Below are 243,571 nucleotides of genomic sequence, written 5' to 3'. Positions count from 1 at the left end.
TGGTTCAGGACCCGACTAGAGGGACAGGCCATACTGGACTTAGTATTAACCGATAGACCTGACAGAACAGATGTACAGGTTGGGGGGGACACCTGGGAAATAGTGACCATAAAGTAATAACCTTCCAATTAACATTCAAAAGAGTGTTTCTTCAGGGAGGAACAAAAATACCAAACTTCAAAAAAGCTAAATTCCTGCAGGACTTTTGTCTCCGCTCCAAAATCATTTTCTGAGCGTAAACCTAACGGACCCCATTATAGTCTATGGGGTCCGTAGGCTCCGCTCGCCTCAGTTATGTGCCCAATCCGTCCTTTCCGTTCTCCTGCTCCTATAACGGAGCAGGAGAACGGAAAGGCTGAACGCTGATGTGAACGAGGCCTAAGAGAGGCCCTAGGCCTAACTAACTGGGACAAAGTCCTCAAAAATAAAAATACAGCCACAACATGGGATATTTTAAAAAGCATACTAAAATCTAATTGTGAGAGGTGCATACCTTATGGGAATAAGAGGTTAAGGAACAAGAAAAAAAACAATGTGGATAAATAGAAATGTAAAGAAAGCAATAAATGACAAAAAGAAAGCATTCAAATCACTAAAACAGGAGGGTAGCGAGGAAGCACTGAAAAACTATAAGGAAAAAATTGAATATGTAAAAAACAAATAAAAGCAGCCAAACTAGAGACCGAGAGATTAATTGTCAAAGAGAGCAAAACGAACTCTAAAATGTTACCCAATTATATAAATGGTAAAAAGTATAAATCTGAAGGTGTTGGCCCTCTACAGAGCGATGAGGGGGGAGTTGCAGAGAGCGACGAGGAGAAAGCAAAGCTGTTAAATAATTTTGTTCTCCACTGTATTCACTGAGGAAAATAAACTGTCAGATGACATGCAGAATGTAAAAGTAAATTCCCCATTAAAAGTGTCCTGTCTGACCCAGGAAGAAGTACAACAGCGTCTTAACTAATGTCATAGCCAGACCCTTTTTTTCTGATATTTGCAGACTCTATACTGACAGGGAATGTCGCACAGGATTGGTGCAAAGCAAATGTGGTGCCAATATTCAAAAAGGGTCCAAAAACAGAGCCTGGAAACTATAGGCCGGTAACCTTAACATCTGTTGTGGGTAAACTGTTTGAAAGTTGTCTAAGAGATGCTATCTTGTAGTACCTCAATGAAAATAAGAAAATAACATCATATCAGCATGACTTCATGAGGGATCGGTCATGTCAAACTAATCCGCTTCTATGAGGAGGTAAGTTCTAGACTTGACAGCGGCAAATCAATGGATGTCGTATATCTGGACTTCTCCAAAGCATTTGACACTGTACCACATAAAAGGTTAGTATATAAAATGAGAATGCTCGGACTGGGAGAAAATGTCTGTATGTGGGTAAGTAACTGGCTCAATGACAGAAAACAGAGGGTGGTTATTAGTGGTACACACTCAGATTGGGTCACTGTCACTAGTGGAGTACCTCAGGGTCAGTATTGGGCCCTATTCTCTTCAATATATTTATAAATGATCTTGTAGAAGGCTTGCACAGTAAAATAATTTTTTTTGCAGATGACACTAAACTGTGTAAAGTAATTAACACGGAAGAGGACAGTATACTGCTACAGAAGGATCTGGATAGATTGGAGGCTTGGGCAGATAAGTGGCAGATGAGGTTTAACACCGACAAATGTAAAGCTATGCACATGGGAAGGAATAATGCAAGTCACCCGTACATACTAAATGGTAAAACACTGGGTAACACTGACATGGAAAAGGACCTAGGAATTTTAGTGAACAGCAAACTAAGCTGCAAAAACCAGTGTCAGGTAGCTGCTGCCAAGGCCAATAAGATAATGGGTTGCATCAGAAGGGGCATAGATGCCTGTGATAAGAACATAGTCTTACCACTTTACAAATCACTAGTCAGACCACACATGGAGTACTGTGTACAGTTCTGGGCTCCTGTGAACAAGGCAGACATAGCAGAGCTGGAGAGGGTCCAGAGGAGGGCAACTAAAGTAATAACTGGAATGGTGGGGGGGACTACAGTACCCTGAAATATTATAAACATTAGGGTTATTCACTTTAGAAAAAGACGACTGAGGGGAGATCTAATTACTATGTATAAATATATCAGGGGTCAGTACAGAGATCTATCCCATCATCTATTTATCCCCAGGACTGTGACTGTGACGAGGGGACATCCTCTGCGTCTGGAGGAAAGAAGGTTTATACACAAACATAGAAGAGGATTCTTTACGGTAAGAGCAGTGAGACTATGGAACTCTCTGCCTGAGGAGGTGGTGATGGTGAGTACAATAAAGGAATTCAAGAGGGGCCTGGATGTATTTCTGAAGTGTAATAATATTACAGGTTATAGTTACTAGAGAGGGGTCGTTGATCCAGGGACTTATTCTGATTGCCTGATTGGAGTCGGAAAAAAAATTCCTTCTCCCTTAAGTGGGGAAAATTGGCTTCTACCTCACAGGTTTTTTTTGTTCTTTTTTGCCTTCCTCTGGATCAACTTGCAGGATAACAGGCTGAACTGGATGGACAAATGTATTTTTTTCGGCCTTATAAACTATGTTACTAAATCAGCCTAGAAAAGATTTCCCAGAATTAGGACTCATGCACTCACCCGTAGCTGTTTTTGCGGTCCATAAATTGTGGATTCACAAAGAACAGCCTTCCCCTAATAGAACAGTCCTATGCTTGTCCGTTATGCGGAAAATAATAGGACATGTTCTATATTTATTTATTTTGCGGTAAGGACACAGAATGCACACAGTCATTTTTTTTTTTTTTTTTGTTTTGTTGTGGCCCTATTAAGGTGAATGGTTCTGCATATGGACCGCAAAAAAAAAAAAAAACGGAACGGACACAGACAAAAAATGTTTGTGTACATGAGCCCTTATTGTTTCATGGAGGATGCAAGTATCTGCTGAAAGGAGAGCTGATGGGTTCTTTTTTTCCTGGCGACTCCCCAATGGCACTGACAGGAGGGTGTCCCCGCCCCTGGACAGGAAACGGCACGGGAGTTAAAGCTTTAAAAGGGCCTCCTCCCCTTACCTAAATCAGTGTTGTTTCCTGTCCCGGGTAGCATGGAAGCTCTTCCTGTGTCTTCAAGAAGCACACGCCTTTGTCTCTGCCCCTCTAGTTGGGAAGGCCGCTGCAGGGAACGGGCTCCGGGGACCCGCAGCCTCCCTTCCCTGTACCTTGGCATAAGTCCTTTGGTAGAAAGCAGCCCCAGGCTTCCGTCTGTATATTCTGTTAGGAAGAGTATTACTTGTGGCACTCCAGCAGGCGGAGACTCCCCTTAGGACATTGGGGAGTCTCGTTCCGATTGCGGGCGTTGCGTGCATCATGACGTCAGGGTCTAGGCGAAAGGAAAATACATGTTTTTCCAATCCAGAATAATTTTAAAGATTTGATATCTAAGGAATGGAAAGACCCTGAAAGAAGAGCCCCTATAACAAGCACTTTCAAGAGAGGTATCCGTTTTCAGAATCTGACTCAAATCTTTGGGATAAGACTCCAAAAATTTATGCACCAGTGGCAAGGATTTCCAAGAAATCCTCCCTCTAGTTTGAGGACATGGGGTTAGTTTGTGACCCGATGCATAAAAAATTTGAAAACTTGCTCAAGAAGGCCTGGAAGACAAATACTTCAGACCGAGTATTTCATCTACCTGCACTGTTAGATCTCTATCAGTATGGTTTAGCCAGTAAGAGGACCATCTGGCAGCAGGAACCCCTAAAGAAGAGATTCTAGCTCCATTACCAATGCTCAAACAAGCCTCATATGTTCTTGCGGACGCCTTAGCAGATCTAGTGAGGTTATCAGCAAGATCAGCCGCTATTTCTAATGCCACCCGCAGAGCCATATGGCTCCGTTCTTGGTCAGGGGATGCAGGTTCTAAAAACCGTCTATGTTCCAAGTGAAGGCGATAGGCTGTTTGGGTCTGTATTGGATGACATTTTGGAGCAAGCATCTGATAAGAAGAACGGTTTTCCAACTGATTCCATATACTTCTATCAGAGACGCTCCTTTCGCAGTCCAAAAAAAAGCCCAAAGCAGATCAAAAGAAGAGGGAATACTCAGGAAGATGGCAGTCTTCAAGAGGAATGAATAAGGGTTTCCTCTTCAATCCTGACAGTTCTTCAAAATCCACCCAATGATGCCAAAGGTCGGGTTGGAGCAAGATTAAGAAATTTTGTTCCAGAATGGGAAGAGATTGGAATCTCCCCTTGTATACTATCTGTCATCCAAGAGGGTTTCAAACTAGAGTTTTATGCCTACCCACCAGATCACTATTTAATCAACAAAAGAGAGTAACAGTTATCTCTAGAAACAGAACTAAACAGTTTGATTCAAAAAGGGGTCCTGCTCCAAGTTCCAGAAAGCCAGCAACAGCGGGGGTTTTATTCTCCTGTGTTTTTTATGAAAAAACAGGGAGGTCTTTCAGACTTATCATAAATCTGAAGAATCTGAACAAATGCCTATCTTACAAAATATTCAAGATGGAAACCATCAAATCAACAATAAATCTGCTCCCTCAACATTGTTACATGGAGACAATAGATTTGCAGGACGCATACTATCACGTACCCATATTCAGAGACCACCAAACATTTCTCAGAATAGCAGTTTTTATGGAAGGCCATCTCTGTCACTTTCAATTTCAAGTGCTCCCCTTTGGACTATCATTGGCTCCCAGAATTTTTACAATATTAATAGCGGAAATAACGAGTCATCTTCATCTGCAGGGCATTCTTATTATTCCATACTTGGACGATTTTCTGATTGCTGCTGTACAATCTTTTAGTACATCTAAGCCTTGTTCAAAGAACCTTCTCAAACCTTGGGTGGATAATAAATCTCAAAAAATCCAATCTCATTCCAGCACAGCAAAAAGTCTTTTTAGGAATTCTTCTTGACTCTCGTTTGCTAATGTCCTTCCTCCCAGAAGACAAACAGTTAACCCTTCAACAGACAGTAAATCTATTATCTATTATCTACTATCAAAAATGTCATGACAGTCTTGGGGATTCTGGCACCTTCAATACCTGCGGTCAGGTGGGCACAGAGTCACACCAGAATTCTGCAGGCCTTTCTGCTAACATCTTGGGATGGCAACAGTAGTTCTCTGGACAAGAAGGTTGCGATTCCAATGTATGTTAAACACTCCCTGGCTTGGTGGAAGATAAGGAGAAATCTTCAGACAGGGGTCTTCTGGTGTCAAGAGAATCAACTAGTGGTGACTACAGATGCCAGCAGTCGAGGTTGGGGGAAGTCATGCGGGAGACCTAATTGTTCAGGGAATCTGGGACGATTCCATGTCAAATCTAAGAGAACTCGGCGGTTCACAAAGTTCTTTTAGCCTTACACTCAAAAACCTCTCTCGGTCATATAAAAATCCTTTTGGACAATACAACGTCGCCTTTTTAAACAGGCAAGAAGGTACCTGAAGCAAATCTCTGGCAGATGCATTAAGAGAAATTTTTCTTTGGTCAAAAAAAGACCTATCCTCCTTAATGGCAGTGCATGTAAAAGTAAGCAGCAATGTGGTGGCCGATTTTCTCTGCCGTCAGACCTTTAAAGAAGGAGAGTGGACTCTTCATGCCAGTGTCTTTCATCAGATTACGGAAAATGGGGAGTTCCAATCCTGGATTTATTCGCAAATCGGATGAACAGGAGGGTAGAAAGGTTTTGTTCCTTGTCTCCCCTGAATGGTCCAGAAATATTAGATGCCCTATCCCGCTCTTGGCCATGGGGTATGTTGTATGCATTCCCTCCATTCAGCCTGAAGTAGCAGAAGAAAACGCACAAGTCATCATGATCGCTCCCTTTTGGCCCAAAAGGGCCTGGTTTCCCTTCTTGCTCAACCTGTCAGGGGGATTATCCTGGACTCTTCTGGTGTTTCCAGGCCTCCTTCAGCAGGGGCCAGTATTCCATCCAGGGGTCTCTCAACTAAAGTTGACGGCCTGAAAATTGAACGCCAAAATCTGAGGAAGAAGGGTCTCTCTGACCCTGTAATCTCCACCTTATTGAAAAGCATGAAAATGATAACTTCTAAAATTTATCTAAGAGCATGGAAAGCTTTCCTCTTGTTCTCCAGTGACAAGATCCAGCAAAATTCCTTGGATAATATCCCTGTCATGCTGGATTTCCAGCAAGCAGGTTTGGATAAGGGTCTTAAAACCTCCACACTTAAGGTACAGGTCTCCGACTTAGCGGTCTTTCTTGACACTAAATTATGAGACCATCCTCTGATCAGAAGGTTCATCAAGGGAGCAATCAGAGACTCCCCCAGTTTCAGCTCTATCATCCCACCCTGGGACTTGAACCTAGTCCTTTAAGTGCTGATGGAGGCCCCGTTTAAGCCCATTGAAGATATCTCCCTCAAGCTCCTGACTTTCAAAACCGCTTTCCTTCTAGCCATAACATCTGCGAGAATGGTGGGGGAAATTCAGGCTTTCTCTTGCTATCCTCCGTATCTAAGGATCCTGGGCGACAGGATAATCTTAAAACATTATCCATCCTTTCTCCTGAAGGTTGTAGACAGATTTCACTGTAAGGCTACATTCACACGACCGTATGTGTTTTGCGGTCCGCAAATTCTATTGTAACAATGCCTATCCTTGTCCACAAAACAGACTAGAATAGGACATGTTCTATTTTTTTCTTGGGTTACGGAATGGGCATACAGATGCGGATAGCACACGTGTGCTGTCCGTATTTTTTGTGGACCCATCGAAATGAAAAAAAACGGAATGGATATGGAAACAAAATAAGTTCGTGTGAATGTAGCCTAATGAAGAGATTATTTTACCATCCTGCCTGTCGCCTTCAACGGACTTAGAGAGAAAATTCCATGACCTGGATGTGAGGCGCTGTGTGCTGCTTACCTAAAGATCTGGGGGGAAATTTGGAAATCGGACTATCTAGGGCCCAATAAAGGTCAGTCAGCCGGCAAGGCCACTATTGCAAGATGTTTAAAGCAGACAATTGTTTTTTGTTATGCTCAAAAGAATCTAAATCCACCAAAGGGTCTCAAGGCCCACTCGACATGGACTATGTCGACCTCTTGGGCAGAAAATGCTGCTATCTGGATTGAACAGATCTGTAGAGAAGCTGCTTGGGCAAACCCAATGACTTTTTTCAACCACTATAAGTTAAATGTCATCGAGTAACCAGGATTTGTCATTGGGGCGCAGAATTCTTTCTGCAGTAGTCCCAACCTCATTGATTTCTCTGTCAGCGCCATTGGGGAGGCGCCGGGGAAAAGAGTTTATTACACTTACTGGTAATTGGTTTTTCCAATAGCCTCCCAAACAGCACTGGGGGTTATCCCACCCTTTAAAGGAGTTGTCCGGGTTCAGAGCTGAACCCGGACATACCCTTATTTTCACCCAGGCAGCCCTCCTGAGCCTGGCATCAGAGCATCTCATGCTCCGATGCGCTCCCTTGCTCTGTGCTAGATCGAGCAGGGCAAGGGCTCTTTTGTTTATCATAACTCACTGCAGTGTGTTCTGTGACATCACCAGCTCTGATGGCCGAGCTTTAGCGCTGCCCTGGCCGTTTTACTGGCTAGAGCAGCGCTAAGTCCCACTCATCATTGCCGATGATGTCACCGGGCTTCCTGGCAGCCCCATGGAGAGCCCAGTTCTTCACCTGAACTCCTAAAAATGCCTTCGCCCTGCGCGATTTAGCGCAGTGCAAAGGAGAGCATCGGAGCATGAACTGCTCCGATGCTCTTGTCAGGGGGGCTGCCTGGGTGAAAATGGAGGTATGTCCGAGTTCAGCTCTGAATCGGGACAAACACTTTAATTATTGGTTTCCTTGGTAATTCCTGTATTTTGGTTAAATTTAATATACATTTTTTGTTGCATCACTAGCGTGTACTCTGTTATTTACCGATTAGGTAAGGGAAGGAGGCCCTTTTAAAGCTAGAGCTTCCGTGTTGTTTCCTGTCCAGGGGCGGGGACACCCTCCTGTCATTGCCGTCGGGGAAGCTATTCAGAAAAACATTTACCGGTAAAAGTAATTAACTCCTTTTTTTTTTTTTTTTTAGTTTTGTAGAATCTTTCCACTATTATTGGTGTAATTTTTTTACTTTTTATAATATGGTTAAGGCTACTTTCCCATCTGCGATTTTGCTGTCTGTTTGGAAATCCGGCATGGGATATTGAAAATTAATAAACCAAATCCGGCACTAAAACCATTGTGAGTCAATGTGCGCGTCAAATAAAACTGATCCGGCACCATTGACTTACATGTTCAGTTTCTCATATCGCACACAAAAATGCTGCTTGCTGCGGTTTTGTGTCTAGGATGGGAACGCAAGAAGCCAGAACGGATTGCATTCTGGTGCACTCCTTTCCGGGTTGTTCAGTTTTGTCCTCGTAGACAATGAATGGGGACAAAACTGAAGCATTTTCCTCCGTTATTGAGATCCTATGACGGATCTCAATAGTGGAAAGGAAAAGCGCAGATGTAAAAGTAGCCTAAAGGGTTATCCCACCAAAAATATTCATCATCTACCCATAGAACAGGTGATAAATATCAGATCGCTGGGAGTCCAAACACTGGAAGAAAGCAGCCCTTCATGGGCAGTGCAGAAGATTTGCCGACTCTTCCCCTATTCCTGGAAAAGTCTATTTTTTGGGGTGGGATTTGCTTTCAAACCTGTATTACTACACAATGCAGTACTAAGACTGCTCACCAGCATAGGGCAGTCTACTGTTAAAAAAAAAAAAAAATGCTACATAAAAAAGTTCACAGGTATTATGTCCACAGGTATTAGTCTAGGATGTTCCAGGAGAGCTGTCAGGTATGCTGTGCATCATGGATGACATCCTGCTTTAACAGCCGGGATTGGATAGATCTTTGATCCAGGCCTTTTAGTCCCTTAGATACTATGGTCAATAGTTACTGAGGCATCTGAACAGTTGGGTGCCCCCAAAATATCACTCTGATGGATTATACCTCGAGCTGAAAGTTCTAACTTCGTGTATCAATTTTATGGAAAATACATGAATGAAGGAGTTTCCTCTTTGGACTATTTAAAGGGAATCGGTCTACCGATTTCAGACCATTATCTACAGTAGGGATCCACAACCTTCAGCACTCCAGCTGTGGTGAAACTACGACTTCCAGCATGCACACTTGCTTAGCTGTTTTCAGAACTACTATAGAAGGGAATGGAGTATGCTGGGAGTTGTAGTTTTACCACAGCTGGAGTGCCGGAGGTTGCTGACCCCTGATCTAGAGTGATACATGCGTATTACTGCAGCTATGAAGTCCAGATCACTATTTCTTTATTTTCCTACTGTCCCCTGTTAGCATTCAGAGATGCATTACAATGCATTATCAGGACTGCTGCGCATGCGCACGGGATTCCTCTCCATTATGTTAGTGTGGCAGAGCAGTCAGCCTTTGTCTCAGACTGTAAGAACATACAACAACCTCATACTTCTCCAAATAATGCCCCCAGATCAAAAATCTCACACCCTAAACCAAAAAAAGAAAGATCATGGGACTATACCTCTAAAATATATAATAATCTTTATTTAATCAAAATATATGACTCTATTACTAAATGATTGTAAGAGAAATCACGAGACACACCATAAGTAGCGCGGCTCCGTCATGATGGCTGATCCACATCTTCTCAGCGCTTCCCCAGGTAACCATTGCGCATGCGCGGCGCATAAAGTCATGTGTGTCGGAGCGCATCTCGATCATACAGCTCATGCACCAGGCCGTGTCTTGATGTGATCATGTGAATGTTAAGTCATGTGATCAGAAACGGAGCATATAGCCATTAATAAGGCGGCGGGATATAACTCTTCCACATATGTAGACACAGTGGGTGACATCTCAATTAGATAAACTACATGGTCATAGTATAAATACAAGCACCACTGAGAGACCACATTCATGATAATTCAATATAAATTTACCCACATGATTATAATAAAGAAAAGGAACATATGTATGTGTGACAATATAATCATGACCAGTCACTAATCAATAAAAAAGTAATGAATTAAACATGATATATACTTAAAAAATACATTTAAAGGATAACTGTCACACTTAGACCCTAATTTCAATTTTCATATATGTAGTTACTAATAACATAATATTCCGGAATCAGTTACTATTAGACTGACTTACCCCATATTTAATAAGATTCAGCCCTTAGCAACCAGTCTGCATAAAACTGCAATTTTACTATTCAGTTAAGATGGCCGCCACTGCCCTCCCCCTGAGGCTAATCCCGCCTGCCCTCACTAGCCAGTAACAATAGCCCCCCAAAAGTGTCAGTAACCAGAGCCCTCCCCCTAAAGGGTTAATCTCCTGCAGCACAAAGGGGTCCTCTTACCACATGTTGCTTTCATTCATACACTGAGCAGATGGCAGATCTCCCTTCCCTGCTCTGCGCTGCTCCAACTCTGCATTGGCCAGCTCTGCTGAGTGAGGGAGCGTCTGCCAAGCGCAGGGACAGGGAGAAGTGCACACAGCCCAGGCACTGTTATCAGCTGCTGGGGAGGACCTGGCTTTAATCATTTACTTACAGTCCCTGGCTGTCAGTAATCTGACCTTGCAGGCTGCGTGCTTCTGCGTCCTCCGTTCTTCAACACAGGGGACGGACCTGCCTAGCAACACAGAGGACGGACCTGCATAGCAACTCTATTTTAAGCACAGGTAAAAGTAGGCAGTAGAGGGAACAAAACTGTGGAATTAAGGGGTAATTGAATACACAGTGAAAAGTTGAAATAGGGCCACCAAGGAGATATTAATCACCACAATCCAATACTCCAAAAAAAATAAAAAATATGACAGTTATACTTTAAATCAAATTTGCAGCATTATTATACGAGCGCCATGATTAAATATAACATGATTAAGGTGTATAGTGTAAATATTTTAAGGCTCCAAAAACAAGAGCAACATTCCCCCATAAAATACATATATAATATATAGTGCCTACTAATATTTGAAAATATTAATTCCTATAATGTATGCATTTGCACTAGACACCCGCAAACCCACAACCATATGGGCAAGCGTGTCTCAGGCAATCCACACAATAAAGTGCAAAAGTACGTACCAAAAAATGTGATTATAAGAAATGAGATTTTTTTTTTATTATATATTATGTTTTATTTCTCTTTTCTTTTCCCTCGCATCTCTAAGTGTTAATATGTGGTATCAACATCAAAAAAATAAAAAATAAATAAAACATTAAAACACTGATATGTGGAAGTGAGGTCCACCCAGCAAAAAGACAAATGAAGCGCAGTCCCACATACCAATGAAAGTGCACCCCCATGGAGATCATACAATTAATAAATCAAAACTAATGGATCCCATGTCAATCCATAAATGTCACAAACACATGCTTCATCTCTTTTCTTATTCTTCCTTTTTTCGTTCTCCTTTTACTTTAAATACTTGTATAACTTCATCCATAAAGTCCACATGACTCAGCCGCCATAGATATGCAAAGAACACAGGAAAATCTTTAAAAAAAATAATAAAAAAAATAAATCAATACCAAAAATTACACATTAAATAAAAACAAAATATATACCCCATTATTAAAATTCACGCTTTTACAAAAAGGATTTGAAGCTATTACATTGTCAAGCCCCTTGGAATTATTGTATCTAACAATACCATCAATTTCGTTTCTTTCCACAACAATGCTCGCTTAATGTCACCACCCCTGGATCCCAATCTTATCCTATCTATATCCCTCACCTTTAAACCTTTTGGGTTACAGGCATGGTACTTACGAAAGTGACAGGGAATAGATTGTAGACCATCAACATCCTTTTCAAGGACCTCAGATGCAGCTTGAATTCTGTTAACGTGTTCTAAGACACGTACCTTAAGCGGTCTTTTGGTCATCCCAATATATATTAGGTGACAGGGGCAGGTGATCAGGTATATCACGGCTTCCGTATTACAGGTGATATTGTGTACAATTTTATATTATTTTTCTCTGGGGGAGTCCCAAAAAGTGGAGGAACAAATCATATATTTACAGGCCGCACATGATCCACATGAGAAGGATCCCCATTTAGGACCTATACTACCGAATATCCCTCTCGATGTATCCACTGTATAGTGACTGTTTGTCAATAAATCACGTAAATTTAGTGATTTCTTCCATGTGGTTTGTGGATAAGATGACAAGGTCATAGAAAGGTCTCTATCCGTTTGAAGCACTGCCCAGTGTTTTCTGAGGGTATTTTGGATAGTACACCATTCACTATTAAAAAGGGTAATGAATCGTACCGTAGAGTCATCAGTCTTTGTTAGGGAAATATCCCTTCACCTATAATTGTTGGAATCCAAATTAAAAGGGATTCGAGCGCTCGGGGAAACTGACACAAACATTGGATGTAGTTGTATCAGTATTCTCTTTATTTCAAAGACAAGCTCCCAATAATATAGGCTTGAAACAGAAAAAAAAAAACACATCACATAACAAACATGACATTTGCAGTTATAAGATATAGATCATAAGACCATACATAGGTTTCCATTCCTCTCTCCTCTCCCCCCCCCCCCTCCCCCAGCCTCACACTTCCTGAGGCTCAGACTATAGAGGAAACTGTGGGGAGGGGTGTGTGGGTGCGATCAACACACAAAAACTGACTTTTTTACCTTGTTTTTAGCTTTATTATTATCTGTCTATTTAACCCTGTAAGCTCCATTTAGAACCTGACCTAAATCTCCCATATACACAAGATGGAGGACATGTTTATACAAAATGGATTCTCATCCCTCACAGTCTTTTTATTTTATTGACCAAAAGTGTATGCTATCTCTTATCCTTCTTTTATAGTTTTCCAATGATAGCCTTGTTCTAGAAAGCGTTTAGTCAAATGAGAAGATTGTTGTTCAAAATTTTCTTCCTCAGAGCAAATGCGTCTCATTCTTAGAAAATTGACCCACAGGAATCGCTTGAATCACCTTTGGATAATGAAATGATGTAGCATGTAAGAGAGTTTACTGCGGTAGTCTTTCTGTAGACATCTGTTAGTATAGCCCCATTAGGTCTCTTCTTAATCAAGATATCTAAAAACTCTACCTCCACCAAACTAAATTTCCAAGTTAATTTGATGTTCAACTCATTATCATTGAGATGCCTAAGAAAGTCTTCCAAAATTGATGCTAAACTTTGCCATCTATATACCTCGACCAGAGGAGAACAGCATCATATCCAGGGGTACCTTGGACTACTTCCTCTCTCCCACAACCCCAAGAACAAGTTTGCATATGAGGGCGCACAAGACACCCCCATTGCAGTTCCCTGGAACTGTAGGAAAAAGCGACCTTTGAACAAAAGCCTGAAATTACTCACCGGTAATTCTGTTTCCTCATAGTCATGACAGCACCACCAGAGAGATGGACTCCTCCCCCAGTGACAGGAAACCTAGAGTATAAAAAGGAAGTACTTCCCTCCCAACATCAGTGGATTACAGAGATCTAGGAAGCCATCCAGTTAAGTAACATCTGAAACAATACAACTTAAGCAAGACAAACATAATAATAACTTTTTTTTGCAACACCCCGTGAACACCAATTGTTACAATCAAGATCGAAGGGTGGGAAGCCGTGGTGCTGTCGTGACTATGAGGAAACAGAATTACCAGTGAGTAATTACCGGCTTTTCCCCGTGTAACGACAGCACCACCAGAGAGAATACCAGAGAAGAAAATTAGGGTCGGACCACGGCCTGAAGTACCTTACGCCCAAAAGTTAAGGAAGAAAAAGAGCCCAAATCAAGTCTATAGTGACGAAAAAAAAGTGTTTGGAGACGACCAAGTAGCTGCCTTACAAATCTGATCAATGGAGGCACCTCTCCTTTCTGCCCAGGAAGATGCCACCGCCCGAGTTGAGTGGGCTTTAAGATTATCCGGACGAGATAAAACTGCAGAAACATAAGCAGCAGAAATACCCTGCCTAATCCATCTAGCTATGGTATCTCCTCTCACTTTATCTACTTTATTCGGTCCCAACACCTAAATAATGAGTCTATCAGATTTCCTAAAGTCTTTAGTCCTGGCTATATACTCCAGAACACATCTATGTACATCCAACATATGAAATTTCTTTTCTCCCTCAGAAGAAGGATTAGTACAGAAAGAGGGTAGCACCACCTCTTGGGACATATGGAAGGTGTCGACCACTTTGGGTAGAAATTCTGGGTTTGACTTAAAGAGGACCTTTCATCAGAAAAAAGTATGTAAACTGACTATACCGACGTGTAGAGCGGTGCCCAGGGATCCCCCTGCACTTACTGTTATCCCCGGGCGCCGCTCCGTTCTCCGGTTATAGCCTCCGGTATGTTCCTACTTAGGCTCCACCCGGGGGAACTTAGGCTCCACCCAGGGGAACCTGCCGGCGTCTCTTTCTCCTATGCTGTAGCGCTGGCCAATCGCAGCGCTCAGCTCATAGCCTGGCCTGGCATTTTCCTGGTGAAAGGTCCTCTTTAAGGATAATTGTGTCCTCTAAAAATTTGGTATAGGGCTCCCTAACGGATAATGCTGCTAACTCCCCTACCCTATGTGCTGATGTTATTGCAACTAACAGGGCAGTTTTCTCAGCCAGCACTTTGAGGGGTATATCACATAAGGGCTTTCAGGGAACTATACACAAGGACTGGAAAACAACTGATAAGTCCCAAGATGGAGCACGCATTGGTACGGATAATTGCAGTCTCTTGACGGACTTAGGAAATCTGATAATCCAGGGATGATCTGCAATCTTCTGGCCAAAAAATGCCACTAAAGCTGATACATGAACTTTGAGAGTGGCCCCTTTTAATCCCTTCTCCAGACCTTTCTGCTCAAAGTACAGGATGTCCGCCACGTTAAGTCTGTCTAGGTCAAGGGAATCAAGATTTATCCTAGAAAATAAATTTTCCCAGTTTCTTAAATAGATTTTAGATGTCACATCTTTTCTACTGGCTTGTAAGGTGGAGATAACCGCATCAGACAACCCTTTAGCCCTTAAGGTCTGCCTCTCAAAGGCCAAGAAGTTAAATGGAGATTCCGTACCTCTGGATGACATATTGGCCCCTGCATTAGTAGATTTGGAAGCTCCGGAAGGACCCAGGGATCACCCGGAGACATGACCCTCAGACAGAAGAACAAGGCTCTCCGCGGCCAGAAGGGAGCCACCAGGATGACTCTTGCTCTCTCTTCCTTTATTTTCTTGATTACCCTGGGAATAAGTGTCAGCGGGGGGAAGGCATACGCTAGATCCCAATCCCATCTCTGAGATAGAGCGTCCCCTGCTAGAGGCCTGTCTGCTGGCGATAGGGAGTAGAAATTGCTGAACTGTCTGTTTAACCTTGTTGCGAAAAGATCTACCTGAGGCTTGCCCCCTAAGTCAGAGATCTTCCGAAACACTTCTGGATTTAACTGCCACTCTCCTTGATGAATCAGATGTATGCTGAGATAGTCAGCCCTAAAGGTCTCCCTTTAAGTGGGTCACTGATATTGAATTTAGCTGGGATTCTGCCAGGGAAATAAAACTGGAAAGACAACGACATTAGAACTGGACATCTGGTAGTTCCTTGTCTGTTGATCAGGGATACTGTAGTAGTATTATCGGACACAATTCTTACATCTTTACCCTGGATAGAAGGGGCTAAGGACTGAAGGGCCCTAAAAACCGCCAGGGTTTCTTTGTAATTTGAGGATCTAACTCGAACAACCCCAGGCAATCTAAACTGCCCATGTGCGCCCCCCAACCATAAGGGCTAGCATCTGTGGTTATTACTACTGAACACTGGGGGCTCCAATCTAAATCTCTGGACACATTATCTTCCTGTAACCTCCAATCTAAGGACGAGATTACATCATTAGACAATCTAATTTTCCTATCCAGGTCTAACGGACTACCAACTCAGGAATTTAACAATTCTAACTGCAACTTCCTGGAATGCAGCTGACCTCATGGCACCGCAGGAAAAGCGGCGGTAAAAAGGCCCAACAAAGACATCCCTTTCCTAATAGTAATAAGGGAAACAGAGGAAACTTCCTGAATAAAAGAAAAAATCTTTTCAACTTTCTGCCTGGGAAGGAAGGATTTCTAAGCCGCAGAATCTAAGATTCACAGAAAAACTTTGTTTTGTAGAGAGAGGAGAAGATTTTTCCCAGTTGATTACCCAACCAAGCTGTTCTATAATTCCCTGGGCATGAACTAGGAATTTTTGTACCTTTTCTTTGGATTCTGCCACCAGCAAAAAATCATCTAAATACAGGATAAAGATGCCGTCTCCTTCTCTGATGTGAGCCGCCATCTCAGCTATGATTTCGGCTATGATTTTTGTGAAGATTCTCGGAGCGACAGCAATCCCAAATGGCAGGGCATAAAATTTATTTGAACTGCTAACCTCAGGAACTTCTGGAAGTATTTGTGAATGGGTAGATGGAAATAAGCGTCTTTTAAATCTAGAGATGCCATATAACAGTCCTTCGTCAAAAGGTTTATTGCTGACCTTAGGGACCCCATTTTGAACCGATGGTAAACAAGAAATTCAGGGGCTTCAGGTTTATTATGACCCTGAACGTTCCATTTGTCTTTTTTACAAGGAACAGAGTGGAATAAAACCCCTGACCTATTTCCTCTACCGGAACCAGAACCCCCTTTTCTACCAGGGACAAAACCTCTGACTCCAGAAGAGACTGACCCGAGGGCCCAGAAGAGCACTTTGTGACTATGTAACGGGTAGGTGGCAGACTGATTATCTCGAGATGGAGACCCTCTTTTATGGTCTCTAGAACCCACCAACTTCCTGCTATCAACTGCAACTCTGCCAAGAAGTTTTTCAGTCTGCCACCCACCCGCAAGACCCCGTCATTGTGGACTGGGTTTCTTGAAGGTGAAAGAGGGTTGGTTGAACATAAGGCCACTACCTTTCTGGGGCCCCCCCCATCTGTTGCCTACTTGGCCTCTGTCTCTAACCTGACTCCCTCCCCTTCCCTTAGCACGTAAGGGCCGATACTATCTAGAGGACTGTGTAACAGGGAATCCCTTCTTTCTATCCCCTGCTTTCTCCAATAAATCAGTGAGAACGGATCCAAAAAGGAACTCGCCCTCACATGGGATAGAGCACAATTTATTCTTGGAGCTGAGATCCCCTGACCAGCTTTTCACTCAGAGTGCTCGTCTAGCAGAGTTCTCAAGGTATCAGATGAGGAGGCTGCCTTCTTAATTGCAGGGAGGGAGGCCAGCAGCTGATCCCCAGGCACATTATTTTGGATATCTGTTGAAAGCTGATCAATCCACAACATCATGGACCTTGCCACTGAGGTACCTGCTATTCTTGGTTTAAGCTCTGCCCCAGCGGTCTCCCAAGTACTCTTAAGGAACCCTTATCCATGGGCTCCTTAAGAGTCCCCAAGTCTTCAAAAGGCAAGGAACCTTTTCTAGAAATTTAGGCTATAGCCACATCAATTTTAGGCGGATAATCCCAAGTTTTGGTCTCTGTCTCATCAAAGGGATACTTCCTTTTGATGGCCCTAGGGATAAACAACTTCCTGTCTGGGTTGTCCCATTCTGATTTAATAAGTTGGGACACAGTCCGGTGAATAGGAAAAACTTTCCTTTTCTCTATCTCAAATCCTTCAAACATGATGTCTTGAATAGTCTTCTGTCCCCTTGCCTCTTTTAGCCCCATGGCTGATCTTACTGCCTTGACCAACTGATCCGTATCTTCACACTGAAATAACAGTCTTCCTGATAAATCATCCTCAGACCCGTCAGACCCCTCTTCTGAGTCAGACTAAACCATAATTAAACCGTCTTCAACGTCAGATGGTACTGCGACAGCGGGAGCAACCACCAGCTGAGGTATAGATGTTACAGGCGCTGACTGAAAACCTCTTAACCCCTTAAGGACACATGACGTACCGGTACGGCATGTTTCCCGAGTCCTTAAGGACACATGACGTACCGGTACGTCATGGCTTTAAATAGCGATGCCGGCGCCGCGGGGGTTAATCGGAACGGGATGCCGGCTGAAATCATTCAGCCGGCATCCTGTAACAATGCAGGGGGGGGTCATTTGACCCCCCCGCATCGACGATCGCAGAAAACCGCAGGTCAATTCAGACCTGCGGTTTTCTGCGTTTCCGGTCCATTCGGGTGTCCTGTGACCCGATGAACCGGAAAAAGACTGCGATCGGTGGCGTAATTATACACCACCTATCGCAGTCCGAGGATTTGGAGAGGCGGAGCTGGCCCTGGTGCTGAATGCCGCTGTCCAGGGTGCTGATTGGTGCAGGGGAGAGAGGCGCGAGATTCAAACTTCCTGCGCTTCTCTCTCCCCTCCTCTTCCTGTCCAGCACCCTGACCGTGCAGCATCGTCCAGCACCAGCTCCTGTGTCCCCCTAATCGGCATCCATCACCCTCCTGCACCCATCGCCACCCAGGTAGGTTAGGGTCAGTGAGGGAGAGGCACCTTTAGGCAGGGATAGAAGGGAAAAGTTAGAAAAAAAAAAAATGCACATTTATTCTAAACTTTTTTGTTTCAGCTTTCAGACCCCAGACCCCCCCCTGCCACTTGCGCCCCCCCCCCCCCCCCCCCCGCATCCCTTTTTTTTTTCCTAACACTTGCCCATTTTTTTTGCCTGGACTTTTTAGTACGTGAACACCCGTGCCCCCACACACACGCACATAGAATAAAGGTTTACACGCACGCACATACACACGCACACACACACACCCATGGCCCGCCGGGTGTTCTCGGCCGAGGAGGCATATGCCCAGATTGCCTCCGACTCTGAGAGCCCCAGTGAGGATGAGGATGAGGATGACCCCACGTTCCTTTTGTCATCCGCATCCTCCTCATCATCATCGGATGACGATGAGCCACCAAGGCAGCGGAGACGCCGCCAGGCGGAGCCAGGGGCCCCACATGCTAGGGATCCTGTGGCCCACCCTAGTACGAGCCGCCCTGGGGTTCGTACTGGTTTCCCGGCCCACCAAATAAGTTCACCGGAGCCCCCTGCCGATGAACTTAGCTGGTGTCCCCCAGTGGACTTTGAGCCTGAGATTCCGGATTTCGCTGGCAATCCTGGAATCCAGATTCCCACAGTGGGGTTTACTGAAATTGACTTTTTTAGTTTTTTTTTCAGTAACCCACTGGTGAATCTGATGGTGGAGCAGACGAATCTGTACGCCCAACAGTTCGTCGCTCAAAACCCGGGCTCATTTTTGGCTAGACCCGGTGGCTGGACGCCGGTCAGTGCAGCCGAGATGAGGACATTTTGGGGCCTCGTGCTGCATATGGGTCTAGTGCAAAAAACCCAGTGTCAGGCATTACTGGAGTGGGGACATACTCTACCAGACCCCACTGTACAGTACGGCCATGACACGCTCCCGGTTTGAGGCCATCCGGAAATGTCTGCATTATTCCGATAATGCAGCATGTCCCCCCCGAAGTGATCCTGCCTATGACCGGCTGTACAAGATACGGCCGGTCATCGATCACTTTGGGGCCACATTTCAGCAGGCCTACGTACCTGGAAGGGAGGTCGCGGTTGATGAGTCTCTCGTTGCGTTCAAGGGGAGACTCAGTTTCCGCCAATACATTCCCACAAAGCGGGCGAGGTATGGCGTGAAGCTATACAAAATTTGTGAGAGTACCTCAGGGTACACTTACAAATTTCGTGTGTACGAGGGGCGAGATTCCCGGATTCAACCACCAGAATGTCCCCCCACTCTGGGTGTTACCGGGAAACTCGTGTGGGACCTTATGTACCCACTGCTGGATAAGGGTTACCACTTGTACGTGGACAACTTTTATACCAGCATTCCCTTGTTCAGGTCCCTTGCCGCCAGATCCACGTTCGCTTGTGGGACCGTGCGGAAAAATCAACGCGGCCTCCCTGCCCACCCCCTCCAGGTACCTATCCCCAGGGGTGAGACCCGTGCCCTTACCAGTGGAAGCCTGTTGCTGGTCAGGTATAAGGACAAGAGGGATGTCCTTATGCTGTCCACAATCCACGGTAACAGCACCACCCCCGTCTCTGTGCGAGGTACCGCGGCAACGGTCCTCAAGCCCGATTGTATCGTCGCCTACAATCGGTATATGGGAGGAGTTGATCTCTCTGATCAAGTCCTCAAGCCATATAATGCCATGCGCAAAACCCGGGCATGGTACAAAAAAGTTGCGGTCTACTTGGTACAGGTTGCCATGTACAACTCTTTTGTACTATCCCGAAGCGCTGGCAGCACAGGGACATTCCTCCAGTTCTATGAGGCAGTCCTCAAAGACCTGATCTTTTCGGACCGGGAAAGAGCAGGCCGGAGTACCTCGGGAACTGGAGGCGCCCGGATCGTCCCTGGCCAACACTTTCCAGGTGTGGTCCCCCATACTGGAAAGAAGGGACGAACCCAAAAAAGATGCAGAGTGTGTCACAAGAGGGGGATACGGAAGGACACCACTACTCAGTGTGACACTTGCCCCGATCATCCGGGCCTCTGCATTATCGATTGCTTCAGGGAGTATCACACTTCCATGGAGTACTAAATTTTTATAATCTCCAACAGTCCCCTAGAGAACATAAAACACTATGTCTCTCAGACTTTGGAGACACAGAAACAATTTTTTTTCCCCAAAAAAATATTAGTTTTAGTGCAGGCATCCTCAAACTGCGGCCCTCCAGATGTTGTAAAACTATAACTCCCAGCATGCCCAGACAACCTACAGCCATCAGCAGGGCATGGTGGGAATTGTAGTTTTACAACATCTGGAGGGCCGCAGTTTTAGGATGCCTGCTTAGTGTCTCCAAAGTCTGAGAGCCATACATATAGGGCATCGTCGCGTGCGTAAAAGTCGTCGCTATAAAAATAAAATTTGACCAAACCCCTCGGATGAACAGCGTTAAAAATATAAAATAAAAACGGTGCCAAAACACCCATTTTTGGGCAAAATTTCCATTTGAATCCTTTTTTTCCAGTAATAAAGCAAGGGTTAACAGCCAAAAAAAACTCAATATTTATGGCCCTGATTCTGTAGTTTGCAGAAACACCCCATATGTGGTCGTAAATGGCTATATAGCCGCACGGCAGGGCATAGAACGAAGGGAACTCCATACGGTTTCTGGAAGGCAGATTTTGATGGACAGTTTTTTTTTTTACACCATGTCCCATTAGAAGCCCCCCCTGATGTAGCCTAGACTAGAAACTCCAAAAAAGTTACCCCATCTAAGAAACTACACCCCTCAAGGTATTCAAAAGTTACTTTATAAACTTTGTTAACCCTTTAGGTGTTCCACAAAACTAAATAGCAAATGTAGAAAAATTTTAGAATTTTATTTTTTTGTTACCTTGCCTCAAAAAAGTGTAATATAGAGCAACCAAAAATCATATTTACCCCTAAAATAGTCCCAAAACAACAACCACCTTATCCCATAGTTTCCTAGATGGGGTCACTTTTATGGAGTTTCTACTCTAGGGGTGCATCAGGGGGCTTGAAAGGGTACATGGTGTAAATAAACCAGTCCAGCAAAATCTGCCTTCCAAAAACCGTATGGCGTTCCCCTTCTTCTATGTCCTGCCGTTTAGCCAAATAGTAGTTTACCACCACATATGGGGTGTTTCTGCAAACGACAGAATCAGGGCAACCCATTTTGAGTTTTGTTTGGCTGTTAACCCATTTTTTTCAGTAATAAAGTAAGGGTTAAAATGGAAAATTTTCCAAAAAATAGAAATTTCTAAATTGTTTCTCCATCTGCCATTAACTCTTGTGGAACACCTAAAGGGTTAACAAAGTTTGTAAACCCAGTTTTGAATACCTTGAGGGGTGTACTTTCTTAGATGGAGTCACTTTTTTGAAATTTCTATTCTAGGGGTACAACAGGGGGCTTCAAATGGGACATGGTATAAACAAAACCAGTCCTGCAAAATCTGCCTTCCAAAACCCATATGGTGTTCCCCTCCTTCTATGTCCTCCCGTTCGGCCAAACAGTAGTTTACGACCACATATGGGGTGTTTTTGCAAACTACAGAATCAGGGCAACCCATTTTGAGTTTTGTTTGGCAGTTAACCCTTGTTTTACTCCTGGAAAAAATTGATTATATTGGAAAATTTTCCAAAAAATAGAAATTTCTAAATTGTTTCTCCATCTGCCAATAACTCTTGTGGAACACCTAAAGGGTTAACAAAGTTTGTAAACCCAGTTTTGAATACCTTGAGGGGTGTACTTTCTTAGATGGAGTCACTTTTTTGAAATTTCTATTCTAGGGGTGCAAGGGGGGGCTTGAAATGGGACATGGTATAAACAAAACCAGTCCTGCAAAATCTGCCTTCCAAAACCTATATGGCGTTCCCCTCCTTCTATGTCCTCCCGTTTGGCCAAACAGTAGTTTACGACCACATATGGGGTGTTTCTGCAAACTACAGAATCAGGGCAACCCATTTTGAGTTTTGTTTGGCAGTTAACCCTTGTTTTTTTCCTGGAAAAAAATTATTATATTGGAAAATTTTCCAAAAAATCTAAATTCTAAAAATGTATGTCCATTTGCCATGAAGTGTTGTGGAAGACCTAAAGGGTTAACAAAGTTTGTAAAAACAGTTTTGAATACCTTGAGGGGTGTCGTTTCTAGAATGGGGTCATTTTTGGGTGGTTTCTATTATGTAAGCCTCACAAAGTGACTTCAAACCTGAACTGGTCCATAAAAAGTGGGATTTTGAAGATTTCTGAAAATTTCTAAATTTGCTTCTAAACTTCTAAGCCTTGTAACATCCCCAAAAAATAAAATATCATTCCCAAAATGCTACAAACATGAAGTAGACATATGGGGAATGTAAAGTCATCACAATTTTTGGGGGTATTACTATGTATTACAGAAGTAGAGAAACCGAAACTTTGAAATTTGCTAATTTTTCAAAATTTTGGGTAAATATGGTATTTTTTTATGCAAAATAGTCCCAAAACAACAACCACCTTATCCCATAGTTTCCTAGATGGGGTCACTTTTATGGAGTTTCTACTCTAGGGGTGCATCAGGGGGCTTGAAAGGGTACATGGTGTAAATAAACCAGTCCAGCAAAATCTGCCTTCCAAAAACCGTATGGCGTTCCCCTTCTTCTATGTCCTGCCGTTTAGCCAAATAGTAGTTTACCACCACATATGGGGTGTTTCTGCAAACGACAGAATCAGGGCAACCCATTTTGAGTTTTGTTTGGCTGTTAACCCATTTTTTTCAGTAATAAAGTAAGGGTTAAAATGGAAAATTTTCCAAAAAATAGAAATTTCTAAATTGTTTCTCCATCTGCCATTAACTCTTGTGGAACACCTAAAGGGTTAACAAAGTTTGTAAACCCAGTTTTGAATACCTTGAGGGGTGTACTTTCTTAGATGGAGTCACTTTTTTGAAATTTCTATTCTAGGGGTACAACAGGGGGCTTCAAATGGGACATGGTATAAACAAAACCAGTCCTGCAAAATCTGCCTTCCAAAACCCATATGGTGTTCCCCTCCTTCTATGTCCTCCCGTTCGGCCAAACAGTAGTTTACGACCACATATGGGGTGTTTTTGCAAACTACAGAATCAGGGCAACCCATTTTGAGTTTTGTTTGGCAGTTAACCCTTGTTTTACTCCTGGAAAAAATTGATTATATTGGAAAATTTTCCAAAAAATAGAAATTTCTAAATTGTTTCTCCATCTGCCAATAACTCTTGTGGAACACCTAAAGGGTTAACAAAGTTTGTAAACCCAGTTTTGAATACCTTGAGGGGTGTACTTTCTTAGATGGAGTCACTTTTTTGAAATTTCTATTCTAGGGGTGCAAGGGGGGGCTTGAAATGGGACATGGTATAAACAAAACCAGTCCTGCAAAATCTGCCTTCCAAAACCTATATGGCGTTCCCCTCCTTCTATGTCCTCCCGTTTGGCCAAACAGTAGTTTACGACCACATATGGGGTGTTTCTGCAAACTACAGAATCAGGGAAACCCATTTTGAGTTTTGTTTGGCAGTTAACCCTTGTTTTTTTCCTGGAAAAAAATTATTATATTGGAAAATTTTCCAAAAAATCTAAATTCTAAAAATGTATGTCCATTTGCCATGAAGTGTTGTGGAAGACCTAAAGGGTTAACAAAGTTTGTAAAAACAGTTTTGAATACCTTGAGGGGTGTAGTTTCTAGAATGGGGTCATTTTTGGGTGGTTTCTATTATGTAAGCCTCACAAAGTGACTTCAAACCTGAACTGGTCCATAAAAAGTGGGATTTTGAAGATTTCTGAAAATTTCTAAATTTGCTTCTAAACTTCTAAGCCTTGTAACATCCCCAAAAAATAAAATATCATTCCCAAAATGCTACAAACATGAAGTAGACATATGGGGAATGTAAAGTCATCACAATTTTTGGGGGTATTACTATGTATTACAGAAGTAGAGAAACTGAAACTTTGAAATTTGCTAATTTTTCAAAATTTTGGGTAAATATGGTATTTTTTTATGCAAAAAAATTAACTTTTTTGACCCAATTTTAGCAGTGTCATGAAGTACAATATGTGACGAAAAAACAATCTCAGAACGGCCTGGGTAAGTCAAAGCGTTTTAAAGTTATCAGCACTTAAAGTGACAGTGGTCAGATTTGCAAAAAATGGCCTGGTCCTTAAGGTGAAATAGGGCTGTGTCCTTAAGGGGTTAAGGAGGCCTCGACCTGATTTTTGACCATTTCCTGCAACTGCAGCAGCAGTGATGGAGCTTCTTGTGCCATAACCTTATTAGTACAACTGATACAATTGGGTTTGCTATAGTCAGCAGAAAGACTTTTTAGATCTTCTGGAACCCTCATCAGTAGATGGGACCTTGGAGGAAGATTCCGAGCAAGCCTCCTTAGAGGTCGTATCCTCGCTGGAAACACTCATGTTAGACACAGCACCCCACTCCTGGAAGCAGATAGCACCTAATGGCTGATCCTTCAAACACGGAGGCCAACTGCAGAAAAAAGCACTTATTTTTATATCTGGCGCCGAAAGCTTCAGGAAACCCGGCGTCTACGTCATAATTCTGCGCCGGCAACCTCCTGCTCCTCCCAGCTATCACATGAGAATCAGACCCCGCCTCCATGTAGCCACGCTCACCAGAGCTCCATGCTCGATCACGCCGTTACTCCGGACCTTCTCCTGATTTCACCAAACTCCAGCTTCTCACCGGAGACCAACAGGTAACTTACCCTAACTGCTGCGGTCTCTCTCGAAACCACGAGCGGGCCGCGGAGGTAGAAAGGAGCAGCGGAGGGGGCGGGAGGCGGGGTGGCAAGTACACGGACCTGCTGCTTGGTGTGAAGGAAGTAACTCCACACCGGGAGCCATACAGGGGACCCAACCACCCTGAACCACAGGGATTTTACTGTCCCCCACCATATGCATAACACAGCCACCTGGCTATGGAATACTCCAGGCTTTCTAGGGACAGGAAACCACTGATGTTGGGAGGGAAGTACTTCCTTTTTATACTCTAGGTTTCCTGTCCCTGGTGGAGGAGTCCATCTCCCCGGTAGGGACAGGAAACAAACTCCAACAGTACCAAAATCCACTCAATCAATTCACTGTCAAGATCTATCATTGATAGAAAAAATCTTGACGCCGGCACTCCCTGGTTGGGGCATATAGACGTATATAATGATTTGACATCACATGTAACTAGATATGTCCCTTCTTCCAATAGATGTCATTCAAGCGCCTCAACATATCTGTGGTGTCCTGTACAAATGAAGGGAGAGTTTCGACACACTTCTGTAAATAAATCTCCCAATATTAGTACACATTCCACCAATCCCCGAGACATAATATTTAGTGTTTAGCGTAAATATTCGAAAAACTATTTTGTTTGTTCCTGGGGTCCTTGGGCAGCACGCCCCACTGTCCTTACTACAGCTTTGCTGTAAGGAGCTTTGTTATTGGTTATTTCAGGTACAGGCAGCATCGCTGCGCTGCCTATGCCGTTCACAGCGCTCAGTGCGCTGATGAATGTGGTGGAAAAGTCTAAGCTTTAGACTTTTTTCCAGGGAGTCGCACGGGCCGCATGACACAGCCTCACGGGCCGGATTTGGTTGGGCATCACTGATCTACAGTGTATCTGATATTGCCTAAAATTTGCAAGCTCAAACATATTAAAGCACTATCTGCATATAAAGCTATTCTAATGTTCTGCCGTGCCAACCATTTTCTCCAGTCTCAGGAAAGTTATACCAGCTTGAAAAATGTAGCATGAGTGCCCCACGCCGGTATTTCGCGCGCATTATGCGAATATTACATTGCCGATTTTCGCAATCAAGAATATAATCTCGAATTCTCGAATATGTGACGAATATTCCACAAAATATTCGCGAAATATTGCTAATTCGAATATTGCCGCTGGCGCTCATCACTAATATTATGACATGGAGTGCTTTATCTGATTAATGTGCCTCATGTAATTTTTTCAGTATTAATTTCCACCGTGCCTTTCTTTCCTATTTATTGTAATAGAGTTATATATTATTATTATTATTATTATTATTAATTATTAATAATTATTAAAGCGCCATTCATTCCATAGCGCTGTACATATGAAAAGGAGTATACATACATAATACAGACAATTGCACTAATCATAAACAAGACGAGTTACAAACTGGTACAGAAGGAGAGAGGGCCCTGCCCGTGAGGGCCTACAATCTACATGGTATGGGAGAAGGACACAGTAGGTGAAGGTGAAGCTGGTCATAGCGGTATAGAGGCAGCAGGGTCACTGGGTGTAGGCTTGTCTGAAGAGGTGGGTTTTTAGGTTTCTTTTGAAGGATTCCACTGTCGGTGAGAGTCTGATCTGTTGGGGTAGCGAGTTCCAGAGAATGGGGGATGCACGGGAGAAATCTAGGAGGCGATTGTGGGAAGAGGTGATAAGAGGATAGGAGAGAAGGAGGTCCTGTGAGGATCAGAGATTGCGTGTGGGGATGTATCTGGAAAGTAGCTGAGATGTAGGTAGGGGGCAGGTTGTGGACGGCCTTGTATGTATTTGTTAGTATTTTAAACTGAATTTGCTGGGCAATGGGGAGCCAGTGAAAGGATTGGCAGAGGGGAGAGGCAGAGGAGTAACAGGGTGAGAGGTGTAATAGTCGGGCAGCAGAGTTGAGGATAGATTGGAGGGGTGCGAGAGTGCTAGATGGAAGACCACAGAGGAGAATGTTGCAGTAGTCTAGGCGGGAGATGATGAGAGCATGTACAAGCATTTTCGCAGATTCAAAGTTGAGGAAAGCGCAGATGCGAGAGATCTTTTTGAGTTGGAGGTGGCAAGTGCTGGAAAAGGCTTGGATGTGTGGTCGGAAGGAGAGGGCAGAATCCAAGGTCACTCCAAGGCAGCGGACTTGGTTGACCGGGGAGAGTGTGCAGCCTTTGATCGTGATAGATAGGTCTGTTGGGGGGGTTGAGCAAGATGTGGGAAAGATGATGAATTCTGTTTTATCCATGTTAAGTTTTAGAAAGTACGAAGAGAAGAAGGATAATATAGCAGATAGACATTTGGGGATTCTGGTTAATAAGGTGGTGATGTCTGGACCAGAGAGGTAGATTTATGTGTCCTCAGCATAAGAGTGATACTGAAAGCCATGGGACTCTGAGATATCCCAGGCCAAAGGTGTAAATATAGAAGAGTAGGGGTCCTAGGACAGAGCCTTGAGGGACACCAACAGAGAGGGAATGCGACGAGGAGGTGATGTGACAGTGGGAGACGCTAAACGTCCGGTCTGCGAGGTATGATGTGATCCAGGAGAGGGCCAGGTCAGTGATGCCAAGAGATGAGAGAGTTTGCAACAGAAGGGAGTGGTCGACAGTGTCAAAGGCAGAGGACAGGTCAAGGAGAAGGAGGACAGAGTAATGTTTTTTTTGTTTTGGCTGTTAGTAGGTCATTGGTGACTTTGGTAAGGGCAGTCTCAGTTGAGTGGTGGGCTCAGAAGCCAGATTGTAGTCGGTCAAAGAGGGAGCAGGAGGAGAGGTGAGAGGACAGTTCCGAATGGAAATGTTGTTCAAGTAGCTTTGAGACATACAGAAGAAGTGATATGGGGCGATAACTGGACAAAGAAGATGGGTCAAGTGAAGGATGGGTGTAATGGTAGCATGTTTAAAAGCAGAGGGGAAGACACCAGAGGTTAGTGATAGGTTGAAGAGATGAGTTAGGGCTGGGACAAACACTGTGGTGAGGTTAGGCATGAGGTGGGATGGGATTGGGTCAAGTGCACAGGTGGTGAGATATGATATGGAGAGTAGAGTGGAGAATTTTCCTTGTGTAATGGTGGAGAAGCAAAGTTTTGGGAGAAGAGGACCGAGCAGTTGTGTAGAGGGTCTGTAGGGACTGTGCACTGAAGCTTTCTCTGATGTTGACTAACTTTTGTTTGAAGTATGCGGCAAAGTCCTTGGCTGAGATGAGAGGAGAGGGTGGGGGCGCTGGGGGACGGACAAGGGAGTTAAGTGTTAAAATGTTGTTTAAGGTTGTGGGCCAGGGAAGATATAAGAGATGAGAAGTAGGCCTGTTTTGCATCAGCGAGTGAGGATTTGAATATGAGGAGGGATTGCTTGTATGCGGTAAAGTGATCTTTAGAATGGGATTTCTTCCATCGCCGCTCAGCAGCCCTGAAAGCTTGTCTGAGTTTTTTGGTCAGGTTGGTGTGCCAGGGTTGTCTGTTGATTTTTGGGGTTTTGTTGTGTGTGAGAGGGACAACAGTGTCCAGAGCTGTATGTATTGTGGTGTTATATAGGGTGGTGGCAGCATCTGGGTCTTCGAGAGAACAAATAGTAGAGAGTGGTAGAAGAGAGTCAGAAAGCAAGCAAAAGTTTAGATTTTTAAGGTTCCTGCGGGGGTGTGCTAGTGTGTGGACCGGGGGAGCAGCAGAAGAAACCAATGAAGAGAAGGTGAGTAGGTAGAGTAGGGAGCAGAGGCGGGTAAAGATAAGATCCAGAGTGTGACCATCTCTGTGAGTGGGAGCGGAAGACCACTGTGAGAGGCCGAAGGAAAAAGAGAGTGATAGGAGTTTAGAGGCGGCTGAGTGGGAGGTGTCCATAGGGATGTTGAAGTCACCCATGATGATAGTTGGGATGTCGGCAGAAAGAAAGTGTAGGAGCCAGGTGTTAAAGTGGTCAAGAAAGATGGTGGCTGAACCTGTGGGGCGGTAAATGACAGCTACTTGAAGGTTGGAGGGAGAGTAGATGCGAACAGAATGTACTTCAAATGAGGCGAGCGCAATGGAGGGTGGCAGTGGAGTTGGGCTGTAGGAGCAGGTGTCTGATAGGAGAAGACCCACTCCTCCACCATGTTTGCTACTGGGGCGGGGTGTGTGAGTGAAATGAAAACCGCTATGAGAGTGCAGCAGGGGAGGAGATGTCAGAGGGTGTCAGCCATGTTTCTGTGAGACCCATAAAGGAACGTTTGAGAGATGAAGAAGTCATGAGTGTAGGACAGTTTGTTACAGACAGAGCGTGCATTCCATAATGTTCCTGCAAGAGGAACCAAAGGAGCAGGGGTCAGAGGAATGGTTACTAGGTTTAAGGGGTTGCAGAAATTTGTAGAAGGAGATTTGTAGTAGGAGGTAGAGGTGACAGTGGGGATTTGCTGAGGGGGGCCTGGATTTGGAGAGATATCACCAGCAATAAGGAGAAGCAGAGAAAGTGTTAGTAGGTGAGAATAAGAGAGGGCAGGAGGTGTCTGTGTGTGTTGGGAAGGAAGTGTTTTATGTTGCCAAACTGGTTTGTGCAAACGGTCTGGTGAGAAGGTAAGATGGAGAGAGAGATGCATAGTTTCTTGCTTGGTGAATGGATGTGCGGGTATTTCAGGAGGTTTTGGAAAAGTGGGAAGAGTAAGATGAAAGATAGAAACATTGTTTGCATTAACTATTTCTGTAATTACCTGTGGTCCCCTTCTGGTTCAATTCTGGTATAATTCAATATGTGCACTTGAAATATGTTGCATTTGGGAAGACCTAGGAGCTTAGATTTATACCAACTCAGTTCTGACCAAGAGGGGAGGGCTACATACGGCCTAATCAAGGGAGGACCAAATACAGGGGTGAAATATTCAGTGTAAGCAAATACTCAATAAATCCAGCAGGGAAAGAGACATTAAAGTTCAATGTAGACATACCGGGGATGAGAAGGAAAGATGAGGGTGTGGACAATATCAGACTATGGAAAAGCTGGCAGTTCGCTTCAATGTATTTTATTTATATATTTTGATTAAATAAAGATTATTATATATTTTAGAGGTATAGTCCCATGATCTTTCTTTTTTGGTTTTGTCTCAGACTGATCTGCTCCTGCTCAGTGACTTCACAATGATTACTGGGAAAATTCCATTTTTTGCTGGGATTTCCCTTTAAACCTGTATTACCACACAGTGCAGTAGTAAGGCTGCTCACCAGCAGAGGGCAGTCTACTGCAAATTTAAAAAAAAAGTGCAGAAAAGATGCATGTGACACATGTAAACTAGTGTAGTCTGCTAATGCTATTCTGGTACTACAACTCCCAGCATGTGCTGATAACCACACACAAGTTGTATCTGAGTTACAAGGGTCCAGTGTACCCAGTCGTCCTCTCGAGCATGTCCACTCCATACAAGCTCCTGCTTACTGAGGCCAGAAAAGACCAAGTAACCCCCATACTAGTACTAGATCCCAGCTGTGGGGCCCCTAGCAGTATGGTTTATGAGAACACCCCCAAATACCTGTCTGCCTCCTGACTTGTCCATAAATAATTGAAATTCCCATTAAATGACAATTCTGAATAGTCTTAGGCCTCTTTCACATGGGCGAGTTTTCCGTGCGGGTGCAATGCGTGAATTGAACGCATTGCACCCGCACTGAATCCGGACCCATGCATTTCAATGGGGGTGTGCACACGAGTGGTGATTTTCACACATAACTTGTGCGTTGCGTGAAAATCGCAGCATGCTCTATTTTGTGCGTTTTTCACGCAACGCAGGCCCCATAGAAGTGAATAGGGCTGCGTGAAAATCGCAAGTATCCGCAAGCAAGTGCAGATGCGGTGCGATTTTCACGCACTGTTGCTATGAGACGATCGGGATGGAGACCCGATCATTATTATTTTCCCTTATAACATGGTTATAAGGGAAAATATTAGCATTCTTAATACAGAATGAATAGTACAATAGCTCTGGAGGGGTTAAAAAAAAATTTAAATTTTTTTTTACTCACCTTAATACACTTGTTCGCGCAGTCGGCATCTCTTCTGTCTTTATCTTTGCTGTGTGCAGGAAAAGGACCTGTGGTGACGTCACTGCACTCATCACATGGTCCGTCACATGATCCATCGCCATGGTAAAAGATCATGTGATGGACCATGTGATGAGCACAGTGATGTCATCAAAGGTCCTATTCCTCACAGATGAAGACAGAAGAGATGCCGGCTGCGCGAACAAGTGGATTAAGGTGAGTTAAATTATTTATTATTTTTTTTAACCCCTCCAGCGCTATTGTACTATGCATTCTGTATTCAGAATGCTATTATTTTCCCTTATAGCCATGTTATAAGGGAAAATAATACAATCTACACAACCTTGAACCCAAACCTGAACTTCTGTGAAGAAGTTCGGGTCTGGGTACCACATTCAGTTTTTTATCACGCGCGTGCAAAACGCATTGCACCCGTGCAATAAAAACTGAACAACGGAACGCAATCGCAGTCAAAACTGACTGCAATTGGGTACCTACTCGCGCGGGTTTGCTGCAACGCATCCGGACCTTATCCGGACACGCTCGTGTGAAACAGGCCTTAGAAAGCTACATTGTGTCGTTCCTCTGTTATTCCTCTTGGAAATGTATGAGTTAATTGACAAGGGGACGTCACCTTTCCCCTTGTCACCAGGGCTTGTCCTAGACAATGCCAGTAGTAATGCCTGGTTGTCAGTTTACGGATTTTTGAGGAGGAATAACAGAATAACAACACTAACCAGAGGATACTTTAAAGAATGTTTCTATCTTTCAATGGAGAATAAAAGTATTTTGTAAAACAGTTGTGCCCTGAGTAATTCCCATCTTACGCTACGATTACATCCAGGTCACAGATTCGCAGCCACCCTCCATTCATTTTCTATGGGGCGGCCACAATTTCCATCAGATCCATAGAAGTGAATGGGAACAGTGGCCGGTCATGCGCGGTGCGCTCCCATTCACTTCTATGGGTAGAGTGATTGGTGGTGGTCGAACCGGGGTCCTCCAGCCACCACTTTGCGGGGCTCCTTTTAGGAGATAGGTGCAGATCCTAGCGGTGGAACCCGCACCTATAAGACAATGGGGGCATAGCCGAACAATATCCCTGTCTCGCATCCAGGCAGAGAGTGGATGGAGTGGCGGCCATCTCTCTCCATTCACTTCTATAGAATTCACAGAAACAGCGGACATGACTCCCATGGAAGCGAATAGACAGAGCTGCGCATGCGCTACCACCTCTCCATTCCCTGCGGCATGAGAGATAGAAGCTGATACTACCCCTGGGACCCGCTCCTATCAGACATTTATGTCTAAGGCCTCATGCACACTTGCCCGGCCGTGGCCGTATTGAGGCCCGCAATATGCGGGCACCAGCAGTGTGCTCCCCGCATCACGGATGCGGACCCATTCAAATTGAATGGGTCTCGATCCGTCCCGCCCGCTGCACGGACATTGACCGTGCATTAATGCACGGAACGGACGCACAACGGCCGTGTGCATGAGGCCTTATTCTGTGGGTATGCTATAAATATCCATATGGGAATATCCCTTTGATATCTAAGGACCCTTTTTACACGCTGATGATCAGGATCACGACACTGATCATCTTTTCTGCGGTGCTAAAGATCCTCCTGCGCCCCCTGTACATAGGGAATGTGCTGGTGGCAAATAGAGACAGTATGGAGGCGAACGGTGGCCGCGCAAGCGCTGTGCAGTCCCATTCACTACTATGGGGAGAGCGCTTGGTGGTGGCCGGGGTCCCCCTTCCCTATTCTGTTCTTGGTGTAGGTGCGGGTAGGGCTACTTTCACACTCGCGTTTTGTGCGGATCCGTTTAGATCGTACAACCGTCTGCATCTATTCAGAACGGATCAGTTTGTATTATCTGTAACATAGCCAAGACGGATCCGTCTTGAACACCATTGAAAGTCAACGGAGGACGGAATCCGTTTTCTATTGTGTCATAGAAAACGGTTCCGTCCCCATTGACTTACATTGTGTGCCAGGACGGATCCGTTTGGCTCAGTTTCGTCAGACGAACACCAAACCGCTGCAAGCAGCGTTTTGGTGTCCGTCTCCAAAGCGGAATGGAGGCGGAACGGAGGCAAACTGATGCATTCTGAGCGGATCCTTTTCCATTCAGAATGCATTGGGACCAAACTGATCCGTTTTGGACCGCTTGTGAGAGCCCTGAATGAATCTCACAAACGGAAAGCCGAAACGCCAGTGTTAAAGTAGACTATGGCTGGGTTCAGACCTGAGCGTTCTGAAACGAGCGCTCTGTATGCGCGATTGTACGGGCGTTTACAATCGCGCATACAGAGACAGGCGTGCACACATTGTCGCGCGTTCCCGAATATCTATGTGCGGGAACGCGCGACAAACGCCCAAAAAAAAGCTCAAGCACTTGTTTGAGCGTCGGGCTTTTTACAGCGCGATCGTACGCGCTGTAAAACGCCAAGGTGAGAACCATTCCCATAGGGAATCATTGGTTCTTGCCTGTTGTGCGTTTTACAGCGCGTAGGAACGCGCTGTAAAACGCTCAGGTCTGAACCCAGGGTAAGAGGGAACCATCCTAGCGGTATGCCCCTACTGTCTCAGATGGGAATATCCCTTTAACAAGCATCGATCAACATGATGGTAAAATCTATTGGTATTTTGTACCAGATGCAATTGCAGCAAACCCTCAGTTGTGAGACGCAACTGATGTAAAGGAAAACTGTCTTAGCAACCAATCAGATCCCACCTTTTATTTTTCAGAGCTCCTTATGAAAATGAAAGAAGGAATCTGATTGGTTACTAGCGACAGCTAAACTCGTGACATGCTGCAAGCTTCACAGACAGCTGTGCTGGAGAACTACAAGTCCCAGCAGGCGGCACATGCAGGGTGAGGAGGACATGGACGGGACAACCCTGAGAGTTTCCTATTCGCTCATGGCCGCCTCCAGCAGTGACGTGCTCACACTCTGCCCTCCCTGCACCGGATGAAAGCGAAAATAAGGAGAATGTCGCAGATTCTCCGTTCAGTCCACTGAGCACCGGAGCGGTCAGGTGACCCTGCGGTAGAACAGCGCCGCACAGCGCCGGCCCCGGGAACTGCACTGAGACAGCGGCCGCTAGGGACTAGGGAGGAGAGCCTCACACCTCCGGGGTAAGACGGCTCTGCTTAAAGCGTATGGTGGACGTATGGATGGGGCGTTACAGGCTTAGGTGGTGTGCTGCGACTTGTAGTCCCTCAGCTATAGCACAGACGGTATGCTGTGACTTGTAGTCCTTGATGTATGTCTTAGAATATGCTGTGACTTGTAGTCCCTCGGCTATAACTCTGAGGGCATGCTGTGACTTGTAGTCCCTCGGCTATAGCTCAGATGGTATGCTGTGACTTGTAGTCCCTCATTTATATCTCAGGGTATGCTGTGACTTGTAGTCACTCATGTATATCTCAGGGTATGCTGTGACTTGTAGTCCCTCATGTATATCTCAGGGTATGCTGTGACTTGTAGTCCCTCATGTATATCTCAGGGTATGCTGTGACTTGTCGTTCCTCGGCTATAACTCTGAGGGTATACTGTGACTTGTAGTCCCTCAGGTATATCTCAGAATATGCTGTGACTTTTGTAGTCCCTTGGTTATATCTCAGGGTATGCTGTGACTTGTAGTCCCTCGGCTATAGCTCAGATGGTATGCTGTGACTTGTAGTCCCTCATTTATATCTCAGGGTATGCTGTGACTTGTAGTCCCTCATTTATACCTCAGGGTATGCTGTGACTTGTAGTCCCTCGGGGCGCACACGTTCGCAGGCAGGAGGCCTAAAAAATACATCATTTGCGGATTCGTATATTGCAGGCCTAAATACGGACAAGGCCACATGCATGAGGCCTAACTGCGCTGTGTGGACCTGTCCTTAAGGTGATTGTTTACTGACCGTCAAGTATGATAGACATGAATTAAGATTTTTCAATTGATGGTGAATACAGTATATTTGTCGTTTCCACTTAAAGGGGTCTTCTAACAGTTGCTGAGATCCCCAACGATCAGCAGTAATCTATAGGGGAATCCAACAGTAAGGGTTCAGTTCCCTGCAGCGCCTCCACGGGAGAAATGAAGCATTACACAGTGCCTATTGAAATGAATTGGCTGTCTGTAGAATGCATGCCGGTGCCAGGTCCTCCAGGGCGAGGGGCGCACTGTGTGGTCACTCTGGATAATAGAGGAGGATTCAGAATGGGGGGGGGGCCCTATAATTCTACTTGTTTAGTCCACATTACATCTTCTCTGGAGGCCATATTTCTGTAGCGTCACGTCATTCATCCTCTTCAGATAGTGCCGCCATACACTAAGACTGCTCAGGAGGAATGAGGAGAGTCTGGACTGAGTCCTTGAGTGATGCCCACAACGGATTTTACAGCAGAATTTTGGACATGGACAGGCGCCACAAAATTTCATTGGGCGTGTCCTTTCTGCCTCCACTTTAATTTCAATGGGAGGTAGCGCTGAGGATGGCAAAGCGACGGCTTAGAAATTCCGCTGTAAAATCCGTTGAGTGAACGTCCCCTAAGCGTATGTGGTGGGTCCGCAGCAGAAAATCCACGACTGATCTGCACATGCTCAACCTGCTGTTCCATTCACTGCCGCAGGGACAAGGTGACCAAAAAATGGCAAATCGCTTGTTTTTGTTTTTTCTGTTCTAGTGTTCCCCACACAGGATTTTTTTTTTTTAAATATCTTATGTAATAGTTCAGAGACATATTCAGACGCAGCAGTACCTTATATCAGGCATGCTCAACCTGCGGCCCTCCAGCTGTTGCAAAACTACAACTCCCATCATGTCCAAACAGCCTACAGCAGGGCATTGTGGGAGTTGTAGTTTTACAACAGCTGGAGGGCCGCAGGTTGAGCATTTACTTTTATTGTTTTATATATTTGTATATGTAAAATTGGGAATGGGGGGTGATTGGAATTTTAGATATTTTTATGATTTTTAAAATTTCTTTTTACTATTTACACAATAACTTTTAGACCCCTTAGGGCTCTTTCACACTTGCGTTCTTGTCTTCCGGCATAGAGTTCCGTCGTCGGGGCTCTATGCCAGAAGAATCCTGATCAGGATTATCCTAATGCATTCTGAATGGCGAGAAACCCGTTCAGGATGCATCAGGATGTCTTCAGTTCAGGACCGGAACGTTTTTTGGCCGGAGAAAATACCGCAGCATGCTGCGCTTTTTGCTCCGGCCAAAAATCCTGAAGACTTGCCGCAAGGCCGGATCCGGAATTAATGCCCATTGAAAGGCATTGATCCGGATCCGGCCTTAAGCTAAACGTCGTTTCGGCGCATTGCCGGATCCGACGTTTAGCTTTTTCTGAATGGTTACCATGGCTGCCAGGACGCTAAAGTCCTGGCAGCCATGGTAAAGTGTAGTGGGGAGCGGGGGAGCAGCATACTTACCGTCTGTGCGGCTCCCAGGGCGCTCCAGAGTGACGTCAGGGCGCCCCACGCGCATGGATGACGTGATCACATGGCACGTCATCCATGCGCATGGGGCGCTCTGACGTCACTGTGGAGCGCCCCGGGAGCCGCACGGACGGTAAGTATACTGCTCCCCCGCTCCCCACTACTACTATGGCAACCAGGACTTTAATAGCGTCCTGGGTGCCATAGTAACACTGAACGCATTTTGAAGATGGATCCGTCATCAAATGCTTTCAGTACACTTGCGTTTTTCCGGATCCGGCGTGTAATTCCGGCAAGTGGAGTACACGCCGGATCCGGACAACGCAAGTGTGAAAGAGGCCTAAGATGAAGACAGAAGGAGATGCCGGCTTTGCGATCAAGTGGACTAAGGTGAGTTAATTTTTTAAATATTTTTATTTAACCCATCCAGTCCTATTGTACTATGCATTCTGTATTCAGAATGCTAATATTTTCCCTTATAACCATGTTATAAGGGAAAATAATAATGATCTGGTCTCCATCCCGATCGTCTCCTAGCAACCGTGCGTGAAAATCGCACCTCATCTGCACTTGCTTGTGGATGCTTGCGATTTTCACGCAACCCCATTCATTTCTATGGGGCCTGCGTTACGTGAAAAACGCACAAAATAGAGCATGCTGCGATTTTCACGCAACGCATAAGTGATGCGTGAAAATCACCGCTCATGTGAACAGCCCCATAGAAATGAATGGGTCGGGATTAAGTGCGGGTGCAATGCGATTAACTCACGCATCGCATCCGCGCGGAATACTCGCCCGTGTGAAAGGGGCCTTAGAATAACAGTAGCAGGGGGCCAAAGGGAGGAAAAACTAGTCAGTGCAAGGAATAAGTGGCTGAATGTGTAGATAAAACTACCACATAGATAGGTGCAGGAAAAGAGAAAAGAACACAGCCACCGAGAAGGCGCCAGATTCCAGAATGTCGCTATCGGATTTAGGGCTCTTTCACACCTGCGTTCTTTTCTTCCGGCATAGAGTTCCGTCGTCGGGGCTCTATGCCGGAAGAATCCTGATCAGTTTTATCCTAATGCATTCTGAATGGAGAGAAATCCGTTCAGGATGCATCAGGATGTCTTCAGTTCCGGAACGGAACGTTTTTTGGCCGGAGAAAATACCGCAGCATGCTGCGCTTTTTGCTCCGGCCAAAAATCCTGAAGACTTGCCGCAAGGCCGGATCCGGAATTAATGCCCATTGAAAGGCATTGATCCGGATCCGGCCTTAAGCTAAACGTTGTTTCGGCGCATTGCCGGATCCGACGTTTAGCTTTTTCTGAATGGTTACCATGGCTGCCGGGACGCTAAAGTCCTGGCAGCCATGTTAAAGTGTAGTGGGGAGCGGGGGAGCAGCCTACTTACCGTCCGTGCGGCTCCCGGGGCGGCTCCCGGGGCGCTCCAGAGTGACGTCAGGGCGCCCCACGCACATGGATGACGTGATCAAATGGCACGTCATACATGCGCATGGGGCGCTCTGACGTCACTCTGGAGCGCCCCGGGAGCCGCGCGGACTGTAAGTATACCGCTCCCCGCTCCTACTATGGCAACCAGGACTTTAATAGCGTCCTGGGTGCCATAGTAACACTGAAAGCATTTTGAAGACGGATCCGTCTTCAAATGCTTTCAGTACACTTGCGTTTCCGGATCTGGCGTGTAATTCCGGCAAGTGGAGTACACGCCGGATCCGGACAACGCAAGTGTGAAAGAGGCCTTAAACAGGAAAGAGATGGATATTTTGAAGTCGTGGGACAATGAATTAGTGGACACAATAAGGTTATGACCTGAATGAAAACTGATCAACAAATAGATGCAAATAAAAAGCTTGTTATAAACAAAAGGTAAAAGGCTGAGGAGGAGGTCAATGGGATAAAGCTCAGGACACCCATAGACTCCGCCTCCACCAGGAAAGACACGGCAGTACCAAAGGGGTTACTTCTGGTGGTTTCCTTTTATCTATATCACAGGTGGGCTCAACCGTTTCGGGGGTTCTCCTATCCCCCCTTTTTCAGGAGCAGTCAAGATAAGTACATAGACAGCAACAGCATCATAAAGATATATACCTTGTCAAAAGGCTTTATATATATACACACACAGGTGAAACTCGAAAAATTCAAATTTTGTGCAAATGTCCAATTATTTCAGTAATGCAAATTAAAAGGAACTGAATTAATGCAGCTTAAAATTTGAATTTTGTGAAAAGGTTCAATATTCTAGGCTCAAAGTGTCACACTCTAGTCAGCTCATTAATCCATACCCCCTGAGCAAAGGGGACCTCAAAATTGTGACTTTGGGGTTTCATAAGCTGTAAGCCATAATCATCCAAATTATAACAAAAAAAGGCTTGAAATATCTCGCTTTGCAGGTAATGAGTCTCATATGTTAGTTTTACCTTTTAAGTTGCATTACTGAAATAAATGAACTTTGCACAATATTCTAATTTTTAGAGTTTCACCTGTGTATACACTTAGGCCTCTTTCACACGGGCGTCAGTTTTTTTGCCCGGATAAGAGCCGGGTGCGTTGCGGGAAAATGCGCGATTTTTTTCTGCGCGAGTACAAAACATTGTCATGCGTTGCACTCGCGTGAGAAAAATCGCGCATGTTTGGTACCCAAACCCGAACTTCTTCATAGAAGTTCGGGCTTGGGATTGATGTTCTGAAGATTGTATTATTTTCCCTTATAACATGGTTATAAGGGAAAATAATAGCATTCTGAATACAGAATGCATAGTAAACCAGCGCTAGAGAGGTTAAAAAAAATAAAAAATAATTTAACTCACCTTAGTCCACTTGATCGCGAAGCCGGCATCTCCTTGTGTCTCCTCTGCGCTGAACAGGACCTGGGGTGAGCTGCTCCATTAAATATCGGTTAAGGACCTTCGATGACGTCACTCCGGTCATCACATGGTCTTTTACCATGGTAAATCACCATGGTAAAAGATCATGTGACGTACCATGTGATGACCGGAGTGACGTCATCGAAGGTCCTTAACCGATATTTAATGGAGCAGCTCACCCCAGGTCCTGTTCAACTTCAGCGCAGAGGAGACACAAGGAGATGCCGGGCTTCGTGATCAAGTGGACTAAGGTGAGTTAAATTATTTTTTATTTTTTTAACCCCTCTAGCGCTGGTTTACTATGCACTCTGTATTCAGAATGCTATTATTTTCCCTTATAACCATGTTATAAGGGAAAATAATAATGATCGGGTCTCCATCCCGATCGTCTCCTAGCAACCGTGCGTGCAAATCGCACGGCATCCGTACTTGCTTGCGGATGCCATCCGATTTTCACACACCCCATTCACTTCTATGGGGCCTGCGTCACGTCAAAAATCGGACAATATAGAGCATGCTGCGATTTCAACTGAACGCACAAGTGATGCGTTAAAAACATCGCTCATGTGCACAGCCCCATAGAAATGAATGGGTCAGGATTTAGTGCGGGTGCCATACGTTCGCCGCACGGAAAACTCGCCCGTGTGAAAGGGGCCTTAATGTTTAAAATCCACGAGGTGGAGGAAGTGTGCGCTCCAAGGTCTCTGTGTATTGTGATAATAATAGCTGGTATGATCATATCCTATTAATATCCTAATCCAGGGAGTAAATCTATTTGCCTAAAATGATAGTAAGGGGTCCTGTCAGAATATTTATACTGCATACCATTAGTTCCAAACCCACCAAAAGCACACCTTTTGGTTAAAAATATTTTTTTTCTTATTTTCCTCCCCAAAAACCTAGGTGCGTCTTATAGGGCGAAAAATACAGTATTTATTGGGAATGGAAAAAAAAACCCTTAGCACATTCAGTCCATTGTTTGCAAAGCCTGGCCTGCATGTTTTATGGCACGTCTCTATCTCCCCTATTCAATTTGCTCCCTGGGAATTGTTTATGCAAGAATTCCTAACTTTTTAGTTAGAGATTCTCTGTCTTGAGAAAGCTTAAACTCACACTGCCCTTTCAGAAAACCGACAAGATGGCTACCAGAATGTCCATATACCCATCTTTAAATGTAATCTGTATAAAGGCTTTTATAATAGGGATTCCTTTTCATCCAGTAGTTCTGACAGTCCCCAGGCTGAGGGAAAAGAATATTGCCTCTGGAGGAATCGAGCGAGAAGTACTTCCGCTCTCGCTCTCAGTGGAACGCAAAAGATCGTCAACTTCCGCAATCAAAGCCGCTCACATGATCGACACCTGGGCTACTTATCGATATAAATATTGTAGGGGGCTAGAGAAAGAAAGACGCCCCTAATACACATATATAGTGTGCATAGTACTATATATATCGAGGTCCTATGGTATATTGATATATTGCACATGGTTACATATTTAGGTATTTATGTATCCATTTTTATTGTCATCTTTCATTGGACGTGTATTTTATTTATTCACCAATGTGCAAAATATCAATGTACCATAGGACCTTGAGATGTGTGTGTGTGTATATATATATACAGTACAGACCAAAAGTTTGGACACACCTTCTCATTCAAAGAGTTTTCTTTATTTTCATGACTATGAAAATTGTAGATTCACACTGAAGGCATCAAAACTATGAATTAACACATGTGGAATTATATACATAACAAAAAAGTGTGAAACAACTGAAAATATGTCATATTCTAGGTCCTTCAAAGTAGCCACCTTTTGCTTTGATTACTGCTTTGCACACTCTTGGCATTCTCTTGATGAGCTTCAAGAGGCAGTCACCTGAAATGGTCTTGAAGGAGTTCCCAGAGATGCTTAGCACTTGTTGGCCCTTTTGCCTTCACTCTGTGGTCCAGCTCACCCCAAACCATCTCGATTGGGTTCAGGTCCGGTGACTGTGGAGGCTAGGTCATCTGGCGCAGCACCCCATCACTCTCCTTCATGGTCAAATAGCCCTTACACAGCCTGGAGGTGGGATATTAATAGGATATGATCATACCAGCTATTATTATCACAATACACAGAGACCTTGGAGCGCACACTTCCTCCACCTCGTGGATTTTCAACATTAAGTGTGTATAAAGCCTTTTGGCAAGGTATATATGTTTATGATGCTATTGCTGTCTATGCACTTATCTTGACTGCTCCTGAAAAAGGGGGGATAGGAGAACCCCCGAAACGGTTGTGCCCACCTGTGATATCGATAAAAGGAAACCACCAGAAGTAACCCCTTTGGTACTGCCGTGTCTTTCCTGACGGCGGCGGAGGCCGAGTCTATGGGTGTCCTGAGCTTTATCCCATTGACCTCCTCCTCAGCCTTTTACCTTTTGTTTATAACAAGCTTTTTATTTGCATCTATTTGTCAGTTTTCATTCAGGTCATAACCTTATTGTGTCCACTAATTCATTGTCCCACGACTTCAAAATATCCATCTCTTTCCTGTTTAAATCCGATAGCGACAATTTGGAGTCTGGTTTCCATACATTAGTCACCGTGCAGACTAATCACTGACCTGCTTTCTGTAAGTGCCCAGCGCAGCGTCCGGACTGCTATTTCCATCTATTCCTGTTTATCCCTCTCAGGAGAAGACTCCAAGATCATTTCTTAGAAGCTGTAATTAGCGGATTGTAATTAAGGTTCTTCTATCAGTTTCATCTATGCACAGCAGTAAAGTGGGGATCAGAGAAAAAGGCAGGAGAGAGCGCCCCCATATACAGTATCATGTACAGAGTGCCCCCATATACAGTATCATGTACAGAGCGCCCCCATATACAGTATCATGTACAGAGCGCCCCCATATACAGTATCATGTACAGAGCGCCCCCATATACAGTATCATGTACAGAGCGCCCCCATATACAGTATCATGTACAGAGCGCCCCCATATACAGTATCATGTACAGAGCGCCCCCATATACAGTATCATGTACAGAGCGCCCCCATATACAGTATCATGTACAGAGCGCCCCCATAAACAGTGTCATATAGAGAGCGCCCCCATATACAGTATCATGTACAGAGCGCCCCCATATACAGTATCATGTACAGAGCGCCCCCATATACAGTATCATGTACAGAGCGCCCCCATATACAGAATCATGTACAGAGCGCCCCCATATACAGTATCATGTACAGAGCGCCCCCATATACAGTATCATGTACAGAGCGCCCCCATATACAGTATCATGTACAGAGCGCCCCCATATACAGTATCATGTACAGAGCGCCCCCATATACAGTATCATGTACAGAGCGCCCCCATATACAGTATCATGTACAGAGCGCCCCCATATACAGTATCATGTACAGAGCGCCCCCATATACAGTATCATGTACAGAGCGCCCCCATAAACAGTGTCATATAGAGAGCGCCCCTATAAACAGCATCATATAGAGCAGGGATGGCCAACCTGCGGCTCTCCAGCTGTTGCAAAACTACAACTCCCAGCATGCCCAGACTGCCTACAGCTAGCAGCCTACAGCAGGGCAATATGTTGGGAGTGGTAGTTTTACAACAGCTGGAGAGCCGCAGGTTGGCCATGCCTGATACAGAGAGTGCCCCTATAAACAGCATCATACAGAGAGTGCCCCCATAAACCGTGTCTGACAGAGAGTGTTCCTTTAAGAAATGTCCAGTAGGGAATGCCCCTTTAAAACGCAACCACCCTAAAATGTCCCCGAACCAGAGAGTGCCTCGATAAATGTACAGAAAGAAGGCTGCTGCAGCAACATTAAAGCGACCCTCTAGACCAGGGTTTCTCAACTCCGGTCCTCGGGACCCATCTACCGGTCATATTTTCAGGATTTCCTTAGTATTGAGCAGGTGATATAATTAGTGTCCGTGCATCAGGACTTACCACAGGTATTCATTCTGTGGGATATTCTAAAATCCTGACTGGTAGGTGGGTCCCGAGGGTCGGAGTTGAGAAACCCTGCTCTAGTCCAAACCTAAAATTTGACTATCGTCCACATCCCTGGTGCTCTCTGTTCCTCCTGTGCGGCCTCTGCTCTGGTCTCCCATTGGATTCTTTTCAGGATGGCTGCTGTGATCTCAGACTTCCCTACGCAGCACTATAGAACAGTCTAAGGCTACTTTCACACTAGCGTTCGGGTTTCCGTTCGTGAGCTCCGTTTGAAGGAGCTCACGAGCGGACCCGAACGCAGCCGTCCAGCCCTGATGCAGTCTGAATGGAGCGGATCCGCTCAGACTGCATCAGTCTGGCGGCGTTCAGCCTCCGCTCCGCTCGCCTCCGCACGGACAGGCGGACAGCTGAACGCTGCTTGCAGCGTTCGGGTGTCCGCCTGGCCGTGCGGAGGCGTGCGGATCCGTCCAGACTTTCAATGTAAGTCAATGGGGACGGATCCGTTTGAAGATGCCACAATGTGGCTCAATCTTCAAGCGGATCCGTCCCCCATTGACTTTACATTGAAAGTCTGGACGGATCCGTACTAGGCTATTTTCACACTTAGCTGTTCTATGCTAAAAATAATGCAGACGGATCCGTACTGAACGGAGCCTCCGTCTGCATTATTATGGGCGGATCCGTTCAGAACGGATCCGCCCGAACGCTAGTGTGAAAGTAGCCTAAGGCATGCCCCCCCAGTCAGCTGCACACATATGTACCAGGGCTGATGAAGTAGGTGCTGTGTCCTTATGAGGGCAGCAGAGGAACGGAGGGCACCAGGTATGTTGACTGTTGTCAGATTTAATGTTTGGACTGGGGCAGTCGCTTTAAATGCCAGCCATTCTAATGATCGTCCCTATAAAACACAACTACCTGAAGGTGCCGCATAAAATATTGCACTGTACTATCCAGATATTGCCCCATAAAACACTGTAGGAAGACTGTGTCCCTGTTTCAGCAGTAGGTGTGGAACCAGTGTCAACCAACAGATCTACTTAAGGCTACTCCTAATGGTGTTCCCTGGTTTTCACCCTTTAACCCCCGAACATGGATCTGAACTTCGCTGCAGGGGAGTCACCAGGCCGCTACCTCTTGAAGTAATCTCTATGTGGTTGACAGCTGATCCACGGGGATCAGAGACACCAGTGCAGAGCACCAAGGAATCAGGCAAAACCATAGTCAGGGACAGGCAGAGGTCAGGGCAGGCTTAGTACGAGCAATCTGAAAAATAGTACAAGGTCAGGGCAGGCAGCAAAGGGTCTATATGGAGGTCAAGGAACAGGTCAGGCAGCAGAGGGTCTGAATCCAGGAAACAGACAGAAGTCAGTACACTGGAAGACAAACTAATACAGCACATCTTTGCTGGAACTAGCAAGCTAGGAACCTATTGACCAGGCACCTTCCCTCAGGGTAGGTGCTTTAATTAAGCCAGGGTCGCCTGCCATTGGCCAGTGAAGATTAGGGTGCATGCACTGGCAGAGGAGGTGGCCTTTTCTGGCAAACAGGCTGCAGCCTGCGCGGAGGAACAGAGCAAGCTCGAAGGCCGGGCCTGCCACTATACCAGTCCCTGCTGCCAGCCAGAGAGCTCCCCCTATTCACAGTAAATACAGCCATTTATGTTCAGAAAACGAGGTATGACAAGCAGCCGCTCCCAGGTCATTTCCTCTCCTGGCGCTCTCCATTTTAGAGATCAGCAGCAGTGACATGTTTAGATTTCAGCTTCTATACCTGAAATCAATGGCGTACCTTCAATGGAAATAGAACCTGGTGCTGAACTCACTTTTTCCGCAGCCACCACTAGGGGGAGCGCAGTGCAAAGAGATGATTACAGCTTCCATTTCAGTCCTAGGCATTGAGCTCCCCCTAGTGGTGTCTGCAGGCAGCCAGCTTTTTAATAGAAGGGAAGCAGGAGATTTATTGAGAAATTTGATTTTCCGACTGAGCGCCATATTTATGAAGCACCTGTTCCTGTCACGACCCCTGGTCATGGTCGTGACTCCTTGGGAGCCGCATGCAGTTATCCGCGGTCTGGTGTTGTTGCAACCGCAGCTGGGGGCACTTAGTGGTTTGCCTCAGGTGCGGTTGCCGCGAATAACAGGCATGCGTGCGGTTGCCCTTGGCAACGTGTTTTGGTGTGCACGTCCTTCGTCTGTGTTTGTGTGCACTTCCTGGTCTGTTTGTTGTGCACGAGGTTGTATGCACTTGGACACCTCCCTTCACCTGCGGTTGTCCGCGGCAACGTCTGGTGTTGTGCATGTGGTGGCAGGGTCTCGGCCTGCTGGTTGTTCTGCAGGACACGGTGGCCACGCATGCCGTTGCCAGCGGTGACAGGTGAGTGAGTGTGTGTGCTATTCCCCTTTAAGTTGGTGTTTTCCCTTCTGTGGTGTAGGAAGGGTTAACTCCCTTCCCAGTGTGTGTGTTGTCACTGGGTGTGGTTGACTGGTGGGTGTGGCCTTTTGGCCTATATAGCCTGAGTCTCTTGCAGGCTTCAGTAGGTTGCTCTCAGCCATGCTGGCTGGAGCAGCCGCCTGTCTCCTCCATCTGCCTGGTGAGGACCATCCTTCTGGTCATAAAACCTTGTTAGTAATACCTTTGTTACCTTGTCTGATGTTATGTTTATGTGGTTGCTGGCTTGTTGCACCTTATGGTTCCCTGGTTCCCTGTGTGATGTATGGTGTGCGCTGTTGTCTTCTCTGTTGTTGTAGACAGACAGCACTTTTGCATGGGTTCCGGGCAGTGTGTTTGTGGCAGGTAGGTGAGGTTGAAGTTCCACATACCTGCCACTGCCATAAGTTCTGTTATTGTATTCCCCTGTGTTGCTTGGCCGTTGAGACTCCTGCTCCCCCGTGCCTAGGAGGAGCAGGTCGTCTCAGGCTACTTTCACACTAGCGTTCGGTATTCCGTTCGTGAGCTCCGTTTGAAGGAGCTCACGAGCGGACCCGAACGCAGCCGTCCAGCCCTGATGCAGTCTGAATGGAGGCGGATCCGCTCAGACTGCATCAGTCTGGCGGCGTTCAGCCTCCGCTCCGCTCGCCTCCGCACGGACAGGCGGACAGCTGAACGCTGCTTGCAGCGTTCGGGTGTCCGCCTGGCCGTGCGGAGGCGTGCGGATCCGTACGGATCCGTCCAGACTTTCAATGTAAGTCAATGGGGACGGATCCGTTTGAAGATGCCACAATGTGGCTCAATCTTCAAGCGGATCCGTCCCCCATTGACTTTACATTGAAAGTCTGGACGGATCCGTACTAGGCTATTTTCACACTTAGCTTTTTTTTGCTAAAATAATGCAGACGGATCCGTACTGAACGGAGCCTCCGTCTGCATTATTATGGGCGGATCCGTTCTGAACGGATCCGCCCGAACGCTAGTGTGAAAGTAGCCTTACTCTGTCCCCTAGTACAGGGCCGACTTGAGGGCTCGTAGGGACTTTTAGGTTCCGGCGTATGAGTCCTCCTACCACCAAGGTCGGCTCATACAGATAGGAGACAGGGTCAGCGTTAGGGACGCAATAGGAGGTGACCTGTTCCCTAACTCTGTGGTCCCGGCCAAGGGGTAACCCTACCATCTCCTGGCACCGCACGGCTGGGGGTTTCCCCCACCGCCAGCCGTGACAGTTCCACTTTACTGACATACAAGGTAGATAAAGTGGGTGAGGCTGAGGTTGACTTTTTTTATACAATTTTGTTCATTCCACGTAATAAATAAAAAAAAGTATATTTATCAATTTGTGGCGCTGCGCTTTTCATTCTGCATTTTCTGGGAGTGATTGGTGCATGCTCACTGGGAAACTGGGTGTGGCGGGCGCCCATAATAAGCTTTGCTGTGGGGCCCTATGAGATTTGGGTACTCCCCTGTCTGCAGTGCGGTTTTAATGCAGCTTGTTGAAAGTGATTTTTGGATATTCCTTTTTGATACCATTAGGTTATGGTGGTCACTGGGGACAAGACAATGACTAATGGCGACATCTAAAAAAAAAAATTCCCTTTTGACAGGGAAAGTCCCTCGTCAGGACACTTACTCCGAAAACCTGTGTTTTGTGCAGTCTCATTTTTGTAAGTAAGTATAGGGGTGGCCCTTTCTCTCCAGTTTCCTTCTTACACCAGGAGACCCTCATGAGACTTGTATGCCTTACTAGTGTCAATAGAGAACATTAAAATGGCGCCCCCTTCTGGTGGAGATTCATGCTACCACATATCTCTGTAGCCCAGCTCCATTCACTTTAGTGGGGCTGAGCTGCAGTACCAGACACTGCCCACAGGCAGGGGTGGTGCTGTTTCTGGCTCCTAGAAGGATGTGATGAGCAGTGGGCTGTCCTCTATGACATCCATATGCCATGTACCCAGAGGGAATTGAAATGTGTACAAGATATTGCAACTTGCCAATGCGACACAAAAAAAAAGCGCCTATGGCTGCTATATGTACTGCAACTCCCATCATCTGCTCTGTAAATTGAGACTTTATTTACTGTAACCAAATAGGCCTGGTCACTTCACCATCATCCGCTGGCCCTCCATATACATCTTGCTCTCCTCCCTCGCACCCTGCCAATCATCCACCATCAAAGGCACCCCAGCCACCACCAGGCAGTAGACCCCAAGCGGAACGAAACTATGGATGCGGACAGCACGCGGCCCCCATTGCAATGAATGGGTCCGCACCCGTTCCACAGAATTGCAGAACAGATGCGGACCTGTACATACGGGCTACTGAACGAGCCCTAACAGTGAGTGACGCATAACAACACGTCAGGTCAGGTACACTCACGTGTGAGAGTTGGCATTTTTGTAATTACATTTGCAACACTTAATGGGGTTGTCCTGTAATAAAATATTCTACAGTTTTCAAATCAGCCCCTGGATCTGAAAACTTTTGTAATTAACATTTTTGTACAGCCACTGAGTTATCCAATAAAATGTATCTGTATAGTGCCACCTGCTGTTTGTTCTTTTGCTTATTTCTTTGTCCGGCACACTCAGATGGCCGCACATGCTCAGTTCCATCTTCCACTGCCTCCTGAGCTGTGATAGGAAGAGAGCTCCAAGGAAAAAAGACACGCCCCCTGAGCTGTGATAGGGAGAGAATGGACACGCCCCCTGAGCTGTCAGCTTGATATAAATCTAGCAGAGCAATGAATGGGGAGATCCAGGCTTGGACTGGCCCACAGGGGTACAGGGGAATCCCCCGGTGGGCCCCTGACCAAGGTGGGCCCCTAGTCTCTCACGCCCTGCACAAGTGGCACATAACACAGTAGACTTACTGCACTACATACATATATTTAATGTACAGCACCTCATCCAGCCTATTTTCATATAAAAAAGTTGTTAGATTATTTATTATATTTGAATGTATCCATACGGTGGGCCCCCAAAATAAGTTTTACTTGTGAGCCCTAGGCACCCCAGTCCGACACTGGGGAGATTTCTGGATCCATGTGAGGTACAGGGCAGGTTCTAGCTTTGTTAAAAAGAGATTGTCGTGTGCTATATGATGTCTGATTTTCATTTTTCACATTATTTATGGGATAACCCCTTTAAATCAGCATCTATCAGCTTGATCAACCCTATTAAACCAGGCATTTTACCTAGTAGGGTTTATAGCGCTGAATAAAACAATACATTTTTTTTCTCTATAGGGTTAATAAGTGTAGAGATATAGCAGTATTTATATTTATTTAAATTAGCTATTTTGAGCACTAGGGGGCTGGCCATAGTGCTAGGAGCACTGCTAACGCAGTGCCCCCATGCTGTCTGTGCTCCTCCCTCCCCTCAGTGACTCTGCACATGTGCAGTGGATCTGATGAGGTCACTGAGCTTTAGCGCTGCGGTGAGAGTACAGGGCTAGACAAGGTATCTGCCCCGTCACTCACAGGGGAGAGGGGAATACAGAGGGGACGGGGGAGATGCACTAGCGGTGCTCCTAGCACTTTGGCTTGCCCATTGACGTAGTCGAAGGCCCTTTGGCAGTGATTACAGCCTCCAGTCTTGGGGATGATGAAGGTTTGCACACCTGGATTGGGGGATTTTTTGCCATTCTTCTCTGCAGATCCCCTGTCAGGTTGGATGGGGACCATCGATGGACAGCCATTTCCAAGTCTCCCCACAGATGTTGGATTGGGTTCATGTCAGGGCTCTGTCTGGGCCACTGAAGGACATTCACAGAGTTGTCCCTAAGCCCTTCCTGTATTATCTTGGCTGTGTGCTCAGGGTCATTGTCTTGTTGGAAGGTGAACCTTCAGCCCAGTGTGAGGTCCAGAGCCCTCTGGATCAGGTTGCCCTGAACCCTGACAAGGCTCTTTGTCCCAGCCGCTGACAAACGCCCCCACAGCAGGATGAAGCAGTGGTTATGGTTGCACAGTATAGAAAAAAAAAATCACAGGCCTCTCTGGTGATCAGGGCCGCACATGGGCTAGATCTTTTTTCTATAGTGTGCAAGCACGACCACCGCTGCTGGATTGCAGGGCGGTCGTAACCATGGATTCAAGCAGTGTATAATGTGATGGAAAAATGAACGAAGCCAGCAAAGGAGGCAATATGGACAATCACAATACATTAGTAAGTGCCTTGTGTTCACTTTCTCTACCTGATAAATGCTATTTGCTGAAGTGAGAGGACCCCTTTATGCCATCTGATTGGGATACCAGGGTCAGACCTCACCGATCTGATATTGTTGATCTTTAATGCCAGGGTCAGACCCCAGCGATCTGATGACCTTTCCAGGGCATTACAGTATGAAGGTTCTGGGAAAACCCCTTTAAATCTACATGTTTTCACATTGGGTCTGGACAAAGGTCATGTCATACTCTATGCTCCATATGAGAATGACTTTGTATGAGTAGTGCTATGAGGTCAAGAGAGACCAGGATGACCATGTGATGGTGGTCAAGTCTGCAAAATAACTTCGCCCCAGCCCAGTGACTAAGCACGGAAAGCAGCCAGATATTTCTTCTGAAGGTCAATAATTCATCCTCTCATGCTGCTCAAAGGCGCTGTCAGGACTGGAAAAACAGTGCCTCCCCTGTCATCAGGTTGTACGTGTTACTACAGCTCAGCCCCTTTATGTCAATAGAGCTGTAATACCAGACATAACCCGTGGTTCTGGTTTTAGGGGAAGCCATGTTTTTCTAGTCCTGACAACCCCTTTAAAGTTATCAAGTCTAATTGCAGAGGAGGAAATTCAGATTTCGGCTGAGTAGTCGTATCTGCTTATCCTCTATAAGTGATGTTTGGTTCCTGACCCCGAGTCTGTAGATCAGATTTTGCGTCCTCTGCTGCCTCCACTATGCCGTCCACGCCGTCCTCCATACTGATGACATCATCTGGCCACAGTTGACCAATCACAGCAATTACAGATAGTCTTAGGGTCCATTCACACGTCTGCAATTTCGTTCCGCAAAATAAATTGCGGACCCACTAATTTCTGTGGGGCAGCGAGATGTGTTGCCCGGATCTGGAATTGCAGAGCCGCACTTCCGGGTCCGCAATTCCATTCCCGAAAAAAATAGAACATGTCCTATTCTTGTCCGCAATAGGCATTTTCTATTAAGTGCCGGCCATGTGCGATCCGCAAAATTTGGAATGCACATGGCCGGTGTCAGTGTTTTGCGGATCCGCAATTTGCGGACCGCAAAACACTTGTGGACGTGTGAATGGACTCTTAGGGTTCCAAAAAGGGGGCAGAGGCGTAACTTGAAGCTAATGGGTCACAATGCAAAATCTGTAACTGTTCACCCTCCACCTACCATGTGCCATATAAAATACATCAGCACCATCATCATGGTCTACCCATCTCACAGTTATTACATGCTGCTGACTGATATGTTTTTTGTATGAGGTGAGTCATGAACGCGGGTCACTTACTGTACACAACAGAGAAAACAAAGCAGTAACTTCAAAACCGAGAGATCGCATCGATAACCAGAAGAAAGAAACATAAAAAACACCTGCAACTTCCTGATCTTGAAACCTCTTTAACCCCTTCAGGACCAGACCATTTTCCATTTTTTTTTTTTTTCCATCATTTTTTACTCCAAGCCTTCCCAGAGCCATAACTTTTTTTTTATTTTTCCATCCACATAGCTTGTTTTTTTTGCAAGACAAGTTGTACTTTCTAATGCCACCATTTTATATTGCATACAATGTAAAATGGGGTGGAATTATAAAAAAAAAAAAAACAAAAAAAAAAAAAAACAAAAAACAAAAAAACAAAAAAAAACTGACCTGTTACCTTCATCCTCAGGGTCACTACGATTACAGCGATACCACATTTACACCGTTTTTCTTGCATTTTAATACTGAAGAAAAAATGAAAAACTTTGGAAAAAACTAATTTTTTTCTTTGCATCACCAGATTAACACCCCCTTAACTTTTTTATTATTGTGTGCAGACGTGTGGGGCAATCTGTCGTTTTTTTTTGATACCATGGAGTGCGTATGACTTTTTCATCACTTTTTATTCAATTGAAGTGTCGATTTTTTTCTTCCATTACGTCTTTTGCTGTATGGGATAAATAGTTTTATATTTTAATAGTTTTCGCGTTTTCGCACACAGCGATGATGTCTATGATGTCTACATTTTTTAATTGTTTTAATTTTGTGAAATTATTAATGGATTTTTATATATATATATATATATATATATATATATATATATATATATATATATATGTGTATATATATATGTGTATATATATATATATGTATATATATATATATATATATATTTATTTTTTATTCTTCTAAACTTTTTTGTTTGTTTATTTTACACTTTTTAATAGTTCCTATAGAGAGCTTAAACAAGATTTCTTCTCTCATAGACTCTAATGCTCGCTTCCAGTTTTTGAGCTGAGGGGTTGCACGCGTGCGACCGACATTATTGTTGATCACATACATTAGCCCCCCAGGTGTCTGATGTTTAAGGCTACATGCACACGACCTTATGTGTTTTGCGGTCCGCAAATTGCGGATCCACAAAAAAAAAGGATGATGTTCCGTATGGAATCCGTTTTTTTTTGCGGATCCATTGTAATAATGCCTATCCTTGTCCACAAACTAGAAAAAAATAGGACATGCACTATTTTTTTTACGGAGCAACTGACCGGACATTGAAATCCGCAAAAAAAAAACGAATCGGACACGGAAACAAAATACGGTCGTGTGCATGAGGCCTAATAGGACGGCATCCAGCGGCTATGGCGCCTGCTGTGCTCGCGAGCGGGTGCCAGATTTAAATAGCTGACTCCCGGCGTAAATTTACACCAGGCAGTCGGGAAGGGGTTAAAGGGAGCCTGTCCTGATGGCGTCTGCTCTGCAGGCAGCGGGTTACAGAGCAGGAGGAGCTGAGCAGATTGAGGTATAGTTCATCGGATTCGGTATACCTTGTATGTTATTCGTTAGCGCTTTTCTCTTTCTGCATCTTCTTTTTACACTTTTCTTATTTTCGGCCACAGAGCCCATCAGTAAGGCAGCCTAATATGTCAACAGGAAGCTGATTCAGTGCCTTATAATAGTCATTTTAAAATAGTTTACTCTCCATGGGCTGTAGGTGCTGATGTGGAGGAGGCCGCATTCGGTTTCATAGGTTACATTGGCATTTAGCTTGGTACGTTGTGGGTGTGATCTACTAAGAGCCTGGATCCTACGTCACAGGGGTTAACAGGGGTGACCTTTAAGTATGTTCAGTTCACATCCTTTTTGACAGCTTTCTCGTGACCTTACCAGACTCTGCAGGGCTGAGGGTTAAAAAAGAAAATCGGACATCATACAGTACAAGACGATCTCCTTCTAACAAAGCTAGAACCAGCCCTAGACCTCACATGGATCCAGAGATCTCCCCATTCATTGCTCTGCTAGATTTAGATCAAGCTGACAGCTCAGAGGGCGTGCACTTTCTCAGGGGGCGTATCCTTTCTGCTGCAGTTGTAGAAATTTTAATTACGAAATTGTTATAAAAAAAAAACATCGCCCTCCACCTCACCCACTTAGGTCCCTTTCACACAATCGAGTTTTCCGCGCGGGTGCAATGTGTGACGTGAACGCATAGCACCCGCACTGAATCCTGACCCATTCATTTCAATGGGTCTGTCTACATGAGAGTTTTTTTCATGCATCAGTTCTGCGTTGCGTGAAAAACGCAGCATGTTCTATATTCTGCGTTTTTCACGCAGCCCTGGCCCCATAGAGGGGAATGGGGCTTCAGTGAAAAACGCATTGCATCTGCTAATGGGTTCGGATGCGATGCGTTTTTCACTGATAGTTGCTAAGAGATGTTTGTAAACCTTCAGTATTTTATCACTCGTGAAAAACTCATCAAAACGCATTGTACTCGCGCGGAGAAAATTGAACTGAGCGCAATCACAGACAAAACTGATTGAACTTGCTTGCAAAATGGTGCAAGTTTCACTAAATGCACCCTGAATGCATCCGGACCTAATCTGTATCATTCGTGTGAAAGGGGCCTAATCCAACTTCTGTGATGGAAAAAAGTGGAACAGGTGATTCACAACTGAGCACCATATTTCTCAGTATACACATTGTATAAATCTGCTTCTCCTCTATTATAAAGCTGTTCGTGTTCGCCTATAGCCACCACTAGGGGGAGCTCAGTGCATTGGAATTTATATACTTACCATTGATCTCTTTGCACTGAGCTCTACCTAGTGGCCACTCCATGAAAAAAAGCATAGTTTTCTTGCCTGGAGAAGAGAAAGGAGTTCAATGTTGGACCTCCCTCCCCTGGGTCCCTTAGCAGTTGCGTGGTCTTCCTACATTAAAGTTACACCACTGCCTGTAAGGCCTCATGCACACGACAGTATTTTTTCACAGTCCGCAAAACGTTGTTCCGTGATCCGTGTCCGTTTTTGTTTCCGTGCATCTTCCTTGATTTTTGGAAGATCACCAGACATGAAGGAAATAGAAAAGAAATCTAAGTCAAGTTTGCCTTGCAAATGATAGGGGAAAAAAACGGATCACGGCCGCGGATGACAATCTTGTGTGCCTCCGTGTTTTTTCACTGACCCATTGACTTGAATGGGTCCGCAAACCCTTGTCCGTGAAAAAAAATATTTTTTTCACGGACTGGAAACACGGATCACGGACGCGGATGACAAACGGTGCATTTTCCGAATTTTCCACGGACCCATTGAAAGTCAATGGGTCCATAGAAAGTCATGGAAAACGGAACAACGGACACGGGACACAACAACGGTCGTGTGCATGAGGCCTAACTCACATGGATCCAGAGCTCTCCTGAATCCTTGCTGCAATTGATCTGCTCGATTTATTTTAGGCTGACAGTTTATAGGGTGTGTCCTTTAAGCTGCAGCTATCTCTCTATCACAGCTCAGGGGTGCATCCTTTCTGCTGCAGCTTTTTCCCCATCACAACTCAGGAGATGTACCCTTTATCAGTGGGCATGTCCTTTCTGCTGCAGCTCTCTCCTTGTAAGGGCTCATGCACACAAACTTTTTAATTTATTTTTTTCTGTGTCCGTTCAGTTTTTTTCTGGCCCAAACCAATCACTTCAATGGGGGTGCAAAAACACGGAAATGTGCATTCCGTGTCCGCATAGCTGTTCCGCAAAAAAATTGAATAGAAAATTACAGACAAAAATAGGACTGTTCTATCATGGTCCGGCCTTACCATTCCATTCCGCAAAGTGAGGAATGCACATGGCCGGTATTCGTGTTTTGCGGATCCTCAATTTACAAACTGCAAACCATCCAACGGTCGTGTGCATGAGCCCTAACTTTAAAGCTTCTAACAGCAGATATGGCTGGTGGCAGTTAAAGGATGGTTCTGAGCATGTGCGACCACCTCACTGAGGTGGACAGAGAAATAAGGAAAAGAACAAACAGCAGATGGTGCTATACATATAGATTTGATTGAATAACTCAGTGGCTCTATTCCATTTTTTATTATATGCAATTACAAACGTATTCAGATACAGATGCTGGTTTGAAAATTGTAGAATATTTTTTTTGTGTAAAAATCCCTTTTAATTAGGTTCTCCTGTTTAGATAATCCCTACTTGTTAGAAGGTTCATTAGACATTAACGGGATTTCCAGATTTTTTTTATATTGATGGCATATCCTCAGTGTAGGCCATCACTATCTGATCAGCAGGTGTCCGACAATTTAAACCCCCGGCAATCCGCTATTTCAGAGTCTCATCAGCTCCATAGATCCATAGATTAGTATGGAGTGGCAGTGCACATGCTACGGTCTTGCAGGTATTGAAGGGGATAGAGTGTCCCCTAGGTGAGCGATTGGTGGGGGACAGTGCCACTTTTAAACTCGTCTTGCACCTCCACCTCATGAACCACAGCTGACATATAGTTAGCATTTGATCCTCCTAAACTTGAGGAGATAAGAAGATAAACCACAGATCTTATCGAACCTTCATAACACTTTACACTCTGTATACAAAGACAGCTGAGGTGTGCGTTGTGAGCTGATATAGATTAAACTAAATAAAGATTATCAAGAACAAAAAGCAAAGGGAATGTGGTATCAGACTACACACAGGGTTTGTTTGTAGTCTGTTACCATGGAGACACACACAATTGTATACACAACCCTACTGAACAATGACATTAGCTGCAGAACTGCACAAAGCCTTTACGTAATCACACTGGGGACATCTGCTTTAAAGGGGTATTCCCATGACAAACATCTACAGCATATTCTCAGTCCCCTTGGATAAGGGGGCATCCCACCCCTGGGACCCGCATCTATGTCGTGAGTGGGGTTTCCTGATCCCCCTCCCTCATAAAGAGGTATTTTGCTACAAAAACCCTACCAAATGTAAAATAAGTGTATTTCTATGCAAACTCCCACCCACAGGTTGGATCATGCCAATTTCCAGCATCGTAGGTCCTAAGGAATGGGATGCTTATTTATAGTTCAGTTGAACTGAATCCTGCACTTTTTACACCAGCCTAGTAGGCTGACACGTTCTGTTCTGTAGACATCACTTTTCAGCATTCATCTCATTATCATCACAAGCAGGATTACACTGACAGGTAACGCTTATATGGAGCGATAACACATCATGGCTCCTAGTTATGTCTCATTCCGTAATGTCTTTCTTCCAGCTCCACCATGGACTGTCCTGACAACAATCTGCATCCGGACAAATTCTGCAGACAGAACTCCAGCACTGGACTGTCCCTTGACTTTGAGCCGAAGCAGGAGTACGTGTTTGTGGAAACATTGCAGGAGCGTTACAAGTGTGCAAGCTGCCATCTGGTTCTTCACAACCCTCATCAGACAGGATGTGGTCACCGGTTCTGTGAGAAATGCATTCTGCGCCTGAAGTGAGTGTCTGACACTGACATGTGTGAGTACAGTATGCAGCATAGTCACAGCTCTCTGGAGACCCAGGCACTGACCTGACAGGTAGTTTGGGTTGCAAACCCTGAGTGACGACCAGCTTTCCCCAGAGGGACTAGTATATAGCTTTATACTGTTATTCTTAGGTACACTATCACCCCCATCCTCCCAATGATAATTCTGTCTTACGGCTCTGCTGTGTTACAATACTTCAGAAAAAGATCCAGGAAGCTCAAGATGAAGAGGGTTATCATCGAGTGGGTCTTATAGATTAGATTCTTTTAGGCCCACTCATGATCACTGCACCCTGTAGTTCAGGCCCACTTATGATCACTGCACCTTATGGTTCAGGACCACTCCTGATCTATGCATCCCATGACTTAGGCCCACTCATGATCACTGCACCCTGTAGTTCAGGCCCACCCATGAGCCCTGCAAGGCCCACCCATGAGCCCTGCACCCTATGGTTCAGTCTGACTTATGATCACTTCACACTATGGTTCAATCCCACTCCTCATTACTGTACCCTATGATTCAGACCGACCCATGACCACTGCACCCAATGGTTCAGGGCCACTAATGATAACTACACCCTAAAGTCCTGCCTGCTTCATACTCACTTTCCCCTGTAGTTTCAGCCCTCTTGGCACTATGGTTGTAGCCACGTGTCGCCGTACCCTTAGTATATACTAAATAGCTGCTCCTGTTTATTGGGCTCGATTACTCTAAAGTCTACACAAAATGCAAATAATTCTAACATGGAAGTATAAAATACAAACATTTCAAAGTTGTAATCCTCTTCATAATGACAAACATGTACATTATTAGTATATTACCAGTAGTGTATATACTGTAGGTTGCATTGACCTAAGTAAACTTTTGAAAAATCTGATCGTCCCAGATCTGACCGGTGCCTGATCGTCCCTGATCTGACCGGTGCCTGATCGTCCCTGATCTGACCGGTGCCTGATCGTCCCAGATCTGACCGGTGCCTGATCGTCCCAGATCTGACCGGTGCCTGATCGTCCCAGATCTGACCGGTGCCTGATCGTCCCAGATCTGACCGGTGCCTGATCGTCCCAGATCTGACCGGTGCCTGATCGTCCCAGATCTGACCGGTGCCTGATCGTCCCAGATCTGACCGGTGCCTGATCGTCCCAGATCTGACCGGTGCCTGATCGTCCCAGATCTGACCGGTGCCTGATCGTCCCAGATCTGACCGGTGCCTGATCGTCCCTGATCTGACCGGTGCCTGATCGTCCCTGATCTGACCGGTGCCTGATCGTCCCAGATCTGACCGGTGCCTGATCGTCCCAGATCTGACCGGTGCCTGATCGTCCCAGATCTGACCGGTGCCTGATCGTCCCAGATCTGACCGGTGCCTGATCGTCCCAGATCTGACCGGTGCCTGATCGTCCCAGATCTGACCGGTGCCTGATCGTCCCAGATCTGAATGGTTGGGATAGGTTTTAGCTTGAGGTCTGTTGTCTTATATCTCTCAATATAATCAAATTCAATACAAATGTGACTTATATATATATTTTCTTTGATTTCTCTTTGCAGAGAATTGTATGAAATCCCTCAATGTCCAATAGACAAAGAAAATATTAAACAACAAGAGGTAAGAAATCTCTCTATAGTGCGCCGAACACCAGGATATTGCTGCCATGACTGTCCACTAATCCGCCACCCAACTGTCCAGAATTCAGTTTAATCTGGATTCCAACAATGGCAATGCCATTGAAAGTTATCGCACTTAGGCATGCTTTTCTCCCCCGTCACTGGCACTAAGGGCACATTCATACAGTGCTGGCACACCAAGGTGGCACTATTACACTGTGTGGGGCCACCAAGGGGGTTAAGCGGGATTGGACGTGTATAGAAAGGCATTGGGTGGGGTGAGAGGTGTGGCTTACAGTAAAATCTTACCGCTGATATTGTCATTCCTTGGACTTCTTACAAGTTGGGACGTATATTATCGTACTTACTATAAAAAAAAAAGTGTGAGAGTCGTCGCATTTCTCAGCAGTGAGCGTCAATTTCCTGGATGTAGGCCGATACTTTGGCCTGTGGTTTTTGCCTTTCAGAGTAATCTGTGTACGTGGGTTTACTAAGGTATATCTAGAAATCTAAAGTGGTTGATTTAAAGTACTTTCAAAAATTTTTGTTTTATGATAAATGTATACTAGATATAACACGTGTGTATCATACAGTAAAGGGCGGGGGAAGAAAGGAGGAGTCCAGCTAGAAAAATGGGAAATTTTTAACACAATGGACAGGCTTTGATGTAACCGATATTTCCTCTTTTTCTATTGACATACAGACCATGGTAAATATAGTTATCAGAGCATGGCTTCACCTTTGAACATGTTGCATTATAAGGCTACAGTCTAATAACCTTGTAACTACATCACATTATGTATCCTGTATTGATTCCAAGTTGCATCCTGTATCATACTCCAGAGCTGCACTCACTATTCTGCTGGTGCAGTCACTGTGTACATACATTACTGATCCTGAGTTACATCCTGCATTATGCTCCAGAGCTGCACTCACTATTCTGCTGGTGGAGGCATTATGTACATACATTACATTACTTATCCTGTACTGATCCTGAGTTACATCCTGTATTATACTCCAGAGCTGCACTCACTAGTCTGCTGGTGGAGTCATTGTGGACATACATTACATTACTTATCCTCTACTGATCCTGAGTTACATCCTGTATTATACTCCAGAGCTGCACTCACTATTCTGATGGTGGAGTCACTGTGGACATACATTACATTACTTATCCTGCACTGATCCTGAGTTATATCCTGTATTATACTCCAGAGCTGCACTCACTATTCTGCTGGTGGAGTCACTGTGGACATACATTACATTTCTTATCCTGCACTGATCCTGAGTTATATCCTGTATTATACTCCACAGCTGCACTCACTATTCTGCTGGTGCAGTCACTGTGTACATACATTACTTATCCTGTACTGCTCCTGAGTTACATCCTGTATTATACTCCAGAGCTGCACTCACTATTCTGCTGGTGCAGTCACTGTGGACATACATTACTTATCCTGTACTGATCCTGAGTTAAATGTTGGCTGGTGTGTCTGTCAACAATTTTGTTGACTGTTTCCAATGAGTTGCAGAATTGGGAATGCTACTCTGGAGTATCATATAGGCTCTAACAGTTGGTAAGGCAAGAAGTTGGTATTTTCAAAATTGCCTAAAGGAGTTATCCCATGATTGATCTTAAAAATGAAAATCAGTCATCATATAGTACATGATAATCTCTTTCTAACAAGGCTAGAACCAGCCCTGTACCTCACATGGTCCAGAGATCTCCCTGTTCATTCCTTCTACTAGATTTAAGTCAAGATGGCAGCTCAGGGGCGTGTCCTTTCTACTGCAGCTCTCTCTCTCCCTATCACAGCTCAGGGGCGTGTCCTTTCTACTGCAGCTCTCTCTCTCCCTATCACAGCTCAGGGGCGTGTCCTTTCTACTGCAGCTCTCTCTCTCCCTATCACAGCTCAGGAAGCAGTTGAAGGATGGAAATGAGAGTGTGTGTCCACCTCAGTGAATATTGTTCATGGGACAACCCCTTTATTTTCCTATATAGATTAATTGTCTATGTTAATTATAAAATGGTGACAGATCGTCCTGTCTGATTAATTACAATTCTTACACTTTGTCACCAAACTCTTAGTAGAACACTGAGCCCATTAATAAGATACAGTTGTGTTCAAAATTATTCAACCCCCAATGCTGTAAAGGGTTTTAGGGAATTTAGTGTACATTTGTAATTGTGTTCAGAATGAAATCTTACAAGGACTTTTTAAAGAACCAAATGCAACTAAAATGACATCAATTGTTTTTGTAATACAGTATTAAATGTTTTTTTTTGTGATTTCTTCATTGACACAATTATTCAACCCCTTAAAGACTACCACTCTTAAGAACAGAGGTTCATTCAAGTGTTTTCGATCAGGTATTGAAAACACCTATGGATGTCAAGGAGCAGCAATCAAGCATAATAAGCACCAATTAGGCAGATTTAAAAGGACTGTGATACTCAGCTCCTTCTAGACATTTACTGGTGTGTTTACAAACATGGTGAAGTCAAGAGAATGGTCCAGGAAGACAAGAGAAGAGGTGATTTCTCTTCACAGGAAGGGAAATGGCTATAAGAAGATTGCAAAGATGTTAAACATACCAACAGACACCATAGGAAGCATCATTCGCAAATTCAAGGCAAAGGGCACTGTTGAAACGCTACCTGGTCGTGGCAGAAAGAAGATGCTGACTTCGACTGCTGTGCGCTACCTGAAGCGCAAAGTGGAGAAAAGTCCCCGTGTGACTGCTGAGGAACTGAAAAAAGATTTCTCAGATGTGGGTCCTGAGGTTTCAGCTCAGACAATAAGGCGCACACTGCGTAATGAAGGCCTCCATGCCAGAACTCCCAGGAGCACCCCCTTGCTGTCTCCAAAGAATAAGAAGAGTCGACTGCAGTATGCCAAAAGTCATGTGGACAAACCACAAAAGTTTTGGGATAGTGTTCTGTGGACTGATGAAACCAAATTAGAACTGTTTGGGCCCATGGATCAACGCTATGTTTGGAGGAGGAAGAACAAGGCCTATGAAGAAAAGAACTACTGTGAAGCATGGCGGGGGGTCAATCATGCTTTGGGGCTGTTTTGCTTCTACAGGTACAGGGAAGCTTCAGCGTGTGCAAGGTACCATGAATTCTCTTCAGTACCAGGGGATATTGGATGAAAATGTGATGCAGTCCGTCACAAACCTGAGGCTTGGGAGACGTTGGACCTTTCAACAGGACAATGATCCCAAGCATACCTCCAAGTCCACTAGAGCATGGCTGCAGATTAAAGGCTGGAACATTTTGAAGTGGCCATCGCAGTCACCAGACCTAAATCCGATTGAGAACCTCTGGTGGGACTTAAAGAAAGCAGTTGCAGCGCGCAAGCCTAAGAATGTGACTGAACTGGAGGCTTTTGCCCATGAAGAATGGGCGAAGATACCCGTAGATCACTGCAAGACACTTGTGTCAAGCTATGCTTCACGTTTAAAAGCTGTTATAACTGGAAAAGGATGTTGTACTAAGTACTAAGATTGAATGTCACTTGGGGGTTGAATAAAACTGATAATGATGTGAGCACAGAAAAGACATTTGTGGTTATTTCATTATAAATATTATGTTATATTTGTCTGACTTACAAGGGCCTCTTTGATTTAATTGTAAACAAGATGACTGAAATGATCAAAATCAATGTCAAACTGGCCAAAACATTCAATTTCAGTGGGGGTTGAATAATTTTGAACACAACTGTATACCATATTTTTCGCCCTATAAGACACATCGGCCCATAAGACACACCTAGGTTTTAGAGGAGGACAATAACAAAATTTTTTTAATTAGACCTCTGCTCACAGCCGCAATGAGACCCCCAATGTTAATAAGACCCTTAAAGGGGTTGTCCGAGTTAGGAAAAAAAAAATATAGCACTGTAAATCTGATGGGCAGCAATATATAACTAAGCTAAGCAAGTTTTAGGCAAAAAACTATATATTTTGTCATTTCCCTGGTTCTCTTCTGTCCCTTTGTTTACCTGCAATAACAACAATCTCTGCCCCTCCCCCTGCTCTGCTAAGGGAGTAAATAAGTCTGCCCTGAGTGACATGTCTGCCTGCTGGGATACTCAGCAGCATGTTGTATGTGTAGGCCTACAAGTCCCAGCTGTACAATGACACTGCTGATACACACATGATCTTCCCCCTACCTGCAATGCTCTGCAGAACTTCTCTGTCAGCTCCTGTGCCCAGCATTTGTCTCCTCACTGCCTGCAGCTACTCATTAAAGCCTTCAGCCCTGAATCTGTGCACCTGAAGGGGTTAATGTTTTTCCTCAAGAATCCAGGGAGAGAGCAGACAGCAGCAGCAGCGGCAGTGCAGGGGGGCATTGCCAGCACAGTAACACAGTACATAAGGCCGAAAAAATACATTTGTCCATCCAGTTTGGCCTGTTATCCTGCAAGTTGATCCAGAGGAAGGCAAGATCCAGAGGAAGAGGATATGTGTACAGACACGTATCTGCTCTCTCAGGCTTGTGCACAAAACTTCATCAGAGCAGGGAGAGAAGCTGACATCACAGGTCATGTGACCCTCAGTGAAATCTGAGAAAACAGCAACTGGAGACAAAGTAAGTGAATTGTAAAGTCCTTACATTTTCCTAGTTAGAAACATACAAAGAACAAAAAATAAGGACAACCGCTTTAATCAGACCCCAATGTGAATGACCCCCAATCAGACCTCAGATAAGAGCCCCAATGTAAAAAAAGACCCCACATTCAGACCTCATATCATTTCATCAGCCCCCAGCCCCAGATCACATAAAACTCACATAAAAAAAAATCCACTTACGTCTCTTGCTCTGGACACCGCCGCTCCTCACCTCCAGCGCTCTCTCGTCTTTCGGCTGTGCTGTGACCCAACGCGCACAGCATGAGGTCACAGAGCCAGCACAGCCGACGGCAGAGGACCAGAAAGCGGTGAGTACAGAGCCCAGGGGAGCACTGCATTGACCACTTCCCGGTTATCCTGTACTAATGAGCGCTTCCACAATGGAAGCGCTTATTAGTATTCACCCCATAAGACGCAGGGGAAAGTGTGTCTTATGAGTTGCAAAAAATACGGTACATATCATTGACGGAGGGGGGGTTGATATACTTTTAAGGAGCCTTTTAAGTCTTCATCCACATTTTTTTTCACTGTGGATAATGAGCATTTGAAAGTCTGAAGCATGCCCATTTTCTGCTACATTTCCATGCTGCGTTCTCGTGTATTGTATTGTAGTTTAATGCAGACAGCAATGATACAATCTCTATGGCTGAGATAATAATCTGTGTGCATTCTACCATTTTCCTTACTTCCATTGCCCATTACGCTGTTGAGTGATTTTTCTCTGTGTCTAGTCCTCAACGTCACTGTAGATTGTGTATCTTCTTTTCTAGATCTTTAAAGACAATTGCTGTAAAAGGGAAGTCCTGAATCTACTAGTATATTGCCGAAATGCCCCCGACTGTGACGTGAAGGTAGCCCTGGGGAGGTTCCAGGTACATGGTTACATAAAGGGTATTTCCAGGACTGTAATATCCAGGCCTACTCAACGATCCGCTGTTTGGATGGGGTGCTACGCACTGGCTAGTGGCTGAGAATGCCCATTTAAAGGGGTTTTGTCATCTCGAGCACTGGGGGCATATCGCTAGGACATGCCACCAATGTCTCATAGGTGCAGCTCCCACCTCTGGAAATGAATGGAGGGCAGCCGCGCATGCGTAGTCCACTCTCCTTCACTTTGCCAGACCACATTTTAGAGGTAGCTGCAGGTGCCACCTCTCAGACATTTGTGGCGTATCCTAGAGATATGCCACCAATACTTGAGATGATACAACTCCTTTAAGTGAATGGATGTACCGTGTACTGAGCTTTGCCTGTTCTGGAGCACTTACCAATGTTACCAGTTGGGGGGTGTCCCTGCACAGTCTGACACTGCCAGCACTGATTAGATAGTGTCAGAATGTGCAGGGACATATCCCCAACTGGTAACACCCAGTTGGACCATTATTGCAGACTGCTGGAGGGTTGGCACAACATAGAGTTATAATAATAGATTCTTATGACACAGGGGGATACCAGTAATTACTAAAACAGACACATCCGCAGAGGTGAAGGGTCTTCTTTAAATGCGCCACCACTAGGGGTATTGGGCACACAAATCCTATCTGATTGGGCGCTGCTCTCTTTGCCTCTCAGGGTTATATGAAAGTTCAGGTCATCTGTCCACATAAGAGTTATAAATGAATGCTCCTTCCCTGACAGGATCATCTCGGGCAGTGTCTGTATGAAGAGATCATGTGCAGCAACCCCGGCTGCCACGACAAGGTGATCCGCAAAGACTTGGAGAGTCACCTGACGACACAGTGTGAGCTGAGAGACGAGACCTGCACCTACTGCAAGAAAAGCATGACCTCCATCGATCTGCAGGTACGATGACACCGGACACAGTCCCGTACAGGTTCCACCTCACTCCACTGCTTTTTGGCTGCTGTGATATCGTAAAAATTGGGATGTATAAATTCGATCTAGAACTTCTCCTTTTAAAGGGGGTGTGTCATCTGGCACCAGTGTCAGATAGGTGCTGGTTTTAGGGGTGGGACCCACATCTATCTCCAGAATGGGGCCCCCGAAGCGAAGGAGACCACACCGAAACAACATGCTCTCCGCTCACTTCTATGGTAGTTCTGAATATAGCCGTTCTATTTTCGGAAGGCCCATAGAAGTGAATGGAGAGTGCACTGCACATGCACGACCACCTCTTCATTCACTTTTATTGGACTGCCGGAAATAGCTGAGCCAGTGCTTGTCTACTTTTGGAACTCCCATAGAAGTAAATGGAGGGTGACCACGCTTGAGCGGGAGGTAACTCCTTCATTTTCAGGCTCGTTATATCTAACATTGGTGGCATATCTTAGCAAGACAACCCCTTTATATATATATATATATATGCAGTTTCACAGTGGCTTTTCCTTAAAGTGTTGTTACTGTATCTCTGTAGGATATAAACCATCGTCCCAGTTTACACTGATTATAATACATTATATTGTACTAGGGTTGTCAGCTCTGAGATGCGCATTTGATGAATTTCTGCAGAACAAGGCCGCCACTAGGGGGAGCAAACTGTAGACAGATCTCTGCATGCTTATTATAGAGAAGCTCCAGTGAAAAGCATAGATTATGGGTTTGCATCCACATGGCACTCATGATGATTGATGCCACTGCACATTTCTTGTATTGTTCTGAGCTATAAAATACCAGGCTGAATTAGGGGTGGGCGATATAAACAATATACGATATGAACGTTATAAATTCGGGCAACGATATAGATTTTGTCTATTTCACCATATCGCGATAGATGACCACGGAGCGGTAGTGAATTGAAGAAACTTCTCACTCACCGTTGTGTGGCCTCCCGACTGCACCGCGCTGCACTGGCCTGGGCATTGCGTGCACACATCGTCAGTGCGCTGACTGACGCTGTGTGTGACGTCAGGTCCCTCCCAGTGCATGCTGGGATGAAGACGCGGTCCGTCTCCTGCGGACTCCATCAGCCAGCCGCTCACCCTGCAGGAAAGGTAAGTATATTAGCAGGGGCTCGAATCTACCGGGGGGCGGGGGTGGTGGATGGCTATGGCATGGGGCTGATGGCGCTGGCTGGGGGACATGATGATGGTGGCAATGGCATGGTGCTGATGGCGCTGGCTGGGGGACATGGATGATTGCAAATCGCAATGGCTTGGGGCTGATGGCGCTGGCTGGGGGACATGGATGATAACAATGGCATGGGGCTGATAGCGCTGGCTGGGGGACATGGATGATGATGGCCATGTAATTTGTATACATACAGAAGAAAATAGTATATTGAAATATATTGTTATATTGCACATGCTTCAAATTATATCGCGATATAGATTTTAGGCCCTATCGCCCAGCCCTAGACTGAATTTGCCGAGACCGATGCATAGAACCAGTCCAAGAATACATTGGGTGACGACCACAAATCTGTTATTTTAGGGATCAACAACCTCCGGGACACTCCTGCTGCTCTGAGACTACAACTCCCACAATCCTCCTTTCACTTCTCTGGGAGTTACAAAAAACTGTGTGCATGCTGGGAGCTGTTGTTTTGCAGCAGCTGCAATGCTGAAGGTTGCTGATCCCTGTGTGTCACGGCCTCGGTGTTGTGCGCCGTGACACATTAGCCGTGTATGTTGGTTGCCATGGGCAACGCGTTATCTCAGCATGTATGTGCTTTGCTCCCCTTCTCCTGGTTCCTCCCCTGTCTGGTGCTGGAGGGGTTAACTTCCTGGCTGTGTGCGGCCACTTGGTTTTATTCACCTGTGGCTTCCAGGCTGGAGTCTGTTGTACTCCAGCCTTTGTTGGTGCTGGAGCTTTCTCCTGTCGTGGGTGTTTTATCTGCCCAGTCCTTGAGGGCCACCTAGTGGGACATACTGTCATGATGGGGAGTGGGGGAAACTCTGCACCGTACGATAGGGTGGGTATACAAGAATACAACTAGGCCTGCTCCCTTATCCCGGCCTCAGGCCTAGTTGTAACCAAGTGGCCACACCCAGCCAGGAAGTTACAGCACATACATGCTGAGACAACAATGCATTGCCCATGGCAACCAAGGCCATGACACTGATATTCTATATGCAGTGGGCTAGGGGCCCCCATAGTTTCTGGACACCATAGCAGATGCTCCACCTGCTAGTCTGATAGTTATAGTAAGGCTGGGTTCACACCTGAGCGTTTTACAGCGCGTTCCTACGCGCGCTGTAAAAGGCTCAACAAGGAGAAACCAATGATTCCCTATGGGAATGGTTCTCACCTGGGCGTTTTACAGCGCGTACGAACGCGCTGTAAAACGCCCGACGCCCCAAGAAGTACATGAGCTTCTTTGGGGCGTCTTGTCGCGCGTTCCCGTACATAGACTTTCGGGAACGCGTGACAATGGGCGTTCGCTTGTCTCTGTATGCGCGATTGCAAACACCGGTACAATCGCGCATACAGAGCGCTCCATCGCGAATGCTCAGGTGTGAACCCAGGGTAAGAGGAGTGAAGTTTGCTGCTTTTCCAAGACTGCTTTACCAAGAGCTGATCTACAAGAGCATTGGAGATATTCAGGAGGTAATCTGGAGGTGGATACAATCTAAACAAGTAAGATTTGTTTGTTTAAAATCGTTCCCCTCTTTACAATGGCAGACCTGGTTCTGTGCAGGAATTGTTGTGCTTTTATTTCAGGGTCCACTCTTCAGAGATTTGGATACTGTCTGATCTGTAGACAGCTCTCCATAATGCAGCAGGAAATTGCCTTTTTGAAATATGAGATTTTTAAATTAACCACTAAACAAACTCAGGCTGAGAACATTGCAATGCCACTGCCACAGAGGCCCCCTAGAAATAGAAGATGGGTTACTGTAGGTTCTGGTAGACTGAGAGTTGTGGATAGAAGGCATGTCCCACAGTCTGTGGCTCTCCATAATTCATTTGCAGCACTTTCAGAGTGCAAGAGCAACATGGAGGATGGCTCAAGCACAGTGGGTGAGAAACAATCATCTCCCATGCCTAAAGTATGTAAGACTGCAGCCAAAGACAAAAAAGAGAAGGTGAGGATTGATAGTAAGCAGCTGTTGGTGGGCGATTCCATCATAAGAGGTGTGAAGTTTGAGGAGAATGGTGTTGTGAGATGTCTCCCTGGTGCTACCGCTAGCAGGGATAGACAACGGATCCTTAATATTGTTAGGCAAGCAAAGCAGGAAAGGGAAGTGGATGTTATTCTCCATCTTGGGACAAACGATCTGGCTTGCAATGAGGTTTCAAAGGTGAAAGAAGCTTTTCACACACTTGGAAAGGATATACGGGAGGTTGCATCAACTGTTTCATTCTCTGCAGTTTTGCCTGTGCATAACCTTCAGCATGACAGGAAGATGCGCATTAAGGAATTCAATGTATGGCTTGGTGAATGGTGTTTGAACCAAGGGTTTGGCTTTGTGTCTCATGTTAGCTCTTGTTGGAATGGAAAAGAACTGTACAAGAAAGATGGTTTGCATCTTTCTCTCAAGGGAACGAATGTCCTCGGTGAACAGTTCCAAGTATTTGCTAAGGAGCATTTAAACTAGGAAAGGGGGGCAAAAGAGTGATAATCCAGCAGTCCGACTGCCCCCCGGAACAATGCCAGAAGAGGCCAGTAGCATAAAGGTTAAGAAATGACAAGCTCAGAGTCTTGTCTACAAATGCTCGGAGTCTAGGGAATATGATCAATGAACTTGAGGCTATAATGGCATCTGAGAATATAGATGTAGTGGCTGTTACTGAGACATGGTTCAAGGGGAGTAATGACTGGGATATATCAATACCAGGGTTCTCTCTATACAGGAAAGACAGAGAAGGCAAGAAGGGGGAGGGGTGGCCCTGTATGTGAAAGATAGCATAAAATATAATTTGATACAATTTAGAGTCAGTTTGGGTTACCTTGCAGCTTGATAATCATAAGGTAACTCGTGTAGGTGTGATATATAGACCACCTAGCCAAGTCAAAGAATTAGATGATCTACTAGTTGAGGAAATAGCTAAAATGACATTGAAGGGGGAAGTTATCATTATGGGAGACTTCAATCTTCCAGATGTAAACTGGAAAACCAAAATAGCTAGTTCCGCCAGGAGTACAGATATTCTAAATTTCCTACTGGGATTATTTCTACAGCAAGTAGTGGAGGAGCCAACCCAGAAGGAGGCCATTTTAGATTTAGTATTCACAAATGGGAATTTGGTATCTGATATTATGGTAGGGGAAAGCTTGGGATCTAGTGATCACCAGTCAGTGACTGAGTCACACCACACAAAAACAAAAGTTTTAGATTTTAGAAAAACTGACTTTTCTAAAATTAGATTAGTGGTATACGAGTCCCTATCAGATTGGAACAGTTTCATTGGAGTCCAGGAGAAATAGGACTACTTAAAAATGGCACTATTGAAGGCAACAGAAAATTGCATTAGGCTTGTCAGTAAAAGCAAAAAAAAGGAAGAGACCACTGTGGTACTCAGCAGAAGTGGCCAAAATTATTAAAAACAAAAAGATAGCATTTAGGAATTATAAAAAAAAGGCAGAAGAGAAATTAGCTCAGTCAGGGAAAAAAGGCGATAAGGCATTCTTCAGATGCATAAATGAAACAAGGAAACACCAAATTAAAAACAAAAGAAGGAAGGTATATGGAAGAAGAGAAAGAACTAGCTGACTGCCTCAATGAATACTTCTGTTCAGTTTTTACAAAGGAAAATGAAGGAGAAGGACCTCAGTTAGGAAAGAAGACTAATGAATCTTTTGATGCATGTGTCTTTACAGAGGAAGAGGTTCTAAGTCAACTGTCTAAAATTAATACAAATAAGTCACAGGGGCCTCAGCGGTGAACTAGCAAAACTATTAACAGATTTATTTAACCAATCACTGGCAACAGGAGTCGTCCCAGAAGATTGGAAATTCGCAGATGTTGTGCCAATTCACAAGAAAGGTAGTAGGGAGGAATCGGGCAACTATAGGCCAGTAAGCCTGACATCAATAGTGGTGAAATTAATGGAAACCATACTTAAGGAGAGGATTGTGGAACATCTAAAATCCCATGGATTGAAAGATGAAAAACAGCATGGGTTTACTTCAGGGAGATCATGTCAAACTAATCTTATTGATTTTTTTGATTGGGTGACTAAAATAATAGATGAAGGAGGTGCAGTAGCCATCGCTTATCTAGACTTTAGTAAGGCTTTTGATACTGTCCCACATAGAAGGCTTATCAATAAAGTGCAGTCTTTGGGCTTGGACTCCCATATTGTTGAATGGATTAGGCAGTGGCTGAGGGACAGGCAACAGAGGGTTTTAGTCAATGGAGTATATTCAGACCAAGGTCTTGTTACCAGTGGGGTACCTCAGGGATCTGTTCTGGGACCCATATTGTTTAATATCTTTATCAGCGAAATTGCAGAAGGCCTCAATGGTAAGGTGTGTCTTTTTGCTGATGACCAGGGCCGTCTTTACCAAGGGGCAAAAGGGGCAGCTGCCCCGGGCCCAGTTGCTCCTGGGGGGCCCAAGGCAGCTGCCTCTTGAGCCCTGCTAGCCACTGCCCCGGGTGTCAGGCTGTCAGCTACACAGGGGGTGCTGCCATGCCATGCCTGCCGGCACTGAGTCCAGGCATCGTACTGTGTTAGGCCTCTTTCACACTACAGTTTTTTGCGTTCCGTATACGGTCCGTTTTTTGCGTTCCGTATACGGTCCGTATACGGAACCATTCATTTCAATGGTTCCGCAAAAAAACGGAATGTGTTCCGTATGCATTCCGTTTCCGTATTTCCGTTTTTCCGTTCCGTTGAAAAGATAGAACATGTCCTATATTTGGCCGAGAATCACAGTCCGTGGCTCCATTCAAGTCAATGGGGCCGCAAAAAAAAACGGAACACATACGGAAATGCATCCGTATGTCTTCCGTATCCGTTCCGTTTTTTGCGGAACCATCAATTGAAAATGTTATGCCCAGCCCAATTTTTAATATGAAATTACTGTATACTGTATTTGCCATACGGAAAAACGGAACGGAACAACGGAACGGAAACGGAACCACAACGGAAGCAAAAAACGGAACAACGGATCCGTGAAAAACGGAACGCAAAACACTGAATGCAACATACTGTAGTGTGAAAGAGGCCTTAGAGCTGTGAATGTGATCTAGGACCTTAGATGACATCATCACCATGTGACCAGTAACCTAGCAATATTACTGGTCACATGGCTATGAGGTCATCACAGGTCCTACCAGGAGTGTTGCAGAAGTTAACTGTGGAGCTTTTTTGTGTGAAGATTACATCAGAAAAAGGTGACAGGGGCTGTTATGTTAATATACTGTAAACTACTGTATAGTGGGGGGCTGTATACTGTGGGGGACTGTATACTGTGGGGGGCCTGTATACTGTGTGGGGGCCTGTATACTGTGTGGGGGCCTGTATACTGTGGGGGCCTGTATACTGTGGGGGCCTGTATACTGTGGGGGCCTGTATACTGTGGGGGCCTGTATACTGTGGGGGGCTGTATATTGTGGAGTGCTATACTGCTGTACTGTATACTGTGGGGGTCTGTATACTGTGGGTGCTGTATAGTGTGAGGTGCTATACTGCTGTACTGTATAGTGTGGGGGGCTGTATCGTGTATAGTTTGGGGTGCTGTATACGGTGAGGTGTATACTGTGGGCTGCTATACTGCTCTACAATATACTGTGGGGTACTGTATAGTGTGGGGTGCTATACTGCATACTGTGTGGTGCTGTATACTATAGGGTGCTATACTGCATACTGTGGGGTGCTGGGGTGCACTGTAACACTAGGGTGAGCCGAGCCCTGGTCTCCTTCCTGCAGAGCGGTGCCCACTTCCAGCCTGAGCCCAGAGCACTGATCCTGAGCCGCTGGAGTCTTCAGAACTGGAAGTATTTACAGTCATTCACTGGACTCTACCAGGTGTGTGGATTTTTTTTTTGTGTGTGTTGTGGTGGAGGACGTGATTGCATGCTAAGGTGTGGGAAGGCGGGATCCAGGGGGCCCAAGTAAATGGAATGGAAAAGGACTTAGGAAAACTAGAGGAATGGTCAAAAATCTGGCAACTAAAATTTAATGTTGATAAGTGCAAGATAATGCACCTGGGACGTAAAAACCCAAGAGCAGAATATAATAAAATCTGTGATACAGTCCTAACCTCAGTATCTGAGGAAAGGGATTTAGGGGTCATTATTTCAGAAGACTTAAAGGTAGGCAGACAATGTCATAGAGCAGCAGGAAATGCTAGCAGAATGCTTGGGTGTATAGGGAGAGGCATTACCAGTAGAAGGAGGGAGGTGCTCATGCCGCTCTACAGAGCACTAGTGAGACCTCATTGGGAGTATTGTGCTCAGTACTGGAGACCATATCTCCAGAAGGATATTGATACTTTGGAGAGAGTTCAGAGAAGAGCTACTAAACTGGTACATGGATTGCAGGATAAAACTTACCAGCAAAGATTAAAGGACCTTAACATGTATAGCTTGGAAGAAAGACGAGACAGAGGGGATATGATGGAAACTTTTAAATACATAAAGGGAATCAACAAGGTAAAAGAGGAGAGAATATTTAAAAGAAGAAAAACTGCTACATGAGGACATAGTTTTAAATTAGAGGGGCAAAGGTTTAAAAGTAATATCAGGAAGTATTACTTTACTGAGAGAGTAGTGGATGCATGGAATAGCCTTCCTGCAGAAGTGGTAGCTGCAAATACAGTGAAGGAGTTTAAGCATGCATGGGATAGGCATAAGGCCATCCTTCATATAAGATAGGGCCAGGGACTATCCATAGTACTTAGTATATTGGGCAGACTAGATGGGCCAAATGGTTCATATCTGCCGACACATTCTATGTTTCTATATCTAAATATAGCAAAGCTTATTGGGTTAAAAAAAAAAAAATAGCCACTGAGATTATCTGTATAGCGCCACCTGCTGTTTACTCTTTTCTTTTTTATTTCTCTGTCCGCCTCACTGAGGTGGACGCACACGCTCAGTTGTATCCTTCAACTGCTGCCATTTGCAGTGGAAACAATAAATGTGGAGATCTCTGGATCCATGTGAGGTACAGGGCTGGTTCTAGCTTTGTTAGAAAGAGATTGTCCTGTACTATATGATTTTAATTTTTTACATTAATCATAACATAACCTCCTTAAAAATCCTTGCTGCACGAAACGACTGTGACAAGCCTTCCCGCTGCATTATCGCGTCCATTATATTACAGCGCCCAGGAGCCTTTGTAAGCCTATTGCTGCCCTGCATTATTTATCAGTGTGGCTGATGCAACGCATTCATTTTTTATTGGCATGATTTTATAGCATAGGTTTTGCTGATATTGAAATAGCATTCCCATCGGTTTGGGGCAGAGATTAAAGGGGTCCAACACCCCGCTCCCCTGCCGATTAGCTGGTTAACTTGTAGCTCCGGCACCAAAAGTCAGTGCTGCAACTACACAGCGCCATCCATTGTATAGTGGATGGAACTGGTTACTGCAGTGTTCACTTCAATGGGCAGCAGTAACCAGCTCCTACAAGGTAACAGCTAATTTGCATTCTGTTTCCCATTTCCTGCGAGACTCCATACATCAGCTGGCTCTCCTCAATGGGAACCAGTAAACCTCATAACAGTATATGGAGTATTGTGATATTGCGCATCGCATGCTGACCATATGGAAGATTAGCACATTATATGTATGCACCGATGTAGAAAGCATGAAAGCACCTTAAGCTTTCATTAAAATAAAAATAAAATTGTGCATTATACGTCAGTATTAAAGGGGTTGTCCCACGTAAAAAAGTCTACATTTTTCAAGCTAGCACCTGGCTCATGCACACGACCGTATGTATTTTGCAGTCCGCAAAAAATACGGATGACGTCCGTGTGCGTTCTGTATTTTGTGGAACAGAACAGCTGACCCCTAATAGAACAGCTCTATCCTTGTCCGTAATGAGGACAATAATAGGACATGCTCTATTTTTTTGCAGAAGGGACATACGGAAACGGGATGCACACGGGGTAACTTCAGTTTTTTTTGCGGACCCATTGAAGTGAATGGTTCTGTAAAAAAAACAGGAATGGACACAGCAAGAAAATACATTTGTGTGACTGAGCCCTAATTGGAGCAATGATTGGGGAGATCTCTGGAGCCATGTGAGGTACAGGGCTGGTTATAGCTTTGTTACAAAGGGATTGTCATGTACTATATGATGTCTGATCATGGGATAACCCCTTTAATCTCTTTCAGATTCACACACTGAAGTATTGTCCATTATATCCAGTCTCATGTCTCAACAACTGCGGCAATACCTGTCCAAGGGAGGAGGTAAGCACTGGCCATACTGTCCACAGGGACATCATGGCGAGGCCTCCAGTGACCTCATGTGTACATAGGCCTCCATAAAATGATGTGTAAGAGGTATTAGGGTCCATTCACACGTCCGTTGTTTCTTTCCTGATCTGTTCCGTTTTTTGCGGAACAGATCTGGAACAGATCTGGACCCATTCATTTTCAATGGGTCCTGGAAAAAATCGGACAGCACAATGTGTGCTGTCCGTTTCCGTTGTTCCGTTCCGCATGTCCGTTTAAATATAAAACATGTCCTATTCTTGTCCTGAAAAATCGGATCCTGGTACAATACAAAGTCAATGAATCCGCAAAAAACGGATGACATTCGGATGTCATTCCGTATGTCATCCGTTTTTTGCGGATTCCGTTCCTGGAAACACATAACAAATTTTTTTTTTTTTTTTTTTTCAATTTTTTTTCAAAGAAATCCAAACAACTTTATTTGATTATTGAAATGTATACATGCTCCCGTTTTTTGCGGATCCGCAAAAAACGGATGACATACGGAAACATTTTCAGGAACAACGGATCCGCAAAAAACGGACCGTTTTTCAGGATGAAAAAAAACAGGACGTGTGAATGGACCCTAAGTATGGTGCTTTGGGACTCGCCATTTATGCTTTTAGCTACAAAGGAAAATAATGTATAAATAATAATAATATAATGATACGTATATAATTTTCCAGGCAGATGACCACCTAGCTGTATGTCCAGAAGCTGAAGTGGAATGTCCGTATACAAGTTATGGCTGCTACGTGAAGGTAATCCTACCAGTCAGTCATCCACTACATCCCTTGAGGCCTCCTGCACACGGACGTCCGCATTTGCGGATCCACAATACACGGGTGCCGTTCCGTGGGTCAGCAAATCCGGAGATGCGGAATGGTGCGGGACGGAAGCATGGAACGGAACCCTACGGGAGCACTACGGAGTGCTTTCGTGGGGTTTTGTCCCGTACTTCCGTTCCGCAAAAACGGAATGGCCAGATCGCGAACCCATTAAAGTGAATGGGTCCTCGATCTGCTGCGGCTGCCCCACGATCGCTGTTCGTGCATTGCGGACCGCAATTTGCGGGCCACAGCATGACCACGGTGCGCACACGTTCGTGTGCAGGAGACCTGACAGTTGTAGAAAATCGGTTGTCCCTTTAGGGCCACTGGTTTGTATGTCCTGAGGGCCCTGGAATCGGGCTGTTGCAAAAAGTGACTCCTGCTCAGAAGTGACCATCTATTACGTGATTACCCATGAATTTGGATGAGCGTCATGTAATTCAAAATTTCTCCAGTAATTCTGGGTTTTTGTGCGGACAATCCACACTGAAATCCGCAGGTCAATCCGCATAAATTGGTGTGGATTTGCATGTGGATCTGATGCAGATTTTCCGCATGTGTTTCCCCCATCCCCCCCCCCCTTGAAGAGAATGGAGAAAATCCAGTCAGGAAAAATAAAATAAATTTACATGCTGCGGATTTTAAAATGCACCACGTAGGTCCAAATCAGAGTGGAAAAAATCCACATCGTGTGCATGAGAATTTCAAATTTTCATAGAATACAATATACCTGACCTACGGTGCGGATTTTTGCGCAGATAATCCACACGCATTCCTGATCGTGTGCATTTATCCCAGGGGTTTAAGCTGCTGAAGTTACGGTTAGACGGAGCGGTGGGACCACTGGTGGGGATTTTTAGTCTACCAAGAATGTCAGAAAATCTACAGACCTCATAATGAGGGCATTCTACACCTCCAGAACCCTTAGTATGTAGCACAGATACCTACCTGTTGTCGGTGTCAGACCGCCACCGCTCTGATATAGTTGACCTATCCTGAGGACAGGTCATCAATATCTGTAGCCCAGAGAACCCCTTTAAAAGTGTTGTACCAAATTATTTTCTGCCACAAAATCTGCCAAAATCTGCCTAAAGAGCCCATAAAGATGGGGTCGTCGACCAATGCAGAGATCAGCTGACTTTTTCTCCATCCCTGCCCTGCCAGGATTTATAGTTTTCCCCTATGTCCTCCATGGTGCGTCCACCTCACCAGTCTCATCCTGGTCTTATTGTTTTAAGGTGAAAAGAGGGAAACTCAAAGTGCATGAAGAGACCTTTCTGAGAGACCATATGCTTTATGTACTGAACCGGAATACAAAGCTCGAGAAACAGGTAAAGGTCATATGTTTCTGCACCCCACCCAGAGAAATTATTCTCACCTCACCCCCATGAAACATCCTAAGGCTACTTTCACACTTGCGTTTTGTGCGGATCCGTCATGGACGGATCCGTTCAGATAATACAACCATCTGCATCCGTTCAGAACGGATCCATTTGTATTATCTTTACCATAGCCAAAACAGATCCGTCTTGAACACCATTGAAAGTCAATGGAGGACGGATCCGTTTTATATTGTGTCAGTGAAAACTGATCCGTCCCCATTGACTTACATTATGTGGCAGAACGGATCCGTTTGGCTCAGTTTCATCAGACAGACACTAAAACGCTGCAGGCAGAATTTTGGTGTCCGTCTCCAAATCGGAATGGAGACTGAACTGATGTATTCTGAGCGGATCCTTTTCCATTTAGAATGCAAACTGATCAGTTTTGGACCGCTTGAAAGAGCCCATGGCGGATCTCAGAAAGCCAAAATGTGACTGTGAAAGAGCCCTAAGCTGGCCATACGCCTTCAGCCAAATGTTCATTTGTCCAATATCTGTTCTTCCCCACCTCCCATACACACGCACACTCAACTCAGCCGAGTGTGTATATGTTTTCAGTACAGAGTGGGTGGTCAGCTACTGCTAGACTCCTCTGGCCGTGGCTTATCTTCCCTGAGAACAAAAGGATACGGACAAGAATAGGATATGTTCTATATTTTTGTGGGTTCCACAGAACCACGAATGTTGCCCGATGTGCCGTCCACATAATTTGCGCCCCATTGAAGGGTTCGCATCTGACCCGCCAAAAAATGCAGATCGGATGTGGACAAAAAATACGTTTAAGTGCATGAGCCCTAACTGTTCCGTATTTTTTAGATGTTAGATTTAAAGCAAAATTTGGAACAAAAAGAAAACAAAATTCAGCAACTGACAAACACAGTGAAATGGTGTGAAAAGGAATGTCGCCAGTTTGTGCATCTTGGTGGCAATGGGAGTCCTCTTACCAGTGCCCAGGTGAGAGACTGAGATTAGCATTTGCCCTAGTATCTATCTTATCTATCTATCTTTCTATTACCTACCTATCTCAGTCTATCTATCTAATCTGTCATTTCTCGCTCATATCATTGGGGGACACGAGACCATGGGTATAGCTGCTGCCACTAGGAGGCGACACTAAGCAAAAAAGTGTTAGCTCCTCCTCTCAGCTATACCCCTCCTGCAGACACTGAGCTGATCAGTTTTAGCTTAGTGTCCATAGGAGGCAGACATTTTTTTCTGCAGGTCTGCCAAAGATCTTGTTATTTTTTAGGTTTGGGCTACAGGTGGGCTCTAACCACCTGTTTTCCCCACTTGAGGGGGGAGACCAGCGGGTCCTCAAGCCGGCTGCTCGTTCCCCACATCTGGAAGACAAGGAGGAACAGCGGATCTCAAATCCACTGTTACCTGCCAGCTACAGTGTCGCCTTATTTACTTCTTCTGGAAGTCCCCCCTGTTACCGGTGTAGCCGCCCTCCCCAAGGAGCAGCAGCACACTGAGGAAGGTGACACTGCTGGAATCGGGGTGGGCAGAAACCGTCTAGGTAAGTATATTACCTACCTCCCCCTGCTGGCTCCCCTTCTCCTGCGTGAACACAGAAATATCAGTTTCTTCTCCCAGACCTTGGCCTTTTCCCTGTCCCTGGTGACTCTCCGGCCCTCGGTCCCACCTCCGGTCCCCAGCCCCGTCACCTTCCTCCAGGCCCTACAAGCATTCCCAGCGGTCGCATGTCTCCTTGGGCTGCCGCTGCTGTTTTCCTTTGTTCCCGGCCTCCTTTATTTCCCAATGGCACTCTCGCTCCCTCCCTGCATTGCCGTCCCAACCGGAAGTCCTTCCGGTCGGCCCTGCCTGTACTCAATGCACTGGCTCTGCGGCCTACTGGGCCACATCTTCCAGAGGATTGGGGGGCAGGAACTGTTCTTTCAGAGCGTGAAAAATCCGCGCCCATGTCTCTACCCTGCCAGCTGCCCAATAGCTCCGCCCCTACCTACCACTTAACCCTTTCCTAGCCTTCAGAACTACTGTTGCTGGGGTCAAAGAATTACTGGGCTCTCTGATGAGGGGTTAGGGTACTGGACATTAGGGCAGACGGCTGTGGGTTCAGATTCCCTGGTTCTGTTTTGATAGGTTCCCTTTAAATGACATACAGCCCTAATCCTGTCACCAGGATTTTGTGTACAGAGCTGAGGACATGGGTTGCTAGATGGACGCTAGCACATCCGCGATACCCAGTCCCCATAGCTCTGTGTGCTTTTATTGTGGGACAGGACTCGTCTCGGGTTAATTTGCATATGTATCAAATAGGTTTTTTTACACAATAAAAGCACACAGAGCTATGGGGACTGGGTATCGCGGATGTGCTAGCGTCCATCTAGCAACCCATGCCCTCAGCTCTATACACAAAATCCCGGTGACAGGTTCTCTTTAAAAAAATATAATATATATACACTGAGCAAAAATATAAACGCAACACTTTTTTGATTTTGCTCCAATTTTGCATGAGCTGAACTCAAAGATCTGAAACATTTTCTACATACACAAGACCCATTACTCTCAAATATTGTTCACAAATCTGTCTAAATCTGTGTTAGTGAGCACTTCTCCTTTGCCGAGATAATCCATCCCACCTCACAGGTGTGGCATATCAAGGTGCTGATTAGACAGCATGAATATTGCACTGGTGTGCCTTAGACTGCCCACAATTAAAGGACACTCTGAAATGTGCAGCTTGATCACACAGCACAATGCCACAGATGTAGCAACGTTTGAGGGAGTGTGCAGTTGGCATGCTGACTGCAGGAATGTCTACCATAGCTGTTGCCCGTGCAATGAATGTTCATTTCTCTACCATAAGCCGTCTCCAAAGGCATTTCAGAGAATTTGGCAGTACATCCAACCGGCCTCACAACCGCAGACCACGTGTAACCACACCAGCCCAGGACCTCCACATCCAGCATGTTCACCTCCATGATCGTCTGAGACCAGCCACTCGGACAGCTGCAGCAACAATCGGTTTGCATAACCAAAGAATTTCTGCACAAACTGTCAGAAGCCGTCTTAGGGAAGCTCATCTGCATGCTCGTCGTCCTCATCGGGGTCTGTACCTGACTGCAGTTCGTCGTCGTAACCAACTTGAGTGGGCAAATGCTCACATTCGATGGCGTCTGGCACGTTGGGAAGGCGTTCTGTTCCCAGATGAGTCCCGGTTTTCACTGTTCAGGGCAGATGGCAGACAGCGTGTGTGGAGTCGTGTGGGTGAGCGGTTTGCTGATGTCTACGTTGTGGTCCATGGTGGCGGTGGGGTTATGGTATGGGCAGGCTTATGTTATGGACAACAAACACAGGTGCATTTTATAGATGGCATTTTGAATGCACCGAGATACCGTGACAAGATCCTGAGGCCCAGCCCAGCTCCGCCCCACTAAGGCAAAACTGTGCACATGTCAGAGTGGTCTTTTATTGTGGGCAGTCTAAGGCACACCTGTGCAATATTCATGCTGTCTAATCAGCACATTGATATGCCACACCTGTGAGGTGGGATGGATTATCTCAGCAAAGGAGAAGTGCTCACTAACACAGATTTAGACAGATTTGTGAACAATATTTGAGAGTAATGGGTCATTTGTGTATATAAAAAAAAATTCTGATCTTTGAGTTCAGCCTATACAAAATGGGAGCAAAACCAAAAGTGTTGCGTTTATATTTTTGCTCAGTGTGTGTATATATATATATATATTATCCTTCGGACCTATCTAGTCCTATTTTGGGCCTAGTTCCCACCGCCATTCTGTAGGCAGAGTTTCTTTGCCATTACAGCTGGATGCATACGTCCTGTAGCATTACCCTCCTTCCATAGGCGGAGTAGTTACTATTGGATTCCGTAAGTCCTGTCACATTTCTTTTATTTTTATTTATTTTTGGGGGGTTTTGGGCTGGTTCCGCTGCCTTGTTCCCATTGCGTTTCTTCATTCCCTCAAGAATTTTTTTCTTGTGGGCCATTGTCATGCCTGACATCCAGGTTCTCTAGCCTTCTGGCACCCCTACTTCTTCCCCCCTTTGTCACATCTGCAGTTCTCTGGCCCTTGATATCCAGACGTCATTTTCAGTTTGTCTTCTTCCAATCAGTATTCCTCTGAGTGGGTTCCTTTTTTACACTGCTCCTTCGTACGCTATTACCAGCTTTCATAGAATTTCCCCCTTTTTTTCTTCTCAGGCCATGTTGTGACTGTTGATGACTGCTGTTTTTTTTCCTGGGGTTCTGATCCTTGGGTATCACCTCCTCAGAAGTCTTCTGGATCCGGGCTATGTTTCTCTCTCCTGTACCTTCCGCAGTCATTCAGTTTGTTCTGGTGACTAATTGTTTTCATTCTTGTCCATCTTGTGGATATGCTGTGTCCTCTCCACTTCTTCCGAAGCCTCCTAAGCCGTGACTTATCTTCCCTGGGCTGTTCCTTCTTCTGCCCAGCCGGAGCTTCTGCGTATTCAGCCGCTCTCTGGTTGGCCTTCCTGGGCATGGTAGTTCCTGTCCCTTTTTTAGGGTTCTTGTGGTGTCCTTCCCCCGCATTTCTGTGTGGGGCCTTATGTCCGGCCTTGGAGTCGTTCTGGTCTTGTTCCCTCCCCATGGTACTGCTCTTTATTGTCCCATGGTCTTCTGCTTCCCCCAATGATACGAGTGACAAAATAGGATTTTTTGTGCTTACCTGTAAAATCCTTTTCTCGCTGAGTTCATTGTGGGACACAGCTCCCACCCCGTAAGTACATTGCTGGCGCTCCTTGATGGGTCCCTTCGGTTCTTGGTTCGGACCCATCTCCGTATTTCTTTCTTTTTATTGTTTTCTGTTGGCTTCTCCTGGCTGCTCCTACTGCTTTCGTACAAACTGATCAGCTCAGTGTCTGCAGGAGGGGTATAGCTGAGAGGAGGAGCTGACACTTTTTTGCTTAGTGTCGCCTCCTAGTGGCAGCAGCTATATTCATGGTCTTCTGTGTCCCCCCAACGAACTCAGCGAGAAAAGGATTTTACGGGTAAGCACAAAAAAATCCTATATTTTTTTTTCTATTGTGCATGACTAATCATATCCTTTCTTAGTCTTTGGCCAGCTATATGGAGAAGGCGTCCTGGCTGGAGGAGCAGGTTATGCAGCTGGTGCAATTGATCAGTGAAGAACATAGCCGACAGGACCTCAGGCCACTTATGGAGGTTATTGAGGGCATCAAGCAAAAGGTGTCCTCTATGGAATGCTATAAAGACCGATTAGGTATGTTCCAGGTGGTATCTACACTGTAAGGGCCCGTTCACACAACATTTTTTAGAGCTGCTTTTCACGCTTTTCCACACCAAAAAATGCCTCTAAAAAGCCTCCCATTCATTTCAATGGGAGACAGAAACTTGCTTCTTTTTTTCCCCACTGAAAAAAACTGCGTGGAAAAAAGAAGCAGCGTGGTCCATCTTGGGCTCAGATTCTCCCATTGAAATGAATGGTAAACTGAAAAAAAACACACCAAAAACTGTACAGATTCTGCACTGATTATTTTCAGCGTGGTTTCTAAATCCATTGTGTGAATATACTCTAAGGGCTGTTTCACACGAGGGAGTCCATGGCGGGAATTACGCTCCATGTGTGAGCGTGATCTTCTGGTCTGGACTTGCAGGAGCGCAGGGCATTATCATGATTCATAATGCTGTGCGTCTCTGCTTGACCTTACTGCTACAGAATCATAGTGACATAAAGTGCTGTCCGCTTCTTTTACGGCCCCGTTGAAGTGAATGGGTCCGCATCCGAGCTGCCAAAACTGCGGCTCGGATGCGGACCAAAACAACAGCCGTGTGCATGAGGCCTAAGGTAAAGCAGAGGCACACAACATTATAAATCATGATAATGCCCTGCGCTCCTGTAAGTCTAGAACGGAGGATAATTCTCACACACGGAGCACGATTCCCACAATGGACTCCCTTGTGTGAAACAGCCCTAAGGCTACCTGCACCTGTTGCGCATTACACATGTTTTTTCTGAGCGTAATAAAGTATCAGCAAAGTGAATGAGATCAGACATAGCTCATGTACACTTAGCTTTTTTCTTCTGTGCAGGTTTTGAAATCCACAGAATGTCAACTGTTTATGTGATTTGTGGTGATTTCACCTTTTTCAATGCAAGGGTGAGATCTGCAGCAAACCGCATCAAATCCGCAGTAACACATGTGGAATTTCTGCACGTCTACCCTGGCCTTCGGGTGCCTGCTGCACACAGAGCAGATTTGTGTGCAGAAAATCTGCACGAAATCCACACTATTTATCAGCGGTTTTGCCGCAGATCTCAGCCTTCCATTGAAAAAGGTAAAATCCACACCTAAATAAAAAAAATAAGGGGGGCATTTATTATGACTGGTGTTTTAGATGCCGTCCTTAATACCCCTTTAGCTGGCGGTGGATGCGCCAAATCTATATAGAAGGCACCTGCCTCTACATGACTTCAGCGTATCCACCGCCCGCCTAAATCTAGGGCAGCTCCAGTGCCTGGCGTAGATTTAGACCATTTTCTATGTCTAAAACAGGCATAGAAAATGATAAATGACTCAGGGAAAAAGTCTGGACACTCCCTTTAATCTGGTGTAATTTGCTTTACATGACGCGTTCAATGTGTCCACCAGCGTATGGCTCACCTGAAATGGCGAATCCTAGACTGGAGTAATTGTTTAACCATGTCCATCCGGCAGAATGGTGCACACCTCAAACACGTCATGTAAAGCACTTTAGGAAACTTTAACCTCGCGTCAAAAACGGACACCTCCGCTGTGTTTCCGGGTAAATTATAGCCAAGACTGATGTTTACATCACATGTCCCCTTTCCCATTAGAAAAATCTGAGCTGAATTAATTGGATTTCAAAATGGCAGCCAAAAACGTTTCGCAAGCATGGCCACTGCTCCATTCACTTCTATAGGGCTGCCGGACATAGCCAAGCCACACTGGCAGTAGGACCCCCACCCATTAAATAGTTGTCCTCTATTCTGTGGATAGGGGACAACTTTCTCTAACCGGAATGCCACTTTAATTAAACTTTGACTTCTGCCCTAACTTCAGGGAATTATTCAGATGGCTAATTTTAGCATCCAAATTACAGCCACAAGCCCCGGACCACCTGTGGTTCCACTAAACGGACTATAGATCACTGCAGGGTTCTATAGTGATCTAATAAATGGGGGGGGGGTCTGGGTCTTCTATGATATTCTAAGTTCAGTTCACTTGGACCATGGGGCTCTGTTCTTCTATGATATTCTAAGTTTGATTCACTTGAACCATCGAGGTCTGGGACTTCTATGATATTCAGTTGACTTGAACCACCGGGGTTTCGGTACAAAGTCCAGCTCTTATATCTGCAGCACAGATGCTAAAAGGCAGCTGCATTACAGCCGTCACAATGAGGCCTAATGTTCGTTCTAGGGCTCATGCACACAAGTGTGTGCCCCATGCCTGCAAATAGTGGTCTGCAATGCGCGGGCACAGTCTGTGTGCATGCTGTTTGCAGGTGGGCCAAAAAAAAAAGGGATGTTTTATTTTTTTGCAGTGCGGAGGCATGATCTGAAATCCCACAGAACACTTCGTAGTCCTTCCGTGGGCTTCAGATCCGAGCCACCTGCTCCGTATCTTGAGTATTGTGGACCCATTCAAGTCAGTGGGTCCACATCCATGATATGAAGTGCACGCGGCCGGAGCCCATATATTGCGGACCCATGTGTGCAGTCTGCAATACGGCATGGGGCACACACGCTCGTGTGCATGAGCCCTTACACAGCTGTAATGTGGCCGAATTTAATTTTGCATCTGCATTATGCCCACTACACCCTGTGCGAATCCACGTTTGATCCCATATAACCACAAGAGGTCCAGGTGTTGAGACCATAATACGTAGAGTATATATTGGTTTGGTTGGAAAGCTTTTCTATTGGGTATTTTGAAGTCAATTTTCTACTTACAGAAGGTCCTCACAATCCTCTGCCTCTTACATCCTTACCTTTTCTTCAGATATCCTTGAAGGACAATCCAGCAAACATGACGTCCAGATAAATATCCACAAGGCACAGCTGATCAGCAATGAGGAACGCTTCAGGCTCCTGGAAGGTACCTGTTACAATGGAAAACTCATCTGGAAAGTCACAGACTATGAACGAAAGAAGAAGGAGGCAGTGGAAGGTCGTGTGGTCTCCATCTACAGTCAACACTTCTACACCAGCCGCTGTGGTTACCGCATCTGCGCTCGGGCCTACCTGAACTGGTGACGGCTCGGGGAAGGGGTCCTTTTTATCCTTGTATTTCGTGGTCATGAGAGGAGAGTTTGACTCGCTACTGTCTTGGCCGTTCAAGCAAAAGGTCACCTTAATGTTGATTGACCAAAGCGGAAAAAAGAACCATATCATAGACGTCTTCAAGGCCGACCCTCACAGTAGCAGCTTTAAGAGACCCGAAGGGGAGATGAACATCGCCTCCGGGTGTCCACGCTTTGTCTCGCACACACAGCTGGAGAACCCAAGGAATGCCTGCTACATTAAAGACGACACAATATTTATTAAAGTAGCAGTCGACCTTACAGACCTTGAGGAGCTTTGAAGAATGCTGAACTTTTTTTTCTTTTTTATTCTAGGTAATTTATAGTTTTTTCCCCCTTTTTTGTGATGTAAATTATCTCAGAGAAGAGCTTGTAAATGTCTTATATGGAGCAAGTGTAATAGTTTTTTTTTTTTTTTTTTAAATAAATTATTTTACTAAGCTTCTGGATATACTTGTCTCAAAAGCAGTGCCCTGCTGGGGGTCCATAGAACCTGGTCGGGGGTTCCTTACGGACATTTGTTTAACCTTTTCATCTAAGCTTGGATTCTGGTATCGTTTTGAGGCCCAGAATAGAGAATATTAGCTGTCAAACGATGCCAGAATAAGGCTAGGTTCCCACCTGCTGAGCAGAAAGAAAGATGAAAAGTGCCAGATCCAGCATATGACAAACACCAATGGCGCTCAGTGGACCTTATTCGCTATATAGGCATGCTATCTCAAGTTGGATTTCAAAAGCGAAACCCACTGTCAACAGAAACAGTGACCTGTGCCTATATACGCCAGAATAACCCGACCTACTGTGTCCTTCACCACCGATGAGCCACCGGGCCCTCGCATCGACCAGTGTAAGATGTTATGTAGTGCAATGTCGTATATGTATGTGACCTATAATGTACGCCTGGAGATGGCGCTAAAATAATAGATAATTGCCAGAATCTGTAACTAAAGCTCCTAATGGAACCTCCGCCGCAGGTAAAAAGCTAGACTTAAAGGGGATCTCCAGAATTTAACAACTGATTACCTATCCTCAGGATCGGCACAAGTCCAACACTGGAACTAAACAGCTCCATCCATTGTGTGGTGGACGGATCTGGTTACTGCAGCATTCACTTCAATGAGAAGTAACCAGCTCTGTCCACTACACAATGGACGGAGTGATGTAGTTCCAGCACCAGAGCCTCTTCCCAACAGCTGATTAGCGAAATGTTGGACCAACACCAATTCGTAGGGATAGGTCATCAATTGTAAAATCCTTAAAGGGACACTGACAGGCCCAATAACCATAATTAGCTGTACATATCCATGCACAGGTCTTCTAATGTGCATTAAAAACATATAAGTATCCCCCCTGTCCACATTATGAATACAGTTAACTCACGTTTTATAACCTGAACTAATCGCTGTTCTTTCTGCCCAAGGGGCGGGGTTTCAGCTTCTCGCGCCCAGCCAGCATCAGTTGAAGCGCCGCCCAGCTCATCAATATTCACTTCGCTGAGCGGCTTCTGCAGTCCCCGACCTTCCGAGATCCGGCGCATGCCCAATAGAAAGCTATGGGTGCCGGGCGCATGCGCAGAAGCTGAAAACGAGTCCGATGATGCCCTTCGTACGGCTGCAGTTTTTTTCAGAACCTCATGTACTGTGGACATTATGAAAGCTGTAGATCCACAGCAGAAATAAAAGGGTCACACTCAGATCTCGTGGAATCTTGGGTAAATGCATGGCAAATTTTTCAGACGTGTATTTTCGTTCATGTGAATATATTGGGGGGTCATGTATCTGTCTTTGCTACCCACCGCGGTCCTGCAGAAAGTGCTTGAGAATTTGCCTGGGCTAATGGGTACACCTCCACCACTCCCCAACGGCTAGGGCGGCGTACAGACGCTGAGTGCACCTAAATTTACGCACATGGGCTTTTGAAAAGTCAAACTGGCTGTGCAAAGTTTTAGGCATAGAAAGATTATGCCCCACTCTGTCACCACTGTACAAACTTCCAAGGAGGGGTGGGAGAAACTTATCTTCATGTTATCACCTCCTTTATCAATCAGAAATTATATGTGCGCTCTGACTGTCGCATTTAGGGCTCAATGTGTTCCGTCCATGCTGTACGGTCCGTGTGGCCGGTGCTGACTGATACAGACCCATTCACCTTAAATGGGTCCGCGATCCGTCCGCACCGCAAATAAATACAGCATGTTCTATTTTTTTGCAGTGCGGAGGCACGGACCAAATTGCCACACTCCGTATTGCTTCTGTGACCTCCGCACCGTACCTTCCGGATTGCAGACCCATTCAAGTGCAGACATGGCCGGTGCCCTTATAGTGTGGGCCACAATACGGGCATGGCCGGCACATGTTTGTGTGTATTAGCCCGTCCTACTCAAGGAGTGAGAAGATCACAGAGCAGTTTGTCGCCTTTTAGCAATTATTTCTCGCCTTATCCCCCAAAATGAAGTTTCATGTCCTTTTTTTTTTTTTTTTTTTTTACATTTTGAAGTAAAATTGCATGAAGGTGCACATAAAGTGCTTGGAGGCATTTTCACCAGGTGTGTACCTTTCTACAATATATGGTATGGAAGTGTCGTTTTTATGGGGTTTTTTTTTCAGGGTTTGTGTGCGTGTCAAAAATGTGAATATTGTTCAACATTTACAAAGACCCCCTGCGCCAGAATTCTGGAATAAAAGTTGCACCTTGTTTTTTGGACACAATACCTATCAAAAGTGGGCACAAAGTCAAACAATTAAACAACAGGTGCTAGGAGAATGAATAACGCCTATAGAAGAGAACTAAAGCACACTGTGAACGCAATATCAAACTGTATCGAAAAAATATAGAATATTTATTAAGAATTAAAATAGACATGATAAAACACATCACACACCATGTCATCTAGGGGTCAGATGTAGCAAATAAATAGGGGGAATGGCAAAGATAAGACCGTATGCCAATTGGCCCCGCCACACTAAATACAAATATGAACCCTGCGATCAGTAAAATACAGACCCAAAATGGCACCTCCAAAGACAACCCGACACGTGTTTCGGATCAGCTTCCTTCTGAGGAAACGCGTGTCTTTGGAGGTGACATTTTGGGTCTGTCTTTTAGTGATCGCAGGGTTCATATTTGTATTTGGTGTGTGTGTGTCAATTAGCATACGGTCTTATCTTTGTCATTCCCCCTATTTATTCTATTCCTTATTTTTTTGCTACATCTGACCCCAATAGGAGATACCCCTGTGGTGTGTGCTTGTCAATGACAATTTGTGTGTGTGTTTTATCATGTCTATTTTAATTTTTAATAAAAATGTATACCTTCTTTTTTGGCCCAAATAGGTGCCATTGTCCCAAACCCGCAGGTAGTAAAGGCATTAAAGGGGTTATACGGTAATTTGATGTGGATGACCTATCCTCAGGGTAGGTAATCAATATCAGATCGACGGGGGGTCCGGCTCCCAGGACATTCACCAATCTGCTACTGAAAGAGGTCGTAGCTCTCCGTGAGCACTTAGGCCTCTTCCTAGTACGTGGCTTAGGCCAGTGATGGGTAAACTGCGGCTCTCCAGCTGTTGCAGAACTACAACTCCCAGCATGCAAAGACTGCCTACAGCAGGGCATGGTGGGAGTTGTAGTTTTGCAACAGCTGGAGAGCCACAGTTTGCCTATCACTGGCCTAGGCGCATCTCCGTCCCATTTAAGTGAAGTGCAGCCGCTATCCAATGTACGACACTGTGCTCGGTGAGCTGTGAGGAGGCTGCGGCACACCAGATGGATGTTGGTTAATACAGCTGTGTGGCTGATAATTTTATGGGGGCTCTGTGGGCAGAAATAGTACAGTGAAAGTATATCAGCAATCCTGCACCATCATAACGAGTAATTTCCCAGCAGCTACTGATCACAAACAGTTGGAAACCTTATCGTGTATAATGAAAATATCTGTGCTGAAACACTCTGTGCTGCCACCAAGCTTCTTAAACTGCTATTACCTATTAGCGACAGAATAATCGCTCATCATTAGGAAATACATTTAATAGGTTTCGGCAAGACGTCACATCACAGAGATCAAGACACAGTCCATTTCTTGGTGACGTTCAAGTGGTTTAGGTGATCTTGCAGGTACTTGTGTTCGGGGAAGTGCGCCAGCGTCATGGCCCTCTTCTCCTCGAGGTGTCTGCGTTTCCGTTCTGCGGCATGACGGAATTCCTGTTGCTTGGTCATGTAGGGCTGGCTTATCCAGTACTCGGTCTCAGCCTCTGTCTCCAGTCTCTTAATCATAGACTGTTTCATGGTCCAAGTGACCTCCCGGGGTCTCCTGTATTTCCCTATCCACTGGCGGCCGGGAATGCCCTTTCTCAGGAGGATATTGGTCAGGAACATTTTTGCTCGGGGTCTGAAAATGAAAAAGAATAAAAACTGAAGCGCGAAATACAAGAGCAAAGAGAACCAAGGGCCTTTACGGATAGGAGGCAGCCAATCCACGCTGTAACCCCTGCCCAAACACGAGATAAACAGCCAAATTTGGTTGGCCCGGTCGCAAAATTTTGCCCATGGTCTCTCGAAGCCACCTGTGTATGGCATGATCATTTGCCTTTTTTTTTTTTTCAAGGACCAGGGTGTAAGTTTAAAAAAAAAAAAATAGCAGTCTGGCATGTTGCTGATGGGACTGTTCATACCCATACTTTAGAGTATACGGACATCATAGAGAACCCCCCGACTACTAGGCGGAGCAGCTCAAACACTGGGGGGCCTTAGCAGAGCATGGTCATTGCATAATGTGTGCCTTGTAATGCAAATGGTATGTGCCACCGATGAGTGGGACCACGTGTATGGGAATACTTCTGTGGTAGCAGAAACAAAGAGAGGACTTACTAGAAAGCCATGATCCTTCCATACTGCTGATCGATGGCTGGCCTTACCACCTATTAAGCATGGATGGCCGACCTTAAAGGCAACCTGTCACCGGGATTTGGGGTATAGAACTGAGGTCATGGGTTTCTAGATGGCCGCTAGCATATCCGCAATAACCAGTCCCTATAGCTCTGTGTGCTTTTATTGTGTAAAAAAAAAACCGATTTGATACATATGCAAATTAACCTGTCCCTGACTCATCTCATGTACAGGACTCATCTCAGGTTAATTTGCATATTGTCACGGCCACGGTTATGGCCGTGACTCCTTGGGAGCCGCATACAGTTGCCCGCGGTTTGGGTAGTTGTTCAACCGCAGCTTGAGGCATGATGTTGTTTGCCTCAAGTGCGGTTGCCGCGGACAACAGCTATGTGTGCGGTTCCCTTGGAGTTGTGTGCGTGTGTGTAGGCACTTTTGTATGTCTGGTGTGCACTGTGTTTTATGTTTGGGTGCGCACGGACATCTTCCTTTCTCTGTGGCTGCCCGTGGCAACGTTTGGTATGTTGTACATGTGGTGGCAGTGTCCCGGCCTTCGGGCTGTCTCCCAGGACGGCTGCCACCCATGTCGTTGCCTGCGGTAACAGCCACAGTGTGATCTTAGTTTGGTCACTTCCCCTTTATGTGTGTTTCCCTTCTGTGGTGCTGGAAGGGTTAACTCCCTTCCCAGTGTGTGTGTGATGTCCATGTGATGTACTGTTGGGACCTTTGTTCGTTTGGTTTGTGCAGCTAATGGTTCTGGATTCTGTGTGTGCTCTGGGATCCAGTCAGCAAGGCTGTGGCAGGTTGGTGGAACACCTTAGTTCACCTGCCATTTCCATTAGTCTGTTTCGGTTCCCCTTTTTCCCAACAGCTTGGCCATTGAGACTCCTGCTCCTCTGTGCCTTGGAGGAGTAGGTCGTCTTATCCAGCTCCTAGCTCAGGGATCTGGGAGGGTAAGTCAGGGCTCCGAGGTTCCTGCGCATGGGTCCTCCTACCATCAAGGTCGGCCCATGCAGGTAGGAGTTAGGGTCAGGTTAGGGACGCTGTAGGAGGTGACCTGCTCCCTAATCCTGTTGTCCTGGCCGAGCAGCCCTACACCATCTGGCATCGCACGGCTGAGGATTTTCCCCATCCTCAGCCGTGACACATATGTATCAAATCGTTTTTTTTTTACACAATAAAAGCACACAGAGCTATGGGGACTGGGTATTGCGGATGTGCTAGCGGCCAGCTAGCAACCCATGAGCTCTATACACAAAATCCCGGTGACAGGTTCCCTTTAAGTGGCAATCAAGGCATATTACCGGAAACCCTTCTAGTAACCTGCGAGCAACCAAAGGCCCCTTTACGCTGCGCAATGTTCGGGTTCATGCATGAAGATCTGCAGGTGTAAAGGTGCTGCAGGTTATCTGATGAACAAGCGAAGCGCTCGTTCATCGGGTGATAGCGATTTAGGTGGCCACACCAACGATCCTGTTTGCAGGCGAAGGAGTATCTATGGGGAAGAGTGATGGTAATTAGGGATCACTGCTCCCCATACTGTGGAGGAGATCGCTGTATGTAAATGTGTCTCCTCCACTGACGATCAGGCAATTACCAGCAAGGAACGCTTCCTTCCTGACAATCGTCGGCCTCAACTGTCAGTGTAAAAGGGCCTTCAGAAAATCAGATCAGGTCATCAGAAAGTGACCTATTGTTTAAATCATGTTTTTACGTTAACCCAAATTTTTCATTTTCCATGTCAATATCTATATTTAAACTGAAACCAAAAATCCTGCGGTTTTTACAATGGACACTAAGCCTAATAATAGGCACCACTTCTTGGTCCTTACAGATCACTTCACTGCAGTTATCTGCCATTCTAATCCTGCCTGTAATGATATCACCTCTGTGTATAGATAAGACAGGATCCTCCTTCACAAGAGGCGATTGTCAGAGCTTATCTATTCTTTCCTTGTACAATGACCTCTGCACAGGCCACACAGCATGTCTAGAAAACAGTCCCATAGAAATCAATGAGGTCCCCTCCTGACCATTGTGTCTATGGACCATGGGGGTGCCGTAAAGCAGGGCCCACGGGCCACATAAGGCCCCTAAAGCAAGAGTTTACGTCCTGCTGGGCAGAAACGCTATGTTTCTGCCCAAAGCACCGCACAGCGCTGGTTAACGCTGGGTTCACACCTGAGCGTTCACGATGAATCGCTCTGTATGCGCGATTGTACCGGCATTTGCAATCGCGCATACAGAGACAAGCGAATGCCCATTGTCGCGCGTTCCCGAAAGTCTATGTACGGGAACGCGCGACAAGACGCCCCAAAGAAGCTCATGTACTTCTTGGGGTGTCGGGCGTTTTACAGCGCGATCGTACGCGCTGTAAAACACCCAGGTGAGAACCATGCCGATAGGGAAGCATTGGTTTCTCCTTGTTGAGCGTTTTACAGCGCGTAGGAACGCGCTGTAAAACGCTCAGGTGTGAACCCAGCCTTACAGAGCCTGCTCCTCCGCTCTAGCCTCAAGGAGCACTGTGCAGGGTGGACCCCAGACCCAATACGGTCTGCATCTTTTGTGGCTTCATTGAAGTGAATGGGTTTGCATCCAATCCACAAAAATGCAGTTCCGATGCGGACTAAAACAATGGCCGCCTTCGTGAGCCTTCAGGGAAAGTGCTTACTGGTTATTGCAGGGCATATACAGTATATCTGGGGGTGCAGGAGGCGGTAAGAACCAGTGAGCGCCGTCCTCTGCAGTGAAGGAAAGCGCACATTTGTGAATAGGAGGCAGGAAGGAAATGTCGCCACTTAAAGGGGTTTCCCAGTAAAAATTATTTTTAACCAGTTCCTGCAGCATGTCCCCTGACACAGAAGATTCCAACTTCCCTGCTCCGTGCTGCTCTCGCTGTCTCCATCTTCCGGTCCCGGAGCACCTCTCCAGCAAATGACCGACTTGTGTGGAGAAACGCTGCTTGTGGCCACATCACCACTGAGGCCAGTCATTGGCTGGAGCAGTGCAAGTGACTATGCCCATAGCCAGCCGGATGTAAACAGGGCCGGTACCGGAAGATGGAGGCAGCGGGAGCAGGAAAGTGTGAATCTTCTGTGTCAGGGCCATGCAGCAGGAACGTGTTAAAAATATATATTTTTTTACCGGGAAATTTGTAAGTTCCTAATACACTGCGCGATATTCGTTCAATTACTGGGAACAAGTGTTCATAGGAGCGCTCATTCCTGATATCTGGCGGTATAATCGTACTGCCGATCAGCTGATAAACAAGAAATCACTCGTTTGTCGGCTGATTTGCATATTTTATCAGGATGAAAGAGGTACGATAACAGTCAGCACATCTCACCGTGTAATCGCAGTAGATTATCGCTATTCCCCATTCACTTTGCATTGGCTTGTGTAATAGGCTGATGCAAACAAGCGCTGATTAACTTTATTTTTGCGGCCCCATGAAATAGTGAAATGTGTCAATGTGGCCTCCAGACCAAAAAAGGTTGTGCACCCCTGCCATAAAGCAATTATCTAAAGGTTGTTGAGAACAGCTCAGGCAAGATGTCCGCCCCCATAATCATGTTCAGAAAAAAAAACGTAATTAGACTTACCGGTAATTCTGTTTCCTTGAGTCCACCATGACAGCTACATATGAGATTGTCCCCTTGACCTCTGTAAGGGCAGGAACACAGTTTAAAAGGCCACCACCCACTCTCACCCTCAGTGTTTAGAAATTACCAAAGTGGGTGCAGCCCTATATTTTATTTTAAAAAAATGTTTATATATATATATTTTTTTTTCTTCTTCATACTTGAACCTATTTATTATTTTAGGAGGGGGGGGGGGGGGTGATACGAGCAGTCATGGTGGACTCAAGGAATCAGAATTACCGCTAAGTCTAATTACAGTTTTCCATTTCGTCCACCATGACGGCTACACATGAGAACATCAGATTACTTGGTAGGGAGGGAAACTGCTTCCAGTACCTTCTGGCCAAAGGTCATATCAGCAGAAGCAGAGACTTCCATACGATAATGTTTTATAAACGCATTTATACTCGACCAGGTGGCGGCTCTACAGATTCTGTCAAGTGAAACGCCAGCTCTTTCCGTCCATGAAGATGCCACTGCCCTCGTGGCATGGGCTCTAACATTTGTGGGGCTAGTAAGGCCTGACATTTGGTAGCAGCAGGATATTGTGGACCTATAGAGGCCTTGGAAGCTTTTTTCCCTTTGGTTTGACCTGCGAATTGAATAAGGAGGTTGTCATCCTTCCTAAAATCTTTTGTCGCTGCAAGGTACTGAATAATTATCTCCCTTACATCCAGGAGCTGGATTTGTTCTTCAGATGAACTCCTTGTGTCTGTAGAAAAGGAAGGTAGGATGATTTCCTGATCTCTATGAAAGTCTGAGACGACTTTTGGAGGGAACCCGGATCTAGCTTCAAAACAATTCTGTCCGGAAAGATAGAGAGATATGGTTCTCGGCAGGACAGAGCCTGAATCTCTCCCAGGCGTCTAGCTGAGGTTATGGCTATGAGAAATTGGGGGTTTCACTAGCCCTTTCAAGACCAGGTTTAAATCCCACTGGGGAACCCTTGGGGTTATAGAGGGTCTTAGTCTAGAAGCGGCCCTTATAAATCATCTTCTTCTTAGGATGGAACGGAAACTTTAGACCTTTTGGCCGGAGGTGTAGGAGGAATGGACCCGAGGGAGGCCAAGGAGGATTTTATCTCATTCTGGATCATAGATTTAACCTCCATAAGGATAGACGGTTGCTCTTCTTTTACAAGGTCATTATTACAAGCCTGACAGAGCTTCTTTTTGTGACTTTCAGGGAGTCTTTTGGCACAAGTTGCACATCTAGCGACCCTGGATTTAACTCTGGGCTCTATAAAGAGAGGAGCAGCCCAGTATCAGAAATACATAAACATTAAAAATGTCAGGGTAACAGATATTCTCCCCCTAGGGCAGTGGTGGCAAAACCTATGGCATGGGTGCCAGAGGCGGCACTCAGAGCCCTCTTTGTGGGCACCTGCACCCTGGAAAAAGTCTCTAAGGTGTACCAATATGCCTTAGACCTTTCCTGCCATTCATCAGCGCAGGGCGCACTATGAACAGCACAGGCAGCACATTAAATGCAGGCAGGCTATTATAGCTACTACATATTAAAGTACATGGAAGATATACTATAATGGACTGTAGTATTCAGATTAAAGGGGTTATCCCCATTTTCACTAAGGCAGCCCCCCTGACTTGAGCATCGGAGTAGTTCATGCCCCGATGCTCTCCTTTGCCCTGCGCTCAATCGCGCAGGGAAAAGGCATTTTGTGGAGTTCCAGTGATGAACCGGGCTCTCCATAGGGCTACCAGGTGGAGGCTTCCGCCCAGCGCTAAAGCCCGCCCATCAGAGCCTGTGACGTCACCGAACACACTGCTGGGCGGAAGCCTCCGCCCGGCAGTGTGTTATTGCAAATAAAACAGCCCTTACTCTGCGCAGGGCAAGGGAGAGCATCGGAGCATGAACTGCTCCAATGCTCAAGTCAGGGGGGCTGCCTTGGTGAAATTATGGGTATGTCCAGGTTCAGCTCTGAACCCGGACAACCCCTTTAAATTGCCGTGTTGGCACTTTACGATAAACAGGGGGTTTTTGGGTTGCGGTTTGGGCACTCAGTCTCTAAAAGGTTCGCCACCACTGCCCTAGGGGAACTCAAGGTTGGAGTAGCCGAGGGTGGGTCTGTAGAATCCATCTGGCTTGCAGTGGCATCAAGAGCTGACATCCTAACTCTGGAGCCGGGAACAACCACAGTGGAGCAGCGGTAGGTAGTTGAAAACACAGCTCTTTTTCATCCAGGCGCAGCGTCTGACGTCAGAGGCGCGCACGTACTCCCCACGTGATTCCCAGGCTCCACCCCCAGCAAAGCTGGGAATAGAGCGCAGTGCTGCGGCGCGTACTACAAGGACGGCGTGCAGCATGCTCTGTAGTTCGCTGTCAGCTTCCTCACAGAAGGGAAGGAAGACATTGTGAAAATAGAGAGAAACAGGCCCCCCGTTAATCAGGGACGAGATCTGCTCCTGTTTTAGTCCTCTGCCCAGCTTTAGTAAAGACCGCAAGAGGGCAGAGGTGAAGGAGAAACCGCAGGAATCCCCTCCTGAAAGGTACCATAAAAATAAAAAAGCTGTATAAATCTTCACCTCCTACAGGAGGTCTCTCTGTGAGATGCCCTCTTAGTGCAGCGTCCCACTCAGGACACGTGGGAACTGCAAAATCACTGTAAAACTGCATTATTGCATTGCATGTTATTTGCATTATATCACCTGTTGTATCCCTGTTCATAGGCTGGTTAGGTGCAGTTTATACATCCCACCACTAGATGGGGATAGCACTACTCTGGGATATCTAGCCCAGCTCAGGCCTAACCTGTTGTTCAGTCTGTTACTAGTTTTGAGAGAGTGCAGATCAAGCACCAAACTGCTCAGGCAAAAGTTTAGTCCAGGAAGGGACAAAGAAAGAAAAGATTAAAAAACCAAAGGATAAAAGCCATTAACCAGGCGTCAAAGACCTTTGGGAACCCAGGTGAAGGACACGTTAGCCACAGGCAACCTCACCAAATTACACTGGTTTAAAAGGCACCTGGAAGCTAAGTTGAAACCCAGCCAAACCTATTAACAGTGGATCAACAGAATTCCTCTAAATCACAAAAGACTGTATTCTGTCCGGATGTATATGCCGCAACTGGAGTTGTACCCTACCACTGTCTACGTCATTCTTCAATTTAATTACAACTGGTTGTACCACCATAAACGGTACTGGCGTCACGACAAATACCACCAAGTGACCCAGCTGCAACAAGCACCCTAAACACCACTGCCATCAAGGGCACCTCAACCTCCATCTAGGCTGGTGCTTCCCTACCACAGAGCGTGCCCCGGAGGATTTCGTGCTGTCCACCTCAACACTGTGCTGCCGGCCCAGGGAGGCTTTCTGCTAACCGTGAGTAAATCGATGAACTGTATTGTTATTGGCCCCTCACGTGTCGCCCCTGCGGTTCTGGCGTGCCAGATTAGGGACAGGAAACACTGAGGGTGAGAGTGGGTGGTGGCCTTTTAAACTCTCTGTGTTCCTGCCCCTACAGAGGTCAATCTCGCGTGTAGCCGTCATGGTGGACGAAATGGAAAAATCAATTAGAAAAGGTGTCACTATTTGCTTTTAACTGACAGAATAAAAAATTCCTTTATAAGTGTATGTTCACACAGAGTGGATATGCTGCAGATTTCTAGGCGACAAATCTGCAGCATTTTACAGTAGCGGCTGGTCTTGAGCGAATCAAGCTTCGGATCATAGATCCGAAGTCGATTCGTTCAAAAACGTTGGGTTTTAATGCCGTTTCCGTACAGCATTCAAATGTATTGGCTCCGTGGTGCGAGACTTCCTATGTGAGTATTAAAAAAACATTTTTAAAATAGAAATCTGAAGTGGGCTTTGGTTCTGGCTGGTACCAAAGCCCACTTTGGATTCCTATTTTAAAATACGCAGACAGGAATACCGAATTCATTCACCAAGGTCTCGCGCCATTTTGCCTGAGGTGAAGTTTGGCTCCACGGAGCCAATACATTTTACTGCTGAACAAATCGACTTGGGATCTATGATTTGGTTGCATCTTAGAATTCAGAAAGTGTGCACTACAGGCAGTCTAAAGAGGTGTCCGATTGATGATACATCTGCCGTACAGTTAGGACTTTACACCGTCTACTGGTGGGCTTGGTTTGCTACAGCAAAATGGTGCATCTTACGCCAGACAACCTTTCCCGGGGAGTCACATCCCCTCAGCCTGCGAGGAACAGTGAATTATTCTTTGGGGGCTGCGTAAATATCAACTTTTGTGCACCTTACGCCACCATTCAATAACATCCACAAGGGCCAAATGTATTAGAAACCTGCAAACGTTTTTTAATGTCTATAGCGGCGACATCCAACTTGTGACACTACAACTCCCAAACTTCGTCTTGCAAAAAAAAATAAAAAAATACAGCTGATGCCACTGGGGTCCCCTATTAATGATGGGAGTAGTGATGTGGATAAGGCCTCATGCACATGACCGTAGTTTGGGTATGCATCCGATTCGCGTTTTTTGCCCCCTTCATTTCAATGGGGCAGCAAAAGATGCGGACAGCACGCCATGTGTATGTCCTATTATTATCCGTTTTGCAGACAAGAATAGACATTTGAAACATTTTGCAGGACCTGAGGAAGGGGAAATGCTGGATGTACACAGCCTGTATCCGTGTTTTGCGGATACGGCCGCGTGCATGAGGCCTTAGGGCTTGTTCACACGACAGTGGCTGTATGGCGGCCGCATACAGCAGGTCCGCAATACACGGGCACCTGCCCGTGTGCACTCCATCACGGATGCGGACCCATTCACTTGAATGGGTCCGCAATCATGGAGGTGCGGAACGGAAGCACTAAGGAGTGCTTCCGTGGTGTTTCTGTCCGTGCCTCCGCACCGCAAAAAAATAGTACTTGTTGGGGTTCGGACAGATCACAGACCCATTAAAGCTGAATGGGTCTCGATCCTTCCCAGGTGCAGAACGGACGCTGCTCGTGCATTGGAGACCGCAAATTACGGTCCCCAATGCACTGAACGGCCACACAAAGGCTGTGTGAATAAGCCCTTATATATAGCTTTTACTAGCATCTGATCAGGTACGGGAAGGGGAAGCAAATCAGGAAATCAGACAGGTGGAGTCTTTAATCAGTCAGGAAATGTAGGCAAATACACGACGACTTGTGGTTTAGATAAGATAGATAGATTTCTGCTTTAACAATCGAGGGGTTTATGTTTTATTTTTTGGGGCCCTAAGCTTTGAACACAGCACCCCAGACCAGACGGAAAGCCGATCCAGTCCTGGACTCCAGGATCCCCTCTCCATACTGGTGGCCTGTATATTATATATTCTACAATTTGCTCTTTTCTCTGCAATTCAGACCAAAAGTTTGGACACACCTTCTCATTCAAAGAGTTTTCTTTATTTTCATGACTATAAAAATTGTAGATTCACACTGAAGGCATCAAAACTATGAATTAACACATGTGGAATTATATACATAACAAAAAAGTGTGAAACAACTGAAAATATGTCATATTCTAGGTTCTTCAAAGTAGCCACCTTTTGCTTTGATTACTGCTTTGCACACTCTTGGCATTCTCTTGATGAGCTTCAAGAGGTAGTCACCTGAAATGGTCTTCCAACAGTCTTGAAGGAGCTCCCAGAGATGCTTAGCACTTGTTGGCCCTTTTGCCTTCACTCTGCGGTCCAGCTCACCCCAAACCATCTCGATTGGGTTCAGGTCCGGTGACTGTGGAGGCCAGGTCATCTGGCGCAGCACCCCATCACTCTCCTTCATGGTCAAATAGCCCTTACACAGCCTGGAGGTGTGTTTGGGGTCATTGTCCAGTTGAAAAATAAATGATGGTCCAACTAAACGCAAACCGGATGGAATAGCATGCAGCTGCAAGATGCTGTGGTAGCCATGCTGGTTCAGTATGCCTTCAATTTTGAATAAATCCCCAACAGTGTCACCAGCAAAGCACCCCCACACCATCATCACACCTCCTCCTCCATGCTTCACGGTGGGAACCAGGCATGTAGAGTCCATCCGTTGAGTCCAAAGACACGGTGGTTGGAACCAAAAATCTCAAATTTGGACTCATCAGACCAAAGCACAGATTTCCACTGGTCTAATGTCCATTCCTTGTGTTCTTTAGCCCAAACAAGTCTCTTCTGCTTGTTGCCTGTCCTTAGCAGTGGTTTCCTAGCAGATATTCTACCATGAAGGCCTGATTCACACGGTCTCCTCTTAACAGTTGTTCTAGAGATGTGTCTGCTGCTAGAACTCTGTGTGGCATTGACCTGGTCTCTAATCTGAGCTGCTGTTAACCTGCGATTTCTGAGGCTGGTGACTCGGATGAACTTATCCTCCGCAGCAGAGGTGACTCTTGGTCTTCCTTTCCTGGGGCGGTCCGCATGTGAGCCAGTTTCTTTGTAGCGCTTGATGGTTTTTGTGACTGGACTTGGGGACACTTTCAAAGTTTTCCCAATTTTTCAGACTGACTGACCTTCATTTCTTAAAGTAATGATGGCCACTCGTTTTTCTTTACTTAGCTGCTTTTTTCTTGCCATAATACAAATTCTAACAGTCTATTCAATGGGACTATCAGCTGTGTATCCACCTGACTTCTCCACAACACAACTGATGGTCCCAACCCCATTTATAAGGCAAGAAATCCCACTTATTACACCTGACAGGGCACACCTGTGAAGTGGAAACCATTTCAGGTGACTACCTCTTGAAGCTCATCAAGAGAATGCCAAGAGTGTGCAAAGCAGTAATCAAAGCAAAAGGTGGCTACTTTGAAGAACCTAGAATATGACATATTTTCTGTTGTTTCACACTTTTTTGTTATGTATATAATTCCACATGTGTTAATTCATAGTTTTGATGCCTTTAGTGTGAATCTACAATTTTCATAGTCATGAAAATAAAGAAAACTCTTTGAATGAGAAGGTGTGTCCAAACTTTTGGTCTGTACTATATATCTATATATATATATATATATATATATATATATATATATATATATATATACACACACACACACACACACACACACACACACACACACACACGAATCGTACAGGCAATGTATAAAATCAGGCAATGTATACAATGCCTAGGCAATCTACAGAATACCTAAAGTATTCAGGCAAAGAATGATACCCTTAAAGGGGTTATCCAACTTCTCAAACAGCCCCCCCATAGGTGATACCTGGTCCCCGCACCGCCGCCTCTCCCTGTACACGGATGAAAACATCCAGTGTCAGGGGGGAGCAGCCACTGGCAGGCGGGGACGAGCCTCCCTAGCGTCACCCACAGGGACCAGAAGCGATGCGGGGTAAGTATATTACCTTTGAGGGGCCCGGCACATGGGGGGTGGGAGGCAGTTTGAAAAGTTGGATAACCCCTTTAATAATTCACACATGCAAAGTATAAAAGCGCCATAACACAAGTGAGGACAATGCTGGTCTTTTTCTCTCATTTTTTCAGTAAGAAAGTTCTGTTCTACACGTGTTATAAAATAGCAGTTTATTTTGCATTTCGTTTATTGCAATTCAAAATGCCATTCGCTGCAAGAAGCGAGGACATTGGAATTTCTTCTGTGCAGGAACAAATGCCAAACTATGAAGCTCTCTAGTGAGAGAAAGACAAAGGAGTCCTCTCACTTCAGCAATAGACATTTATTATGTAGAGAAAGTTACTACAAGCCACTTACTAATGTATTGTGATTGTCCATATTGCCTCCTTTGCTGGCTGGATTCATTTCTCCATTACATTATACACGGCTCATATCCAGGGATTAAGACCACCCTGCAGTCCAGCAGCGGCGGTCGTGTTTGCACACTACAGGAAAAAGCGCCGGCCTCTCTAGTGGCAGGAGCCGTCGGAGCGCACATAGGCACGCACATTTTCTATAGTGTGCAAGCACGACCACCACTGCTGCACTGCAGGGTGGTCTTAATCCCTGGATATGAGCAGTGTATAATGTAATGGAGACATGAATCCAGCCAGCAAAGGAGGCAATATGGAGAATCACAATACATGAGTAAGTGCCTTGTATTAACTTTCTCTACATGATAAATGCCAATTACTGAAGTGAGAGGACCCTATTGAAAGTGATGATGAATATTTTTGCAATATACTTTATTTATTGATTTTGCACTTTATTATGAAAAAAAATTAACCCTCGGCTTCAGCACAGTACTGCATGGTGAAGACGTTGCTCACTCACTGCGCTGCCCTCACTGCCTCCTTCAAATATGACTAAAGCTGGCCATAAATACAGTATTTTCTGCTTTATAAAAGATGCACTTTCCCCCCCCAAAAGTGTGTGTGTGTGTGTGTGTGGGGATGGCAGTGCGTCTTATAAAGCAAATACTAGTGAGAGCTTCCATTATAGAAGCGCTCACTAATATGCAGGAGTCGCAGAGAGTGAGTGGCCCAGAGAAGATCAGGCGAGACCACCAGACCTGGAGAGGAGTGGCGGAGCAAGAGAGGTAAGTGAATGTATTTATTTTAGGGTCTGATGCGAGGTCCTGATATGGGGGTCCCTCAGGTGACTGATGTCAGGAAATCAAGGAGATTGGCTTAGCGTGGAGGAATCTAAGGCCCCTTTCACACGAGCGAGTATTCCGCGCGGGTGCGATGCGTGAGTTGAACGCATTGCACCCACACTGAATCCAGACCCATTCATTTCTATGGGGCTGTTCACATGAGCGGTGATTTTCACGCATCACTTATGCGTTGCGTGAAAATCGCAGCATGCTCCTCTTTGTGCGTTGTGGTGCGACAATCCACGCAACGCAGGCCCCATAGAAGTGAATGGGGTTGCGTGAAAACCGCAAGCATCCGCAAGCATTTTCACGCATGGGTTCTAGGTGACAGTCTATTCACTGTATTATTTTCCCTTATAACATGGTTATAAGGGAAAATAATAGCATTCTGAATACAGAATGCATAGCAAAATAGTGCTGGAAGGGTTAAAAAAATAAAAAAGTTAACTCACCTTCTCCTCTTGTTCGCGTAGTTCCCGGTCTGTTCTTTGCTAGCTGTGGGCTTGGGCTAAAGGACCTGTGGTGATGTCAGATCACATGCTCCATCACCATGGTGATGGACCATGTGATTGGAGCATGTGATCTGACGTCACCACAGGTCATTCAGCCCACAGCTAGCAAAGAACAGACCGGGAACTTCACGAACAAGAGGATGAGGTGAGTTAACTTTTTTATTTTTTTAACCCTTCCAGCACTATTATACTATGCATTCTGTAGTCAGAATGCTATTATTTTCCCTTATAACCATGTTATAAGGGAAAATAATACAATCTTCAGAACATCAATCCCAAGCCCGAACTTCTGTGAAGAAGTTCGGGTTTGGGTACCAAACATGCGCGATTTTTCTCACGCGAGTGCAAAACGCATTACAATGTTTTGCACTCGCGCGGAAAAATCGTGCATTTTCCCGCAACGCACCCGCCTCTTATCCGGGTAAAAAACATGACGCCCGTGTGAAAGAGGCCTAACAGCCTCCTTGATTTCTCTTGATCCAGTGTTGATAGAGTTAATGACCACGTCCCTTTTCTCAGCTGTTGCTCAGTGGTCATCACTTCTACCCTTTATAGTCTGACCCCACCCTTCTGACTATGCGGTAGATAGCTTTGGCTGAGATGGTGTGAGTTTGTCTGTCTCTACAGAAGTGAAGTGTCGTGTTTGTTATATTCCCTGTTGTTGTATCTGGGCCTGAGACAGAGACTTCCATTTGCCCATCTGCGGACCGCCCCAGGAAAGGAAGACCAAGAGTCAGCTCTGCTGCGGAGGATAAGTTCATCCGAGTCACCAGCCTCAGAAATGGTTGTCTCTGGTCCTAACCTTTTCCAGGGCCTTATAGGGATATAAAAGGCCTAGGTATCCTGCATATAAATATTCTAACCTTCAGGGTCTATTCATATTTATAGATAGTTAGGGCCCGGATTAGGGTTGTTTAGGAGGTGACCTGTTCCTTCCCTAGTTTCCAGGCCCAGTTACTGTTCCCCTTCCCTCCTGTGTTCAGTGTGGAGCCCCCCCCCACTCATCGTGACAGACAGTGGCGGATTACAATAGGGACGTTCGGGTCGGCAGCCCCGGGCCCAGCACCGCTGGGGGGCCCAACGCTGACCCGAACGCACACATACTGCGGCGGGGCACAGGAGCGCATAGCTCCCTGTCCCGTCGCCGATCACCGGCATTCACCGCATAGGCCTCAGGCCTTGTAGGCCTGAGGCCTATGCGGTAGTGAAATCCCGGCGCAGGCGTGCGTGATTACGTCATCGCGCGCCTGTGCCGGGACGCAGCACTGTGACGCGCCTTCCTCTGCGAGCAAGTGCCTGGCCCTGGACATAGGTGAGTATTTATTTTTTCATTTTTTGTTCATTTTTTATTTTTTTATTTCATTTGCCTACTTGGGGGGGGACACAGGAGGACCTATTAGGGAAGATAAATCGATTACATGGGGGGGAATGTGGGGGCTGTATGGGGCCAAATTATTATGGGAGGGAATACTATGTGGGGGCAAATTACTAGATGGGGCAGTGTGGGGGCAAATTATTATGAGGGAATACTATGTGGGGGCAAATTACTATGTGGGGGCAAATTATTATGAGAGGGACTACTATGTGGGGGCAAATTACTAGATGGGGCAGTGTGGGGGAAACTATTGTGTGGGGGCAAATTATTATGAGAGGGAATACTATGTGGGGACAAATTACTAGATGGGGCAGTGTGGGGGCAAATTATTATGAGTGAATACTATGTGGGGGCAAATTACTATGTGGGGGCAAATTATTATGGGAGGGACTACTATGTGGGGGCAAATTACTAGATGGGGCAGTGTGGGGGAAACTATTGTGTGGGGGCAAATTGCTGTGTGGGGGCAAATTATTATGGGAGGGACTACTATGTGGGGGCAAATTTCTATCTGGGGGTAGTGTGGGGGAAACTATTGTGTGGGGGTAATTGCTATGTGGGGACTATGTGGGGGAAACTATTGTGTGAGGGCAGTGTGGGGGAAATTGCCATGTGGGGACAGTGTGGGGTAATTACTATGTGGGGACAGTGTGGGGTAATTTCTATGTGGGGACAGTGTGGGGTAATTTCTATGTGGGGACAGTGTGGGGTAATTTCTATGTGGGGACAGTGTGGGGTATTTGCTATGTGGGGGCAATTTACTATGTAGGGGCAAATTACTATGTGGGGGCAGTGTGGGGAAAACTATTGTGTGGGGGCAAATTATTATGAGAGGGAATACTATGTGGGGACAAATTACTATGTGGGGGAAAATTATTATGAGAGGACTACTATGTGGGGGCAAATTACTAGATGGGGCTGTGTGGGGGCAAATTACTAGATGGGGCAGTGTGGGGGCAAATTGCTGTGTGGGGAAATTGCTATCTGGGGACAAATTACTATATGGGGCAGTGTGGGGGCAAATTACTATGTGGGGGAAACTATTGTGTGGGGGAAATTGCAATGTGGGGGACAGTGTGGGGTAATTTCTGTGTGGGGTAATTTCTATGTGGGGACAGTGTGGGGTAATTGCTATGTGGGACAGTGTGGGCAGGGAAATTACTATGTGGGGGCAGTGTGGTGGAAATTACTATGTGGGGGCAGTGTGTGGAAATTACTATTGTGGGGGCAGTGTGGTGGAAATTACTATGTGGGGGCAGTGTGGTGGAAATTACTATGTGGGGGCAGTGGGAATTACTATGTGGGCAGTGTGGTGAAATTACCTATGTGGTGGGCAAGTGTGGTGGACAATTACTATGTGGGGCCAGTGTGGTGGAAATTACTATGGTGGGGGCAGTGTGGTGGAAATTACTATGTGGGGGCAGTGTGGTGGAATTACTAGGTGGGGGGCCAAGTGTGGTTGAAATTACTATGTGGGTGGCAGTGTGGTGAACACTTACTATTTGGGGGCAGTGTGGTGGAAATTACTATGTGGGCGGCAGTGTGTGAAATTACTATGTGGGGCAGTAGTGTGGTGGAAATTTACTATGTGGGGGCAGCAGTGTGTGGAAATTACTATGTGGGGGCAGCTGTGGTGGACATTACTATGTGGGGGCAGTGTGTGGAAATTACTATGTGGGGGCCAGATGTGGTGGAAATTACTACTGTGGGGGCCTCGTGTGGATGGAATACTATGTGGGGGCAGTTGTGGAGGAAGGAAATTACTATGTGTGGTGGAAATTACTATGTGGGGGCAGTGTGGAGGAAATTACTATGTGGGTGCAGTGGTGGGGCAAATTACTATGTGGGGGCAGTGTGGGGCAAATTACTATGTGGGGGCAGTGTGGGGCAAATTACTGTGTGGGGGCAAACTACTATATGGGGACAGTTTGGGGGGAATTACTGTGTGGGGGGGAAATTACTAATGGGGGGATTACTATGTGGGGGCAGTGTGGTGGAATTACTATGTGGGGGCAGTGTGGTGGAAATTACTATGTGGGGGCAGTGTGGTGGAAATTACTATGTGGGGCAGTGTGGTGGAAATTACTATGTGGGGGCAGTGTGGTGGAAATTACTATGTGGGGGCAGTGTGGTGGAAATTACTATGTGGGGGCAGTGTGGTGGAAAATTACTATGTGGGGGCAGTGTGGTGGAAATTACTATGTGGGGCAGTGTGGTGGAAATTACTATGTGGGGGCAGTGTGGTGGAAATTACTATGTGGGGGCAGTGTGGTGGAAATTACTATGTGGGGGCAGTGTGGTGGAAATTACTATGTGGGGGCAGTGTGGTGGAAATTACTATGTGGGGGCAGTGTGGTGGAAATTACTATGTGGGGGCAGTGTGGTGGAAATTACTATGTGGGGGCAGTGTGGTGGAAATTACTATGTGGGGGCAGTGTGGTGGAAATTACTATGTGGGGGCAGTGTGGTGGAAATTACTATGTGGGGGCAGTGTGGAGGAAATTACTATGTGGGGGCAGTGTGGAGGAAATTACTATGTGGGGGCAGTGTGGGGCAAATTACTATGTGGGGGCAGTGTGGGGCAAATTACTATGTGGGGGCAGTGTGGGGCAAATTACTATGTGGGGGCAGTGTGGGGCAAATTACTGTGTGGGGGCAAACTACTATATGGGGACAGTTTGGGGGAAATTACTGTGTGGGGGGAAATTACTATGGGGGGATTACTATGTGGGGCAGTGTGGTGGAAATTACTATATGGGGGTGTTGCTATTGGGGAGGCACTATAGGGGCAATTCTATTATTTCTGGGGACACTATACAGGGATTATTGCCTGGAGCACAATAGAGGGTGGTATTATTACTGGGGGTCTCTAGGGGACATTATAGCTGCTGTGGACACTATAGGGACATTTGGGGTAATTTATCAAACTGGTGTAATGCAGAACTGGCTTAGTTGCCCACAGCAGCCAATCAGATTCCACCTTTCATATTTCACAGCTCTTTTGGAAATCCAGTTCTACTTTACACCAGTTTGATAAATTACCCCAATTATATCTTTCAGGGTCACTATTTTTTCAGCAGTATAGTTCCTGGGGCATTGGGGAGCACAGAGGGCACAGTTTTGGGGCTGGCAGCAGGATGACACTGTGGGGACACCAGGATGAGGAGGTTGATGGAAAAATAGAGAAATCTAACGTGTCTGTGTTACAAACTGTAGAGACGAGATGCGGCTAAAAGAATTTGCCATGGTGGTCTGGGTCAAATGGAGGAGAAGAGGAAATAGAAGGTCTACATGACAGGAGATGTCACTGGATGTAAGAGGTATGTGGTGCTGTATTCTCCTCCATGTCTTTTTTATTACAATTATATGTATTTTAAATTTGACGACCAAATCTTTCAGTTTAGGACCCAATTTGGGGTATTTTTTTTTTGCCTGAAGATGTCATATGGCCTAAGAAGAGACTGTGGCGCTCATAAGGCACCGCAGCCTCTTCATACAAAAAAAAAAAAACAACTAAACTAAAATGGAGGGGGGGGGGGGGGGGGGGCCCAAGTTGGGTAGACAGCCCCGGGCCTATCATGCACTTAATCCGCCCCTGGTGACAGAATCTGAAATAGGGGGTCTAATCTGAGCATCTGATATGGGGGTCTGATGTGAGGTCCTGATAAAAAAAATAATTTCTTATTTTCCTCCTCTAAAACCTGAAGTGCATCTTATAAAGCGAAAAATCTGGTACTTTGTCTCTCTGTTTATCTATCTTGCCCTGTCTGACATCAGTGAGTGCGAACTGTATGCGGGGTGCACTGACTAACGAGCCGCCGATAGATGTAGGAGAGGCGGCAGCGATCTCTTGCATCTCCTAGCGGCGCTGAGCATGCAGATCACACGGACACTGTCAGCGCTCACTCCCTGCCAGACAGGGCAGTATGTATGTGTATATGTATTTATGGCCAGCTTTAGGGATTATATGAGGGAGTCGGTCAGGGCAGCGCAGGAACATCTTCACTATACAGTACTGCGCTGAATGGTGAAGACGGGCAGCTCTCTGCCAAAAGTCAAATTTAGTAAATAAGAATGCAAAAATCAGTAAATAAAGTATATTGAAAACATGTTCATTATCGCTTTCCCTACACAATTAACAAAAAAAATTGCACTTTTAAAGGGGTTGTGTCACTTCAGCAAATGACATTTATCATGTAGAGAAAGTTAATACAAGGCACTTACTAATGTATTGTGATTGTCCATATTGTCTCCTTTGCTGGTTGGATTCATTTTTCCATCATATTATACCCTGCTTGTTTCCATGGTTACGACCACCCTGCAATCCAGCAGCAGTGGCTGTGCTTGCTACAGGAAAAAGCACCACGGCCCCGGACACCAATGAGGCTGGTGTCTTTTCCTATAGTGTACAAGCACGACCACCACTGATGGATTTGCAGGGTGGTCATAACCATAGAAACTAACAGTGTATAATGTGATGGAAAAATTAATCGAGCCAGCAAAGGAGGCAATATGGACAATCACAATACACTAGTAAGTGCCTGGTATTAATTTTCTCTACATGATAGATGTCACTTGCTGAAGTGAGAGGACCCCTTTAAGTGCAATTCAATATGCCATTCTTGCCTTATTTGTTGCAACAAGTGAGGACAATACTGGTCTCTTTCTCTTGTTTTCAGTCAGAAAGTTCTGTTCTTCTGCTATTTTATAACACGTGTAGTTTATTTAGCATTTTTTTCTTTCATGTTTTCACATTAATAAAGGCTTCCTATCATTTAACACTTGTTAACATTTCCTACTTTGCCTAAAGAGAACTCTGCATTCTATACCTTACCTGTTCTTGGCCTAAATATTTTAGGTATTTTCTAGAATTCCAGCATTTCATACATTATATGTAACATATACAATGTATGTTCTGCTCTCCCCCCCCAGCCTCTGATCTGCCCCCCCCCCAGCCTCTGATCTGCCCCCCCCCAGCCTCTGATCTGCCCCCCTTCCCTAGCCTCGGATCTGCCCCCCTTCCCCAGCCTCTGATCTTCTCCCCAGCCTCTGATCTGCCCCCCTTCCCCAGCCTCTGATCTGCCCCCCTTCCCCAGCCTCTGATCTTCTCCCCAGCCTCTGATCTGCCCCCCTTCCCCAGCCTCTGATCTGCCCCCCTTCCCCAGCCTCTGATCTGCCCTTCCCCAGCCTCTGATCTGCCCCCCTTCCCCAGCCTCTGATCTGCCCCCTCTGGTAACGCAAACCCCCCCTCCCTCCCTCGCCAGTATTAATCATTGGTGGCAGTGGCCACAGGGTCGGGTCCCCCCCCCCCCCATCATTGGTGGCAGTTTGCAGTTTCGATCGGAGCCCCAGCAGTGTAATGCTGGGGCTCCGATCGGTTACCATGGCAGCCAGGAGTCACGCTGCTGAAGTCCTGGCTGCCATGGTATGTTAGTGAGCAGAGAGCAGCGCATTATACTCACGTGCGCTGTGGCCGCCGGTCGCTCCTTCTCATAGGTCTGTGCGGTGCATTGCTAATGCTGTAAGCATTAGCTATCCGCCGCACAGACAGAAGAAGGAGCGACCGCCGGCCACAGCGCACGTGAGTATAATGCGCTGCTCTCTGCTCACTAACATACCATGGCAGCCAGGACTTCAGCAGCGTGACTCCTGGCTGCCATGGTAACCGATCGGAGCCCCAGCATTACACTGCTGGGGCTCCGATCGGAACTGCAAACTGCCACCAATGATGGGGGGGGGGGGGGGACCCTGTGGGATATGGCCGGCACATTCATTGGTAGCGCAGTGGCCACAGTCCCTCCCCTCCTCCTCCTACTCTGTCCTCATTGGTGTTCAGCGGCAGCCGCGCACAGTGGGGAGGGAGGGACTCCCTCCTTCTCCCTCCACTGTGCCGGCCGACTCAGGAGAACATGGTGCGCGCGATCATATCGCGGTCCGGCGATATAGGCGATATGGCGAAAATCCATATCGTGCCCCAAATTCATATCGCATATCGCCTATACCGCCCACCCCTAATGTAAATTACCTCTCTACTAGCAAGTAGGGCGGTTACTTGCTGGTAGCAGTCGCATCCTCCTTTCAAAAAAAACACCCCCTCCTCCTGTTGATTGACAGGGCCAGCGAGCGCTCTCGTCCCCTGGCTGGCCCTGTCTGCGTTCTAAATCTCGAGCCTGCGCCGTACCGGTCTTCAGTCGGCGCAGGCGCACTGAGAGGATGACGCTTGCTCGGCCGCTCCTTCCTCAGTGCGCCTGCGCCGGGTGTAGATGTGACGTCATCGGCGCAGGCGCACTGAGGAAGGAGCGCCGAGCGAGGTCCTCCTCTCAGTGCGCCTGCGCCGACTGAAGACCGGTACGGCGCAGGCGCGAGATTTAGAACGCAGACAGGGCCAGCCAGGGGGGGAGAGCGCTCGCTGGCCCTGTCAATCAACAGGAGGAGGGGCGTTTATTTGAAAGCAGGATGCGGCGGCTACCAGCAAGTAACCGCCCTACTCGCTAGTAGAGAGGTAATTTACATATTATAAAAGTGCCGTTTTTAAAGAAACTAGAGAACGAAAAAGGGTAAGAGCACTATATAGTGAAAAATCGCTGTATAAGGATTTTAAGTAGCCCAAAAACGAAAAATGACTTTAGGGGGGTGACAGAAGCCCTTTAAAAAGAATAAACCGACCAGTGTAAAATGTGTCAAACTGATCAAGAAGAGCACGCCTCTTAATAAATTGGTGCCCCAGAACCTGAAATGTACACTAGGTGGCAGCTGGCATACATTTTTGGTGTATTTAAAAGGGTTATCCTTCATATAAGATAGGGCCAGGGGCTATTCATAGTATTCAGTATATTGGGCAGACTAGATGGGCCAAATGGTTCTTATCTGCCGACACATTCTGTTTCTATCCAGTGATAGGTCAACATTATCAGATCGGTGGGGGTCCGAGTCCCAGCACCCCAGCCAATCAGCTCTGGGGTGCACAGCACCATACATAGTACAGTGGTTGTGCTTGGTATTGCAGCTCAATCCCTTTCACTTCAATAGGGATGTGCGGCAACTAGGCCATGTGACCGATGTACGGTGACGTCACAGGAAGAGGCCAGAAGCCTCTTCTCACAGCTGGGACCCTCGCCGATCTGATATTGATGACCTATCCAGGCTGCTGTGTAATACTACATTTGCCCTGCAAAACATTTGACCTGAGTCGCCATCATCTCGGAAGCCAAACACCTTACAGCACCGACCCTTAAAAAGAGGTTCTTCAGCAGCTCTGCGTATGATAAAGTGCAGCTGCTGCAGAACATCACACAAGCAGCCCTACGGTACCAATACCCTATGATGTCATTACCACAGCCTCTCCCAGGTGGAGCTCCCCTTTAAGCCAGTCATGTGACACATTAGTTCTCCCCCATACACAGTATGGGAGACAGGCTACACGTGACTACAGCCGTAAAGCAACAGGATCTACTTACCAGCCTAGGACGCCTATGTCATATACTGAATATGTCGCATTTAGCCTCCACGACCAGTAGAGCACACATGCATGTCTATTGCCCTTCACAAACCGGAAGTCAGAGGCAAACCGGAAATGCATAGCGCGCCATATTTAATACGGGCACTTCGGCGTAACACAGCGACATAACAGTAATGCCCGTCTCCTAAAATCTTTGACGGTACTAATAACACTTCGCATAGAGAGGTAATAAATATTCCCATCCAGTGAAAGAAGAAGCTTAAACTACTGCCCAAACTAAACATGGCGGCCGGGTGCTTCCGTCTGTTGTGCTCAACCGGAAGTGACGCGGGTAAAACAAAACCCATATCATGGTGGTGAAGGAGAGCGGGATTGAGCTGTGATGTTTGGCGGTTTCTCTTGGTTTTGATAGACAGGTGAGGCGGTGGTCAGTGTGAGAACGATAGGGCATGCGTATACAAAAGGGGATGAGTGAACTACAAGTCCCAGCAATCCTTCCTGGCTACAGATTAACGTTATTTTTGCTAAACTTTATTTATAATATGCCCATAATAACACTGTAGGTAACAAAGTGGAGCATGTGGGTAATTACCAGTGAGCGCCCCCTATTGGAGTCGTAACGGCTGCCGTTTGATTCTGCCTTACGTTTATTTAACGTACGCGCCCGTATGTCTGTATTTGTGATGGATTCAGTGCCAAATGTCTTCTGCCATGTTGCTGAGGATGGGTTTGCGTCACGTTTTCGCCTTACGTTTACCCTGTACAAAAACGTACACGTTAAACCAGGGATACTCAGCCAGCGACCCTCCAGCTGGTGCAAAACTACAACTCCCAGCATGCCGGAATAGCTGTGTGCTATCCGCACATGCAGGGAGTTGTAGTTTTGCAACAGCTGGAGGGCTGCAGGTTGGGCATGCGTGCGTTAAACAGATACCGTTTTGTGCTTTCCATCACCATAGACTTCCATTGTAAAAAGAAGAAACCTATACGTCAAAGGTAGGGTTGAGCGATTAGGGTTCGGATTGCTGTAGCCTAACCCGATTATTTAAAAAAAACGATGTTAAGAATATGGGCTCTGTCCTCCTATAAAATGTATGGCCTCCGCGGAGGTCTTTCCAAAGTTTCAGCAAATATCGCGAGACTTACTTTGTCTCCCCTCGTTTATTCAAATAAATTACTGTATTAAAATACGAAGTCGAACTTGGTTTCCTGCCTCATTAATGAAGTGGAGTTCGGCTTCGTATTTTGATACAGTAACTTATGCGAATAAACAAAGTGACACGTGATAAAGGCGAGACAAAGTATGTCTCGCGATATTTGGTGAAACTTCAGAAAGACCTCAGCGGAGGCCATACATTTCAAAGCAGGACAGAGCCCATATTCTTAACGTCGTTTTTAAAAGAGTTGGGTTCGGATACAGCAATCCGAAATCGATTCGCTGAACCCTAGTTAAAGGGGTTGTGTCACTTCAGCAAATGGCATTTATCATGTAGACAAAGTTAATACAAGGCACTTACTAATTTATTGTGATTGTCCATATTGCCTCCTTTGCTGGCTGGATTCATTTTTCCATCACATTATACACTGCTCGTTTCCATGGTTACGACCACCCTACAATCCATCAGCCGTGGTCGTGCTTGCACACTACAGGAAAAAGTGCTAGCCTCTCTGGTGGGAGCGCACATAGGCTGGTGCTTTTTCCTATAGTGTGCAAGCATGACCACAGCTGATGGATTGTAGGGTGGTCGTAACCACGGAAACGAGCAGTGTATAACGTGATGTAAAAATGAATCCAGCCAGCAAAGGAAGCAATATGGACAATCACAATACATTAGTAAGTGCCTTGTATTAAAGTGGTATCAAATTCTAAATATGCCCCCCACAAATGCCCGGGCCCCTCCTATAGATCATACTTACCCCGGCACCCTTGTCACTCTGGATCCCTGCACGGCCACCGCTGCCTCTCCGCGTCGCGCGGATCACAACATCCAGTGACAGGGGTGCAGCCAATGGCAGGCTGCGATGGTCCCCCCCCCCCCCCCCCCTTTGCATCACCACGTGCATAACAGTTTGACCCAGTTTTTAGGAACGGACTTTGTCGACCCAGAGACGCCCAACCTGGAGCGTCCTAACGGGCCTGGGGTGCGAAGTAAAGTCTGCGGACAAAGACCAGATAAAGGTCTCCTGAAAAACCTAAAAAATGTTAAAGGGGTTCTGCATTTATTTTTTTTTTTAACTCTGGATAGATCGTCAGCATCTGATCGGTGGGGGTCTGACACCTGGACCCCTGCCGATCAGCTGTTTGAGAAGACAGCGGTGCTGGCAGTAGCGTTATACCGCTGTTATACCGCAGGCCCAGTGACGTCACGACTAGTATCACTGGCCTGGCCGCGGCTAAGCTCCGTTCACTTCTAAAAAACTGCAGAAAGTTTTTAAAAAAGTATTAAAACATAGAATATTAAATACATTTCATTTAACAGGTTTTTTTGTTTGTTTTTTTTAGATATTTTTTATTCGGAAACTTGTATGACACCTGGGACCCCCGCCGATCAGCTGTTTGAGAAGGCATCGGTGCTCACAGCTATTCCTAGGTCAGTGACATCATGGACATCGGTCACGTGGCCTAGGTGCAGCTCCGCCCCATAGAAGTGAATGGGTCTGACCGCGATACCAAGCACAGCCGCTATACAGTGTACGGTGACCAAAGTGAAGACCGCGGCGCTCACAGGAACACCAATGCCTTCTCAAACAGCTGATCGTCAGTGGTCCCGGTGGTCTGAACCTCACCGATCAGATACCAATGACCTATCCTGAGGAAACACGTTAAAATCAATGGCTATTTGTGCTGTCCGTGAAGAACACTGACAGGATATGTTCGCTATTCACTAACATTGAAAATGGCCTTTTTGTAGGTCAGCTACGACCAACGTAATGAATGGTCAGGGGGTGGAATGTGGCGCAGTATTTAATTTAGTTTTTCTTGCCCCACCAAAATTAAAGAGGATGGCCCACAAATTTCATGTATGACTTTTCTGACCACAGAGACCACAGATATTTTTTATTATATCTCTATCTCAATATGAATGACGTATGTGTGTATGTTTCGTGATCACTCAAACTCAACCATCAATTTAAACAAAACTTGGTATACACATCCCTTGCTACCTGGAAATAAATCTTGTAGGGGTCACAGCTCTCTAGGACGTACCGTTCCTGAGAGAGTCCCCAAAAATGACCTGCATTAGCCAATACAAGCCTGCAAGTCTCTCTCTTCATATCCCAACTGCCATACACACGGTCACATGACCCTTATCAGCCAATAGAAGCTCGCAGGCCCTTAGTCTCCACATACACACAGTTTTACTCCAGGTTTCCATAACAACCCAGCCATTTTTCTTCACTGCTGTAGCTCAGATTTAGGCTAGGGCTACACGACGACAATAAGTCGCACGACACATAGGGCACAACTACACTGCTACATGTGTCGCGTGACAATTTTTATAATAGTCTGTGGTGTTGCACTGCGCAAATGTGACATGCTGCGACACGACAGTCGCAGAAAAATCCATCTTGGATGGATTTTTTGCAACTGTCGTGTCGCAGCGTGTCACATGTCACAGTGCGACACCATAGCCTATTATAAAAATTGTTGCAACAAAATGTTGCACGACACATGTCATCATGTAGCCCTAGCATTAAAGGGGCGGGCACTGTGGAGGTTACTGTTAAGGGGGCAGTGGCCACTATTAAAGGGGCAACTGCTGTGGAGGTCACTGTTAAGGCAGCGGGGTACTGTGGAGGTCACTGTAAAAGGGGCAGACCCCTGAGGAGGTCGCTGTCAAGGTAGTGGGGTGCTGTGAAACTCACCGTTAAAGGGGCGGGCTGCTGTGAAGGCTAAAGTTAAGGGGATGGGCTGCTGTGGAGGTCCCATTTTAAAGTGGCGGGGCACTGTGGGAGGGCAGTGTTAACTGGGCGGGGGACTGTGGAGTTCACTGTTAAAGGGGCGGGGTGCTGTAGAGGTCACTGTTATGGGGGATAGGGTTGATATCTTTTAACGACACACACAAACATTAGATGAAATATACCCGTATATTGCTGAAAAAAGGAGTTGTTCAATCCAAGTCAGCTAGATGAAGGCCAAAAAGCAGTCTGGCCTTTTAGGGTTTGTTTGAAATCTGCTAGTTTTTCTACAGCTCCTGTGCGGATTTATGTGTTTCTATGGTAACAGACTACTAACAGACCCTGGGTGGTCAGATCCTGCAGTCATGCTTCCTGCTGAATGACAGACTGTATGTTAGGAAGAAGGCGGTAGATAGGACAAGCGTGGACCTGGCCTGACACCCGGGCGGCAGCTCATGGTGCAGTTTTGCAATGCGCTAATCATACTGTCTCTATATGTGATGTGACCAATATGTAAAATCTGCAGTGATATTGGCGTCAGTCCGTTTTCCTTTGTATTGTAGGCATGTCAAACACACGCGACAAGTCAAGGATTCGGTCTTCGTCGTCCTGTGAGGATAGAGGTAATCCGTAGGTTAATGTTACAGCATCTGAACTCTGCTTTTAAAGGAGCCTATTACAAAGCCTGAGGGGATGGAGCATGACATATGGCCTACGGAGAGGGTCTCTGTGTCATGCTGCAACGCTCAGGCCCTGCAGTTGGAATAACGTATTCATCAGTTTTGTTCAAAATGTTCTTTTTAAAGGGGTTGTCCCATGAAGGCAACTTATTCCTTGTCCACAGGCTAAGGTATAGGTATCTGAGCGGTGGAGGTTTGACCTCTGTGGCCACCACCGATCACGAGAACTGGAACCTTTGCTCCCCCTTATAAATGGAGTGGTGGTAAGTTCAAGACGCGGAATCAATCAATCCATGTCTTGGACTTACCTGGTCGCTCCGCCTCCAATCCCTGATCTTCTTCTCTTCAGTCTCGTAGAGTTGAATGAAGCGGCATCCTGCATGCTTGACCACCGCTCCATGCAGACAGGGGAGAAGAAGCCCCCATTCTCGTGATCGGTAGAGGTTCCAGCAGTTGGACTTCTGCAGATACTTATCCCCTGTTTATGGATAGGGGATAAGTGGTGTTCATGGAATAACCCCTTTAAGGGATTTTGTGATGGTCACATGCCATAAAACGCCTGCGCTTGGTACCGTCACCAATAACTGACTTTTAGGAGCCCCAATAATGGAAGCATAGAAGTGTGCACCCCGACTTTAGTATTATAGATGTTAGCCCACACCCCTTACAGCACTGCCCACGCTTCCATATTAAAATGGTGAACCCACAAAAATTATTTATCCCCTGCCTACAGGATAGGGGATAAATATCGGATAACGCGGAGGTCCAACTGCCGGCACTACCCATCTTCTCAAGAACAAGGGGTCCCCTGTCTGAATGATGCAGTGGTGCTTGTTGGTCAACCCCTCCATTCACTTCTATGGGACTTGCAGAGCGCAGTATACGGAAGCCCCCATTGATGCTTTCATTTGAGTACAGTATACAGCTCTTTGCACATATACACTCGGCTCTGTTACATGCTGCGCTGTGTGACAGGGGCTTCTAGGTTTTTTCCACTCTATAGCAAAAAAAGCCCGTGGAGATAATATATCCAAAATAGTATCAATTTTATTATATATTAAAATATGTAGAAAAAGGATACAGAGAAGCGAAGGGCAAAATATACTACTGGACTGTCATGTATCACTACAAGGCTGATAAGCACTTACTGGGTACCAGGTCAGACACTGTGACTCAGACACCCAATGTGTGTACCACTGATGGATATAACATAAACACCCCAATGGGGGACTATACAACGTGATACAACAGTGTATGGGAAATCCCCAGGTGTCAGTGAGATCCACAGTCTGCGTCCTAGGTGGCCATAGACAACATGTATATGACAGGCTTAATAAAGTCTATAGCACAGCACAATGATAACATATATACGGCCTGAACGATAACATAGGCCGAATATGGATGTGATATATAGCAGAGTGTATAATGGTGTCTAACTACACCTAACACAGGACGTACCTGAAGACATGACAAAAACCCAAGGAGATATAGTGACCCTAAGCGCAGGACCTCGACTGCTTCGGCATTCTATATACAGGTCCTTCTAAAAAAATTAGCATATTGTGATAAAGTTCATTATTTTCTGTAATGTACTGATAAACATTAGACTTTCATATATTTTAGATTCATTACACACAACTGAAGTAGTTCAAGCCTTTTATTGTTTTAATATTGATGATTTTGGCATACAGCTCATGAAAACCCAAATTTCCTATCTAAAAAAATTAGCATATCATGAAAAGGTTCTCTAAACGAGCTATTAACCTAATCATCTGAATCAACTAATTAACTCTAAACACCTGCAAAAGATTCCTGAGGCTTTTAAAAACTCCCAGCCTGGTTCATTACTCAAAACCGCAATCATGGGTAAGACTGCCGACCTGACTGCTGTCCAGAAGGCCATCATTGACACCCTCAAGCAAGAGGGTAAGACACAGAAAGAAATGTCTGAACGATTAGGCTGTTCCCAGAGTGCTGTATCAAGGCACCTCAGTGGGAAGTCTGTGGGATGGAAAAAGTGTGGCAGAAAACGCTGCACAACGAGAAGAGGTGACCGGACCCTGAGGAAGATTGTGGAGAAGGACCGATTCCAGACCTTGGGGGACCTGCGGAAGCAGTGGACTGAGTCTGGAGTAGAAACATCCAGAGCCCCCGTGTACAGGCGTGTGCAGGAAATGGGCTACAGGTGCCGCATTCCCCAGGTCAAGCCACTTTTGAACCAGAAACAGCGGCAGAAGCGCCTGACCTGGGCTACAGAGAAGCAGCACTGGACTGTTGCATGTCATTTGGAAATCAAGGTGCCAGAGTCTGGAGGAAGACTGGGGAGAGGGAAATGCCAAAATGCCTGAAGTCCAGTGTCAAGTACCCACAGTCAGTGATGGTCTGGGGTGCCATGTCAGCTGCTGGTGTTGGTCCACTGTGTTTTATCAAGGGCAGGGTCAATGCAGCTAGCTATCAGGAGATTTTGGAGCACTTCATGCTTCCATCTGCTGAAAAGCTTTATGGAGATGAAGATGTCATTTTTCAGCACGACCTGGCACCTGCTCACAGTGCCAAAACCACTGGTAAATGGTTTACTGACCATGGTATTACTGTGCTCAATTGGCCTGCCAACTCTCCTGACCTGAACCCCATAGAGAATCTGTGGGATATTGGGAAGAGAAAGTTGAGAGACGCAAGACCCAACACTCTGGATGAGCTTAAGGCCGCTATGGAAGCATCCTGGGCCTCCATAACACCTCAGCAGTGCCACAGGCTGATTGCCTCCATGCCACGCCGCATTGAAGCAGTCATTTCTGCAAAAGGATTCCCGACCAAGTATTGAGTGCAGAACTGAACATAATTATTTGAAGGTTGACTTTTTTGTATTAAAAACACTTTTCTTTTACTGGTCGGATGAAATATGCTAATTTTTTTATATAGGAAATTTGGGTTTTCATGAGCTGTATACCAAAATCATCAATATTAAAACAATAAAAGGCTTGAACTACTTCAGTTGTGTGTAATGAATCTAAAATATATGAAAGTCTAATGTTTATCAGTACATTACAGAAAATAATGAACTTTATCACAATATGCTAATTTTTTTAGAAGGACCTGTACAGGTGAAACTCGAAAAATTTGAATATGTGCAAAAGTTAATTTATTTCCGTAATGCAACCTAAAAGGTGAAACTAATGAGATACTCATTACATGCAAAGTGAGATATTTCAAGCCTTTATTTGGTATAATTTGGATGATTATGCCTTACAGCTTATGAAAACCCTAAATTCACAATCAGAAAATTAGAATATTACATGAAATCAATAAAAAAAGGATGTTAGATAGAAAAATGTAGGACCTCTGAAAAGTATAATCATGCATGTGTACTTGGTTTGGGCCCCTCAATGCGGCGTGGCATGGATGCTATCAGCCTATGGCACTGCTGAGGTCTTATGGAAGACCAGGACGCTTCAATAGTGGCCTTCAGATCTTTTGCATTGTTCGGTCTCATGTCTCTCATCTTTCTCTTGGCAATGCCCTATAGATTCTCTTAGGGGTTCAGGTCAGGCGAGTTTGCTGGCCAATCGAGCACAGTAATCCCATGGTCACTGAACCAGGTTTTGGTACTTATGGCAGTGTGGGCAGGTGCCAAGTCCTGCTGGAAATGAAGTCACCATCTCCATAAAGCTAGTCTGTGGAAGGAAGCATGAAGTGCTCCAAAATCTCCTGGTAAGACGGCTGCTTTGACTCTGGACTTAATGAAGCACAGTGGACCAACACCAGCAGATGACATGGCTCCTCAAATCAACACAGACTGTGGAAACTTCACACTGGACTTCAAGCACCTTGCATTGTGTGCCTCTCCATTCTTATTAAATAAAGTCCCTTTTAGGAACCCTCGGGATATTATTAGTAATAACGCATCTATGGTCTATTCAGACCCTAAATTCCCTGTAGGGGTCCCTAACTGAAAATAAAAATATTTCTTTATTGATTATTATTTTAAAATAGATGAACCAAACAACTATAGAAAACTATTAAAATTATCAGTGTCTGATGGAGGGTACAATTGGAGTGTGTAAATGTATTTGCCTTTGTCACATGTAGCCACTATGGAGTGCAGTGCCTCCCATTCATTTATATGGGGTATAGCTGCACTTACAAGCCTCTGCTGTTACTTTGTTTGTGCATTCATACAATGTGATGGCAGATTGGGCGCTCCTATTAAGATCCTTTTATCGTTCGGCCTTTATATTCAGGCTGGATAACAGTAAACAATGTTGCTAGGTTTGTGTGTACTTTTGAAGCTGCCACTAGTCTGCTCAATTCACTTGTCTCTAGGCTACACTCTACACTTTTGTGCTACTGACTGCTCTATTTCATCCATAGAAGTCACTGTTCGCGCTAAACCGCTCATGTGGCATGCTCAATTCCACTCCTCAATGTCTGGTGCTGTCTCTGCAGCGTACTCTTTTATTGCTAGTCCCTAACATTTCAGGCACTGTTTAAAATACAGGACGTCATACCACCCCTCCCGACATGTTTCGCCACGCTCAGTGGCTTCGTCAGGGGATGTGGGGTATGTGGACTCCATTCTTCCTCCAGACTCTGGGTCCTTGGTTTCCAAATGAGATGCAAAAGTTGCTCTCATCAGAAAAGAGGACTTTGGACCACTGAGCAACAGACCATTTTTTTTTTTCTTTAGCCCAGGTAAGACGCTTCTGACGTTGTTTGTTGTTCAGGAGAGGCTTGACAAGAGGAATGCGACATTTGAAGTCCATGTCCAGGATCCGTCTGTGTGTGGTGGGTCTTGATGCACTAACTCCAGCCTCAGTCCACTTCTTGTGAAAGTCCCAACACTTTTGAATGGCCTTTTCCTGACCATCCTCTCCAGGCCGCGGTCATCCCTGCTGCTTGTGCACCTTTGTCTTCCACACTTGTCCCTTCCATTAATGTGCTTTGATGCAGCACTTTGGGAACATCCAACTTCTTTTGCAATTACCTTTTGAGGCTTTTTCTCCTTATGGACGGTGTCAATGATGGTTTTCTGCACAACTGTCAGGTCAGCAGTCTTTCGCATGATCGTGATTCCTACTGAACCCGACTGAGAGACAATGTAAAGGCTCAGGAACCCTTTGCTCAGGGGGTATGGATTAATTGGCTGACTAGAGTGTGACACTTTGAGCCTAGAATATTGAACCTTTTCACAATATTCTAATTTTCTGAGATTGTGACTTTGGGGTTTCATAAGCTATAAGCCATAATCAACCAAATTACTGAAATATCTCGCTTTGCTTGTAATGAGTCTCATTATATTAGTTTCACCTTTTAAGTTGCATTACTGAAATAAATGAACTTTTGCACAATATTACAATTTTTCGAGTTTCACCTGTATTTATAGCCTGTGACCACACACATGCAGTTGATTATAGTGAACAGGAGATACCAGACAAGGTGATTCCCTCTCCCATGTGCAGAGTGACCGTCTGGCCATCAGTTGGCAGCTCCACATTCAGACAAGTATCCATTAGAAACGTGCTTGGAATAGAGTTCACCAAAAAAGCCGTATGGAGCCTAAGGACCCTCTTACATGGGCAAATTATCAGGCCAGTTTTTGGGAAAAAAATGTTTTGATAATTTGCCACTATAATTGTACCCCCGATTACTGGGCAGCAGACTGTTCTGTGTGAACAGGGAAGTACTGCCAAAAAACAATGAGTCTTTATGGGCATGAACAATCGCAGTAGTGATCATTCATTCCCATACAGAGATGATGTAAATACAAACGAGTGGGCAATTATCGGGAACAAATGTTTCACTCCCAATCATTGTTCCAGCACAATTACAGCTATCCAAGACACTTGGATATGGCTAGCTGTGGCTCCCAATCCAGCCAATGGGATTGGCGACTTTAAAGACTACAGTGGATATAAAAAGTCTACACACCCCTGTTAAAATGTCAGGTTTCTGTGATGTAAAAAAAATGAGACCAAGATAAATCATTTCAGAGCTTTTTCCACCTTTTAATGTGACCTATAAACTGTACCACTCAATTGAAAAACAAACTGAAATCTTTTAGGTGGAGGGAAGAAAACAATAATAATGTGGTTGCATAAGTGTGCACACCCTCTTATAACTGGGGATGTAGCGGTGTTCAGAATTAAGCAATCACATTCAAAATCCTGTTAAATAGGAGTCAGCATACACCTGCCATCATTTAAAGTGCCTGTGATTAACCCCAAATAAAGTTCAGCTGCTCTAGTTGGACTTTCCTGAAATTTTCTTAGTCGCATCTCACAGCAAAAGCCACGGTCCACAGAGAGCTTCCAAAGCATCAGAGGGATCTCATTGCTAAAAGGTATCAGTCAGGAGAAGGGTACAAAAGAATTTCCAAGGTATTAGATATACCATGGAACACAGTGGAGACCGTCATCATCAAGTGGAGGAAATACGGCACAACAGTGACATTACCAAGAACTGGACGTCCCTCCAATATTGATGAAAAGACTAGAGGAAAACTGGTCTGGGAGGCGACCAAGAGGCCTACAGCAACATTAAAGGAGCTGCAGGAATATCTGGCAAGTACTGGCCGTGTGGTACATGTGACAACAATCTCCTGTATTCTTCATATGTCTGGGCTATGGGGTAGAGTGGAAGGACGAAAGCTTTTCTTACGAAGAAAAACATTCATCTGAAGTCTCCCAAAAGCATGCAGGAAAAGGTGTTATGGTCTGATGAAACCAAGGTTGAACTTTTTGGCCATAATTCCAAAAGATATGTTTGGTGCAAAAACAACACTGCACATCACCAAAACAACACCATCCCCACAGTGAAGCATGGTGGTGGCAGCATCATGCCAAGGGGCTGTTTTTCTTCAGCTGGAACTGGGGCCTTAGTTAAAGGGGTTATCCCACCTTCTAATTTTATTGCAGCGTCTCCTGTTCGCTCTGTACTAATGCCTATTTCCTGGGCGTTGTCCTTTATATTGATGGGCAGCTCGTCGGCGCTCTGCTGATCAGTTGACTCCGCCTCCCTTACTAGAGTGCACGCTCCCGTTCTAGCCGAACTTCATTCTGGGAGACGCTGCAGCGCTTTCTCTACCCTCTGACGTCCTGCATTCCACGGCTCTGTTTCAGAAGCAGCACAAGAGAACAAAGAACCGCGCATGGGCGGCCGGCGGCGTGCGCGTTCATGGAAGAAATGCAGCCACACACTGGAAGGTGGTTTCGCTCGCTGCGCATGCGCGCCCATTGCATTCGGCTGGCGAAATATGGCCGTAACTAAGGGAGGACACAGTACAACAATGAGGTAAAAGGGGGAGGTTTTTAGCGAGAATAGTAGGAATTGGCTTAAACATTATATTTAGGAAAATTATCATTGTTGCAGCATGGACAAATTAAACTATGATCCTTTTGATGGGATAACTCTTTTAAGCTAGAGGGAATTATGAACAGTTCCAAATACCAGTCAATATTGGCACAAAACCTTCAGGCTTCTGCTAGAAAGCTGAACATGAAGAGGAACGTCATCTTTCAGCATGACAATGACCCAAAGCATACATCCAAATCAACAAAGGAATGGCTTCACCAGAAGAAGATTAAAGTTTTGGAATGGCCCAGCCAGAGCCCAGACCTGAATCCGATTGAAAATCTGTGGGGTGATCTGAAGAGGGCTGTGCCCAGGAGATGCCCTCGACAGATTTGGAGTGTTTTTGCAAAGAAGAGCGGGCAAATCTTGCCAAGTCAAAATGTGCCATGCTGATAGACTCCTACCCAAAAGACTGAGTGCTGTAATAAAATTCCCTCAACCTAAAATATTTTAGTTTGTTTTTCAATTGAGTTGTACAGTTTATAGGTAACATTAAAGGGAACCTGTCACCAGGATTTTGGGTATAGAGCTGAGGACATGGCTTGCTAGATGGCCGCTAGCACATCCGCAATACCCAGTCCCCATAGCTCTGTGTGCTTTTATTATGTAAAAAAAACGATGTTATACATATGCAAATTAACCTGAGATGAGTCCTGTCCCTGACTCATCTCACATACAGGACTCATCTCAGGTTAATTTGCATATGTATAAAAGTTTTTTTTTACACAATAAAAACACACAGAGCTATGGGGACTGGGTATTGCGGATGTGCTAGCAGCCCATGTCCTCAGCTCTATACCCAAAATCCAGGTGACAGGTTCCCTTTTAAAGGTGGAAAAAAGTTCTGAAATGATTTATCTTTGTCATTTTTTTTCATCACAGAAACCTGACATTTTAACAGGGGTGTGTAGACTTTTTAGCCACTGTATACCCAAAAATGGGCATATATCATGTAGATTGTAAGCCCTCACGGGCAGGGCCCTCTCTCCTTCTGTACCAGTTTGTAACTCGTCTTGTTTATTCTTAGTGTCTGTATTATGTATGTATGTATACCTCTTATCATATGTACAGCGCTATGGAATGAATGGCGCTTTAATAATAATATACTGTGCCACTATAAACTCATAGGGTCCTTGTAATCTGCCTGAATTGCTTGCTAGAAAGCCCATTGCTGCCCGTCCATGGACAATGTAAGGCTTCATTTCAGTCCGCATCCTTTCTACATTTTTATTTTAAATTTTATTTTTATTTTTGCGGATTACACGCGGACCCGTTCATTTATATAGGGCTGCAAAAATGCGGACAGCACACTGATGTCATCCATATACTATCCTCATCCATGCGACTGTGCCACAGATTTTAGAACATGTCCTGTTGGTCGTTTTGATTATGCCTGCTCGTGACATGGTGTGGACGTTATGATGAAATACTGAAATAAAATAGCAACTCTGCCGGGTGAAATCAAAATCAAGAACTGGTCTTTGACTGTGCAGAGCCGTGCGCTTGTTGGACAGGAAAGAAAATGGGATAGATCATCTCTACAGGATGTCACCATACAGCTCCTCATATACCGGGCCACTGTGAGTGTTACATTGCTCTTAAAGGGGATTCCTCACAGTGGATTTTTATCAACCATCCATAGGATAGCTGAGAAGAAAGGGATGCAAGTGAGCTCTTAACAAGCTCTGCCCCTGATGCCACCAGATATAATGCAACTATCCTATACAGTTGCAAGAAAAAGTATGTGAACCCTTTGGAATGATATGGATTTCTGCACAAATTGGTCATAAAATGTGATCTGATCTTCATCTAAGTCACAACAATAGACAATCACAGTCTGCTTATACTAATAACACACAAAGAATTAAATGTTACCATGTTTTTATTAAATACCATGTAAACATTCACAGTCCAGGTGGAAAAAGTATGTGAACCCCTAGACTAATGACATCTCCAAGAGATAATTGGAGTGAGGTGTCAGCCAACTGGAGTCCAATCAATGAGATGAGATTGGAGGTGTTGGTTACAGCTGCCGTGCCCTATAAAAAACACGCACCAGTTCTGGGTTTGCTTTTCACAAGAAGCATTGCCTGATGTGAATGACGCCTCACACAAAAGAGCTCTCAGAAGACCTACGATTAAGAATTGTTGACTTGCATAAAACTGGAAAAGGGTTATAAAAGTATCTCCAAAAGCCTTGCTGTTCATCAGTCCACGGTAAGACAAATTGTCTATAAATGGAGAAAGTTCAGCACTGCTGCTACTCTCCCTAGGAGTGGCCGTCCTGTAAAGATGACTGCAAGAGCACAGCGCGGACTGCTCAATGAGGTGAAGAAGAATCCAGCTAAAGACTTACAAAAGTCACTGGCATATGCTAACATCCCGGTTAGTAAATCTACTATACGGAAAACACTAAACAAGAATGGATTTCATGGGAGGATACCACAGAGGAAGCCACTGCTGCACGTTTACAGTTTGCACAAGAGAACCTGGATGTTCCACAGCAGTACTGGCAAAATATTCTGTGGACAGATGAAACCAAAGTTGAGTTGTTTGGAAGAAACGCACAACACTATGTGTGGAGAAAAAGAGGCACAGCACACCAACATCAAAACCTCATCCCAACTGTGAAGTATGGTGGGGGCATCATGGTTTGGGGCTGCTTTGCTGCGTCAGGGCCTGGACGGATTGCTATCATCGAAGGAAAAATGAATTCCCAAGTTTATCAAGACATTTTGCAGGAGAACCTAAGGTCATCTGTCCACCAGCTGAAGCTCGACAGAAGATGGGTGTTGCAACAGGACAATGACCCAAAGCATAGAAGTAAATCAACAACAGTGGCTTAAACAGAAGAAAATACACCTTCTGGAGTGGCTCAGTCAGAGTCCTGACCTCAACCCAATTGAGATGCTGTGGCATGACCTCAAGAAAGCGATTCACACCAGACATCCCAAGAATATTGCTGAACTGAAACAGTTCTGTAAAGAGGAATGGTCAAGAATTACTCCTGACCATTGTGCACGTCTGATCTGCAACTACTGGAAACGTTTGGTTGAAGTTATTGCTGCCAAAGGAGGTTCAACCAGTTATTAAATCCAAGGGTTCACATACTTTTTCCACCTGCACTGTGAATGTTTACATGGTGTGTTCAATAAAAACATGGTAACATTTAATTCTTTGTGTGTTATTAGTTTAAGCAGACTGCGATTGTCTATTGTTGTGACTTAGATGGAGATCAGATCACATTTTATGACCAATTTGTGCAGAAATCCATATAATTCAAAAGGGTTCACATACTTTTTCTTGCAACTGTAAGTCAGTGTTCAACCCTTTAAACAGACCTTGAGACATGACTCGAATATTAAGTAAGCCAGCATCTCATCTGCAGACAGAAGTTTCAGGGTGATTGCCCCTCATCAGTGCAGAGCAGAGAGAACTTGCTCAATTGGGTGAGGGGCCTAAGTAATGATATCTATCCTTGGGGGAGAGCACCTTTTAAGAGCTCATTTGCTGGCTTGTTTAATATCTAAAGTCATGTCTAAAGGCCTATTTAAAGGGTCGAACATTGACTTCTAGGATAGTTGCCTTACATCTGGTGGCTTTAGAGGCTGAGGTTAAGAGCTCATTTGCATCCCTTTCCTCCCAGAATTCCAGAGGAGCATGTATGGCCTATAAGACTCCCCACACCTACTAAGGTGCTCTCTCTCCTTAAGGAGAGATGGTACCCCCCAAAATGAGGGTAGCTGATGATTGCTGGCACTCCCATGAGCACAAGAACTGGGGGTTGACCTAAACAGCTGACTACATCACTTGGCTGACTCCGTCACTCCTGTGGACACTGGACCGGCAGGCTGCGTTTGTCACCAGCGCTGTATTCCAACTGCAGGCAGGATAGGTGATCACTGTCTGATCAGTGGGGACAGTCACTTCCTTTAAATTTGAAGTAAGGGCGCGTCCACACAGGGCATGTACTCTGCCAATTGTAGGCAGGAAATGTGCAGATTATAAATCTCATCCACAATCTGCACATAAATCCCACGCTGGAATTGTCATGCGTTGCTGGTTTTTAATTTATGCTGCGGATTTCTGCCTTCACAATGCATAGGGTGAAATCTGTTGCAAAATCCACCAAGCGGATTTTGATGCAGATTTATCAATTTCGATAGAGATCCACAGTGAATATTCAGCAGCTAAATACATGCCATGTTCTATAACCGTAGTGTATGTCCACATCGGACTTATCCGCTGCAGATTTTCCTACGTGGGAATTGTAGGCGGAAAATCTGCAGTTTTTATTACAGTTGCAGCAAAGTGGATGAGATGTAACGCAATCCATAAATCCAGGGATGCTCAACCTGCAGCCCTCTGGCTGTTGTCAAACTATAACTGCCACCATGCCCTCCTGTAGGCTGATGGCTGTAGACTGTCTTGGCATGCTGGGAGTTGTAGTTTTGAAACAGCTGGAGGGCCGTTGGTTGGGCATCCCTGCATAAGGCTAGGTTCACACCTGAGCGTTTTACAGCGCGTTCCTACGCGCTGTAATACGCTCAACAGGCAAAAAACTATGTTTCCCTATGCGCATGGTTCTCACCTGAGCGTTTTACACGCTGTAAAACGCCCTACGCCCCAAGAAGTACAGGAGCTTCTTTGGGGGCGTATTGTCGCGCGTAACACCTCTGTTTTTCATTGTACACCTCTGTGGTCAATAGCAAGAACGTGCGTACGCCACGCGTTTCCAAAATACTGTAAACAGCGCTTATCGAATACGCTCAGGTGTGAACCCAGCCTAAATCTAATCCACATGGAAACAGACATGCAGAGCCTTGCAATGCATGTGGGGTAATCTGCAGCAGAATTCACATGTAACTCATGCAGGTTTTGATGATGTTTGGCAGCTAAGTACATTCCAAATGGATGCTCCCTAAAGGGGGCTTATCATGTTTGGGAGAGGGGTACAAGTGATATTCTTTATAGTTACAAAGTTGCGATAATGTTGGCTAAAGCTTTCATTTTTATTTCTCAGGGACAGAAAAGAACAAAAGGAAACGCAGCCGCAGTAGATCTTCTTCTGTGTCTTCATCCTCCTCATCTTCATCATCATCACATTCGTCTTCCTCAGGCTCGTCATCAGCTTCCAGGAGCAGAAGCAGCTCCAGCAGTCAGGGTAAGGGCTATTTCAATATTGTGAATACGGTCTTACCCTAACATTCAACAGAAACAACCCGTCTGCCTTCCCTAATTTCTTGTGATATGGTGCACTCTACTCTTCTAAAGGCCTGCTATGAATCTTCTTTGGAATGCTCCTCTTCTTTGAAATGCTTTCCCCATTCCTGTTGCCCGGCATATAGACCTTAAAGGGGGGGGGGGGGTCATAAACGCACCTCATCAGTGAGGCCTAGCTAATAAACTACGCCACTTATTCTCCTTCTGTTTACACTTTAATACCTTACAGTGTCTCCACCCTTAACCTACCTGGGTGACTGGTCCACTAAATTAAAGGTGCCCATACAACTTTAATAGCCTAGGGCCAACTGCTCATTTGACCATCAGCTGTCGTCGTCCCCCCCGTCCCCCCCCATACACATACATGTTCGGTTCAGCCAAGTGTGTGTCTTTTTAATGGCCAAAGAGGGACAATCTGCTGCCCGATACCTCTGGTGGTGGCTTTTGGCTTATCTCTTGGCTCTGGTGTTATAATTCAGTTCGCCTTTTGTCAGGGAACAGTTAGGAGACCCCCATACACATAAGACTGTTGGCTGGGCCCAACGGAAAAGCAGGTTCAGCTTGAACCTCTATAGTTTTGCCACCGGGGGGCAGACTACTGTCATTTATTTTAATCCAGTAAATTAACGTGTACCTCAGTGCAGTGTATGAGCTTTGTGCTGCAAATTTCTGGTGTATAGGAGTGGCAATTTGTGGTGCCAAAAATTTTAAAATTTTTCGTTTACCATTTTTAAACCTCCCCTGCCACTTGCACAAAAAGTGGGCAGAACCTCCGCCACCCAGTGAACCGACACACATTAGACCAAAAATCTACACCATGCTGCATGGAACTCCTGGCAATGTGCCAGAATTGTTACCGCTTAATAATTCTGGCACATTGAACCCCAGCGGGGTGTGTACGAAACATCAGTCTTAATACATTTTACCCCCTTAGTTTTGCTCTCTCCACAATTCTTTATTATTTTAAATGTTTTCTATGTTTTTTACTTTTCTATTAGATTCACGGAAACATAAGTCAAAGAAGGCATTCAAGGAAAAACACAACAAAAAGGTAAAGTCTGTCGCCTTTATTCTGCATGAAGTGTCCGTTCTTGTACACGCTGTATTGTTTCTATGTCCAGTGTCCTTCTCTGATAAGGTTTTTTGTGATCTTTTAATTAATCTTAGCCCCTGTATACTGAGATAAATGGTAGAATTCTGGTAGCCACCACTAAGGGTAGCTTAGAAGTTTATTTCTAGTGATGAGCAATTTGTCTCATTGACCAAAGATGTCCAGCCGTGTCAGTCAAGCTGCAGGGGGCGCATCTTCAGATCTAAATCTCCGGTGGCTAAGATAAAACGATTGGTACGTGTCGATTTGCTCATCTCTTCTTATTTCCATTGAACTAATAGTCAAACAGTGTGTGGTAAGCTCTGGTGGTGGCAGATTTTCTAAACTGGACTACCCCTATAAGGAGTTAAAGGGGTTTTCTCATCTTAGTCAATAGGGGCATATCGCTAGGACCCGCACCTTTATCGAGAACGGATCCCCGAAAATGAAGGAGAGCGCACTGCGCATGCGCAGCTACCCTCCATTCATTTCTGTGGGGCCACAGCTATTGCTGTCTGCCCCATAGAAATTAATGGGAGCGTGGGCCGCGCATGCACGGTACGCTCCCATTCACTTCTATGGGAGAGGCTGGAATTAGCCCTTGGTGGTGGACAGACCCTGGGAAATCTGGGGTCCTCCAGCCACAGCGCTTCCCGCTCCGTTCTCGATATAGGTGCGGGTCCCAGTGATGGGACCCACACCTATCAGACAATGGGGCATATCCTAGCGATATACCCCTTTTAAAGGGCTACAAAACCTATGCCCTGTTTACAAGATAGAGGTCAAGTGTGTGACCCCCACCAGTCACAGGAAGAGTGGTCTTGTGTCATAAGAATGGATTTCGGGTCAAGATGCTCCATTCATCTCAATGAGACTGCCAGAGATCGGCTATCTCTGTTGGCCCCGTGAAGAATGAATGCATGCTTGACCCCTTTTATGATCATTTTCCAGGAGAACTATTTAAAAAAAAGGGAAAATGTTAAAGGGCCTATCCCATGTCCAATTTCATGTAAAGCACAATATCATGTAATATGTAAACTTTCAATATGAATTCCTTAAAAAGAAAGCTTATTCTGTGCGGTCAAGTAAATATTCGCACCCACTGGCCTCTCTAAAGACCCCTTCACTGCAGCGTCCTCTTTCCACAGCAGTCGACACCGCTGCACAATTTAAATTTCTCGCCCATTTTCCTTGGGGGACACAGACCTTGGGTATAGCTCAGCTCCCTAGGAGGCGTGACACTAAGTAAAACTGTTAAGCCCCTCCTCCATCAGCTATACCCTCAGCCTGGAGATAGAGGCTACCAGTTTTAGCTTAGTGTCCAAGGAGGCAAGACACTCCCTGCTACTGCAGGGCTGTTTTCTCCTTGTTATTTTTACTTTTTCTTCTAATTTTGTTATTTTATTTTTTCCTAGGGATACCAGAGACGCATTAGACCTCTCTGCTCTCCCGGGGTTGAGCTGCGCCAGTGCCAACTTATCTGCACTGCTGCCTCCCCCACAGAAGCAATAGGAGGATCTGGGCAGCAATGGCTCCCCTACATCCCGCCAACTAGGGGGTCGCCCGCACGCCAAGCCCCTCTTCCAGCTTCCTGCCAGTGGCTGAAGGGGCGACCCTGCTGGAAAGGACTGAGGGTGAAGACGTCGGACGGTGAGATGGCTATTCCAGCCCATACCCCGTCCCTATCTGCAGCATCTACCCCTCTGGGTAAGGGGGGCACCCGTGGTCGCTCATTCTGAGCGCTCATCTGCAGGACAATGCAGCACAGCAGCATCCTCAGCACCCCCACGCCGTTCCCCCCCCCACGCTGCTATCTTTCTCCCCGTTCTATTCACAGGAGACATTTCAAGCGCTGGAGGGGGCGGAGCTTGTTCCCCGTGCTTTCTGCTGAGGTTTCCCGCGCTTCCTCACTCCTGACAGGAAGCTGGGACACGGTGGGGGACTCTAACCTCCTGTGTACATCGCTCGGCTTCTGTGGGCGCTCTCTGCTGCTCACTGCTGCTCACTGCTGTTCACTGCTTCTCTGCTGCTGCTGATCTGGGCCATCTCCTGACGTTCTTCTGAGGCACTGGTAGGACAGTTAACCCTCTCCTAACCCTCCTGGTCATAGCTGCTATAACCCTTTGTGGTCTCTATATTAGAGTACAACCACACTTCAGCATGTCAGATCCCACAGGTGCCCCCAAACCCTGGTACCATGCCTGTACCGCCTGTAAGGAACTTTTTCCGCGTGGGCAATCTGAGCCGCATTGCCTTGCATGTCAGGCCCCGGTGCAGGGCCCGCTTCCCGCTGCGCCCCCCGGTGCCTCTGAACCCCCTGACTGGGCTAGGTCTCTGTCTCAGGCGGTGGAAAGCCTTACACACGTAGTGGGCCGTCTCGTGGATAGACCGCCTCTCCCGCAGGCTGCCACAATCCCTGTCGCACCCGCTGGGACTACCGTTTCTGCCGCCCCCACTGGTTCCCTACCTCCCAGCGAATCTTCCAGGGCCCGGCATACTCAGAAACGTTCAAGGGTTGAGCGCACATCTTCTCCAGATGCTTCGCTCTCTCCGCCATGCGTGCGAGCTCAGTCAAGTCTATCCTCTCAAAGGGATACGCTTTCTGAGGGAGAACTGGCGGATTCGGACGTGGACATGGACTCAGAGCTTCCGTCCAAATTGGCGTCCGCGGTGGGGCATCTTGTCACTAGCATCCGTGATACCTTTCAGCTACACGATGACCCCCCCAGCTCTGAACAGGCCGGCGTTTCCTTTCTCCGCCCCAAACAGGCCTCCAAGGTTTTTCCCATACACGCTGATTTTTCTTCTGTGGTATCCAAGGCTTGGACTCGGCCTAACGTCCGCTTTATTACACCCAAAAAGCTGGACATTTGTTATCCCTTTCCAGCGGATTCTGTGACCACGTGGACATCCCCGCCTAAGGTTGATCCTCCCGTGGCTCGCCTGTCCAAAAGCACTACTATTCCTGTACAGGACGGATCTTCCCTCCAGTCTGTTGAGGACCGTCGTACGGAATCCCTCTCCAAGGCCATATTTACTGCCTCTGGTTCGGCCCTTAGACCGGTCTTTGCCTCCGCCTGGGTTGGCAAAGCGGTCTCTGAATGGGGTTTGCAACTGGAACGGGAGTTAGGGTCGGACGTCCCTGTTCAGGACCTCCGTTCCTTAGCCCAACTAATTGTTCAGGCCGGAAAATTCGTCTGTGAGGCCTCCCTTGATGCGGGTGCCCTCATTGCCCGTTCCTCTGCCCTGGCAGTTTCTGTCAGGAGGGAACTCTGGCTGAAGGTTTGGGCGGCGGACGCCGCTTCCAAACGCTCTTTGGCCGGCCTACCATTCACGGGTTCCCGCCTGTTCGGAACCCGTCTGGACGAACTTATATCAGAGGCCACGGGTGGGAAGAGTACTCACCTCCCCCAGTCCAGGCCAATGGGCGCCCCCCGTGGTCGCGCTGGTTCGTCCCGTTTTCGGTCCTTTCGCAAGCCCACCGGGTCTGGCCCAGCCCAGGATAGACGCAAGAAGCCGTTTTTTCGGACGCAACCTACCTGGCGCAAGTCCCAGCCTGCACGGGCTCCCACAGGCCAGCAGCCCTCTGCCTGAAGGTGCGCCCCCACCCACCCGGGTGGGGGGCCGCCTTCTCCTATTCAGGAACGTATGGCGGGCCCACATCTCAGACGCATGGGCGCTCGAGATTGTATCTTGCGGATACAAAATCGAATTTGCGTCCATTCCGCCAGACCGTTTCTTCCGATCCCGTCCTCCGCGAGATCCCGTACGAGTGGCCGCCTTCTTCGCGGCCATTCACTCTCTAATGGACAAGGGTGTCGTCGCCCCCGTGCCTCCGACGGAAAGGTTCAGGGGGTTCTACTCGAACCTCTTCGTGGTTCCCAAGAAGGAAGGCTCAGTGCGTCCGATCTTGGACCTAAAACGCCTGAACCGTTTTCTCCGACTGCAGAGATTCCGGATGGAGTCTCTCAGGTCCGCAGTGGCCTCCCTGGAAAGAGGGGATTTCATGGCCTCAATCGACATTCAGGATGCATACCTCCACGTTCCGGTTGCTCCATGTCATCACCGCTTCCTGCGCTTCGCGGTGGGGGACGATCACTTCCAATTCGTCGCCCTTCCCTTTGGTCTGGCGACGGCTCCTCGAGTGTTCACCAAGGTCCTGGCCCCTGTCTTGGCCCTTCTACGTTCAAGAAGTGTTTTTCTTCTCCCATACTTGGACGACATCCTGGTCAAGGCACCCTCCTTCTCTCAGACATCCCGCAGTGTGGAACTCACTCTGGAGACCCTGACGCGGTTCGGTTGGATTATCAACCACCCCAAATCTTCCCTTACCCCCTCCAGACGGCTGATCTTCCTGGGGATGCTCCTGGATACAGAGTTGGCGGAGGTCCGCCTTCCGTCGGACAAGCGTCTGGCCCTTCGCGGGTCGGTTCGCAGTCTCCTCCGTCATCACCGCCCTTCCCTCAGATCCAGCATGCGGTTGTTGGGAAAGATGGTTGCCTGTTTCGAAGCGGTGCCGTTCGCACAATTCCGATCCCGCACCTTTCAGAGGGCAATTCTGTCGGCCTGGGACAAATCACCGAGGAGTCTGGACAGGACCTTTCTTCTGCCTCCCCTGGCTCGGGCTTCCCTCGGCTGGTGGTTGCATATCCCTCTAAGGGGGAAGTCCTTCCTTCCACTGAACTGGCTGGTGATTACCACAGATGCCAGCTTACGGGGGTGGGGGGGGTTTTTCCCTCCCCGGTCCGTCCAGGGCGTTTGGTCTCTATCGGAGTCCAGACTTCCAATCAATATTCTGGAACTGAGGGCGATTCTTCTGTCCCTCAGACACTGGACCCATCTGCTGAGGGGCCACCCTGTTCGGATCCAATCGGACAATGCCACGGCTGTGGCATACATAAACCATCAGGGAGGCACTCGCAGCGATGCAAGAGGTGACCCTCATTCTCCTCTGGGCGGAGACGCACGTGCCGGCCTTATCTGCGATTTACATCCCGGGGGTGGACAACTGGGCGGCGGATTTCCTCAGCCGGTCCACCATCGACCCGGGAGAATGGTCCCTGCACCCAGAGGTGTTCGAAGCCCTTTGTCTTCGCTGGGGTCGCCCCGACGTGGACCTCATGGCCTCCAAATTCAACCACAAGGTCCCCCTATACCTGGCCAGGGCACGGGACCCGAAGGCATACGGCGCCGACGCGCTCGTCCTTCCGTGGCGCGAATTCTCCCTTCTGTACGTCTTTCCTCCTTTTCCCCTCCTGCCACGGGTTCTTCGGAGGATCGCGGCAGAGGGCGTCCCCGCGATTCTAATCGCCCCGGATTGGCCCCGCCAGTCTTGGTACGCCGACCTAATGTTGCTGTTGGCAGACGCACCGTGGCCACTGCCCTCCAGGGAAGACCTTCTCTCTCAGGGACCGATCTTCCACGAGCATTTAGGCTCGCTACGTTTGACGGCGTGGCTATTGAGACCGCCGTCTTAACGCGACGGGGTTTCTCCGCGGACGTAGTCCGCACCATGATCCGGGCTCGTAAGCCCGTATCCTCTAGGATCTACTATCGGGTTTGGAGGTCCTATCTGGGGTTCTGTGAGTCCCGGAGCATCCCACCTCTCCGGTTTTCTCTTCCCACAATCCTGTCCTTCCTCCAGTCGGGTCTGGACCTGGGGCTGTGCCTCAGTTCTCTGAAGGGTCAGATTTCGGCGCTGTCTATTCTTCTCCAGCGTCCCCTGGCCCCTCTAGGGCCAATTAAGACCTTTTTACAAGGGGTGGCTCACTCTGTTCCGCCGTACCGCCCTCCAGTTCCTTCCTGGGACCTGAATGTGGTGCTCTCGTCGCTCCAATCAGCCCCCTTCGAGCCTTTACGGGAGGTCTCCCTTCGCCTTCTGTCCTGCAAGGTCATCTTTCTTGTGGCCGTCACGTCTCTCCGACGGGTGTCGGAGTTAGCGGCTCTTTCTTGCTCCGAACCTTTCCTGATCTTCCACCAGGATAAGGTTGTGCTTCGGCCTGTCCCGACTTTCCTGCCAAAGGTGGTCTCCGCCTTTCACATCAATGAGGACATCGTCCTTCCGTCGCTCTGTCCCTCTCCTTCCCACCCCAGAGAACGGGAACTGCACCGTCTGGATGTGGTCAGGGCGTTGAGGATTTACTTGGAGGTCACCGGGTCCTTTCGGCGCACGGACTCCCTGTTTGTGGTTCCGGAGGGTTCGCGCAAAGGGTTGGCGGTCTCCAAGGTGGCTATTGCCCGTTTCATTAAACTGGCGGTGTCTGAGGCTTATCGAGCCAAGGGCAGACCTCCGCCTTTCGGCGTCACTGCTCATTCCACCAGAGCAGTCGGAGCTTCCTGGGCGCAGAGGCATCGGGCCTCGGCTGAACAGTTGTGCAAAGCAGCCACTTGGTCCTCTCTGCACACTTTCACAAAGTTCTATAGGGTGCATACGCATGCATCAGCGGATGCTGCTTTGGGCCGCCTGGTTTTGCAGGCAGCGGTTTCCTGATGCTCTGGTGGTGTTCCGCCTTGGGTTTGTGGTCCCTCCCTTCTTGGACTGCTCTTGAACGTCCCAAGGTCTTTGTCCCCCAAGGAAAATGGGCGAGAAAAGGAGATTTTTGTATAACTTACCAGTTAAATCTCTTTCTCGCTCTTCCTTGGGGGACACAGCACCCACCCTTCTGTGTTTGGTTACAGGGTTATGGTCTGGCGCCCCGTTGGGTTGCTGGCTGGTTGTTTCCGTTATTGGTTGTTATCCTTTCACTACTTGGACACGCAACTGGTAGCCTCTATCTCCAGGCTGAGGGTATAGCTGATGGAGGAGGGGCTTAACAGTTTTACTTAGTGTCACGCCTCCTAGGGAGCTGAGCTATACCCAAGGTCTGTGTCCCCCAAGGAAGAGCGAGAAAGAGATTTAACTGGTAAGTTATACAAAAATCTCCTTTTTCTCTGCGTTGCGCTGCGATCCCTGATTGTGATGTGGCCCTGTGAACATTTATCAGCTTTTTCTCTACTTGTCAGAGAAAAAGCAGGGCAAGTGCAGTGGCCTTGTGGTCCTCTGACAAGCAGAGAAGATATATAGTCGGGGGCTTCATCATCTGTCTATATTTTGACGAATTACAGAATAGTGATTTATAGGGTAACACCCATATATTCTGCACTTGTCAGTAGAAGCTCCAACATAGCCCCGTCAGTATTATGATGGCTCAGTGTGTTACACTATAGGTGACGGAATGTCTGAAAATAATCACTTGCATCATCATTTATGTACGTCTGTAAATCTAGCCCTCACGTTAGATCCATCTGTATGTGTATATCGATATTAATATACTTATGTGCACACCAAAGACCTTGATGGTGGGGTAGCTTTCCATGTTGACCATCGTAGTCCTTGCTTTCATTTTACCACTGGTCCATGAAAAACTGGTTGTGCGTGGTTGATTATTCTGGGCAACTTCTTTGCTATAATTTCCAAATTTCTCCCCATGTCTCGACATTTTGGCAGAACATCATGCTTTATCTCCAGGCTTCTTGAGTTTGCTCTACGTCTGTTGCTCAACATGCTTCTAACGTATTTACTCCACTGTGTCGTGACTGGATCCACAGTCGGCCTTTGCACCCCACATCTACATTGTGTGCGCGGAAACGTTCACAAATATATTTCCAGCAATTAGTTCTCAGCTTCTGCAAAGTGATGCTATCCATATGGTCACCCAGCAGCATAGCAAAAAACACATTTTGGTGCATCCTGTGATAAATTTTGTGGTGGTGGATCTTGCTAGAAAGCGTTAAGAACTTTTATTTTCTTTGCTCCACCTCTTGGTCGGCTTACGTTAGACCGTTTATTTTGCAGTGTTAATCTTGTGGGGGTTGCAATTCCACTTGGCGGCTCCCCCTTTTATAGACCTGTTTCAGTATTGGCTTGTGAAGCACAAAGGGGGGAATTTATTACTCGCCCGCATCCCAGAATCTTCAGAATGGGGCCACTCGCTCCAGTTTTGAAAAGTGGATGGTAACGTGTTATGGTATGGTTATCCTGTCGAGGAGAATTTAAACCAGATTTATTAACTTGGCTTTTTCTCTAAAAAATAAAAAAAAGCACAAATTTTCGCAGATTAACATCAATACAGAAGTGTTAGGCCTAAATGCACTACATTTTTTAAAATAATTTTATCTACTTGTATAGCAGTGACACGCGACATTTGTTAAACTTGGCACGATTTACGGCTTCACATCTCCTGTAAAACTGACTTCCCTTTGCAATTGGGCCCCATGCACATGTCCGTATTTTAGATCTGTATCCAATCGTTTGTTGTCTGCATCAGTATGTCCGTTCTGCGGCCTTGCAAATAAAGATAGAACATGTCCTATTCTTGTCCTTTTTGCGGACAAGAATAAGACATTTCTACAGGGGGGTGGAAAAAGAAATGGCACCATGCACATGGCCGGTATCTGTGTTTTGCAGGTCCATGGTTTGCAGACTGCAAAACACATACGGTCATGTGCATGGGGCCTTAAAGGGGTTTTACGGATTTTCATATTGATGATTTATCCTTAGAATCAATAAGAGATCGTCAGGGGTCCGACTCCAGGCATCGCCAATCACTGAAGCTCCAATGAGCGCCGCAGCTTACCAAGCGCAGTCCATTTAAAGGGACTGTGCGTGGTTTTACAGTTCAGCCCCATTCACTTCGAATGGGACTGAGGTGCGCCTAGGCCATGTGACAGATGAACATGTCACACGGCCTCTTCAACTCCGGGCACCCCCGCCAATCTCATATTGGTGACCTATCCTGAGGATAGGTAATTAGTATTAAAATCCTGGAAAACCCCTTTAATCTCCCTTATTTTGTCCAAACACACACGTCTTTTTAGACCTAATTTGAGCCATAAGTCTGGTGCATTTGGCTTAGTAAATATTCCCCCATGTCTTACTAGTTTTCTGGACGTCAGGGCTAGGAAGAACACGACCCAGTGCTACCAATCGAACGTATACTTTTTTTTATTTTGTTACAGGATTATATTGTATTCTCGTTTGTGGACACTCGTGGTTGGATTTATTCCAAAAAAGACAAACAGAGGTACCTACAACATTTTTTTTATTTTTTAGTATTTTTTTTCATACAATTAAAAAAAAAAATTAAATGTAAAAATAGTGTTTTTTTTTTTTTTCTTTCAGACCTTTTTGGCTACAGATGATTACAGGAGTTGTTCCTTCATAAAAAGAACTTTCATTAGTTACTTTCCCGGTAAGTCTTGTGAAGGATTATCATCCATAAAAGAATCCCTTGGAATAAAAAGTAAATTAATAACTATTTCTTCTATATTTTAGGTCGGCTGAAGAGTTAATTGCTCCCATTCAGTTATGCCGTCGTGTATAATTAAAGGTTGCTTCAACACGTGGAAGACAAAAGACTCCAATGTTATTCTTCATGTCTTCCCAAAAGATAAGGACGGAATAAAACTTTGGCTAAGCCAGTCCCCGGAAAACTTCCCGAATGTTGACGAGCTGGTTGAGAAAGTATACTCCCAAAATAAATATGGCACCGTTAGATTGTGCTCGAAACATTTCAACGACGATCAGTATTTCCACGAGGGAACACGACGAAGACTCAGGCCGAACGCTGTTCCTACCATTTTCATACCCGAAAGTTTACCTTCTGAGAAAGTAAAGAAAAAGGGCATTAAACGAAAGAGAGCATCAAAAAATGATGAAACCGGAGAAGGAGCTTCGAGCAGTGTCCTGTTTTATTCGCAGACATCCGATCCTAACAACCCGCTCGTCCAGCAAGTTTTGCCATCACACTTGCATATTGTGCTTCCAAGTACGAGCCTGCTGTCAATGGGAAAACCCAGAATGTACGACAAGGCCGTCAACACAGATTACTTCGTTGATAAAAAATGCAGAGCGGTGGGGACAGATCCCCATTTTGGCAAGAGAAATTGCGTCACCCAAACGTTGCCTTGGAAGGGGAAATCTCAGGGTTCACTCTGTACCATTTTAATGGGAGATTTAATAAAACCTCTTCCGAGAACATCTGAACCCAACCTTTGGCAAAACAAAAACGCCACGTCCTCTAATATAGGCACCTTAAACCATACTTTTTTTCCCAGAACCTCCCAAACGTTGACTGGGCGTGCCGCCAACATAATAATTCCGAGGCAGAAAGAAGTGAAGCTAGAATTTGGTAGTCGTGAAAAAGAGCCTTATGGTGACCACGGTGGATCACCATCATCCGTTCCTCCGGTCCTTCTGAGGGAAATCAAAGAGGAGAGGATGAGTCCTACACCAGAAAGCGATGGAACGCAACTTTCTGAACTGGATTATTCTAAAGTTGTGGTTAAAAGCGAAGATGGCGATAGTGATGAGTCTGAGGCCGAATCTAACACAGACGTCTCGGAAAACGATAATTCGTCTACCAAGGATGCTTCTGAGGGACATTTCAGTGACCCTGATAACGACGGCAATTTTACAGTTTTAAAAAGCTGTTTATACGATCTGATCAAGCTGATTCGATGCCAGTATCGCGGCATGTGTAACGCCACATTGACGAATGTTCAGGTCAAAACCTTAGGCACAGTGACCGCCATTGATGTCCTGTGCTCCAACGGCCACAACTCTACCCTTTATCACAGCGAAGCCACAAAAGCTCGAATGGCTCTTGGAAACCGTCTCAGTCCTTCTCAGCAGCGCGAGTCTTCAGAAACTGAGACGTTTTTCCACAATTTTGAATATGATGATCTCTCTGATTAAATACTGTAGGCTGAACAAACCGTATGCGTTTCCAACCTTTCACCACCACTGGCAAAAAGAAAAAGCTGCAAATTTGGTTTGGAAATTTGACTGGTTTTCCATGATATGGGCTTTCTAGGGTTTTCGTCAAAGAACTGCATTCCATGTTTGAGAAGACCACAAAGAAAATAGCGTATTTCAGCAGGTGGATCCGCCATTGACCTCAGTTGGTCCTTAAAGGGAATCTATTGACAGAAAATTCATTGTTAAACCAGGCACCATGGGGGTCGTTATCACTCTCACTGCGCCTTGATTTGTGCCAGAATTTGTGGCCCACTCTTGCTGCGCCAAATATATGAAGTATATTTTATTTTCTCAACCTTCTAGACAAAGGTTCTAGACTTGCCCTAGGTTTACATCTTGCATTGTGAAATCCTGCAGGCTGTTGCGGCAGAGAAAAAGCTTGCTGGAGTTCACTGTATCCAGCATAGCAGGAGAATGCCGCAAACCACCTATTCTGGGACCTGAAGGGGATCCAGCCACCTTCCGGTAAAGTCCTGCAATTTTTTGTCTGTCTGAAAGCCAGCATTTCTGCCAGAACGCGGTCAGATCCCATTAATGTTAAAGGGTTTTTGGTGGTACATGGCATTATCTGGCTATGTCGGGTATAGTGATCCTGCAAAATGTTCCTCTGCTGCATTTCACCATGCAGATGTTGAACGTTCCCTTTGCACCAGATTTTTTTTTTTTTTTTTTATTTGCGCCTATTTTCTCCGTGTTTTGTTGCAGTCTTAGGTCTTTGGTGCATGGTTTGAACAGAAACTATATCCGCTCCAAGGTGGTATAAAAAGTGGTGTAACATTCTGATAGCATGAAGCCCTATTGAGCATTGTGTTGCATCTTCCCTTCACTTTCCAGTACTGGCTCACAGATTTAGATACATTTAACAACCCAATCATCTAAAACTGGAGCAGGCACAATATTCTGTCACCAAATAGGCCTGGCTTAGTTATATCTGCCCCACTGTTTTGTAGGGCTACCTTTCACTTAGCGATCCGTTGCGTCATGCAATGTTTCATATAATGATTGTCAGTGGTGACGCAAAGCGACAGCTGCCCAACAGTCGCAGAAAACCCATCTTGTGTCGCATGCCGAGTGCGACTGCTCATCCTTGAGACGTGAATTGCCTGCGACATGTCTATATTCTTACAGCAAAGCCACATTTCTAAAATTGTCGCATGACGGCAAGTTGCAGACAAGTCACCATGTTTTTGAAGTGCGTGATCTGCAAGTCTTGCGACATATGGTGCCGTGTAGCCGCACACTTATTCAAGATAAAAAGTATTTTTTATCCATAAGCAAATGAGCAGTTAAGTGCACTGAGGGCGGACCAAAGCACTCTGTGCACCCTTGCCTCTCAATGAAAGTCAACTTTTTTTTTTTTTTTGTCAGTACTTATACATACAAAACAGAGAGGATGGAATTGTCATCTCTCTAAAACCCTATACAATTTACAAAGACACAACATAACAGTTCTGCTTCCTCTGCTGGCCTCTCCCTCCTTTTGATTGACCTTGCATAGTCCTCTTACCTGGTCCTACCAATCAAGAAGGAGAGGGAGGAGCTGGCAGAGGAAGCAGGAGGAGCAGAGGTGCACAGAGTGGCTTGGGGCCGCCCTCGGTGCACCTAACTGCTCATTTGCACATGGTTTAAAAGTTCTTTTTCACCAGAATAAAGCAACAGATTGCTGAGTGAAAGGTATCATTACATTCTGCTGAGTTAGCCCTACAAAGCATTGTGCCTGGTTTGGAGTGAATTTGATGGTAGCCGACTCCCTTTTAAGGTTTCCTGCATGCGGTCATGTCAATTTTCCAGTCCACATATAACGGATCTGTAAAGTACAGAAAACTGTTCTCATCGGCAATACGGACAAGAATAGGACATTATCTAGAATTTCTGGAGCGGCCACACCAATCTGCAAAAATAGTCAGTCAGTGTGCGATCTGCAAAAATATGCAGTCCATTGCATACCTATCACCTGGCTGTAATGTCAGGTAAAAAAAAAAAGCTAAAAACTGTTACTTAAACACCGTCTCAGACTGATGGAAAAAAAATAAACACCTTTTGGTCGTGTGCCAAAACGTGCGAAGAGGACCTTTTAATCTCTTGGTAATGAAATGGTTGACTGTAGACTGCCACGCTTCTCCTTCTGGACTCTAGCATTGCCAGCGCAGTGAATTAAGGCGTAAAATAAACTCTGAAATGTATTACAACAAACTTTTGTGATGCTCTTTTCTCCTACAATGGCCTGACGGTGCAGGGATGGTTGTGGAGCAGGGGAGTCTGTGGCTGCCATGTAGGTGCCCATCCTGAACTCCTACTAGGGTCAATTTCATAAGAAGCCAGTTTTTGGAGTGCGAAATGAGATCTGAGAACCTGGAGGAACCCACACAGACGTGGGATGGACATACAAACGCAGCTCCCTAGTGCTAACCCCTGACCGTGCTGCCCATTGTGAACCAAACTTTCTTACGAGGTATCTGACCTCTTTCCTTTTGCCATATTGGAAAGCTTGATGTCTGCCACAGCAGTGTGCTAAATATTGCGCAAAGAAAATACATTTTTTTTATCTGTGAGGTGTTAGCTGGGACAGATCTGGTACCCCTCTGTCAAAATTGGTCTTGGACAGCAGTTGTTTGTACATCCGGATCTGGACAAAGACTTACTATTTGGTTGAATTTTCTGGAGCAAGGAAGGCATCGGTGGTTAAGACGCTTTCCGACCCGGTCGTAGCTTGTGAAGCCAGCACTTGGAGATGTTGAGTCTGTCCTAGGAGGAGAGAGAAACTTTTGGGGGGGCCTCGTACTATTGTACCTGTTTCAAAAGCAGATGATTATGAAATAATTTATGCCTCCAAATCAAGAATCCAGAACTAAAACCACTCTGGTGTTCTCCGCCTTATGGGATTTTAATGAGAAAAATACGTACTATAAATCCTGTGCCAAGTACGGCTTTCTTTCAGATTGTCCTGTTTTTAACAATTCTTGGTTTTGCTTTCAAACCTTTCTTTTTAGTAGTACTTTTTTTTTTTTTGGTTTGAAATGTTCCCAGGCGCTTTTTTTTTAAACATTTTAAAACATGTCCATTATAACTGATTAAACGTATGTGAAATGAGCTATCCATACGACAGTTTAAAAAAAAAATTGTGTCCAACTCTCATTCTTTATCTGCTTGCTGTACTGTTCTGTAGGGAAAGGAGTTTATTAGAAATAAGTTCTTCCAACCATGTACAGAATTCTATTCACACTCTGCACATACCTGCAAATATGACTTTATATTATTATAATGCCCTGCGGTCCTGTTACAAAGTCCAGGATGGGAAATCGCACCCCCACAGGGAGCTCGCTCGTCTGAAACTGGGCTTTAAAGGGGATGTGTCATCCGAAAATGAGCTATTGATTAGATCACGTTTTTGTGTTAAACATATTTTTAATGTTCCATGTCACTATCTATATTTAAACAAAAACAATAAAATCCTGCAGTTCTCGCACTGGCCACTAAGCCTAATAATGGGCGACACTTTACTGCAGTTATCTGCTTATCTGGCATTCTAATCCTCTGTATAGATATGACAGGATCCACCATTCACAATAGGTGATTGTCACATCTTATCTAGTCTTTCCTTGTACTATGACCTGGGCACAGGTCATAGAAGTCAATGAGGACCCCTCCTGTCCATTGTGTGGACCCATGGGGCTGCCGTAAAGCACTTTTCTCAATGCTTTCTAAATGCTGTTAAAAGCTCAGGGAAGATGGCCGCCCCTGTAATCATGTTTAGGAAATAGCATAAATCTGCAATCACAAATTTAAAGCAAATTAGAAATAAATTGTGTTGCTCGCTGGGTTTTAACTGGCAAATAAGATTTTCGGTGACGCTTTTCCTGTAAAGGGGTTTTCTGGGATGCAAATATTGATAGCCTGTTCTCAGGATAGGTCATCAATAGGGATGAGCGAATCAACTTCAGATGAAACATCCAAAGTTGATTTGCATAAAAGTTTGTTTCAATACTTTATGGAGCGAGCGCTCCGTACAGCATTAGAATGTATTGGCTCCGATGAGCAGAAGTTGAGACTTCGGGTAATAACTTCATAAATTAATTTGTAGTGTAAAAAAACATTTCCGGAACTCGGGTTTGGATCCAAGTGGTACTCTTGCTCCTTACAGTATTGGAACGAAGTTTTATGAGAATCGACTTTGCATGTTTCATCTGAAGTCTATTCGCTCATCCCTAGTCATCAGTATCAGACTGTCGGGGTCTGACACCCTGCAACCCCGCCGATCAGCAGTAGACAGAAGGCTCCCCCCCAATGTGTAGTTTCCGGCGTTTGTGTTCTGCACCTCTGCTCCCATCCCTTGAATCGTAGCTGAGCTGCACTACCTCGGCATCGCCACTACACAGTGTATGGAGCCTTCTGCTTCCAGCTCTGCCTGAAGCATCTGATTGGTTGCTTCAAACCCAGACCTATCCTGAGAATAGGCCATCAATATCTAAATACTATTTTTTATTTATTTTGTAATATTTTCCAATAATGTGTAAATCAAAAGATCAGTGAAATCCACTCTAGTTTCTCTTTGGATGCAGGTAGATCCATTATAGTGCAGACCACACATGGTATGGGTACCCATTGCCAAGAATTGTGAACTGACCGCATTTAACGCCTTGTTCGGACTGGGCACTTTTTATCATTATTTCAGTCACAAGTGCCAGCCCGACCACTGTTCTAATGATCATTATAAATCCCTATGATGCTGATAGTCGGTCTGAGATTTACAGTAGTGTTACAGATGGTAAATTATGCCCACATTATGGCAGTCTGAAACCAAGCCTTAAAGGGGCTCTGCAGTTTGTTTAAACTGATGATCTATCCTCTTGATAGATCATCAGCATCTGATCGGCGGGGGTCCGACACCCGGGACCCCCGTCGATCAGCTGTTTTAGAAGGAGTGAACGGGCTTAGCCGCGCCCAGGCCTGTGATACTAGTCGTGACGTCACTGTGCCAGCGGTAAACAGTGAGAAGACCGCGGTGCTGCTGGAGCGCCACTGCCTTTTCAAACAGCTGGTCGGCCTGGGTCCCGGGTGTTGGACCCCCGCCGATCAGATGCTGATGATCTATCCAGAGGATAGATCATCAGTTTAAACAAAACTGCAGAACCCCTTTAAAGCTACAGTAAAATAAAAAAATATAGTTGCATGCCATTTTAATAATAATTGTTGACTTTGTATTTAAAAGCACTCAATATCTGTGTGATGATTGGCAAGATCTCCTTGACTGTTTTGTAAGATTGTTTTCAACTGTGTGAAAGTTACCAATAACTTTATGCTGAATCCAGAAGTGGGCAATAGGCTCTGGCTAAGGCTGCATTCACATGACCGTGGGTCAGCCGTGCCCATTTTGCAGACTGCAAAACACGAGCACCAGCCATGTGTACTCCGCATCGCGTGTGGACCCATTGACATCATTGGGCCTGCGAGATACAAGCAAAGATTGAACATGTCTTATCTTTTGCGGTGCGGTCCCGATAACACCACGTAGGCCCTTTCAGGTCTGTGCTGCAAAAGATAGGACACGTCCTATCTTCGGCCGTATCTTGCAATTCCCTTACCCATTGAAGTTAATAGGTCCGCACCACGATGCAGAGTGCACATGGCCGGTGAGAGTGCAGATCCGTGGATTGCTGTCAAAACGGACACCATTGTGTGAATGCGACCTAAGGACAATAAACTTTTTGTCTGAAATGCATAACCACATTCCTGGATCCCTTGCACCATGAGTGCTCTTAAAGTAATGCAAGTGTCGGAGAATCTTCTGTTTACACTGCGCGCCATAAACCATGTGGATAGTGCTTTACTCCGAAGCACCGCCCCTTATTAGACTTTACCGTAACGGTGGGCCTGCCCCTCTCTTCCTCTTGTTTGCGTGGACACCTGTTTTACTGACAGCTACTTATCTTTCCATTGAATGAAAGAAACCTATGTAGGGGCTTCACACGTTTCAGATTCCGAGTGAATTTGCAGGAAATCTACATTCTGTTGTTGCCAAAAGGACTCTGCGTTGCTGTTCAGACGGCTACGAAGTCTTTGGGAAGGACATGGTGTCCTTACTCGGGTTATTTCCATTAAATGGGGCTAATCTGTGGTTAGATCCACAGCATACAAAGTACAAATCCGCAGCAAAAATCAGCGGGTCAGGCTTGGATCTTTGCCGTGAATTCTGCTGCTAATGCACATTGGATTTTTCCGAAAATAAGCTTTACAGATATTGAAATGTTTTATTAAAGGATCGACTGTGTCCAGAAATCCTGGCAGTACAGGCGCTTGACATAAGTTAAGACCTTATACGAATGGGTGTGTTTAAATATTAAGTATAAGTATTACAAAAAGCTGGACAATGAAGTGATGAAGTGCGGAGGATCTATGGTAATGTAAGGCCAAGTTCACACTTAAGTTATTTGGTCAGTTATTTCTATCAGGGCTTATTCAGACGGCCATATGTACGGGTCTGTATCCGTTCTGCAATTTTGCGGAACGGGTGTAGACCCATTAATTTCAATGGAGCCGCAAAGGATACAGGCGGCACACTGTGTGTTGTCCGTACCTGTGGTTTCGTTCTGTGATCCTTCAAATAATAAAACATGTCCTACTCTTGTCCACAAGAATAGGCATTTCTATCATAGGACTGGCCCTGTGTGTTCGCAAAATGCAGAATGCACACGGCCGGCATCCATCTTTTGCGGAACGCAAAACATGGCCGTCTGATCCATTATTGTGAGCCAAAACCAGGATCGGGTCAAAAACACAGAACAGGTACAGATCTTTCCATTACACCTAATCTGAGTAGGCTTCACTACTGGTTTTGGCTCACAATAACTGATAGAAATAACTGACCAAATAACTGAAGTGTGAACTTGGCCTAACATGGAGAGGGTGTAGAGGCGAGAGTTAATTTGGAGAGGAGATGTAGAGGTGAGGGTGCGAGGTGAGATGAAGAAAGGGATGTAGATTGTGAGACTATATGACGAGGAGAAGGGGGGAGGTATGGATATTGTGGGACACAGAATAGGTTGTTGAGGTGATGATACAGTGACACGGAGAAGGGGATGTGGATACAGTGACACAGGCTGTCGAGGTGTGGATTTTGTGTGACATGGAGAAGGGAATGTAGACGTGAGGATATGGTGCCTGAGAAGGAAGTGTGAGGATATGACATGAGAAAGGAGGTGTAAATGATCAGTGAGTGCAGGACGGAGACATGCTCTGGCTCCTCAGGGGTGGGGTTACAAGAACAGTGCTGTAATTAATTACTGGCAGATTGTGAAAGGGGCATATGGGCAGCACTGCTGCCCACCCACCAGCCAGTAATGGAGCAGAGAAAGCAGTGGTGCTCATTTGCATATTAAGGAATAGTATCATAACTCTGGAACGGAGCCTCCGATCAACAAAAAAGTGTTTTTAATCGGGTGAACCAGAGCGATGTGTCTATGCAAACAGTGGGATAGGGAGGTCGCTGGTGACAGATTCCCTTTAAAGGGGTTGTCTCATCATGGACAATGGGGGCAGGAGCAGCTCTATGAAGTGCCTTTTGCGCTGTGGCATTAGAAGAATTCTTCTCTGACTTTTAGTCTAACCAGACTGTCTATTACTCTGTAATTCCTCTAGCGCCGTTCTAAGGAAACAGTAGATTTAATAGCACACCAAATGCTTGAAATAACTTCTTTATTAACTTTCACTTTTCTTCATATAACACTGCCGCCTCCGCAGCAGATAGTCCATGTACAAAACACGTGTTGCATAAAGATTCATAAAATGGCGGTATGAATAAGATGGTGGTTAAACTGTTCAATCTTGTCATTCAACATAAAATGGTGGATATATTTCTCTCGAGTATCTGTACTGTCACTTTAAGTTATTTAAGCACTTTGTGATCTCTGAGAGGTATATCTGAGGTCTAACTAATAGTTCTACTTGCTGAATTTGGTTGCAGTATGCAGTTAGCAGTAACTATTTGCAGATTGGTTGAGTATGATCTGGTATGGTTGTATGCAATTTGGATTGCAATATCAAACTTGAGTTTGCAATTGCTTATGATCTGGTATGAGCAATTCGAAGTTTGTATGAAATGTGGCTTGCAATTGGTGGAACTGTAAGTAAACACGCATCTGGTTCAGTATACAGTTCTAATCACTATATTAACAGTAGGAGCATTATATAACTGTTTTAAATACCTATTTTGGCCTCTCTGCTTCCATAAAACACAGCTTTTAGTGGAGTGAATGTCTCTTCAGCTTCTCTGGTGAATAGAAATTTCTAGCAGCTCCTCCTAGGGAAGTTCCCACACAGGCTGTGTGAGAGGCTGGCTGTGATTGGTCTAGACTCCTGCCCAGCAACAACAGTTTAACTCTCTCCGCTTTCTGTTTCTGCTGTGTTATTGAGCTTACCTCACATCCATATAATGAATCTTAAAGGCATATTATATTTTCTGCTTCTGTGAACACAATATATAGAACAGTTATGACATCCAAACATGAAGTCACTGTAAATATCTCTGCTTTTGTCTTTAACACACAAACATAGGAACTGTATTAAGGTTATTGGCAGGTCTAGCTGTATACACACACAAGCTATATTAGCAACCTAGGACAGGTCTTAGCTGGCCAGCTACAGGGCATATCTCTAGGATATGCCCCCATTGTCTTATAGGTGCGGGTCCCACTGCTGGAACCCGCACCTATATCGAGAACTGAGCCCCTCCATTCATTTTTTATGGGGCTGGCGAAAATAGCCGAGCACTGGCTCGGCTATTTCCGTTGGCCCCATAGAAATGAACGGGAGCAGGGGCCGCTCATGCACAGTACGCTCCCATTCACTTCTGTGGGGTGCCGGCATGGTGATGGCTGGACCACAGTCCTCCAGCCACCACCTTGCTGGGCTCCATTCTCAATAAAGGTGCTGGGACCCGCACCTATAGGACAATGGGGGCATAGCCTAGCGATATGCCTCCATTGTCCATGATAAGACAACCCCTTTATGTCCTGGTGTTGATTTTTACCATTAGATGGCACTTCCCATTTAATATTATTATTATTTATTATTTTTTTAAGAGGGTTCATAGGATAACCCCTATATTTGGATGTACTGTATTACTGCCTTAAGTTCTCACAGGTTCTTCCCTCTGTAATTTGGCACCGCAGTGTTGTCAGAAGTACAGATCAGCCAATCAGAATCAACATTAAAATTTTCTACAGTCCTAGCCAAAAGTTTTTAGACTGACACAAACGTTGATTTTCACAAAGTTTGCTGCTTCAGTGTTTTTGAATTTTGCCAGGTGTTTCTACGGTATATTGAAGTTCAATTATAAGCATTTCATAACGGAAGCGCAAAATTCCACCTCATCCCGTACTGAGGACGGTTATACAGTTGAATTCAAGAGGGCACCTGTTGCTGCTGGCTAGGTGCATAGGTACCTGATGTTCCTAGCATTAACCCTTTAAGCCACGGAGGTTTTTTCATTTTCGTGTTTGTTTTTCCACTCTCACCCTTTCTGGGGCCATATTTTATTATTTTTATTTATTTTTTCATTCACATAGCCATATGAGGAAAAGTTGCACTTTCTAATTCCACCATTTAATATTGCATACGATATAGTGGAGAGCTGGGATAAATCCAAATGGGGTGAAATTGGGGAGAAAAAAAATTGCATTGCCGCAACAGTTTTATGGGTTTTGTTTTTACGACGTTCCTTATACAGTAAAACTGACCAGTTACTTTCATTCTCCAGGTCAGTACTATTACGGCGATACCATATATGTATCGTTTTTCTTGCATTTTTATATTCCAAAAAATAATAAACCTTTCAAGAAAAATTATTTGCAATCTTCGGACTCCTATAACTTTTTTTGTAGTTATGTGTATGGGGTTGTGTACAACAGTTTGATCACTTTTTTATTTATTTTTTGTGGGAGGAGAAGCAACCAAAAAAACAGTGAACTGGCTATTTTGACTTTTTTTTTTTTTTTTCCATATCACCATTTTCCGTATGAGATAAATATTTTGACATTTTAATAGTATGGGAGTTTTCGCGTGCGGCAATGCCCATAATGTGTATATTTTATGTTTTCTTTATTTTCATCTTGGGGAAAGTGAGGTGATATGAATTTTTTCATTTTTTTTACATCATTAGATTGCTGTTTTCATAGACTGCAGTGCATTAGGTTTATGAGAATTGCACTATGTTCCTATGGGGCTCTGCCACAGGCAGGGGCTCCATAGGAATGAATGTGCAGCAGCCTCCAGTCACACAGGAGGACAGGGGTGCCTCACACACACTCCAGCTACCCCAATACCCGCTGGGGGGAGGCCGGAGCACACCCGGTAGCGCACGTTTCCAGGTTTTAGGTCATGTTTGAGGGTTACGTTACTGCTGGTTGCGGACTTTTAACAGCAGACACCCAGAGGCTATGTGTGGAGTTGCTTCTCATCCAAGCAAGTGGGCTCCCTCGGAATTTTGCTTAAGGACGCTGCAATGAATAAAGAATGGGATCAAAACCTCCTCCAAGAGCAACTTGTGTGAAATTGTGAGTCACTCCAGGCACTGATTAGACAGGAATGGGTTGCCATCAGTCTGTATCTGACCTAGAAGCCGATATCCAGCACGTCAGGGCGAATTGAAGAAGTCTTGAAAAAGAAGGGTCACCACTGGAAATATTGAGTCTGCATAAACTTGATGGATTTCTCAATAAAAGGTAAAAAGAAACTTAGGAAATACTTATTGTACTTCAGTATACCATAGAAAAGATCCAAAAATACTGGAGCATCAAACTTTGTGAAAACCAAAATTTGCAGCAGTCTCAAAACTTTTTGACCACGACTGTAGACCAGAAAAGATCTGGTTGGTTGCCTGCTGGAGTGAGTTGTCCGAGTACAGGAAGTGTTGTAGATGGGGCTTCTCTTCAGAGGTGCAGCCCACCGATGGTGTCACCATCTGATAATCAGAGCTTGGGTTAGAGATAAAATATATATATATCAATTTTTATTTATTTTTTTACTCACTTAGAGATGTTCCGGCTCTCGGCTGGACAAAAAACGCTGCTTGTCAAACTCGTGGCCCTCCAGCTGTCATGCCTGGACATCCTACAGCTATCAGGGCATGCTGGGAGTTGTAGTTTTGCAACAGCTGGTGGGCCATGAGTTTGACATCCGTGCACTAGCAGCTAGGGTTCATACATCCATGTGTCTGCAACACTGAATATGAGTTTTATTTCCTCAGAAGACAAAAAAAGACAGCAAGTCCAAGAAGAAGGAGAAGAAAAAGAAACGAGAGTCCAGTCCTGTGCAGATATCCAAGGTGCGGTCTAGGTTCCTCCATTGTAAATGGCTGGATCAGATAAAAATAAATTCCTTATGAGCTAATTCCAGTGATCACACGGACCTGTGTCCAGGGCTCCAAGCATAAAGCTGCTCCCTAGTAGTGGAGCCGATTTTTTGCAAAAAAAATGTCCAGAGCTTAGTGCCCCAGACACAAGTGTGTGCTTGCCCTCGATGTGTACCTTTGCAACCATTTTTCTTATGCTCCAGTGCATCTTCTGTAAAAATGTAAGCAATTTTGCAAGTAGTCTTGATTACAAAATAGCCTAGTTTAGTGTATACAGCTCCTATATAGACATGTGTCTCCATAATGGGGCTGATTTACTAATGCTGTCTAATAGTAAAACAGCTTAAACATAGCCTTCGTCCGATTTATGACAGTGGATGTTGGCTTGGTGTACTTCCAAGAATTTGTGAGAATTTTTGGCACTTTCTTTGGAATACGATAACACCTTTAAAAAGGACCTTTCACCTGTAAAAACAATGTGAACTAAGTATGCTGACATGGAGAGCGGCGCCCGGGGATCTCACTGCACTTACTATTCTCCCCGGGCGCCGCTCCGTTCTCCCGTTATAGGCTCCGGTACCTTTGCTCTGTAAGTTATAGTAGGCGGTGTCCCCTTGTCCTGTGGGCGTCTCCTCCTCCTAGGCTGCAGCGCTGGCCAATCGCAGCGCACAGCTCACAGCCTGGGAGAAAAAAGATTGTATTATTTTCCCTTATAACATGGTTAGAAGGGAAAATAATAGCATTCATTCTGAATACAGAATGCATAGTAAAATAGTGATGGAGGGGTTAAAAAAAATAATAATAATTTTACTCACCTTAGTCCACTTGCTCGCGTAGCCGGCATCTCCTTCTGTCTTCATCTTAGCTTTGTGTAGCAACAGGACCTGTGGTGACGTCACAGTCATCACATGGTCCATCACATGATCTTTTTCAGTATTAAAAAGCTCAGACAACTCCTTTAAACCACACTCCTTTTCCCAAACGGTCATGCCCTTTCCAATAACCCACGCCCCTTGTCAGGCAAGCTGGAAAAGTGTCTAAAACAGTTAGGCCTCTTTCACACGGCCTAATGAATGGGTCAGGATTCAGTGCGGGTGCAATGCGTTCAACTCACGCATCACATCCGCGCGGAATACTCGCCCCCTGTGAAAGGGGCCTTAAAGGGGTTTTCTGGGTTCAGAGCTGAACCCGAACACACCTACATTTTCCCCCAGGCAGCCCCCCCTGATGTTGCCCAGCAGTGTTCCCGGTGACGCCACCGGCTCTGATGGGTGGGCTTTAGCGCTGCCCTAGCCGTTTTACAGGCTAGGGCAGTGCTAATGCTCGCCCATTAGAGCCGGTGACATCACCAGGCTCACTGCTGGGCGGAAGCCTCCGCCTAGCAGTCTTTATGGAGAGCCCAGTACGTCACCGGACCCCCATGAAAATGCCTTTGCCCTGCGCGATTCAGCGCGGGGGGGGCTGTCTGGTTGAAATTCTGGGCATGTCTGGGTTCAGCTCTGAACCTGGACAACCCATTTAAGGGTGTTTTCCACTCCTTTACATGCGTTTGCCTGTCCTCAGGATAAGTCATCAATATCTGATCATCAGGGGTCTGACAGCCCGCACCCCTGCCAATCTGCTGTTCTGTAGTGCTGGTGGTACACAGGTCTGTCCATTGTGTATCGGATAGAGCCGGTTACTGCAGCATTGAAGTGAATGGGGAGCCGCACTACAGTAACCAGCTACATCAACTGCACAACGGACAGAGCTGTGGTTCTGGTGCTGGCTTCCGGCACTGGACCTCCTACGGAACAGCCGATTGGCGGGAATGAGGGGTGTCAATCAGACCCTAAGGATAGGCCATCACTTGTAAAGGATTGAACAACCCCTTTAAAAAAATGTGGTGCAGGGTATGTAAGCCATTTTTTTGGGCTTGCATTGTCAAAATTTTGCCATAGTAAATATGCCCCTTTGTAATCCCCCAAAAAGTTTATTGAAATTTTTAGATATATACTTTACAATATGTTGTGCCACTGAGCGAAGCTTTGTAATGTATGTAGCCTGCCAGTCTGGGGGTCACAATGAATGATGGGGTCTGTCACCAATATTTCATTCACCTCTATATTGTGTAGGTATATTGATGCAGAGAAATCTAGTAGTAGTATAATATGTCAGCGTGTACATGAGCTCGCCCCCATGGGATGATGACCTGGTACAGTGGGCATCCATACATCAACGAAACCGCAGCACTCTCTCATCTCTTTAAATATCCTTTATTCCATCAAATTCATGCGATGTTTCGACCTGAACGGTCTTGCTTGAAAAAGACCGTTCAGGTCGAAACGTCGCATGAATTTGATGGAATAAAGGATATTTAAAGAGACGAGAGAGTGCTGCGGTTTCGTTGATGTATGGATGCCTGCTTGGAGGGACGCTACGGACTGGCATCTAACACCGCGCGCACCACCACATATAAGGCCAGTATACCACTAATGGAGATCAGGGTTATAGGTGGCGCTGTACACACAATGATCTCCTTATGTTACCCTTATCATGAGCGGCTGGAGGATACGGTAAAAGGGAAATCCAATGTAGGCTAATGAAGATTATAAGAAATCCCTGTGCTCAGGGAAGAGGTCCTGGGCTACTTTCACACTAGCGTTTTTACGGGATGCGGCAGGGTTCAGCAAAAACGCTTCCGTTACTGATAATACAACCGTCTGCATCCTTTATGAATGGATCCAGTTGTATTATCTGTAACATAGCCAAGACGGATCCATCATGAACTCCATTGAAAGTCCCCATTGACTTTCCTTGGGGGTCATGCCGGATCCGTCTTGCTCCGCATCTCAGGACGGCAAGCAAACTACAACATGTTGCGGTTTGCTCTCCGGTCTGGGAACGCAACTAAACAGAATGGAATGCATTTTGGAGAACTCCATTCTGTTCAATTCAGTTTTGTCCCGACTGACAATGAATGGGGACAAAACCGAAGCGTTGTTTTTTTTTTTTTTTTTTTTTCCTGTATTAAACCCCTATGACGGATCTCAATACCGGAAAACTAAAACGCTAGAGTGAAAGTAGCCTTGTCTAGTAGTCCCTTGTCCATTTCTGCTTTCACTTCCCTTCCTCGAAATCCAAAATGTGGACATGCAAACTGTAGAGGTGGTCAAGGTGGTCCAGCATCAGTGATTTCTTCCAGACACAGTCCATGGTTGTATGTAGTATTGAAGCTCCGCTCCATTGACGTAAATGCCACACATAACCACCAGACAGGTATGGCACAGTTTTTAGAAGAAAACGGCCACATTTTTCAAATCCTGGACAACCCTTTAATTATTTAAACCTTTAAGAGAAGTAGAAGGCAGAACTTTGGCAAAATTGCATGTGTTTAAAGGAGTATTCCCATTTTGGCATATGCATTAGATGGGCTGTCACTGTGTGATTGGGGTTCCAACTGCTATGACCCCCTCAATCCAATCCCTTCATTGTTTGGCCGCCTGGCTGTGCGGGGAACTGCAGCCAACTCCATTCAAGTGATTGCGGCCAGCTGTATAGCTGGTGATTAAGAGTGCTGCCGTGCAGGGAAATACAGTGAATGGCTGTTGTCTTGAGTCAGTGTTGGCCCTTTCATTCTCTGGGCCTCCTATAGATATTTCATCACTATAGAAGTATCCCTTTAAACATATACGCAAGCTTTTAATCTGAAATTTAGGCTGGGTTCACACCTGAGCGTTTTACAGCGCGTTCCTACGCGCTGTAAAACGCTCAACAAGGAGAAACCAATGCTTCCCTATGGGAATGGTTCTCACCTGGGCGTCTTACAGCGCGTACGATCGCGCTGTAAAACGCCCGACGCCCCAAGAAGTACATGAGCTTCTTTGGGGCGTCTTGTCACGCGTTCCCGTACATACACTTCAGCGGGAACGCGCGACAATGGGCGTTCGCTTGTCTCTGTATGCGCGATTGCAAACTCTGGTACAATCACGCATACAGAGCGCTCCATCGCGAACGCTCAGGTCTGAACCCAGCGTAAAGGTTTCCTTGTCTGTAGGAATACAGCAAAAGTGTTTCTGCAGCTTGTAGAAAGAAGATGAAATTACAAATGGTCTTTAGAAGAATATAAAAGCTATGTCCTGTGATCACAGCAGCATCAGCATTGTTTCAATCATGTTGTTTCTGAAGGGTGAAAGTGGAGGACAAGGGTCAGCAACCTCCAGCACTCCACCTGTGGTGAAACTACAACTTCCAGCATGCTCAAAGAACAGCCAAGCAAGTATGCATGCTTGAAGTTGTAGTTTCCCCATAGCTGGTGTTCTGAATGTTGCTGATCCCTGGTGTAGGAGGCGTATCGTAAGCTTAGTGGGCTTACAGAGGAAGATTCACGATGAGAAGAAACCTTTTGTCTGGATAGCCCGGATGCCTACTGACACAGAAATCGCAGTATGGCACATAGCTTACTTTGGCACGTGGTATGTAATTCTCAGGAGCACCTTGTCTACACAAGGAGATTTCAAATGACATTACCTTGTTATTCTTTGTCCACCAGTACTTAAAAGATAAAAAGAAGAGTGAGAATTACAGTATGATCACAGGGAAGAAGATCAAGATGAAAGTGAAGAAGAGCAAAGAGGACAAAGAGGTAAGTCCTGAGGAGAGCACTTCCCGACTAGACAACATCAACACATTTTGATATGTAATAGCTATCTGTGGGAAACCACATAGACAGAAAGGGGGGAAGAAGCAGACGGAGGGTTCTGGGGGCATCTGAGGTGCTTTACGGGACCATTTGAATTATCTGAGGGGGCATCTAGAAGGCACTTATAGAGGCATCCATGGGTATAGACAGTGATTGTGCCACTTTTCCAATTGTTGAAAAGTTTTCCATTAAAATGTTTATAGGGAGCACACAATGCATTAGTAATGAGGTGCACTAATTTCCAAAATGTGTGCAATGCCGTAAATAAAGTAAATAAAAGGTTTTGAGATAAGGAAATAGGGTCTTTTTTATTTCGCAAATACACACCACTCTTGTCTGAGCTATGACTAGTCTTAAGCTGCAATACCAGACATGGTCAATGCACAGGAGTGGCGCTGTTTATAGAAAAACAAAACTGCACCCCTTTTTTTTTTATTTTTTATTATTATTATTCCTATACAACCCCTTTAAATTTTTCTTTTGTGTTGCACATTTCTTCGTTTATTCCCAGTAACCTGCTGTCTGGTGACATGATGCTTTGTCTTCTTTTCTCCATAGAGAGACAGAAATCGAGCAAAACTTCTGGAATTCCTAAACTCTTCAATGTGACGGAGCAGCCAATTACGTTCTTGTTTCATTTTTCCTTTTTTTTTTTATTTTTTTTTTGTGTCAAGACAGAAACGCCATCATTATTAACGGATGCAGATCTCCTAGTCTGTGCCCACAGACAGGGTTCACTTACTGATGCACCTACGTACTGTATTCTGTTTATTCTTGCCATTGGATGCTATGGGCATCTGCTGAGTAAGTATGGTGCTTGTGGGGTCGTCCATAGGGGCAGCCCCAATTTATTTAGCCTATGGAATGTGATGCGTCAAATCAGATTTTTATTTCAATTATTCATTATAAGTGGGTGAAGCGGGGGTTTTGCGCAGTTGTATTAAATAGGACCCGTCACCTCTTTTGACGCATCTGTTTTAGTGAATACTTATATTCTACATAGAATAATGATTCTGTAGCAACGTTTTTTAAACTGTGTTGTGCCATAGCTCTGTTATTCCTCCTGGAAATGCACGGATACATTGATAACTATTCCCACTGTCAAAAGGCTGGTGGCCATGCCGGACTGCATAATGTCATACCATTTTGTCAAGAGGAATAGTAACACCCAGTTGTCAGATTATTCATTTCCAGTAGGAATAAAAACAGTACTTGGCCTTCTAAAAAGAGATGGTATTTTATGGCCAATGCATGTATTTACTAAAACAGGCAGGATGTTCGCTAGTCCCCTTTAGATGGCATGTCCACCTTTTGTTTCAATGCATCTGAAATTAAAAAGAAATTAGGCAACTTTGCGAACAGTCTTGAATAAAAATATTTTTTTGTTTTGTGTATGCAGCTCCTATTCCATTGAGGTGTCCCCATGGTTACAGACTACAAACAAACCCTGTGTAGTCAGGTCCTGCGATCATACACATCTATTTGTAATCTCCCAAACTTATGTTAGCAAAACATAGAGAACAGAGGGGAATGTGACTGCAGGATCAGACGACGCGGGGTTTGTTTGTAGTCTGTAACCATGGAGACACACAGAACTCTGTACACGAAGACTTGGGCATTCTTTTAGATGGATTAGAGAAACGGAGGAAAATGGTTTTATGGGTGGGCATTTCTTTTAACGTAATCATTGACGTACGTTTTTTTGCGGTGCTGGTTTGCGCCGTATCATTACCACTATGTGTGAACGTCGCCTAAGAGAAGAGAATCAGCCATTTGACCTATTTAATTTTTCGCTTTTGTGTTTTCAAAATCGTACTAGGTCCAGACTTTCGTAATAAACCATTTTACGGATAAATTGCGCATTCCATCTGTAAAATGAATAAAAACCATGAATATGACACTAGCCAGGCGCGATGAACTATAATGGGGATAGTCGGGTTTCCGTCGTTTTGCCTGACAAAATACTGCTGCGTTCAGTGGTGGTTTGTCATGCTCTTTTTCCGGAATCTGCGACAGAGCTTACTAATAGAATCTTCTCCATAAATGTAATTTAAAGGGGTCCTCTGACTTCAGCAAATGGCATTTATCCCGTAGAGAAAGTTTAATACAAGCCACTTACTAATGTATTGTGATTCTCCATATTGCCTCCTTTGCTGGCTGGATTCATTTTTCCATCCCATTATACACTGCTCGTTTCCATGGTTACAACCACCATGCAATCCAGCAGCAGTGGCCGTGCTTGCACGCTATAGGAAAAAGCACCAGCCTATGTGCGCTCCCACTGTCCCGGCCGCGGGAGAGGCAGACTCTTTTTCCTATATTGTGCAAGCACGACCACCGCTAATGGATTGCAGGGTGGTCATAACCATGGAAACGAGCAGTGTATAATGTAAAGTGTATAATGTTTTCCCACACAAAATATTCTACAATTTTCAAACCAGCCCCTGGATCTGAATACTTTTGTAATTGCATGTAATTAAACATTTATTATAGCCACTGAGTTATTCACTGAAATCTGTGTGTATAGCGCCACCTGCTGTTTGCTCTTTTTCAAACTTCTGTGTGCAGCTCACGGAGATAGAAGCACATGCTCGGTTCCATCCTTGCAGCTTTAAAGAGAAAGGACACGTCCTCTAAGATGACAGCTTCAAATAAATCTAGCAGAGCAATGGCTGGGGAAATCTCTGGCTCCATGTGAGGTACAGGGCTGGTTCTAGCTTTGTAAGGGCTCATGCACATGAATATACTGAACCATTAATTTCAATGGTTCAGCAAAAAATATTGAGGTGTCTCCGTGTCCATTCCGTTTCAGTATTTCAATCTTTCCGTGCCGTGAAAAGATAGAACATGTCCTATTCTTGTCCGCAAATCACGGTGCTTGGCTTTCATTCAAGTCAATGGGTCCGCAAAAAAAAACATACGTAAATGCATCCGTTCCGTTTTTGCTGAGCCATCTATTAAAAATGTTATGCCCAGACCAATTTTTTTCTATGTAATTACTGTATACTGTATATGGCATACGGAAAAACGGAAAGGAAACGGAAACACAATGGAAACAAAAAAACGGAACAACAGATCCGTAAAAAAACGCACCGCAAAACACTAAAAAAGCAATACTGTCATGTGCATGAGCCCTTAGAAAGAGGTTGTCATGTCCTATATGAGGTCTGATATTAATTTTTTACAGTATTTATGGGAGGACCCCTTTAAAGTTACTGAAGGCTCTGTCAGTACCGACTGGATCTTCCAGCATCATGGATGCATAGAATACATACAGAGCTTGTTTGCAGCCTGTAACCATAACAACACATAGATCTGCATAGTGGCTGCGTACACAAAACGGGAGGATATTTTCAATCAAGAGTAAAAAGAATTTCTATTTTTTTTTAATTTGCTTGATATTTTTTTTATTTCAGATGCATTACAGCAATGTTTCCTAACATGTCTCTCTAGCTGTTGCAAAACTGCAACTTCCACCATGCCCTGACAACCTGCAGCTATCAGGGCATGATGGGAGTTGTAGTTTGGCAACAGCTGGAGAGCTGTGCGTTGGAGCAATAAACTGATTGCAGACATGCTTGGATGCTTGCCTTGTAGTGAAAGCGGTTATATTTCATTTCACCCTAGTATATAGAGAATGATGTTTTGGGTCATAATTTGGGCTCAGTCTATCGAATAGTTTTTTCTGAGATTTTATGAGGAAGCTGATGATTACATGACTTTATCCTTTCTTTACTGTGTTGTCCTTTTATTACATTCACCTGTGATGTCACACAGAAATATTTAAAATTTTCCCTAAAAGTATCTGGAATCCAGTAAATTTCCTTTTTTTTTTTTACCTTTTCATTCTATAAAAAATAAAACCTCCTGCTTTCTGTGGTTTTGATCTGTGTCGATATTTTGCTGCAGAAAGATAATATCCTACTATGATTGCTCCGGATTTTAAAGGGGGTGTCCAGAATAAGAAAAGCATGGCTGCTTTCCTCTAAAAACAGCACCACACCTGTCCACAGGTTATGTGTGGTATTGCAGCTCTGCTCCCTTCACTTCATTGGATCTTAGCTGTAATTCCACACATTCCACAAGGGGTGGGGCTGTTTTCAGAAGAAAGTGGCCATGGTTTTCTTATCCTGGGAACATCAAACTGCAGACATTTCCCGGGGCGGATGCTCAGTGAGCTGCATGCGTTATATGTGGATTTTTTTGCCCATATTTAACCTCACATATTTGCAAAGGGTCAGAAAATGCCATAAAAATGTACAGCAAAAGTGACATGTCGTGGATTACAAATGTCCACAGCATGTTCTCAGTTCCTTTAGAAGTCAATGGAGCATGCTGGGAGTTGTAGTTTCACAACAGCTGGCATACCAGAGGTTGCTGACCCCTGTCCTAAACATACAGTGCTGCCCATAATTATTCCTACCCCTGTCAAATTTTGACTTGGTTACCTTTATTCAACCAGCAAATATTTTTTTGACAGGAAATTACATAGGTGTCTCCCAAAAGATAACAAGACTATGTACAAGAGGCATTATTGTGGGAAAAAAAATTACCCCTTAATTCCGCAGTTTTGTTCCCTGTACTGCCTATTTTTACCTCTGCTTAAAATCAGGTTGCTATGCAGGTCCGTCCTCTGTGTTGAAGGATGGAGGACGCAGAAGCACGCAGCCTGCAAGGTCAGATTACTGACAGCCAGGGACTGTAAGTAAATGATTAGAGCCAGGTCCTCCCCAGCAGCTGATAACAGTGCCTGGGCTGTGTGCACTTCTCCCTGTCCCTGCGCTTGGCAGACGCTCCCTCACTCAGCAGACTAGGACAATGCAGAGTTGGAGCAGCGCAGACCAGGGAAGGGAGATCTGCCGTCTGCTCAGTGTATACATGAAAGCAACATGTGGTAAGAGGACCCTTTTGTGCTGCAGGAGATTAACCCTTTAGGGGGGAGGGCTGTGGTTACTGACACTTTTGGGGGGCTATTGTTACTGGCTAGTGAGGGCAGGTGGGATTAGCCTCAGGGTGAGGGCAGTGGTGGCCATCTTTTTATTTTTATTTTTATTATATTTATTTATTTATCATTTTCTTCTCATTAAAACAAGACAAAGATAGGGGATAGACATTACACATATACAAGTATACACCATCATGAATTACACAGGTGCGCCGAAACTATATATTTTTTTTCCCCATCCAATTTACTTTTGCTTCGCAATAAATACAAAGTCCCCGAAAAAGAAAGATCTTTTTTTTCCCTCCCCTCCACCCTCTTGGTTGTCTTGGGAGTATCTTCGAGGCATTTCCTTTCCATGACCTCTTTTCAGGAACTTATATTCTCCCCTTTATACTCCTTATTACCCACCGGTTTCACCTGACTAGCTTTCTCATATCTATGCACCCTTTCACATAGGTTTTTCCACTCTACCACACTTGGCGGACTGTCCGCTCCCCATCCTCTAGCCAGTACAACACGTGCCAGCATCAGCCCTTTTTCCCATTTCCTTTCACTTTCTTTATCCGCCCCTAATTCTTCTAGTATCTCCCAGCACTGCTATACTGATCTCCAGAGGTGCAGATTTCCTTGTCTCTCTCCCGAGGTCCTGGAAAACTTGAGTCCAGTACCCCTGTACAATCGGACAAAACCAAATCAAATGCACAAAATCGGCCCTCTCCTCTCCACACTTCCAACATTTTGCCTCCCCTGTTTTGTACATCTTACTCAATACCCTGGGGGTAATATAGGTCCGATGGAGGATAAAAAACTGCGTCAATCGGAAGCTACTGGAGATGGTACTCCTTTTTACATTTCTATAAATACTTCTCCAATCCAGAGTTGAGGGTTCCACCTCTTGTGCCCATTTCTTTTCACTATTAAATCTAATCACCCCCCCTAACCCCTTCTTTATTTTTTTATAAATCTGTGAGATTGATACTTTGCTCCCTATTCCCTGATGGCAAAATTCAGCAAAATCTGAGTGTTTCGTAGAAAAATATTCTCTATTCTCAGTTTTGTCAAATGCATGTTTTAATCTAGCATATCTAAACCATGTGAGGCAATCTTTATCTATACTTAGACCCATTTCCTTTAGTGTCTTCAGCTGTCCTTCCACCACCATCTGGGGCACAAACCTAATACCCTTTTTATCCCAAAATACAAAATCTTCAAACTTCCAAAATTCTATTAAATTTAGATTTCCCCAAATAGGGGAAAACTTTAGTGAGTGATTTATTCCTAGTAATTTTTTAACATTAACCCAAACTAAGTGTATCATATTACTAATTGGGCACTGCCTACCCTTTATTTTTATCACTCCAGCTTCTAGAGTGCTAATGATATTGTATTGGAGACCTCCTAATTCCCCTTCCAAAAAGCGACGCAGTCTGTCATCCTCCATCATTAACCACTGAAGCTGGGATGCATAGTAATAACCCCGAAAACATGGAACGGACAGGCCGCCATCTTCCTCATCTAGCCATAAGGTATTTTTGTTTCAGCCTGACCCTTTTTCTCCCCCAGATAAGGTCATTTATCACTCCTTCTAGTGCATTGAAAAAATGGTCCCCTATCCAAACTGGGCAGGAGGAGATAACATACAAAATCTGTGGTAGCAGAACCATCTTTATTATCAGCAATTCGATCCACTTGTCGGATTAACAGTTTTTGCCAGGTGCTGGTTTTTTCCCTAACCCTTTTTAAAAGAGGCTCAATATTGAGTTCTAGATACTCCTGTATCCTCGAACTAACTTTAATACCCAGGTATTCAAACGACTCCGTGGGTTTGAAAATTTTGACATTTATTTCCTCCGGCCCAATTTCCTGGCCAATTGGGAGCAGTACCGACTTCGTCCAGTTCACCCTAAAGCCGGAGATAAGACCAAACTGATTTACTATTTCCATCAGGTACAGTACCAGTTGGTACCCCCCCATCCACAAAAAACAAAATATCAGCGTAAAGGCATATCTTATCCAGTGCACCATTTCCCCCGAACCCCCTTATTTTATCATCTGCTCGGACCTTACAAGCCAACGGCTCAACAAATATGGCGAACAATAATGGGGAGAGTGGGCACCCCTGACGGGTTCCCCTCTGCAAAGGTATCGACTCTGATATTACTCCATTGATTTTTACCCTAACTTTCAAATTATTATATAGAAGCTGTACCCATCTAATACATTTTTCTCCCAGATTAAACTCATACATAACCTTCCAGAGGTATGCCCATTCCACCCTGTCAAACGCTTTCTCAGCGTCCAGAGACAGGATGGAATGAGCACCCTCCCCGCCCATCTGCATGTTAAGTAATGTCCGTCGAATATTCGTCTGAGCCTGGCGTTTGGGTACAAACCCTGATTGATCCGGGTGTATTAACTTCTCAATAACTTTTCTTAGGCGGTTTGCAAGTAATTTAGCACATATTTTAAAATCAGTGTTGAGGAGAGAGCTGGGGCGATATGAATCCACCTTTTTCTCGTCCTTACCCTTTTTACCTATCAGACTTATTACAGCTTCCGAGAGGGAGGACGGGAGTTCGCCACTGTCCATTGACTCATTTAAGACCTGCACTAACACTGGAAGAATGACATCTCCATATCTTCTATATATCTCAAAAGGGAGGCCATCCAACCCAGGACTGGAGTTCCCCTGAATAGTTTTCAATGTCTCCCGTAATTCCTCCACTTCAATGGGGCCGTTCAACCAGTCCCTCTCCTCCTCCGAGAGTCTGGCGATCGGTACTCCCTCCAGGAAGAGTCTGAATTCTTCAGGCCCCCCCCCCCCCCCCTCCCTCCGAGGAGTAGAGGTCCCCATAATTTTCAATAAATTCGAGCTCTATCTCTCCCTGGCTGGATGCCATCCCCCCCCATCTCTCCTCTCAACCCTATCGATCCTATTACCCCCCCTTTGATTCTGTATAAGTGTGGACAGCAATCTCCCCGACTTCCCAGATTCCCTAAAATATCGTTCCCCCTCAAAAAAAAACTTTTTGTTGTGCCTTTTCCATCAGAGAGTTCCTCAGTGCACTTTTGGCATGATCCAATTGGTTCGTCTTAAGTTTGTTTTAAACGACAGGCAGACGGGGGAATGATCTGAAATGCTATTTGCTTCATACCTCATGCTGGAGATCTTGTTTACTAGTTCTTAACTAACTAATGCCAAATCTATTCTGGACATTATTTTATTTCCCTGACTAAAACAGGAAAACCCTGGCTAATCATCATAAAGGTATCTCCATACATCTATTAGTGAGAGTTCCTGCGATATTTTCCCCAACACTGATTGTCGCCCAGTCGCATGTTTATCCTTTGGAATCACAGAGTATCTATCTAACTCGTCATTCATAACATTATTAAGATCCCCCATTATTACTATGGGGCATTTGCCCCTTGAATCTGCATACTCCACCAGTCTATGAATAACCGTTAAGGAGAAAGGGGGGGTATATACACAAAAGCCAAAATACATACTATACCATTCCACTGACAGTGAAGGAATACATATCTACCCCTCTCATCTATTTTCTGGTCAAATGGAAGGTAATCTACTTTGTAATGAATTTATACACTGACTCCGGATGAGTATGTAGAAAAACATGAGTGGAATTGATAACGGGCCCATTTCTTCTTTGAGATTTATCTTATCTTTTGTGCTATGTGGCGGCCATCTTAACTGAATAGTGAAATTGCAGTTTTATGCAGACTGGTTGCTAAGGGCTGAATCTTATTAAATATGGGGTAAGTCAGTCTAATAGCTACTGATTCTGGAATATCATGTTATTAGTAACTACATATATGAAAATTGAAATTAGGGTCTAAGTGTGACAGTTATCCTTTAATGTTGTTGTCTGCTAACCATTTCTTCACCACTTTTGCAGTGTGTTTTGGGTCATTGTCATGCTGAAATGTCCACTGGTGCCCAAGGCTAAGTTTCTCTGCAGACTGCCTGATGTTGTCGTTGAGAATCCTCATGTATTGCTCTTTTTTCATGGTGCCGTTTACGGTGATTAGGTTCCCACCACCATGTTTGACAGTGGGGAATGTGTTCTTTGGGTTGAAGGCTTCTCCTTTTTTACGCCAAATGAAGGAAACATCATTGTGACCAAACAATAAAATTTTTGTTTCATCTGACGATAACACAGAAGACCAGAAGTTTTCTTCTTTGTCCAGGTGAGCTTTTGTGTGCCTTTATCTGGAGAAGTGGCGTCCTCCTTGGTCTGCATCCGTGGAACCCAGCAGTGTGCAGTGTCCGTAGGATTGTCTGCCTTGAGACATTGCCACCAGCAGAGCCCAGATTCACCAGGATGGCCTTGGTGGTGATCCTTGGATTCTTTTGCACCTCTCTAACTTTCTCCTTTCGTCCTCCAGCAGCACATCATGGGTTAATAGGTTGTCATCTTCTTTCTAGGACCACCCACCTAGCCAAAAAACAAGTAATTATTTAGACTAATAGCCTGCCCTATAAGGGTCACCTCCCACAATGCCCCGGCGTGTTTTTTTATTGTCCTCTTCCTAAGGATGAAGCCCACCTAAGAAAACTACCGCACGGCCGCATACCTTGACACTGTTTTGGGGCCTAGGAGTGGGGAAAGCCATGTGTGTGTCCCTGGCTCCACTCCCGTCCCCTCAAGCGCCATCGCCGAAGTCCCTGGGTTCTTCGGCAGCGGGGCTTGCATCTCTGGTCACAGCGCGATCCTCTTACCGGAAGTTAAGGCCGAACTTCCGGTTTCTCGGGTGGAACGCATCGTGACATGCAGGCGCCGCCGGATGACGTCACAGGCGCGCCTCCTGCCCCCTTTGAGCGCCAAATTCAAAATTTGCAGGTATTTAAGAGCGGATCTAGCTGGAGCTCGGTGCCCATTGTACCAGGCAGCAGAGCTCCAGCATTCAGAGGTATTATTGGGGATCTCTTGTTGCACTGTTAGGAGAATGTCTTTTCTCTACTTCCTCATGACTTATTGTCAGATGTCCAGCACTTCAAGCAGGGGGGAAAAGAGATCCAGGAAGAGCAGACATAGGATGTGTCAGGCCTGTGAGCAACCTCTCCCAGATGATTTCCTTCAGGATCTATGTGTCAGGTGTCACCGTGATACGCAAGATTCCTCTCTATCCAAGAAGAAACAGAAATCTCAAACATCCCTCTGTATTTCGTGTCTTCGCCAGTTACCTGCGGACCATTCCTCCAATATTTGGGAGAATTGTACTCATCCGGATAATCCTTCAGATGTTGACAGAGAAAATTATGTCTCTATTCAAATCGTTCCTCAAACAGCCTAAGAAGAAGGGGTCAAAGAAGCCGTGTTTATCCCCATCATCTTCTGAGGAGTCTCTTAGTTCGGAAGGCGAGGTTTCTTCTGAGTCAGATTCGCACTTCATAGAAGATAATTTTTTATTTAATAAAAAGTCAAAATTATTATTGAGGCCAGTAAGGAGAAATCTGGCACTCGTGAGGAAGAGGATCTCTCTTACTTCCCCAAAAAGAAGGCTCCTGTGTTTCCCAGCCACCCGGTCTTGGACGCAATAATGCATAAAGAATGGGAGCAGCCTGTGGGACGGATTAATCTAGGTTCCAGATTCAAAAATATCTATAAGACTGATCCTGCAGAATCCACAAGTTGGGAGTCTCCCGCCAGAATCGATTCAGCAGTAACCAGATTAGCTAGAAGATCTTTCTTCCCTTTGGATAATTCAGCATTATTAAAGGACCTTATGGAGAAGAAGGCAGATGGTCTACTTAAGAGACTACATACGTACGTCGCTTCTATGAACAAAGCAGCTATGGCCACGGTACCGGTAGCCCGTGCCCTGAGGGTTTGGCTTAGCCAATTAGGCAGAGATATTGAAGATGGCGTTTCCAGGGAGGATTTACTCCGGCAACTACCGACTTTGAAGCTGGTGGCAGAATTTCTTTGCGACTTTCCAGTTAATTCCTTAAGGCTTATTGCTAAGAATATGGCACTCACTAATTCCGATAGAAGAGCTATATGGCTAAAACTCTGGTCTGGAGAAATTATTCGGCTCTCATCTGGATAAACTTCTTGAGGCCAATATGGAAGATAAGGCGTTAAATTTTCCACAGCCTAAACGCAGAGAGAAGATTTTTTTCGTCCCTACAGAGGTCAAGTCGCGGAAGATCTGACCGTAGGACCTGGATTCCTGCAGAGAAATCTAGAAAGAAGACAGACGATAACAGGTCTACCAAGCCTGAATTCTGACGCCAGAAGTCAAAGTGGGAGGATGAGTGGCACTCTTCTACCCCAGATGGCGGCAGATTACCTCAGATTGCTGGGCACTGAATGTTGTTCGCGAAGGCTATACACTAGAATTCAACCATCTCCCAAGAGACAGGTTTCTTCTCAACGATGGAAGAGACCTAAAGATCGTCCAGCTTTTAGAAGAATTCGTGCAAAAAGGAGCTCTAGAACCAGTTCCGGTTCATCAAGAGTATTCAGGCGTCTACTCCAGAGTTTTTCGTGTTCCCAAACACGACTGAAAGAGCCGCTTAATTATAGATCTCTGCTATGTAAACTGCTGCATGGAAAAGATCCATTTCAAGATGGAAACAATAAGGTCCATTACTGCGGTTCTCAGAAAGAATCAGTTTATGTCCTCCCTGGACTTAAGACACATACCTCCACATTCCGATCCAGTTCCAATCGAGAAAATACTTGAGTCGCCATCAGGATGGGGAAGAGAACGTTGCATTTCCAATTCAAGGCCCTCCCGTTCGGCTTGTGTTCTGCCCCAAGGATTTTCACAAAGATTGCTGTCGTTGTGAAACTTCGTCTTCAGGGGATTCAAATCTTCCCCTATTTGGATGACTGGCTTGTCGTTGCAGAGTCAGATCTACTTCAGCATCATCTAGAAGAAACCATAAAACTACTCCAGTCTGTAGGTTTCCTGTTAAACTGGGGAAAGTCCGATCTGATTCCTTCCACTTCCAAGATTTTTCTCGGCTTCCTGATAGACACAGTCTCCATGAAGTTATACCTTCCTCTACCAAAGATGGAAGCATTAATGAAGGAAGTAAAGACACGAATATCTTTGCCTTCACCTTCCGTTCACAAAGTTATGAAAACACTGGGAAATCTGACAGCTGTTGCGGATGCGGTGCCTTAGGCGAATATCCACACCCGAGATCTTCAGCAGAGTTTATTCCAATCCTGGCGTCGCAGCCGTTACCAATTGGGGGCAAAGTTGAAGTTATCTTTCTCCACAGTACAGAACCTCAAGTGGTGGCTTCCCTCCAGCAATCTGGTCAAAGGGAAGAATTTCCAGTTTCTCTCCTCAGTAACCATCACGACGGATGCATCTGGCCAGGGCTGGGGACCGCACCTCCAGAACAAGTGGGTGCAAGGCCGCTGGTCCCCCAGAGAAAGGAGGCAGTCTTCAAATTACAAGGGATTGAAAGCTGTACTGTTAGCACTTTACAAATTCAAAACCAAGGTGTCAGGGAAGTCAGTACTGATCTGTTCGGACAATCTTGTCACTGTATTCTATTAGAACAAACAAGGGGGCACGAGGAGCAGCCTTCTGCTACAACTATGCAAGAAGATTTTCGAATGGGCAGAATCACATCTTTTGGCGTTAAAAGCTCTGCATATCAGAGGGTGCTTGTATACTCAAGCGGATCTTCTGAGCAGGAAGATAGTCAACCAAGCGGAATGGGAACTAAATCCTATTGTCTTCCAAAGCATTGTAGCCAAATGGGGATGTCCGTTCAGGGACCTGATGGCATCTGCTACAAACAAGAAGTTAAGCAAGTTCTGTTCTCTAAAGATCTCCGACAATCCCGCAGTGGTAGATGCTTTCTCAATGAGTTGGGAGAACCTCTCCGCCTACGTTTTTCCCCCAGTTCCTCTTATTCTGAAGACGTTACGGAAGATAATAGAAGAGAAGCCTCTATTAATTATAATAATAACCCCCTTTTGGCCAAGGAGGTCATGGTTCCCTCTCCTCCATCTGTCCAGAGGAGAATTCTGGAAACTCCCTCTACGTCCGGATCTTCTTCTCCAGAACGGCCTATGTCATCAGAATCTAGACCGTCTACATCTTACGGCCTGGAGGCTGAAAGATCTGAATTAGAAGGAAAAGTTCTCTCACAGTCTGTCATTAATACCCTTCTTTCCTCTCGCAAAGACTCGACTAACAAGAAATATGCTAAGATATGGAGAAAATTTGTTGCCTGGAGGTCTGAGTCTGGCCATGAAGATCTTGATGTCTCTTCAGTTCTGCAATTTCTTCAAGATGGTTTTCAGAAAGGGCTCAAACCCAATACCATGAGAGCCCATATGACTGCCATTAACTCCATGACAGAAAATAGATTCCTTCATCACCCGCTAATCCTCAGGTTCTTCAAGGCAGTTAGAAGATTTCAGCCAGTGCATAGGGATCCTACACCTATTTGGGACCTTTCCTTAGTTTTAAAGAGACTTACTTCAGCACCTTTCGAGCCTTTACAGGATGTAGACCTCAAATGGCTTTCTTTTAAGGCTTTATTTCTCACGGCTATCACATCCGCAAAAAGACTGGGAGAACTGCAAGCCTTGTCATCCAGGTTTCCCTATGTACGCTTCCTACCGGATGGAGTATTATTGCGTACAATTCCAACTTTTTTGCCTAAAGTGCCTTCTTCAGCTAATAAAAACAGAGAATAATTTCTTCCGGTATTTTTTCCTGATCCAGTTAACGAGCAACAGACCCTTCTGAATACTCTAGATGTTAAAAGAACATTACATATCTACCTCCAAAGAAATAAAGGTTTCAGGAAAACGGAAAATCTTTGTTTTCTTTGCTGGTCCAAGAAAGGGACTTCTGCCTTCTAGGGACTCTCTTGCGAGGTGAATAAAGTCTACTATTATAGAAGCCTATTCTCTTGAAGCCGTGCCTCCACCCTTTCCAATCAGGGCCTATTCCACCAGAGCTGCAGCAACCTCCTGGGCAGAGATGGCGTAAGTTCCTATTAAAGATATTTGCAATGCCGCATCATGGTCCTCGTCTGACGTTTGCGAAGCACTATCGTCTGAACATCAATGCTAGGAGCTCAGCTTTTGGTACTGGGGTTTTGTCAGCAGCCTTGGATGAAAGTCCCTCCCTATGAGATCTATAAAAATCCCATGATGTGCTGCCGGAGGACGAAAGGGGAAAGGAAAAATTTGTACCTGGGATTTTACTTTCCTTGAGTCCGGAGGCAGCACAAGTATACCCTCCCTAATAAATTACTTCTTTGCATATGTCTGTCTATTTCTTAAACACGCCGGGGCATTGTGGGAGGTGACCCTTATAGGGCAGGCTATTGGTCTAATTAATTGATTACTTGTTTTTTTGGCTAGGTGGGCGGTCTTAGAAAGATGACAACCTATTAACCCATGATGTGCTGCCTCCGGAAAGTAAAATCCCAGGTACGAATTCTCCCTATCCTCCTGGCCAGCACAGGCCACTGAGGAAGGTGCTAGGAAAAGACCCTGAAACGAGTCTGGTTGTTTCAAGACCCGCACATCAGTTGATGGACATATATTTTGGAATTGGATCCTTACCCTTGACTATGAAAGTTCGATTTTTCTGGCATAGACTGAACGTCTCGATCTAAATATTTGGTTCTGATAAATTGTGAGATCCCACCTGAATACCCTCCACATTTGGAGAGAACTCAAAAGACAACTGGACATCGTGAACATCTGTGACTGCAGAACCATCCAAGCCATTCCAGCAGACAAACTGTAATCAGGTACCGCCATATCCGACATTGCTAGCCACGTGGGACGCCACTGTGTGCGCAAGTCATATGGCAATTGAACTATACCATATTAGGAGGTGCAATCACAGCATCTCAGTCAGCGAATATATGCCGAATTTTTCATAATATCGAACAGAGATTATCGAATGTGACTTTCGTTTAGACAGCTATTCGAACATTTATTGGGCACTTAAAATCTGCGAAAATTTATAGAATTTTAAAACATCAATATAATTTAATCGAAAGGGTATTATATGCCATAGAAGCCAAATACACAATTCTTACACTGTTATATTTTTATACCATGATATATATTGTAATTATGTTTATATTACCTCAGAAATTGAGATATTGGAGTGTATTATATTAGTCAGATTTTATTTTATGTTTTTATTACTGTATATTTTAGTTGTCATATCTGCATTAGGTGTAATAAATATTTCATTGTAACCACTACCCATACTTGTACGCATCTCTGTGTGGCCCAGGTGGTGAGTGCTCAGCCTCCCCAATTACTTGTATTTAATTCTGTCTATGACCGGGTGAGTCATTAGGTTTAGCAGCACCCAATCCACAGCTATAGACAGAGTGAGCCACTATACTTCTGTATTCACTTTTGGCTTCCGACCACGTCCTCTGAGATTTTCCACAGTGCGGAACATCTTGTACTTTTTGCTCAAACGTAAATAAAAGCTGAGAAATGTTGTACATCGTCGTCTTATCTTTTGGGAGACGTCATTTCCCGTCAAAAAAATGACTTGCTGGTTGAATAAAAGTAACTTTAAGTCAAGCACTGTACATGCTATATACTGCTGTAGAGCAGCAGCGTTCGTTGAGATGGCCATAAGGGGATATTCACATGCGGCGGATTTATTGCAGAAACTATCCCATTCAAGCGAATAGGATTGAGCTGCAATACCAAGCACAACCACTATGCGATGTACGGCGCTGTCCTGGGAATACTGTGAAGAGGCGGCAGCGCCCATCTGGTAGCCACGGCCTCTTCAAGCAGCTGATAGACGGTGGTGTTAGTAGTCGGATCCCCAGTGATCTAATATTGGTGACAGATCTATTATAGTATTCATGAACAGCAGCCATTACGCTAGTGTGGACAGAGCTGAACGATAAGCAAAACTGGAGGGGGGAAAAAATGCAACTTCGTTAGTTTTTATTTTTTTATTCTCTTTGTACAAAAACATTAAAAGAAAGTCACAAACTAGCTTACAGGTATCAGTTCGATGTCAAAGCAGTCCTAGCACATAGGGGGTTAATAAAACATTCAGAGATGTCGTAGTGAACATCGGACAAGTGCAAATACAATTCAAAGCCGACTACAACGCCACCTTAGAAAACCGTTGTATAATATTCCAACCTTTTTTAAATGTATGGAAATCGTTATAAATACTTTCTCTAGTAATGGTTTCCAGTTATGGGAGGATTTCTTTATCAGTCCTATCTAAAGCTACAGTCCGTTTTTCTCGAGCAGTGCATTGTGGGAACTCGGGTTACACAGAGCTGTTGGGTCACATATCTGACAGCAAAGTGCTAAACTGTAGTCTGTTTCCAAGGGCAACCAGCAGAATTTTGAAGGCAGTTATGTAATACGTATTTAGACGGACAGAAATTTCCCTGAAAACACACTGGCGGCTGCGTCCATTCTGTCTCCCATTCATTTTAATGAGGATCACGGTGTGGCGGCTGAAAGCCGCGGATGCGCAGAGGAAGGACGTCCCTTCTTATCGTGGCTATAAGCCACCACTCTGCAATCCTTAGCGCTGCTTCCCATTGAGATGTATGGGAGGCAGAAAGGACGCAGCCGCCAGCAAGTATTCCACAGAATTTTGGCGCTGCTGTCTGCTCCGCTGTAAAATCAGTTGTGTGAACGTCCCCCCACCATGCAGATACATCGTGTTATAGTGGCTTTTTAGGCAGTGAGAGACTTGTAATGACAAATTAAAGAGGTTCTATAGAATCTGTTTGCATTTAATTTTTGATCAGAGGTATAGACTGGGAGAGTCCCCTTCTGTATGCTATTACTCCCATTGTTAAAAAAAAAAAAAATGGTGGCTAGATGTGAAGGAAGCTTAAAGGGGTTCTGCACTTTCAATTAACTGATGATCTATCCTCTGGATAGATCATCAGCTTCTGATCGGCGGGGGTCCGACACCCGGGACCCCCGCCGATCAGCTGTTTGAGAGGGCAGCGGCTCTCCAGCAGCGCCGCGGCCTTCTCACTGTTTACCGCCGGGCCGCCCGCCCACTGACGTCACGACTTGTATCAACTAGAGTGGGCGCGGCTAAGCTCTGTTCACTTGAATGGAGCTTAGCCGCGCCCACTCTAGTTGATACAAGTCGTGACGTCAGTGGGCGTGCGGCCCGGCGGTAAACAGTGAGAAGGCCGCGGCGCTGCTGGAGAGCCGCTGCCCTCTCAAACAGCTGATCGGCGGGGGTCCCGGGTGTCGGACCCCCGCCGATCAGAAGCTGATGATCTATCCAGAGGATAGATCATCAGTTAATTGAAAGTGCAGAACCCCTTTAATAAAGTTGAATTTGGTTCCAGGGCTTTGGATTGCAAGAAATAGTGCACTGCTTCCCTTGACCTTCCCTTTAAGACATGGCGAAATGCATTTACTGAATAATCCGGATCATAAATGGTTCCCCATATATTTCTGTGGAGTTTAAATTTGTCTACTCTAAAAAACATCAGAAAACATAATGTGCCGCAAATTTTGTGAAGTGCTGCGCTCAAAATGAATGGAGCGGCGGCGCACATTTCTGATTATCGGCTCCATCCATTTCAAAAGGGGCCCCACGGGGTACAGAGCCGGCTAATTTGTGATCGTGGGGGTCCCCAACCAATGGGGTAGGACCCCAACCAATCTAATAGTTATCTCTATTGTCTTTTTGCTGAGGACACAAAGATTTGTAACAGGGTTGATGTTCCTGGAGGGATACACCAAATGGAAAAGGACTTAGGAAAACTAGAGGAATGGTCAGAAATCTGGCAACTAAAATTTAATGTTGACAAGTGCAAGATAATGCACCTGGGACGTAAAAACCCAAGAGCAGAATATACAATCAGTGATACAGTCCTAACCTCAGTATCTGAGGAAAGGGATTTAGGGGTCATTATTTCAGAAGACTTAAAGGTAGGCAGACAATGTCATAGAGCAGCAGGAAATGCTAGCAGAATGCTCGGGTGTATAGGGAGAGGCATTACCAGTAGAAAGAGGGAGGTGCTCATGCCGCTCTACAGAGCACTAGTGAGACCTCGTTTGGAGTATTGTGCTCCGTACTGGAGACCATATCTCCAGAAGGATATTGATACTTTGGAGAGAGTTTAGAGAAGAGCTACTAAACTAATACATGGATTGCAGGATAAAACTTACCAGGAAAGATTAAAGGACCTTAACATGTATAGCTTGGAAGAAAGACGAGACAGAGGGGAAATTTTAAATACATAAAGGGAATCAACAAGGTAAAAGAGGAGAGAATATAAGAAGAAAAACTGCTACAAGAGGACATAGCTTTAAATTAGAGGGGCAAAGGTTTAAAAGTAATATCGGGAAGTATTACTTCACTGAGAGAGTAGTGGATGCATGGAATAGCCTTCCTGCAGAAGTGGTAGCTGCAAATACAGTGAAGGAGTTTAAGCATGCATGGGATAGGCATAAGGCTATCCTTCATATAAGATAGGGCCAGGGGCTATTCATAGTATTCAGTATATTGGGCAGACTAGACGGGCCAAACGGTTCTTATCTGCCGACACATTCTATGTTATTCCCTATGGATAGAGGATAACTTTTTCTAACTGGAATACCCCTTTAAATCAAATGGACACCCACTTACAAAACTGAGTGGTGTTAGGCCTCTTTCACACGGGCGTCATGTTTTTGGCCTGGATAAGATGCGGGTGCGTCGTGGGAAAATGCATGATTTTTCAGCGCGAGTGCAAAACATTTTAATGCGTTTTGCCCGCGCGTGAGAAAAATCGCACGTTTGGTACCCAGACCCGAACCTGGACTTCTTCACAGAATTTCGGGCTTGGGATCGGTGTTGTGTAGATTGTATTTTCCCTTATAACATGGTTATAAGGGAAAATAATAGCATTCTTAATACAGAATGCATAGTAAAATAGGGCTGGAGGGGTTAAAATAAAAAAATGTAACTCGCCTTTATCCACTTGTTCGCGCAGCCCGGCTTCTCTTCTGCCTTCATCTGTGAGGAAAAGGTCCTGTGGTGACGTCACTGCGCTCATCACATGATCCATCTCCAGGGTGACGGACCATGTGATGAGCGCAGTGACCTCATCACAGGTTTTTTTCCTCCTGCACAGCAAAGAAGAAGACAGAAGAGATGCCGGCTGCGCGAACAAGTGGATGAGGTGAGTTAATTTTTTTTTTTTTAACCCCTCCAGCCCTATTGTACTATGCATTCTGTATTAAGAATGCTATTATTTTCCCTTATAACCATGTTATAAGGCAAAATAATAATGATTGGGTCCCCATCCCGATCGTCTCCTAGCAACTGTGCGTGAAAATCGCACTGCATCCGCACTTGATTGCAGATGCTTGCGATTTTCACGTAGCCCTATTCACGTCTATGGGGCCTGCGTTGCGTGAAAAACGCACAATATAGAGCATGCTGTGATTTTCACGCAACGCACAAGTGATGCGTGAAAATTATCGCTCATGTGCACAGCCCCATTGAAGTTAATAGGTCCAGATTCAGTGCGGGTGCAATGCGTTCACCTTATGCATTGCACCCGCGCGGAAAACTCGCCCATGTGAAAGGGGCCTAAAAATGCCAAATGGTGCAAAATTTGTGTGCAAATCAGTTAACTCGTGATAAAAATCTCCAAGCGTTCATGTCTGTAAAGTACTTGCCTTTTCAAAAGTGCGCCAATTTGTGAGCGACTTTCACCACCATCCGCTGATGTAATGTTGACATGACCCCCTGATCCACTCTAATAAGCAGATTTTGAAAATGCTCACCACCACTTTGGCTACACATTAATTTGTTTTGCAGTAGAAACGCAGGGAAACATTCGACCCACAGCTGACATTTCCCCCCCCCCTTTTTAGACATGATCCACTGTGCCTGTGTCAACAGAATATCATCAATCATGGTTTGTAGAGAGAATCTAAATCGCACATCCTCATTCCTATACTTATGACTACTGTATGTAATTTTCAGCATTTCTATTGATAAAACATGGCTATACAGCACTAGTATCAATAATTTGCTGTGCACTATTAAGAGGCATTAGTATACAGTTTGATCAAAGAGCATAGGCCCACTTAACAAGAGGCAACCTTGTTGCGGTAAGTGGGAACCTACTCTAACCATAGCGCAGTGCCGTGCGGCGACCACCGTGTCTCCACACTGCTCCAGCAAGCAGTTGTGGGATCCGAGGCCTAGGTGGCTCCGCCGTATAGCGGGGTAGCTGTGTGGCTGCTGGATCCCATTGCCTGCTGGAGCAGTGTGGAGACGCGGTGGTCGCCGCACGGCACTGCGCTATGGTTAGAGTAGGTTCCCACTTAACAAGAGGCAACCTTGTCGCGCTAAGTGGGCCTATGCTCTTTGATCAAACTGTATATTAATGCCTCTTAATAATGCACAGCAAATGATTGATACTAGTGCTGTACTGCCATGTTGTATCAATAGACATGCTGCAAATTACGTACAGTAGTAGTCATAAGTATAGGAATGAGGATGTGCGATTTAGATTCTCTCTACAAACCATGAAGAACATCATCAATGCTCCTGACCTATACAGGGCCTGCCCTTGTTGCATCAGCTCAGCATCCAGCTCCGAGTGTTCCACATTGTGCATGCACAATCACTGAATTGTACTGTGTTTGCGCCCGGTGTTTTCAGTATCCGACTAGTGGAATCTACAGCACGGATGTGGACTGGGAGGGCTTACAGCAGGAAGTGAAGCCTGCCAAACCACATGAATTCTCCCCCCATCCCCCTACATCTCCTCCTTCATCTGTGTCTACCATCCTACCTGTTCTCTCCATTCTGCAAATGATCTACAACTAACATCCACCATAAGCCAAACCTCTTGCTCTCATCTTCAAGAATTCTGAGCTACACCAGTTCTCTGGAACTCCCTACCCCAAGCAATTAGGTTAATCCACTGGTTTAGGTGCTCCCTATGCCTCTTTTTTGGGTGGCCCATCATATCCCCCTAATCTAGCTCTTCTCCTTTCACTCAAGCCCCACACCCCACCAACCACATCCTTCAGAACCTGATCCATCAACCCAGAGTATCCACCAAACCCCATGTACTATTTTGTTAAGATGGCCAGACTGTTGTACAAAGCAAGCACTTCTTCCCTTTTGTGTCATCCCCATCTCCTCATAGATTGTAAGATCTTGTGAGCTCCCCTTGTATTGATTGTGGACTTGTTTGTTGCTATGTAATGTATGATTTTTTTTTTACATGAACCCTCTGGGGAATATGTTAGTGCTATATAAATAAATATTATTGCATGGGTGATGGTGCAGTGTTTCTGCATAGCCTAAGAACCGAGGAGGAAAACAAATGGTAGGCAAACACAGGGAAAGCAGAAAATGAAAAAGAAAAAAGTATGGATTAGGGTCTTGGCACAATGAGGCAGCGGGAAACAATCAAACTGTAAGAAGCATTGGACCTCAGAGAACCCCTTAAGAAGAACTTCAACAAGTTCTGTATTCGAGATCCAATAGCGTGTTTTAAAATTGTTAGTATTGCCACTATGACAACACTTCTTGCAATACATCTCATGTTCTTTGTGACATTCTCAAATCATGTTCTCAATGGCTACCTGAAGATGAGAAATGCTGGTCTAAACTACCAGATCTTTACATATAACTCACCAGAGTCTATATTTCATAAGTATATAAGGCTACAGCTTTGGTCAGCATTTACTAGAAATGTTATTTCTCAGAGTTCAACTTTGAACAAAATCTATGCCTACGCAGTTTCTAAAAATGTCAGACTTCTTTTTTCCAATAAGTGCAAAAAAACACAAAAAACAAAGGCCAAATTGTCCTCAATGGTCTTCCTATTGTCATCCACTCTGCGGCTGGACTTGGTCATCTTTGGTGGTTCTGAACTCTGGCATGCTCCAGACCCTGCGAGTGGGCTCCACTTCCCGCTCCACATCCTCAGAGATGGTCTTAATGTCACTCATGAATGGGTAGATCCTGGCCCGGGACTTGAAGGTGGTGAGGGACAAGCTCATAGCCCTCTTTGTGTTCCACTGCCTTGCAAGTTTCTTTGCATCCTCTTCTTCTTTTATCTTCTCAGAAGCTTCTTGAAGAACCGCCCGGAAGAGACGTGGAACCTCCTGCACCTCTGGTTCATACTCTGCAACCATCTGTCGAAATCTGAAAAAAAAAATATAAGGATCATTGGGACCATTAGGAAATGCTTGGTCTTTCTGGAGAAACCTAAAATTTGTCTACATTTCCCCTCAAATATTGTCACCAGTCTAGATGCCATGTGTGAACTGAGAAATGACCAAAGTTCACACCCACATGTATCCGGCACGAATACACGGAACAGTGGCACACTTTTCACTCTATTTTCAATTACTCTAGCTCCTATTCTTCCATGGATTGTTTTGTTGTGTTTTTTTTTTTTTACCTCATTTACAGTTTTCTCTTATCCCCCATGCTTGAATCCTTTTTCCTGGTTTGTCATGTATCTGCTGTCCCATCATGCCTTAGGGCAGTGAGATGTGTCCTGACATCAACAGATCATGTGACGCTAGCCACACCCCTTCTTCTTACTAATGACACTTGCGCGTCCTACAATACAAGGCTCCAATGCAGGACGTAACCTACAGCAACTGGATATCAAACATTTTTCACAGGGCACAATGTCAGGCTAATAAGTTTAGAATAAATCAGCTTTGATAAATGATGGTATTTGGGGAAAGAGATATCACAGTAATATCTGTCGGGCTGGATCCATTTATATTAGTGGTAGTGACTGCTGCTTCGCAGAATAAAAAAATAAAATAAAAATTGGCATGAAGTGCCTTACATTGCGCGATATCTTGCGCAGCCCATGATGATGTTATCAAGCCGGCCGGCGTGGTGATGTCATACGTCACCGTACACTGGATTTTGTGCGAGATCTTCAATCAAGATGGTGGCAGCTGGCTCTTCGCGCTCAAACAGATAAGGTAAGTATGATTTTTTTTAAAAAATTTTTTACAGCCTTTCAGGGAAAATCAATTCGCTACCACAAAGCACGAGGAAATTCGGCTTCGCAGCGAATCGCGGAACTTCGATTTGCTCAATACTGATTAGTGGCACAACCCTTTTAAGTTCAGTGCATGAATTGTCTGCAGTAAACTCCTAAGGAACTCTTAACCTTCCTCGTACAAAGACATTGTGGACAATTGTAGGCTTCCAACTTTGTGAGAACAGTTTGGGGAAGGCCCTTTCCTGTTCCAGCATGACTGCACCACAGTGCACAAAGCAAGGTCCATAAAGGAATGGTTACATACTTACATAGTTAATACGGTTGAAAAAAGACATACGTCCATCAAGTTCAGCCAAGGGTTGGGTGGGGATACGAATCCCATAAGGAAGTGAGACTCAGATTTCTAGTTTTCATAAGCATTAATGTTTTTGAATTCGTCTAAACCCTTTTTGAAACTGTCTACTCTTCCTGCTGTGACCACATCCTGAGGAAGTCTATTCCACAGCTTCACAGTTCTTACAGTAAAGAAGCTTTGACGCTTCCAGAGACTGAACTTTTTCCTCTCCAGTCAGAGGCAGTGCCCCCTTGTCTTTTGAGGGCATTTTACATGGAACATCTTTTCACCGTATTTTTTGTATGGCCCATTTATATATTTGTATAGGTTAATCATGTCTCCCCGTAGACGTCTCTTCTCAAGACTAAATAAATTCTATTCATTTATTCTTTCTTCAAAACTAAGATCAGTCAGTTTAGTCGCTCTCCTCTGTACTTTTTTCAGCTGCAGTGCGTCCTTTCTATGTAGTGGTGCCCAGAACTGAACTGCATATTTCAGATGAAGCCGCACCAACACTTTGTAAAGTGGTAATATTACATCCCTGCCCCGCGAGTCCATGCCTCGTTTAATGCATAACAATATCCTGGTGGCCCAAATCTTTCTGTATAAGTGACTCTCCCAGTGTTACATCACCTAGGACATATGAAGCACAGAGATTATTACTACCAAGATACATAACTTTACATTTGTCCACATTGAACCTCATTTGCCAAGTTGATGCCCAATCACTCAGAGTGTTCAAGCCAGCTTGTAGTGTGTGGACATCTTCCATAGACCATACAGTCCTACATAGCTTAGTGTCATCTGCAAAAATAGATATGGTGCTATTAATCCCCTCCTCAATATCATTAATAAATAAATTAAATAATAGAGGGCCCAGCACTGAACCTTGGGGTACACCACTTATAACCCGGGACCATTCTGAATAGGAATCATTGACCACAACGCTGGACACGGTCCTTCAGCCAGTTTTCAATCCAATTACAGACTATACTTTCCGAGCCTATAGACCTTACTTTACCTATTAAGCATCTTTGAGGGACAGTATCAAAAGCCTTTGCAAAATCCAGAAACGCTACATGCACAGCCGCCCCTCTGTCCAGGCTACTACTCACCTCCTCATAAAAACCAATCAGGTTAGTCTGACAACTTCTGTCCTTGGTAAACCCATGCTGGTTATAACTTATAATATTATTTACAATCACATACTCCTGTATATAGTCCCCTAAGAGTCCTTCAAACATTTTTCCCACAACAGTTAAACTAACTGGTCTATAATTACCTGTTGAGGACCTTGATCCTTATTTGAATATGGGCACCACGTTTGCCTTGCACCAATCACTTGGCACTGTACCAGTACCTAGAGAATCTTTAAAAAAAAAAATATAAACAGGGGCATAGCAATGACTGTACTGAGCTCTTTAAGCACTCTTGGGTGTAATCCATCTGGACCCGGAGCATTGTTCACATTTACCCTATTTAACTTCTCTTGGACCATATCTACAGTTAGCCAATTGAGTATATCACTGGAGGTACTAACAGCCCCGGCGCCACAGATATCAGCTCCTTTCTCTTCTTTTGTATATACAGAGCTAAAAAAAACATTTAGTAACTCTGCCTTTTCCTTATCTTCAGTGACTACCTCCCCTTTACCATTATTTAGTGGACCTACCTGCTCAGACCTAGTTTTTTTTTAGCATTTTTATATTTAAAGAAGAACCTGACTGCCCTAACCTCAACCCCATCCAACAGCTTTGGGATTATCTAGAATGGAGATTGTGAGCCAGGCTGTCTCCTCCAACATCAGTGTCTGACCTCACAAATGCTCTTCTGGATGAATGGGCAAAAATTCCCACAGACACTCTCCAAAATCTTGTAGAAAGCCTTCCCAGAAGAGTGGAAGATGTTTTAGCTGCAAAGGGAACTAACTTAATATTAATGCCTATAGATTTGGAATGGGAGGTCAGAAAGCTCCTGTAGAGCCAAATAGTGTAAATTTTGCATGTTAGTAGAGAACAAAGGGAATACTGCTCTTCATATGAATATTGGATTCTATATCAAAGGCCTATCAAGATAGACACACAAGATATGTAAATAGAACTACTACATAGATAGATGGACAGTGGTAAGGTCCTTTTAGTGAGAGGGGCCCAGCCCTGATTGGTAGCAGGTTCAGTCATGTAAGGCAGTGGTGCGATAGCAGGCCCAGTCATGTAAGGCTATGGCGTGGTAGCAGGTTCAGTCATGTAAGGCTATGGCGTGGTAGCAGGTTCAGTCATGTAAGGCTATGGTGTGGTAGCAGGTTCAGTCATGTAAGGCAGTGGTGCTGTAGCAGGTCCACTTATGTAAGGCAGTGGTGCGATAGCAGGTCCAGTCATGTAAGGCAGTGGTGCAGTAGCAGGTCCAGTCATGTAAGGCAGTGGTGCGGTAGCAGGTCCAGTCATGTAAGGCAGTGGTGCGGCAGCAGGTCCAGTCATGTAAGGCAGTGGTGCGGTAGCAGGTCCAGTCATGTAAGGCAGTGGTGCGGTAGCAGGCCCAGTCATGTAAGGCAGTGGTGCGGTAGCAGGTCCAGTCATGTAAGGCAGTGGTGCGGTAGCAGGTCCAGTCATGTAAGGCAGTGGTGCGGTAGCAGGTCCAGTCATGTAAGGCAGTGGTGCGGTAGCAGGTCCAGTCATGTAAGGCAGTGGTGCGGTAGCAGGTCCAGTCATGTAAGGCAGTGGTGCGGTAGCAGGTCCAGTCATGTAAGGCAGTGGTGCGGTAGCAGGTCCAGTCATGTAAGGCGGTGGTGCGGTAGCAGGTTCAGTCATGTAAGGCAGTGGTGCGGTAGCAGGTCCAGTCATGTAAGGCAGTGGTGCGGCAGCAGGTCCAGTCATGTAAGGCAGTGGTGCGGTAGCAGGTCCAGTCATGTAAGGCAGTGGTGCGGTAGCAGGTTCAGTCATGTAAGGCAGTGGTGCGGTAGCAGGTCCACTTTTGTAAGGCAGTGGTGCGGCAGCAGGTCCAGTCATGTAAGGCAGTGGTGCGGCAGCAGGTCCAGTCATGTAAGGCAGTGGTGCGGTAGCAGGTCCAGTCATGTAAGGCAGTGGTGCGGTAGCAGGTCCAGTCATGTAAGGCAGTGGTGCGGTAGCAGGTCCAGTCATGTAAGGCAGTGGTGCGGTAGCAGGTCCAGTCATGTAAGGCAGTGGTGCGGTAGCAGGTCCAGTCATGTAAGGCAGTGGTGCGGTAGCAGGTCCAGTCATGTAAGGCAGTGGTGCGGTAGCAGGTTCAGTCATGTAAGGCAGTGGTGCGGTAGCAGGTCCAGTCATGTAAGGCAGTGGTGCGGTAGCAGGTTCAGTCATGTAAGGCAGTGGTGCGGCAGCAGGTCCACTTTTGTAAGGCAGTGGTGCGGTAGCAGGTCCAGTCATGTAAGGCAGTGGTGCGGTAGCAGGTCCAGTCATGTAAGGCAGTGGTGCGGTAGCAGGTCCAGTCATGTAAGGCAGTGGTGCGGTAGCAGGTTCAGTCATGTAAGGCAGTGGTGCGGCAGCAGGTCCACTTTTGTAAGGCAGTGGTGCGGTAGCAGGTCCAGTCATGTAAGGCAGTGGTGCGGTAGCAGGTCCAGTCATGTAAGGCAGTGGTGCGGTAGCAGGTCCAGTCATGTAAGGCAGTGGTGCGGTAGCAGGTCCAGTCATGTAAGGCAGTGGTGCGGTAGCAGGTCCAGTCATGTAAGGCAGTGGTGCGGTAGCATGTTCAGTCATATAAGCGCAGCGCTGAAGCAGCTCCTCGGTACCCCCAACAGCAATGTTCCTGCTTAGTGGCACCTTAACAATTATCTACTTTAGGTTAGACATTTTTGGATGATTTTATGCATTTATTATTGCATTTTTATTGGGCGAGCAGCGGTTATCAGTAGATCATGTTCATTGTATCCAGACTAAACCTTTTTCTGGATTAGCAGGATACGGCTTCTCGCATTTACTATGATGAATATAAATTGAAGTCTTTATTCCCAGGATGTTACTGGCAAAAATTAAATCACGTCTTCCTGGTTGTCATGGTAACGCTGGCAAATTATAAACCACAATTGTGACTTGACGAATTTGCAAGACAGAAGATCCTTGAATCAAAGATTGTTTACTAGATATAAATAGCTTTGTATTACTAAGACAGCCATTATAATACTGGGAGGGGGGGGTCTCGTTTATATCTAAAATACATTAAAGGAGATCTCCTATAATTTACAGGATGTGCCAAAAATGTCTCCCAACTCAGGGACCTGCACCCGTTTCCAGATTGGGAGTCCCCTGTCCCACAGCAATGGAGAGGTGGTCCTGCATACTCTTCATTTCTATAAGTAAGTTCTGAAAGCAGCTGAGCCAGCCTCCGTCCTGCCGCTCAAAAATTAAGAAAAATATTCTACATTTTTCAAACCAGCCCCTGAATCTAAATTCTTTTTTTAATTGCATGTAATTAAAAAAAATTGTATAGCCCCTACGTTATTCAATAAAATCTATCTGTATAGCGCCACCTGCTGTTTGTTCTCTTCCCTATTTCTCCGTCCACCTCAGTGACATTGCTGAGGTGGTCACACATGCTCGGTTTCTTCTTCCAACTGCCACCAGCTGTATCTACTGTTAGAAGCTGTGACAGTTGCAAGGAGAGAGCTGCGTCAGAAAGAACACCCCCGAGCTGTCATAAGGAGAGAGCTGCAGCTAATGGGAAACCCCTCTAAGCTGTGATAGGTAGAGAGCTGCAGCAGAAAGGTCACACTTCCTTAGCTGTGATAAGGAGAGCTAGAACAGAAAGGACACTCACCCCTGAGCTGTGATAGGGAGAGAGCTACAGCAGTACAGTGTGTGTGTCAGAGTCAGGTCGGTGTCACACTGCCATTATTTTGATACTTGACGATGATATCTGACCATGTCCTAAAATGAACACTGTACCCTTGAACTGTGGCAGGGAGAAAGCTGCAGCAGAAAGGACATGCGCACTGAGCTGTGACAGGGAAAGAGCTACAGCAGAAAGGACAAGCCCCCTGAGCTGTGATAGATACAGAGCTACAGCAGAAAGGACATAATCCCTGAGCTGTGACAGGGAGAGAGCTGCAGCAGAAAGGACAAGCCCCCTGAGCTGTGATAGATACAGAGCTGCAGCAGAAAGGACAAGCCCCCTGAGCTGTGATAGATACAGAGCTACAGCAGAAAGGACATAATCCCTGAGCTGTGACAGGGAGAGAGCTGCAGCAGAAAGGACAAGCCCCCTGAGCTGTGACAGGGAGAGAGCTGCAGCAGAAAGGACAAGCCCCCTGAGCTGTGATAGATACAGAGCTACAGCAGAAAGGACATAACCCCTGAGCTGTGACAGGAAGAGAGCTGCAGCAGAAAGGATACAACCCTTGTGCTGTGATAGGGAGAGAGCTGCAGCAGAAAGGACATAATCCCTGAGCTGTGATAGATACAGAGCTGAAGCAGAAAGGACAAGCCCCCTGAGCTGTGATAGATACAGAGCTGCAGCAGAAAGGACAAGCCCCCTGAGATGTGATAGATACAGAGCTGCAGCAGAAAGGACACAATCCCTGAGCTGTGATAGATACAGAGCTACAGCAGAAAGGAAACACACCCCTGACCTATGATAGGGGGAGAGCTACTGCAGAAAGGACACAGCCAATTATAAGTAGAAAGGGTCCATTGGGCGCCATTGGATCCATCATATGACTGATCCGGAGCAGAGGCATGGCAGCCATTATGAAATGAAGCCATGCTATACGGACATAGCCTATATTACAATAGCGTCTAGCAGTTGCTGAGAGTCCTTACCGGAGGATGACTGGGCCGCAGTACGACGGATGGATTGTGCTACATGAGTCCTCCAGCTGTAGCCTCTCCACCGGGCTGATGTCGTAGTTGTGCTTGGGGTAACTGACCAGCCAGCTGTAGTCCACCCCAGTCTTAATCTTCCTATATTCGTTCTCCTTCTCTCGCTGTTGCTTCTCGGCCTGTTTCATCTGCCAGCTCAGCTCCATCATTAAGGTCTCCACCACCATGTCTGCCGGATTCCTCTGGGAAAGTCTTAAATTGGGCTCATTCCACCTGAACCAGGACGTCAGTGCCATACCTCACCAGACGTCAATCTGGAAACAAGAAATGGATCAACTTTGTCATCAGTTCTTTTAATTCTGCATAAATAGATAGCAGCTATATTCATATGTATTTATACAGAATCCATTGACTTCAATCTGAGCCCCCCCCCCCCCCCCCCCCCGCTCCATGTGGTTCATGTGAGCTGAAAAAGTTATTGTTTAAAAAGGATTTAAAGGCTATCAACATAGGGGGTATTTTTTTTATGATTGCATTTTACTCATTTTGGGCTAAAAAAAACTTTTTACAATTGGTCTTTATAAAAAATTTCATCTGTCACAAAGGGTTAACTGTTTGTCTAGCTGTGTGAATGGTACTTTCACTTTGTTCCAATCATGTAATAAACCTTATCTCTAAATTACTAAAAGGTCATAAACATTTTTTTTTAAGCCATATCTTTATCACTAAGATAAGGAGTGTTTACAAGGCCAGAGATAAAGAGCTGTCAGCTGAGAATATCAAGGCTGTACAGAGAAAGGGGCTAACATTTTTTAATAAAGACCAATTGAAAAAATGATTTTAGCTCAAAATGAGTACAATGCAATAATAAAATGCCCCCAAAGGTGTACATAGACCTTAAATATTGATGACCTGTCCTCAGAATAGGTCACCATCATCTAATTGGTGAGAGCTGACAAGTCAGTAGAGTAGGTTTTTACATCCTCTTCCTCGGCCTGTGATGACATGTCTATTTGTCATATGGCCTTTGTGCAGTTCAGTCCTATTCCAATGAATGGGATTAAAGAGGTTATCCAAGACCTTAAAAGCCATTGCATATGCCCGACCCCTAACACATATTGTACTTACTTCGCTCCCCGGCACCCACTTCGCTTCTGATGCCGGCACAACCCCGGCGACGGGGGGCAGCCAATAGCAGGCCTTGACAGGAACAAGCCTCCCTAGCATCGCGGGTGACACTAGACAGGGCTCGTTTCTATCATGGCTGAGGAATACCCCTTCCCTCGATGCCGGATGTTTTCATCCGCACGACGGGAAAATGCAGCGACGGCTGTGCCGGCATCAGAAGCGATGCGGGTGCCAGGGAGCAAGAAAAGCTACTATACAATGTATGGAACTGTCCTTGGTGTAGTATGCAGAGGGGCGCCTTCAAACAACTGTCCTGAAGGGAGTGCCGGGAGTCAGACCCCCACGATTAGATATTGATGACCTTTTCTGAGCATAAGTCATCAATAGTTCCCGGAAAAACCCCTGGCTGTGTGGTATTGGAGACTGCTTTGTCTGCTATAAAGATGTATAATTATCAGGATGTCATATTGGATCTTTTTGAAACCAATCAAACAAAATGATAGTGACACTAACCCCTTCACTACCCTAGCAGTACAGGTGAATATATGAAATGTAATATATCTTATCAGAGAAAATGCCTTGTTCTCCAGTTATCAGCTATCCCCTATCCTAAACTAACCTCTCTGAATTCTGTGATAAATCCATCTCGTAAAAACCAAAACAGGATCTCTGCTTGCTGAAAGATCAGATTACATCATCCCATCGAAGTCTATGGAGAGGGGATGGGGAGAAACCGTGAGAAGCAGCGCCAGACAGAGACACAAACATGCCCCTGCAGATAATAGTGTCATATCTCACCCCAAGTGCTTTACTCACATCACTACTGCTCAGTATTTCTCTATAATATCATATATGGGGATTTTTTAATTATTCTGAGTGAGTGAACGTTAGGGAGCAAAATCTGCTGTCTCCATGTGTACTCTATCGGCAGACATCATTACAGCTAGTCACCATCTACCAGCTAAGGGAAAACTGAAAATTTGAGAATATAATGTTATCACTCATGTATAGACATATGACAACTTATTCTGAAAAGATCTCTGAGACAACAGGTCCGCTTTAAAGGGGTAGTCCGCTTTTTTATATTGATGACCTATCCTCAGGATAGGTCATCAATGTCAGATCAGCGGGAGTCCGACTCCCAGCACCCCCACTGATCAGCTGTTTACCTGCTTGCCATCACAACTCCAGTGGCGAGCAGGTGTAATTACAACGCTGCCGTCCTATTTACTTAATGGGATGCCCCCCTGCCAATCTGATATTGATAACCTATCCTGAGAATAAGTCATGAATATAAAAAAAAAAGACAAACCCTTTAAGGTAGTGCTATTAGTATGGTATTCATTTCTCGTTCACCAATGCTGGCTCAGCCCTCTTTGGAGCTTAGGGTGTGGACTGACTCCACCACTTGCTTCCAGAAGATTCCAGTATGTATAGCTGTAGAGAGGAAGGAAGGAGCAATCTCCATGTGCTTCTCTCCTTCAGGCTCCAGATGCAAGTCCTGGAGCGTTGTCACCTCCAGGAGCACCAGGAGATGAAAGCAAGCAAGGAATTGCATGGCTAAAGCGAGACAGAGAGAGAGACTGCAAGGTAACCCAGCTTAAAGCATCCCAGACCCTGCTTCTGCAGAGGGCTAACAAGTTAAGACACCCTATACACCCCAGAATAGTGAACACTACAGCCACAGCTGCCAGATTGCACTTGCTAGCCAGAGATCCCAGTATTAGAGACTGTAGCAAGAAAACGAGTAACCAGAGGGCCTTTTCTGTAAAGAAACTGCCTAGCTCAGGCTTGGACATCTTTGAGGAATTTGTATAGATACCTGCTGGTACTACAACTCTTGTTTTGTACACAGTAAAGAGACACTTTGGTTAATTTAAATCTGAACTGGACTTTGACTCTTTTAACACCACATGCTGGCCAATGCGTCCCATCAGCTGTCCTGCCTAGCACCCACATGGACATTAAGACCATGGGCAGCCCCACACTACCATCAGGCAGGAGCTCACAGTTACAGGGAGTGCTCCGAGGGAACACAGGGTGCACTCCTTCACTGCACTGACCCCAGGGAGCAATGGCCTGAAGAAGTACACTGTGTGTATATATGCTCATAAACACCCCTATACCCCCATCCCTTTGATAAAATCCTGCCTCTGACCCTCAGGTCTGGACTTAACATAGTTTACTAGACAGTGCCAATGGAGTCTATAAACTACTTTGCGGGTTAGCAGCACAGTGTGTAGACAGATTTTCTTTCAGGCAATTGGATTAATCCGGGATTTCTATATATATCTGTAACTTTCCTCAATTTGATAAAGTGCTCACTGCATAACCAAGTGTCCGAGAGTGGCCCCGTTACGAAAGGTTCTAAGAATGTGTAATCTGAAAAAAAGTCCCCCATAAATATAGATCCCTGAGTCGTCTTCCTCTGTATACAGTGATCATGACAGGGATGCAGAATTTTTAGAACATTTTTGTAGATTTTAATGGACTATTTGACAAATTGGTACAATAATTAATATTTACTACATCCATCAGCCTAAACATTAAAACCCCATGAATCTCGATACCATAGAACACCTCCAGAGGTCCTGTGGAGTCCATGCCATGGACATAGATATATTTATAATTCTGAAACATTTCTCATGAGAGTTGTATGTGAAGGAATAGTTGTCACGCTCTTGTCAGCTGGAACAGTTTCACAGTGTTAAAAGGATACTACAGGGAACAAATGGTTTATCTTCTGCTCATCTGCTGCATTTTCAGCTGGTGGCTGGCTAAGCGGGGGCAGGGCTTAGTGAAGGGGTGGGGCTTAATATTTTTGTACAGCTGGAGACAGGACACAGAAGGGAGGCTCCCACTGCAGCCAACAGGACAGTGAGGAGGAAGAGGAGAAGACTGATCTCCTAGGACACACAGAAAAGATTTATTTATATATTTCTTAGTTTTAACTTTAATATGTGTTAAAAGGAGGAAATGCTGGCATGTTTTTAATTTTATGCCCTTTATACTGCTGCTGCCTTACACATGTCTACCGATGTGGACTCTGCTCCAAAGGCCTGCAGGAGTATGGATGAGGCCCCAACCCCAATGCAAAATCTGTCACATGGCCCCCTACTGGTGTCTTCTTATGTAGCAGATGGACCTTTGAGTCCCCACATCCACCAGGATCTCAGTGTGACTGCTACCTCTGCATCCCCTACTTGGCTGTATATATTCCATTTAGATGATTTTACCTCATTCCAACAAAGCATTATAAACCAATCTGCCAATAAATCATTGTTTGCACTTCCATTATCCCCTTAATTAGTTTCAAATTACATCCTTCAAGGGCTTCACTGACTTTCTTTCAGATGTTTGACCTAGTCTGGGATTTAAGGGTGGTCTGGTAGGCCATGGTGCAGTGTCTGGTCATCAGGGTCTAGGGTTATCATAATGCAGGATGGATTTCAGTTTATGCAGTTGGTGCAGTAGTATCTATATAATACATACAGTGCATTCGGAAAGTCTTCAGATCCTTTCACTTTTTTCACAGTTTGTTATGTTGCGGCCTTGTGTAAATTAAAAATCAAGTTTCCCCATCAATCAGCGCTCAATCTCCCATAATGAGAAAGAATTTTAGAAATGTTTGCAAATTTATTGAAAAATAAAAACTAACGATTAGCATAGACATAAATATTCAGACCCATTGCTGTGACACTTGACATTTAGTTCTGGGGGCCTCCCATTTTTATTGATTACCTTTGAGGTTTCTACACCTTGATTGGAGTCCAGCTGTGTTGTTGGTCGGACAAGATTAGGAAAGACACAGCCCTGTAAGGTCTCACAGCTGCAAATCAGAGCAAAAACCAAGCAGTGAGGAGGAAAGAACTGCCTGTAGAGCTCAGAAACAGGATTGTGTGGAGGAACAGATCTGGAGAAGGGGACAAAAAAATTCTGCTGCACTGAAAGTTCCCAAGAGCACAGTGGCCTCGATAATTCAGAAATGGAAAATGTTTGGAACAACCAGGACTCTTCCTAGAGTAGGCCACCCCACCAAACTAAGTAATCAGGGGGAAAGGGCCTTGGTAAGAGAGGTGACCAAGAACCAAATGGTTACTCTGGCTGAGCGCCAAAGATCCTACATGCAGTTGGGAGAAACTTCCACCAATCAAGGCTTTATAGCAGAGTGGCTATAAAGATACTTCTCCTAAGTAAAAGACACATAAAAGCCCATCTGAAGTTTGCAAAGAAACACCTCAACTACTCTCAGACTGCGAGCAACAAGATTCTTAGGTCTGATGAAACCAAGATTGAAATTTTGGCCTCAATTCTAAGTGTCATGTCTGGCGGAAACCAGAAACTGTTCATCACCTGCCCAATACCATCCCCACAATGAAGTGTGGTTGCAGCATCATGCTGTGGGGGTGTTTTTCAGTGGCTGGGACATAGAGACTAGTCAGGGTTTAGAGAAAGCTGAATGGAACAAAGTCCAGAAATATTCTTAATGAAAACCTGATCCAGAGTGCTCTGGACCTCGGAGTAGGCCGAAGGTTTACCTTTTAAGAAGACAATAACCCTAAGCACACAACCAAGACAACACAGGAGCGCCTTAGGGACAACTCTGTGAATGTCCTTGAGTGGCCCAGTCAGAACCCTGACTTGAACCCAATCGAATATCTCTGGAGAGACCTGAAAATGGCTGTCCACCGAGAGGATCTGCAGAAAAAAATTTCAGAAAATCCCGAAATCCAGATGTGCAAAGCTTGAGGCATCATCCCCAAGACGCCCTGAGTAAAGGGTCTGAATACATAGGTTGATGCAAGATTTTAGTTTTCAAAAAATTAGCGAAGTGCAAAAAATGAAAAGGTCTGAAGACTTTCTGAACGCATCCCTGACATTGGTATTGTTGTGTTCCTGACTTTGTGATGGTCGCCTGCAACCTTTGTTTACCTTAGCGAATTAGGGAAAGAGCCTCCTGCTTGAGTTTATGGTGCAATTTCACTACAAGTTGAGGATGACCAAGTGTTGCCATGTAGCTCTAGCCAAAATGTTAATTTTTTCATATTTTTTTCAGCGCATTTCCATGTGTAGTGGTGTGACCTTGTCCCTTTACTTCCTAGATTAGATTGATATGGGATTATATGCAAATGGAAAGGAACGGGTTAAATGTCCTGGGATCTTCAGATTGTGTGAAGATTACATGGTTTGCCTGGAGAATGATGTTACGTCTCTGGTTAAAAGACAGATCTGTGTCAGGCGGCAGGTGGTCGGATGATGGATGACGGCTCCAATAAATCCCCATTGCTTGGGAAGATTACTGTCTGACACATCTGCAGTCATGTCCCTAAAAGGGCTAATAGCTGCAAATCTTCCATCCAATTTAGAGCAGAACTTGTGTAAGATTCGCCCTCAATTACTAGCTAAGGCCTTTATATTTCTGTGCCAGCGGTGACTTTGTGGCATTGTGAGAATTACAATTTAATCAGTGTACAGTGACAAGTTCTACAACTTTCTAATATACTTTTTGCTTCCATTAGTTTCCTGTCAGCGAATTAAAAAACCTTAGGTCTCGTTCACATTTCCATTTTTCCATGGACATCATGGGTACCCATTGGTGGTTTTCAACTGACCTGTGGTGGAAAACAGAGACATGCACCACTTAGGCCTACGATGCGTCAAAAATTGAAGTCAATGGGTCTGCGAAAAAACACTGATACAACATGAACGCGTCCAAATTCCAACAGTGTTTTATGGACCATTGGTACATGATGCTCTGGACATTAAAGGGATTGTCCCACAAAAAACATTCCACAGTTTTCAAACCAGCACCTGGATCTGAATACTTTTGTAATTGCATGTAATAAAACATTTTGTATAGTCACTGAGTTAATCAATAAAATGTATCTGGATAGCGCCACCTGCTTTATGTTTTTTCTTATTTCTTTGTCCACTGAGAAGGCCGCACATGCTCAGTTTCATCCTTCATAGCTGTGATAGAGAGAGAGCTGCAGCAGAAAGGACACTCCCCCTGAGCCGCAGCAGAAAGGACACGCCCCTGAGCTATCGGCTTGATATAAATCTAGCACAGCAATGAATGTGGAGATCTCTGGATCCATGTGAGGTGCAGGGCTGGTTCTGGTTTTATTTCAAAGATATTGTCATGTACTATATGATGTCTGATTCTCATTTTTTTACAATATTCATGAGATAACCCATTTCATTTTCAGCCGAGCAGTGTCTGTAAGTGTCCGTGTGTCAGATAACACACAGAGGAAAAGCAATGGACAAACAGACCAAACGCAGACTCTTCACAGATGAAACACGGGTGAATTTTCCATGGAAATCAAATGGACCCAAAAATGTGAACAAGGCCTTATTTACAGGTCATGGCCAGTCCTGATCTCAGCTGTGAAGTGGACACAGTTGTATCCAGTGTAGACCATGCTCTGTGAGCTAAACTCCTTATCAACACTAATGTCTCTGGTAGTTTGCTACAATGTATCAGTGTGGCACCCAGGCTGTTTAGCTCACAGAGCATTGTCTAGACTTGTATTAACTTCTCAGCTGACAGCAGGATTGGCTATGGACAGGTTTACTGCTTGTGAATGGAAACACGATATTTTGGAAATCGTGAGGAATTAAATCGTAACGTCGATGAGTACGTAGAACATTTAATTTATACAGGGATCGTGCCTTATATACAGTAAATGAGATCAGAAAACCCCTTTAATATTTGCTCTAGCAGCCTGTCACAACGATCAGATGCCTGGAGACCACTTCGGCTGGACTCTGGTATCTTCACTGTGACCGCAGCTCGGTCACAGCAATCCGCAGCACCATAGGGAGCTGGCAGATCATAATGTGACTCGCCACTTTTATACGGCGGCTTATAGTTAACAGCTTACCCGCCCCGACGTAGAAAGTCGTGTAGCGGTAAGCAAGTGTTTAACAAACCCTTGCATGGTGTTACCTGCTCCTCGCGGCTCCCATCAGTGGTTTTCCAGATGGACGGGGTCACGTACAGTCAATGACTGGCCTCAGTGTTGACCGCATTAATGTACTACTTGGCGGACATGACATTGCTGAGGCCAGTGCACTGCTGACAGAGACCCTGAGCAAAATGCTGAGTTACTTTCTTGAATTAACCAAACCTTTCTGTTAAAATCTGTACTGAACAGCTCCAGCACGAGTCGACAGCTCCATACACAGAGCGCGCCGGGGCGTCCTGATATTCCTGAGCTCCCGACTCTCCCCACCTGAGATAAGGCACCATAAAACGGAATCCCTTTTAATAAAAAAAAAGGCTCCTTTCATGCTCCTCTAAACACGTGATCACAGGTATGAGGTAGCACACATATGTAGTATACATCTGGAATCGAGGCATGGACTCCAGGGTCAGCCCGAGCGTCCCTGTCGTCTCTTGCGCGGCGTCACTGAGGTGCAGAGGTGATTATGTTCCTCCTCGTTAGGGACTGAAGAAGAAGACAAAGGATCAACAGACAAACATTTCACTGAGCACATATAATAACTACTGCTTCCAGAACAACCTCTCTCCTCACTCTTCTACTGCCCGCTGTAAAATCACTAGCTGATCTCAAATGTAGGGTCAATGTCCACGTTCGCAACCATTTTTTTTTTTGTTCCAATGCGTGTAAAATTAAAAAGAAGCACCTTTCCAAATAATCTACCATGCAGATCTGAGTCCATAGTAACAGACTACACTCAAACTCTGTGTAGTCTGATCCTGCAGTCATATGTCCTTTCGATTCTCCCCTAATGGTCACCTATGTTTGGTAGACTAGCAAGCGGTAGGGGGAGCGTGACTATGAGATCTGACTAGACACGCTTTGATTGAAGACGGTTCTCATGCATAGGACCTGTCCACACAAGACGATAGGACATTTCTAAAATCTGATAAGTTGAGATAAGGGGAGATGTGTGGCCTCATCACTTTGTAGGGGTCACTCTGATCATTCACACAGGGGGCATCAATTGCATCTACTGATGGCCGGGAAATTGGCGTTTGTGACCACCACAAATTTTAATATGGATTGCATGGCAGTTTTTAGCTTCCTTTACATACGGAGCTGTTATCTGATCACTATATGCTGGTATTATTTTAGCAACGCATGTCTGTATATGGTATATGTATATACATTATGTTCTCCTGCAAGTATATTATTTTTGTAGTGTATGGTGATGGGCGGCACTGTAGAACATTATTTTGGTAACTGTGTGGAAGTGTTATTTGGCCAACATATGGCACTACTATCTGGGTATAATACTGTATGGCGCTTATACTTAGGCATTGTATAGTACGGTCATTTGTACACTCAACCACTGTAAGGCCAGCCCTAGTGGATGCGACTGACTGCTTTTATTCCATGGCAAGTGGCCAACGGTGGGATCGATAGGGGCACACCCTCACAAAGCAGTGCTAGGTAAAGGTTTTTTAGGTCAGATTTTTGGGAACCAGAAACCACATAACATTGCAAGCAAGGAATATATACATGCAGGGTGGATTGGGAACTTAAAGTGGCCCTGGAAAAAAAACTAAAAGCGGCCTCATGTTGTAGGCGGGACTAAATTGATAGAAGACGGGGAAACATAAATAGGCAGGGACAACATGAGCAGGCAGGACCTGCAACACCGTAGTGCAGCACAAAGTACTGCCCCAGCAGAACCAAATACCACAGTGCAGCACAAAATACTGCTGCCCTCTCCACAGTATTCAACTGTATAATTGTCCTGAGGATGGTAATACAGTTGAGTTCAGGAGGGCAACTGATCATCATCAGGTAATTATGTACCTGGCCTGCGGCCATCGGGAGGGCTTGGGTGGCCCACTGGGCATCGGCACACGTGCAAATTTCTCTGTAGGGTCTATGGCCAATCCACCCCTGTATACATGCATATAAACCATTAACCATGTGTAGTGTGAGGGTATAAAGAGCACCCGTCTTGTCTCCTGACATGTCAGTTTTAGTAACTACTTACATTCCCCATGTAATAACAATTCTGGAGCATCTATTCTTATGATTCTATGATGTGTCATTCTTCTATTATTCCAGTTATGAGTGAATTATTAGCAGTTTGCAATGAAGGTCCAGATGGGTGTTACCAGTTGGGGGGGTGTAACTGCACAGACTTACACTATCCAATCAGTGCTGCCAGTGTCAGGCTGCGCAGGGACACACCCCCAAGGACTAATAGAGGAATGGCACAACACAGAGTCATAAGAATAGATGCTCCAGAATTGGTATTACGAGGGGAATGCAAGTAGTTACTAATACAGAGCAGTTACAAGAAATTCCTCCTTCTCTAACATCAGATAAGAGGCATAGACAGCAAGAAACTTGATCCTGAGTCATACGACCTGAAAAAAATCATATTTTTTTTAGCTTCTCTCATACCCTAAGGCTTCCAGGTGTTTCATCCACATACCTGTGGTTTGCCAAGAACCCGTACCTTGCTAGAAGGGCACCATTATCTATCACTACATCCAGAATGTCCTCCTGGCAGTCTTGCTGAGCCTGTTCCCTTATGCAGTTTCTTCCTCCCATCTACCGTCTTACACTTTCTTGTCCGTCTGAACATAACCTTATTGTTAAGCCAGGGGGTATGGCTTCAGGAGATACAACTACATGTACGTGGATACATGTGCACACGCCAGCCCTGATGCTTCACCAACACATACTGTACTGCTCCATATAGAAACATATAGGGGAAAATATATAAAAAAATATTTGCCAAGATATCCGAATACAGCTGACCTTAAAAGAGTGACTCTTAAAGGGGAAGTTTTTTTAATTTGCCAGGACCTGTGAAGAGAACCTACTTTCTCCCCACCTCTCCATTCAGGTTTTGTGACCCCTGTGCTGTCGTCACTGGACTTCTGGTTCTTCCTGTAGAGTAGACATCTTGCATGGATAGGGTCACGTGCAGAGCTGCAGCCAATCACTGGCTTCAGCAGTGAAGTGTCTCCAAGCGGCATTGAAGACAACCTGGAAGCTGCAGAGCCCAAACAGAGTGGTGAGGAGAATTCAGGTCCTGCTTAAAAAAAAATCCTGGACAACTTCTTTAAGTTACCTATTCACATAAGGGCAAAGTAGGCCGAACCCAAAAAATTTGTCGGAATGCCCAACTATCCTATGCGTATGGGGCTTTGTCGATTCTCCCCCAATGTAAAATATTTTGGGAAAAAACGGATTGAGCATGTTGTATTTCAACATGTCCATGTTTTTTGGGTTCTCAAGGGAGATGTGTCTGGCAACAGCTTATTCCTGTTTATCAGGAAGAAAAGCCATTAGCTGAACAGGCTTTCGTCCGTCAGCAATGGAAGGTGTTTGGGCACCTTTAGGATCGTTTCACAACACTTTAATGTTCATATTATGGACGCACAAGGGTTTTATGGTGACCAAGTAGATCTCGGGTCAGAGAGATAAATTCATGCTCCTTAATTCTGATGAAAAACGTAAAGTTTTTTTCTCCTATGCACAGTGTTCTCAGACTGTCCTAAGTCAAATTATACTCCTAGCAGAACCACTAAGGACAAAGAACATCAAATCAAACTTTTTGTAGTCTGATCCTGCAGTCATGTGTAGGATCAGAGGGTGTAGGATCAGAGAGCAGAGGCATAATGATGAGTTAGCATATGGTAGATAAAAGCTGTATACACAAAATTATAGGATATTTTTTAATTAAAGGAGTTGTTTGGCCAAATAAAATAAAAAACTAATGGCCATCAGGGTTGTGTTTTTGGCCAGGAGATTGCTGCAGCCAGTCAATGGTCTTAGATATTACGTGTGCTAGAATAGCAGCCTCAAATCATGTGCCGTTCTTGTACGTGAGACCACTGATTGGCTGCAGCAGTTTCATGACCAAGAATGGGTCCCCATCACTTCCAGTCTGAAAGGGACTTATTCTTGGTCATGAGAATGCCACAGCCTGTCAGTGGCCTCAGTGGTCATGTGTTCTAGAACAGTAACTGCTAGTTGTGTGCCATTCTTGCACATGAGATTGCTGAGGCTACTGAGTGGCTGCAGCGGTCTCATGACTACGAATGGGTCCACGTCACTTCCAGTCAAATGGGGACCATCAGGAGCCAAGGAGCTAGTCAGTGAGTGTTTTTTATTTTGGTGTAATAAATAATCCAGAAAGTCAGCACCTATTCTCAGCACAGAACTGCAATATGAGGACTTTTTGGATGCAGCAGGGACTCACCAGTGATTAGCTGAGCCGTCATTTCCTGTGTGTCAAAAGATACCAGGAAGTAGAGATCAGCAGAAGACCAGGAACCATTGGAATGGGAGCGGTGGAGAATTGGTCAGGTGAATATCATTTATTTTATAGCCTTTTTAAAAGATTTAAATGGAGATCGCCTGAAGGGGTGCGGCTTATCTTTTTGTCCAACTGCAACACAGCAGGGAGGGTTCTGCACCAGCCAGTTGTCTCATATCTTGTCACAGGCTAGTGAGGAGAAAGAAGGGAGACGTGACTGATCTGCTAGGACACTGAGATTTTTTTCACATATTTCTCACTTGTAACGGTTACAGTACATAAGAGAAAATGTGACGAGAAATGTAGAGAGTAAGGGAAGAACTGCCGGAATATTTCAGAGTGGCCTTTTATTGTGGGCAGTCTTTATCTCGGCAAAGGAGAAGTGCTCACTAACACAGATTTATGAACAATATTTGAGAGTAATGGGTCTTTTGTGTATGTAGAAAATGTTTCAGATCTTTGAGTTCAGCTCATGCAAAATGGGAGCAAAACCCAAAGTGTTGCCTTTATATTTTTGTTCAGTGTATTTATGGTAACCGGAATACCCCTTTAAGGTTCTCCCTCTTTTAGATGAATATTATGTCATTTTCTTTGATATTGTATAATCCAGAACATTTGATAATCATGTCCCTACCGTTTATCAGAAGAGATGGAAACAGGTAATATGAGGGTATATTAGGATGCCGATACTGTCAAGCGTGCAGCATGATGAAAATATTGTTTTTTTGTGCCCCATAAATACACTCAGGCTATTAAAGAAAAACTGCCCTTCAGCAAAAATAAGTCATTGCTAGTTTTTTTTCTGTAGGCTGATATAGATATTTAGGGGGTCATTTACTATGCTGAAATTTGCCTATATTAGGCGTATTTCAGGTGCAGATGATGGCCCAACGGTTAGTTGCACCGCTATCTTCCACTTCGCCCCACTCAGACCAGGTCTAAAATTGTGAGCGGGGAAGGGGACAGGCCGGCAGTCCCGTCTCATTCACGATTTTCTACGTCTGGTGTAGGAGTAGAAAAAGGTCTAAATGTAAGACAGCTCTGAATCTGTCTTACATTTAGAACTGGCGCTGGACACACAGAAGTTATGGAGAGACCTGCTCCTCTTCATAACTTCGGCGGATCCACCGCCAGCACAGGGCCTTTATTAAGACCGGTGTCTACAACGCTGGTCTTCATAAATGTGCCCCTTAATCCTAGGAACACACCTAATACCAGGGCACGTTTCTCACAGCCATTTAGCTATCAAATTAAATAATAGCTTTCCTTTTGGTGCCACTAGGGGGAGCTCACTGAAAATAAATCATCATTAAGTTTAATGGCAGCTGTATACATTCCTATACAGTGAGCACCTCCTAGTGGTGGCTTCAGGAAGAAAGAAGTTTACCATTTAACTAAAATCTTTTGATAAAGATTTATTGACTAATTTATATTAAATAAAATTATAGTCCACATTCCTGACGTAGAGTGATAAACTTCTATTCCATTAGAAATGACTAAAATCACTCAGGACTTCCAGGGCTATTAGATATTAAAGTATAAGCACTCTATACCACCACCACAAATGGACGGCACTATCCTAGAGTAGAGAAGACATGGCTGCTATATTCCAGAAGCAGCGCCACACCTGTCCCAGGTTGTGTGTGGTATTGCAGCTCAGCCCAATTCACTGCCGTGATCATGTGTTGCAATACTATTTCTGGAAGAACGCAACCATGTTTTTCTAATTCTGGATGACCCATTTAAATTGTCTGACGCAGCGATTAAAGAGAAACCCCATTTTTTTGAAAAATGGGCGTCCCTGCAGTGCGCATATTTACAATTGAAAGTGCGCTAGCTTTTTAATGCTTTTTGCGCCAAAAAACTTACGTGCATGCTTTGCATCACTTTACTATCTGTTTTACAATATATTTTTTGCCGACCGTATGCTGAACCATTCATTTCAATGGGTCCACAAAAAAAAGGGAAGTTACTCCGTGTGCATTCCATTTCCGTATGTCCGCATGTTCGTTCCGCAAAAAAAATAGAACTTGTCCTATTATTGTCTGCAGAACGGACAAGAATAGGACTGTTCTATCAGAGGCCAGCCGTTCCGTTCCGCAAATGCCGAATGCACATGGACGTCATGCGGACCACAAAATACATACGGTCATGTGGAGGAGCCCTAAGGAGGTTTTCTGGATCTTAGATATTGATGGGCTATCCTCAGGATAGATCATCAATATCAGATCAGTGGAAAGAAGGCTGTGTCTACTGTATAGCTTCAGCTGCCCAAAAGCTGATCAGTGGGGGTCCCGGGTATGGGACCCCAATGATCTGATATTGTCCTAGAAAGTCTTTAACCCTTTCATCCAAAGGTACTATTAGCAACTAAACAACTCTCAGACACTCAGGGATATTACAGAACTACTGTCATGCACCTCTAAATCTCTGTATAGAAACTTGGCAAAGTGAGTATAATTGCAGCCATTTAAGCCTTGTCCACTGTGGGCACCAATACATTCAGAGATCCCCTTTAAACATCATGGACGGCTACTTTCACACAGGAGGCACTGCAATCCAGCAGGCTGTTCTGGCATACAGTACTGTGGATCGGGCATAGCCCGAAAAGTGCTGTGTGCCTGCCAGACCCATTGACTATAATGGTAACCGGCAGGTATCTGGCCGTTCCCCCGCATAAATGGCGTGATTCGGCTGGTCAAAAATAGTTGTTTGAAGCAATTTTTGACCTTCCAGAACCATGCCATTTATGCAGGGAGCGGCCGGATACCTGCCGGTTTCCATTATAGTCAATGTGGTCCAGCAGGCACGTGACCCTATGTCAGATCAGAGTACTCCGCAGGCTGTTCCTGCAATATCGCATGTGTGAAACTAGCCTAAGGTATGAACCTGCTTTCAGCAGCTGATACTATTCTACAACGTTAGGGCACTTCATGGACTCTTTTCCTTTAGCCACATTTGCTTAAGGCCTCTTGCACACGACCGTATGTATTTTACAGTCCGCAAAAAAAAACGGATCCGCAAAAAGTACGGATGACGTCCGTGTGCATTCCATATTTTGCGGAGCGGAACAGCTGGCCCCTAATAGAACAGTCCTATCCTTGTCCGTAACGCGGACAATAATAGGACATGTTCTATTTTCTTGCGGAACTGACATGCCGACATACAGAAACGGAATGCACAGGGAGTAACTTGCGTTTTTTTTTTTTGCAGACCCAATATAATGAATGGTTCCGCATACGGTCCACAAAAAAAAAAATACGGAATGGACACTGAAAGAAAATACGTTTGTGTGCATGAGCCCTAAATGTAAGGTGGAGTGCCCCTTTAAGACTTGCATCAGGCAAGACAACAGTATAAAGCAGAACTGGCCACAAGGCTGGCATCATAATGAAGCCACTAGATTACACCATCGGAGATTGACCTATTTCCGACCAGAATCAGCTCCATACATTGTTACTGATCCGTCGCAAACACCCTATAAAGTTCTGACTAATTAACAAATCCCCATGTGACCCGACAGCAATTTATTTTGCAAACAAAAATCAGATTCTGTTTTAAAAATGTAGAAATTCTCTCAATAAAATCTTGCCAATTCATCGTATTTCACTTACTTTTGATATTTGGGAGCGTAACCGGCGATGAAGATGGAGGGGGTGAAAAGACCTGGCACCTTGGTTGTGTTCGCCCTTGGCACAGCGCAGAATTGGCAGTGATCTTTAGTTTGCCGTGCCCATGATGCTTCTGGGGACCCGGTAGAAGCCTCTCAGGGTATTAAGCTGCCCCTCCGGACTCTGCTGAGGTGTTACTGACCTGAGTTCAGACAGTACAAGCCCGGCTCTGGGAGGGTAGCAGGACCCCCTTGTGGTTTAGTAGGATTTAGCTGGTGTCTGTCCCCAGGCTGGCAGTTGTCACACAGGATAACGTGTAGTCAGGGTGAGTCAGCCGGAGGAATACAGCGTCTCCTAATGCAGATTAGTGGTGAGCAGGGAGGAGGATGAGGATGACTGGGGCAGGTCGCACACTGAGCTCTGCTACACGGAATGGACTGGTCTCCTCTGTAGGGTCCCAGATTCAAACCATCATTCACACTCCAGTATATTACATATAACAGGAACACATTACTGGGGTAATGCCTATGGATATCACCTCTTAAAGGGGCATTTCTATTTTATTTAATTTTTTACATATAAATAAAGTTTAGAGGGCTTTAAAAAAACGGAGCCCATGGGTTGTGTCTGGTATTGCAGCTCAGCTCAACTGAAGGGAATGGGGTTGATCTGCAATACTACACACAGCCTGTGGACAGGTGTGGCACTGTTTTTTTTTTTTTTATAATTCTGGACAATCCCTTAAATCACCAATGTGTTGAAAACATTTGAATGCACTTGTATTTCAGTTTCTTAGCATTTACGTAAGCAATCTTCTAGACTGAAGACTTGTGCTGACCTAATACTGCTCTGTTAGATATGATGTGCTATAGGCTAACTGGTATTTAGGCATTTGCTACTATGTGTGCAGTGTACAGAGGATGATCCTCCGTGAGGTCAATATGTCTGTCCTGCGCTGATAGTTCTCTACAACATATCCGTGCGCATATCAGTCTCTTCAGCTCTCAGAGACTTGTCTAGACAGATGCAACTGTAGCAAACTCTCAGCTGTGAGAAGTAGAAAGTCAAAGTGTTTTTTGTGTTCAGGATGAAAAGGGGGATTTTACCTAGACTGAAAGCAAGCAGAAATCTTAAAAATGGTATAGGGAGCTGGACAGCGACTGTGCTATATACATTGTGTATAATACCTGTACTGTGACATCACTGTGATTATTATCCCTGTACTATGACATCACTGTGTTTATTATCCCCGTACTGTGACATCACTGTTTATTATCGCTGTAATGTGACATCACTGTGTTTATTATCCCTGTACTGTGACATCACTGTGTTTATTATCCCCGTACTGTGACATCACTGTGTTTATTATCCCTGTACTGTGACATCACTGTGTTTATTATCCCTGTACTGTGACATCACTGTATTTATTATCCCTGTACTGTGACATCGCTGTGTTTATTATCCCCGTACTGTGACATCACTGTGTTTATTATCTCTGTACTGTGACATCACTGTGTTTATTATCCCTGTACTGTGACATCACTGTGTTTATTATCCCTGTACTGTGACATCACTGTGTTTATTATCCCTGTACTGTGACATCACTGTGTTTATTATCCCCGTACTGTGACATCACTGTGTTTATTATCCCAGTACTGTGACATCCCTGTGTTTATTATCCCTGTACTGTGACATCACTGTGTTTATTATCCCTGTACTGTGACATCACTGTGTTTATTATCCCAGTACTGTGACATCCCTGTGTTTATTATCCCTGTACTGTGACATCACTGTGTTTATTATCCCTGTACTGTGACATCACTGTGTTTATTATCCCCGTACTGTGACATCACTGTGTTTATTATCCCTGTACTGTGACATCACTGTGTTTATTATCTCTGCACTGTGACATCACTGTGTTTATTATCCCTGTACTGTGACATCACTGTGTTTATTATCCCCGTACTGTGACATCACTGTGTTTATTATCCCAGTACTGTGACATCCCTGTGTTTATTATCCCTGTACTGTGACATCCCTGTGTTTATTATCCCTGTACTGTGACATCACTGTGTTTATTATCCCTGTACTGTGACATCACTGTGTTTATTATCCCCGTACTGTGACATCACTGTGTTTATTATCCCTGTACTGTGACATCACTGTGTTTATTATCTCTGCACTGTGACATCCCTGTGTTTATTATCCCTGTACTGTGACATCACTGTGTTTATTATCCCTGTACTGTGACATCACTGTGTTTATTATCCCCGTACTGTGACATCACTGTGTTTATTATCCCTGTACTGTGACATCACTGTGTTTATTATCTCTGCACTGTGACATCACTGTGTTTATTATCCCTGTACTGTGACATCACTGTGTTTATTATCCCCGTACTGTGACATCACTGTGTTTATTATCCCAGTACTGTGACATCCCTGTGTTTATTATCCCTGTACTGTGACATCACTGTGTTTATTATCCCTGTACTGTGACATCACTGTGTTTATTATCCCCGTACTGTGACATCACTGTGTTTATTATCCCTGTACTGTGACATCACTGTGTTTATTATCTCTGCACTGTGACATCACTGTGTTTATTATCCCTGTACTGTGACATCACTGTGTTTATTATCCCTGTCCTGTGACATCACTGTGTTTATTATCCCTGTACTGTGACATCATTGTGGGGCCCAGATTTTTTCTAGGAATGTGAAGTTAAAGTCAATTTGTCAAGTCCCTGAAGTGCTTGCTGCTGTCTTGGGATCACCCAGAAAAGCTTTACTGGAATACATTGAAATAACTTCCCTCTTTAAAGGGGTTTTTGTGAATTAGACTTTGATGACTAAAGCCTCATTCACACGTCAGTGTTCTCCACGGACAACACACGTCCCCATTCATTTTAATGTGTGTATTCAGACATCAGTGTTTTAGCACGGTCCGTGGGTCCGTGCTTTTAGCACACATGCATGCTCTATTTTGTCCGTGTTCACCGATCCATCACACCCATTTTAGTCTATGGGTCCGTGAAAGCCATGGATGCAACACGAATGCCATCTGTGTTGCATCTGTGTTTCATGGATCATTAGGAAGAGATGCTTTCAAAATTATTTTTCAGCTGTGCAGGGTCAGTGAAACACGGATGACACACGGACAGCAAAAAACGGACACAGCAGAGTGGCCTGGCTCAGGCTGGGAACCCGAGGCTGAAGGGCCAGCGGTAGGGGTGACCGCCACTTCGGTGGAAGAGGGGGAGACAACCCCGTTGAGTTTGTTGGTAGCAGACATTGAGGACTTGCCGCCGGGTCCTGAATCGGTAGACCTCAATGTCTCTGGTGAAAATTTCGGAACCACACAACAACGGGACCCAACCTTATTCCGGGCCTGGGAGAATGTGGTAATAATTGATGGTGAACCACAAAAACCTGGGGCTGAGTCAATGTTTCCCCGTTTTGTTGTTTACCAGGAAATGCTGTATTGGGTAAACCAACTACGGGGTAAGCATATTGAACAGCTGGTGGTGCCCAAGGCGTATCACAAGCTCGTATTGGAGCTTGCCCACCAACATGTTTTTGGGGGTCACTTGGGATGGCAGAAAACGCAGGACCGTATACTACAGCGGTTTTACTGGCCCAGTGTGTTCAGAAAGGTAGAAGAGTTTTGCAAGTCTTTTTTTTTTTTGTAAATTCTTTATTTAGGTTTTCATTTTCATTTTCATTTCCATTTCCAAGTACCATGTATCAGTGCAGACATGCAACAGAGAATGACCGATATCACAGAATAAAATGAAATTGTATCAAATGACAACTTGTAAGCGAAGAGGCCAAGTACCCAATGGGATACTACAACATCAAATGTGGAACAATATGAGCAAGCTAGGTCACAGACAGACAAATGATGCAAATGAGAAAAAAGAAAAGAAAAAGAACAAAGGGGGGGAAAAAGATGAAGTAATTAAAGAAAAGGAAAAAAGAAAAAAGGAAGGGGGGGGGGAGGGAAAGGGGGAGCGGAAAGGCAACAACAGACCTCACTCTCACGGCTGTGCTAGAAGCGACCTGCAGTCCGCTGAATCATAGAACTCCATCCAATGGCTCCAAGTTTTAGTAAACCTCTTCTCAGTACGCCTTAATGTAGAGGTGAGATCTTCCATTCTCATGGTCTCCTGGATTTTGTTGATCCACATGGACACAGAGGGAACAGTTGGTTGCCTCCAGAGAGACGGAATACAAGCTCTTGCAGCGTTCACCAGATGTCTAACCACAGACCTTTTGTAGGAGGAGAGAGGAATCTCGCACTGATGGAGCAGGAAGAACCCCGGTGTTTTAGGGAGGGTATATGTGGTGAATTTAGATGTAATCGACCAGACCGAGTCCCAAAAACCGGAGAGACTAGGACAGCTCCAGAATGTGTGTAGGATAGTGCCTCTCTCCGAGCCACAACGCCAGCATAAAGGCGAGGTATGCGGGAAAATGGAGTGGAGTCTAGTAGGGACCCTATACCAACGGGACATCAGTTTGAAACCAGCCTCCTGAACATTGCTGGCAATAGAAGTTTTATGAACGCATGTGTACAGCCTGAGTCTCTGTTCCGATGTAAGTGTGGAATCTATATCCGCTTCCCATTGGGAGACAAAGTTAGGAGGGGGTTGATTGGCCGGATTGAGTAGTAGGTAGTACATTCGAGAGAGGGTGCGGCGAGACACACCTGATTGGTCACACAGAAACTCAAAGTCAGTTTTTTCACGGACATAGGACTCTGCCGGAAGGAGGGTAGCCATGAAGTGTTTAAGTTGACGAGACTGCCAGGGGTTAATGGCAGGGATACCCGACATCTCCGAGACTTGTTGGGGGGAAAGCCACGAATTCAAGGCGATCAAATGATGGGCCCTGAATTTGTTGCAGTTTACCAAAGTTCGAAAGGGACCATGTTCCAACCCCGGGGGGAATTGTGGATTACCCAAAAGAGGGAACATAGGAGAGGGGGAAGGAGAGATGTTGGGGTGGTTCTGAATGGAGGAGAAGACCTTCAGTGAGGGACCTATGGTTGGGTGTAAACGAGCATCAAGCGGAACATAGGTGCCTAACCATGGGGTAGCAGGCAAAGGAGTGGAAAGAAATGATTGTTCGACCGAGATCCATTGTTTATAGGCTTTGTGTCTACACCAGTCCACAATTCTGAGGAGGTGAGATGCTCTGTGGTATGAAATAAAGTCAGGGAGCCCTAGTCCACCTTCCAGTTTAGGCCGGAAAAGTATCGACCTAGCAATCCTGGACGGCTTGCCAGCCCAGATAAATTGAGACAATATCTTCAAGAGATTGTGAAAAAAGAGTCTAGGAATATGGACCGGGAGGGCTTGAAAGAAGTAGAGGATTTTTGGTAAAATGTTCATTTTAAAGATAGAAATCCTACCAAACCAAGAAAACGTGCCTTTATGCCACCTATCTAGGTCAGACTTTATGGCCTGGAGAAGAGGCGGGTAGTTAACCTGGTAAAGGTCAGAGAGTGAGGGGGTCAAGAATATTCCAAGGTACTTTAGAGACGAGCGAGCCCATCTAAAGGGGAAGCTCTCGGCAATCGACATGACCGTGGCAGACGTGAGATTAATGTTTAAGGCTTCTGATTTCTGATAATTAATCTTAAAGTTCGAAAGGTGGGCGTATATTTTGAGCTCCCTCATCAGGTTTGGGATGGTTACCCTCGGTTTGGATAGGAAAAATAGAAGATCATCAGCGTAGGCTGCGACTTTATGTGAGGTCCCAAGTATCTGTAAACCAGCAATATCGGGGTTCCCCCTAATGTGACATAGGAGCGGTTCTAGGCAGAGAACAAATATTAGAGGGGAAAGGGGGCAACCCTGTCTCGTTCCATTGTGGATGGATAGGGGCGAGGAAAATTGGCCATTCACTTTGACAACTGCCGTGGGGTTGGAGTAAAGATTAATAATTCTGGACATCATCTTCTCACCTAGTCCAATATGACGAAGGGTTGCAAACATGAATTTCCAATTAACCCTGTCAAAAGCCTTTTCGGCATCAGTTGACAGGAGTAATGACGGGGTCTTAGAAGTAACAGCCTGGTAAATCATGTTTATAGCTCTCGTCGTATTGTCCCGGGCCTCCCTCAAGGGTAAAAACCCAGTTTGGTCTAGGTGGATTAATTTTTGGAGATGAGGCAGGAGGCGTGAAGCAAGTATTTTCGAGAACAGTTTGAGGTCCACATTAATGAGAGAGATGGGACGGTAGCTGTGGCATTGTGTCGGATCCTTCCCTTCCTTGGGGACGACTGTAATGTGTGCTCTAAGGGTATCATTAGGGAGAGAACGGGTCGCATCAAATGAGTTAAAGGCAGCTAAAAAATGAGTGGATAAAACGTCCCCAAATTGTTTATAGTAGGGTAGCGTGAGTCCATCTGGACCAGGAGCCTTCCCCGCTTGGGAATCTTTAATAGCAGCCTGTAACTCAGTCAATGATATGGGGGACTCTAGTGTCGAAATGGCCTCCGGGGGGAGAGAAGCAAGGCCCGCGGACTCTAGGTAAGTCCTCAACGAGGGCATTGATTCCTGGACGGTAGGCTGATGAGAGTCCTCCAAGTTATACAATGTGTGATAGTAAGATCTAAAAGCTTCAGTTATTTCCCTCGGAAGGGAGACCTTAGAGCCAGATGAAGTAGACACATGTGGAACGTAAGAGCAAAGCCTTGTTTTCCGAAGAGCCCGGGCCAGGGTTCTACCCGGTTTATTCCCATGTTCGTAATAGTGTCTACGGCATTTGACCAAGGTCGCTTTTGCTCTTGAGAGGCAAAGAGAGCGAACCTGGTCTCGGAGTTGTGTGAGCTCGGCACCCAACTGCAAGTCCAGGGTCTGCTTGTGTTGCTGCTCTAATACGTGGATGCGTGAAAGGAGGGAAGTTATTTTTGCTGCTCTTTCCTTTTTTAACTGAGAACCTAGTTTTATAAAGGAACCTCGAATAAAGCATTTGTGGGCCTCCCAAATATTAAGGGGATCACTCTCTGGAACCACGTTAGTCTCGAAATACTCAGCCAGGTCCTTCCTTATTTCAGAAGAGACCTGTAAGTCTTGTAGAAGCGAGTCATTTAATTGCCAATGCCAGGCTCTGGCTTGGTGGGATGAAAAAGTGAGCGATATGGAGATCAGGGCGTGATCCGAAAAGGTTATTGGGTCGATCTCCGCCCTAGTGAGGAGGTCCAGCCTAGCGTGGTTCAGAAGGAAATAATCCAACCTGGAGTAGGAATTGTGAGGGTGAGAAAAAAAGGTATAGTCTCGAGATGTCGGGTACAAAATGCGCCATGGGTCTGTAAGTTGCTGTGAGAAAAGGAGCTCTTTAAGCTTGGAAGTGGTGGAGTGGGGGTAAGAAACTTGACCCTTGGAGGAGTCCAGGCGAGGATCCAAAACGATGTTAAGGTCACCTCCGAGAATCAAGAGGCCCTCAGTGAAATCCTCCAAGGCTCTAAAGGTCTTGGACAGGAAACTAACCTGGCCTGTGTTAGGGGCATAAACGGACGCCAATGTAACTAAAGTCCCAGCCAACCTTCCCTTTACAAACAGGTACCTACCAGCTCCATCAGTGCGAGAATCAATCAGGTCCCAGGAGATTGCGTTGGAGACAAGGATTGAGACTCCTTTCGTCTTAGAGTCAGGGTCCGAACTGTGGTAAACATGAGGGAAGCGTCTATCGCAGAGTCGTGGAGTAGAAGAGGAGCGGAAATGAGTTTCCTGTATAAACGCCACGTGAGCTCTTTTTCTCCAAAGGAGACGCAGGAGAGAAGATCTCTTTTCTGGCAGGTTCAAACCCTGTACATTAAGGGAGACTAAAAGAATATCAGACATGACGAATAACAAGTCCTACAGAGCACAATGAACACAATACCTTCGTGAGAGAGAAGTGAGCTGTCAAGGGAAAGGGAGGGAAAAGGGAATAGGGAAGGAAAGATAAAAGGAAAGAGAAGAGAAAGAAGAATGGACGGGTTCTAACTATAAGCAGTAGCACCTGCTATAACAATAGTAACTGTGAGAGGCCTATCCAAACAGTACTAAGGAAAGGACCCACAGTGCCCTAGTTGGGGAAGTAGAACGGATGGCGCTTGGGGAAAAGATGAAACCTAATCATAAGGAGAACACCTAGTGACCTAAACATGAGGCGGAACACGTTGCACCTGGGAGACCCCTTCCTAAAATGTAGAGTGGCATGGACAGGGAAAAGGGGAGAGGACAGATGCATAATATTACTCCTACAAGACAGGTAAGAGGAAGGGAGCACAGGGAGATGACATAGAGGCAAAACAAAAATCCAAGTCGCAAGACTGTAAACAACATCTGGACCCGAAGGGACACGGAATGGAAGTCATCATAGTCCCAGACAAGAATCCAGGTGGGAAAGATTGGTGGAACGGCTCAGGAACAGAAACATGAATAACTGTCTAGTGAAGACCCGCTCAACAAGACAGGCAGAAGGTCTCCGTAGTAGGGATCAAGATGAAGGATCAGCGGGGAGACGGTGGTAGGCGCCGTGGAGGCTGGTAGCGGGGCCTGGAAAGGTGACCGCGGAGGGAGCCGGAACGGCCAGGAGATATGCGCCTCGAGAAAGGAGATGCTGATCGTCTTGGAAAATCCGGACCTTGAGGCAAATCCTGTAGAAAGGAGGGTAGTGTCCAATCTGGAACCGGGAACGGACGGATGTCAAGGAATCTGAATAAATCCTGAAGGTCAGCCGGAGAGCGGACTTGCATAGATTGACCGTCGGGATATCTGACAATGATGTGAAACGGGTGACCCCAACGATATGATGCTCCTGCTTCTTTGATTGCTTCTAGCAGAGGCCTCACTATTCTCCGCATAGATAGGGTTAGGCGAGAAACGTCAGGCAATACAGTAATCGGAATGTCTTTATAGAAAAGGTCCTTCTTCTCCCAGGCTTTGCGCAGGATACGCTCCTTTACAACATAAAAGTGTACCCGGCAGATAACATCACGTGGCCTATCCACGTCCCGATTTCTGGGTCCGGCAGTTCTGTGAACTCTGTCAAGTTCGATTTGCGTTTGAGGAGGATCGTCCAGGATTGAATTGAAAATGTCGACCACGACAGAGTGTAGCTGATCGTTGGGGACCGATTCCGGGATATTACGGATCTTAAGGTTGTTTCGACGGCCCCTATTCTCCACGTCGTCAAGGTGTAACGAAAAGTCCTGCAGTTGAGAGGTATGTGCAGACATGACCGCAGAGTGAGAATGAACCACAGCGGCTGTAGCTGCATGATCGCGTTCTAGCGAGGACAGACGGTCGTCCAGTTGTTGAACCTCCGTGCGGACTGCCTGCAGGGCCTGGGCTTGCTTGGCCTCAATGCGAGACACTTGTACCTCCAGATCGGATTTCGTGGGTAACGCCCGCACCATCTCCCATAGTTCTGCCAGCGTGCGGTCAATGGAGGAAGGGGGAGGGGGGAGCCCCTGAGACTCTTCTGGATGCTGTGTCAGCGAGGAAGAGAAGATAGCCGGTATATCTTGACTGGGAGACTGAGTAGCAGGGGCAGGTAACACGTGGCCCTGAGTGAGGATAGGATTCCTCAGAGATGGCGGCAAACCCCCAGTGGGATCCCTGGAGGGGCTAGCGATAGGAGTGCTGGCACGTGCACTGTACTGCTCCTGGGCTTGTGTAGACCCAGTTATCGCATTGTCCGTCTGGTGAGGGGAAGGGGCCCGGGCATGCAGGCTCCCGTCGGAAGTAGGCCCTGACCAAGCCTGAGTGGCGGTACCTGGAGGATCCGGCTGATGTGGAGCTGCGTGGCGCAGAGAAGGATCCGGTCGGGTGTCACGCTGGGAGGCCGGAGCTGAGTGAGTATGGATCTGTTCACTCATGCGGCGTTCTCGTGGGGGAGGGAGCTCCGATGTTCGTGCTGGCGAAAACGGCTGTGCCGCTGGCCGCAGCGAGGGAGAAGCGGCCGCCATTACAGGAGACTCCCAGCCTCCTTGCTGGGCAGATCTGAGGAAACGGCCGATGGATTGTTCAGGGGGGACCGCAGGCTGACTCCTCGATCTTCTCCCCTTAGTCATGGCCGGAAAGACAGCTAGGAAGGTGTTCCGTGGTAGTTCTCCTGAGGCAAGTCACGGAGCTCTCCCTACACGCGTCCTCACGCCGCCATGCCGAAGCCACGCCCCCAGAGTTTTGCAAGTCTTGCCCAACCTACCAGATAAATAGCCCCCAGCCACATTTTCGGAGCCCCCTGGTGCCTCTCCCGATCATCAAGGTCACGTTCGAGCGAATCGTTATGGATAACATAGGCCCAGTACCGAAGTCCGCTAGAGGGCACCAACACATCTTGGTCGTCCTTGACTACGCCATTCGGTACCCAGAGGCGGTGCCGCTGCGACTACCTAAAGAGGTTCTGACTGACCAAGGGACCCCTTTTATGTCCAAAGTCATGAGAGAACTTTGTAAGTTGCTCCACATAAAACAACTACGGACGTCCATGTATCATCCGCAACCGGATGGCCTAGTAGAGAGATTTAATCAAACATTAAAAAACATGTTAAAAAGAGTGGTGTCTAAGGATGGGAGGGACTAGGACCTTCTTCTGCCCTATCTCATGTTCGCAGTGCGAGAGGTGCCCCAGGCCTCTACTGGGTTCTCGCCCTTCGAACTGCTATATGGCAGACATCCACGTGGTCTGTTGGACATAGCCAAAGAAGCGTGGGAACAGCAACCCACTCCACACAAAAGTGTTATTGAGTACATCACCCAGATGCAAAGACGGATGTAGACAGTGTAGACAGTGTTGCCTCTGGTCAGGGAGCATATGGAGGCAGCACAGCGAGCCCAGAGTAGGGTCTATAATCGGCAGGCTTGGGTCTGGAACTTTAACCCGGGTGATCGGGTTTTGGTTCTGGTACCAACCGAAGACAGTAAGTTCCTAGCTAGGTGGCAGGGGCCCTACGAGGTACTCGAGAAAGTGGGAGAGGTAAATTACAAGGTACACTAGCCGGGGCAGCGAAAGCCGGAGCAGGTGTACCATGTGAATTTACTAAAACCATGGAAAGATAGGGAGTCCTCTACTGAAGACAGCCCGCGGCCAGGTTTTGTAGGAGAAAAGGTTCAGGCTCCTCGGTCTGATGCAAGAGAAGCAGTTGCCACAGTAAAAATTGCTGACAGCCTCTCCTCTAAACAGGCTAAGGAAGCCACGGAACAAGTTTGTTTTCTCGTACCTCCCTGGACGCACTTCCATAATCCAGCATTAAGTCACTGAGATACAGGCAAAAGTCTGGTTAAAACCATACCAGGTACCCCAGGCTCGGCAACAAGCCATCGCGGAGGAAGTGCAACTAAAGCTGCAACTAGACGTCATTGAGGAGTCCAAAAGTGAATGGGCCAGTCTGATAGTCTTAATACCCAAGCCAGACGGGACGTTGCGGTTCTGTAACGATTTTCGCTAACTAAACAAAAACTCCAAGTTCGATGCGTATCCCATGCCCCAGGTAGATGAGCTTATCGAGAGGTTAGGACAATCCCAATATTTTTCTGTCTTGGACCTCACAAAGGGCTACTGGCAGGTGCCCTTAACGGATGCTGCCAAAGAGAAAACTGCCTTTGTCACCCCTAAGGGGCTCTATCAGTATAAAGTGTTACCCTTTGGTCTGCATGGTGCCCCAGCCACATTCCAACGACTCATGGACATTGTACTTCATCCACATCGTCAGTACGCATCGGCTTACCTGGATGATATCATCTACCCAAAATGCAGGCTTTAGTGGACTCCCTTAGGAAGGCTGGACTGACCTCTAACTCAAAGAAATTCGCAATAGGGTTAGATGAGACTAAGAACCTAGGGTACATCATTGGATGTGGAGTTATCAAACCCCAAGTGAATAACATAGAGGCGATTCGGAATTGGCCCCGACCTGTCACCACTAGGCAAGTAAAGTCGTAATGGTGGGCTATTATATGAGGTTCGTTACCCATTTTGCCACTTTAGCGGCTCTGTTGACAGGGCTCTTGAAGGGACGGAAGTCTGTGTCGGTCCGCTTGGAATGACTAGCCTGAAGAGGCTTTTTCCGCGTTAAAGTCGGTCCTGTGCGGGTCACCGGTTTTGGTGACGCCTGACTTCAAGAGGGAGTTTGCGGTACAGACCGATGCCTCTGAAGTAGGCCTCGGAGCTGTACTCTCTCAGGAAATCAATGGGGAGGAAGATCCCTTTGTTTTCCTGAGTCGCAAAGCCGAGACTAGGTACAGTATAGTGGAGCCGAGCCGAGACCAGCCGAGACTAGGTACGGTATAGTGGAGAGAGAGTGCCTGGCCATCAAACCGCTATTATCTGTTGGGGAGAAAGTTCCTTCTGGTGACCAACCACTCCCCTCTCAAGTGGATGAGCCAGGCCAAAGAGAAGAATGCTCTGGTCACCAGATGGTTCTTGTCATTACAGAACTTCAGGTTCTCAGTGGAACACAGGGCAGGCCACTTACAGGGAAATGTTGATGCCCTGTCCCGGGTACACTGTCTGGTAAGTGTTAACCCCCTCATGGTTGAACAAAGGGGGGAGGTATGTAGGAAGGCGCAAGGGTCCGTCGTTGACGGAAGGTATGTGTCACCGAGGTTCCTGGTTGACACTTTTAGTATGGCTGTATAGCTGATTCGGGACGGCTCTTACTGGGAGTACTTAAAGTGATGGGTGGGTGACTACTCCCCATGTTCCAGGCCAGGTCTTGACTGGCCTATAAAAAACCCAGCCAGCAGTGTCAGCTGTGACAAAGAAGCTCTGGCAATCGCTGGTGTGGGAACTGAGCCCTGTGCTGGGCTGAAAAGCTGATTGTGTGTTGGGAGAGCAGGCCACCTAAAGCCTGCATTTTGACTGCTGGAGGCAGAACCGCCAACAAGGTGACGTTTTTTTTGTTATGCACGAACTTTCTAATTGGTGTGAACAAACAATACACCTATAAAGATAGGGCTATAGAAAGGTACGTGGAACATGTGCCACACTACTCCAATATAAACACGTACCACTAAATAATAGAAAATGTAATACTCTTTATTTGTACCATAAATAACAATTCATGATAACATTGATGCGGTTAAAAAGGGATCCTACGCAGCAGCAACTAACATCCAAACAACGGTACATACAAGTAAAATATTATAGCAAATCCACCAATTGAACCAAGAATATGTCATTAAAACTAGGGTCCATTTGAACAATGTCAGAACAGTACAAGAACTGCATAACAAGCAAAGTGCCACAGTATGGCACTATAAGGGTTAATAGGATGATGCAGGCCAGGGATACAGTTGGTGGCAAGGTAGATTGCATAGATATGCAGGACACCAGTGAACTCCTACACAGCCTATGCACTAAGTGAAAGGGCTGCCAAAAATTACAAGGAACCGGCACTCCAATACACCCTTTATTACACATAAAGGAGGGCATCATACACACCCTTGAAAAATTATGATTGATGGCCTGCTGGTGACCCTCAAAAACATTAGGAGTAAGGGCCTGCTGGTGACCATCTAAAAAATTAGGGGCGAGGTCCTGCTGCTGATCTGACCATCTAAAACATTAGGGGTGAGGGTCTGCTGCTGCTGAGCTGACCATCTAAAACATTAGGTGTGAGGGTCTGCTGCTGAGCTGACCATCTAAAACATTAGGTGTGAGGGCCTGCTGCCGAGCTGACCATCTAAGAACTTTTGTGGGCGAGGGCCTGCTGCCGAGCTGACCATCTAAAAAATGTTGTGGGCGAGGACCTTCTGTCAAGCTGACCATTAAAACATTTTGTGGGCAAGGGCCTGCTGCCAAGCTGACCATCTAAAAAATGTTGTGGTCGAGGGCCTGCTGCCAAAGCTGACCATCTAAAAAAATTTTGGGGGACGAGTGCCTGCTGCCGAGCTAACCATCTAAAACATTATGGGCGAGGGCCTGCTGCCAAGCTGACCATCTCAAAAATGTTGTGGCCGAGGGCCTGCTGCCGAGCTGACCATCGAAAAAAAATTGCGGCCAAGGGCCTGCTGCCGAGCTGACCATCTTTAAAATTTTGTGGGGGCGAGGGCCTGCTGCCGAGCTGACCCATCTAAAAATTTAGGGGTGAGGGACTGCTGCTGAGCTGACCATCTCAAAAATGTTGTGGGCGAGGGCCTGCTGCCGAGTTGACCATCTTTAAAATTTTGTGGGCGAGGGCCTGCTGCCGAGCTGACCATCTAAAAATTTAGGGATGAGGGCCTGCTGCCGAGCTGACCATGTAAAAAATTTTGTGGGCGAGGGACTGCTGCCGAGCTGACCATCTTAAAAATGTTGTGGGCAAGGGCCTGCTGCCGAGCTGACCATCTCAAAAATGTTGTGGCCGAGGGCCTGCTGCCGAGCTGACCATCTAAAAAATTTTGCGGCCGAGGGCCTGCTGCCGAGCTGACCATCTTTAAAATTTTGTGGGGGCGAGGGCCTGCTGCCGAGCTGACCCATCTAAAAATTTAGGGGTGAGGGGCTGCTGCTGAGCTGACCATCTCAAAAATGTTGTGGGCGAGGGCCTGCTGCCGAGTTGACCATCTTTAAAATTTTGTGGGCGAGGGCCTGCTGCCGAGCTGACCATCTAAAAATTTAGGGATGAGGGCCTGCTGCCGAGCTGACCATGTAAAAAATTTTGTGGACGAGGGCCTGCTGCCGAGCTGACCATCTTTAAAATTTTGTGGGCAAGGGCCTGCTGCCGAGCTGACCATCTAAAAATTTAGGGCGGGGGGAGGGCACACTGCCCACCAATGATTTTTAATACTGGGAAGGGCGGGGGGAGGGCGCACTGCCCACCAATGATTTTTTAAAACTAGGAAGGGCGGGGGGGAGGGCGCACTGCCCACCAATGATGCAGCGTCCGGGCGTCCCCATCACCATGGGAATGCTTCGGATTTAAAATATACCATCGGATCAGAGTTTTCTCCAATCCAATGGTATATTTTAACTTCAAGCGCGTTACCTACAGAGGACCAGGAAGTGGTGAGTACAAAGCCTTGCACCGCTTCCTAGTCCTTTTGCCCTGAAAGGGAACGGCGTTCCTGCTATGAAAAAAAGTGCAGGAATGCCGTTCCCGCAGGACTCGAGCCCTGCCTTGCGCATATTAAATCGTATATATGCTTGCAAGTATGTCACACGTACAATAGCGCAGGTATTGTAAGTGTATGAACAAATAAAGTACACAGAATGTCACTGATATTTTTAGGATGCGCACATGTTAACCAGGAGATGTAGCGCAAGTAATGTTGCTGTCACCACCGCCTAATAAAAAATTACACTGAATGAATGTCACTGATATTTAGGATGCGCACACGTTAAACAGGAGGTATAGCGCAAGTAATGTCGCTGTCACCAGCGGCTAATAAAAAAATTACACTGAATTAATGTCACTGATATTTCTGATATGCAAATGTTATACAGGAGATGTAGCGCAGGTAATGTCACTGCCGGCAGCAGACACCGTCTACGGAAAAAGTACACTGGATGTCACAGATATTTTTAGGCTGCGCACACGTTACGCAGGAGATGTAGCGCAGATAATGTCGCTGTCTGCAGTGGCCAAACAATTGCAAGCTATTTAGTGCAGGTTGCGCTAAAAATATATACTGTATTGCTGCCAGATACAACTATAGTCCTTAAAAAGACTTTTGGGTCTCTAACAAGTTTTAGCAATTTAGCGCAGGTTGTGCTAAAAATATATATTGCTGCCACACACAACAATAGTCCTTAAAAGGACTTTTGGGTCTATAACAAGTATAAAAGCTAAATATTCCTATTTCACTCCCTACACTATCTCCCCCTTCTGCTCTCCAGCTCTCCCTGACTAAGACTGAGCAGAACACGTGTCATCGGGTGCTATATAGCACCCGATGACTCGTTCCGGCCCGCCAATCACTGTAATGCCAGTAGCCAACATGGCAGTACTTACCTGCACGTTTATTGGCTGCATAGCAGCCAACAAACGTGCGGGGAGGAGACTCGAGCATCTCGCTTGAGCACACGCGGTATTCGTCCGAACACAACGATGTGCCAAGTATCGCGATGCTCGAGTAAAATTAGTGTTCGGCCGAGCATGCTCGCCCAACACTAGTCAGAAGCACTATTCCTGTAGTCTTGTATCTAATAGGACTTGTAACAGATTCACTTTACGCTTGCATGGACAGTCTATTAATTTACATAATTCACAACTATGTCTTTCCATCAGCTTGAGCTGACATAGGCCAGTGATCGGGCAGAGTTCAGAAGATTGCTCATTCCCAATCATTGCCCAGTGTGGGCAGAGCAGAGATCAACCAAAAACGATTGTTTGTCAGCTGATTGGATCTGAAAAATAGAGGAACGGCAGCCCTCGTGTTGCAAAAAAGATAAAGTGAAGTCTTTATTCCATGAATAGCAATCCAGTAGATACAACATTTCGGCTAGACATTAATGTCTAGCCGAAACGTTGCATCTACTGGATTGCTATTTATGGAATAAAGACTTCACTTGACTTTTCCCCTTTTTTTTGCAACACGAGCGCTGCCGTTCCTCTATTTTTTGGTCTAGATTTGGAGTCATTTTGGACCGGACTCCTATAACGGTGTGCACTGAACCTCTGTATTTTTGGAATAGGGGTGCTGTATTTCTTTTACATATTGGCTGATTGGATCTGCTATGCAAGCATGAAAACACTTGCTTGTTGGGAGCACATCTCCCTCGTCAGAGGAATCATTTGACCTCAGGGGTGGACTGGGAACTTAAAGTGGCCCTGGAAAAAAAAAGTGTAGGTGGGTCCAAATTGACAGAAGGTGGGGCAACACAAGTAGATGAGGCCAATACATGTGCAGTACAGTATACCATCAAACAAAAAGAGGTGGTAGGACAGCACCACTTACTTGAATGCATTCAAGAGGCTTTGCGGTGGTGCTCGTGACGTCAGGTCCCGGCCTCACAGACCCCACAAATACCAGCAAAAATGAAGAAGGTCACGGCACTCGAAAGGCTATTCAGTGTTTTTAATACACCACAAAATCAGCAGCAACGTTTCGACAACAGTCTTTTTCAAGCTTGAAAAAGACTGTTGTCGAAACGTTGCTGCTGATTTTGTGGTGTATTAAAAACACTGAATAGCCTTTCGAGTGCCGTGACCTTCTTCATTTTTGCTGGTACAGTATACCATCCCACAGAACCAAAAAACACAAAATACCTCCCCAGAGGTCCCTCTGTGGTGGCCATCAATAACCACCATGTTCTGTTCTCCTCCAATTGTCTCTAATATGGATATTGAGCATGGGGCTTAGGAGGTGAGATGTGAGCGACAACACCAAGCCAGCTCTACCTTCAGCATACTGCCTGGCAGTGGCGTAGCTAGAAATGACTGGGCCCCACAGCAAACTTTTGAATAGAGCCCCCCTCCCCCAGTAATTTTTTCGCAACCCCTTCCTTTCATGCCGCCCCCATTCCTGTGGCTAGTAAAGATCGCTCTCTCAGACCAGGCCCGGCAGCTGTTCCATCCGTTTCCTGCACTGTCTATACTGTCACTGTATATCATTTTATTGTATAATACTTTTGAGGGGGCCCTGACAAAATATTTTAGTCCTCCTCCTCCTGGATGGGCCCTTTTTGGGTCAAGGCCCCAAAGCAGTCACTTCCCCTGCTTCCCCTATAGCTACGCCACTGCTTCCTGGACTTCCTCTAATAAAGACCTCTATAGTTCCCCCAGTTGTATATACCTGACCAGCAGCAGTGAGGTGGGCTAGTGTGGCCTTATGGGGCATTGGTCCACCGGAAAACTTCCCTGTAGGGTCTATGGCCAGCCCACCCCTGTTTGATCTTGTCTGCACAATCAGATAGTTTGCTTAGGGCTCATGCACACGACCGTATGTATTTTGCGGTCCGCACAAAATACAGATGATATTTGTGTGCATTCCGTATTTTGTGGAACGGAACAGCCGGCCCCTAATAGAACAGTCCTATCCTTGTCCGTAATGCGGACAATAATAGGACATGTTCTATTTTTTTGAGGAACGGAAATAAGGACATAGAGAAACAGAATGCACATGGAGTAAATTCAGGTTTTTTTGCAGACCTATTGAAATGAATGGTCCCGCATACATCCTGCAAAAAAAAAAAACTGAACAGACACGGAAAGAAAATATGTTTGTGTGCCTGAACCCTTATGTAATATCTCTGTTTTTATTCTCAAGTTAACTTTTCTTAATAGGGTTGTCCAGGTTCAGAGCTGGGTTCATAGCTATGAACCCGGACATACCCATATTTTCACCCAGGCAGCCCCCCTGATGTTAGCAATGCATCGGAGTACAGTATCTTATGCTCTGATGCGCTCCCTTCCCCTGCGCTAGATCGCGCAGGGCAAGGGCTCTTTTGTTTACAATAACACACTGCCGGGCAGAAGCTTCCACCCGGCAGTGTGTTCGGTGACGTCACCGGCTCTGATGGGCGTGCTTTACCACTGCCCTAGTTGTTTTACTGCCCATCAGTGCTGGTGACGTCACCGGGCTTCTTGTCAGCCCCATGGAGAGCCTTGTTCGTCCCTGGAACTCCTGAAAATGCCTTTGCCCAGCACAATTTAGCGCAGAGCAAAGGTGAGCATCGGAGCATGAACTGCTCTGATGCTCAAGTCAGGGGGGCTGCCGGGGTGAAAATGGAAGTATGTCAAGGTTCAGCTCTGAACCCGGACAACCCCTTTAACCAGAGCAGACTATTAGGCCTCTTTCACACAACAGGTTTTTTGCGTTCCATATACGGTCTGTACACAGAACCATTCATTTTGATGGTTCCGCATGCATTTCATTTCCGTTTTTTCCGTTCCGTTGAAATATAGAACATGTCCTATTATTGCCCGCAAATCACGTTCCGTGGCTCCATTCAAGCCAATGGGTCCGCAAAAAAAATGGAACACATACGGAAATGCATCCGTATGTCTTCCATATCCGTTCCATCTATTGAAAATTTTATGCCCAGCCCATATTTTTCTATGTAATTACTGTTTACTGTATATGCCATAGGGAAAAACGGCACAGAAACGGAAACAAAAGACGGAACAATGGATCCATGAAAAACGGACCGCAAAACACTGAAAAAGCCATACGATTGTGTGAAAAAGGCCTTAGGCCTCTTTCAGACGGGAGTTGCGGGAAAAGGTGCGGGTGCGTTGCGGGAACATGCACGATTTTTCAGCGCAAGTGCAAAACATTGTAATGCGTTTTGCACGCGCGTGAGAAAGTTCACAGAAGTTCGGGTCTGGGATCGGTGTTCTGTAGATTGTATTATTTTCCCTTATAACATGGTTATAAGGGAAAATAATAGCATTCTGAATACAGAATGCATAGTACAATAGCGCTGAGGGGGTTAAAAAATAAAATAAAAAATTAACTCACCTTAATCCACTTGATCGCGCAGCCCGGCTTCTCTTCTGTCTTCTTTTTTGCTATGTGCAGGAAAAGGACCTGTGGTGACATCACTGCGCTCATCACATGGGCTATCAAATGATCCATCACCATGGTAAAAGACCATGTGACGGACCATGTGATGACCGGAGTGACGTCACCACAGGTTCTTTTCCTGCACATAGCAAAAAAGAAGACAGAAGAGAAGCCGGGCTGCACGATCAAGTGGATTAAGGTGAGTTGAATATTTTTATTTTTTTAACCCCTCCAGCGCTATTGTACTATGCATTCTGTATTCAGAATGCTATTATTTTCCCTTATAACCATGTTATAAGGGAAAATAATAATGATCGGGTCTCCATCCCGATCGTCTCCTAGCAACCGTGCGTGAAAATCGCACAGCATCCGCACTTGCTTGCGGATGCTTGCGATTTTCACGCAACCCCATTCATTTTGTTACGTGAAAAACGCACAAAGAGGAGCATGCTGCGATTTTCACGCAAGGCACAAGTGATGCGTAAAAATCACCGCTCGTGTGCACAGCCCCATAGAAATGAATGGGTCGGGATTCAGTGCGGGTGCAATGCGTTCAACTCACGCATCGCATCCGCGTGGAATTCTCGCCCGTGTGAAAGGGGCCTTAGGGTGGCTGCACACAGGGCATTGTTCTGAAAATCTGCACAAAATCCTCACCAAAACCACACATAAATCAGCATTACTTATCCTATTTTGAGTGCAATTTTTGTGCGTTTTTTTTATGTGGATTTTTTGCAGATTTTATGCAAATCTCATCCTTCTATTAAAAAGGGTACAATCCGCACAAGAAAAACGCAACAACAATTGACATGCTGCAGATTTTGAAATTCGCACAGCAGGTGTATTTTGCACACAGCACACAGTACGCAGCACACAGCACACAGTACACGGGATTTGTCTCATGCACTTTGCTGGTGCTGTATTACACACATGGAAAAACCAGACATAATCTGCACCGTATGCATGTATCCTAAAGCTGGCCATACATCTGAGATGCAGATCTAGTGAATGCGGAGAGGGGACAAAGCCGCTGCCAGACACACACATCTCTCCTGAGAACAAAAGGATCGGGCAGTTCAAATCCAACATGCCTGGACCTTATTCCCCTGGCAGGGGGGACATTCTTAATGGGTTCCTCAATAGAAAAAAAAGGATGAAATGTATTATTATTATTATTTTTATTATTTGCGATTATTTCATTATCGGGATTGTTATTTATTAGCATTATTAACTCATCCCCAGTATAGTGTGATAAATGCAGCTATGTAGTAGTAAATAAGCATTATTTTGTATATTAATATTTTATATTATTATTATTACTTTAATTCATCCCTATGTAGTATAGTATAGCTGAAGTGTAGTTGTTATAATGAATATTATTTATTAGAATTTATTTCATGTTGCTACTATTAATACTATTCTATTCACCTCTATAACAGTTATACTAACAATTTGGTAGTACTTAAAGAGGTTTTCCAGTCTTAACTGAAGGTGGTGTTCGCTTCACGGCTCCCTGTACTGATGCTGCTCGCTCTTAGCTTCCTTGTCCAGCGATGACGTTCCAACACAGGGACATGTGACTGCTGGAACTAATTGGGACATCATCTTTGGACCAGGAAGCAGATAGTGACAGAGGATCTTTATGTTTGAGCACCACCCTCAGCAATTAAGGCCATTTTTTTTTCTTCTAGAAATGCCCTTTAATACTTTTTTTGATTATTATACAGTATATTATGTTGCTGTTGTTGTTGTTATTATTATCTGTATGCTACACAGTAATGTCTTTATAGATAAAACAAAATGCATTCTATTATTATTTATTATTTTATTTTATATTTTTTTACTTTTCTTTACATAATTTTGTATTATTATTCACTCATGCTTACCAACATACCAAAACTTAACTTAGGTTACTAAACAGATTTTGTACTATTTAGCACATATATTTTACTATTGTTATCATATTATTTTGAGCTATCCTTTATAATATCTGGCTGATCTCTCGGCAGCATAGTTTACTATAACTTTAGTAGTAGTCGTACAGGATATGAGGTGGACCCGGAGCTCTGATCTATAATGTTTGCCCTGGGAAAGAATAGGCTGAGCGGCTGTATCTCCCTAAAGTAGAACCCGAGAGACCCAGCGCTCAGTTTATCATTCCCAGCTACCATGGAGACCAGTATAAGCCTATTTACCCACTCCGAGTATTATCTTCTGAGGGAGCGTGTATTACACAGGCTTCACGTGAAAAAAACACAGAGGATCAGATTAACTGCTCAGGAGGAGCTTAATGAGGCGGCTTAACCTCTTCATGTTTGTCAGTGACGACGCGAGCTGTGACTATAGATATAGATGTAGATTTTTGGGCGCCTGTTTCATTACTTTAATCTGCCGGAGATCAAATATCGTATTATTTCCATATATATAGTCCAAGCCAAGCATGCATGTGTACAGCTGTCATGGTTGGTTCCAGCAAGGATAGCAAGCTAAGGCCTCATGCACACGGCCGTTGTTTGGGTCCGCCGCTTTTGCGGCTCGGATGCGGACCCATTCACTTCAATGGGGCCGTAAAAGATGTGGACAGCACTCCGTGCACTGTCCGCATCTGTTGCACCGTTCCGTGGCCCCGCAAAAAAAAAATATAGCATGTCCTATTCTTGTCCGTTTTGCGGACAAGAATAGGCATGTCTACAATGGGCAGCCCGTTCCGCAAATTGCAGAAGGCGCACGGGCGGCTTCCGTTTTTTGCGGATCCGTGGTTTACGGACCGCAAAAAATGCCACGGTCGTGTGCATGTAGCCTAATGCATTAATGGGTGGGGCCACTCCATTTAGTGCAGGCATGCCCAATCTGTGGCCCTCCAGCTGTTGCTAAACTACAACTCCCAGCATGCCCAGACAGCCTACAACAGGGATGCTCAACCTGCGGCCCTCCAGCTGTTGTAAAACTACAACTGCCCTGTTGTAGGCTGATAGCTGTACGGTGTCCGGGAACGATGGGAGTTGTAGTTTTGCAACAGCTGGAGGGCCGCAGGTTGAGCATCCCTGTTGCAGGCTGTCTGGGCATGCTGGGAGTTGTAGTTTAGCAACAGCTGGGGGGCCACAGGTTGAGCATGCCTGGCCTACAGTTATCAGCCTACAGCAGGGCATGGTTGTAATTGTAGTTTTAGAACCGCTGGAGGGCCGCTGGTTGAGCATCCCTGATTTAGTACACCAGCAATGCTCTGCCAGTAACACCTCCAGGCACCTAACCTATTGTTTGATTTACAGTCCATGAGATTGCAGTAATGGTGGCAATGATGCAGAGGAGTCATGTGCACCAAGCGAAGAGGCCCCACCCACAGTGCACCAAAAACCTTGCATAAAAGATGCATTTCTCAGGACCAAAGGTATGGTTATGTTGCGGGGCACCTACCCTATGTGGTGGTAGGCTTACTTTGAAACTGATTTTGGAAGTGACACACTCCCTTTAATGAATTAAAGGGTTATTCCCATCTGGGATATTGATGGCAAATGGCTAGGATTTGCTATCAATGTAAGCGTCCATTCACACATCCGCAAAATGGGTCCGCATCCGTTCCGCAATTTTGCAGAACAGGTGCGGACCCATTCATTTTCAATGGGACCACAAAAGATGCGGACAGCACACCGTGTGCTGTCCGCATCCACACTTCCGTTCCACGACCCCGCAAAAAAATAGAACATGTCCTATTCTTGTCCGCAGCCACAGACAAGAAAAGGCATCTCTATCATAGTGCCAGTCATGTGCGGTCCACAAAATGCGGAACGCACATGTCCGGTGTCCGTGTTTTGCGGATCCGCAATTTGCGAAATGGACCCTTAGAAAGGGTTTCTTTAGAATGGGGTCTCTGAAGTGAAGGGAGAGCAGCCGCCAATGTGTAGCCACCCTCTATTCACCGCTATGGGAGTTCTCAAAATAGTTGAGCCCTGGCTCAGCTATTGTCGACAGTCCCACAGCACTGAATGGAGAGCAAGCCATTCAGGATAGGCCATCAATAACTGTTCGGCAGGGGTCCAACACCCCACTCCCTCACCGATCAGCTGTTCTGCTGTAGCTCCAGCACCAGAACTCCACAGCTCCGTCCACTGTGTAGTGGACGGAGCTGGTAACTGCATCCCTGCTTCCATTGAAGTGAATGAGAGCAGTGCTGCACTCATCAGCTCTGTCCACTACACAACATACGGCGATGACTTCCGGAGCTATCCCGAAACAGCTGATCAGCGGGGCTGCGGGGTGTCAGACCTCCACTGATCTGATATTGATTGCCTATCCTGGAGTACCCCTTTAAAGATTCCATTGACATAATGTTCAATGTCAATCATTCCTATCTCATTTTTTCTTCCTCCCCAGTTCTCTTTGTGCCCCCATGTGTGATATGTTGTCCATACGGATGATGGTCAACCATGGGCAGCTTCTATTTCTCTATTACAAAAAGACTAGTGCTTAGTGTTTGTCCTCCAGGACATTTTTATTTCACACTTGCAGCAGAAACATTTTTATAGCCATTATATTGTTGCTGATATCATTTAACGAAAAATCGGATTAAGCCTTTCGAGCTGCAAAAAGATGAGTCTGGGCAAGTCGGAGCAACACCTGACAACACAGAAGATGGAATAACCTGAGGGACTTGTTTATGTTCTCGTGTCTTTAGGGAAATCTTCTTCTACATCTTCTCATATTAATAGACATCACACATGGCATAGGAATATCACTCCCGAGAGGCTGGAGGCATGTTCTAGCACAGATTATATAATGATAATACTTCATATTCTATATCATTTTTTGTTTTAAATGTATTGTTTTCCCATAGGTCTAAGAGGAACCATTTCTATTGGGCAGACTAGATGGGCCAAATGGTTCTTATCTGCCGACACATTCTATGTTTCTATGTTTCCCCTTGTGGAGAGCTCCAGTTGCTGTAGGAAGTCAAGTCAGGCAATGCTTCATGGGGAAAATGAATATGTAAATAAGCTCTCTGGTGCCACCTGTTGGACAGCCACTCAATAAATCCACGTCTGATCCTTTAAACAGGCCTTGGAATATGCCTTGGGACATAAGCCAAAACCAGAATCTTTGACATAAGAAAAAGACACACACCTGCATACAACTGTTTCAGGGTTCTTGACCCTCATCAGAGCAGGGCATGGTACTGGTTGGCCAGAGATGAATAGACTACGGTATATAAACTAGATATTTTAAGAGAAACTGGTCAATGGGGACCCAACCATTACACCTTTGTAGCAGCCAGCCCCACTGATATTACATGGCACTGATGGTGCAGTGACCCAGAAGGGGAGAGCCAAGAGGAGGGGAATGGTATTAGTGACACTGATAGGATTGGTGGTGGTAACAGTGGCTGTTCTCACCCCAGTGCTCCCTGGGGCCTTGCAGTTCTGCCCTTGGTGTTAGGTGGGCTGACCTGGATGTTAGGTAGATGGGTAAAAGGCAGGGCTCCCTCAGGGTGCAGGCAATGCAATGGTGGCAGCAGTGTAGATGTTGGGTGTAAGGCAGTGCAATGGTGGAGTCAGTGACCATACCCATATGGTAGCATAAATAAAGTCCCTTTAGTGAGGATGATAGGAGTTGCAGCATGTACAGCTGCAATAGGCACAGTTTTGGGGTATTCTGCAGATTAGGCTTTTTCCCAATAGCTATGTATAGACAATGTTGATGATGATGGTAGTCATTCCTGAGTCTCTCTAGATACCTCTTGTAATCTTCCCAAATAACCACAGTCATGCAAATCCGTTCTCAGCAACTCTTTCTGCAGGTCCCAGTCTGGCTAACTTACATCTTAGATCTGGATGGCCAGTCCCTCTCAAAGTGTTAGTGGGCGCCAAAGCAATATACACTTTCTATAAGCAGTAAAGTCTTAAGTGCCATAAACGTACAGTACCTTACTGTTTATATCAGGCTTGACCTCAGGATTACTTCGATGTGTATGGATTTCAGACTTTCTCTCTCAGGGGTATGCTCTCAGTTCAGTTGTTTTTCCTGGCACAGATATGTTTGTGTAGTCGCTTACCTCATGTACATCTTCCCTATCTTTTTTAATCAACTTGGACTCTCCTTGCCTGTTTTAATTATGTAAACCAATCCCTCTGGTTTGTTTCCATCCCGTATGTAGCACTTCCTGTTCCTGTATTTTACCAAACCCATGATGCACTTCTCCTTTCTATACCACAGCTCCAGCACCGCCCCTAACAACACCAAGTTACATAGACACTCCCCTACCACTGCCACGCCCAACATTTAAAGATGGCTGCCGGCTGATTAGGTCACAGCTATTTCTACACACATGCACCCTCAGCTCGCCTGATCAGGTATGTCTTTTCAATGGAGAGAGGAGAAAAAAATCCACTGACAGACACCTCTGGTAGCAGAATATCTCTCCTGTTGAAACACAATACTACATTGCTCAAGTCTTTGATATTTTCAACTATGCCATTATTTTGAGGCCTGGACAGAAGCCCGCTGTTCAGCACTCTTACTCAGCCCACAGGGCCGACACTTAAGACATGCTTCAGCCACCATGTCTGCCAAATCTGGACAGTATACCAGCTGTTGGAGCCACTTGAACGTTTTATCGCTCCCAAAATGGGCACCCCTCTCATGGGCTTCCTGGGCAGCCTCCGGTCCCAATGACATGGGGATGGCAATCTGTCGCCGGTACTGTAACTCTGATTGCAAGTATGTGGTCCAACAAAGGAGGCCCTGGGTAACAGTCAGCTTATCCCACTGCCTCAACAACATTTGGCCCTCTGAAGTCAGATGGGCCCGCTCTTCTGGCTGAGGCCAGTTCTTGGTCCAGACCCATTCTTTCACTTTCCAAAGGTCCGTAAAGCCATTCTGGACCCTCTCCCAATCAGCCAACATATTTCCTAGCACCGTTGGCATCCTGGACGGCACCCCACTTGAATGTGCCACGTCCTGGAACATGGGTAATCGACAAAAGGTCAGGAGTGTCAGTGTCCTCTACCGCCTCGTCGGCACTCTGAGCCGACAACCACACAGGGACTCACGAGAGTGCGTCGGCGTTGCCGTACTCCTTTCCTGACCGGAACTTGATGCGGTATTGGTACTTAGAAAGGTGAGCCAACCACCTCTGCTTAAGCGCTCCTAGCATGGAATTCTCCAGATGTGCTAACGGGTTGTTATCCATCATCACAGTCACCTCTGTACCTGTCAGGTACTCTGTGAACCTTTCGGTTATGGCCCACACCAGTGCCAGTAGTTCTAATTTAAAGGAGCTATAGTTGTCAGGGTTGCTCTCTGACTCCTTCAGAGACCGGCTGCCATAGGCAATGACTATCTCACGTCCATCCTGGACTTGGGATAACACAGTCACCAGACCATGTAGACTTCCGTCAGTGTACAGCAGGAATCGGGTGTCGAACCGCTCATAAGTCAGAATTGGGGTACTGGTCAGCGCCTCCTTCACTGCTTCAAAGGCCTCTGGCTGCAGGGGTCCCCACTCGATGGGACAATTCTTCGGGCCCCCCGCAATGCCCCTTATTAACTCATTTAACGGTCCCACCAAATTAGCAAATTTGGGTATAAACCTCCTGTAGTAGCCGGCCAGTCCCACGAATGTCCACACCTCTAGTAGTGTACTCGGCTGGGCCCACTTCTGGACAGCCTCTACTTTGCTGGGGGCCAGCTTTACCCCCTCCTGGGTGACCAAATGTCCCTAATACTCTATCTGCTGTTGAAAAAGTTGGCACTTCTTGGACTTGATCTTAAGCCCATATTTCGCAGCCATCTTAGGACCTGTCGCCGCTTCTGGAGGTGATCCTCAAAGGAGGCCCCAAACACTACTATGTCGTCCAGGTATATAAATACTGACTCGAAGTTGATATCTCCCAGACAGTGCTCTATCAACTGCTGGAATGTTCCCAGGGCTTCGGAAAGGCCGAATTGCATCCGGTTGAACTCGTAGAGTCCCATAGGTAGGATGTAGGCCGTCTTCGCTTTGTCCTTCTTGGCCACCGGTACCTGCCAATACCCACTGGCCATGTCAAGAGTCAAGAAGAACTTCACATGACTCAGGGCGGACAACGACTCCTCAATCCGTGGAAGGGTGTAGGCATCTCGGATGGTCTGGGCATTCAGCTTCCGATAATCCACGCAGAACTGGAGACTCCCATCTTTCTTCCGCACCAAGACTACTGGAGCAGCAAAAGGACTTTGACTCACCCAGTTTTCCAACAAGCTGGCCACCATATTCTTCACCTCCTGGTACATTTTAGGTGGGATTTGCCAGTAACGTTCCCTGATCGGTGCAGCATTGCCGGTGGGGATCTTGTGTTCGATAGCGGAAGCACACCCGAAGTTCCTCATCATGTCTCGAGAATGCTTCCTGAAGTTCCCAAAGGGTGTCTTCCAGCAACTTCTGTTGTCCTGGAGTCAGGGTCTTCCAGTCCACCCCCATCCGGGTCATGATCACTTGACCATTCCACTCCGCTGTTGGGGTCTCCCTTTGATGGGCCTCTACAGCATAGGTCTAGGCTGACCTCCTATCTGGCTGTAGCGTGAAGCTCCTTCATCGAGGAATATCCCCTTCGGACACATAAACTTTGGCCAGCAAGGTATTCCCAGGAATGTTTAACTCGCAGTCTTCAACATTGAGGCAGCAACGGGCACACATCCATTCTTCACAATAGCGAGGGCCTGGCTACCAGTGGGCGAGTCTGCGTTTCCTCTTGGTAAGCGGGCTCGATCAGGACCTCCAGGCCATTCAGTTGTCGTCCAGCCCCCACCGGCAGCATCAATATTTGTTCTTGTCGAGGTGGGATCTTAACCAGGGTCCTCTGCGGCACCTTCACGTGTCCAGTTGCTCTTTTGCAGACTACAACTTCTCACCATCTGCTGTAGAACCTTCTGGGTCGGCAGGTGTGTGGTAGCCTCTTGCCAATACTTCGGCCTTTCTTTGGCATAGAGTTGATGGTCTAGGTCTCTCCGCACATTCATACCTAGCGTCACGTCTATCCCTCTCCAGGTCGAATGGTCCACCAGCATGACCCCCTTCTTGCCGACGTCTTTCCCAAACAGCTGGACCCGCATCCAGAATATCCTTCAGACGTCCATCTCTCTGTTATTAGCAGCTGTCAGCCTGATGACGCGCCCGTCTTCCGGCTCCATCATATGTCCAAAGTGTCTTTCGAAGAACTCCAGAGGCATAAGGATGCACTCCGACACTGTATTGACAAGGCAGTGTACCTTCTGGCCTTCCAACTCGGCTCCCATAATGGGGCTGCTGGAATACAGGTTGTGTTCCTCACACATAGGGCTTAGCTTCTGGTGTACCGCCGCAGGACGCCCAGCTACTGCGGCGGTAGGAAGTTTAATGTTGGCTCAGACTTCATCTGTTCGGGGCACTCTCTGGCCATATGGCCATACTGTCGACAAGCCCAGCAGAGGGGCCCTCTTTTGATGAGCCCCCGCACCAGAGCCATCCTGGGTGGAGTGGCGCGGGAGGCTGGGTCATTTCTGGAGGCCGGGGTGATCCTGCCTTCACCTGTGACACTTCCAGCCGAAGTTCTCTTAATTCTGTCTGCAGGCCCTGGACCACATCCTTTAAGGACTAGGTAGACACTGTAGAATGTCATGTCGGGCATCGTCCGGGTCATCTCTGGCAATTTGTCCTGTAAGAATTTGTTGGAAAGACCCTCTATGAACTGGTCTTGTAGTAGCCGGTCCACCTCCCGGAAAGCTCCCATGGCCTCTGGATCTCGCCGCTGTATTTCATTTAGCGTCTTCTGTAGGGTATTGGAATACTGCATCAGTGTCTCACCCTCTCGCTGTGGTTTGGTTGAAGAAGTGGCTCCGCAGCTGCATGCCCCCCTGGGCTCTCTCCAGCAGGGAGAATATTTTCTCTAGAGTGTCTCTCTCATATTCGGGCCTTACCATCACTGTCCGTTTGACATCACCCTCTAGAGCCCCCAAAACAACCTCTGCCCGCAGCTCGGGGGTCAGGTTACACATTCTAACCGCACTTCGCACCCTTTCATTCCAGTCCTGCAACGTCATATTTTTACCGTCAAATTTTGGCAGATGACGCAACAGCGCCCCCACAGGGATGTACCCTACTAGTATGGGCATGACGGGAGCAACCTGTATCAGCGGTGTTGGGGCAAGTTGGTCTTGCACCGGCGCACCCTGAGCTGGGTCCTGGACTGGCGCCATTGGTGCCTGGAGAAGATCTCCCGCCGCGTTCCCGTTCATAACGGTCGCTGTATCCTGCCGACTACGCCAATTTCTAAGCCATGTACTGGGGTGGGCTCCCCAGGATACAGTGAAGTCACAAACGAGGAAAGCAACCCCAACACCAGCTTTTGCCAAAACAAAATTTTTCTTAAATGTGGCAATAAACACAACCACAAATGCTGGGAACATACAATTAATTTACATACACCCAACCCGAAGGCTGACACCCTTGTGCTGCACATCACGGCGCCCTCCGATGGATGAAGGAAAAAAGTTAAGCAATTTACCTGCTGGCGGGCACACCTTACCTGTTATTAACCTAAAAACAAGAACCACTGTATGGGTGTGTGTTACGGGCTATCCTGCAATGCAGCATAACAGCTTACAATCTTAACAAGTTAGTATTCCCCCTCCCATAACTGGTCCTGTAGCACGTGCCTGAGTAATCTTCCTGCGCAAGAAAACGCCAGCCTGGCTTGAGTTCGTGAGAATTTTATCAGCTCTCTAATGTAAAATATCTCTTTACGTTATTAAGTGCTTAAAATGAACAGGAATAACACTTGTGGCCTGATACAAACAGAAACCCTATCAAACTAACTACAGGCGTGGTCTCAGTCTCTAGGCGCCAACACTGTGATGAGGTGTGTGCACGATGTTACCGACCCGGGTCTGCTTTGCATCCACTGATGACTCTGAACAGAACAAATGTCTCTCAAACAAGCATGCGATCCCACAGTGTATGTAGCTTTGTTCCTCTGCTCTCATCAGCGTTCCTGGCCGCAATCTTCCTTCCTCTGGACAGGATCAGGGTCTTGGACATGATCAGCTTCACTTAGCTGCAGCTCTAGTATCTGAGAGATGCTCTCACATCTGGATGCCGTCAGATTCTCTGCTCACACAGTTCCTTAGTTTTTTTAACCTCCCTCAAAGATGGCTGCTGTGTCTTTCTTTTCCTCTCCAGGATCTGTGTGTAACTCCACCTCTCATAAATATGGAGATATATGTGCAGTCTGTAGCTGTTTAGGAAACAGTGGCATCTTGTGGCCAAACAGCAGAATGTTAGTGCAGAACATTTAATTTAATCTACACAAACATTGTTCAGACAAGGAGAGCTGTTTCCCCATCTCACAGTGTCATCTTTCACTTTATACCTTTTGGAGATCATTTCATCTTCAACTAGGTTACCTGTTCACAGTAACAGCAATTTTGACCATAGCACATAAACTCTGCAGACTATCGACTCATATAGATCATATTGAGAAAGCAATTCAGCCATTACCAAGATAAAAAAAAGTACCTCAGTGGTTGGAATAAAAACAGGTTTATATAGAAATCCGCAGCACTCCTCCAATAGTGAAAAAAATCAGGTCTTTAATTTAAACCAGCAGCATAGTACAGCAACGTTTCGACTGCCTCTGGTATTTATCAAGCAGTTGAGAAAGACCAGAGGTGGTCGAAAAGTCGCTGTACTATGCTGCTGGTTTAAATTAAAGACCGGATTTTTTTCACTATTGGAGGAGTGCTGCGGATTTCAATATATACCTATTTCATGCTGGGACCCATGGCCAGGATCTCCATCTGCGAGTACCATTACCCAGTTCGGCTCGAGCATCTCGATGTTCGGCACATTGCGGTATTTGGCTGAATACCGCATGTGCTCAAGCGCAATGCTCGAGTCTCCTCCCCGCACGTTTGTTGTCTGCTACGCAGCCTATAAACGTGCAGGTAAGTGCTGCCTTTCACTGTAATGCCGTAGCCATGTTGGTTACTGGAATTACAGTGATTGGCTGGCCGAAACGCGTCATCAGGTGCTATATAGTACCCGATGACATGTGTTCGGCTCAGTGTTAGTCAGGGAGAGCTGTGCTGAAGAAGGGAAAGATAGTGTAGGGAGTGAAATTTTCTTTTTTTCAGTTGAAAATCTTGTCAGAGACCCAAAAGTCCTTTTAAGGACTATTTTTGTATTGTTGTGTGTGGCAGCAGCAATATATATTTTTAGGGCAACCTGCGCTTAATTGCTAAAACTTTACAGACCCAAAAGTCCTTTTAAGGACTATTGTGTGTGGCAGCAAAACAGCGTGCAATATTTAGGCCGCTGCAGACAGCGACATTATCTGTTCTACATCTCCTGTGTAACATGGGCGCATCCCAAAAATATCTGTGACATCCAGTGTACTTTTTCCGTAGACGGCGTCCGCTGTGGACAGTGACGTTACCTGGGGTACAGCTCCTGTGTAACGGTTCCACATCCCAAATACCTGTGATATTCCCTGTAATTTTTTATTATCTGCTCGTGACATCAGCGACATTATCAGCAGTATTTCTCCTGTGTAATGTTTCCACATCTCAAATACCTGTGACATTCCCTGTAATTTTATATTATCCGCTGGTGACATCAGCGACATTATCAGTGGTATTTCTCCTGTGTAACGTTTCCACATCCCAAATACCTGTGACATTCCCTGTAATTTTTTATTAGCCACTGCTGACATCAGCGACATTATCAGCGGTATTTCTCCTGTGTAACGTTTCCACATCCCAAATACCTGTGACATTCCCTGTAATTTTTTATTAGCCACTGCTGACATCAGCGACATTATCAGCGGTATTTCTCCTGTGTAACGTTTCCACATCCCAAATACCTGTGACATTCCCTGTAATTTTTTATTAGCCACTGCTGACATCAGCGACATTATCTGTGTTATATCTCCTGTGTGACGTTTCCACATCTCAAATACCTTTTTTAATTTTTGTTGCTCATACACTTACAAATCCTACGCCACTGTACGTGTGACATACTTTCAAGCATATATTGCATTTAATATGAAGAAGGCGAGCAGTAAGGGACAAGGAAGTGGCCGTGATGCTGATGGTGCACGCTACATTTCCCTGACGGCACACTGGGTGAACGTTGTGGAGGCTGGGAGCGAGTCGTAACCTGGGATGGCACAGGTGCTACCGACGCCAAGGATTGCGGGCCCTACGTTAGTGGCTCCAACCCCCACTTCCCCTCCTACGCCTCCTCCTCCACTTCCACCTCAGAAATGTCCTCTTGCAGCACCAGTCAGCCATCAGTCGGTAGCTGGAAGCAGCGTAGCACTGCAGTGGGGAAGCATCAACAGGATGTGCTGAAGCTGATCTGCTTAGGTGACACACAGCACACCGCCGCAGAGCTGTGTCAGGGTTTTAGAGACCAGACTGAGCTGTGGCTCTCACAACTCAACCTAGAACCAGGCATGGTTGTGTCTGGTTGCGCCGCGTGTTTGCCCATTTCCCCAAGTCATCGACAGCTTCTGCCGGTCTGGCAACGCTGCAGAAGTGCTTACAATTGTCAGCTCACCGACTGTTGTGCGATGTGAGCACATGCTGGAACGTTCCACATGTTGGCCAGGCTTTGTGAGCAGCAGAGGGCAGTAGTGGAATACCAGCTGCAACATGGTCGTCGCCTTTCCAGTCAGCTTCCACTCTTTACAAGCAAGGAGTGGGCATGTATGTCTGACCTCTGTGAGGTTTTAAGAAACTTTGGGGAATTAACACAGCTGGTGAGCGGCGATAAAGCTATTATCAGCATCACCATCCCACGTCTGTGTCTACTCAAATGCTCGCTGCTCACAATTAAGGCCCACGCTTTGCATGTGGAATGGGTTGAAATGGGGAAAGATATTACACAGGGTGATAGCCAGACCACCCTCAGTTCGTATTCTCAGTGCAAATTGGGTGATGATAAGGAGGAGCAGGTGCAGGAGATGGTTGTCTCCGCTACAGAGGGTAGTACCCATGGAAGTTTAATTCCATCTGTTTAGCGTGGATGGGCAGAAGAGGATCAAGAGGATGAGGAGATTGAGAGTCATCCTCCTGATGAAGACAGCGAATTCTTGCCTGTTGGGACTCTGGCACACATGGCTGACTTTATGTTAGGCTGCCTTTCCCATGACCCACATGTTTTATGCATTTTGGCATTACTGATTGTTCACCCTTCTCGACCCCCGCCACAAAGAGAACTTCTCATCTCTCATTCCTGTGGTGGAGAGGGCAAGCAAAATACCAGAAGGCCCCTGTGAAAAAGTTGCTCCAAAAATTTCCAGCTGATAACGCTGGTGGCAGAGTACGTAGGTCCTTGGGCAACCGAGGAGGGGAGACGAGGGGAACACACAGCAGTTGCAACAGAGGCAGGGTGACACTCTCCAAAGCCTGGGACAGTTTCATGACACCCCGCCAGCACCCTCACCCTGATGCACGGCCCAGTGTCACAAGGAGGGAAACATTTTGGAAGATGGTGAAGGAGTACGTAGCAATTAGCGTCCTGGCATTAACTGGCGCTCTACGCCTTGGAGGTGCTGGCCTGCCCTGCCGCCAGCGTTTTGTCAGAGCAGGTACTTAGTGCTGCTCGGGGCATAATAACTGATAAGCGCATCCGCCTGTCAACTGAAAATGAGCAAGGCCTGGATTGCACCGACTACTCTACTCCACCAGAGGAAAGCGGCTGAACATAAAGGCACTCTAAATGTGTTTTTTATAATGTACTGAATACACTGTATTCCCATGCATCCCTTCCACCACAAAAAAAAGGGTATATGGTTAAATCTTCATTTCTCATCCTCCTTCTCCTCCTCTTCCATCATATCAACATGCTTATTAGTCTGCCCTCGCTACTAATGTTGCAGAGGGTCTGCTCACCTGCAGGCCCTCGCATATAATGTTTTAGAGGGTCAGCTCACCAGCAGACCCTCACCTACAATCTTTTAGAGGGTCAGCTCACCTGCAGGCCCTCGCATATCATGTTTTAGAGGGTCAGCTCACCTACAGTCCCTCGCATATAATGTTTTTGAGGGTCAGCTCACCAGCAGGCCCTCAACCATAATGTTTTACAGGGTCAGATCGCCAGCAGGCCATCATCTACAATATTTTAGAGGGTCAGCTCACCTGCAGGCCCTCGCATATAATGTTTTAGAGGGTCAGCTCACCTGAAAGCCCTCGCATATAATGTTTTTGAGGGTCAGCTCACAAGAAGCCCCTCAACCATAATGTTTTATAGGTTCAGCTCACCAGCAGGCCCTCACCTACAATCTTTTAGAGGGTCAGCTCACCAGCAGGTCCTTGCATATAATGTTTTTGAGGGTCAGCTCATCAGCAGGCCCTCAACCATAATGTTTTACAGGGTCAGCTCACCAGCAGGCCCTCGCCCAAAATTTTTATAATGGTTAGCTAAGCAGCAGGCACTCGCCCATAATTTTTTCGATGCTCAGATCAGCAGCAGGCACTCGCCCCTAATGTTTTAGAGTCAGCTCTGCAGCAGACCCTCACCCCTAATGTTTTAGATGGTCAGCTCAGCAGCAGGCCCTCGCCCGTAATGTTTTAGAGGGTCACCAGCAGGCCATCAATCATAATTTTTCAAAGGTGTATGATGCCCTCCTTTATGTGTAATAAAGGGTGTATTGGAGTGTCGGTTCCTTGTAATTTTTGGAAGCCCAGTGCATAGGCTTTATGAATGTAGGAGTCCCACTACCTGAACAATTGTACCACAATGTGAATGAGGCTCTCCATTATGTGATATACAGTTTGTATCTGAGTGCCTCTTCCTTGTAATTTTTGGCAGCACTTACACTTTATATACAAGTAAATATACAGGGAAAAAATTTTCCTCTAAAATCGATTTTATTTTCATTTTTGTGCGTATTATTGTCAGTCTGTAAAAGTGGCATACTACTCGGACAACATCGTTCCCAGCAGCGACCTGGGAGTCCAAGATGCATCCAGACATCCTCCCCATGCTGTTCCTGAACCATTTCGGTGGTGTCTCCATCAATTTATGACCTTCTCCTAGGAACCAGACACCCTCCCCTCTTCAGAGCAGGGGGTGCCTGGTTTAATGCTCGGGTTCTCCCATTGACTTTCATTGTGCTCGGGTGCTCGGTAGCACATCCCGAGGTGTTCGACCCAAGCACCCGAACACCCGAGCACTTTGGTGCTCGATCAACACTATTCAAAACCTTAATTAATTGAAAACGAAAAACTAAAATCTTGCATTGACAAGTATTAGGTGCTTTTTGCAAACTCCATGGGCCAGATTTATCATTAGCTCAGGTCAGAATAATGGAGTGAAAAAGTCCCCAAAAAAGTCCCAAACGCTAAAACTGCGCACAAATTTGCGACTTTTTTCTGCTCTGCAATATGCTCGCCAGTTTTCTGAAAGTGAGCGTGTTTTCTTATGTAAATGAATCTCTAGACAGATTTACAATTGGGACTATTTAAAAAGTTGCAAAAAAGTCGCAATTTCACTCCAGTGAGACTTTTTAATAGAACATGCGACTTTTTCATAAAAACGTGCAACTTTTTCGTAAAGATGTGCAACTTTTGTAAAGCTGCTTACTGCCGGATAAACTGCTACCGTCAAACTGCATTTATTACAGTCTTAAAGGGCCGATCATAAATCTGACTTGGCTAAAACTGACTTTAGCCATATGTTAAAGTGGAGTAAGCTGTCAGATTCATGATAAATCTGGCCCCATGTGTCTATTACTGAGGAGAGGATTCTTTCTGATCACATTGCAATAAAGCCTTTATTGGTGGAGTGCTGAAGTGATGGTTGAACTTCTGGAAGATTCTCCTATCTGCACACAGAATCTTTGGAACCTAGACAGAGTGACCATGGGGTTCTTGGTCACATCTCATGACAAGGCCTTTTTCTCTCTATTACTTAGTTTGATGGGGCATCCAGCTCTAGGAAGAATCCTGGTTGTTCCACACGTCTTCAATTTAAGAATCATGGAGGCAACTGTACACTTGGGAACTTTCAGTGCTGCAGAATTGTATCCCCTTCTCCAGATCTGTTCCTCCACACAATCCTTCTCTGAGCTCTACAGACAGTTCTTTCCTCCTCACAGCTTGGTTTTTGCTTTGATATGCATTGTCAGCTGTGAGACCTTAAATAGACAGTACTGTGTCTTTCCAAATCATGTCCACTCTACCGAATTTACCACAGGTGGACTCCAATCAAGGTGTAGAAACATCTCAAAGATGATGAAGAGAAATAGGAGGCCACCAGAGTTAAACTTCAAATGTCATAGCAAAGGGTCTGAATACTTGTGTCCATGCATAGTTTTTGTTTTTCCTTTTTAAATAAATTTGCAAACTTTTAAAAAATTCAGTTTTTTACTTTTCTCATTATGGGGTAATGAGTGTAGAAGCACGAGAAAAACTTGCTTTTTTTATTTTAGCACAAGTCCGCAAAGGAACAAAATGTAAAAAAAGTAAAAGGGTCTGAAGAATTTACGTATGCACTGTATGGGTAATTTATATAGGGGAAAAAGCCATATCTAAAAACAAAAAATCTGTATTAGAATACTACAGTAAAAATTACTGTAAAATTCCTTTAACCTTCTCAGGACCGCCGTACGCAGGATTGCGTCTTTGCGGCGGTCCTGTTACTCTGGGTGGACGCGCCGGTGCGTCCTCTCGCGAGACGTAAGATTTCGGGCAAAGCCGGCCCGCGCATGCGCATCGCGGGCCGGCAAAATTTAAAAGACAAGTTCGTCATCAACCTGCCAGCCAATGATCGTCGCTGGCAGGTTGATGATTTTCAAAAAAACGAATCAGAAGCCAGCTAACACATCATATTTTGTAAATATGATGTGTTAAATGGCTGCTGTGCTCCTCTGCTCTTTCTTTTGGTCGGTTGGTTCCAGCAGAGGAGCACAGATCACTGTGAGTACCCACCAACACCACACTTAGCCCCCAGATCACCCTCCATCACCCCAATTAACCCCTTGATCACCCCTTCTTGCCCCTGTCAATCACTAGTGAAAGGGAAAAAAGTGATCAGTGTAAACTAGTCACTTTTTTTTTCACTGGTATTGACTGATAGGTTTTAGTATAGTTTAGGCCCTTGGTTAGGTAGTTTAGCGATCGTTAGCGCCCAGCCCACCGCACCGCAGTCACTTATTCGCTGATTAGCGTATCGCTAATCAGCATTTGTACTTTTATAGTATCTGTAAGTGATCAAAACTGATCACAGTCAGATCTATAATAGTATTAGTGTCACCTTAGTTCGCCCTCCACCCAAAACGCAGTGTTTGCACGTGTGGGCCTGATCGGTCGCCCACACGTGCGTTCACCCACGCCCGCCCCACCGCAGTGACAAAAAATATATTTTTTTTGATCACTGCACATTCACTTTACAAGCGCTGCGGCGATAAAAAAAATCAGTTTTGATATTTTTTATCAACCGCAGCGGCCTCCGGTACTTCGCTAGCCTCCCATTTGTAAGACAGGCTTGCTTTTTTTCTTGGGTAGTCTCAGGGAATACCCCTAAATTTAGTTGCCCAAATGTCAAACAGGGGGTATTCTTCTGAAGAGGCCTACAGGCTTCTGACCCAGTCGGATGAGGAATGGGAACCCTCATCTGATGAATCTAGCGGGTCAGAATATGAACCTGTAGAAAGCAGTGGCAGTCTGACCCAAAGTTCGGACGAGGAGGTTGAGGTCCCTGATAGCACCAGGCGTACCCGGCCCCGTGTCGCTAGACCACAGGTTGCGCAGGATCAGTTTCAAGGGCAGCAGAGTGGGGCTGGCGCTGTCGGATTACGTGGTGAGGCATACACCAGCAGCGCAGCCCATCCTGGACCTAGTACCAGCACTGCCGTACAACATGGTGAAGTGGCGAGCACCAGAAGGGCAGTTGAAGCTGGTACGGTGGCACGTGCATTAGTTACCCCGTCGCAGCCACCGCACAGACGGGCCCGTAGACCCCCTAGAATCCCTGAGGTGCTGGCAAACCCTGATTGGCAGTCCCCAACTTCAGCCGCACCTGTAGTTCCCCCTTTCACCGCCCAGTCTGGAGTTCGGGTTGAGACAGCTCAGATCGGTTCGGCCCTGGGATTTTTTGAGCTGTTCTTGACTGCGGAGCTCTTGGACTTAGTCGTGGCAGAAACAAATCGGTATGCCACTCAATTTATATCCGCCAACCCGGGAAGCTCTTATGCCCAGTCTTTCCGGTGGAAACCAGTCCAAGTTTCCGAATTTAAAATTTTTCTGGGCCTTCTCCTCAACATGGGTCTAACCAAAAAGCATGAATTGCGGTCATATTGGTCCACGAACCCGATTCATCACATGCCCATGTTCTCTGCTGCTATGTCCAGGACACGTTTTGAGACCATCCTGCGTTTCCTGCACTTTAGCGACAACACCACCTCCCGTCCCAGAGGCCACCCAGCTTTTGACCGGCTCCACAAAATTCGGCCCCTCATAGACCACTTCAACCAGAAATTTGCAGATTTGTATACCCCTGAGCAAAACATCTGCGTAGACGAGTCCCTTATACATTTTACCGGGCGCCTTGGCTTCAAACAATACATCCCAAGCAAGCGCGCCCGGTATGGGGTCAAATTGTATAAGCTCTGTGAAAGGGCCACAGGCTATACCCACAAATTTCGGATCTATGAGGGAAAAGATCAGACCCTGGAGCCGGTCGGTTGCCCTGACTACCTGGGGAGCAGTGGGAAGACAGTCTGGGACTTGGTGTCACCCTTATTTGGCAAGGGGTACCATCTTTATGTGGACAATTTCTACACAAGTGTGGCCCTCTTCAAGCATTTGTTTCTAGAACAGATTGGCTGCTGTGGCACCGCGCGAACTAGTCGCGCGGGCTTCCCCCAACGGCTCGTTACCACCCGTCTTGCAAGGGGGGAGAGGGCTGCCTTGTTTAACGAAGAACTGCTCGCGGTGAAATGGAGAGACAAGAGTGACATTTACATGCTCTCCTCCATTCACGCAGACACGACAATCCAAATTGAGCGGGCAACCCGTGTCATTGAAAAGCCCCTCTGTGTCCACGACTATAATTTGCTCATGGGAGGGGTGGACTTCAATGACCAGATGTTGGCTCCGTATTTAGTGTCCCGTCGCACCAGACGCTGGTATAAGAAGGTGTCTGTATATTTAATTCAATTGGCTCTGTATAATAGTTTTGTTCTCTACAGTAAGGCTGGGAAAACAGGATCCTTCCTCAAATTTCAGGAAGAGATCATCGCGAACCTCCTGTACCCAGGAGGTTCCTTGGCCCCATCCACCAGTGTAGTTAGCCGTCTACATGAGCGACATTTCCCCAGTGTCGTTGCTGGTACCTCAAACCGACCGCCACCCCGAAAAAAATGTTGTGTCTGTAGCAGGAGTGGAATAAGGCGTGACACCCGCTATTTCTGTCCTGACTGCCCTGACCACCCTGCCCTATGCTTTGGAGGGTGTTTCCGGAAGTACCACACACAGGTACACCTAGCATAGGGATTGCATCTCAGAGGACAGGCACACAGGGCTATTAGGGCCCATTCACATACAGCTGCTGCAAACCTCTCCTTTCACCTGGGATAAAGTGCATAATGTACTTCGCCACATCTTTGGGCGATTTGCGCTTTGCACATTGTCCCATGGGGAAGGAGAGGTTTGTCCTATAAAGGTAAAAAAAAAAAAAAAAAAAAAAAATCACCAGTAAACAAAAAAGTTAATGTTCAGTTTCAAAAGTTAAATAAAGTTTATATGTTCTAAAGTTATTATAAAGTTAATAAAATTTATTGCGTTGCGGCCTGGTTTTTTCTTTTTAGTTTTTTTTTTTTTTTTACCTTCCAGGTGGACCAACCAATCGACTAGCTGCAGCACTGATGTGCATTCTGACAGAAGCATTGCGCTGCTGTCAGATTACACACAAGTCAGTGTATGCGGCGCTGCAAGACGAGATTTCTCCTCTGCAGTAAAAGATACGTTTGCCGAGGCATATGAGCTGAGGAGGTGGCGGTGTTCATATGCTTTGGAAAACACTTTGTATATAAAAAAATAATAATCCCGGCAATGATTTATTCATGGCGAGTTCCTAGAATTTTTTATTTTTTGTCACAAGTTAGCGGAAAATGATGATTTTATTTTTTTTTCCTTACAAAGTCTCATATTCCACAAACTTGCGACAAAGAATAAAAAATTCTAGGAACTCGCCATGCCCCTCACGGAGTACCTTGGGGTGTCTTCTTTCCAAAATGGGGTCACTTGTGGGGTAGTTATACTGCCCTGGCATTTTAGGGGCCCATATGCGTGAGAAGTAGTTTGCAATCAAAATGTGTAAAAAATGGCCTGTGAAATCCGAAAGGTGCTCTTTGGAATGTGTGCCCCTTTGCCAACCTTGGCTGCAAAAAAGTGTCACACATGTGGTATCGCCGTACTCAGGAGAAGTTGGGGAATGTGTTTTGGGGTGTCATTTTACATATACCCATGCTGGGTGAGAGAAATATCTTGGCAAAAGACAACATTTCCCATTTTTTTTATACAAAGTTGGCATTTGACCAAGATATTTATCTCACCCAGCATGGGTATATGTAAAATGACACCCCAAAACACATTCCCCAACTTCTCCTGAGTACGGCGATACCACATGTGTGACACTTTTTTGCAGCCAAGGTGGGCAAAGGGGCACACATTCCAAAGAGCACCTTTCGGATTTCACCGGTCATTTTTTACAGATTTTGATTGCAAACTACTTCTCACGCATCTGGGCCCCTAAAATGCCAGGGCAGTATAACTACCCCACAAGTGACCCCATTTTGGAAAGAAGACACCCCAAGGTATTCCGTGAGGGGCATGGCGAGTTCCTAGAATTTTTTATTTTTTGTCACAAGTTAGCGGAAAATGATGATTTTTTTATTTTATTTTTTTATTACGAAGTCTCATATTCCACTAACTTGTGACAAAAAATAAAAACTTCCATGAACTCACTATGCCCATCATGAAAAACCTTGGGGTGTCTTCTTTCCAAAATGGGGTCACTTGTGGGGTAGTTATACTGCCCTGGCATTTTAGGAGCCCATATGCGTGAGAAGTAGTTTGCAATCAAAATGTGTAAAAAATGGCCTGTGAAATCCGAAAGGTGCTCTTTGGAATGTGTGCCCCTTTGCCAACCTTGGCTGCAAAAAAGTGTCACACATGTGGTATCGCCGTACTCAGGAGAAGTTGGGGAATGTGTTTTGGGGTGTCATTTTACATATACCCATGCTGGGTGAGAGAAATATCTTGGCAAAAGACAACATTTCCCATTTTTTTTATACAAAGTTGGCATTTGACCAAGATATTTATCTCACCCAGCATGGGTATATGTAAAATGACACCCCAAAACACATTCCCCAACTTCTCCTGAGTACGGCGATACCACATGTGTGACACTTTTTTGCAGCCAAGGTGGGCAAAGGGGCACACATTCCAAAGAGCACCTTTCGGATTTCACCGGTCATTTTTTACAGATTTTGATTACAAACTTCTTCTCACGCATCTGGGCCCCTAAAAAGCCAGGGCAGTATAACTACCCCACAAGTGACCCCATTTTGGAAAGAAGACACCCCAAGGTATTTTGGGATGGGCATAGTGAGTTCATGGAAGTTTTTATTTTTTGTCACAAGTTAGTGGAATATGAGACTTTGTAAGAAA

General features: G+C 45.6%; 4 protein-coding genes across 6 annotated transcripts; 2 read left to right on the top strand and 2 right to left on the bottom strand.

Moving 5' to 3' along the window:
- The first annotated feature begins 34,139 nt into the window (after positions 1–34,139).
- TRAF5 (TNF receptor associated factor 5) lies at positions 34,140–85,399 on the top strand. The gene is given in 12 exon segments (XM_044273718.1): positions 34,140–34,393; positions 56,652–56,873; positions 58,453–58,510; positions 63,918–64,019; positions 64,786–64,950; positions 74,341–74,418; positions 75,129–75,203; positions 76,511–76,603; positions 77,471–77,608; positions 81,717–81,885; positions 84,650–84,897; positions 84,899–85,399. Coding segments are annotated over 11 exon segments (1,674 nt in total). The 5' UTR covers positions 34,140–34,393; positions 56,652–56,658; the 3' UTR covers positions 85,232–85,399.
- Positions 85,400–88,957: 3,558 nt separating this feature from the next.
- On the bottom strand, positions 88,958–111,453 carry MRPL57 (mitochondrial ribosomal protein L57). The gene is made up of 2 exons (XM_044273717.1): positions 111,341–111,453; positions 88,958–89,336 (listed from the first exon to the last, which is right to left on the bottom strand). The coding sequence occupies exon 2, from the start codon at positions 89,321–89,323 to the stop codon at positions 89,009–89,011; it is 315 nt and encodes a 104-aa protein (XP_044129652.1). The 5' UTR covers positions 89,324–89,336; positions 111,341–111,453; the 3' UTR covers positions 88,958–89,008.
- A 208-nt stretch (positions 111,454–111,661) lies between these two features.
- Positions 111,662–158,304, top strand: LOC122922941 (protein FAM133-like). Of its 3 annotated transcripts, XM_044273716.1 has the most exons (7): positions 111,662–111,758; positions 115,806–115,865; positions 128,296–128,436; positions 129,494–129,546; positions 151,626–151,703; positions 156,262–156,354; positions 156,970–158,304. In XM_044273716.1, exons 2-7 carry the CDS (start codon positions 115,808–115,810, stop codon positions 157,018–157,020), a joined length of 474 nt encoding a protein of 157 aa, XP_044129651.1. In that variant the 5' UTR covers positions 111,662–111,758; positions 115,806–115,807; the 3' UTR covers positions 157,021–158,304. The 3 variants fall into 3 exon arrangements, with proteins under 3 accessions (XP_044129651.1, XP_044129649.1, XP_044129650.1); XM_044273714.1 differs by lacking the exons at positions 111,662–111,758; positions 115,806–115,865; positions 151,626–151,703; positions 156,262–156,354; positions 156,970–158,304 and adding exons at positions 138,583–138,647; positions 138,746–138,815; positions 138,899–143,745 and having other exon boundaries at positions 128,357–128,436; XM_044273715.1 differs by lacking the exons at positions 111,662–111,758; positions 115,806–115,865; positions 151,626–151,703; positions 156,262–156,354; positions 156,970–158,304 and adding exons at positions 138,583–138,647; positions 138,723–138,815; positions 138,899–143,745 and having other exon boundaries at positions 128,357–128,436.
- A 19,723-nt stretch (positions 158,305–178,027) lies between these two features.
- RD3 (RD3 regulator of GUCY2D) lies at positions 178,028–185,755 on the bottom strand. Its single transcript, XM_044273719.1, has 2 exons — positions 185,460–185,755; positions 178,028–178,510 (listed from the first exon to the last, which is right to left on the bottom strand). The coding sequence occupies exons 1-2, from the start codon at positions 185,753–185,755 to the stop codon at positions 178,192–178,194; spliced, it is 615 nt and encodes a 204-aa protein (XP_044129654.1). The 3' UTR covers positions 178,028–178,191.
- Positions 185,756–243,571: the final 57,816 nt, after the last annotated feature.

Source organism: Bufo gargarizans, unplaced genomic scaffold (genome assembly GCF_014858855.1).
Source record: "Bufo gargarizans isolate SCDJY-AF-19 unplaced genomic scaffold, ASM1485885v1 original_scaffold_1076_pilon, whole genome shotgun sequence".
Classification (NCBI taxonomy): domain Eukaryota; kingdom Metazoa; phylum Chordata; class Amphibia; order Anura; family Bufonidae; genus Bufo; species Bufo gargarizans.
This window is presented reverse-complemented; position numbering and strand designations above follow the sequence as displayed.

What these genes read in the sequence shown, in the direction of transcription:
- MRPL57 (XM_044273717.1), bottom strand. Translation starts at nt 89,323, where the DNA reads ATGTTCCTGACCAATATCCTCCTGAGAAAGGGCATTCCCGGCCGCCAG.
- LOC122922941 (XM_044273714.1), top strand. Translation starts at nt 138,932, where the DNA reads ATGCCGTCGTGTATAATTAAAGGTTGCTTCAACACGTGGAAGACAAAA.
- RD3 (XM_044273719.1), bottom strand. Translation starts at nt 185,755, where the DNA reads ATGGCACTGACGTCCTGGTTCAGGTGGAATGAGCCCAATTTAAGACTT. An exon ending in TGCGGCCCAGTCATCCTCCG is followed by an intron (nt 178,511 to 185,459) that starts GTAAGGACTCTC and finishes TTTTTTTTTCAG; the next exon opens with ATTTCGACAGATGGTTGCAG.